General features: G+C 41.3%; 1 protein-coding gene across 2 annotated transcripts; it reads right to left on the minus strand.

Annotated features, from left to right (window-relative positions):
• Positions 1-36672: 36672 nt before the first annotated feature.
• ALCAM (activated leukocyte cell adhesion molecule) lies at positions 36673-202213 on the minus strand. Of its 2 annotated transcripts, XM_073306611.1 has the most exons (17): positions 201939-202213; positions 79805-79905; positions 76779-76998; positions 71915-71979; positions 71358-71445; positions 70614-70796; positions 63424-63551; positions 60887-61016; positions 54175-54287; positions 52284-52419; positions 52061-52191; positions 50942-51074; positions 49946-49984; positions 49522-49639; positions 47349-47480; positions 41990-42100; positions 36673-38871 (listed from the first exon to the last, which is right to left on the minus strand). In XM_073306611.1, exons 1-16 carry the CDS (start codon positions 202024-202026, stop codon positions 42013-42015), a joined length of 1893 nt encoding a protein of 630 aa, XP_073162712.1. In that variant the 5' UTR covers positions 202027-202213; the 3' UTR covers positions 36673-38871; positions 41990-42012. The 2 variants fall into 2 exon arrangements, with proteins under 2 accessions (XP_073162712.1, XP_073162720.1); XM_073306619.1 differs by lacking the exon at positions 47349-47480.
• Between the last annotated feature and the right edge of the window lie 86145 nt (positions 202214-288358).

Below are 288358 nucleotides of genomic sequence, written 5' to 3' on the forward strand. Positions count from 1 at the left end.
GGGAATTAAATCACTCCAGCCCCCACAACACCTGCCAGAATCAAGCCTGCAGGGAGGGGAGGGCCCACAAGCTGCAGTAAATAATCAGGTAAGTAACAGAGTAAAAGAGAGAACAGCTCCTATAGGGGACTGCCCTGCTCAGGGAAAACAAGGCTGCTAGGGGATCAGAAGGAACTGGATTTGTAAGGCCTGAGTACTGCAGCCAGCCTGGGACACAAGGGGCTTTCTGGGGAAGAGAAACCTCTTTTTCCAGAAGATAAACAGAACTGTGGGGATGGGACCAGTTTATATTTGGTAAGCTACAGCTGGTTTCGGGAGAGGGCAAAAAATGGTGAAGATATCACCAAAAATGTTCCTGACTTTAGTTCAGCATCTAACTTTGCAGCAGTGTCGAAACTTTAGACTTCTATTGGCTGTAGCCATAAGGGATTCCAAGGATCAGGAATTGTCATGCGTGGACATGTAGAGTAATACCTTACTCCTCTGATAGTCCCATGGGTTTCACTGGAATAACTAGAGAAGTAAGATACTGCACAGCATGAGTGAGGGTGTCACCCAGTGGCCCTATGCAGGTATTTATGGCTTCTCTCTAGTCCTAATGATAAGAACTTGGGTCCAGACCCTCAAAGCTATTTAGGCACCTAAATACATTTGGGATCTGGCCCTCAGTGCTCGCACCTTTTCTGTATACTAACAGTTAAATGTAAAGTTTCCCATTAGTAATTAGTATTGAATTTGCAGGGAAGGGTGAATGACTATAAAACATTTTTTCTCATTTTGGTGAGGTTGCAGTTCATATTTAAACAATCTATCTTAGGGTTTTGTATTGCTGCCTCTCACCATGGTATCTGGACGTTTTCCATGTAAAATCAATGGCAGTGGCACAGTTCCCAGTGGACCACAGGGAGTCTCAGGTTCTCCTCCCTGTTTGGATTATTGAAAGCTCTGCCTTAGGGTGAGGGGGGAGGCGGGGCTGCATGGTTGATTTTCATTTTTTGGTAAGGAAAAGGGGAGTGAGCTGGAAATATGTTGATTTTGTGAGTGCCATTCTTGTTATAGTGGAAAGGCTTTATCAGTTTTTGGAAACTATCTCAAACTCTTTTAATGGAAGGAAAAAAGCTGTTAAAATCAAATGGATTTTATTTATACATCTGTGGAATAGGGTGGTGGGTGGGCTTGAAAGTAGTGCTCTCCAGCTGTTGTTTTTCCTCCTTGGTTAAACAGCTGACAAATCTTCTGCTCTCTAGTCAGTTACTAAAATCATACAGCTTACCAGTGCTGTCTTTTTGACATAGCAATTACAGTGTTTCAAGCAGACATTATCCATCTCTTGGTGGTAAGCCAATGATGGAAGGGAAAAAACCCTGAAAAACAAAACGAAACTGTAAATCAGAGGAAATGTGGCAGGGGGAGACAGAGGCAGCTGCAAAGAGTGAGAGGAAAGGAATAAAAATGAAGAAAGATGAAGCAAATGTTCCCTCCTGAAAAAATAAAGATGTTAAAAGGAAAGGAAGGGAAATGTAGCACAAAGCCCTGTATGAACTTTTTTTTCCAATGGAGGTAAATGGGAAATGTAAATAATTTTTAATGCAAGCAATTAAATGGGTAGATAATTAAAAACATTAAAAGTGGATACTGAATCATATTCACTTCAAGCCACAACACAGAAAGGCAACAGATTTTTATTTGTTCCTCATAAAATATTTAGCTAGGATTCGGAAATGTCATGATATTTTTAACTTAATGACTGGAAAACCTGCAATTTACTGAATCCCACAAATGAATGATGAGTGAATGTTAAGGAAGCAAACAATGGTAACACATGACAAAAATTTATTTTGTTCTTTAGTTTGTCAATTGTTTTATAACCTAAACATGCTATAGTAAATGTACTGTAGTAGTTTTGTAGAATCTATGAAATCTAAATAATATTGAGACCCCCCCCCCCCACACACACACACACACACACACTACAGCACAGCACCTGCTCTTAAATCTTTGCAAGGATTAGAAAGCATGTGAGTTAGCGTGGTGGCACTGTATCTGGACCTGGAATCTTAGGTGTCAGAGGAACATCATTTAGACTTATCAAGACACACTACTCTCACAATTTATCAAGGATTTGCTTATCCCCTATATTGTACTGTGTGTCACTGTTCCAGCCCAGTTAACCGTTTCCTTCTCCTCCATGCAAAACTTCAAATGGTAATTAGATTTTTTTCCCCTCATATAGAAATCTAGGTTTCATTTTCAGTGCAATGATTGTAATTGCAAAGCAATAACATTGTACTCATGCTGCGGGATTGCTTTTTTGATGCCTATCATTACCACTAACTCATGACTAGAGAAGACTAACTACAGGAACACCTCAGTTAAAGTCCTCTCGGTTAATCAATTAGGGAACATGCTAGTTTAAAGTTGCGCAGTGCTCCCTTCTAATGTCATTTGGCAACTGCCTGCTTTGTCCACTGCTTGCAGGAAGAGCAGCCCCTTGCAGCTATCTGGTGGGGGCTTGGAACCAGGGTGGACCAACAGCCCCCCTACCTTCCCTGTGTGGCAGCCACCTGGCAGGCTATCAATTGCCAGCAGTTCAGGTGTCCCTTCCCCCACTGCTCCTGCCCTCTGCCTTGGAGCTGCTCCCAGGAGCCTCCTGCTTGTGGGGGGAGGGGAGGAAGAGGGGGGTTAATGTCAGGGTGTTCCCCTCCTCCCACTCCTGCACCCCACTTACCCCATCTTCCATAGAGCAGGGACACATGACAGGAGGCAGGGAGCTTGCCCTGGCAGCAGCTGCGGCTCAGCTTGCTGATCTAACTAACAAGGCAGTGTCCTTAAAGGGGAAATTCACATCTCTCTCACACACACACACACACACACACAGTGTGTGTCTCTCTCTGCTCTCCCTTCTTTCCTGCTGCCTTGTAGAGTGTGAGAGTTAACCCTTCAGGGCTCAGCTGAGTGCTAGTTCATCATTTAGCAGTAAGGCATTCCCTGGGAAATATCCCACCCTCGGACTTCACCACCTCAACCAAGCTTCACAATCATCATCACTATGTACCAGTATTAAATTGTTTGTTTAAAACTTATACTCTGTGTGTGTGTATATATATAATATAGTCTTTTGTCTGGTGAAAAAAATTTCCCTGGAACCAAACTCCCTCATTTACATTAATTCTTATGGGGAAATTGGATTCACTTAACATAGTTTTGCTTAAAGTCGCATTTTTCAGGAACATAACTACAACGTTAAGTGAGGAGTTCCTGTACATAACTGAGAAAAATTAGTGTAAATACAATGTCACTAATGCTCATACATTTTGGCCAACACTAATGATTTTGGATGCTTCTGTTTTTGGACACTCAATCTGAGGCCTGATTTGCTGAGCACCCAGCCTTCTTTAAGGTGTCTCTAGTAGAGCACCCAAAATCACTGATCACTTTTGATAATCTTGGATTTTTAAAATGTATGTATTCAGAATAACATCATAGAGATAACGATGATACCTAATTTTTATATAGCAATTTTCATCCATAAGTCTCAAGGCGCTTCACAAAGAAGGTTAGTACTGTTATCCCCATTTTAAATATGGGGAAACTGAGGCACATAGGGGTGAAGTGACTTGCCCAAGGTCAGTTGGCAAGCCAGTGGCAAAGCCAGGAATGGAACCCAGATCTCCTAAGTCTCTGCCTAGTGCTTTATCCAATAGGCTACAATTCAGTCATGTAGTTAAACTTCTGGTTATGTTAATTGGTGGTAGTTAGTGGGAGGCACAGCCACCCTTGAATTACGCTATAATTGAAATGTAACTACACAATATAATGTAACAAATTTACTTGTACTCTTGATATTGGAGGTTGGTGGTGTACATTTTGTAAAAAGTGGTGGGGAAAAGCATATAGAAATCTGTAGAATACTTCCTTATTCTAGATTATTTAAAACTCTCTAGAGCAGTGATTTTAAACTTTTTTCATTGGCAGACCCCTAACAAATGTTGAATGGAGCTGCAGACGCCTTTGGAAATCTTAGACATAGTCTGTGGACCCCCCCAGGGGTCTGTAGACCACAGGTTGAAAACCACTCTTCTATGGTAACGACAACCTTTCATGGACCCCTTAGACATGATTTGCAGACCACAGGTTCGAAACCACTGCTCTATGCTGCACTGTGACCAGGTGCTATAGAAGTGATGGAACAAAACCTTGGCACATCACGAACTGATTTCAGTCCAAATTCTCTCATTATGTCCAGCAAAACATCTGATCTCCACACAACATAAATTAGATCAACTTAGTTCAAAGGAAAGTCAAACTATTGTAGATTATGCTATTATGATCACCAGTGAAGTGTTGAATAGATAGACTAAGCGTCATTAGCTTCACCTATTGTACTAGCAGTCCAAATTGACTGTGTGCTGAGGGGCATGGCCTCTCTTCAAAAGGTTGTCTCATATTTTTCTCCTTCCCTTTCCCCCATAGCTGTTCCTCGTTTCTTTTTTCTTTTTCTTTTTTTGTCGCTTCTCTTCTTTAAATGTTAAGTACCAAAAACCAGTGGCAGTCTTGTCCATTAGCTTTTGTCTTATGTTCTTTTCGTGGGTGGCAGAAAGGGGAAACGGAGGCAGGTGCACCTGTCATGCTGCAGCTTAGCTGCTGGAGGGTGCCATAGGCAGGGCCCTCCTATGACATCTATACAGAATTGTGCAATGCAGTATGGTGGAGGTAGTGGTGACCAGCCATGTAACAGATTTGAATACCCCTATCTTAGCATCCATAACCACCATTTTATAGGTTTCAGAGTAACAGCCGTGTTAGTCTGTATTCGCAAAAAGAAAAGGAGTACTTGTGGCACCTTAGAGACTAACCAATTTATTAGAGCATGAGCTTTCGTGAGCTACAGCTCACTTCATCAGATGTTTACCGTGGAAACTGCAGCAGACTTTATATACACACAGAAATCATGAAACAATACCTCCTCCCACCCCACTGTCCTGCTGGTAATAGCTTATCTAAAGTGATCAACAGGTGGGCCATTTCCAGCACAAATCCAGGTTTTCTCACCCTCCACCCCCCCACACAAATTCACTCTCCTGCTGGTGCTAGCCCATCCAAAGTGACAACTCTTTACATAATCAAGTCGGGCTATTTCCTGCATAGATCTAAGGTGCCACAAGTACACCATTTTATAGTAGTTGTTACAAACAATCTGGTCCCTTTTCAGTATCTAGCCACACTGCCTCTTTTTGTTACCTTGAGGAGATTAAAAACAAAATGCCCTACAACTTTATCTATTGTGTAAATTGACCATGTCTAGTGGTATCTTAGCTGTAGAGATTGTTCAGTGAACAACTTTCACACAGACAAGCTTAGCCTGAATCCTTATAGTTGGAGAAAAGTCTCATTTAAGGCTGAAACAAAGACATAACTAAGCCTATTTGAAATGTAATTAAGGATTAAAACTCTCCAAGTACCAATGTCCTATTTTCAGAAATGATTTAGGCTGTTAGGAGTCTCTCACTGAAAGTCAAATGAACTTGGGCCTTAAGTGCCTAGGGTCCCTTTTGAAATTGGGACGTAGGCTCCTTTAATTCAGGAAAATTATTAAATTATTTGCATGAGTGATGACCAGAAGCTCCATAGTTGTTATGGAAACTCAGTTGCTCTTTCAAAAGTCATAATCGCCCCAAAATTGGTAGCTTAGACCAGAAGTTGATATGGGTTTTTTTCTATAAAATGTGAAGCGACTATGACAAGGAGTTACAGAAATGATGACACTTTAAGTACAGTGGTTTAACTATTTTTTTTCTGTTATCTCTGATGAGAAAAAGAGAGGAATGCTGCTTAGTTTACTGGACTCAGAGGTAGGAGAGTCCAGTGAACTAAGTTTCATTTCCCTCCTGGCTTCTTCCCTGTTATAAAGTGACAAAAGCTTTAATTGACAGAACATAGGTGCTCATTTTAACTTTGAACTTCAGACCATAGCTAAAGATGGCTGCGTCTAGTGATCTTAGTATCTAGCATAGGAGCGGGCAAGAAGAAAAATTCAGAATGCATATTAATAAAAAATAATTTGATCAGCCTTAATGCACAGTGGTGACACCAAGAAAGTCAAACAGCCAATCAGAATTATGGCTTTGGACAGCCGGTGTCCCAGAAGAGATTTTGGATTTCTCAATTCTTGTCCTAAACTCTTGCGCATGGTTAAATAGCTGCTACATTTTTATTTCAAGGGAGCTGAAATTTAGCAGTGGGTGAACTATTTTCATATGTGATTTATCAACTTTTGGGATCCTTCTGAGTAAGAGTTGCTACTGCATATAAATGAAAATTCTTCTTTGAGTGGTTGCTCATATTGATTCCAATTAGGTGTGCGCACGCCGCATGCATGGTCGTTGGAAAGTTTTTCCCCTAGCAGCACCTGTTGGGTGGAGCCCCCTGGAGTAGCACCTTCATGGCATTCAATATACAACCCTGCCGACCCGGCACCTCCTCAGTTCCTTCTTATTGCCAGTAATGGTCGTTGGAACAGTGGCATCTTGCTTCACAAGCTCTCCACGTTTCCCTGGCATGTTTATACTTAGATTCTTAGTTCTTATAGTTATTAGTTAGTTAGCTGTTGGGCTGTGGGGTTTACCCTCCACCCCAACCACATTCTCCTTCGGGGGCTTACATGCCCAAGTCCTGCAACAAGCCCACGCCAATGGAAGACCCCCATGACGCTTGTTTAAAGTGTCTGGGGGAAGCACAGCAAGCTGACAAGTGCAGGATTTGTAAAAGGTTTTGCTCCAGAGCAAAAGAGGAGCGAGACTTTTGCCTCAAGCAGCTCCTTATGGAGGCGACGCTCAGACTGCAACCTACCTCGGCACGGCAAGACCTGGCGCCGAGCTCCTCGGTGCGCAGCACCCCGGCAGCCGTGGTAGAAGTAGCACCACAGAAGGACTCCGGGAGAGACTATTGGCACCACCGCTTCCCGGCACCGAAACCAGAGGGATTGACCGGGCACCGGTCCCACACCTCAGTGCAGAAGTGGCACTGGAAGCAGGGGAGGAGTGGATCTCCAGCTCAGAGACCCACCCCTTTGGAGCTAGCCAATAGGGCGCATCCCAGAATGGAGCACCCAGTGCCAAAGTCTTTGGAGATGGCACCATCGACTTCGGCCCTGCAAGGGGGACTGTTGAATCTGGTGCCGTTGGATTCCCCGGGTCAGGTCATTGAGGAGGTGGAATTGCCACTCACCCTAGACACCTTTGAGGCTGCAAGGGACCTCATCACAATGACAGCGCCAAGGTCCCCCACCCTTCGCACCAAGCCTCCGGTACCGCAATGCGTGGCACTGTCTCAAGGCAAACAGGTGATGCTTCGTTCCTGGGCACTGCTGAAGGAATCATGGCACCGCTTGGAGTCCCAGCACCGCTCACAATCATGGCACCGGTCAGACTTGCAGCACCACGCCAGCTTGCGCCAGCACTCCTGCTCATGACGCTGATCCTCACGTTGATTCCTGTTGGAAAGCAGCAGGTCCCGCTCCAGGCACTGGTCATCCCGGCACCGATCTGTGACCCCACACAGATCCCAATCGCGGCACCGCTCCCCGGTCTTCCTACGCTCGGCACCACCCTAGCCATCACAGTCCTGGTCCCCATCTTCAGACTCTCTGAGGCAGGGTCTAGATATTCTAAGTGGGGCTGGCACCGGTCGGGCCATGGAAGGTCTGAAGTTGGGGGTAGGGCCATGGCCTGCGCAGTGGCCGGGACTAGCACAGTGGCCATTTTGGACCCCGTGGGCATGCCACCAGGCCCAGGGCGCTCAGTCTAAAGGTTACAGGTTGGCAACCTCTGAACCGCAGGTGCCGGAGGCTTCTGCCAGTCACCCCACCCCTAGGGGTGCTGAGGAAGTACTGTTTCCTCGCCTTCCCCTGGAACCAACCCCAGTTCCTGAGCCAGATCCAGATGGTGTTGGCCCAGTCAGTGAGGGAGGACAGGAGGCCCCTGGAGACCAAGAAGGTCAGGAGGACCCTGTTCCCCCAGTAGCCTCCTTGTCTTCCTCCCCAGACAAGATGGATGCAGACACCTCTGTCTCGGGACCACCCCCCATAGACAGCCGCACCCACCAGGGCCTCTTTCTCAGGGTGGTGAGAATTATGGACTTGCAGGCTGAGGAGGTGGTGGAGTCGGAGGGCCTGATGGTCAACATCCTGGCCCCAGAAGGTACATCAAGGGTGGCTCTACCCCTCATCAAGACCGTAGAAGCCAAAGGTAAGACCATTTGGCAGACGACGGCCCACATCTCTCCCACCACAAAGGGTATGGAGAGGAAGTATTTTGTCCCATCTAAGGGGTACAAATACCTCTTCACACACCCGCAGCCTTGCTCAGTGGTGGTGGCTGCAGTAAATGAGAAGGAGAGGGAGGGACAACAATCCTCAGGGCCTAAATCCAAGGACGCTAAGCGCCTGGATTTATTTGGGTGCAAAGTATACTCTACGGGGGGATTGCAACTTAGGAGTGCCAACCAGCTGGCAATTCTGAGTGGGTACAGCTTCAACTCCTTGTGCTCAAGTTTAAGGAGCTCGTGCCAACTGAGTCCAGGGAGGAATTTGGAGGATAGTGGAGGAGGGCAAGGCAGTGGCACGGACCTCTTTACAGGCCTCACTAGACGCTACAGACTCAGCAGCGCGAACCTTGTCCTCCAGTATTGCCATGAGGCTTAGCTCATGGCTTCAGGCCTCGGGACTCCCACCTGACGTTCAACAGACCATGCAGGACCTGCCTTTTGATGGGGCAGGTCTGTTTGTGGAGCAGACTGACTCTAGGCTGCATAGCCAAAAGGACTCAAGGGCTACCATGAAATCCTTGGGTATGCACACCCCGGCAACCCAATGCAAACATTTCAAGCCCCTGCAGCAGCAGCGCTCCTGTCCTCCTCAACTGAGGCAGGACTTTTATAGGAGAAGGGGCAGGAATGGCAGATGAAAGACTTCCAACTCCCTGTCCGAGTAGGGCCAGGGCCTGACTAAACCATCGTCTGGTTTCAAGCAGGCCTTTTGAAGGGGCGCCTGAGGACAGTGCACCAGCCTCGCTTCTGGATCCTTCCCCATCTCTTTTGAATAGTCTGTCCCACTTCTACCATGCTTGATCCTAAATAACTTCAGACTGCTGAGTCCTCAGTATGGTAGAAGTGGGATATTCTCTCCAGTTCTCCTCCTGCCCTCCCTCCCACCCACCCCTTCCGTGTCCCTCTTCAGGGACTCCTTTCATGAGCAACTCCTTAATCAGGAGGTGCAGACACTCCTCCCCATGGGAGCGGTGGAGAAGATTCCTCAAGGGCAAGGGATTCTACTCCCGATACTTCCTAATCCCTGAAGCCAAGGGAGGTCTCAGACCCATTCTAGATCTGCAAGGACTCAACAAGTTCATGGTAAAGTTGAAGTTCTGCATGGTCTTCCAGAGCACCATTATTCCCTCCCTGGATCTGGGAGACTGGTATGCCATCCTCAATGTGAAAGACACATACTTCCATATAGCGACTGGACCTGTGCACCGGTTCCTATGTTTCGTGATTGACCACAAGGATTATCAATTAACAGTCATTCCATTTGGCCTCTCAACAGCCCCCCGGAGTGTTCACCAAGTGCATGTCGGTTGTGGCTGCTTTCCTCCATTGGAGGCAGGTGCAGGTATACCCCTACCTCAACAACTGGCTGCTTAGAGGCCGTACTAGGGGGAAGGTGGAGTCTCAAATCCGATTAATCAGATCCACATTTGAGCAACTGGGTCTCCTCCTCAACTTGAACAAGTCAACCTTATCACCAACTTATCTATTCTTTGGGATAGATTCATAGAATAGAATTCATCGCTGCTGTGAGAGACTCGGTTCAGGCAAGAGCACTTTTGCCAGAGCCCCGCTTCCAAGCCATCATGGACATTATTCAAGGCCTCTGCCAATACCCCACCACTACAGCAAGGGGGTGCCTGAGTCTCCTTGGCAACATGGCTGCCTGCACTTGCGTGACCCGGCATGCCAGACTGAGGCTCAGGCCTCTACAGGTGTGGCTCTCTTCGGCCTATTGCCCGGAACATGAGAGCTTGAATTCAATAGTCATGGTGCCGGGGCAGGTGCTCGAGTCCTTTCAATGGTGGCTCAACCCTCGAGCAGTGTGCAGAGGAGTCCCCTTCAACAGCCCTCAGCCTTCCTTGTCCCTGGTAATGGACATGTCAGCTCTGGGATGGGGTGCGCATTTGGGAGACCTCCAAATGCAGGGCCTCTGGCTGCAGGATGAGTTCTACCTCCATATTAATATCAAGGAGCTGAGGGCAGTGCAACTAGCATGCCAGGCCTTTCAGGCCTGAATGAATACAAGGTCAGTGTATAGCAGTTCTGATGGACAACACCACTGGCATGTTTTACATCAACAAGCAGGATGGAGCCCACTCCTCTCCCCTATGTTGGGAAGTGCTTCAGCTGTGGGAGTTCCACATAGCCCACTCCATTCACCTGGAAGCTTCCTATCTACCAGGAGTTCAAGATACACTGGTGGACCACCTCAGCAGGTCCTTCTGCATGCACGAGTGGTCCCTCCAGCCGGATGTCATACACTCTATCTTCTAGAGGTGGGGGTTTCCCCAGGTCTACCTGTTTGCCCCCGGAGCAGCAGGAAATGCCTGATGTTCAGCTCCTTCCAGAGACACAGGCCAGCATCAATCACGGATGCATTCCTGCTACCCTGGGGAGGCTGCCTGAGCTACGCCTTTTCCCCCATTCCCTCTCATGCACAAGGTCCTACTCATCTCTGCCCCATCCCTGCAGACCTTAATTCTGGTAGCACCAGTGTGGCCCCAACAACTTTGGTACACCACACTCCTAGAACTCAGTGGACTCCCAGTCACATTGCCTCTCCTTCCCGACCTGATCACTCAGGTCCACAGTCATCTTCATCAGCCCAACCTGCAGTCCCTCCACCTCACAGCTTGGAAGCTTCATGGCTGAACCCCATGGAACTTCTGTGCTCAGAACAAGTAAGGGAGGTCTTCCTCGGCAGCAGGAAGCCCTCCACTAGAGCCACATATCTGGCAAAGTGGAAGAGATTTACTTGTTGGTGTGACCAACATTGTACACCCCCTCTCTAGGCACCTGTACCTCTCATCTTATAGTACCTTCTGCACCTGAAACAGCAACGCCTGGCAGCGTCCTCCATAAGGGTACACCTCGCTGCTATCTCGACCTTCCAACTGGGAGCGTCTGATCACTCTGTCTTTGCCAACCCTATGGTTGGTTGCTTCCTTCAAGGTCTGGAATGCCTATATCCCCAGATCAGACAGCCTATCGCCGCTGGGACCTTAACCTGGTCTTCTCCAGGCTCATGGGGCCCCCATCTGAACCGCTGGTGACTTGCCCCTTCTCTACCTGTTGTGGAAGGTAGCCTTTCTGGTCTCCATTACATCTGCAAGGAGTGTGTCTGAATTAAAGCCCCTTACCTTAGACCCACCTGATATGGTTTTGCACAGGGAGAAGGTGCAACTCAGACCTCACCCGGCCTTACTTTCTAAGGTGGTGTCACACTTCGACACTAGTCAAGACATTTTCTTACCTGGTTTTTTTATCCTAAGCCTCATACCAGTAGCCATGAGCAGAGGATGTACTCCCTCAATGTTTGGTGAGTGCTAGCCTTCTAAATCCAGCGCATTAAGTCAGTCAGGAAGTTGAACCAGTTGTTAATAGTGGTGACAGAGTGGATGAAAGGACTCATGGTCTCATCTCAAAGAATATCCTCCTGGATCATGTCATGCATCTGCATGTGTTACGAGCTGGCCAAACTACCAGCCCTGGCTCTTACAGCACACTCCACAAGGGCCCAGGCCTCATCTGCATCATTCCTGGCCCAGGTCCTGATCCAAGAAATCTGCAGGGCAACAACTTGGTCCTCAGTACATAAGTTCACCTCTCATTATGCCATCATCCAGCATGCCAGAGATGATGCGGCTTTCGGCAGAGCGGCACTCCAATTAGTGATTCCATAACTCTGACCCCACCACCTAGGTAAGGCTTGGGAGTCACTTAATTGGAATTGATATGAGCAATCTCTGGAAGAAGAAAAAACGGTTACTCACCTTCTCATAACTCTTGTTCTTCAAGATGTGTTGCTCATATCCTTTCCAAACCTTCCCGCCTTCCCCTCTGTTGGAGTAACTGGCAAGAAGGAACTGAGGGGACGCTGGGTCGGCAGGGTCATATATGGAGCGTCGTGAAGGTGCCACTTCATGGGGCTCCACAGCCAAGCCGATGGGTGCCCCTAGGAGAAAAAAGTTTTGACAACTGTGCACGTGGCACGTGCACACCTAATTGGAATGGATATGAGCAACACAACTTGAACAATAGTTACGAGAAGGTGAGTAACCCTTGTTTCTCCCCCACTACTAGGCACTGAAGTTAATAAGACTATTCTGCTTCCCTTTACTGTCCCCACCAAAGGCATTCATATACTTTTGTACAGAATTTTGAACTTTCTTTTATGGTTATGTTCACCATTAGGCTGATGTTTTCCAGTTGCCTCCCTTTTAATCTCCACACATTGTGCTTGACATGTTCATCCTAGTTCCTTTTAAACTTCAGCTTGGTTTACCTCATTGTCTTCTCTGCTCATTAAAAGAATGATTTTTCATTTCATAGCAAACTTTCTTTGGGAGATGTGAAATCCCTCTGATTTACAGTTACATTAGCCCATGAAAGCGCTTTACCTACTCTCATCTTCCCCATTCAAGATCTTGATGCGCTTAAAAAGTGATTTCTTTTTTTTTTAACTGGACTGTTTCTCAAGGGAGAAGGGAACATTTATCTCCTTCTTTACAGCTGCTTTTTCCTTTGGAACTGAATGCTGTTCTTTCATTAGAAGCGGATCATTAGCCATTCCTTGGCAGTTTTTTCCATCCTAAAATGACCAACTTCCTTTAATTGGACAGTTGGTTATGCAACTGCTGGTGACTGTCTCCTCCCTGGTCTCTATGCAATCTTGTATGTTGTTTAAGACACAAAGTTTATCACACTCTTCTTCTCTAGACAGTTAAACCCATAAAACATTGGGGAATCTTGCTCTTATTCTCAGTAGTTTCTATGCTGTCTAGACTTCGGTGATTTTTATTTTTATGGAACATGTCGGTATAAGCCACAATTATAACCTTGTGTATATTGCTTGCTTTCTTTCTTTCTCCACATCATGTCTCTTTACATGTGTACTGTGATAGGCTACTTCCTCTTTTTTCTTATTCGTAATGACCATACCACATCTAAAGATATCTCCTAATCCTAGAGTCTACTGCAGGCACTTTGGGCTGTGAACTTGTCAAATCTCTCAGCCTAAATGGAGCAGAGGTCAGGTTGGTCTTCAGGTAATAGACAAATAGGGAAGTCCTGGGATGATGCAAGTGTACGCCAGCAGACCCCACTCGTCAGCGGGTGGAATCGAACCTGGGACCTCTGGAGCTCAGTGAATGAGCCTCTACTGCATGAGCTAAAAGCCAACTGTCTGGCTAAGGCTGTAGAGCACTCATTAATTGCTCTCTAAGTGGTCTCGGTGTCACTAGATGGGACAGAACACCACACTCAGAAGGTGTGTGGGTTACTGAAGCAGCCATGTTTGTGACGCTGTACTAAACTACTGTCCCAGGATGGCACTGGAGAGGACTATAGTTGTATAGTTCCATCTTTGGGACTAGTGGTCATTAAAACTGCCATGGCAATTCTAATAAGAGTAGAGGAACTGGCCTCCATGTCTGCCCTGGTGATTGTAATAAAGGTGTGACATACAGGAGCGTTGGTAAGAAACAAAATGTTTTCTTGGCTCAAGTAATGTGATGCAGATCAGGTTTACAAATGGTAAGGGAATATCAGCTGATTGCAGTGATAGTACAGTGACTGTATTATTACTAATATTGTGGTAGCAGTTAGAATAGGTTCCCACAGTCCCTGTTCCTAAAGAGCTTACAAGTTAAATAGACTAACAGACAAGTGATGTGAGAGAAGACGTAGGATTCTCCCTGAAATTGATATGGGGAAGCTGATGAAGTTGCAATGCAATGAAAGTTATTTTATTTTTAGTACCACATTGCCCATTATCAATTCTCAAATAGTAAAGCAAGCTTTTCTGAGCATGAAAATTGTTAAATGAAAGGGCCTAGTGGACTGTGTGTGTGTTTATGTTGAATGACCTAGTCACTGGCTGGTTAAAGCTCTTGTCACCACTGACCTGGGCAGGATTTTAACTGGCTATGAAGGGCTGAAAATTTTCATAGCACGTTGCTTTTTCACTGATCCATTCACCTTGCCTGAAATATACTTTTAAAGATGTAAATGATATCTCGTGCATTTCTTGGTTACAGTGATTTTAGCATTTTTTATCCACTACCCTCGGAAGGAAGCATTGACAGTCTTGTTTCCTTCAAATATTCTTCAGTGGATGACATTCATTATAGCTGCATGGCATCTCTGCCTCAGATATGTGCTGTGTGCTCCTTGAATGCTGTCATTCTTGCCTAACAACACAACCCTCACTTTCTCTCTGCACCATCAGTAATTGGAATCCTTTTCATTGCATCTAACTGGTGCCCTGTGCAAGATCTCTGAAAGTTTCCTCCTCCTCCTTTCTCCTAATTACTTGTGTCCTGTGCCAATCACAAATCAAAATCTCTGGCCATGAGACTAAAAACAATGCAAGACAATGATCAAGTCAAGTAAGGTTGAAGATCAAAGTGGAGGGGGGGAATTGCACCTGAAGTAAAGATGATTGATACAATTATGACAAATATATGAAGTTGGTGAGGGAGATTTATAGGCCCTTTGAGGTTGAATGAAGGGAATTTAATGACCGGCAAGAGCTGTATTGCTGAGGAAGTGAACCTCTTTGCTCCACTTTTCATCAGGGAGAGGAAGGGAAAATCTGCCTCAGAGGCTTTCAAAGGTGGAGATCAAATAGAAACAATGACTGGACTAGAGGGTCACCTCAGCCCAGGCTGTTTTATATGTTTAAAGAGCAAATAGAAACCAAAACAGGGCCCCAACTGCACTTGTAAAAGAGTAGGCAGCTGTCTGACACTACTTGTGTCGCTTCTGTAGCTAAGTACAGGCACAGCCTCCCATTCTCAATTCCAGCAGAGCTGAGCCCACCATACAGAGGGGATTGGACAAAAGTGGGTTTTGAGCCTTCTGGATCCTGGAGATGCCTGGGACCCAGAACAGGGGCTGCTGTAAATTATGCTCTGCTGCAGGGTCTCCATGGGTCAGTACAGTACAGAATAGCTAGAGTGCAGCTCCACTGCCCCCAAATTCACCCCTCTCTTCCCTAGCCAATGCAGATGGAACGGAGCCATCTCACCAGCCTCCCCGATGCTGAGGGTACTCCCCGGGATTCTGTTCTTCCAGCTACGCAGCCCCTCTCCATTGGCTGAGGATATGTGAATGGCCCATGGTGACCATTTAGGTACTCTGCCTTTACCTGAGAACTGTTAGCTAGAAATCTTGCAACAAACTCATCTTTCAGGTGGCATTTGGATGCAGCCTCCTTCTTAATCCTGACCTAAAAATCCCCTTCCAGGCAGAAATTAAAACTTGCCATCCTTCCATAGCGTGCCCAGCATTACTCTCTGCTTCTAGAGGGAGAAAACAAAGGTAGCTGAAAGCAGAAAGGACCCATGCCTGCTGATAGTGGCGGGGGTAGAGGGGAGCAGAGTCAGAGCAGCTGGCTTCAGCCACGTTACTAAGCGTGCTCAGTATGCAAAGCTAAGGGGGCATGTGACCCTGCATGCCACCCCATCCCCACCCCCCCATACACATTCATCACCTGTACCTGAAAGGTCACTGCCAAATAGTTTTGGTCCATGAGAAGCAGTTTTGGATATTCCCTGGCTGTTTCCAATATCACCTGTCTTCTGGTGCCAGAGAATTAGTACTATGGAGTAACAAAAACAAAACTGACAACACATTGGCAATACAGAGTGAAAAGCAAACAACTCAGACTGAGTTTTCAGAAAGATCCACTAATATTGGGAGCTTCTGTTTTTCAGTACCCAACCTGAAACACTGAGGGACTGATTTTCAGAAATGCAGAACACTTGCAGCCTCAACTAACTTCACCTGGGAGGTCTCATGACTTCTGGAAACCAGGCCCCAAATTATTGTCATTAGTTGAGCACCCAGAATTAGTGGATACTTCAAATTTGGGCCTAAATCATATGCTACAGGGAGAAAAGTAATTTCGATCTTTTCCTCTTCCCCCCACCCCCAAAAATGTAGATGATGTCAATCTAAAAGCATTTTTGTTCATTGTTAATAATCCTTTGAAGGCCTTTTCCACAATCTTAGCCTAGGAACATAAGACTAAAATGGACCTCCTGGGTCATGGAGCCCAGGCCCCTACTATTGCAAGCAACTTCATCATATAATCCTGTTCATAAATTCATCAAGTACCATCTTAATACTAGTTAGGTTGTCTGCCTGCACTAGCCCTGTTTGAAGGTTGTTCCAGAACCACACTGCTCTGATGGCATTATTCAGAGAAGAGATTGTGTGTGGGGCTGAACAAACTCATTTTTAAAGGGTGACATCTCCCAATCCTCTTAAACAAGTAGCAGTTCTACTTCTTAGTTTTCTCTTCCCTTTTGGAATCTCAGGCCAGAAAGCATTCACTTTCTTACCAGTATGAATTTAAAAGAAGCAGAGTGCTTACTTTGATTTGCCCTCTGTTCCTTTGCATCTACCTTGAGTCATATTTATAATAATGGCATTAAAATTGACAGCTTTTAAAGGAAGGACATGCCTGTGGTATTAAATACCAGAGTTCAATTTGCTGTGCTTGCATATTAATTACAAATTGTCTGAGACTGCAGAGGAAGCTCAAAGAAATGATACACTCCCTGTATATTGCTTTTAATTTTGTAAAAGCTCCCTTGTAATGCAAGATGTATCTTGTCATAAAGCAGGTTGTGATTAGAGAGTTGCATTAATTTTGATAGAGGACCCTTCAAATCCTGTAACTAAAATTTGCAGTAAGTAGAATGACTCTGATACTTTGTTTATGGTACTATACATCATGACACATCCAAAGATGGATTTGTTTATACCAAAACTTAATTTGTAATTTTTGTAATGCAAAGCTCATCCCCTCAACTGCAAAGGAGGCTTGGATAATTTGTGCCACACTCTAGGCTCTGGCTTCTGTGTATGGGGGGTGGGGGGGTCTGTTGTGGGGAAAGGTACTGGTAATTTTCTTTTTCAAATGTGCCTTTTTCCTTCAGCTGACATCAGTTTGATATTTAGAAAATTAATGATGCACATGGTTCAGAGTGATCTGGATCACTTGGTAAACTGGGTGAAAGTAAACAGTATGCGTCTTAATACAGCTAAATGTAAATGTATTCATCTATGAACAAAGAATGTAGGCCATACTTACAGAGTGGAGGACTCTATCCTGGGAAGTAATGATGCTGAAAAAGAAATCATGGTGAATAATCAGCTAAACATGAGCTCCTAGTGTGATGCTTTGGCCAAAGGGCTAATGCAATCCTTGGATGCATAAACAGGAATCTGTACTCGGAGTAGAAAGCTTATTTAATCTCTGCATTTGGCTCTGTCGCGGCTGCTGCTGGAATAGTGTATCCACTATTAAGATTAAGGGGTGATCTGACAGCATTCCATTAGTATCTACATGGGGAACAAATATTTAATAATGGGCTCCTCTATCTAGGAGAAAAAGGTATAACATGATCTAATGTATGGAAGCATAAATTTAGACTGGAAATAAGGTATACATTTTTTGACAGAGAGACTAATTAACCACTGGAACAACTTACCAAGGATTGTGGTGGATTCACCATCACTGACGATTTCTAAATCAAGATTGGATATTTTTTTCTAAAAGATCTGCTCTAGGAATTATTTTTGGGGAGTTTTATGGTCTGTGTTGTACAGGAAGTCAGACTATTTGATCACAATGGTCTTTTCTGCCCTCGGAATCCTATGAAGCTACGTGTGTGCTAAAGCACTTAGGGTGAGACCCTCAGCTGAGGTGAATTGCTGTAGCTACTTTAAGGACAAGTTACACCAGCTGAGGATCTGGCTTGTAATATCTGAGATCTGTATAAAAGATGTGATTCATCTCCTGGAAGAATTCGAACCAATTACTAAAACAATTGCTTTTGTAACAATGATATCATTGCACATTTATGATAATGGCTTTCATGCAAAAGCAGACACTCTGTGACCTGGAAAATGTATATCTGGAGAAAGACCACCTAGCTGTCCTCAGTAGGAGCATTTTTAATTTTTTTAGTTCCAGTCCTGCATATATGCATGCAAAAAACCTAAAGATGTAAACACTGAGGTTATAGTTTTAAACAAAGTGTCAACCACACGGAAATAGTGAGTAGCAAACTGAGGCACTAATTTTTTAACTGCAGAATGCACAGTGGCTAGCAACCAAGAGAACACAGGTTCTTTACCACAACAACCAGAATAGGTAGCTAGTCAGAGGCATTGTTCTAACACAAGTGCTCAAAAGAGTCCTTCCATCCCAACCCTTTCCTCCAAACACTCTTATTTAGAGTGCAATAACAATTAGAAAAGTTACAAGAGACTCTAAAGTTAGAATTCACTCGACTAAAAGTTTCTTTGTTTTCTCTTTATCGTTTCTCTTTATTCTCATCATGTTTCTCTGCACACAAACAGCAAGTGCGTATTTTCAGTCTGAATGACTTTTTGATTGAGTTTTAGTTCTTCTAAAACAAGAAAACAAAAATAAAGTCTTCACATGGAAGCACTGAGGGAGTATGTGCGTCTGTCCTCTATCAGCACTAAACTATGCATCATAAAATAGAAGCTAGAGCCAGCAGGCTCCAGGAAACCCGAAGGCATAGTATGCTGAAATCAAGTCCTAAAAGATGCAAGTGTTATATACTAGTTCTATGCCTCTACTGCCACTCCATTTTTCCCCAGGTTAGGGTTTTTCATTTCTCCTTTCTGTCACTCCTTATTCTTTCTTCAGAGAGCAACATCTCCTTCTTCCCCCCCACCCTTTGGTTCATTCTCTATTCTCATGGTTGCTACTGTGGTGTTCAGCCTCCACCCTGTCCTCATCTGTGTTGGTTCCTTTTCCACTACACTTCCTTTCCTCTGTAGTCCCTGTTTAGTTGTACGTATCTTTCTCTCATCCCTCCCTCCCCAAGGTCTCTTCCCCTCAGTCTTTCTCCAACTCCTGGGTCTCTTCCTCTGCTCTCTCTCTCTCACTCTGGGCTATCTTTCTCACATTGAGTTACCACCTCACCTTAGGAGTCACTTACTCCACCTAACTCTTGAATGTTTCCCTCCTCCATATTGTGTAGGCCATGGGGTATCCCTCTCCTGCCTGCTCCCTCTTGAGATTCTGTCCCGGATTTTCTCAACCCCTGTCCTATTCGCTATCCTCCCATCATTGAAGAATTAAAGCCAGATGGAAAATACAAGGGTTTGGGGCATATGTGGCAAGTGGCTGTTGTCCCTCAATGGCACCTCCACTCTTTCTTATGATGATGTAATGAGGGAAACAGAGGAGCAAAGATGGGTGTAGCAGGTAGAAAGGTAATAGCTTCCAGTTGTAGAGCAAACAGCAGTAAATGTGGTTCCTGGGGGAGGAGGCTGGAGAATCAGGGCTTTAATTCAACACATCTCTCTTCCTGACAGATAAATGTGGGAGAGGCAGACATGGAGCTCCATCTAATGGTGGAATTTTATCCAGGGGCTTTTCAGCACTCTGCTAAAGCTCTGGCTTAGAGCAAAGAGATACACATACCAAATACCCAACACAGTCACCTGACGCACCTTGGTGTTTTAAATTCATATCTCCTGTTGGCTTTCTCGGCATTTAAGATGTGACAAGACCACAGCCCAAGGAAGCATGACTTGCAGGTATGGAACTGGTTTCACGAACACTGCCTTTATAATAAGTGTCTGAAACTCTCCCAGACAGTGTCCTGAATGTATGCTATGTGGGTGAAAGCCCATCAAAATGAGATGGTTCCTTGATTAGCAGGCTAACATCAAATGACATTCAGAACTATAATTTGATTAGGTTTTTTGACCAGAAAGGAGCTGATAAGAAGTCTGACATTGGCTGAGGGTTGTGGTGTCAGCGAAATATACTAACTTCAATCTACTTTTCTGCTGTCACCATGGCATTAGCAATATAATCACAGCAATTATCAGAGTCAATTCTGAGGCTCTGAGCCTGAGAGAGTGAACTCTGACCCAGCTGCCAAGTGCCACAGGCTGTACATCTGGAAATAAGTTGAAACTTAACCAGCACCTCTGTGAAAACTATTTCAAATGGGTTGATTCATTAAGGCTAAAGATTTTTTTTTTTTAAGTCAGGTAAGGATGCCCCAAAATCCTGTGATACATTACTCCATAGTCTGTTTGGGAGTGGAAGATGGGAAACTGAGCCACAAATCCACCCAATTTAGGCTTAATCAATCTTTGCATTTATTTAATCCAATTTCAGAGAGAATTATTGTCACTTATACACATATTTATACATATATTTGACTGCTTAGGTAGGGGACCCAAGTTACTACATTCCAGGGACCTGGAAAGTTCTCCTGTACTTGATGATGGTCATTGCTGCCTTTGACTTCTCGTCTGATCCTTCAGTCCTGTTCTTTCGGTTTCTGGTCTGCTGTTTCTCTGATTTGTTCACTTGAGTCTTTTTGTACATTTCCTCATTACACGTTTCTTAACCTTTCTCCATTCAGCTTTAAGCACATTAGGCATTTTCTTATATAACTGTACACTGTGAATGCACAGTTTTCAATTTACACAGGTTTTGCTGTTAAGACAATTTCTGTATCATTCTGTTCCATGTCATCGTGCTCCTGGGCTTTCTAGTAAAGAGGGGATTTTTTTGGTCTTTTCAGTTTTGTGTACCTTTGCTTAAATCTTCCAGCATGATGTTACCTTTGTCCTGTCAGCAATAACATCATTTAAAGCAGATCAGCAATTCTATGTAACAACTGGCAAAACTATGCTTATATCAGCGAGGGAGGCTGAGGCCTTGGGATATCACTATCCATGATTCCAAATTATTAAAATATAACTAACAAATCTTACAGAAATATAAAAATGAATAGCTAAATAGTATCTTAATTCAATAGATCATCATACCCACTGGGGGAGGAAGGAGTAAAAAGCACCCCATCTCAAAATGTTAATACTACTTTATCTTCTTTAAACACAGGTTCTTTGAGTGGTGGGGTTTCCAAATCATTACCAAAAAATAAAAACATGACCACCTTGTTAGTAATTTTCCCAGTGTTGCATTTTGAGGGGTGTCTTTATTTCAGGGCCCTAATAATCAATTGTTCTCCAACCGTTATCCCCCTATACCAGTACCCTCGAAAATATATTTTCAAAGGGTTTTGCTTATTTTACATGCTGGAGTAAGGTGGTATACACCAACGCTTGTTTGCTTTCCTGTTTCTTTTGATGATCCTTTAACATACAGCTTATCTTAGAATGCGTTATAAGCTGTGCTACAATTATTTGTATCCATAATACATGTTTGTTTAACACATCTTAAAACTTAATGCCACAGCTGTATGTTCCCCAATTGTATTAACCTGATCCCACCAGTTAACTGGTTTTAAACTTTGTTCCATTTGATTATTCACTGGATCTAATTAATCCACATGCAGGAAAAATGATTTGTATTTAATGTTAACAAAGTACAAGTTTAATATAGCAACAGGTACTGTAAAGTTAGGGAACAATCACATAGCCTCAGGACCAGAGTCTGGTCAACTTTTTTTTATACTAAAGGGTCAACAAATTTGGGTATAGGTATGATTTTTGACTGATCTAATTACAGTTTTCAGTTTAGAGATAAAACACCAATTGAACTGACTACTCAGGCATGGTTTTTCTCCATCATGGTATTTTAACTGGTGTGCGACCACACGGTACTCTTCATTTCCTGCCCGTGTTTGATGTCCATTCCAAGTACTCAGCCATACTGGGCAGTCAAAATGAGTCCTTTCTTGGATTTCTGTCTCATTACTATGATCTATACCACAAATGGGTTGCATAGCCCAAAGGGCATCACATCAGCAAATCCATCTGGCTTGCACCTCTGTGCAGCAGGCCAGACAGGGTGCCTGTCACTTTCCATGTGACTCTTACCAGTATCTGATGGACCTGGGCACATTCCTTAAAAATGGAATATTCTAGGACCTATTGAGTGGACACATGCTATTGTCTCATTAATGACCTTCTTTTCAATTATTGGCGGGAAAGTGAACAATAGACTTGCAAGTTTTCTATAAATTAACCGTAATCAAGAAGTAGCTAACTACAGCAGCTAGCTCCTGCAAGATGTCAGCCTCCTTGAGTAGCTCGGTTTCATTCCTGTATCAGTCCAGCGAATATTTGTTGGTGGATGAGGTTAGCTATTATCCCATTTGGAGATCTCTTAAAGCTTCTTGAATGGCTAGGAATATATATATACCCATTATTTCTTTATCTGCAGTATGACTTCCAGCTTCATCATTATTGTGTTTAATTAACTGATAAACTGTTTCCTGGCTTTCTCTTAATGCCTGGGCAATATCGTGCACTTTTATTACCGTAAGTAGTAGTTCCTCAATTAATCTACCCTCTGCCTTAGCAAGGGGATGGAGGATTTTATTTTTTTTAATACTTTCTTTTAATTTAACTGCTTTTGCAGTGCCTCTAATATCAACGTGAGTTACTACAGACATACCTGTCCCAAACAACCCATAATAGTTCCTGTTATCCCACTATCATCTCTCTTTCTTCTAATATTCTGTTCCTTTGCTTCTGGGGTTTTCCCAAAGTTGTTTGTTAAATTCTCTCTCTAATACCCCAACTTGACTACCCTGACCAACTTCAATATTGGTGGAAATCCCATTGGGTTATATTAAGAAAAATTGGAACAATGAACAAACATACCTTATCATGTAAGGCAATGGTTTTGCTTTTGAGAGGGGAAAGTTTTAATCCACTTTCTGGTCCTGGTGTTACTACTGGACATAGGGAAACTTCAGAAGTGGAGTTTACATTTGTTTGTGAGCTTGTGATAATAGGGGGAATAGTTGGTTTAATTAGTTGGTCTGTAACTAATAATTCCATTTCTACTCTTCCCATTTCTGGCAGTTTTTACTGTATCTCAAATTCTGGTATCTAGGGTCTGGACATCTTGAATCACCATAGAAACATATCCCTGTGTTATAACTTGGTTTACAAATTGTGCTCAGCTGTGCTCATGGAATTTTCTATATACATATTCTGTCCTTTCATTAGCGCATGGCCTGGAGTTTTTCCCCTCCTGAACACATTAATGTTAATATTTCCTCATTTGCCCCCTTTGGTATGAATTCCCACGTTACAAAGAGGATTCACATTTTCCCTTTTCCTTTTACAATGTACAGTGAGATGTTACATTGCTCCCTTCCGATCCTAAAACTATTCTTTGAGTAATGGGGACTTTTGTAGGCACGTCATGAGGATTGGTTTGATCCCGTCTACATTTTCTCTTCACCATGTACGTGTTCCCAAATTCCCAGTTTCTCTTCTGACTTTTCTTATGCTTGTGTAAATCCTTCAGAGAAGGTGCAAGACAAGTGGCCACTGCCGCCAGACGGCAAATGCCCAGCACTTTTCTGGGTATAAATAATAATGCTCAGCTTCCTGCTCTCATTGACACGGGTGACAGCATGATTAATCACAGACCTGCTCAGAATCACTAGGGGGGAAAAAACCCTATTAGCATTGCGCTGTTATCCAGATGCTGAGACTGGGCTGGAAGGAAATGAGTTCTGATGTGAGGAAAAAACAGTCTGTTTAATTCAAACCACAAAATTGTACCTGTTCCGTATGGGAAGAGCACATTTGTGTTGCCATTGCTCATTCTTGCTGTTAATAAAGGTAACACTTTAACAGAGGATTTGTTAATATTGATTGCAATGTTTTACCTTTAATCCATGTTCTCTCTCTTCTTAGTGGTTATCAGCGTGGTTCTCTCTCCAAGTTTGCTCTTTTAGGAATGATAAAATAAAACACTATTCATGTTAATTTAGATATAAATAAGAGACCAGCCAAAATACTGGAAACTTACTGCACACATGTGATGGCTTGTCTCTCTTAGCCTACAATCCTGCAACAGATAGTGGATGGACGAACTGCTGTGCCTGTGTGGAGCCCCACAGAAGACAGTGGGTTTCCCTAGGGGAACAGCAGTCTGTCAAAATGCTTCAATTGCAGGATCTGGGCCGGAGGAAGTGTGCCTATAACTACAGCTACAATTTAGTCATGGGTATTTTTAGTAAAAGTCATGGACAAGTCATAGGCAATACACAAAAATTCACAGGCCCGTGACCTGTCCGTGACTTATACTATAAATATGTGGGCGGTCCCTGGGGCTAGCTGCATTGGCCGCTGCTCGGGCGGTCCCTGGGGCCACTCCAGCTGGTGGGGTGTTATGTCATTAGATTTCACCAAGCCAGTAACAAATGTAAGCTCCTGGATGGGAACAGTCTTACCATAGAGTCACAGACAGTGTCCTTAAACTCTCCAGCCTATCTTGCCACCCAGACAAACTGGACTTCGTGCTAAAAGGTCCCTTAAACCAAAAATCAAACCAGTCCCAAGAGACCAGCCACTTACCTCAGATCAACTGGTACCCTAGATCTTCTACCAAAGACCATGTTGATAGCTAAATCTTAGTAAACAACTAAAGGTTTATTAGGTAACAAAAAGAATGAGAGGTTTCAGAGTAACAGCCGTGTTAGTCTGTATTCGCAAAAAGAAAAGGAGTACTTGTGGCACCTTAGAGACTAACCAATTTATTTGAGCATGAGCTTTCGTGAGCTACAGCTCACTTCATACCCTCCGCGCCCCTCCTCCCCCCCCACACACACAAACTCACTCTCCTGCTGGTAATAGCCCATCCAAAGTGACCACTCTCTTCCACTCTACTACCACTCTCTACCACTCTACTACCCCCCTCCCCCCCAGATGTTCTGGTTTAACTTGGATTTAAACTTGAAGAGTGGTCAGTTTGGATGAGCTATTACCAGCAGGAGAGTGAGTTTGTGTGTGTATGGGGGTGGGGGGGATGTGAGAAAACCTGGATTTGTGCAGGAAATAGCCCAACTTGATTGTCATGCACATTGTGTAAAGAGTTGTCACTTTGGATGGGCTATCACCAGCAGGAGAGTGAATTTGTGTGGGGGGCGTGGAGGGTGAGAAAACCTGGATTTGTGCTGGAAATGGCCCACCTGATGATCACTTTAGATAAGCTATTACCAGCAGGACAGTGGGGTGGGAGGAGGTATTGGTTCATATTCTCTGTGTATATATAAAGCCTGCTGCAGTTTCCACGATATGCATCTGATGAAGTGAGCTGTAGCTCACGAAAGCTCATGCTCTAATAAATTGGTTAGTCTCTAAGGTGCCACAAGTACTCCTTTTCTCTTCACAATGTTACTCTGTTACTCTGAAACCAGATTGTCTCAGGATCTCTGGCACGCTTCCCTGTAAGAGTCCAAATGGAGATGAAGAATTTTTCCTTGAATCCATATTAACTTCTTCTGATAGCACAAACTGACAGTGTCTCTACCCACATGGGCTTTTCCTTTGATGATGATGTGTGAGGAATGCATTTAATCCTTTGACCTCCAACCACAATACATAATGGCCACTTGCTTTGAAATTAGCATTTTCTGTTAGTCCTTAAATCCTTCATTAGCATTTCACAAGATTTCTTTGAGTTATTTAGTTACATGGAATACACAATTTAAATTCTATTACATCGTAACATGAACAGATAAGTGAAAACAATGCATGTAATGTCCCATTAGTTTTCATGAAGTTCAAACACCCAAAACTTTGATCTGTACTAAGACATAAATGAATTGACCTGAATACACTCTAGCATGACCTGGTCTGCCAGCGTCACATTTGGGTTCACAGCGCTGCTGAGGAAAGCTTATTTCAACATCATTGAAATTGAAGTCATGGAAATACTGTTATGGATATGAGGTTTAATAGAATTCTTTGAGAATCTAAATTTGGGAAATAAAACTAGTTATGTTCTCCCTTTATTTTCATTGTATGATCTGTGCTGGACTCACCCCTCTCGGAAACAGCTATAAATGAAGTCTCAAATCCATATATGGACAGTTTGAACTACTTACAACATTACCTGAATAAGTGTTTGCCTTCTGACGCTGGAAAACAAGTCAGTCAGTGATGTATGCATGCATGTGAGCCAGTGGTTCTCAAACTGTGGGTCAGGACCCCAAAGTGAGTCGCGACCCTGTTTTAATGGGGTTGCATGGGCTGGCTTAGACTTGCTGGGGCTCTGGGCCAAAGCTTCAGCCCCACATCGTGGGGTTCAACTCTGGGTGGCAGGGCTCAGGTTATAGGCCCCCCTGCCCGGGTCTGATGCCCTTTGGCTTTGGCTCTGGCTCTCCCGCCCGGGGTGGGGTGGGTTTGGTGGGCTCAGCCTTCGTTCCTCCCTCCTGGGGTCGTGTAGTAATTTTTGTTGTAAGAAGGGGGTCATGGTGTAATGAAGTTTGAGAACCCCTAGATTATTCAATGGCTCTTGTGGGCATGTGTGTCATGAGCGCATGATTAGGAAGGTATGATTCTGAGCTGAGGGAAGCTGTATTGATCAGAGATGGCTTTTGTGTTTAGGTTTGGAGCTGACGTTCATTTGGTGATGTAACCCAAGGTAGGTAGAACTTTCAGAGGATTTGCTGGCCTGTTAGCGATGTGTGAGAGAAACAATCTTCTAAGTAGAGGGAGAGGATTAAATCAACGTGATTAATTGTGAATTAGGATGACCCACTTTTCATTTTTATAGCAACATATTGTCTGTTTTCCTCACTGTATGTGTAGTTGGTGTTTTTACAGAAGTCTTAATCTGCCTATATTTGAATATTTTAAGATGCATTGACATTTCTGAACAAAATGTTCTACTGTAATTAGAACAGATCATGGGGGGGATGTGGAGGGAAGCTCTACATAGAAACAAGGGATAGAAAGCTGGCATCAGGATATGCTGGGAGAGACTATGCAGCCCTTATTTGATGGCACAGGAGAGCTAGGACAATGGAAAAAGCCCAGCATGCCTCCTGTCTACAGCAGTAAAGTTCAATAACAATTTGTCAATCCCAAGTTTTCTACCTTTCGTTCTGAAGAGTACCAGCACATCCATTGCTGACAGCAAGGCACTTCACTGCAAGAAATGTGTGAAATTCAGAATATTCACCAGAAATAAAGATTGATTCCTGCGATGGGTGGGAATATGTTCTCGCAAGCTTCTCCTGCGTTGCGTTCAGTGTGAACTGGGACTGGCTGGGATGGCATAAAGATTTGATTTTCTGTGATTCTTCTGTTGTTTAAACCTTTAGAAAATAATTTGCTAACCATTGATGAGCACAATTATCTGAATTTCAGGTTATTTAATGCAAAATGGATTGTTGCTGCTGGTTATTAGAAAAAGTAAGTGGCAAGATGAGACAACCTGTAGCATAATACAATCACGATCCATTTCTGTGTGTGGTGTATATAGTGTGGCAGAGCTCCGACCTTGTCCCCGTGGGTCCCGCGTTTCCAGGTGGTTTATGCAAGGTCAGGGAGAGGGGCGGAAGTGGGGGTTCCACTGAGCAATGCTATGGCCAAAACACTTGCCTTGGAGTGTGAGCCTGGTATTGTTGAGGCCCCCCCTTCCCACTCCACAAACCCCTGAGCCTGGCTGACAGGTGCCACCCCCCAGTGGCTCAGCTGCTGGGGCCCATGATCCCACTTCCGCCCCTCTCTTCGACCTTGCTCCTGACCTCTTCCCTGCCCCTGATGGTGACCCTACTGCAGCCCCTTCCCCTTCCCGGAAGACGACCCCCAGGGAGCGGCCTTAGTGTTCCCCTGTCCTGACCGCCTAGGGCAGGGGTTCTCAAACTGGGGGTTGGGACTCCTCAGAGGGTCGTGAGGTTACTACATGGGGGGTTGTGAGCGGTCAGTGTCCACCCTGAACCCTGCTTTGCATCCAGGATTTATAATGGTGTTAAGTACATAAAAAAGTGTTTCTAATTTATAAGGGGGGTCGCACTCAGAGGTTTGCTATGTGAAAGGGGTCACCAGTACACAAGTTTGAGAATCACTGCCCTAGTGGCTGCTATTTTCCCCTCCGCCACCCCCTACTGAGCCGGGGTCTGAGGCAGGCTGCACCGGCACATCGGGGGCCACGCCAGGGGTCCAGCCCCTGCCTGCCCGTGGCAGCAGGCCATGGGGCTTCAACAGGTGCCCCGCTAGAGGAAGCCCAGGGGCCTTTAACCCTGGTCCCTCCCCGCCCCCGATAGGCTGCAAGAGTTTCTCCAGGATGCCAGTGGGTCCCAGAGCAAGGTGCAGCTCGCTCTCCAGCTCTGGGGAGACTTTTATCAAATCCTCCGGGCCATAAGGGCCATTCTGGGGGAGGGTAAAGGGATCGGGAAGCAGGCCGCTTCAGTCTACCAGCGGGCCTGTGGCTTCCGTGATTCTTTGCTCACCTACAGGGTAGGTCACAGTTCACTGCGCAGCACAATGGGGGCCGTAAGTGTCCCTGCTGGTGAGGATCCCCCCAGCCCTCCCCATGGCATCCATCAGCTTTGGAACATTAAACACTTGGGGCTATAAGATGGGTCTCCGTAGGTGCCAGGTGCCCTCCTTCCTTTTGGAGGTAGGTACTCTGTGGTTTTCCTGCAGGAGACCCATACGGATCCAGCTGCTGAAGCAAGTTGGCAGCTGGAGTGCGGGGACAGGGTCTATTTTAGCCACCTCACAGTTCGTATGGCTGGAGTGGCGACCCTGTTCTCTCCCGACCTATGACCTGAGGTGCTGGGGGTTGCCGAGGCTGTTCCAGGCCACCTGCTGCACCTCTGGGTCTGTATGGAGGGGCAAATGGTCAACCTCATCAACGTTTATGCCCCGACATCAGGCCCAGAGAGGCCGTGCTTTTATCAGCAGGCATCTGACTTCCTCGGCTCTTTGGATCCTCGCAAGTGCCTGGTCCTGGGCAGAAACTTTAACACCACGCTCAAGGAGCGGGACCGCTTGGGGACCGAGCAGTGCCCAGCCGCCACAGACGTCCTCCGGGAGATCGTCGTCCACCACGGACGATCTGGCACAACCACCACCCGCATGACGTCTCGACATTCACCTTCATCCAGGTGGAGGCCCATTGGTCGAGCCACTCCTGGTTGGACCACATTTACTTTTCATGTTGTCACCTTTCACAGGCACACTCCTCCAGCATCTGGCCAGCCCCATTCTGAGATAACCACCTAGTGACCGTGACAGCCTCTCTCTGCACAGAGAGGCCTGGGCCAGCTTATTGGCACTTTAATAACAGCTTGTTGGAGGATGTGGGCTTCATGGTGTCCTTCTGGGAGTTCTGGCTGGCCTGGTGAGGGCAGAGGTGTGCATTTCCCTCGGTGGCGGTGGTGGTGGTGGGACATGGGGAAGGTGCGCCTGGCTCTTCTGCCGCAACTATACCTGGGGTGCCAGCCAACGGAGAGATGTGATGGTGGAACGGGGAGATCTTAGAGCTGGAAAGGCACCTGGCTGCCAGGCCCAAGGATCCATCCCTCTGTGGAGTGTGTCGGGAGAAGCGGGAGGAGCTCCTGCCCTCGAGGACCATTGGGTCTGGGGTGCCTTTGTTCAATCCCGCATCCGCCTCCTTCGGGAGATGGATTATGGCTCCCACTTCTTCTATGCCCTGGAGAAAAAGAGGGGACCCAAGAAGCACATCACCTGCTTCCTGGCAGAGGACAGCACCCCCCTCACGGATTCAGCGGAGATGTGCGGGAGGGCCGGGGACTTCTACTCAGGCCTTTTCTCCCCAGATCTGACCAATCCTGACACTTGCAGAGTGCTCTGGGATGGACTCCTGATGGTCAGTGCGGGCGACCGAGACCAGCTAGAGCTGTCTCTCACTCTGGCCAAGTTCTCAGAAGCCCTCCACCGCATGCCCACCAATAAATCTCCAGGCATGGATGGACTGACCGTGGAGTTCTACCATGTATTCTGGGAAGTCCTCGGCCGAGACTGTGACAAGGTCTGGGCTGAGTCCTTAGAGAATGGGGTCCTCTCCTTGTTGTGCAGGCGAGCCATGCTCACCTTGCTTCCGAAGAAGGGGGACCCCTGAGACCTTTGGAATTGGGGTCCCGTCTTGCTCCTCAGCATGGACTACAAAGTTATAGCGAAGGCCATCTCACTGCAGCTGGGGTCCATGCTGGCGGACATGATCCACCCTGACCAGGCTTACGCCGTCCTGGGCCATACCATCTTTGATAACCTGTAATTGGTCCAGGATCTCTTGGACCTCGGGTGTAGGGATGGTCTGTCGTTCGCCCTCCTGGCCCTGGATCACTGGTATCTTCTGGGCACTCTGTGAGTGTTCATTTTGGACCCCAGTTTGTGGGTTTTCTCCAGGTGCTGTATGCCTCTGCGGTGTGTCCGGTCAGGCTCAACTGGACCCTGACCAAGCCAGTCATCTTCAGGTGAGGAGTACGGCGGGGTGCCCCCTCTCGGGCCAGCCGTACGCTTTGGTGATTGAGCCCTTCCTCTGTCTCCTCCACCGGAGGCTGACAGGGTTGGTGCTGTGGGAGCCAGAGCTGCAGCTGGTCCTGTCAACGTACACCGACGACGTGCTCCTTGTGGTCCAGGACCCTGGTGACTTGGTGCGTGTGGAGGCTCGCCAGGCTGTCTACTTGGCGGCCTCCTCCGCCTGGGTCAACTGGGTCAAAGCTCTGGCCTGGTGGTTGGGGATGGGTGGCAGGTGAGCTCCCTCCCACCCGCGCTTCAGGTCATCTAGTGGAGTGCGGGTCCGCTGCTCTATCTTGGCATTTACCTTTCTGCTACGCATTCGTCTTCACTGGAGAACTGGCAAGGTTTAGAGGGCAGGGTGGTAGAGTGGCTCCAGAGATGGACAGGACTACTCTGGTGCCTCTCCCTCTGAGGGAAGGCACTGATGCTCAATCAGCTAATCCTGTCCATGCTCTGGCATTGGCTCAACACTCTGGTCCCGGACCCAGATTTCCTGGCCAACCTCCAGACGTCGGTTCTGTCGTTCTTCTGGCTAGGACCACACTGGGTCTCTGCATGGGTCCTCCACCTTCCCCTGGAGGAGGGAGGACAGGGCCTGAAGTGCCTGTGCACTAAGGTCCACATCTTCTGCCTCCAAGCCCTGCAGAGGCTCCTTTATGGTGCAGGTAGTCTGGCATGGAGCGTACTGGTGCACGTCTTCCTGCGCCACTTCTAAGGGCTCCAATCAGGGGTGAAAGTAAGTTAGAGGACTTACCGGTATGCTGGAGTCCTGAGCAGGGGGCACGGCCTCAACTGGAAGAGGCAGGGTCTTAAATCCCCAGGCCCTTTAAATCTTGATTGAAAGGGCCAGGCTCCAGCTGCGGTAGTGGCGACTGGGAGCCCAGGGCCCTTTAAATCACCCCCGAGCTACCAGCTGCAGAGGTGGCTGAGAGCCCCGGGGCTCGGGGGCGATTTAAGGGCCCAGGGCTCCAGCTGCTGCTACTGCAGCGGAGCTCCGGGCCCTTTAAATCACTGAGGAGCCCTGGGGGCTCCCGGCTGCCACCACTACCCCAGGGCTCTGGCAGAGCTTTAAAGGGCCTGGGGCTCTGCTGTGGTAGCAGCTGCTGGAGCCCCGAGCCCTTTAAATCCCTGCCTGCGCCCTGCTGCCCAAGCCCTGGGGTCGCGGCGGCGGGGCTCCATCGGGGATTTAAAGGGCCTCGGGGATCCAGCCGCCGCTACCGCCCCGGCCCTTTAAATGCCCACCGGAGCCCCCCCACCTCTACCCCAGGGCTCAGGCAGCAGGGCTCAGGTAGGGATTTAAAGAGCTCCCGGGTAGTAGCAGCGGCTGGAGCTCCAGGGCCCTTTTAAATCCCTGCTGCTGCCCTGCTGCCACTACCCCAAGGCTTTAAATTGCCCTCTCAGAAGCCAGTCCTGGTACGTGCACCGGCTCTTACCAGTACGCCGTACCGGCTTACTTTCACCTCTGGCTCCAATACAACCAGCGACTCCTTTATCTCCATCTGAGAGGTCTTCCGTGAGACCTCTCCAGGCTGTTGGTCTTCTACCAGGACCTCCTCTGAACCTGGAAACTTGGGGGCTGCCGAGGGGGCAGATCTTCTTGCAGAGCCTCTGCAACACAACCTCCAGCTCCCAGTGCAGGTGGTAGAGTCCCCCTCAGTGCGCCAGAGGTTGGTCCTGGCAGCAGTCACCGGAGTTGGAGACCTCCTGGATTACAACCAGGGAGACTGGCTGGATTCCCTGATGCTCACTTGGCGCATGGGGCTCTCCAGGCCTTGTACTCCCTGGTGCATATTTCAGGAGGTGAGGGCCACTTTAGTGCCCACTGCACGGGTCTTCCTCGACTGGGTCCTGTGAAAGGGCACGCTCCACCCCATGACTTGCAGCTGGTTCAGTTACGGACCACACCAAGAAAACATCTGTATATGCTCATGCTCCACACTTTTCATGTCCTCACTCTTGCATCTCGCCCTGGCACAAAGTGGCAGGACCTCTTGCCACCTCTGGAGGGTGAAGAGCCCCAGTGGGCCAGCCTATATTTCACCCTGGTCCTGAGGCCCACCGGGGATGTCAGCTGGCGAATCCTTCACAGAGCTGTGAGCGTGGGCGCGTACTTGGAGCGGTTCACTCCCCTCCCAGACACCTGCCCCTTTTGCAGCATGAGGGAGATTCTGGTGCACATGTACCTGGAGTGCACCAGGTTGCAGCCCCTATTCCAGCTTCTCTTGGATATACTATTACATTTTTTGGTTGCACTTTTCCCCTCACCTGTTCATCTACGCACTCCCCATCCATGGCCCCACAAAGTTGCAGGACCTCCTTGTCAGCCTCCTCCTAGCCCTGGCCAAAATGGCCATCTACAAAACCAGGGAGAGGAGGCTGGCCAACAGGGTTTCCTGCGACAGTTGGGACTATTTCCGCTCCTCAGTCTATTCATGCATCTGGGCAGAGTTCCTCTGGGCGGCGTCTGCTGGCTCCCTTGACACCTTCAAGGAGCAGTGGGCGCTGTCCGGGGTTCTCTGCTCGGTGTCCCCATCAGGTTCCCTTCGTTTAGCCCTGTGACCTCACTCCCGTTCTCTCATTAGTTGTCCCCCACAATTATTTGGAATACCAGACCTGTGGATCCTCCCCTGGGGGAGGTCCTTTAGTAGTGGGCGGGTGAAGCGGCCCGCCCACTTTGGATCCCAACAGGATTACTCCGCTGTGCCCAACTGGCCTGGGTCTATCACAATAGTTAGGATCAAATCTTATCCTTGACATGTCTTGTACAAACATTACTACAATAGCTTGTAGGGTGTGGACATGGGTATATTCATTCACACTTTGCAAACAGGCTTTCTGAGGTATCATTTAAAAACTCATAATATGCTGATCAATAATATGGCAAAATACATATAGCAGCAGCATATGTGAAGTTATAAACATAAGCTGAAATCATGACTAAAATGTTTTTTTCCAGGTAAGTTTGGGGAGTGGTCAGACCAGTTTCTCAGAGACAAAGGGCAAATTGATGCCTCAGCTGACAGACAATTACCAGGTAAGTGACCATTCTTTGGCAGGAAAGGAGGCATGGGCAAAAAAATCTACATCTTACTTAAGAAACAGTTTCCTTTCACATAGTCTGCTCACCACTTTGCTCCCAGCTGAAAATGCTTCTCAAAGGGGGACAGGACTATAAAAAGAAGCAGCAAATACCTCAATGGACCCCTCTCTCTCGCCCTGCCCATCACATTCACTGCACCTGAAGAGACAAAGGAAACAGCCATTGGAGTTTGGGGGCCAGGTCCTGATCTAAAGGGTTTGGTCAGTAAGACTGCTGAGAGCATGTGGTGAGAGAACTTTTCTTTGACTCTTAGTTTTTATTAAGGTTAGGAGTAGTAAGCATTTTATCTTTATTTTTCTTGTATCCATTTCTGACTTTTATGCCTCTTACTTATACTCACTTAACATCTCCCTTTTTAGTTAAGAAACTTTTTTTACTGTTTTATCTCATCCAGTGTGTTCAAGTTGAATTGTCCAGGTAACCCTATTTGGGATAGCAAGTTTTGTGCATAGTATTCCCTTAAAGGAATAACAGACTCAATAGATCTGTGCTGTCCAGGAGAGGGCTGGGCAGTACAGGACACAGTTTCTGGTGGGAAATCTGGGAGTGAATTGGGGTCACCCTGTGGTAATTTTTAAGGCTAGTAAGAGCCAAGATAGTGGCTGGCTGGCTGCAGCACACACAGACATAGCTGGGAGTGACTTACATGCTGGAGGCTACAGAAGCAAGGCAACACAAAGGGCATCCCCAGGTCACAAGGCAGAGGTGACACAGCTACTCAAAGGTCTGGATTGTACCCTGGTATGTCACACTAAGTGGGTCGTGTGCTGGGACTTTTCTTTCCTTCAGGCTGTGAAGCATCCTGCATCTTCTTTGCAGTGCTCTGCACCCTTCTGTATATCTCTTTTCTGGGTAGTAAATCACCAGTGGAACTGCATCTTCTTTTCCTACCTGTCCCCTGCCTCCTAAAAAGCTCCTGAGTACTGCTTTGCAGGAAACCTGGGCAGTACTGTCCTGTGATCTGCATTGAGTATACACCAGCGGAATGAGCTTCCTCTCTCTACTCCCCATATCACAGTGGGTGAACTGCATGTCTGTGGCTATAATCTAGGGGATGGCTACTCTAAGTCAGCACAATTCCACACTGGTCCTGTGTTGATTTACATCAGTTGAGGATCTGGGTCTTAATCTTTTGCTGTTATAAAAGAGCGTGGGAGTCCTCAAGTCTATGCAACAGAATAATAAAAGCACATATTTAGACTGAAAAGGTGAGCTTATATTCTGCTCTTAGCTGCCCATCATGTACGTTAGCAAGCTGGAACAAGTTATGCATCAGCAGCCTTTATATCGGTGTGCAAGGATGTGTCTGGTTTTCTTGTAACATCAGCTGATTTGCAGATCCAGGAAACTGCAAAGTCCCAGGTTTGATGTTGATGGTTTGCACCAAACTCCGACAACCATTCTGTGACACTGGCTGAAACAAGGTATTCCATGTGTATCACTGATAACCTCAGCTAGAATAATTATAGACATGCAACCTCTTAAATGTTAGCTAACAGGAAGTTATCTGGCTGCATGGGGTGGTGTTACGCTTAAATCTCTTATATACTTAAATCAACTTAATATCCCCAGTTCCTGGCTGATACTAAGTTGATTTGTGACACTTCCTGGAGGAAATTTGGGCTAAGACTAACGAATGAATGACACTCATTCATATAATTTCTTATCTATACTGCATACAGTATAAGGATTTTAATATTTGATAATGTTAAATTAACAATCACAATATAGTTTTAAACACTAATTGCCACTACAAACACGCTATATTCATTTTATGTAATTGTTTCAAAACGCAGTAGAAGAGACACTTCCTGTCCAAGAAGACACAACACAATACTGGGTAAGTAAAGGGTAATATTGGGGCTGTGCTTTTGTCACGGTAGTATGTCAGGAAACAAGATACGCCACAAAAAATGGGGAATAGATAATTTTATTTGTATTTCCTACATGTGCATGTATTGGTTACGTGGGCCCCTGCTGTTTCAGCTGAAAATTTATTCCTTATCTAATAGCAGCCTTGGTTGCTATAGATTGTAGCTCTGTGTTGTGTCTGATAGATAAATGACTAGGAAGCTCATGTTGGATTATAAAGCCCAAACAAAGCCTGGGGGTTAGGACAGATACACAGAGGGTGAAATGAATACCCAGAGATGGGCACAAGCAAGCATTACACCATAGATATACTACACCCTTAGAGCCTTTAAAAAAAAAAAATCAAAGGGCAGAATCTAGTATAATTTTCTACTAAGGGTTTTTTTGTGTGTGAAATCCCCCCCTGTTCAAAAGGGCAGATTTTTAACCACCACTCTGTAAATTTCTGCCTTGATCTTTTATTTGTGGTGATTGCAGAATTGGTCCTACTGAACAATATGGCACTGTATTGTGATTCAGTTGAACTGGAGAACATAAGATTGATTTAGGAGCTGTGGGTTCATTTTGTGGTAAACCACTATTTCCTGTATGACCTTGGGCACAGAGTTTAATCTCTTGTTCTGCCACAATTCCCCATTGTTGAAATGGGGATAACAGTTCCTTCCTCCCTCCCTCCCTATGTTTTATCTTGAAATTCAGCATATAAGCAGGTGATTATTACCCACAGTATGAATCCAACAACTGAGATCAAATGAATTCATTTGGAGTGGTCCATCTGTGACTTTAGCCCTCATGGCCCATAATTGCAGTTCTTTCTGGAGGCCAAACCTGATTTCCTCACCCTGCCAAATGTAAACCATACAGAGACTTGTAAGGTGCCCAGATGTCTCAATGATGGGTACTAAATACATGCACCCATGTTCTGCATAATGTGATAAGATTTGATTCTTGAGTCCTGATCTGCAATGTGTGGCAGATCCCAGCACCTGTGTGGAACCCCACTGATTTCAGAGATTACGCACACATGTAACTTTACTGTTAAGAACTCACAGGATCAGGGTTGTTCCTTTGAACTGAAATGTCAGACAGGCAGGTGAATTCATACTTCAGTTTTATTATCTTTTAGGCATGGATTGAAACCTTTTTTTTTTTTTTTTTTGCACTGGTGGTTCCTGGAACATGCCTGAAGTGAAGGCTGAACAGGGAAAAATCTGTCTCCTGGGGTTGAAGAGTAAAACTGGATGGGAGATGCAGCAGAATTTCAAAAAGTGAGGTTTTTATTCCTTTTTCACAATTGTGGATGTAGAAATTGAGTGATTACTTTTTAAAATCTTCCTTGTTTTTTTCAAGACATTGGTAAATATTTTTTGACCCATTCCCTCTACTTATCAGTCTTGAAGGTTTCTTCTCAAAATATCGAGAATTACAATAAACTTCTGTCATTCATCACATACTTAAAGCCATTACAACTTTTTTTTCCTAGTCACTCCCACTGCATTTCAGTTAGCAGTGGTGTTCACACCAAAATAAAAAAAAATGGTATATAAAGTACCTTTTTTGTGTGTTCACGTTTTATTTTGGAAAACAGGTGTCTAAAAATTTTAGAATTTAACAAATTCTAAAAAAAAAAAAAGGGAAAAAAATCACAGTATTTACAGAGATAACAATGGCTTAGCCATGCAAAACAAATAACTTTGGTTTTTCCCCCAACCCTTTTACTTTGGTTTAAATGTTGACCAAGATTTTTTTCCCCCTTTGCTAAATAAAACATTAACAAATCAAAGTTTGGAGGCAAATAACAGGATTTTCCCCTTAATATTTTATACAGCAGAGAGTTTATAGGACATTATGTATTTAATCCATGCCAATGCACTACAGGAAGCTTTTATTAAGACATCAGTCACTACCGCCCAGACATTTAACATTTTACAAATTTACAAGCAACAGTGTTTTTTCTAAATAATGTAGAAGTGGCAAAATGTTTTCTAATTTCCATTTCTTTAACTAACTTTTTTGCCTACCAGTCTATAAAAACTTACTTTTCCCCCTGGATCATAGATTTAAAAATGGAAACCTGATGTTCTGCTTACTCTATGTACTTATTTTCCTCCCATGATCAGAATTGTCTAATACATTCTCCCAGAAACTACACTTCTGTTCAAGAGTAAAAACTCAGAAGTGCCATCTACCCAAAAAAGTTTCCTTTTACATAATCGTTCTAAAAATTTCCTCAAGCATAAAACACGTTTATAAAGTTAAACTTAAGATACATAGACATTTCATTGTTACAATTATATGCACTGTTTGATAAATTATGTACCGGGTAAAAACACTAAAATTAAAATTATCTCAAGGTGCATTCAATATCTGTAGCGGAGTTAACAAAAACACACAAAAAATATATATATATTCTATTTTTGTGGAAAAATGCAGCTTTGATATGACCACTGTTTTAAAAAAAAAATCCAATTCTGAGTGTTATCTTGTTGAAACGAAGAAAAGATACAGTACTTTAAGGCAGTGGATAACCAAAAGGACTTCAAATCAATTCAAAATTACAGTGTCACTCTCTTATCTACCATGAGATGGTGAGGACAATCAATAACTTTTTTCCCAACTGCTTTCAACAATACATTTGTGATTCACTCACGGAGAAAAGGTTTAGCAGCAGCAATCTGTACACAGGCTAACAAGAATTTTGTGGTGAAGTCTGTGCTAGACTCTCAGGCTTATTCTTGGAAACTGTCTATGCCCTTTTCTGGTCAGTTAGGTGGCTGTTCTTACTTTCATGAACCCTTTAGTGAACTTTTGTCATTCCTGGCTCCATCTCGCTCTACTGTGATTTCAATAATTCCCCATAACACAACCTTACGTTTGAGATCTCTGCTCTACAAAAGCAGGGGTTTTACGGATAGCAATCAGAATTAGAAATGTACCTGCTCAAAGGGTGTCCTAAAAACAAACAAATAAAAATATTACACCATACATCAGATTAACAGCAACTCCCAGAACAAAGCTTTACAGTGTATAAAAATAGCTACGTAAAAAATTTACATAAAGGCAAACAAAAAAATCTTCAGTGCAGACATTTACAAAAACAAACAGAACACAACATGGTGACCTATTATCTTGGCTGATGCCAAATTAGTTTTTTTTTAAACTTGAGATAATTGCATCTAAAATCCTTTGAAAACTTGGTAGAATGATCTGTTCAATACTTGAACCATGAATAACTGTCACTTCTTTGTATATGTTTTGAATACAATCCACGTTCATGCTTCTATATGTATTCTCTGAAAATGTGAAAAACAGTCAGTTAAACTAGGTAACTGGCAAAATTATCATAATTAGACAGGAGTTTTAATAGCCTTTATTTAACTGCAAAATAAATGTTACCAGAAAATATTACAAACAAGTTATAAATTACATCACAAAAAGATATGTCCATTGCTGATGAATCAAATTCATTCTCCAAATCATGAATGTAATGATAAGCTCATGTTTATATAACACATCGGATTTGAAGGCACCCAAAACAATACACACATACTACCCAGGGCTAATTTAATTCATCACTAACATAGTCACCTCTGTGGATGTGGCAGCTACTACAATGTCCAACACCATTACACAAAACATTAGGGCAGGAAGTGAACCATGTCTTTCCCATGTGAAATTGCAGTGGAAATTTTAGGGATTCAGATTTCACCCTTTTACATAAGAATAGCCATAATGGGTCAAATGGCCCATCTAGCCCACAATCCTATCTTCCAACAGTGGTCAATGCCAGGTAGTTGAGAGGGAATGAACAGAACAGGCAATCATCGAATGATCCATCCCTTGTCATCCACTCCCAGTTTCTGGCAAACAGAAGCTACGGACACTGGGAGCATTTTCCCAGAAATTTGTAAATTAAGTTTAGGGACTAATTTTTTGACATTTTTACAAGGAATACGAAGAAACTTCCTTCTTGGACAAAATGAATTCAATTGTGCAAAATTCATTTCACCAGAGCCCTCTCCTCTCTCTCTTCCCACAAAGTCTAGGCCTGATGAACTTCTAACACTAAGGGTAGGTCTACACTGCAATCAGGAGGTATGACTGATCTAGCTAGATGGAAGCTAGCTCGAGATCCTGAGTGGGGTTGTACTGGGGGAAGCCACCTGTACCACTGCTGTGGCTCCAGCCGGAGCTTGATTTGATCTAGCTCAGGTAGGCCTGCAGGAGCTGCAATCGTACCTTATGATTGCAGTGTTAGACATTCTCTAAAGCTGAGGGAAACAGGACCACTCCACCATCTCTGAAGGCCTTAAATCCCTTACACTCAGAATTCTGTGTTCTTCTAAAGCCTTCACATCCATAGCAGATTAACAAAGTACCACAGTATCTTTTGGGCTCGTGTTTGCAGCCAGCAAAATGATCACTTAAAATACAACCCCAAGCAATCACTTAATGGAGGGTGGAATGCCACCCTGTGGCATTGTGAGGAATCCATAGAGGGGCTCTCTTCCTTCCCATTTTACTTTGCGTCCAGATATCTGCAATATGAGAGGGCATCTTTCTTAAGACTGTCAGCAGGGCAAAGGTAGGTAGGAATAATTTTGCAGCTGGGCACTCATGGGGGGGAGGGGGAGAGAGCAGATTTTTCAAGGAAGTTCCGGGGGGGTTGGATGTGAAGGTGCTTGCCATTTGCAGGTGAAGGCACGAGAGACCAGTAGCTGGAAGTGGGAAGGAGAGGGTGACTGCTTGTAGTTTTCTCCCATCGCTCAACCTCCTGGTGTTGGACATTCCTTTCCTCCCACCAGTGTACTCTAGGACTGCAGAATTTCAAGGGTATGCACAATTAAAAGAGCAGAGCAAGAGTCTTCCACCACCCTCTCACCCCCAAAGTTGAAAGCAACCTCCCACCCCACACACTCCCTACCTGAATGATGAACTCTGGCACAGCAAACTCTATGGAGGACTTTTGCAACATAAACTTTAATTACAATATCAATGATTAGAACACTATTGCACAATAAATAGGGACATTCCTGACAATAGTAGTAGTAGAGGTTTATATGGACTGTCTGATTGCCCTTCCTTTGTGTCTCTCAGATCTTTGAATCGTTCGAGTATTTGTGGCAAGAAAAGTTGTCTGGTAGTTTATGCTAAATTTAGAGGCAAGACTGTATGAATAACAAACATTCAGACCCAGACTTTTTCAAGATCTTAGATTTTTCCCTTAAAGTACCCTTCTATCCCCATCTTACTGGAACAAGAAACCTGGTGTAATAAACTTACAATTTCTACACCAAATTTTCAAGTGACCAATGATTTTGTCCCCCTCCATTTTTGGCTTTGCAACTTGACACTTCAAAGAGGGCTGACAAAGGATAGGTGCACAGCACTTTCTGAACCCGGGCCTTTCTAAAGTTTCTCAAATTGAAGGCTCAAAAGTGGAAACACAAATTTAAAAAAACTAAATTAGAAACTGAGTAAATTTGATAATTTGATATGAAAGCTTATCTTTTGACTGTTTACTTCCATAATTTAAAGAACATTGGAAACTGATTTCTACCCCCTTTACCCTGGCCTTCCACAATATGTGTGTGCTAAATGATATCACTGTTCAGAAAGACGGTGTAAGACCCAGCCTGTGACATTAAAAGAAGACAGAGGCAGCAGTGGTGGCTGCATCTGACCACTGGAGGATGCTGTTGGTTTGTTGTACCACCACTGTATTCATTGCTGTTTGGATTCTGTGGGTCCTCCTGCAGCTTCTGTTTTATAAAGAAGAGGGGAAGTCTCCACTTCTCTTGCACAGTCATGGCACAATGACTACCTCCAGCATGAGGCTAGTAATAGTATGTGGTTTTACTGTAAGAACTTATCTCATCTCTTGAACGTACATTGTTTTGAGCTCACCAAAAACTTTAATTTTTATCTATAGTGAATAAAACTAAATGTTCTCCTTTGAGTATACATCATATAATTATTTATAACTAAATTTCCCTGAGTGCATGAGCTCAAATGCATGCGATCATTTATTTCTGAATGTCAGAATCCTTTTGCATTTCTTTTAATGTGTGTACACATGCTCTATTAAAAATCCATAGTTGCCATGGGTCTTGCTCCCCCAAAATCACAAGAATACAAATAATTCCTATTGTCTTTAGTAAGATTATTTATAGTCTGAAAGGGGAGAACAAGGCATCATAATTTCCCATACTTCTCAACTCTGAAGTCCTAGGTTGACTAAAGATCAATATTGGATCATCTTATTGCAGTAGCACAGGCTCTCTAGCTCTTGAACTGAAAGAGAACCTCCCTTTGCTGTACAGGATATAGGATACACAGGTAAACAGTTCTGATTCTATTTTCCAAAGGGTGGACACCCTGGTACTACGCTTTTCAGTTCACATTGCTTACCTTGAATGACTGACATTTGTCTTTTAAGCTTCAGATTTGTGATTGTTTTCTTCTAGCTTTTTATTTTCCTCTGTATTGCCAAGGTCTTTGTCTACGTGTTTTGATGGTGTCCTACAAGAAAAAAATTATCAGTGTCTCATTTGCATGTCTGTAGCATTTTGTTCATATTACCATATAGTGTGCGTGTGTCTCTCTCTCTCTCCCCCTCTCTGCAAAGAAAAAATTCTTAAGAGTTCAATTACCAACACTAGAAACATTTGCATAGGACTATGAATATACCAATAAGCATTGCAGTAGGACTACATATGCGTACAGTAGTAACAATGGAACTTCTACATTGCAAAAGAGCCCAGGAGAATTCTGTTTACTGAGGCTAAGCTGGCTGTGCACGTGTATTTTTTTTTTGACAATTCCCTAGGTTTTCTGCATGTTTCATTAAGGGTTTTGTCCACAGGCACTTTAAATGCCGAAGTGTGGCTAAGACATCTTTATCAACACAACAATCTTTGTGTGTGTCCACATTAAAATAGCTTTTGGAGCTTGTGCTGAGCAGAAGTCGATCACTTCTTAGATTGAAAACCATTTTGGGTACCACCTAGATTCTACTTGTTTCAGTGCCCAAAGCATTTTTTCTGGATCTCTGACCATTTTTGGATAGAGAAGAGACTGTAAATGTTGGGGAGAGTAGGGGGAGAGAAAGAGGTATAACTCATTTAAAATAGCAGGTCTGCTTTAATGTAAGTAGTGAAGATGAATTAGAGAGTTAAGTGCTTAGTTTAGTTTAGCAGAATAACCCCCCAAGCCAAACATTTAATGTGAGAAACCTCACCATCAGCCAAGGTGAAAGATTGCTGCAATAGTGTGATAACATTTTAAAAGCCGTGAGACATTAAATCTCATGTCAAAGCAGCTTATCATATACACTTTCTCTGTGATAATTTGTTTCCTTGATAGAAGTATCTGTTGTGACAGATTTATGCATATGCTTACCACAGCTTCAGGGTAAAGGACTGAAGTGACACTGACTTGCAAAATACAATGATGGCACAAGTTAGCAGAACACTATGACATGGCACACGGCTGCTAGTCAGCATACAGCCCTCTAAAATCAATGGTTTTATTTTTGCTAGTGGGGTGTGCCTGTGCAAAGACATTAGCTTCAACTAGCAGCGTAGGCGAACACTGCCAACAGCCTCAGTTTAAGTGACCTCAAAGTATAAAGGGCTCTGGTTTAGTCACGTCCTAATCCAAATGAGTCAGGGGGAAACATTTCCCAGGAGCTTACAACTGTATCCTAAATCTCAGACATGGCTGAAGTGCTACTACTGGAAGTACCAATTCCCCAGCATGGAAAGTGGGCAGCAGACCTGATGCATCAGGTCAAGCAAGAGTGACAAAGGCTGATGGACCTGAGGTCTAAATAGATGATTGGACATTTGAAATTGCAATAGCTGCCTCTCTGTTTTAAGGTAGATTACTACATTGGCTAGTATATTTTTAATGCTTGAAGTTACTTCAGCCTTTTTACCACTTTCTTTCAACTATGTTGTTTAATGGTATTGCTATTGTGGTCTCTCTCTGCATGAATTCGTTGCGTTAGTTCAAAGATCCAAGTCTCTGATCACTAGTTATGCTGAAACTGAACAGTTAACCAAGGTGATTAGCTCCTGGATCTGAGCATTCCCACAATAAAGCCCTACTCGTGTTACTGGGTCCTCATTGTTTCGGCACAAGCCTGTGTGTATCTCAGGGCATATCCCATTGTTCTTTTTTCTCAGATGCTTTAGGGTTCTTTGCTGATCAAGTATGGAAGAACTTGTCAATCCTTGGGGGAGTGGGGGAGGAAGAGCATTAGAAGAATATTGGAGGACTATCAGTACTTGAGTGATTTTGTCTGTCCTCCAAACCCAGATCAGAGGGTTTTCTTTGTGGATGATACTGATAGGTAGAAATTAAGGCTAAAATTTAAGATCCTGGGTTAACTATGCAGCACAGATGTACCTGTAGACAACTGTCATTTAAACAGTGGGATTATATCACAAAGTAACTTGTTACACCCATTGTAAGTCTCTTCTGGGAAGTTATTTTCATTCTCTCTTTGAATATCTCAAAGCCAGAGAAGACTGATCCGCACAGAGGAAAATGAGAGAGTGAACGAAACCAAACAAGAAGAAAAATCAATACTGACAGTGGTTGAATTTCTCATGTGATCCTAAATTCTTTTTGCAAATCTCTAAGCCAGAGTAAGAGAAAAAAACCAATTTGCTCTCCTTGGATGGATTTTGCTTGTCATCTGAACAACTCCTCATGAGCAGGTCTCCTTTCTAAACATTAGGTTACAAAAATAGAGAGATTGAGAGTAGGGATGAGGGACAAAGAATTTGGAGTCTTGTGGGAGAAGAATGTGCTGAGCAGATAATTATAGGCGATAACCCCTGAGGGCCTTTTCAGTGATGAGACCAGGCTTTCTCAAAAGGGGTACGGGTACCAACAAATGCAGAGAAGGACAAGTTGACAGGGGATGATAGGAAAACTACTGTTTCTGCCAGGGAACGTGACTGACAGAGAGAGGCCTATTTTTCCATTGGATATTAAAATTTGAACAATTCAAGAGCTGTATTTCAAATGTGACATGTTAGACTCGAGAGAACGAACCACAGCAATGGAGAGAGAGATGCAGAATTACTATAAAATCCCAAAGCTGCTGTCCCTACTTTGGCTCTCCTGTGAGTTGCTACTTAAGGTTGAAAGGCTTTGTATCTGACATTATCTGCTTAGGTTAAAGTTGTTCTATTGTAAAAATCATAGAAGTTGCTGTAATGGTCCAACTGGTGTTAGTTTTATTTTTAAACAAAATTACTCTGTTATATGTAAGGATTGAATATCACATACCTCTTCCTCAACCCTTCAAGGCTTCTAATTTGGGTGACTATGCCACCTGTACTAGTGGCCAGATTTTCAGAGGGGCTGAGTACCCATCCCCTTCACAGAAGTTAAGATATGGCCCACATCAATGCAATGAGAACTGCACATGCTCAGCCCCTCTGAGAACCAGGCCACTTAGATGCTTACACATGGATTTAGAACACTTAAATTTGAAGACTTAACTATGTTGTTGTAGTCACGTTGGTCCCAAGATATCGTAGTCCACAGAGGTCTGTGGTACTTGAAAGCTTCTCTTTCACCAACAGAGGTTGGTCCAATAAAAGATATTACCTCACCCACTCTGTCAAGACTTAACTATGACAATGTTGGCAGAGGCTGACTTCTCAGTGGTCTCACTACATTTGCTGAACACTAGGGACTTTAGTATAAAATTTCCATCGGTAGCCCTAAAGCAGGCAATGCTTATGTAACTGCCAGCATTTTTAACACTGTTTAAATTACCTTGTTAAAACACAGGAGCCTTGTTGCATGGCGATTCCCAGCAGTATGAGGAGGGTTGGACCTGCAGCCCTAGGAAACTTCTGCATGCTAACCCCATTAGCCTAGACACAGCATGATTTTATAACCAGTTCATGACACAGGGTACATCTACATGGCAAAAACCAACAACCCAGCAGCAGCCTGCCTGAGTCCAAGTCAACTGGCTTTGGCCCTGAAATTCAGAGTGTAGATGTTCCAGGTCAGCCTGGCCTCTGAAATCTGGAACAGCTACACTGCTATTTTCAGTCCTGTAGCACAAGGTAGAATCAGTTGACCCAGAATCTGAGACTCACTACCACGGGTTTTATTTTTACCCGGTGTAGTTGACATGAAACATAATTTATAATCTAGTCAATACTGTTAGTCACCATGGTAGCTAACTGCACTGCCTTTGCTAGCTTCCTTGGAGAACATAAAATTGTCATTTTTGTAGTGTAGACTGAACCCCTTACAGTATGTATGTAGAAGACTCGCTAGTCCTCTAAAGCGGAGTTTCTGGGTCTCCATTACCCTAAGTGCCACTGTCTCCCCCTCTGGGTAGTCTATCCCCTGCTGGAGCAGTAGGGGACATAGATATGCACACTTTCCCAGAATTAATTCAGAACAACAACAGTTGGGGAGCATGGATGCACAAATAGAGATGGCACGTTAATATGTTGTGAAAAAACAGCTGACTACTTGTCTGAACCAAACTTGTAACCAAGTCAAGAGTGTCAGAAATTGGTTATAAAAATACTGTTTTACTTAATTTTATAGATGGTGTGTCTGCCTCCTGTACTTCTCTTTCTCAACTCAGAATGTATGGATCCCTATATCCTTTTAATAAAGTTTAATTCCTCATTTGACATTTCAAGCTTTTCCTTCAGAAGTCCTGCCTTCAAGAAAATGATTACCATAGGGGTTCCTGACTCAAAGGCTCTCTGAAAGGTAGGTAAAATGGTGCTAAAGGGTTTACAGGTTCACTTGTTTTTTTCTGGGGGAAGATTGCTTTCAAACATTTTTTTAATTTAGAGATCACTGTGGAATAAGTAGTATCAATTAGTGAAAAAATAATTTTCCAGTGTTGTTCTCTGATTTAGACTATACTCATTAAATATAGAGCACAACCAGCTTGTTCCCCGTGTGTCTCCCCCATTTACAATAATGTGACCTTTGTAACTGTAAGTATATGAGACACATGCACTTGTGAGGGTTCTGTAACACACTGTGCAACTTTTGGTTTTAACATACTAACCATCTACAAAATAACAAAAAAGTAAAATTTTTGTTAATTATTCAATGACAAATTTCAGTCTGGGAAGAGGTTAGCAATTAGCTCAGAATGACTGAGGATGCTGACTGGTTCCAACAATTCTGTGTGCATCTGATCATGGTAAAAACTGCTGCAGTTTGAATGTTCAGCCAAATTTCAGGTTTTTTCCTTCATTTTAAAGCTGCAATAAATCAGTGGAAACTAGTTCATAACATTACCTGGAATTTGTGTATTCCCAATCCCAGATAATGAAAGTAGGACAAAAGATTTAATTAATTTATTTAGAAATGCAAATTCTCCCTCAGGATTTCTGTTTCAGAGTGAAGGGAAACAGAGGCACTACTTCGATTTCTTTTCTAAATGATATATGTATGTAAAAACCATTCCCTAGAGAGTTAAAAATATGAGATGAAGACAAGAATATGTAGACTTTGCCTAGCTGGGGGTTGCACTGGCAATTTACTCAGATTGCTAATTAATTTGCATTGAACTGGTGAAGAGGACGTGGCAATAATCAGCTTTTGTATTAAGTGAAGCTGAGATGATGAATAGCTACAGAAGCAAGTTACTGTGAATACACTCCAAGGCCGTGAGTACAATTCCTACTATCCTGTATCACAAGACAATAGAAAATTCTACAAACCACAACATACATTAATGAAAAAAAAACATTTTTCTTGCCTCACGAGGGTTTGAAAGTTCTGTGCTGCTGCCTTCTCAGACTTTCCATTGACGTCACTTTGGGGGCAGAGATTAGGTGAATAACTGTTCGAGGGTGGGTTCAAAAAGTGACTAACTGTTCGAGGGAGTGGCCTGTGTGGAAACGGAGGGTTGTGATTGGACACACAGTGTCAATAAGTATTGCAATGGTGTTTTTGAGAGGACAGCATTTGAGATTTATGGGCTGTAATTTGTGCTGAAATCCTCTGTTTCATACATACTGATGCTCTGCTTGCTCTTTGGAAGTACTGCATGCAGAAAACAGGGAAACTGATTCCCAAGGGAGAGGAGACCAGGTTAATATAAATGTATACTGAAAGTGGGTGCTTGTCAGCAATATAATTCACTTAAACTAATGACTGGTTTCAGAGTAGCAGCTGTGTTAGTCTGTATTCACAAAAAAAGAAAAGGAGTACTAGTGGCACCTTAGAGACTAACCAATTTATTTGAGCATAAGCTTTCGTGAGCTGCAGCTCACATAAATTGGTTAGTCTCTAAGGTGCCACTAGTACTCTCTTTTTTAAGAAACTAGTGACTGTCAGACAGACTGATTATGATTTAAACATAACTTAAAATATTTGGTCCCCAATGAGCCTATCTACTCACTGCTAATTTAATTTTCTCCTTTAAGTATAAATATGATATTCCCATTTCTCTTATGCCTTTTGTTTCATGTTTAATTTCTAAAGTTTGGAAAATAAAGTTTAACACCATAAAGCATAGAAACACATCACAGCAAAGGACACACCACATTCTAAGAATCATCACATTTCCCCCCACAAATGAGTCATTACCTCATGCTTTGGACTCCCCATTGAGAGAGAGAAGAAAAATTCTGGACATTTTGTTTAGTAATGGGGAAGTTTAATTTTTTTTATTTCCTGAAGCTTTATAAATAGCACATGCTTAATATTTCTGTGCTCAGTCATATGTTTATAAAGCTTCCTTATTCAGGAAGTTCCAAAAATCCCCTGCACAGCTATGTTTGTGGTATTGTACGGAAGTAAAATCTAAAGACTTCATGGGAGCACTTTATAATGCCAGAAATAGATGAGGGAAGCCCTTGTAAGTATGGCAACTGAATGAGAAACAATTCTTCATATCAAAACTCAGAATATGTATATTATATAGCTATTGCAAATCAATGTGCAAAGTTTTAGGGAAATACAAGTAAACTTTAATACTGCATGTCTGTCTATATAAATATGTACACAACATACATAACTACTTTCACTTTCAGAACACTTTATAAATGATCTTGGTGCTGTGTAGGCCAGATCCTCAGCTGCTGTAAATCAGATAGCTCCTCTGAATCTCTGAGAAGGCATGGGGGTAGCATAAGTCTGCACTTTCACACCTGACAGGGCCACGGTCTATGTATGGGGAAAAGAGTTTAAGACTACACTCAGCAGAACCAGATGCAAGCTGGATATGGTTAGGGGACCTGATAACCATGAGGATGAGGGGGAAGATATTTCAAAGACTGTCCAGTGTATTCCAGATAGTTTCATTAGTACTGAAAATGAGCAGAGCTAATAGGCACAACATAGACTCTACCTTCTGGATCTAGATTTTTAGTCAGCCCTGGCAATGTCTAGTTTTCAAGCAATACAACTTCCTTCATTAGTATCTCAAACCACTATATGAACAATTTAATTGAGCTTCACATACTCCTGTGAAGTTGGCATCTGTTTACCCTTCTATAAAATTCAGGTAATTAGAGAGAGTATGAGCTGGCCAACTTCTCCTACACTAAGAACTCACCTGACCATCCATGAGGTTGCACAGATGTGACAGCCCATCATTTGACTCAAATTGAAATACCACATCCCACTTAAGTCAAATAGGAAAAGCATCACTAACTTAAATGGAAACACAATCTGGCACTAAGTGACCTGACTAAGGCCACACGGCTGAATCAGGGGCAGATTTAAGGAGTCCTAGCTCTAACCCCTAGATGATACATTGCCTCCATATTAAGATATTCATTTTAATTTCAGATGCAAAATAAGTTTTATAAATGAGGATAACTTCTCGCCCTTAGATTTTCAAAATGCTGTAGGGAGCTAAACAGATAGGTACACATTATTTTAATTTTAAAAAGTCAAGAGCAAGCTTCTATATTAAGTCTTACTTTGATTTCTTCATATATACCCAGTAGATGATACCAGCAACTAGAGCTGCTAGCAGAAGACCAACCACAATTCCTACTATTAGCTTTGCCTGGTCATTAACCTTTTCTCTGTTGTCACCTAAAACAAAGAAGAAAAGTTGTTAAGGTGTCTAACAATAATACACAGCATTAAACATTTTCTATACAAGTAATGCCCCCAGCAAGAAAGGTGGTCAAAAAGTCAAAACTATTAGAGCATTGTGATAATATGCAAAATTTCATTGCTATTAAGCAAAGTTTTTAACAGAGTCTAATTCTTATTGCCTCTGAGACTGGGCAATTTCAACTGAACTCTGAAGGCAGAGAGGACTGTGGAAATTACTCATTCAATGACACTTCATAAAGCTAGAGCAGATAGAAAGAGGGTTCTGTAGCACTTACATACCATTCCTTTCATCTGGCTCATCATATTCTGGGATACTTACTGAAATAAAAAAAACATTAAAAACAAAAACTTGATACCTGAAAGTCACCTTCACCCTGACATTATGCTGTAATATTTAACAATATAATGAGCTATTTTACAGCTAGACCCAAAATGCTCATACTTAATGCTGCATCAGCCACACAACAAAATAATTAATCTTATTTTTTTAGGCAGCAATCCTTGCTTTATATCCATAATGCATCATGTAAAAGTGTTTTATTCCAAAAAAGGACAAGTTTAATCTTATGAATACTTCTGACTAAGCATTTATATGTTAGCATTCATGATAGGGTAACTTTTTACCACTTTATCATTACTGTAGTCCGCTAAACCCTAGCACCTATGAATGGATTCTGTTCTGAAATCACATAAAAAGTTAATAAAAAACCACAAAACTAGAGGCTAAGAAAAGAAGATATCTCAATAATAAAGTAATTTTATAATGTGTATGAATGAGAAGGATAGGATATAGATAGTCTGAAGTACTATCCCCAAAGCAGATGCATCATGAGCCATGGCAGCGCATGGCCTATTTCCCCTTGCCAATATGCCATAACCCTAACCTGCAGGGTTCAAGTATGGGTGTTTGAGGGGAGGTTTCTGCTAAAAGAGGAGAGCTAGTCAGCACTGCTGTGATTTCTGTGATATGCACACTGGTCCACTTTGAACTGTACTGAAATCATACAACTCATTTTCACATACTGTAGGCCACCGAACAGCCATTCGCTAGTAACAAATTTCTTTCACTACCAACCTAGGCTGGGTTGGAGGACTAAAGTCGGTTAATATAGGAGATGTGGAACTTAAGGGAAAAAAACAACCCTCCAATACTACTGCAGCACCGATCAGCATCTCACATTATTTAGAGAGAAAAGCTGGCAAAAGGCATTTGAAACTTTAAGGAAACCACTTCTATTGCTCATTTTTGAAATGCTTCTAACTGAAGACACTTACTGGCAGAGACATTCATCGATGTGACAGTTCTTTCTAGTTGGTTTTCAGCAATACAAGTTAATGTAACATTCTCTTCAGGAGAAATTACAATTTTACTGGAAAATCTTCCATTAACATAGTTGGTCTCCTCTGTCTGGAAAGGAAAAGAAATCAATCGAACAAAAAATGTATACTGTAATGTCATACTAGAATTGTTCATAAGGAAAGTTCTAGAAGTAAATACCTTTTAAAAATCTTACAGTTTTGAAAAAGGGAACCATTTAAAATAATAAACTAAAACTAAAATAATAAACTAAAAGAGCACCCAAAATTAATAGTCAGTTATTTATATATCTCCAAGACATGATCCACGCCCTGAAGCTGCAAGCTAAGGGCCAAATTCTGCCCTTATATACGTCTAGTGCAACCTCCTTGACTTCAGTAAGACTGTGAAGGTATAACTGAAGGTAATATTTGACCATAAGAAATTAATGCAAACTGCTCGTGCATGCTGTCCAACCTATGCTATGCAGAGGACTATCACTGCCAATCTCCATGCATGCATATTTGTTTTCTTTAATCCCTCAAAGTCAGTAAGGTTTTCCAGACCTCAAACACTAATACTTAGATTCATAAATACGAAGGTCAGAAGGGACCATCATGATCATCTAGTCTGACCTCCTGCACAACGCAGGCCATAGAATCTCACCCACCCACTCCTGCGAAAAACCTCTCACCTATGTCTGAGCTATTGAAATCCTCAAATTGTGGTTTAAAGACTTCAAAGGAGCAGAGGATCCTCCAGCAAGTGACCCGTGCCCCATGCTACAGAGGAAGGCAAAAAACCTCCAGGGCCTCTTCCAATCTGCCCTGGAGGAAAATTCCTTCCTGACCCCAATATGGCGATCAGCTAAACCCTGAGCATATGGGCAAGATTCACCAGCCAGATATCTAGGAAATTCTTTGCTGGGTAACTCAGATCCCACCCCATCTAACATCCCATCACAGGCCATTAGGCCTATTTACCATGAATATTTAAAGATCAATTAATTACCAACATCATGTTATCCCATCATACCATCTCCTCCATAAACTTATCAAGTTTAATCTTGTGCATAAATGAATGAGAAAAATACTTGCTTTATTTATGATGCTTCCAGTACCAGTAATTGTCCATTGCACAGCTGGTTTGGGGAAACCCTCCACGTGGCAGACTATTGTTTTAGATTTATTTGACTCTGTTTTCTTTGTCATTCTGATCTGAGGTTTTCCTAAAAGATTATTATATTTAAGCACTATGGTAAAATAATTGTGAATTGTACAATTTACAGTATTAACAAAGCATAACTATGTGCTCCATTACCTTCCACAATAAGTGTAAGTGTTTTACTTTTCTTTAACCCTTCAACCTCCCGTAGAGTAGTTTCACAGATGTAGTTTCCAGCATCCTGGTACTGTAGACTTGAAAATGATGGATCTGTCTGCATTCTGGTATTGTCCTGATAAAGTAAGAAGTTAGTCCACATAATTTCCAATTTAGGCCCCAACCCAAATAAGCATATGCTTAAAGTTAAGTGTGAGAGTCTCTCATCAACCTCATTATAAATAAGCACTGCAATAGATTTCAGTGGAACTCCACACATGCTTTGTGGGATCAGGGCCTTAATCATAGAAACATAAGGCTGTAAGGGTCCTCAAGAGATCATCTAGTCTATCCTCTGCACCAAGGCAAGTAAACCTAGACTATCCATGACAGGTGTCTAACCTTTTCTTAAATCTCAAAGACCAGGGATTCCACAACCTCCTCCCTCGGGAACCTATTCCAGTACTCAACTATCCTTTATAGTTACAATTTTTTTTTCCCTAATATTGAACCTAAATCCCCCTTGCTGCAGATTAAGCAGATTCCTATCTTCAGTGGACATGAGAACAATCACTCACAGTCTTCTTTACAATGGCCCTTAACATACTTGAAGACCTATCAAGGTCCCGCCCCCTTCATAATTTTTTCTCAAGATTCAGGTTTTCTAAACCTTTTATTTTTGCTGCTCTCCTCTGGACTCTCTCCAAATTTGTCCACATCTTTCCCAAAGCATGGTGCCCAAAACTAGATACTCCAGCCAAGGCCTCACCATAGAGTGGAATAGAGGGGACAATTACTTCCCTTATCTTAAATACAACACTCCTGTTAATACACCCCAGAATGTTGCTTGCCTTTTTCACAATTGCATCATATTATTGGCTTACATTCAATTTGTGATCTAGTGCAACCCTCAGATCCTTTTCTGCAGTATTACCACCTAGCCAAATAGTTATTCCCTATTTGGTATTTGTACATTTGATTTTTTTCTTCCTCATGTTTAACCGTCCATCCAATAACTAAAACCCAGCATTTGACAATGTAATTAGCAACAGCTGTGCCAAGTATGAAAAAAGAGGTTTCCAATTTCTAAACAGTGCTGTATGGAGAGCTCAGCAGGCTTTAGTGATCTACTTATATACAAAACAGGGACAGCATGGCAAGTATGCTTGCAAGCTTACCTATGCCACCTTCCCTTGCCCACCATGATAGGTCCCAGCTTTGAAGGAGAGGATCAGAAGATAGTTTGGTGTCTGTAGTCTATTCTGTCTTTGGCCTCCCTAGTAAGATGGCCTACTAAGATGGCCAGAGGCTGCCAGTTTTGGTAACAGTGGTGATAAATGGACACTTTCTTTCAACACAAGCCACTGACCAGTCAAATTAGGTGGTGGTCTATCAATCAGGATCAGATTTGAACACTCTCTGACAAACTTTCTCACTTACCAGTGCCCTGAAACATCCCGTCAACCCCCCCCCCCCCAACATATGCTGTCCTTTTAGTATGTTTATGGGAAACATGACAAAAACATAATTTCTGAAGATATAGGCTGTGTTTAGTGTGTCTAGCGACCTCAATATTTTCAGTGCCGAAGTGGGGCACCTTAAAAGGGAATGATTTTTAGACAGTGGCTAAAGTTTTTAAAAGCACTTTATTTTTCTGAAAGTGTCAAGTAGCACACCAAAAAAGTGAGGCATCCAAAATCACTAGTCACCTTTGAAAACTTATGCAAATTGGTCCAAAAATGTACAGTATTAAATGTCCACGTTAATATTTTAGGTGGTCATTGCTTATAAAAGATCAATTTTAAAAAAGATTCTTCCCAGAACACTGAGGGAGAAATCTTAACAGGTAACCAAATAAAGTGAGTAGGCATTAACAAGAATTATTACTAACCTTTATCCAAAACACAGTTGCGTTTCTACTGGAAGAGATGGTGCATGATACTGGCAGAGCTTCTCCAATCTGCTTAATAACTTCTCCACTAGGAATAAGTGACAAATCCAAATCTATGATAAAAGGAACATTGTTAAAAGATAAATACCAGAAGAGTGAACCATTCTGAGGGTTTACAGAAAAAAGAAATCAGTGGACTTATTGCACTGATAAAACATAGATTGTTTGCTCAAAAAAGGAATCTAAATCAGTTCTTTAAGTGAGACAGATAAAAAGAAGGATCCTGAAAGAACACAATGCAGAATATGCATATCTACTATAATTATAGCCTAACAAAGTGAAACATGACACAGATCAGCTAATAAACAGACGTTTTTCCATCTTGTGCAGCTGAAAAAATGATCCAGGAGGGTTCATGAAACTGGAGATGTTGTCCAGGTAGGGGAGAGAGGTTTTTGCAAAGAGAATAGCAGAGTGGAATGAGGAGGATTTTTGTTAGGAGTGGGGTGGAAATCTGATTAGAGGACTTGTCTTGAGGGATAGAGAAGAATTTTAGAAGCTGCTTCTAGGGATATCGGACAGGAGGACAAGGGAGAGAATTGTTGAAATTGGTAGAAAGGACAGGTTGATTCTCTTAAGAGGTGTGGAAGAGCTGCCCCAGTTTGGGGAGGTAGGGTGAGAGGATGGTGCAGGAAGGTTTGGCAATTTAGTGGGAGGAGTGGGTTAGGGCCTTTGTCACAGAGATAGGGAGGCAGCATATGTTCTATTAGTTGATTCTTGTTTCTAAGAATTCTTCTTAACTTAAAACACACACATTCATCAACTACTATGTAGCTTTCCAATGCACCATTTGCCTTTTTTACTTCTTATATGATTACATATGCCATAAGGTCTCAGACATTTCAAATGCTAGGCAACTCCAGATGCTACTGTTTGTTTTTTGCATACAGAATCCTATGTTGAGAGAATAGGGAAGTCGCCCAGTTAAACATCTGTTTTCATCCCCACCTCCTAGCATCTTACTATGCAAACCAAAAAGCCTAGTTATCCTAAAAATTGCATGTATGGAAATCAGTGGCTGGTGAAGCTCTGAACCACAGTAGATTATAATCCCATCATGGCACAGCATTTTCTGGAAAACCACTGCAACATATCATATCCTACCATCTTAACAACAGCTGGGGGGAAAAAAAAGCCAGGCTAGACACAAGAGGGTGAACCTCAAAAAGAAGGGTTTTTTAAATGTTTGTTTTCCTAGGGCTAGAGCCCTAAAGTCTCACTTTGTTCTTTCTAGGTCAGGACACTCACAAGACGAGAAATATTTTTGCCCAGCTCTGTACTACTATATAATTATTCTCATGAAAATGGCGGTATTGAATTTACTGGATTTTGTTGTTGTTGCGTTAAAGGGTTTAAAATACCACTACCACATTCGGGCAACCAACGGCGTTCTAATTAAATTGTCACCTACTTTTTCTTTATCCATTTCCCTATCATTACAGGCAATCAAGAAATCTATATAAGAGATGCCCCCTTTATTATCCACTTGTTTTGCCTTCCGGATTCTAAATCCTCAGACACTACAGCAACAGTCATCTTAGACATACCTGAGACACAGCTGATGATGCAGATAGAGAATTTCTATCTGTATATTCTCAAGTACTAAAGATCTTAGAATTGCTTAAACCAGTGAATTGTGGTTCATTGCAAATTCACTCAACAGAAGAGTCAACTTTTCTGCTGCTTTCATTCACCAATTTCACTAGAAAGGGCATTATACAATAATTAAGGGATGCAGGCATCAAAGAGAGGACTGGGCCCATCTCGCAATAATAATGAATATTGTCAAATGTTAATAATATCGGCGTTATTACTAATATAGGCCTAATTTCTACTATCAGTGGTTACATGAACTCTATTGGTTCATTTGCTACTTCAGACAGCAGGCACACGTATAAAGACCTAACCAAAGAGAGACAACTGCCTGATCAGTATCATTTAGTTTCCCTCTTCCAGAGGGCATGTCCCCAAAAGCAAAACCATCAAGATTCAGTAAGATATATCAGGAGATCATCTGTTCTCCCCACAATGACTCAGACACAGAGCAACTGCATAGATTCCTGCTTCACCTTGGTAAGGGAGGATTAGTTCTCACTCAACTTGTTTCCTCCTATTCTCTGAGCACATGCTTAATATAGGGTAGAGAGGCTATGGAATTTTCTTCCTCAGGGTGATTCCCCTTCAATGTCTACTCAAACCTTTATTTCTTTGAAGCAGGATATTGACTCAGACTCAAGAGATCATAGACCACCACTCAGGAAGGAATCTTGTCACAGGAAGCAAGAACTCATTACATTCTTGGCCTTCATCTCAGGCAAGACTGACACTCTGACCAGAGCAGTCTTTAAACACAGACCTCCTCATGCTAGGGCCTCTCCCTTTTCAGTGAAAGAACAGAGGCCACCACCCTTCTCACATATTGCTATGAATAATTCAAAGTTGGGGGAAAACTGCAGTGAATACGAGACTTAAGATCTTACTTCTGAACTGCAAAGCCCTGAGAGGTGTTTATAGAACGGGCTGGGAGACAAGCTCACGTTTGGCAGAGGATTCTCCCTCGGAAATCATTGTGGGCATCGGGGTAAACAGTTTCTCTGCATACACCAGTTTTCCTTATGTACCAGGACACTTACTTTTCATCTGTTGGCACAGATGTTACTGAGCAGGGCAGTATGAAAAAGGTTTGCATACACTTGCCTCTCTAGAGGGGAAAAAATTACTAAAATACTCTACTTTTACACTGACTTGCTTCGGGTTTCTCTTTTCTGCCTTTAAAACTTCCTTCATTAATTTGTCATTAAAAACAAACTCCACAGTAGGTGCCATATTTAATACACACCAACTTCTAATTTAGTGTAAACGGGAAGACTTGGATCGATAGCACTACTGGCTTTGCATAGGAAGTAGCATGGTAAAGATGTGAGGATTACATCCCACACGTCATTACACCACCATACAGCACCTGAGGATATAAGAGCCATTTAACTAATGTGGGAAATACTAGAGAGATGTTCCACCGTCACAACAGAATGGGAAACTTCAAGTCAGAAAACTAGGAAGTGCAAGACTGGATTTGAACTCTGTGTTGTAATCAGGAGGGTTAAGTGCAGTACGTCATGTAATTCTGGCATCCTGAATATTTTAACACTCCAGTGTGAACTCCTTCTGGTCTACTGGGAGTTGAAGGTTGTCATATCATTTGAAAGATTAGATTTTTAATAATGTTTGACTTGGCATCTCTTACAAAAAACTAATGATCTTCTTGCAGTCTAGAAGCCTAAAATTGATTATAGATTTCCTAGAATCATGTTGGTTTACAAGGATAAATTCTATTAGCAGAACTCCTTGATTTCTAAAGTTTCATTTAGCTTGAGCACACATTCCTCAGCAGAAAAGAGAATCCTTTAAGTCTGACATAAGAGGCTGGACAGAGGTAAGCAACACCAGTAGGAGTGCAGGGATACATTGTGTTCCAAGTGGGAACAGTGTCTCCTGGAACTCCATAGAGCAGTGAGGACACCTGACTAGCCTGTGACAGGGTACAACATGCACTCTCCGCTGCCCCATTAAGCTGTGTTGGTCACTTGATGGGGACCATGGATCCACAAATGTCCCACCTTCCCTTGAGAAGGCAAATACCATTGTTGGTGCTAACTTCATGCAGTCCTTGTGGTCAGTGGGTGAGGAGGCTTCTTCTGGTGTTGTCCCCCACTTCCTGGCACACTTACTGTATGGACATAATATACCCCTAAATTTGGTGCATAACCAAAATTAAGGTGTTTTAATATCAATATTCAGCTCTATATGGCTCTCACAATGTACTTTCCACTTAATGTTTTTGTGTTTTCCATAGAGCATCATGATTTTCTGCAAAGTGGTAATGTAATGTATTTTAGTGTCAGCAAGAAGTTTTCCAAAACCCAACACCTGTAAGAGACCAATACAGTCAAATTGCCCAATAAAAAGTCTGTTTGGCACCCACTATTATGAATGAAATATAGATCTATTTAAAAAAAACCCAAATAATCTGGTATATATCAATTCATGGATGGAAAAAGTATTTTCTACTAATTATTCCTTAAGATTATAACATCAAAAGTGAGTAAATAAATCCTTAACCTCAGCAGTAAGACTACTTAAGTATACCATAATTGAATCACTGAAAGGAATGCACACCCCTGCAATGACAGGAGAAGCAAAAAGGGGGGGGGGCAAAATATAGTTAAATGGACAGGTTGAAGAATTTGAGCCATACAAGCATTCTTTAAAAAACAAAACCAACCCCCCCACCCACACACACCTCCCCAAATAAGCCTACAGAAAGTAGCAAACTATGGTAGGTTAAAAAGTGAGATGGAAGTCAGGAGCGCAAAGATAGAATCTGAAGATCAAACAGATAAAGACATGAAAACATACAAGTATATTGGAAGCAGAAAGCAATGGTAGAAGCAGCAGCTCTGCTGAACTATCAAAGTAAAGCGAGCAATTATAGAGGAGAAAGCTGTGGAAGAGAAGCTACATGAATTCTCACCACAACACATGTTGTGGAGATTTCTACCTTAGGCCAATAATCTTTAAACCATAAAAGTGAAGCAACGTTAGAGATTGAGGTGTCAAAAGAACAGATACAGGAACAAACTGATTACATTAAATTAAAGAGGAACAACAGGACCTGATGCTATACATCCAAGAATTCTGCAAGAAGTGGCTCTTGACAACTATATGCACTCATTAACATCAGCTACTATATTGAAACACAAAGGCAGTAAATGTTGCCCCTATCTTTAAAGATGATGCTCGGGTGATTCTGGGAGTTAGACAAGCAAGCCTCACTAAGTACCAGGAAATTGGATGAAATAATATCTGAACAGCAGCATTATAAAACACCAAGATGAACATTTAATGATAGTAATAAACCAAAATCAGCATGACTTCTCCCACCCATTAGAATTCTTTCAGCCTGTAAACAAAATAGTGGATAAAAAGAACTGGCTGATAAAAATGATTTTGATTTTTTTTAAAAAGACTTTGGAAAAAAATCTCTCTTGTAAAAGACTATTGAGGAAATTAAGTAGTCACAGAATGAGAAATAATGTCATGGATCAGGAACTCACTAAAAGTCACAAAACAATTTAAATAATCTGGAAAAGGGTATGAATAGAGACATGGAAAAAACTGCTGATGACAAGAAATTTTACAGGTTAGATGACCCTTTAATATTTTAGAACTTCAGAGGGACCTTGCAAAGCTCAGTGAATGGACAGCATAATGGCAGATGCTGAAAGTCTTCCTTAAATGTATGATAATGTTCACTAGAAGAATAGTCTGAATTACTCATACAGATAAGTAATTTCTAAATTAACTGTAATCTCTCTGGAAAAAGAGCTAGGCATCCCTGGAGATAATTAATGAAAACCTTTGCCCACTATGCATTAGCACTAAAAAGAAAAAAAGGCAAAACATATTAAGATACGTAAATAATAGGACGGAGAAGAACAATGAAATTGTGGTGATGCCATGATATAAATTGATATTATACCATCTCCTGGAATACGGTGTTCAATTCCAGTTACATTATCTAAAAGAAGGTGGAGCAGAAATGGAAGGGATGCAAAGTGTGTGTGTGTAGGTGGGGGGGGGGAGGGAAGAGCACAGGGATACTTTAGCATGGAGACAGTTTAGAGAAGAGACAAATAAGAGTGGTATGGCAATGGTATTTAAAATAATAAATATTGTAAAGAATGCAAACAAGGTGCTCCTCTTTATCCTTACACATAATACAAGAACAAGTGGATAGTAAATTAAATTGAAAAGCAACACATTTAAAACTAATAAATACTTTAAAAAAAAAAGTCTACTTTGCCAGTAGAATTTATTGCCACAAGAATTTGAGGTCAAGAGTTTACAGGATTCAAAAAAATGGTTACATTTTTTTTATAGGTAACGACAAAATCCACAGTGATATAAACTCTCCTATGCTTTAGGTAATAAGCCAAACACTAAATGACTGCTTTAAGGAGAAATGTCCACTATGGATATAGTTAATCCTTTATTGTCCACCTACAAGGTTCCTAGCACATTCCTCTCAAGTAAGTGCTACTTGCCCTTGTCTGAGATAGGATATTGGACTAGTATGATCTAGAATGGAAATTCCTGTGAATTGTGGTTTTGATTGACATAATAATGGACCACATGATGCTTCTGTAAATTTAAATAGATTTGGAGACAGTGCCTTCATACAATAATTTTTGTATTAAAATACATAAGTTATCACGGCCAGCAAACGTATTTTTGACAAGTTGCAGAGTGTCAGCACAGTTTGCAGGTCTGTTTTAATCCATTGAATTACAGTGGTATTAAAAGGTATCAAGTTAATAAAAATGCACTTAGAAAAAAATAAGACAAAGGATCAAATAGTGTTTGCAATTATTCCATGCTCAGTTCTGCTGTAAGTGACTGAGTTCAATAAAAGATATTACTTCACCCACCTTGTTTCTTTCTAATATCTGGGGACTGACATGGTTACAACCACACTGCATACAGTTCTAATGTAGTCATTAGAACTAATCATATGAGTAAAGCAAGGTGGGATTAGCCCAGAATTTGTAAGATGTTTGAATTGTTTCTGGAAATGAAAAATATAATGACTTACAGTGAACGGTGATGGTGGTTGAGTCCTCCATGCTTCTGTCAATCAGAGAGCATTTGTATTCTCCTGTTGCATTTCGTCTCACATCTGTCATTACATAAGTATCTGAGCTTCTTATACCTTCGGGTTCTCCCTGTGGGTGGAAGTATTACATTTATGGGTTATAGAGAGTTGCTAAAAACAGGAGAGGCACATGTTCTTTGAACAATATTTTATAAAGCAACTTTCATCCTGAAGTGCTTCACAATCTACATACATTCAGCACCAGTGAAATCCAACTACATCAGAGTACAGTACAGATTTAATTTTGTTGCATGACTGCAGGAATTGCACAGTTGCAAAGTCACTAACAAAAAAGTTTTACTTTAAACATTCAACTTAAATGATGATTTTCAGAAATGTTAGAAAAATACAAAATCTGAGACATTTAACAGCAAGATTGGAAGGGAAGATTACATTGAGACAGAACAGAGTAATCATAACTTTGCAAAGAGAAACTATGATGGGGGAGCAATGTCTTTCCTGAAACTTGTAGCATTTTGGATAACATTAACTACTGAAGTGTATCACAAACATTGTTAGATCCATAACACAGACTGCCTAAGCAAACAGCACTAATTTTAGCTCCCCTCAAACAAGAGAATTCTGTAGATGTAATTAGGAGGCTGAAGTTCATGTGAAGTGAGGCCCTTAGCTCACCCATGTTCATCACAGAACAGGTGGAGTTCTGGTACACTTATGGCTCTTCCCCCCATCCCGGACCCCCTGCTACAACTGCTGCTTAGAGTGGCTTAAAAGGGGGTTGATTGGGCCATCAGTTCCACTCTCACTCAGCTTCACCTGCAGCTTGAGGTAGAGGAGTGGCTTCAGACCCTGCCTCCCCTCACAGTTCTGAAGCAATGCAAGCTGCAAAAGGAGAGGAGTCCAAAGTAGCTGCGGGTTATTAAGCAAAGCAACTGGTGGTCTGGAGCTATTTGGAAGCACACAGTCTTCCTGTCCTGAAGGTAAACTGGTTCTCATGGTGTAGTGGGAGCAGAAAACACAGGAAAAGTGCAAGAAACAAAGAAAGGAGGAAACAAAGGTCAGCCTACAGATAATCACATTTCTGTCTGAAAATATTTCACCTATTATTGCAAGATTACTATAACTAATATATACTATAAATGTTAACTTCATTTTCAATTTTTACTTTCTGCATTTGACAGCAGGTTGTTTGATTTGTTCCCTTGTATTGTCCGTCAACCCTTGTTTGTGCTGGTATTTCACAAAGCAACAGAGTAAAGATCAAATAAATACAGGAAGATGTGACTGTGAAACCATGAAAAATGGCAGGTGTAATACCTGAAATTACTTTAAACTCATGTGAAAAGAATGTTTGGCCCTTTAACACGTAGTTAATTTTCATATTCTTTATAAATCTTGTTCCCCAATTTAAAAAAAATTCTATTAATAAATTGTGTCTCTATTTTTCACCATATAATTCTAATGTTCTTCTGAAGGCTGTCACTACAGGAATTAATTACTCAATATACTTTACAGAGGAAGGTCTAAATCTTAGATAGGATTTTGCCACCTTAACTGCTACATTTATTTGATTTTTCTCGTGGGATTACTCTGTTCATATTATAGTAAATTAAACTGTTTTCCTCTGGTCCTTTTTCACCATTGCATTTCTATGAACACCACTCCATCATATATCTATTGTAAAAAGATTGTTAATCTGTGAAGAGGGTAAAAAAAATCTTCACTAAATTTTGACAGATTCTCTGCAGGCTCCAGACTGGTATCCTCTCAGCAAATTTCCTGAACTTGCCAAGGTCAGCTTTTCACTTGGTTAATAGCATCAGATGCCTTCATTTGTTATATAAGCATTTATAAATTCCTTCCAGAGATAAACTAGTGTTGAACAGCAGCACCCACAGCCATACGCATTTTACGCATGGTGCCTACCATTGGCAGGGCTGGAATAAGGTATAGGCAACCTATGCAGATGCCTAGGGCATCATTTGTTGAGGGGAGGGGCAACCTGATTTGGGTACTGGTGCAGGAGCCATCCCAATAGCATGGGCCAGGAGGAGCAGTACTGGCCACCCTGTTCTGATTCAAGTTTGGCTGCGGCGTGCTCCTCCCCCATCACAACACAGGGGACATGGGCAGTGAGATGGATCTGCACAGCTCCTCCTGGCCACTGCCATGGGTCCAGCTCCTGAATCCGGTCTCCCCACGGGAGCGTACCCAGCCTCGCTCCACTTCCAGCATCTCATGTCTCCTCTGCTCTGCTCACAGGACTTGCTCAGTAGCAGCTTATGACCTGCTAGAAGTATGGGGCGCTCCATGAGTGCCTTCAAGGGGGAGCTGACTAGGAGAGGGGCAGAGGGGAGGGACACGAGGGGGTTTTGCCTAGTGTAAAATAAAGTATGTTTTGGTGTCATGGTAAGGTAAAGTTAGACTGGTTCAGCGTGGGTGCCTCTGGTGTCAAATAATAGGAAGAAATAGTACAGACTATTATTGCTAAGTAACAACAGTAAAGTAATACTTACTGGAATATAAAACAGAAACTCCTGTGGAGGGGGGTTACCATTTCCTGAGCACTTTAGAGTGATGTTATCACCTTCTTTGATGGTATTTCTTTGTGACAGCACTTTAATTGTCACCTTCTCTGTAGGATCTGTGAAAATAAGGACACAAGTTAGTTTTTGTCAAGTACCAAGATAACTATGCATACAGGGTAAATGTCCAAAGTATACACAATTTTCTCCAGAAGTAGGTGAAGGTAATTGCATTTTTTTTTTTTAATAGAAGGAATGAAGTTTACAGGTACTCGTCCATACTGAGTACAAATCCTATTAGAATGAACTACACACAAACCCTGTATAAAAATCAAGTTTTCCTTAGCAAAATGCCTATAACTGAAGCAGGAGTGACCATAATTATTTTCATGTAAAAAAAGACCAGTAGGAACAATTTCACAGTATGATTTCATTACGAGAAACTTAACGGCACTATATGCAGCTTGCTGTTTGAAGGGACTACAGCAGCCACAAACATAACTAAAGCTATCAGCCCCCTGCACTAATTAGATAATAGTATCTTGTATTAAATAAAAAGAAATATTAGCTAAGCAACTATAGCAAGGCTCCTCTATATGCTGATCAGTGTAGTAGGTTGCAGAAAGAAGAATTTGGTAAAAACTTAAGACTCAACACAGTCAACCAAGCTGTAAATGTAATATTTCTGTCATGTTAAATAGGGTTGAGCGATAACATATTGTACTGTGGTAATTTTTTAAAATCTTATCTTTACTTTTTAAGAGATTCTCTATTATAGGTTACTCCTCCTATGAAGGATGTTAAATAGAATTTTCAAAAGTGGAGTAAAATGGGACAGATTAATGAAAGAAAATAATGGATAGATAACTTTTTATATTAATTTAAATAATATTTTGTATTCTAATCATGTGCTGCTTTTGCATTAGGATAGGCGGATCTCCACTGCCTTCATTAGGACTCCCTAAAGTCCATGCTGGTGGATCTCTGTTCAGCACTGAGAGTGTTGCACCTACCTTTTAGCTGACAAAAATGGTTAAGTTTGTTCTAAATGACAAATCGCATGGTAGAATTGTTAGTTATAATTTAAAATTTGTTCATATATATATATATATGAACAATCATTTGACAATGCTATTTATTCAGCAAAGGGGAAAACTGAATGGATCAGGAAGTACAAGGGTCGTGGGCTCTGACACAAGTGAGGGTGAAAGACTATATGTGATTGCTGCACTAGACAGTCCACCACACTGAGGGGAAGTCTCAAGACTTTTGTGGGGCTGTTCTCTTACTCGAATGCCAGGTTAAAAAAAAAGGGGGGGGAGGGGAGAGCCTGGGATAAATACTTCTCTGAGGCTTTGTCTGTAAGAGAAAATTAAACAAACTAGTTTAGAAATTGATTTAGATAAATGGAAGCAATTCCCTTGCAAGATCCCTTTTTAATTTAGGGGTACCTTGTATTGATTTAGCTAGTTAGGCTGGCAGCAGACAAAAAGATTACTGCTAAGTTAAAATAAGTCCACACAAGGGGATTGCACCAGTTTAACTAAATCTATTTCTCTAACTGATTTAGTTAAATCATTGTGTAGACCAAGCCTAAGATAACATGCAAAGATGATAAGGAGGGGAGCATTTACCTACACAACAGTAAGAGTAGTTACCCAGCTTACCAAGGGGGCTGTATTGGATTCTCAGTCACTAAAAATTTTTAAACCAAGAGTGTATGTTTTTACACAAGGTATGCTTTAGTTCAAATAGGAATTAATTCAGGCAAGTCCTATGTTATACAGGAGGTCAGACTAAATCAGTGGTTCTCAACCTATTCACCACTGTGAGCCGCATATGCGGCTTTCTCAGTGTTGTGTGGGCTATATCCATACAATATATGTGTTACCTATATGGCCTTGAGGATGCCATATGGGCCACAGCTGTGTGATGATTGTGCTGCAAGCGGACCGCAGACTGAGAACCAATGGACCCTTCTAAATTATGAATCCTTGGCCCTAACTTGCTGGCCACACATTATCCCTCTCACTAGGTCAGGATCCCCTTCTCCCGGTCATCCTTACCTTGTGCAAGTAACACTGTGCACCTGCATTTGGAAGGTCCAACGTCTGGAAATGGATACTGATAGCCAAACATTTCACACGGCCATTCAGTAACCTATCCTGATCATTCTATCACAAAACCACCACCCCCACCCAACCTTGACACGCTTTTTTGGTAGCTTTAGAAGAGGCCGAGTGAACAGATGCGGAGTCTGAACCACCCTGTCAAACCTAGAGATACAGTTCTTCCATAACAAGTCTGATGGATGCTGGTGAGGCAGTGTAGGAAAGTTTTCATGTCCAACTGGTGAGTCTTCCGTGACCCTCCACTTCTGAGTTCAAGTCAACGTCTATGAAGCCCTAAACTATTTAGTCATCTGAGCGATCACATCTCTACCACTGTTCTTTCGCGGGAGTTATCATTTAAGTCATTCTTCCTCTTGTTTTCTGGAACTTGCTCCCTACAGCACACTGGACACTGAATGTAAAGAACTTCAGAGCTCTGCATTAAATTTATCCATATGGTCAGCGCTTTGAAAGATTTTGGGTCTCATTTTAATGGAGGAGTTTTTGTTGGTGGTGGGTTTTTTGACAAAATTGGGTGTATTTTTGTTATGGAGTTGAGTTGGGAGTGGGATTCTTCTTCTGGCATATAGCTTCTGGCAGCACGAAGAATGAATCGGATGTCTGGTATATGAGGTAACCACTATCACAGCATCAAGTGGAGATGTTGAGCACATCCATCCCACATCAAGATGGTAAAGAGTGCAGTCCATAGCCAGATGGCATGCTGCTTGTTCTTGAGGTCTACAGAGATGGGATGGTGAGATCAAGAAACCCCAACAGTAAAGATATACGTTAAACTGCCCATGATCACAACGTATCCTGTTGTAACAAAGAAGAATCTTTCGTTTCATCTGGTTGTTCTGAGGAGTATGCAAGAGCTCCTCTAAAGAAATAAGTAGATACAGATCTGAGTTGTCTATCTGCCAAGATATCAAAAATATAGTCCCGCACTGCCTGCTGCCCCAATTCCTTAGAAATGTAATTTCTGATGTATTGTCTGAGAGGCTCAACTATTTTGGAAAAGGGGCATCTTGACTTCAGCCAGCATTCTTGGTGCAGCTTTGAGATGAAATTGTGAAGTAAGCTGTCCTGGTGGTTGGCTGCATGGCTCATTGCTGGGGGAGCAATGCCAGCCAAGACCAGAAAATTGGAGCCTCAAGTTGTCCAGGCTGCACCAGTGATGATATGAAGGGCAGAGTAGATCACTGAGTCCAACTTGCTGAAGTGACTACTAGAGCCCCATGCTGCTGCATGGTATTCAGCAGGTGCAATAATTAGGGCATTGGTAGATATCCAGCAGGTTACAGCACTAGTGGCCAATGATAAGCCTGCGGGGGAGTGGATTTTTGCATGTCTTCTCCCTGTGTTGCTGGAAGGACACAGCAGTCAAGCTTTATCACCACATAAATAGGGTACAATTAAAAAACAACTGGCTGATTATTCAGGAGGACCCTGCAGCTGTTGATGAGTGGGATTCATCACTGATTTTAAACTGAACAGCTGGTATTGTGTTATTTTCTGATTAAGTGTCTTTTAGAAATTTAAGGAATGATAGAGCTTGGTGATACAGCTGAATGCAAATGACTAGGTAAATAAATAGATTTCCATTTCTTGGAGTTGTAATCTGTCTTTTTTTTAACCTGCACTAAATTCAGCTAAAGAAATAATTAATAAGAAGGAGATAGAAACTAATTAGGATTACTGACACATTTGAAAAACACTTGTATCTCACCATCAACAACTTCACCTAACAGCAGTGGAGAAATCTATTCAAAGCAATTCTGGACACCTATTCCAATGAGATTATAAGGATCTCAGTTTAGAGATGCATTTGTAAAGAATAAGGGACTGATGTTAAATGACTAAAGGTATTTTCAGAAGGAAACTAGTAATGCTTCATTCTGAGGGTGACGGAGCTTCATGCCATGTACTCCTCTTCACTAATCAAGGGTATGCCCAATTCCCACTGTTAGTTAATTAGCAATGCAACTGAATGTCTCTAGAGGAAGCTAGAGATGCGTGCATGAAGTTACCTTAAATTGTCTGCGGAAAGAACAGGATAGAATAGGATCTGGGCAAACCAGATCCACAGTGAGTAGGCTGGCCTGGGGTCTATAAGTGGTCATGGCGATGGGGACAGCATAACTGCTTAACCAGCAGTAGCTATGGAGCAATTTGAAAAGACAGGAGATTCATGCAAGATAGCTCACTACCAGACTTCCTTTCAATCAGAGCCCACTGTATCCTGGATCCTCCAGTGAGCCTGTGGAGGCAGTGAGAATTACTGCTATCTTGGAGTTGCAGCAATTCCTGTGTCTTGCAGGAGAGTGGGGCGAGAGAGAATGAGATTAGATGTCTGCTCTTTAGAGACCAAAAATTAAAGCAAACTGAATTTTATAGGTATGGAGTGGGTGCTTGTGGACATGGGATCTCTTAATGACTTCCAAGAGTAATGGCTGATATTCCCAATGGCCTTCTTCCTTGTCATTTTCTCTGGCTGTTTTGGAAGAGTTAGTCTGTGGAACAGAGCTCTGAATCTCTTACTCAGGTGAGAATCAGGAATAACTCCATTAAAATGCATTGATGCATCGTGAATGGACGGCAAGAATTGGGTTCCCTTTCTAAATCTCTCCACAGACTTTGCCCCAGAAGGGACTAGAAGCTAGGCAGCCAAGTAAGCCATAGATGGTTGCCTCAGTCTGCGGCTTTCCTCTTCTCTGGATAATGGGTCATTGTCCCTGAAAATGTCTCTGCCCCTTTGCTAAGAGAATGTTAGGAATAATTTAGGAAAGGAATAGATAAAAAGACAGAAAATATCATAATGCCTCTATATAAATTCATGGTACCCCCCACATCTTGAATATTGCATGCAGATCTGGTCACCCCATCTCAAAAAAGATATACTGGAAGTGGAAACAGTACAGAAAAGGGCAACAGAAATTATTAGGGGTATGAAACAGCTTCCATATGAGGAGAGATTAATAGAACTGGGACTTTTCAGCTTAGAAAAAAGGGTGGATATGATAGAGATATATAAAATCTTGACTGGTGTGGAGAAAGTGAATAAGGAAGTGTTATTCACTCCTTCTCATAACACAAGAACTAGGGGGTCACCGAAAGAAATTAGCAGGCAGCAAGGAAGTACTTCTTCACATAATGCACAGTCAACCTGTGGAACTCTTTTCCGAGGATGTTGTGAAGGCCAAGACTATAATAGGATTCAAAAAAGAACAAGGTAAGTTCATGGAGGATAGGTCCATCAGTGGCTATTAGCGTGTCCCTAGCCTCTGGTTTCCAGAAGCCGGGAGTGAATGACAGGGTATGGATCACTTAATTACCTGTTCTGTTCATTCCCTCTGAAGATCTGGCATTGACCACTATTGGAAGACAGGATACTGGGCTAGATGGACCATTTGTCAGACCCAGTATGGCTGTTCTTATGACTGCAGAGAGCAGCTGTGCATTGCTGCTGCTCTAGGTTTCACATGGTGGAAGTTCTTGTGGCCAGGACTGGGCCCTCAGCGCATGGACAATGATTTGATCCTGGGAGGTGCTGAGCTTCAGCAACATTAAGAGCTTTTAGCACCCTGAATTTTTGGGCCCTAAAGTTGGTACAGAGTTTTAAGTTGCTATGTATATTTCGCAAATTTAGAAAGATCTTAATATGTTTCAGAAATGCCAGCTGCACAAGGCTGCTTTACCCAGTCTGAAATGGGAATCCTTATTTGTTGTAGGCCAAGCAACTGAACTTAATCTGTTTTGTATTTCATCTTTTCTTTGTTGTAACATCTTCACTAGATGGATTTGAAGGAAAATAAGATTTTTATTTTTTCTAGTAGCAGCAAACAGCATCAATATCATACTAAATTATACAGCACCTGAAGAATTCTAGTCAATTTTTTTCTTTTTTTTTTGGTATTCATTTTACTGGTTTCAGTGATCACTTTCTCTCAGCGGCAGTCATTGTAACTCACGAAAATAATACAAATGCATTACTTCACATAAACTTATGTAGTTAAAGCCACATAAAACAGACAGATGCCTGGACAGAAGAAGCATTCCTAAACCAGAAGGGTTTTATTTAGGACTTGAGCTTTCATTTAAGGTATACAGGAAAAGACAGTTTTGTCTGTAAATTTTCTTCAGTGTTCTTTTCTCCTCAATTCTCTACTAAGACCTGGTACCTTCTATGCTCATTGAGAAGTTTCTCTCTTCACTTCTTTGACATGGCCTGCCATGCGCTCGACAGTTGCTAACATCTTCCTCACTATTTCCTGGTCTATTGCCTGCTTTCTTTGCTCAATGAGGGTTCTATTGTACCATAAGATGCAAGTAAATTTTGTATTTCGATGAGTTGGATATTATTAGCTACATAACTTCTCCTTTATAAAAAAAAGCAATAAAAATGCATTTGAAGTGTAAAACTCAATTCAGCATTAACTACAGAGCTGATTGGGCAGTGTTGTATTAGAAAAGCAATGACATTGTACTGTATTGTTTAGATACACAATGTTTTTGTGCTCAAGAAGTACTCTAAACATTTGGATACCTTAGTATACCAATCTTGAGGTGAGCTAGTTTATATTTACTGCATATTTCACTGGGCAGAGAGAGATGAGAAGACTATCTTTAATTCTCACACAATATTTTTGAACTCTAGTCAGCTTCTATGAAAACTTCTAATTCAGCTTATTTAGTAGTAGTTTGTTATGAGGACTTGAAATTCCCATTTCATCATAAGATTCTTTTAGCTGCTACTCTTCCTCCTGAAACAGTAATCTTAATATTAAGAAATCTAATGTCACTGAAAAAAGAAAATAAAACTCATAATCCTGAAATGGATACAGTGTATGCTTGACTTAAATCTTTTCACTGAAATCAACTTTGAAAAAGTATTAATCCTATTATCAAAAAGAGCATCATTCTTCTGATTTATCTCACAGTTTTAGTAAGGGGTTTTGCTATCAATGGAAGTCTGTGACCCTGCAATTTTGCTGGTAGACTGATTTTTTTCCCCAGAAAGATCATATTTATGAACATAGTTCTGCAACCCAGTTTTTAACAACTTACAGTGAACATCAAAGACCATTGGTTCAGATGATATTTTTTCCTGTCCAGATGGTCCGTAATATGTCATGCTACAGGCAAACTGGGCATTTGCATCTTTCTTTGTCGGCATGTACTGGAGAGAAGATGTCGTTGTGAAGAGTCCAGTTGATTGGTCCACGTCCTTTTGTAAGCTCATGACAACAACTGAAAAGGAGACCTTGTTTCAATGTCATTCTTAGTATATACAACCTTTCCTAATTTGGGTTTTTTTTCTTATTTTGTATATTAATGATTTTTATGCACCTATTGTTCAGCATCTAAGCAGAAGACATGAATTTTAAAGCAAGCAATACAATAAACCAAATTCACCCCAGACTGTATCCTCTGGTCCTGACACTTTGGCTCACAAAGAAAAAACACCCCAACAATGATTCCCGGTCAAATAATACTGTCCTAAAATCCCATAAGCATTTAAAAAAAGACAAAAACAAACCAAACACTTTCTAATTAATTTTCTAGTTACTTTAAAAAAAAATCCTTCAGAAAGATACATCTAACATTTTGGCAATAAGAAGACAATATTTAAACCCACAATTTTAAGCCTCAATCTTGCAATCCTCAATCCTGCAAGCCTCAATCCTTCCCCCATATGCATAGCTTGTGTCATGGAATAACCCTTTTAAATAGGATTACTCATATGAGTAAAGTTAATGACATGTGCAGGTTGTTATAGGATCAGGTTCACTGTTCGTTACTGAAACATACCTCCTTCAACGGGCTGCAAAATATTTCCATTTTTGTACCATGTAATGTTGCCATCTGGATAACTATCTCTTGCAATACATTCCCCGAGCTGCAGAACACACAAAAAATATCAAACATTTTGTCCTCTGACATTTTGATAGAATTACTCCTTCATTTATGCTTATGGGGTTACTCTTGGTTACATGATTAGTTAAAGTCTCAGGAAAGTACAAACAATCCAAAACCTTTTGATTTTTTTTGAAGGATAAATGACAAATGATGCTTGGGTATTTCTTACGGGCAGGGGGCAGAATAGAGCTGGACCCATTCTTCTGGATATGGGGAGGGCTAGTTGTAACTTTCTAGCATGTTGCTGTTATTCCTGATTCAGCTGAAAACTGGTTTTTCAAGAAATGGTTTCAGAAATTCTATAGTCTCAGACTAGGTCCTGAGCAATCCTCCCCATATCCCACTATTGCTAGCTCAGAAAACACACACAGAATATTCCATCTTGCTGACGGCACAGCTCCAAACTCACCTCCAGGTACATGCATTTAAATTAAGAAAAATGCTCTTACCATTTTAAACTTTTCCACTTCTAGGAAGTTTGCTGGATGTATAATTTCTGGTTGAGATGGTTGTTCTATAAACAAAAAATATGTATAAGAGAAAGGAGAGCAGGAATTTCAATTTGTTGTATAAAGGACTAACATTCTCCAACAACAAATACAGAACATTCAGCAACATGGCATCAGCAACTACATTGGAACTATTTGGTGAGCTGCAGAGTTATCATGCTTTTCATTTGAAACCTTGTCTTTTGGGGGTTTACACCCTCCTTGGCTGTTAAAAAAATTGCTCCTAACAAAATATTGACAAATGGACTTTGGAGGGGAAAAAAAAATCTCACGAGATTTAACAGGAGAGATAATCATGTTACTGGTTTCACTTTACACATGTCATTTTACATGATAATATAAAACTAGTGTAAATTTATGCTACACATATTGGCATGCTATATTTTGGCCAGGAATGCTACAACCTAGATTGAGAGAGAGCCTACTGATGAACATGATACATTTCCCGAAGAAGGAAACAGTGGTATAGAAAACATAGTGGCACAAAAGAAGTTTTAACACAATATTAGTTTAGCTTTAATATTTCAAACTGAGAAACTCAACTTAATCTCACTTCTAATTTTTCCCCCATACTATTGTTACACTTAAGTAACACCTGGGATTAGTATAACAGAAGCAAAAGTAGTATCTGAAATTACTTTATTTTTCAAAACTCACTAGATTTTGAATCGATTGCATCTCTTTAAAAGCAAACTTTCTATTCAGTAGCAATATACATCATCCTATTTATGGTAGCTGCACCCTTCCCTGTTAGAGTTGAGGCTCCATCAGCGTTTCCATTATAAAAACATGATTTTCTAGAGACTACATAACTAGTATGTTAAAATTCATTCTGGCCTAAAGCCTGGAATGCAAATTTTTATCTCCAAGAGACTGTTTTCCTATAAGTTTGAAGGAAACAAAGTCTGTATATTTACACAGTCAAAGAAAGTCTCTGCACTCCAGCTGTGCTTCTAAATAAGCAGACATTTTTACACACATATACAAACTGAAACTTTCTCCAAATTTTCACATTTCAGTTTACAGAAACTTTTTCAAATCAAACCTATCAAACAATGCTAGTAATCTGGAAAGTTACCAAGTGCCCTGCTATCCTGTTCCAAGTTCTCTTCACACAATTTAAAAATATAAAATAAAGAAAAAACAGAATAAAAAGTTTATTCATTTACACTTGTCATGCCTACTACAGCAGTAGCTAAGTTTGCACAAGTTTCCATTCTAAGTCTCTTTCTTTATATATTGAGACACAATTTCCTGCATTTTAGAAGATTTGTCCAAGCAGACGATCAAAAAGAAAAAAACAAAAGCAATAAAGTAAACTATTTATTTGGAATTCTCAAACAACTTGCCAGTGGCAAATAAAATACCAAAGCCATGCACCAAAAACCCTGGGCTCAAAAAGCCTCATGTTGTTCTCAGGCAGAAAAACAGAACAGAAGAAAGTGTATTTTAGAAGCATAAACACTGTGTGTTGTTTTAAAACAAACAGATTAACCCATTTTCCAAACACACTTGCAGGGACAATAAGTTTTCATGCCCATCACCTGAACCACAATCAGCTCTCCTAAACTGCCCTCATCCCATGCAAACAGGTTCCATCAACAAAAATGGCTGTTTTTATATCATTTTGCCAGCCATCTGATAAACTGAACAAATTTGAAGTTTGCTGTGTCTTTTTGTTTTTCCTTTCTTTCTATGTTTTTTCCCCCATGACTGCACTTGGTTGTTCTTTAAGGAAGGCTATCCACCCTTTACTGAGCTCTCCCCTCTCTGAGTTCAGTAAGAGACAATGAACCATCTATCCTGCTCCCTTTGGGGTTACCTGGGGGTATTCACTACCTGGAATGGGAGCAGTGAGCCAGAGCAAATGCTCTGTCCACCCACATATGAGGAGGTGGGAGGCAGCGAAAGGAGGTGCTGCTGAGCAGATGCAGTGGAGAAGGCACAGAAGAGCTGCTTAGAGCTCTCCCTGCCCACTCAGGGTACAGCTACACCACAGTTAAAAACCTACAGCTGACCCATGCCAGCTGACTTGGGCTCAGACTAAAGGGCTGTTTAATTGCAGTGCAGACGTTGAGGCTCGGGCTGGAGCCTGGGTTCTAGGATCTTGGGAGGATCCCAGAACTCAGGCTACAACCTGAGCTGGAATGTCCACACTGCAATTAAACAGCCTCACAGCATGAGTGTGCTGGCACAGACCAGTTGCAGATGTCTAATTGCAGTGTAGACCATGTTTAATTTGTGCCAGGGCTGAGTCCCGGCACCCCTAGGGTTAGCAGTTCATAGCCCCGGCACCTTTAGGCCTGACGCATCAGTTAAGTAAAAAAATTGCTTGAGCCCCAGCACCTCTCTCATTGCAAATTAAGCACTGACTGCACACAGAGGCTGTGGCAGATGAGGAGGAATAGCAACAGGCTTGAACCTGTGCAAACAGATTAATTTACTGTGCTTACACTTATTGGGTGCCAGACATCGAGAAGATCATCTGCTGAAGCAGAAGGAAATTTTAAGCTCAAGAGTTTAATAGCATCAGAGCATAGGTTGGTGGGGCTTGTAACTTCAGCAAACTGCTTATCTCTGGCTGCAGGGGCTTAGAATAGCAACTTTACAGCTCTGTAAGCACATTAACTCTGCTTGCTAGCTGTAGAGTCCAAATCGCTGTGCAAGGAGATAGGAGCTAATGTATGTGGAGCCAGTATGCTCTGGAAATTTTGGCTATCTAGATCCTGATGAAGATGCTGAAAAGATCCACCAGGAAAGCTGGCAGAGGTTCTTACTTGAACAATCCAATGAGGGCTATTAGCAGGTGTTATCTGAGCAATGAGCCAATACACCTTGTTAGCTGCACCAGCTGATTAACTCAGGACTAAGGATGTAACAAGCTCCACAGAAACTGAACTTCAGTCAAACCTCAAGGGACAGATCTGAGTTTCAGATAACCAAGAATTTTGGTTACTTGGCATTCATACAGCTGCAGTTCAGCCGTTTGAAGAATTTAGAAACTTTACTGGCTGAACCTGTGCAACTTGCCAACAAATCTTACTTTTTCCTTAAAATAAGCCAACCAGGGAAATTAAATGCTAAAACGTGTTAACAGAACTTTAAAATTGTAAAATCACTCAAAAAAAAGTCTGAAGTAAAGGTTTTTCTGGAAATGTTAACTCAGCAACATTACCCATTCAGCATTTTCTATTCTTATTTTCCTTGCCAAATGTAAGTTTAATTAATTAATGCCATAAAACAGGGGAGGGCAAACTACAGCCTGTGGGCCGAATCCGTCCCAACCCCCTGCCATGAGCCCCCAACCCCCTGCTGCACCCTGCACCCCAACCCTCTGCCCTGAGCCCCTTTTTGCACACTGCACCCCCTCCCACACCCTGCACTTCCTCCTTCACCGCCCCAGCCCTGCAATTTCCCCACCCAGATGTGGCCCTCGGGCCAAGAAGTTTGACCACCCCTGCCATAAAAGGTATAGGATGTGGAACATGGCTGAACTAACATCATGTAGTCCTTAGAAGTAGAACTATATACAGTAATTCAACCACTTGGTATTCAAACACTTGGTAACCACTCTATAATACAGTCTTATCTACATATTTACTTCATGATAAATAACCAGGATAATTCTTTATCACTTCATTTCAAGCACTCTACACACGTATCCCTGCTGTCCTTGTAGTCAAACAACAAAATAAAACAGTGGAAGTAAATTACTGTTGACTCCCAATCCCCTTCAAACTGACCGGGACACTGACACCATTGTGCTATGAGATACCAGGACAACAACACTGAAGAATCCCTCACACCTTCTTCCTGCTTGAGTTATAAGATCATCATTAAATTTGGTGGATTATGTATTTTCTTTGAGCCAAAAAGTAATCTTTTTCATAACTTTTCAACTTTTCCTGACAACAGAGTTACTCTGTGTAAACTTTATTTAAACATGCATCTTGAGTGCACAAAGGCAAGGAAGCAAAAGAAGATTTTGAGGTTGGGTATGGAGGAGAAACCCACTGTTTTCTGTGAGTCTATTCACAGTAGGAAATGCTAAGGACAAGATTTTCAGTAGTGATTAGTCATGCTGACTGTCAATTTTTACGTGTTTTATGTCAAAAATCCTAAAGGGGCCTTAATTTCAAAAATTACCAAGCACCTTGTCTGTGAAAATCCTGGACTCTGAAAACTTTAGCAACCCAGAATCACTAGTTACTTTTGAAAATCTTAGACAGATTTGTTCAATAGTAAGGTTTATGGTGTCAAGCCTTAAATCATAATGCTAATACACCTTTGTTGCTGACATTTCAAGAGAGGAGAAAAATATGACTTTTGGCTAATATCCTGTTTTTAAGCCTTTATTTTAAGTTTCGTTATCTGCGTGCGCCAGGCTCTTGAGGACATTTAAATACATTTCTTTAAACTCACATACTACCATCAAACATTTCCAACATATCACTTAACACTTCCCCCACTCCCAGAAAAGTTCACTAACAGAGTAAGTGAAAATTTTCCCGTTAGTCTTATTTTTACATTTTTCATTTTAGGGGCAAAGAGATGTAGTTTATGCATACAATTGATTCATTATCAAGCCCTGAAATTCCTCTTTTTCAGAGCTGACATACTAAGACAACAGACAATCCTGTTACATGAATGCTATAGACAGATTAGGATTTTTTATTGCAAAAAACTGGCTAATGTTAGTCATTGATTCTGCTTAACATTTTTTTTAACTCTTTTTGCTTTCATCTTTCAACAGCAATTCCCTAATTGGAGATCCACATTAGTAGCTATGCTAGCTGTTACTTACTGAACACCTTGACTACTGTAGGCTCTTCATACACATTGTCCACGGTCACTAGCATACACACAAATCTTTTTTCATCACTGATCCTTGCATTTTTGATGGATAAGGTATAATTTTCTGAGAGACTCAATCTGCCTTTGTATTCGGGTACGTCGTCATATTGTACACCTTTTTTTGTTGTTGACCTGAAGGCAATAAAGACTGGAGAGGTGTCTGCCATTTCCTAAAATGAAGTAAAATAAAAATAAATAAATAAATAAATAAATGCTTCATCTTCCATGAACACAAAGACTTATTTAGAAGTGCTCCAAGATCTGCAATGGGTGCCTGCTATCCAGCCAATATGTAGTTTAAAATGATGCGAACAGACATAATTCAGAGGATTACGATGTTTGTTTTGATTTGGGGTGGGGGGGCGGGGAGAAGAGGATGGGGTATTCTCCAGTTGCTGTGCAATCAATTGATCCAGTGCTGCAGAAGTACAAAGAGTGATGATAAGATCTGCCATTTGAAGGGCAGTCTGTTGTGCTACGTAGCATACTGGGTGCTGGACTGGCTGCTCTGGAATGGATTACCATGCTATGGGGTACAATACTGACATGGAATGAGGAAGGACCTTCTCTGACAAAGGCTGGTGGCTGTGGAATTAGCTGCATTTCCGCATACCAGAGGTATATGAAATATCAGAGGCATCCGAAGTTAGACTCAAGATTTCAGTTTCTTTTTTAGTCTCTTGGTTTTTTATGTATTTTGTATTGTTCGTCGGGGATGTTCAAATATAGTTCCCAACCTGGGATTTAATCAGGCAAAAATGGCCATTTTATTCTAAATTAGTTTTTAGTTTCTTTTTATTAAAGCATCCAGAGGTCTCTAAGCATGGGAATATACCTACAATAAAAGATTCTTTATGTGTTTCAGAATAACCTGCAAAATAGTTTCTAGACATCCTCCTCACTTTAATCAGTATGCAGTTGCTATCAAAAAATGGAAAATATCAAAGGAAAACTTTACATGGAGCTGCCATAGAGAAAGTTAATATTCATAAGATGCAGAATTGCAAACTGTGTTTTGCAAGATTTGTTTTCCCCTCCCCTCCTTTACATAAAAGCAAAGGGAAAGACTATTCTTCATGTTATGTTCCAGGAAACCGAGATCTCCTTAAATCAAAGCACTAAGAATTGGTAGCATAGTGCTTGTGAGCTTTGTTGTTCCTGTCCGCAATGCATGAATATTCACACATCACAAATATTCTGCCCTAGCATGCACCAAAGTCAATGTAAAATCTCCAGTAGATTCTCTGGAGACAGACTCCTCTCTGAGTGTTTCGAAGTCTATACCAGGGACTTGGAAGAGCCACCCCGAGAATATTATAGTAGAAACTGAAATCTCCTCTCAGTCTATAAAATAAGTCGTCTATGGCATGACCAGAAATTGACAAGGCTGTTTTTGCTTCCAAAGAAAGGAAATGTCTTACAAAAGATGAAAAACAAACAGAAAATTATTGGCATGTGAGGAGGCCAGGGAACAGGGGGTTACATGGAATATATTTTGGCTGTACTTAGCATGTTAAAAATCTTAGCTGGTTATGGTTGTACAAATTATTATACACAACATATGTCACTTCCCCCTGGACCCTTGGTGGTGGCTGTTTAGGAAAGGTGTGACAGATCTACAGCAATCAGCAACTTTTTTTCTGCACTGTTGATTAGTAACTATCCCTGGTACAATGGGGTTGGGTGTTGGGGGAAGAGAGCCGGATTTCTCTCTCTCAAAATAGTTTTGCAAGTTCACCAAGTGCAGCAACTGTCTTTCTAGAAAAAGGCGCAGAAGGAAGGAAGGAGTTTTCAACAAAATTCTGGCCATCTTTTGTAGGCTTATTTGAAGTGTTTTAACCCTCTCTTCTGTGGAGCATGTTTGCTTAGGACTCTGCAATTTACATCCCAAAATGCAGAGGTGGGTTTGAAAATTCTGGAGCTCTTGAGATCCCTCGCTTCTTCCTGCAAGAATTGTTAACCTCACAGAAATGATGGGATCTTGTACGGAAGATGCAATTTCACAATATTGCAGTTCACTCCAAGTCCTTTTAAATATTAAAGTGGTAGATTTGTTGCACAAGAATGGCCCATTTGGCCACCACCAAAAGGAGAGAGAATTAGATTAACGAGGAGCAGGCAAAACTTGGAAGTAGAAATTCCCTGCCAGAGCAAGAGATCTGGGAACCAAGTCAGCCCTCCTCAAAACAGGTAACATTTTGATTTTGGGGAGTGAGGGGACAGCTTTGGAAATGGAGATTATAAATCAGGGGAGATGCTTAAACAGGCTTTTCAGAAATATGAAAAATGTTAATTTTGACTTCAGTTAGAGAGAGGCGAAAGGGGACAATGCTTATCATAACTGGTCTGCCCATCCATATTCACTAATTACTGCCTACGGTTCCACTGCTGGTATGTACTCTTGTGCTGTTTATTTTTTTAAGTTTACAGTGGTGTCTGAACTACAAAGTGACATTTACTAATAATACTGAAGTTCACTGTGTATTCTGCAGTGTTTCCAATACAAATCCATGGAGTGAGTCAAGGCAGCATTTGTTTTTTTCTGCTGTGCTTCTGGCACATTTTTTGCACGCCATTAGCTGCACAGGGAAACAGAACCCGGGTCTCCAGTAAGGCTCACTTTGCCTTCTGCAGCATGCAAAAATACAGTGACACATGAAACAGCATGGAGTGGTTGTCAACCTGGGGATCCTTTTCATGAGGATAAAACACTTCCTGCTTTAGGAAGATGCAAATGTGTAAAGATGGGTTTTTATAACCAATAAGAGTTAGGCAATCTGGCATGTTTTTAATGTGGCTTGACAGAATGCCCTAATTAATAATTATTTATCTTGCACATTTGAAACTAATTCTACCTACCTTCAACTGTACTTGACAGCAGAACAGTGGAATTATGTACATTTGATTCTGCACTTTTATTCACCAAAAAATCTACTTATACTGGCAATAATTAAGTTCAAGATAAGCCATACTCACATATTTCCATTTTCCAAACATCAGATCATTAGGTACTTCCTGAGGACAAGGCATAACAATGGTATCTCCATATACTGCATTTACTGTGTACAATCCAAGGCCTATGAGAGAGGAAGGAATGGTAAGTGTTTTATTGGAATTCTAAGGTGCTAGTTACTATTTGGTTTAAGGTTAAAAGAGTATCTTACTGCATTGTGCTATTTTCTAGCATAGGGATTCATCCTTGAATGTTTTAAGCAAAATAGGATTCAGTACATTAAGTATGTTTACTCAGATTTCCTACTGCAGTTAATGGAAGCCATGTGAGAACAGAACTTCACCCTTTCAGCGAGAAGACAATATAAAAAATGTAGCTATGGACACTGGCTGCTACCTTGTATCAAGCCTTGCTGACTTAAAACTGAACAAACATGTTATCTTTCCCATCTGAAAATTCAGCCAGTTCTGTCTGCAGGGCATATGTTGCAACACAATATCAAAATAAGCACAGCTTAGAATCAAACTAAAGGTAATTCCTTTGGTATTAAGCAGTACAGTTGTAGCCACGTTCAACCTAGGATATTACTTGTTCTTCACTACTTATGCTAAACAATCTGTTCCACCTTGCATTTTGCTGTGACATTTTCCCAGGCCTGAAGAAGAGCTCTGTCTGGTCTCTGACACCAACATAAGTTGGTCCATTAAAAAATATTACCACACCCGCCTTGGCTCTCTAACAGATGGTTTAGACACAAAGTAACTCAAGCACAATAGTGCTAGTGCATGGGAATTTCTAAGTGAAATTGACCAGTGTAGTTTCATTGTCTAAAATGAGTGAAATGCAAAAAGAGATCCACATAGCACACATGAAGAAAAATTAAAACTGAAATAATTTTAGAAGTGTAATAACCTAAAATGTTAAGAGCAGCACTGTTGTTACTAATACGGTTTTGCTTTGCTATTATTTTTATAAATCAATTTTACGAAAAACTATACAAGCCTTCGTCACCCCCTCGCATGGAAAAACTCACAGTACAGAAGTCTAGGGAGAAAACAGTCTTAGCAAGTTTTTCCTCAATATTCTTCCCAGATTGTTCCCCTGCACTGAATGAGGATCGGGTTTGCCCACTGTGACAGGCATGGCAATTTTGTAAACCTTACAGAATTAATTTAAACCTTAGTGAATTAAGTTTAAACTCCAGGCCTACACTACACACTTACTTTGGTATTTCTATGTCGCTCAGGGATGTGGATTTTTTGTTTACCGACCTTAAGCCCCTGTGTAGATAGCATTATGTTAGTGGGAGGGCTTCTCTCACCAACATAGCTTCTGCGCTCAGGCAGGTGGCGTTATTAAGCCGACGGAAGAGCTCTCTCCCAGAGAGAGACTTTCCAGCTTACACAGAGCTCTTCTTCTGGTTTGGGAAGGGTATGCAGGGGATCACTGCTAAATACAAGGTGGAACAGATTGTTTAGCATAAATAGTTAACACATATTTCAAGAGACCATTCAAGGTAACACCATTCCAGTCACAGGGAGGAAAGGAGGGAGAAAGCAGCTGGGGCAGGGTTGTTATAGATTGTTGTAATAATCTGGACGGGTAATAATATTACTTCACCCACCCTAGAAATCTCTAGGAGGAGGGGTATGAAAGTTCACCTACTCCAGTTATGCAAGAACTAACCTTTTGAAGCTTTGCCCTGAGGGGGTCTGCTGATCACCTGTTGTAAGAGGACAGATCTAACCCTCCCAAAAAAATGTATATAGAAGGAACTCTCAGATTCATGACTGTTCTTGTTCTAAACAAAACGAGTTATGAAATTGTAGCCTCAGGAAAACCCCTGGGTGGGGTTTGATAAACTGTTCACTGGCCATAGTCCTTGTTGGCAGCAGGGAGTGTAGTTTTTTTTTTTTTAATTGTTTAATTAGTTTTTCCCATAAGACTTTTACTTAAGAATAAATGTGATCAGTTAGAAAGAGCAGTGTGTAACTTAACTGTGGCAATTTCACTATTTAATGTCACTGAGGAGAATACTAAAGCAGGCCTGCTTAGGTGAATTCCCCAGGAAGGGAATACACATTACAGGTAGGGAGCTGTGCAGCCGGAAAATATTTTGGTCAAGATGGAGGGAGACTATAACAACTGGGGAGGAGGAAGCCTGAGCGCGGTTACCCTTGCTGGACCTCAGAGGAGTAATAGAGGTGCAGTTGCCCTGAAATGTGACATCTACCACACCTATGATTTGGGGCTTCTGCCAGAGATCACAGCCATTGGAGAGTGGTCCTGTGCCTGCACACAGGCCTGGGGGACCCCTTGCTTCCCTTCTCCAACGCCAAGCCAGCATAGCTTCACAATACAGACTTCCCCCAACTTGCTGCTGAACCAGGAACCTTATTTAAGGAGCAAGAGAGAGCTGATGGTATATCCGGGGCTGTACAAGGAGGTCATAAGCCACCAGCTGCATTAATTTTTCAGTATATTCATCATGCCTTGCCAAGGCCAAATGATGCTCATGGTGTACCTGTCCCTTGATTTACCCTCTCCCGAAGTACAGATCTCTGGGCCAAAGGAGTACTCTCCAGGGGTCTGGAATGGTACTTGGAATTGGCGGACACTCCGCGTGCCATGTGTACATCTTGCTTAGGGATGTGCCCTCACCTCAGGAAGGTGGATAGTTAGATAAAATAAAATATATATATTCTCAAAGGATCAAATACTGAAGTTCTTACTTAGTGTTTACTCAGGCAGATACTGACTGTTTTTATGAGGATTTTGCCTGAGTTTATTACTCCTACTGTTGCTAGTACTGAACATTTATTGTGGTAACTCCTAAAAGCCAGAGTCAGACCGAATCCCGGTTGTGACAGGTGCTTCTCACAGATGTGGTTGAGCTCTCCTTTAGGACACTCACCAGACTGCTCTGAGGGGACCCAAATGCTCAATATCCCAAATGCTTTAGCTTGCTGGGGCTGGGCAGAGTTTAGGCACTGTTCCTGGCTTTGGGCCTCTAGGCGCACACTTCAAGTTCACGCCTCATGTCTGACACCCCTCTTGGCAGCAGGGACATCCTCGATCCAATTGCCTCAGCCCGGAAACAAATGTCTCTCCCAAGGCTCCTCAGCAGCACTTGCACATTTCACCAGAAACCCACCAGAAGTGTGCGCCTTCGGGTTTATAGTGAAAGCCAACAGACACAGACAAACTTTGCACAGGATTTTAGATACAATATTCTCTTTACTTATCACACACATATGCATAGATCTAGATAAATCAACGTACACAGTGATATACGTTTTCCCTGCCTCGGTTTCCTCACCACTCTGAAAAGTTCTTCACACACAGGCCAGAATACTCCGTGCAGTCCAATATCCCATCCTCTCCCCACTGTTCACCTGCAGTCTCATCCAGGACATGGAATCTCTGCTCTCTTCTTAACCTCTCTCTGTAAAATGATTGCTGAGGGATCCTCCCTTTTATAACTTCTAGCCCTCTTACCAGGTAATTCCCTTAACAGCCTCATGAGGTGATCAAAATCCCCTACTTGGTGACCAGTTACTGAGTTACCAGCCCACCTGGGATGACTGGTTCTTCTGCGCAAGGCTGAGCCTATTGTCTAGGGGGTTCCATTTCAATGGGACAGCATTTACGTTAATGACCCTTTACTGTTATCCCTATGCTGCCCCCCCCTTGGAATTTCTGTCCAAGATGGAGGTAAAATGGAGAAAGCAAACTAATCCATTCAAAATGGAGTCTGCAATCTGACAAAGTGCACCCCTCGCTATCCAACAGAGTTTAAAAGCTGTACATATATTCCCCAGCTCACCACAGTGCTATACAAAAATACTGTATGTGAAAATCCCTTCTCGAAAATGCTTACAATGTAAATGAGAAGACATAACAGGTAGAACAGAATAGGACTGAGAGCCGGGGGGAGGAGGGGGGGAGGAAAGAAGGGTTTAAAGATAAGTATAACAGGCTGTTATATTTTTTCGCATCCTAAGAGTTCTAGCTTAACAATATTCCTTTTTAACCAAGCTGGTGCTAATCATCTGTTTCTGTTATATAGTCACATACTCAATTTAAATACATTGGTCATATTTTAAAATAAAAACAGTCATCTTAGAGCGTGTTGTAATCTGCTATACAGTTTGATTACATTAAAGTGCTATTTTTTAAATTAAGAGAGACAGCATTTGATCCACTAGATGGTGCTACAGAAATGTAAACTTAAAAGTTACAAAAAATATCAAACTCTGTTAATTTACAAACATGAAGACCAATATTTCATGCATTCAGAAATACTGTTGGAAATAATAATTAAAAGTAGAAAGGGGGAACCTAAATTCCCTTTATCCTGCTCGAAAGAATTGGTTTGGGGTGGGTGGAAGGATAGTGTACTTTTAATTTTATATTTACAATTCTAATCTTAGTTTCTGTTAAAAAGCAAGAAAACTCCCCTTTAAGTTCTTTTCCTCATGAATAGAAAGGAACAAAAGAGCCTTGCTCTTATGTAAATAAGAAGCAAACTATATGGTATATAAACTAGTTCAAGCTCAAGTCAAACAGGCCTTTTAAATTATTAGACATGACAGCATTTTACACCAGATAGAAAAGAAGGAGATTTGCCTGTTCTGCTAATGTACACTTAGTGCCATCATGGGGAAAAAAAATCCCTTTGGGACCTGCATAGTTGTTCCTTTTTTGTTCACTCTCAGACAATTATATCAACTTCTTTAAGTTGCTACGGTAACAAGCATATACTACCAAAACACTCAACAAGCAGCTTCAGGGGGTGTGACTGAAAATGGTTATGGAGACTATTTAGGTTTACAAAATTCAGAGTATGTGATCAATGAGTGGTCTGCTAAAATGAAAGTTTGGACAATTTTGTCTGAAATCAGAAGCCACATACCAGTTTCCCTTGAGATGGCTAAAATAAGAAAGTTTGAAGACTAAGGCAATCTCTTGTACAGCAAATTCAGACTAAACTCAAATTATCCAGTTTTGTAGACAATTGTGCATAACAAAAATACATTTGTGTTTAAACACAGAGAAACTGCAATTACACAAAATATAAGAGGACCTTCTGCAAAATTCTCAACCCCCCCCCCGCCCCCCAAAAAAATTGCAGCAAGGAATCCAGGATGCATAAAAGAAGTCTACAATGCAAACCAGCAAAATCACTACAAACACTCATAACAGGAATTAAAGAAATCCCTGCAAAACTATTTTAGAAAACTACATATGAAAAAGACATATTTTGAAGTTTCTCTTCTGCGTTGTTATTGGATATACTTGTAAGATGCATGGGGGACCAAAAAAACCCCAAACCCTAATAAATATAATCAAATGACACTTTGCAGTAAAAAAATCACCCTTACCATTTCTCCAGGGAACTTTCCAGTTTACTTAAGAAGGGGAAAAAAAAATCTATCCAAATATGTAGCAAATTGCTCCACAGCCTGGTATGGTATGGGGCGTGGCCAAGGCCCTGCCACCAGTTCAGCCTCAGGGCAGGGGGGGGGGGGGGGGAGGAAGCAGGGGGGGGGGGGGAGGAAGCAAGAGCAAGCAGGAAGTAGGATTGTAAGGAGCCTTTTTACAGCCACATAAGGCACTTCTTAAACTATCATTAGAGTCATGCAAGGACTCTAAATGATAACTGGAACATGTTCTTTAAGTGAGGACTTATATAGTGGAACTAACATTTAAAAATAATGCAACTGGCATATTCTGATGTCATTTGTTGGTGCAAGTTGGGAGTATCTCCACTGAACTCATGGAGTTATACCTGTACTGTATAACGAAGATCTAAATCTAGCTTAAAGTGCTTACTTAGCCTACTTTGACTGAATCATTACAAATAGATTTAAGCAAACCTAGTTGTCTCCTAGGTCAGTTTTTTTCCTCTATGATATCGCAGTGAAGTCACCATGCTTTGGCTGGGACAATACAGTCAGGCTAGTTTGTGTCAGGCTAGTCAGCCTTTCTACACGGGCCTCGATAAGGGAAAAAAGAGTAGCCTCAGGAAGCATTGTCAGAGGGGTGTTTCAAAGCACAATCTCTTCCCTTCTTCCTGCTTCATAAATAAAGGTAACAATCGGCTGCCAACTTAACAAGTTATAACACCTTCTGTATCAGCTCGGCTGCACCTGCTAGCATGTGGGAATGGCAGAGCTTCTATTCCTGGTCTCTCACTAACTACCTGCTCTAGTGAAAAGCAAGTGGCAACGTGGCACTCATTGATTTCTCTGTGATAGGGGCTGGGAGGTTATAACTCCCCTAGTTCCTTGCATGGACACTAGCACTTGCATAGCTGTCAAATATAAAGGGAAGGGTAAACACCCTTAAAATCCCTCCTGGCCAGAGGAAACACCTGGTCAAAAAGGGACCCTGGTGGCTCCGGTCGGCGGTGCTGCGGATCTAAGGCAGGCTAGTCCCTAGCTGTCCTAGCACTGCACTGTGCCCAGGAAACACAGGTCTGGCTCCTAGGCAGGGGGCATGGGACTCCGCATGCTGCCCTCACCCTGAGTGCCGGCTCCACACTCCCATTGGCTGGGAGCTGGGGGGAGGTGCCTGTGGGCAAGAACAGCACACAGAGCCTCCTGCTCCCCCAGACCTGCTAGCTGCTTCTGGGTGCATGCAGTGTGGTGCCAGGACAGGCAGGCTACAGCTCAGAGCCCGCACCCCCCTTCCCCAAGCCTGAGCCCCCGCCAAACCTGGATGCCCCTCTGGCACCCTAAACCCCGCATTCCCTGCCCCGCCCCAGAGCCAGCACCCCCTCCCACAACCAGCAGCCCCCTCCCGCACTCCGATTCCCTCGGCCTCACCTCCAGCCTGGAGCCCCCTCCTGTCCCCTAAACCCCTCATCCCCAGCCCAGAGTCCACACCCCCTCCCACACCCCAAGCCTCTGCCCAGTGAAAGTGATGAGGGTGGGAGACAGTCAGCCACCAAGGGAGGGGGAATGTAGTGAGCAGGGCTTGGGCCCTTGGGGAAGGGGTGGGGCTAGGGAGTTTGGTTTTGTGCAATTAGAAACCTGGCAATCTTAACTGAAGCAATGGAAACTTTTGGCAGTGACAGCCTGCCTTAACAATACAAAGTTTAGAGATACTATGCTACTACTCAGATGTGCTCTCACAGAGATTTTTTTTTTAAATACCGTGGTACTAAATGAACAAGAAAACCCCATGTTCTGAGCCTGAAATAAAGAGAGCACAAGTAACTGGGGGTGCAAAAAAGGAGGCCATTGCTGAAAATCTGCTCCCTTTGAGTTGGTTTTTTATTTTGTGTACACAAAGAAAACTGTTTTGTGTTTTCATGCATAATTTCTGGTTGGTGAGGTTTTGTTCCTGGGAATTTCAGTGCTGCTACTGCTGTTAATTTTCTAAAACCTAAGAATTAAGTCTCATTAATACAGAGCAGCAGGGTTGTTGTGTTTTTATTTTTTATTTTTTGCATGACGTACTTTGTCCCTGCTACTCAGCAGAGGTAAATTAATCAGCATCTCCATATCCGAAGCATCCAGAACAAATAGCAGTCCTATATATTTTATACACACACGCGCGCACACACACAGCATTTGGTTCCAAAATTTCTAACAGGTCTAAGAATCCCCATCTCTGCACAAGTTTTGATTGCATTTTGGGCAGTCCAGATTAATTTGTGTGTATGTGTAGTGGCCATGGTACAGGGGGAGAGGGGAAGGAGATGCTTGCTTACTGTAAATATTTTATTAAGCAGTTCAGTCTCAGCTGTGAAATAGCAACAGGTATCTTTTCATCTGTTTTTCCCTTGCTGAGCCCTAGGGAGACTGCAGGCACATATGTAGGGACAAGTATGTAGGGAAAAAATTAGGAAGACCCAGGGGCAAAATGAGATTAAGCTAGCTAGAGACAAAGGGTAACAACATTCTACAAATATATTAGAAGCAAGAGGAAGACCAAGGATAGGGTAGAAAATGAAAGGGGGAAAACAATAACGGAAAATGTGGAAATGGCAGAAGTGCTAAATGACTTTGTTTCACTTTTCACCAAAATGTTTATAGCTATTGGACATCTAGCATAGTGAATGCCAGTGAAAATAAGTTAGGATCAGAGGCTAAACTGGGAAAGAACAAGTTAAAAATTACTTAGACTTAAATGTCTTCAAGTCACCAGGGCCTGATGAAATACATCCTAGAATACTCAAGGAGCTGACTGAGGAGATATTGGAGCCATTAGCGATTATCTCTGAAAAGTCATGAAGATGGGAGAGATTCCAGAGGACTAGAAAGGGCAATTATAGTGCCCATCTATATAAAGGGAAATTAGGACAACCCAGGGAATTACAGACCAGTCATCTTAACTTCAATACCTAGAAAGATAATGGAGCAGATAATTAAGCAATTTGCAAACACCTAGAAGATAACAAGGTGATAAATGACAATCAGCATGGATTTGTCAAGAACAAATCATGTCAAACCAACCTAATAACTTTCTTTGACAGGGTGACAAGCCTTGTGGATGGAGGAGAGGGGGGAAAAGCGGTAGGTGTGGTATACTTGACTTTCGTAAAGCTTTTGATACGGTCTCAAATGACCTTCTCAAACAAACTAGGGAAATACAACCTAGATGGAGCTACTATAAGGTAGGTGCAGAACTGGTTGGAAAGCCATTCCCAGAGAGTAATCATCAGTGGTTCACAGTCAAGCTGGAAGGGCATAATGAGTGGGGGCCTGCAGGGATCAATTCTGAGTTTGGTTCCGTTCAATATCTTCATCAGTGATTTGGATAATGGCATACAGAGTACACTTACAGAGTTTGCAGACAATACCAAGCTGGGAGGGGTTGCAAGTGCTTTGGAGGATAGGATTAAAATTAAAAATGATCTGGACAAACTGGAGAAATGGTCTGAAGTAAATACGATGAAATTCAATAAGGACAAATGCAAAGTACTCCACTTAGGAAGGAACAATCAGCTGCACACACAGAAAATGGGAAATGACTGCCTAGGAAGGATACTGCAGAAAGGGATCTGGGAGTCATAGTGAACCACAAGGTAAAGTTTGGGCATTAGGAAAAACTTCCTGTCAGGGTGGTTAAGCACTGGAATAAATTGCCTAGGGAGGTTGTGGAATCTCCATCACTGGATATTTTTAAGAGCAGGTTAGACAAACACCCGTCAGGGATGGTCTAGATAATACTTAGTCCTGCCATGAGTGCAGGGGACTGAACTAAATGACCTCTCAAGGTCCCTTCCAGTCCTACGATTCTATGTATATACACACACATCCTCCTACGCCTTCATTTGGTGGTCAGTCTAGAAAATGTGAGTGTTTTAATAATGACAATAGCTACCTCCTGCTAAGATTGTGAACTCACTTTTTTGTATTAATAATGTATTTTTAGGGCAAAGCAGCATGAGTGACAGCTAAGTTGGGATTTCCTGATATAATACAAAAGGCGTTGGCACAAATCTAAAAACTTTCAGCCTATAATGCAGAGGCCACTAAACTTAAGGGACTGGAGTCTTTTCTGGGTCACATATTAGGGACTGAGATGTCTGAGGATGATCGGCTTTCTGGTAGCGTTACTACTGAAATGTGCTTATTTAACTGCAAACTATATTCTGAAGCTACTTGAAGGGAAAAATCAGTCCGATAGAGAGAGGTGGATTCTCATCTGCAAAATCTCTCTATTATGACTTAATTACTTGACTTTCAATAAGGATGAAACACAGTACAATGTGTGTCAGAGGTCCTCACACATTTATCTAGCTCCCAATCTAAAGCTAATTGAAATCAATGGAAAGACTCCCATGTACTTCAGAGGGCTTTAAATCAGGCCCCGGTAGATCACTCTCGTTTCCAAACCACACACTTTGGGGACCCAAGCGTCAGCTTATGCTCCTTTATGCTCCTGGATCTGCAGGCAGAGATGTGCACCCCCTGGACTCCTTACCTTACCCCCCCAGGTCAATCAGCAAGTCTGCCATAGCTACCCATCCCACCGTGCCAAAAGCAAGCATCTCCTCATTTGAGCCACAGCAAGCCACTTTCCAAGCTTTTTGGCTCTCAGACACTGTCTTTTATCATCTTCAGTGTTTGCTTTCCATAGGGTTGTTCCATTCTCTGCTTGCATTGATCTTAATCAATTCAAACAGCCAATCATCAGGCAAATGAAGGGCAATCTGATGTTTTGATGTTAATCTTCTGGCATGATTCAGAAAATCCTAGATAGTTTTAAGTGTCCAAGGGACAGGCTACTATCTGCATAAAAAAAAAGAAGGCGGGGGGGAGCTTGCAATCAAAATCCATTGACAATCTTATTTTCAATACAGTGGGCATACCTAACTCCTCCTATAAAGACTGTTTACCTGGTTAAAAAAATCCAAGTTAGGAAGTGACAAAATTATGGATGAACACACATCCTTAACTATTATCCTTTCTGTACATGCATTACAGTAGAAGACCACATTCTGCTCTTAGGGTACTTCTAGACAGAAAAGAAAAAACAGTGGCTGGCCTGTGCCAGCTGAATCAGGCTTGCAGGGCTGTTTCATTGCTGTGTAGTCTTCTAACCCTGGGCTGCAACCGGAGCCTGGGGACCCTCCAACCACACAGGGTCCTACAGCCTGAGCTTCTTCTCGAGCCCGGAAGTTTACACAGCAATGGAATAGCTCTGAAACCCGAGCCCCTTAAGGCCAAGTCAGCTGGCAAGGGCCAGCTGCGGGTTTTTCTTTGCTGTGTAGACATACCCTTTGTTACTCTGCATTTAAACAGAATGCAAAATTTAGGCCACAGATTGTACTTAAAGGACCACAAGCTATTCCTCAATGCAATATGCTGACATATGTTTAATGGACTGTATAGACCTTTAAGCATTTACAACAAAAAACAAACCTTAGTTTGGCCTAATTCCGTACCACCCGGATAATCTAGTGTTCCATGTTCATGTTCATTTACACTCAGAGGTTCTTTGTTTTAATCAAAAGCATTTTTTAAAAAGACTATTTTTAATATTTAATTAATATTTTGCATTCTATTTCACAGAGTTAAAATAATTTGCATATCTTCCTTATCTACTTAATATCAACTGACCTTCCAGTACAGTACTGTCTTTTTTTTTAAAAAAAGTTAGACATCAAAGTAGAAAAAAAAATGTGGGAATATTTTAAAACTTCAAAGGTTAAACACCTACATCCATACTTAGGAATATGACAGTGCCAGAAAACGACTTTCTGGACAAGTGATTTGATAGAGATAGGAGATAGAGATAGAGAGGCTATATCAAATAATTTATATCTATACCTTGTTTAAAGAAAGAAAACAGTAAATCTATAATTTGGTGATTAACTAGGGACCGATTGTTAAATGATATCTGGTCATTGTGAATCTATGCAATCATGCACATTTTTTCCTGTTCAACTTAACACACCAAAAAGAAATGAACTTTGAAGTTGAGGCTGACACGCTGTACTTATCTTGTCCTGCTGTGCCAACACAGATGAATATATAGCATCATGCGCTGATCACAGACATTTGTAAGATGGTACAATAAGGCTATTTAAGGAGTGTCAACTCAACTTTTTTTTTGGTCTTTGTCAGTTTGTCTGAAGCCAAACATTCCTTCAATTGCTTTTTAAAAAATGTTAATTTCCCTTGCGGTAATTTTTAATCGTAATTTTAAAAGGAATAAGAAAATACTCTTCGTATGTTTCTAAGAACTGATACAATGGACAATGATAATTCCTTTGGAATCTTTACTGATAATATGGTAACCTCTTTAAAAGGGCCAAAAGAACTGGTTCTATGTAGACAAAAGGGTCTTTTCATGTGGATTCCTTTGCAAGACCCAAACTCAAAATATAGGCTTGACCTTGCAAGGTACTACAGCAAATCCCTTAAGAAACTGCTTAACTTTTAAGCATGTAGGTAGTCTCTGTACTTGAAATTAAGTAGGTCCGTAAGTACTTAGCTCGAGTAGGAACATAGCACTCAGCACCTTCCAGGATCATGCCCCAAGTGAGTGTACTCTTTTCTAAACATTCAATAAAAATATGTAATGCAAAAAAGTTAGTTGCAAACAACAGGGCCAAAGAGAATGTGTTAAAACTCAGTAAGGGAAGAAGGCAAAGCTGTTATCTCACAAAGCAATAAGCACGAACAAATCATCACACTTTCTTCTAAATAGAAAAAATGAACCAAACACATTAACAGCTCTGAGTATGGAAACAAGTAGAATGGTATTATTATGAAAAAGGAAGTGCTAACCAATACATTGCCGTAAAGATACTATACATGGCAGGACCTGACCCTACAATGAAGCTGGCATCCTTTGCTATGCACCAGAGAGTTATTCATACAATGAGGATGTTGTATTGGGAAATAAACCAGCCCAGCATAACTTGTGTAGAAAAATGATGTGGGGGAAGGGGAAATGTAAAAAACAAAGGAAATTCACTTTCCAGGACTCCCAACTACTGCTGTCTTGCTAAAGATTGGCAACAACACATGGAAATTCCATCGTTACCATTATCTATTTAACACCACTGGAATCCCCTGTCCCACACAGCTTAGAAAATCCCCTCTTCTGTGAAATTTAGGAGCTGTGCAGCTCCTCCCATCTTCCAACTATACGATGTGGGCAGCAGTTTCCCCTAATCCCTTTGGACCTTACGAAGTCCATGGGGACGAAGCCAAAAGCTCTTGTGGCACTCTTCATTCAGCTCCTGTGCACTTTACACAAGGTGTACCTCAGGCCCAGCCTAACCCCTTTATAAGTTATGAAGAAGGGCAGGACTGAGTCAAGGCCTCCACAGCTAGTGCACATGTCCACTAGGAATTTAATTCTGTAGCTAAGCTATCCATGCACACACATGCAGCACAGCCATCCCTAGCTGTACACTTTGGCCTAGATCCTACAAATAACTTTGCTCACCTACCTATATCCAAAGGGGAGTTCAATGCGAGTACTTTTGGGTAAAGACACTCCTGTGCATAAATGTCTTCAGAACTGGGAACTTTATGAGTTTAGGGAGAGAATTCATACAAAACCTATTGCACACAGGCAACACAATTTTAACATCTCATAACCTGAGAAAATCAAAATTATGTTTTTTATGAGAGAACTCAAATTAAACTTCTCAGTGAGGGCTACCTCTAATTTCAAAATTTTCAAATTTCAAAATTCTACCACTAGTCCGTTCAGCATCAAAGTCATTAAAAGTTAGTTGTAAGAAAGCTTTCATAACTGCATCCCTCACACCCCCACACTCACAGTTTGTTCTTAAAACAGCTGAACCATTTTTGTGAGAGTCTTTTAGAAAAATTCCCTGTCCTGGAAAATTTCTGCACAAAAGATGGAAGTTTTTGAAAGTTAAGAGGCACTGAAAACAGGTGGTTTGGAATGGAAACCATTATTCAAAATTAACAGCCATGGATTCTTCAGCTATAATTCCATATACATGAAAAAATATATTTCTTCCATGTTAATATAGTTTTCAAATTTAGATTAAATGCTAAGAAAGTAACTCTGAGAACATATGAACAGCAAAATAGTCTTTCGGACTCTAAATTCAGCTTGAACTTTTCTAAAACTGTGAAGTTATTTCCAGACAATTATGTTTAAAGACTCATTTCAAAAGTTTTAATTGTGTGAAGTCCCAAAATGGTTATGTCCCTTGAAATTTTTGATAGAGTGCCAAAGAAGTGGAGTTTTCTTTTTTAAAATTTTGCACAGTATTACCCCTGAAGAATTCACATTTCCTCCATCAACTGAATGTAATAGTTCATTTGGAGTGCAGCAAATTCTGTGCTTTGAATCAAATCAAACTTTCAAGTTACAAAGAAGCTGCTTTGTGTGTTAGCTTCTGCACACTAAATGAGTAGCAAATACTGTCTTAACTCAGGAGTAAATTTTCCAGATGCAATGTGCTAATGCAAAAAGAAGAATTAATACCAACATAGGGTGGGGGGAGGGAGAGTTTCTATCCCTTTTTTAGTAGGGTACACCAACACAGCAGCGGGGAGCAAGCCTCCCAGCCTAGGCAGACAGACTCACACTAGCTGGGCTAAAGCTAGCATGCTAAAAATAGCAATGTGGGCATTCCGGTTTGGGTGGCAGCTCAGATGCTCAAGCCCACCTGGGCCTCTTCGTTTGAGCTCAGGTGGCTAGCCCACATCTCTGCCACAGCCACCACATCCACACTGCTATTTTTTGCCTGTTAGCTCAAGCCCTGTTAGTGAGAGTCCATCTACCCAGGCTGGGAAGCTCACTCCCAGCTGCAGTGCAGACATACCCTGAAGGCCCAACTGAAAAAAGGAAGGAAAATGCCAAGATTGGTAGTCCTGAAAACAGATCAGCAACGGATTTGTTTGTAGTTATGAGTGCATATTGGTCATTTAATCCACTCCATGTTGATCAGGAATGACAGTGAAACCTACAAAAGCACAGGTGCTGGGACTAGGGGTGCCGGGAGTGTTGCCGCACCCTCTGACTTGAAGTGGTTTCCATTAAATACAGCGGCTCCAGTTTGCTTCAGTGGCTCCCAGCACTCCCACTATATAAATTGTTCCAGCACCCCTGTACGAAAGAGAAACCAGAAGGCAGTCGTCGTGGCTATATCTACGCTACGAACTAGGGGCGTGATTCCCAGCTCGTACACACATACTTGCGCAAGCTGGATGACAGCTAGCGAAAGTGACGCCACAGCCACTTCTGTGCTATTGCAAGTATGTGTATGTGGGCAGGGAATCACAACAGTTGCTCCTAGTGTGGTGGTAGTTTGTGAAAGACTTGTGCTTGTGTGTCATATGGGCAGTGAGTTAACAACTTTCAAAGAAAAAAAACTAAGGGCCACAAGAAGTAAAAATGTTATTCTTAATGGGTTTTTTCCAAAGAACATTGACATCAACGGACAGACTCTCCCATGGATTTCAATGAACTTTGGATCAGATCCTACAAACAGGAAACCTAGTTTATACCCAGACTCTAAAAACCAAGCTCCTGTTCTAGGTTTGGTGGGTACTGGTTATCCAGCTTCAAATTTCTGTATTGCAGCTTTTGTTTTGGAGTTAGCTTTCCTCCTCATCAGTGGGATATTTACATCTGAGGGGACAGAAGAAAGTTTTGCATTGGAATCTTGATGGCGCCCCTTTAAGGAAAATTTTAATTAAGTTTGCATTTTACACAAAGTTTCCTGGCACTATCATACAATCACACACAAAACCAAAAACATTGTTAGCACAGTCTTGTTGCTGTTTGAGCATGTAGATTTGTCTTCATGGAATGAAGTTGAAATTTTAAATTTGAAAGCTCTTCAGGATAGGAACCTTCTTATCTTACGTGTTTTGCAAAGCCCCATATATTTATAGCATTATAGGTAGCAAAGTTTAGTGTAATTCCAAATTATCTGAACTAGTTTACTAAATCAAGGTCTTGAATTCCTGGAAGTCCTGCAAAAACAATGTTCCCAGAAGAACTGGGTGGAACCATTTGAAGTGATAGCATTGGAAATTCATGGTCAGTATCATAAAAAGTACTGCATATCTTATAAGAGGTGTGAAATGGAAAAGTTCTCTTTCCCACAATTGACTTTTGAAGATCATTATCAGTAAATGTTTTCCCATCATCCATTTCTTACTTATCTACTATAATGTTTCAGAGGAAAGACCAAATTTTTGTTTTTGTTAATGGTTAATTGATGAGTAATTTTTCAGAAGCCTTTTCCAAAGAGTGTGTCTATTACTGTTGAAACTACCACAAATATCAAAGATAGTAAAGCTCTGTTAGGTCTACTATTCTATCTGCCAAAGGACATATCCTTTGTCAGATGGTTGACGGAAGTAACTGTGCTTTACTTAAAAAAGAAAATAAACTGTACAGATATTGTATGATTTTACAAGTGTTCCATTTGTAAAATAAGTGAATTTAAATGATCAAGCAAAAGTTTGATACAAGCAATAATGGAAAAGAAAAGGTGTACTTGTGGTACCTTAGAGACTAACCAATTTATTTGATGAAGTGAGCTGTAGCTCACAAAAGCTTATGCTCAAATAAACTGGTTAGTCTCTAAGGTGCCACAAGTACTCCTTTTCTTTTTTGCGAATACAGACTAACACGGCTGTTACTCTGAAACCAAGCAATAATGGAAGTCTCCTGCCATGTGGGAAGCAATGGGGAAATGGTGGACAAAGAAAGAGAGAGACTACTGAGACAATACTGCAACAGAGTTTCAGCTTCAAAATGTATCTAATCAGGCAGAATGAAAATTTGCTTTCAAGTCTAGTGTGAAGAATTCTGAGGACTAACCTTTTAGAGTTATGCTTCTGACCACTGTAACATCACTCTTTTGCTTTTACAGGGAAGCAAAAATCTGTAAAATCTATTTTTTCCATACACTAACAAACTGTTCCAATTACATTTTCATCTCCTTTTCTGCCTCCACCCGGCCTTGATGCACTCAGGCATCAGAGTGTGGTTGCTATTTCTGCTTTCTCCTCTTGGCTAAGATGACTCTGCAGTTCACCTCCCAGAATATATTTTATTTTTTAAGTGACTCAAAATCACTCCCAGAATGTATTTTATTTTTTAAAATGACAAACTATGAGTAACCAATATTTTAATGTTTTCAAAGGACTGAAGATTTTTTATCAAGTTAAATAAAACTTTGTATCTCAGAAGTAGTAATTGAAAATCCCTGTAGATTCTTCACTAGATTAGTTTTTGAAAAAAATATTCTGTATTACAATAAATAAGAAAAAAAATCCTGTATTTGCTTTTTCATAATTTGATACTGAGATGATGGATCAATACACCCACGATAACATTTATGCATAAATGCTATGTAAATAGCATATGTTTTTCATATTGGACTTCTGAAATTTTATTTTGAAGCCATACAGCTAATCACCCTGTCATCATAGATTTGAAGTCAATATAGAGTTGGCCAGTTTCCAAGAAAATCTAATCTCTTGAAAGAGGTGGAGACCAGACTTCTTGACAGTTTTTCCACTTTCTGCACATGTACAGAGAGAAGCTTCAGAGATGTGGATGAACCATGATCTTGCTAATGTAGGGATGAGAGGACAGATGGCAGGAGTAGGTCGGGTTTGCTCAGTGCCATCTGGACTTCTCTTCAGATCAGGCCATTGAATGCAGCTGGGAGAGAAAGATGTCACAGTTTTCCCCAAAGTGAACATCCCTGTTTTTCTCAGGGGTGACAGAAGGCTGCAGGTGTCTTTTCTCCCAACTCTTGAGTTTTTGTCTTTACTTCACTCCTTGCTGCACTCAACTGTCAAGTCTTCAGAGCCGGTGTCCTGATTTTTGCTGCCCGTGGGGACCAAAACATTCAGAAGTGGAGCATAGGAGGAGGATTCAAGAGCATTATGAGACAAGTCTTTTCACCCCCTAACCCTTAGAGAATGTATTACTCTTAAAGTAAAAACTCCAACCATCAAAGGAATGAGTGGAAAAAAAACAACAACTTTGTTTCTTTCTTTAGTATGTACTGAAACATTTTCAGCACGTTATTAAAAGGTTTGTTTAGTTGATGATTAAAATAGACTTATGAAAATTAAATGTTGCTCCATGAAATGCGCCATTTTGTTCCATGCAAAATAGCATAGCCTCATCATAAGTCCTAATAATTTATAATGCAGTACTGCTTAGGGGCCTCACTCATACTTGGGCCCTATTATGCTAAGCATTTCACAAAAAAACCCCATACTAAATGAGAGTCCCTGCCTCAAAGAGCTGTAAGTGAAACAACAGGGAAACGTCCCTTTTCATATATGACAGTTCACACACATTTGTAACATGTTGTCTATGTATAGGACATAGGTCCCTTCCATATGGGTCCTTTTGGATTTTGTTGATTTCTGGAGGTTTTGTGAAGGTCGTGGGGGGGTGGGGGATGAGAGGTCAAAATACCACTCTGACCTAAAACATACTCTTCTCCTGGGAGCTATGCCATAATCTAGAGAATGCACATCCTGTTGGCTCCTAGGTTCCCCTCTTTCATTAAAACATACGAAAGAAAAATATAGTAATTCAAAAGGGCTACAGCTTTTGAGATTGGCATCATTTTGTCTTCCAGGAAAGCAGTAAGGATAGTTGTGGGGGCTAGAATGCATATGGAGCCAGCAATTTCTATGGATCCTGGATCCCTAAATCCACATTTTCCCAGTCAAATACATGGAGGGGCTCCTTCTTCATGTTCTCCCAGCCAACAACAGAAACATAGCTATGTCCTATTTTCCCCCACTCTCTCTGCTTCTTCCATACACTACGACTGATGTGGAAGAAAAGCATGGGAATTGGATAGGTAAAAAAGGTTAATATTTATATTCACTGACCTACACGTAAGACATCTCAAATTCTTTCAATAAAGAGTGGCATATAGTAAAGGTTTCATAATCCCTTAACAAAAAAAGCATTTTGAGTTTCAGTGACTGAGTGACCTATACCTTCAAAAGTGTAGATGCACAAATACTCTAGAAAGGTTAAAACATAAGTAATTGGCACCTCAAATGAGAAGAGAAGGAAAAGAGAAAAGAGTATATTTTTACAATTCCTTTCCTGTAGTTTTATATCAACTGAAAATAAAATATATCAGAAAATAAGGGCAAAGGATTATTTTGCCAAACATCTGAAATCACAGAACATTCTCGTTAATGAACAAGCACCACAGTGGAGGTGAGTGAATTGTAGAAAACAAGATTAAAAAACAAAACAAAACCCAAAACCCCCAAAGAGGTGACAAAAGTCAATTTGTAAAGTCATATGCTGTTATAGTCTCTAATCAGAGAAGTCTCAACATAAGAATGGCCATATTGGGTCAGACCAATGGTCCATCTAGCCCAGCATCCTGTCTGGTAGCAGCTAGTGCCATATGCTTAAGAGGAAATGAACAGAACAGGGCAATTTATTGAGTGATCCATCCTCTGCCATCCAATCCCAGCTTCTGGCAGTCAGAAGTTTAGGGACATCCAAAACATGGGGTTGTATCCCAGCCCATCTTGGCTAATAGCCATAGATGGATCTATCCTCCATGAACTTATCTAATTCTTCTTTAAACCCAGTTATACTTTTGGCCTTCACAACAACATCCCCTAGCAATGAGTTCCACAGGTTGACTGTGCACTGTGTGAAGCGATACTTCCTTATGTTTGTTTTACACCTGCTGCCTATTAATTTCATTGGGTGACCCTCATTGTACTATGTGAAGGGGTAAATAACACTTCATTATACACCTTCCCTACACCATTCATGATTTCATAGATCTCTATCATATCTCCCCTTAGTCATCTCTTGTCTAAGCTGAACAGTCCCAGTCTTTTCAATCGCTCCTCATATGGAAGCTGTTTTATACTCCTAATCACTTTTGTTGCCCTTTTATGTACTTTTTCCAGTTTTTATATATTTTTTTTGAGATGGTGTAACCAGAATTGCACATGCTATTCCAGATGTGGGCGTAACATGGATTTATATAGTGGCATTATGATATTTTCTGTCTTATTACCTATCATTTTCCTAATATTCTGCTAGCTTTTTTGATTGCTGCTGCACATTGAGCAGATGTTTTCAGATAACCATCCACGATGTCTCCAACATCTCTTTCTTGAGTGGTAACAGCTAACTTAAATCCCATCATTTTGTATGTATAGTTGGGGTTATGTTTTCCATTACTTTGCACTTATCACCATTGAATTTCATCTACCATTTTGTTGACCAATCACCCAGCTTCATGAGATCCCTTTGTAACTCACTGTAGTAAGCTTTGGACTTAACTATCTTGAGTAATTTTGTATCAACTGTAAACTTTGCCACCTCACTATTTTGCCCCTTTTTCCAGATCATTTATGAATATGTTAAACAGCATTGTCCTAGTACAGATCCTTGGGAGACCTTGCTATTTTCCTCTCCCACTGTGAAAACTGACCATTAATTCCCATCCTTTGTTTCGTGTCTTTTAACCAGTTACTGATCCATAAGAGGACCTTCCTTCTTATCTCATGACTGAGTCCTTTAGTGAGGGACTTCAGTGAGGGACTTTAGCCTTTAGTGAGGGACTTCAAAGACTTTCTGAAAATCCAAGTACACTCTAAATCAACTGGATCGTCCTTGTTGACACCTAAAAGAATTTTAATAGATTGATGAGGTATGATTTCCCTTTACAAAAGCCATGCTGTCTCTTCCCCAACATATTGTGCTTATATGTGTGTCTGTTAATTCTGTTCATTACTATAGTTTCAACCAATTTACCTGGATTTAAATTAGGCTAACTGGCCTGTAATTGCCAGGATCGCCTCTGGAGACTTCTCTCTAAAAAAAGATATCAATGTTATATTAGCTTCCCTGCAGTCATATGGTACAGATGAAACACCTGAAGTATTTTTCAATAACATTTTTAACATTTTACCACTTACTAAGCTGTGACATGATCAACGTTTTCTATGACTGACTTGTTACCCCCATCAAAACACACAAATTTCTTCCATTAACCACCAATGCAGCCTTGAACCACTGAAAATTAAATGCGTGTCAAAATACAGAAGGTGTGCGATAATAAATGCCCTGTGAAAAACCATATTCCCCAAGATAAAGACGAATCTGTCAAAGCTAAATAAAAATGCTCACTAAATTACAAGACAACTGGCCAGGTGAAAAGGATGTCTCTTAATGGATGGTGATACCATTAACTTTTAGCATTTTAATAATTTCATTTAGCATTTTAAATATAATATTCAGCTCCATTCTAATCTGGCAGTGCACCTCCATTAGGCCTAATCTTACCAGGAGTTTCACACAGCTGGAACTCCACATCCATGTAGAGTTTACTGTGAGATCAGAGCCTTAGTAGTTATAGAGCTGAATCAGCTATAACTCTGTAGCTTATACCACTTCTCAGTCTGACTCCTTTCCATCCTGTCAAATGTTATTTAGGGCATAATCAAGGCTCCGTCATCCTTGTCTATCCCCTGAGGTGATCTTTGTATGTCCTTTATCTTAGTCACTTAATGAACATTAATACTATTCTGTTGTCCACCATGTCCCATTTTTTCCTAGCACTTCTCACTCTCACCTTGATCCTAGGCCTTTCTTTTTCCAGCTCTTCTATTGTCTCTCCTTAAGTCCTCCCCAGCTCTCAGCCTTTTGGCGGTCTAGGATCCTTTTCCTCATCTTCATCTCCTGGATGACTAGCACTGCTTTTCAATAGGATTATTTTATACCATGCTCATCAGACCTCAGCTACTTCAAATCAACTGAGAGACCAGCAAGTTCCCAGAGATCGGAGAATCAGGTAGGACTTTTTTCCTTCTCCATGCAACGCCACCAAAAACAAAGATGCTGCAGGACAAATTTGGCCCTCAGTAGAGCTCCACAGTTGTAAGTAATTGTCCTTAGCAAAAACAAATTGTCCTCGGAGGTATGCTCCCTTTGTGTGGCAGACATGACTACAATATGCAGAAAGGACAGATAGTGCCTTTTTTACATAGTCTCTTTTTAAAGAAGAACTTTGGAACCTAAAGTTTCAAAACGGTTATTTTAATATACCATAAATGAAAAAGAGAGTCATCTTTGGTCAGCAACCATCAAAAATACCACCTATGGGTAGTATATTTTCTATTTTTCACAAGTGTGCTACTTCCATTAACACTCTAATGAGATTTAATCACCTAAAAGCAAAAGAACACACTCATTCCTATCTACCCTGTCAGCAAAGTGAACAAAAAACTGCTAGGTAAGAGCAAAGTGTCCTGTCAAGTACATTTCTATCATACATTCCATTTGTTCTACCTATTTCTCACATACACTCCAGTCACACTTATTTCAACTCCCATCCTTAAAAAGGCCCTTAAAACTATAGAAAAAAAAATAGGAAATTTGCATCTGCTAAATAAGCAATGTGCAAAGAATATGGTCTTCCAGAAATAAATGCAATTGACTCAGTTAAAAAAGTGAAAAACATGAAATACAGAATAAATTCTAAAAAGCCTTGTAAAAAAATCAAACCACTAAACAGAATGCATGAAGTGTAGTTTGATCTTTCTATCATTCTAAGCAGGCTGAATCAGCTCTATATGCTTTAAATGGAAAATGTCTATCCTCTCTGTGTCCAAGCAAATGGAAAATTTCACTTTTCTATGTCATGGGGTGGTTCTGCTAGCAATGGGGGCCCTGCTGATGCCGGCAGGCTTTTGGTTGCTATGACTGTTTTCCAACTACACTTTTTATTGATAAAGGGATACAACACAAAGATGTAGATTATATTAATATAGTCCAAGTGGAATAATCAACAGTTCTTTGCTACCTGGAGACAAACCACATAATTATACTGAGAATATAACAACACAGGTAAAGAGAACGCAAAAAAAAAAGCTCACTGAAAGTATAATGATGTGAGTCAGGCTGGAATCAGTATGCTTTATGTTAAATAAATGACAGACTGCTCCTTTGAGGGCCTCTTTAGATTTAAGGGGCCCTCACAGACAACGTTTTTCAAATTTCACAGATGCCTGGAGCTGGCCTGGTATTGGCAACTGTCTCCAACTGAATGATGATGAACTGAAACAGATGTGTTCCATCAGTGACGGGAGAAAATAACAATTTCATCTTTTATTGCTGAAATTTCTACTTTGCCTTTCTTTTTCAGATCTGAACTAACAAGACGAACAGAGAGGTGTGCTGTGGTTCAGGGCAACTGTATCTGCATTTCCACTCAGTGGTTCCGTTGGGGTACCCACTGTCCGTTTCCAGCCTCCCAGCTGTTGCCCTTCTGGGTGGAGACCCGCATCTCGCTCTCATCTGGCCAGGGTATGTCCAGCCTGAACAGCTCCCTGCCTCAACTGTGTTATTCCCAGCAAAGGCAGACTGTCTAAACAGACCTGCTTGCTTTCTCTTCTGAGACTGATAACAGAGCGATTGCCACTGATCTAAGTTACCACCCAGTTCTTTCTAAGCAAGCCTGCTTTTATCTTAAGATAAAAGCACTACAAACATGAAACACGAAAAACAATAAAAAGAACCTACATGCATGCTAATAAGCTTACCAGGCATGTCCCCAACCTTGGGGTTTCTTTGTGATTACAAGTTGCCAGAGCTTCTCTCAGAATCACCACACAGTCTCAAGGCCTCAGTAGACCAAGACCTTTCAATCACCCCCCTGAGGACTGGGGCTCTCCAGGGACCAGGGATCCTGTCTGTTTGCTGAATCAGGAAGAAAGCCCTGAGTCAGGTTAAAACCCAGGCTTTTATCCAAAAGTCTTTTCTTTTATCTATTGGTATCTGGAGAATCCAGTTTGAACTAGTATATGCATATCACCCCAGGAAGATGGCTTCAAAGGCTGATAATGGTTGAAGTACATTAGCATCTCCCTGCCCTACTAGAGAAGGTATATAAAAAGCCACAACATTTACAATTGCATTTTTAATACAAGGTACCCCAAATGTATTAACCCTAATTCAATAAGGTTTAATTTTATTCAATCAAGTTTATCTTAATTCCATATGGGTTTGTTCAGGATATTGTCAGTGTCAGCAGGTGCCAACAGCATATAACTATAGTACTATGATAAAATGGGTTAGGTAAATTATAAGAAGGCACACTTTTGATTGGCTGCTGACCTTTCCTGTGTGTGATAAAAAAAGTTCATAGCAATGAAAAAGGCAAACAAACTATTGGTATTGACCAATTATCAGCATAGCAGGAAAAAATAACCAAAGTTATAGATTATAGCTTCTTATTCATGGTTAAGAATGTACTATTTATAGTCTGTAATTAAAACTAATTTTATATGCAATTATACTGCCAGTATCACATTGATAACTAGTATTTTCAAAGTAGATTATAACGGAGATACATCAGTACGAAAAAATGTGATTAAGCTGTTCTAAAAGCAGTACTATAAGTTATGGGATGGAGTACAGTGATACATAAAGGCATAACAGATAATTAAAAAAAAATCCAATCCTGCAAATGTTTATGCACATGCTTAAACTTTCAGCCTGAGTGGTCACATTAACTTCAAGACTGGGGCATCAGTTTTACTAGCATATGCCATCACACCTTGAAATGGCATGCTTCACAATCTATTATTACTCTTATTTGTATGGCTGTAGCCCCTAGGGACTCCAGCCATAGTTCAGGACCCCATTGCATGCCTGGATTCTGTGGATAACTGGAGGGGGCAATTCTCCAGAGTTGTCATTCTGGTATCCTTCAGAAGCACTAAACCAGTATTTTTTTTACGAAGTACAAAATACTAGCTTTTAATCTATTTTCAAATATCAATAACACATTCAAGAATATGAATTATGCTGTAACAGCACTGCAGGCCATGAGTCTTGAGGACATACATAGTTGTACTGCAATACACACCACTACCAATTTCTTATATTATATTACTTAAGGTGATATGCACAAAATGTAATTTACTTGAGAAGCGATACACACGAGGATCTCATTAATCTGCCCCTTATAACTTACTACTACACTGCTGTCTCTCCCATCAATATCTCAGCTAAATTTCATAGTAGAGCAGTTCTCATATATTACTAATATTTCAGTACTCTTGCTTTGTGGGACCCACACGTTGGCCTCCCTAAAACACCAAGGCTAGAGTATTATTCATATGGACTTTGACCATGTTTGAACAGATCTGGAAATTCTGTATATTTTTATGCCTTGATACTGACAAGCCTTTTTACAGTAATTCAGTGGGAAACCAATGCCATGAAGCCAAGATAAGAATGACTTTCCAAAGTTATACTCCTCAGTTGTCATTTTAAGAGACCAGGATCCTTGTAAAAGTTTCAGTACCAGATTGCTTGAAAGAAAAGAATAGAGGGACGGCATAAGGGGCACATGTGCTATTGAATCACATATATATTCCACTTCTGGTGGAATTCTGCGCCACTGCACATGCGCAGAGTTCATGTCCCCCGCAGATTTCTTTGCTTCCCCGCAGAAAAATGACTGACAGGGAAGCAAAGGGACACTGCAAGAGCAGTCACACACCACTCCTTAGCTGCACAGGTACAATGTTTCAGGCAGACAGAGCATCCAGCAGAGAGGTAAATCACCACAGGGCTGGGGACACCCCAGCCAGTGGCTCCTACCCTGAGCCAGGATCAGCTGTTAGTTCTGGCAGGGCTGGAGGCAGGAGAGGACTGACTTCCTCTTCCCCTGCAAGGAGTGGCTGTGTCAGACCCACCCCAGAGACCTCCCCCAGCTGTAGGAAGCTCACCATCCTCCCCTGCTTCCTGCCCCCCTCACTCCTCAGCTGCAGGGGACAGGTCACTGTACAGGGAGCTGCTCCCCCATCCACCCAAACCCTGTGCATCTGGACCTGCCACATCCAGACACCCCGCCAAGCCTGACCATCACTCAGAAGCCCCCTAGCTCGCCATACCCAAACCTCATCTCACTGAACCTCAACCCCTGCCCCCTTGCCTCCAGAACCCCATGCCTGCACCCAGACCACGACCCCCACTGAGATCCCTACACTCAAACCCCACCCTGACAAGCCTGAGCCCCCCACATCCAGACCCCCATGCCACTGATCCCCAACTAACTGCACTCAGACCCCCACCCCACCAAGTCCCACTCCCCCAGAACCCAGACTCCCCTGCTGAGACCCCCACACCCAGACCCCTTTGTTGAGCCCCAAGCACTTTCACCTGGAAGCCCCTGCAGAGTCCCATTGCCCCTGCATCTGGAACCTCCCGCCCCTGTGCATCCAGATCCCCCCTCACCTACACACACCCCCACTGAGCAGCCTGCACCCAGACTGTCCCACACAGAATCCTCTCACCCCACACTGAGCCCCTCCACACTTGGATCCTGCCAGGTTGAGCCTGCCTACCCTACACCCCTTGCGCCTGGGGCAGAGGGGCAGGGCCCCAGGGTGTTTCAGGGGCAGACCCACGCCTTATGCTGTGTCAGGGTCAGGCGCAGCCTCACCGAGTTCATGTCCCGGGGCTGGGGAGGCTGCAGGGTGATCTCCCACCTTCGTACAGCCAGTGGCCTGTGCTCCCCACTTCCATGCTGGAGCCTCTGCATTTATTTATTGACAAAAAAACTTGCAGAATTTTAAAATATTGTGCACAGAATTTTTAATTTTTTGGTGAAGAATGCACTCGGGAGTAATATTCCCAAACCTAAATATCATTTGGTACAACACATCTACTTTTTGGTCTGCCTTTAATTGGGCATCCTTTTTTAACCAATAATTCGGCTGACTCTTGTTATTTACAGCTGCAATTTAGGCCTTTTAGATATTTAAGTAGTTACAGGTTCAGTCAGGTACATAAATGTCATTGGTCTAAACTGCACCCATAAATATCTGCAGGCACTAAAAGGGAGGCCAGGTTTTGGAAATCTAGCCCCTTAAGTACCAATCTAGAAAATGTCCTGAGAAGCATCTGTGCTATGACAAGCACCCATGTTGCAGAGGTTCTTCGGTTATGCTTCACTGTTGGGTCAGTAATTTGTAGGTAGAACATAAGAATGGCTATACTGGGTCAGACCAAAGGTCCATCCAGCCCAGTATCCTGTCTACTGACAGTGGCCAATGCCAGGTGCCCTAACAGGTAATGATCAAGTGATCTCTCTCCTGCCATCCATCTCCACCCTCTGACAGACAGAGGCTGGGGACACCATTCCTTACCCATCCTGGCTAATAGCCATTAATGGACTTAACCTCAATGAATTTATCCAGTTCTCTTTTAAACCCTGTTATAGTCCTAGCCTTCACAACCTCCTCACACAAGGAGTTCCATAGGTTGACTGTGCACTGAGTGAAGAACTTCTTCCTTTTATTTGTTTTAAATCTGCTGCCCATTAATTTCATTTGGTGGCCCCTAGTTCTTATATTATGGGAACAAGTAAATAACTTTTCCTTATTCACTTTCTCCACAGCACTCATGATTTTACATGATTTTATATACCTTTATTATATCCCCCCTTAGTCTCCTCTTTTCCAAGGTATTAAAACGTATTTCATTCTCATGACTAAAATATAATCAAGGCCCAACTAAATAATTCCCTAGCCTTGATCTCTTCAGGAGAGCACCATATGGCTCACATGAATCCCTCAGCAAGAGATTTCCAGAATTTCAGGACTAATTTGATTTGGGGATTAATCTTTAGAAAAATTAAATTCCCATACATACTTTAAAATTGTATTCTGCCTAACAAATATTTTTCTAGTTATGAACACAAGTCAGGCTTTACATTTATTTAATGTGGATTTACAAATCTGTAAAATAAGCCCTTAAGCTCGCAGAACGGATATTAGTATTACTTTGAAATAGGCACCTTTGCACATTATTTACTTGGATTGCAGTAGTCTTTGGAGGCCCCAGCTGAGATCATTGAGCCCACCATATGAGGTATTGTACAGAGTAAGAAGCAGTCCTTGTCTTGAAGAGTTTACAATGCACACAGATAAGACAGGCAAAGGGTGGGAGAAGCAGTATTACTACTTCCATCTTACTGATGAGGACACTGATGCACAGTTTAAGTGACTTGCCTGATGTCAGACAGCCTATGACAAAATGGGGAATAGGGACTCAGGGGAGCGGAGTTCAAGCCCATCTCCACAAAGACCATATTTCCTCTCTAAAAACACATTACAGTCCTAGCAGAGATAAAAACCAACAATTAAGCCTCTTCTGTGGAAAGCAAGCTGTGCATATTCCCATGAAATATGGCAAATACTCTACAGTTATTGAATTTCAATAGCAGGGATGAAATAATTTCATAACCTCTATAAGGCAGAGAGATATAAGATCTCTGACTGAAATTGCAATTTAGTTGTACTGTACTACAGAGGTGGTTTTTCTCTCAATGGCTAGTTGTAAACCTAGACAAGGACAATGTTTCTTAAAAAAACTGGTGTGAGCAGAGGGACTTTTTATTTATTTATTATTTTTTTTAAAAAAACCTTACTGTGTCTCTATTTCCAGTAATTTCAACTGCAAAATATATTCTTCCACAGATAATGAGAATCTGGTGCACCACACCTCTCATATTGTGGAGGTAGGGCTAGAGAGCAATATCTGCACCTGGTAATGAAAAGGTCACAAAGCAGATATTATTACATTAATATTGGTTGAAAACTTCTGACAGTCTCCAAAGCTCATGCAAAACCCTAGAAAAATGTACCCAGGCTCCTCAGATCAATATAGGGTGACCAGATGTCCCGATAAAATTGGGACTGTCCTGATTTTTAGTTCTTTGTCCTGCGTCCCGACTGATGGATGGTCGGGACGCTATTTGTCCCGATATTTCGGCTTTGGGGTTTGTTCTTGGTTTTTTTTGTTTTTTTTTTGGTTTTGTTCTGCATGCTTTGGCAACTCGGCTCCGGCTGCCTTTTTTTTTTTTTTTTTTTGGTGCTTCCCCCATGTGTCCCGATATTTTGTCCGTTTCATCTGGTGATCCTAGATCAATATGCCAGAATATCACGAAGATTCATCACACAGCAGGAAGGCACTGAAAAGCAGCCATAAAAGTACTTAGCCCTTAAATAGTGTGCAATTTCAGTTGCCAAATTGGAAGAGTGGTTTGCTAACCATGCTGAGGCGCTAAATTGGAAAACTAGTCTGCTAACCACATAGTTCAACACCAGGTATGCAGGAGTCTCACATAATTACACTGTACCAGCCCAAATGTTACAGACAGACTGTACTTTTTCAAAATAATATATTTTATCTCTAACATCTTTTAAAAAAAATCTGTGAAATTCTAGAGGAAAAATGGAACCACGAGCAACAAACAGCGTGGATTTAAGAAGAACAAACCATGCCAGAGGAACTTGATTGCTTTTTCAAAAGGATATTTTAAAATCAGTGGGTGAAGGGAATTTAGTACATGTAATGAATTTGATATTCAGAACACTCATATCATTTTTAAAAAGGAATTCAAATTAACCAGTAGATGACCAACGTTACAATGTCTCAAACTGACTGAAAGACATCAAACAGAGAGTAGTGATAAATAGTACTGTAGTAACTTCATTGACAATCAGAATTTATTGAACTTCATCTATTGGTTTCTAGATGACCACTCCAGACCTACATTTCTATGACTCTGTGTTCTGTGGAGATGCCTAGGGCCTGAGCTTTGGATCATGTCCCTGATTAGCTCTTCTGTTCACTCCTTCTGGGCACCTGGCATTGACCACTGTCAGAAGACAGGACAGTGGGCTAGATGGACCTTTGGTCTGACCCAGTAAGGCCATTCTTACGTTCTTATGAACATCAAATTCCATTTTGTACCCTGGAACTTGCAATGTGGTACAGCATCCACATCACAAAATGAAGACAAATTAGCAGGAATTCAGGGAGAGACTCAAAATCATTAAGGAGTTGCTTAGTAGCATATATTACACACATATTCCATGAACTAACGAACATTATTACTGAGCCCCACCACTGCAGATAGACTCTTTTGTTCCATTTTGCTTACTCTTCTCTGACCTAGGGAATGGTCAGAGATCAAAGCTGTCAGCATACCAGAGAATATCCCTTTTGTTCCTATTATACCAAACTTAAGTACCTGTACAGAATCATGCAAAGCTTTTCTGCTCTGAGGCTGCCCAAGTGAAAGAGATACAGATGCATACAATTTAAAGTTTCTTGTTTAATTTTTACTGCATATACAAGTGAACATTTTGCTGGCCCATATTAAAGTAAATATTCTTGGAAAAAGTATTTCAAGAAAGAGTTACTGCTTAATTCCATCAGGATATTTTAAAGTGTGATTCTGCTAAAAATGCCTGTAAAAATAACAACACCTTACTCACCAATTTTGCTCCCACTATGCATTTGGAGTCATAGCTGCTCACTTTAGTGATAATATTTTTTATTTCATTTCTTTACTCCTGTTAGCTCTGTAGAGCTATGAGAGAGAGAGAGTCGGATTCAAGAATCTGGCTCACACAAAATCAAAAGAATTTTTAACAGTATTTGATTTGCTGGGCCAAAATCTGCCTTCTTTTATACATTTGAAATCTCTGAGCTGCAGAATCTTTCACTGATGATAATCATGGAGTAAGAAAGAATCCAGCTTGATTCTCAGATCCCAGGTTAAGTTTGCAATACTAATAGTTTACAAGTAAAAAGGGAGGGGCTTTGTTAACAGAGCAAATTTGATCTGCAAGTCAAATGGTAAATAATCAGTTACCTGCACAAGACAAGTGTAATCTTTCTATTAAATAATTTTAAAGAGATGAAGAGAAAAACATTAAAAAAAATATCAATCTGAAAGCGTACAACTAATAAAATAGCAAAAGCATAAAAACATGTAGAAGAACCAATCGAGGCAGTGATACACAAGGAGGATACAATAAAAGCATTATGCTTCTGGCCTACAGCTTACATTTGTTAAATAATAGCATAGTTTATGCATTAAGGCTTAATTCCATCAATTCTGACAGAACTTCCTTTTGCTTGGCTTTGTATACTTGCTTGGAAGATAATTTCCTGGGGGCCAACTACTTAACAATCCACTCACTAGCAAAATTCTAGGCAATTAAAGATATCTACTCCCATCTCTAAAGAACTAATAAAAGATGGTTGCAACATTTATGCTTCCAGTAATGCTGAACTGGTAAGCCGGACATGGTAGAATAATGCAACAGAAAAGCTTTGCAACCCTGTGTACAGGTTCATGTGTTTTGTATAATAGGAATGCTCACTCTCTGAAATAATGAAAATCTTGATCTCAGACAATGCTCTAGGTAAGAGCAAAAAGGAAGCAATATAGAATATAACAGGGGTCGGCAACCTTTCAGAAGTAGTGTGCCGAGTCTTCATTTATTCACTCTAATTTAAAGTTTTGCGTGCAAGTAATATATTTTAACATTTTTAGAAGGTCTCTCTCTATGTCTATATTATATAACTAAACTATTGTTGTATGTAAAGTAAACAAGATTTTTAAAATGTTTAAGAAGCTTCATTTAAAATTAAATTAAAATGCAAATCTGATCAGTTTAGTGCAGTGGTTCTTAACGTGGGGTGCAGGCACCCTGTGGGGTGCGAGACGTGAGATTTTTTTAGAAGGTAAAACATCAGAAACAAGCACAGGCACATAAGTACAACTACTTTGTTTCATCAAACCTATGTATTTATTAACTTTACATTTTTTTTTAAACAATTACTGTAATGTACAAAGGTTTTAAGTTTTCAAGTTTTTAAGCTAATTGTAGTGTAATTTTTGATCAGGGCTGCAGAGCCCTGGGCTGGCTGCTGGTACCCCAGGCCAGCAGGAGGGCTGAGCAGGGCCGGAGGCCTGGACCGCGGCTGGCAGGAGTGTGGAGAGGCTCTTAGTGCTGCCATTGGGGCACCTGTCAGTCAGTATTGACTGCCCACTGCGAAGGAGCTCTGAGCTCTAGCAGTTAAAGTCACGGGTGGTTAGGACCTAGCCTGGGCTGCCCGCCGCGAAGGGACAGTGTGTCCTAGCGGTTAAAGTCACGGATGGTATAAACGGGCATAGCTGGCACCTCACCAAACATCCTTGGCCGTCGGCTAACACATATCCAAAGCAGCAGCATACCCAAAGCATTTAAATATGTTAACATTAAGTTCCTCTAGTTTTAATGAAACATTTTTGTTTTCTACCCAATAATCCTTTTGTAGTTTTACCGATTAACATGTTACAGAGGGTTCGACTGCCTGAGATTATTGAAGAGCAACAGTGCTTCCCGCTTTCCTCCCAAAAAAGAATCTGTAAATATTCAGCTGTCAAACCCAGTGTCCTGACCAAACTGCAGCCCAAAATTACATTTTTTCCCCTCACCAAGGTTTCTGCTTTAGCTTCCACTGAATGTAGAATTCTTTTCTTAACCTAATCCTGTAGTGGGGATACGTGAATATCTTAGACAGCTCCCATATTCCACTTCATCAGTGGTTGTATTTCACAGGTGGGCCGAATGATCCCTCTTTATACCTTGTTTCATGGGTAAAAAGCTTTGGGATTTTTCCAGTTGAAAGGACCTATATAAAAGTAAGATATTATTATAACAATCATGCTTACTATATTTTGAGTGGAAACTGTTTTGCATCTTCAGCTACCTGTTTTCATACATTAACATTCGGTCTGAAATTTCCATTATTGATTTTTGCCGAAAAGATAAATCTTTTTGTTGCAAAAAGATTAAGCATTCAGTCATTTTAGAACCGAGAAGGTAAATTCTCTCCCCGCCCCACATCTTGAAACAAATGCTAACCACTTCTTTTAATGGATAACTTTAATGTTCAGCTGTTTTTAAAATTTAAATCTGCTACACAAATGGCCTTTATGGGCCATTCATTCTTCATTAAGTTTGAATAAATTGCTTTTAAAATAAAAGTTAGAAAACATTAATGAGTGAAAATTCAAAATTGAGCATACCCATTAGAAAATGATGCTAAGCGGTTTGCTGATGATTTAGAAATGGTGGTATTACACAGGCTATTCAAATATGCTCCTTCCTACTTGTTTACAGGAATTTACAAGCCCAGCTGCTGAAACAGGAAAGAACTGCAAGCTTGAAAGACTTAACAGTTATCAAGTAAGGGGTGGTGGATCTTGTAAGTGAAGTCACTTAGCTCCAAACTAAAAAACTTACAGCACTATTGTCTCCCCTTGAGCACCTTAGTCACAGAAAAAGGAATTTACAAGCAGCACTGGTGATTAGCTCTGGATTTTTGTTAACCCTCCCCCCCACCCTTTTTTTTAAAAAAAAAAAAGACAAAACAGTTGGATTGGGCTCTTTGTTCCAAGAGCTCAAGTTTGACCATTTAAAATTCTGATTTATCCAGAACTCTGGTTCTTTATCCACTACATACAACTACACTTGCTCAATGCCTACATTTTTGCAGAACTAGTTCTCTAGGCACCTCTGTTTCTGCCTCTGAGCATGTGAACTGCAGCCCCACACCAGGCAACTGGACGCCTAGGCTCCAGATGATGCACAAACCAGGAAAAATAGGAGTTCCTCCACCTAATTGACCAGCAGGGTTGCTCTGGTAAGTGTGATTGGAACTCATCTACTGGACTGGGTCTGTATAGGTGAGCTTTAACAAAACAGCAGCATCTCCTGTTAAAGCTGTTCCACTGTGGATAGATAATTTAAAAACAAAAAGAACAAAAAACAAAAAAGTTATTGGAGCAGGGGGACTGGATTCTGGGTCTTCTACCTGCGAGGTGAGTGCATTGACCACCAGGCTAGAGTCATTCTCATGCTTGCTCCTCTCTGTCTCTCTGGAACCATGATTCTTTCATTATTTATTCAAAATGAGACTGCTTCAACAGGAGAGATGGAGGCAGCCCCACATCAGAATATCACATCTCTCAGTTGCTGGGCTGTGCGAGATCCCTGTTCAAACCCCTTCTCCCCATCACGTGGAGGAGGGACTTGAACAGGGGGTTTCCCACATTCCAGATGAGTACCCAAACCACTGGGCTAAAAGTGAAAAGGGGAGCTCAAGCTCTTCTTTCCCACAAGCTTCTTGCTAAAATGGCATCAGTGCCTAACTTCTGAGAAACCCCAGCAGAGACAGGTGCCTCCCTGCAGCCTGGATTTAGCCACTTATCTTGGAGAGAGGAATGCGGTTTAGCACACACCCCTTGGTTTGGCATCTCCCATTGGCTAATTTAGGCGAAGAGCCACCTAAAGAGCTGGCTTTTGTCAATCTCATTTATCTCTCCTCATTCATTGCATCGGGAACATAGGTGCCCAACTCTGGCTTTGTGAATCCCCATGATTTTCTAGGCACCTGAAAGTTAGGTGTGGCAATGCTCAGTGTCACAATGCCTAAGTTCTGTTGTGAACCTAGCCCCTTGATGGGAAGGAAATGTATAAGTATACAGTAGTTATAAAATTACTTAACAAGACAAATAGTGATGTTATGTTCTGTCTAATTTTAAACTCTGCTATGCAGACAGCTGCAGTTGCATATTCAAAATCAAACTATTGACTAGCAAAGTTCATTCTATTCTAATGCTCAGTTTACTACAAAAAAGATTTGCTCTTAATTAGTAATAAAATGCAGTTAACATTTTTAGTTTGATTGAAAGCTGCAATATAAAGGATAGTGCAAATATTAATAATATTAAATCACTTAACGTGAGTAGTCCCATTGAAACCAACATGCAAAAAGAACCACACAAGTGTTTTAGAATAATTTAGTTACTGTGATTTGCAAGGAGAGAAACATTTCAGGCAGTTTTTTGCCACTACAAAATGACTATAGCATATTTACATGACATACTACATAGCTGATCACTTTTAGTTTAATTTCTTATTTTTTAAACTGCATGTTTTATATGAAAGGTTACAGGTAACTACACAGCTACAATTTTAGATGTAGTATTTGCATACATGGATAATTCCATAAGTACTCATCTGGTGAAGACAATGTTAGGCGTATGTACTGTGCCTTTAAGAGCAGAGCATAGGTTAGAGGAAACTGGATTGGGGGAAGTTTAGTGGCAGATTCACGAAAGAGACACAGCGAGGAGCTCATGGCTCTCTTTTAGCTTTTGTAACTGTTTTAGTTCTAATAAAGCCTTACTTCTAAGAATCCAGACTGTTTCTCCTTTGTATGAATTCACAAGACAACAGGCATTTTCCTTTAAAACCTATGTACTATATCTACATAGTGTATATTACCTGCATATATTTCTATGAAAGAACAGCTTAAAAGTATTAAGCAATTTAACAGAAACTGAACAAATGTAGATCATGAAGTATTTTTTTAAACCAAACCAAAAGTACCAATACCCAGCTACACTGAAAACAGTATTTGTAAAACTTAAGTGAGATTAAAAAAGACCTTTCTGTAAGACTCCATGCTATTTTATTGCCAATAATTATGTTTTCCTTTGAGATGTATATACACATTTCAGTTTTGCTCCCTATTGTTTTTGCCCTATAAAGCCCTAAGCCACTTGGAACTTGTCCTGCATATCAAGGGATCCCAATAGTAATGGAATCAGGTTTTGAGCAGTGGCAGACCTTGGAGTGGTGGGAGTGCAATGGGTCATTGGTGGTGTCACCTCAGTAAGTACTTATTGCCTTGAAAAGGCACCACATATGTGCCTAACGGCCACAGAGGGGTGGGGTAGGAGGGATTTTACCTGCCCTCCTGTTCTCTCCATCACTGGCACCCAGAGCTTTGGATGTGCACCCTTTGTTTTGGAGTTTGTACTAGCCTGAAATCTTAAACAAAGTGCCCTGGTAATACCTACAAGCTTCATCTATAAAAGGCTATGCAACTACAACTTCTTAGACCAATGTCCAAGACTAGAGCCTTATGCATTCTCCATAACCAACAGATTCTCATACTCCACTCACACATCCACTCAAATCTCTCCCCTGGCCTTTTTCTAAACAGAAAACCTGGAAGAGGAGATAAACTTTGCAGTGGTACTTGAAGGTAGTCATCAGATCTAGGAGTAGGATGAACAATACAGGAAGTGACTTCAAAAGTTCAGGACCTCTACTGAAAAATTCCTACCTCCAAGTCCTTCACTATTAGACTATTGTACAGTTAAGCTGAGTGCCTGGCTGATCTGAATTGCCATTGCAGTAATGTACAAGGAAAGAGATGGTCTCCAATCTATTTAACCCAACTCATATAGATATTGTAAAATAATCTTTAAACACCTTCAGCTGTTGATGTAAAATTTAGTGATTTCTGAAGAAAAATATAAACTTCTACTGCTAATACCCCATTGAAATCTTTTAAAACAAAAAAGGATCTTCATTTAATTTATGGAGAAATACCAAAAACTGAATAAATGGAGAAATGTTTGAGGAAAAAATACTTTTTATAAGCCAACTACTACATACGTTAGTTGAAATATTAAATTATAATCTGCCAAGAAATGGTGACCTCTATCTTCATCACTATCAACAAAACAAATGGCTACAATTTGCTGTTCCATTGTGAAAGGAGAGAGAGAGCACATAACCTTTTTCAGTTCTGGAAAATTAAAACACTTCTTTCTTTCAGCCAATATTTTTCATAAAATAGAAAAAAAAAGCTTAAATCTGCAGGTTTACATTTGTCACTGAAAGCACAGCTACTTAGTAAATTAAACCCATTATACATTACATTATATATGCATGGTGCAAGTCTCCTAGGTATTAACCTCATGTTCTAAGGACAATTTAATCTGACTGGACAACCTGTCACGGAACTAAGAAAAGCAAATTTTCATAAAGTTTCCTATGTAACACATTGATCAGTTCTTCTAATGACCATCTGGTATTCCATATACAAAGTGTTTTTTTGTGAATATTAGCCGTCCTGTTTGTGACTGATTACACTTTCAGCTCAAAATTATGCGAGGGCAAACAGCAGCCAGCTTCCAAGTGTAAAAAAATACACCTAATCTACTTGATTGTATAAGGACTCCAGCATTTTTTATCCATTACAATAAATGAGAGAACACTTGCAAATGATCTTACAACTCAATTAAATGAAAGCAGTACAAACACATACTGCATTTCAAACACTGTCAGTACCCTAGCTGCTGTTGTTTTTAGAACTAATATTACAGTAGTATGAAGAGACTCCAACCAAGATTATAGCTCCACTGTGCTAGCCACTATATCAAAACACACTACATCAAGTCCCTGCCCCAAGGAACTTGCAAGGTAAACAGACAAACACAAAGGGTGGAGTAAACTATGTTCCCATTTTTATAGCCAAGGAACTGAAGCACAGCAAGAATGAATGTCTTTCTCAAGCTTACTCAGTAATTATATGGACCTGAAGAAGAATTCAGTGTACCCTGAAAGCTTGTCTTTCTCACCAACAGAAGTTGGTCCAACAAAAGATATTACCTCCCCCACTTTGATTCTACAATAATTCTGTGGCAGAATCAGAAACTGAACCCAGATCTACAGTCCCATAAGACCATCTTTCATCTCTAGGATCTAGGTCCACAGATGTGTTTTTCTGAATCCTTTGTAACAAAACATTTTATTTATTTAGCTTCTGCCCAATTAAAAATGTGCTTGAGTCTCCGTAATACAGAGCAAAAGTAAATACAACTTAAAATACCCTCTAAGAAATTCAAGTGATGGGTCCAAAGGGAAAAAAAACTTATTGAAAATGAAGGTAAAAGGTCATGGTCACTGTATAAGCAGGGAGTGGAGTTTGGTTGTTTTTAAGCGAGGAGGGATGAAATGAGAGGGATTTCTGAGGGTAGGAAGGAACACATGGGAGGGACCACTACAGCAAATATGCAATTATTCCTGCCTTCAGATGCAATGGTGGAAATCCCAAATACCGGCTGATGTGCAAGTGGCACATGTGGCTCAAAGGGCAGGCCTCATATCCAAGGCCAACATGGTTAAAGGGTTTATAAAATCTGTAGTTCTAATATAAGTCAACCTGACATTTTAGGGAATCAGTGTAAAGAATGCACGAGAGGCATTAGAAGATTGTGTCTCCTCCTTTCCACATTCTCTCCTCTCAGAGTCCTTTCTGTTCCATGCCTCTCATTCTCTTCTCCCAAGCTGTACCCTTGCATGGAACAGCATCCTGAAATTCACCATTCCTTGTTAAAGTCTCTCTTAGAAACTCACTTCTATCACATCAACTACAAGTAGCATATTTTTTTTAAAAAAAATACTGATTTAACAGAACTATTAAGATAGATACATGTGTTGAGATGCCATTCTTATTACACTTTGTCTTTCCTCTGACATTCTCACCACTTATTCCAGCATGCCATGTCTGAATTTAGATTTTCAAGCTCTTCAAGGGAGGAACCTGGGTTTATGTCAGGAGCTTTGCCTAATTTTGGGCACTCAAAAATTACTCTGAATAATTAAATGGTATGTCAAACAAGTGTGCCATCATGCTGCCACATCCTGAAAAAGCTGCAAGCACTGGAGCAATTTTATTCTATGCTTTACAAACAAGAATTGTAATAAAAGGGCCTTTTGGTCTCAAGGCTGTACGTTGTTATTGTATGGCATTCAGGGGACAAAGGTGAAACCATCGCAGCACACGCAAAACGAAAGAAAAACAAACACTTTCATGATACCTCCAACTCCATCCATGAGAGTTTCTATGAAAAGGTCATGGTTACAAGGGATGACAAGATCTTTTACAAGCTTAAGTGATGAAGACATGAAAGCAAGCAAAAACAGATGAACTCTAAAGTAGAGCTACATCTGTCTTCCCACAGCTGAGGGAAAGACCCTGTCTAATGCACACAGCTGGCAACATCAAATAAAGTATTGTTCCAGATAAGGGACTGAACTTCTAGGGTTCACAAGGCAAGAGATGACAAGGCTAATGACACACCGTTGTATATTGGTGACACTCCGTTTAGAAGTGAACACACCAAAAGGCCTTTAGACTCTAAGTTCTGATGATTGACAAGGACATTAGAGAGACAAGCTTGTCTCTCTCACCAACAGAAGCTGGTCCAATAACAGTTATTGCCTCACCTGCCTTGTCTCTCTAATACCCCGGGACCGACACAGCTACAACTACTCGGCATCTGACAAGGACATTCATCTCCATAATGGAACCTACTCCAGATATCACTGTTTAAGCATTCAGTCACCTAAACGCAGGAGGTTTGAGACATGAAGATGGGACAGACATCTGCATGTTCACAGGTATTCAAAGGGAAGGAGACCAATACCATTTTTTCCAATGGAGTTCATGCAATGGGTAGTTTCCCATCTGTGCCAAGAAACAGCAGTACCCCTTTACAGGGGAAAGCCTCCTTAGAAAGGTGTCTTTGACTGAACTGTGGAAGAGGGAATACTCAAGATAATCTTTATATCCAGTGACAGCATATTTCCTAGATCAGAGAGCTCTCCCCTGAGAACACACTGTCTGCAATCCCAGAGAGCTTTAGCAAAGGAACCACCAGCCTCAGTGTGTCTGCAAATCAGACATTCTGTGGAATTGGAGATAGATTGGTTATAACACATTAAGGAGTTTGTGTCCTAGTTCTGATCTTTAAAATCAATCCAGAATCAGACAGGGAGTCAGTGTAAAGTGAACACATCAGAACAGAGGCTGACATCAACTAGCCCTGCTTAGCCGACAGGCTTCAGTGTATTGAGTCAGGTATCGCTTTCGCGATCAGCACGTTTCAGTAATCTAGCCCGATAGCAGCATGAGCAGTGAGTACCCTGACTAGCTCCACACCTGAGCAGGGAAGGGGGTGGGCAATCCCCTTGGCGAGCTTGAAGTTGAAAGATGACATTCTGGCCATTATTGCTATTAGGCTGTCCAGAGGCAGCAATACAGCTAACAGGACCTAGCATTGTGCACTATCTTGACAATCTAGGAACGGATGCCCCCAACAGACTGTGAGAACATAGCTCCTACTAGTTCATCAACATGGTTTCCTTTTCCCACCATTTTCTGTCCTGTCTTACCCAGATGGAATTTGAGCCAATTTTCCAAGACATTAGGTATCCAAGAAACAGCACTGTCTGTGCTTACCAAGACTGTGTGCCACATGTTAATGGGCACTGCAGCCCATAGAGTCACATGATTTCTCCAAGAGGTTCACCAAATGTTGAATATAATTAGCAATAGGCGTGAGCCCTGGGGGACTCCACAAGTGAGTGCTTGTTGGGAGAAGCTGCAGCTTTCCATCATGACCATCTGGTATATATCAGAGAGGAATGAGCAAAGCAATTTTTGTGTAACTTAAGGTCTCATGTTAGCAGCACCTCATGGATGACTGTGTCAGAGGTTGTTGTAAGATCTATCACCATTAGCATGGATGCCAAGCCTCTGGAATGCATCCATCAGTGCAAAAAGATCAGCCATAAGTAGATTATCTATCAGAGCAACCTGTGTCATCTCTGTTTTACATCCAGGCATGTTGACTCATCCAAAGTATCTATGGTGTTATAAAGGACAGGTGCAACTAGAGCTGACTCACCTACCTCTTCAATCAGGAAAGCTCAGAAACAGCTTAATGGTTGGTAAGGCTGGTAGCAGTCAGTGATTATTTTTTAAAAAAATAGTATATATTTTTTAAAAGATAGAAACATTATAAAAGCAGTTATCCGTGATTATCATTAGAAATGCTTCATCACCATTTAAAAAAAAGAAAACTCTCAATCAAATGTCTCATGGAAAAAGTTAATGAAAGTATTAATCCAATCATCATCATCTCATTTTCAAAAGATCTTGTCAGAACAGTCTCTGGCCTATCTTTTCAAAAAGTGACTAGTGAGATTTTGAGCTCCTCCAGTTTTGGATGGCTGAACTGAGATACGTTAGAGTGCGGATTTCCAGAAAGTATTCAGTACCCCTTCCACCCTCTGAAAATTAGACCCATTTAAAGGTGTGTCAGATGGGGCATCCAAAAATTGAGACATCCCTATCACCAGTCACTTGTGATAATTTAGGCTTTTACATTTCACATGCTCATAAAAATTGGCAAAGGAAAGTAGAATTTTGCAAAACTACTCTAAACCATTTAATCCCACGGCAGCTCTTGCCTCTAAGTATACAGCAGTGGATTTACACACAGTGAAGAAGAAGAATGGCACCTGCTTGTATATTTGTCACAATTCAGAAAAGTTACATGTTTTCCAAGTGTATTTTTAAGCCATGATTTTGTTACAATTAACTTTTCACTGAGGACTTCTCATAGTGGAAAGGTTTCTCAATCTATAACACCAGCCTTTTAAGTCAAACATTTTAAACAAGGTATTCTTATAAGTTATTTACAAAGTGGCTTAATCTTAGTTGTGGCAAGGTGAAGCTCTCTGCAGCTTGCTTAGAAGATTTTCTATCTTTAGGATTGTGATCTTAGCAAGAAAACAGAGAGAGCAGCAGAGTACTGGGCACTTTAGTGCACCTGTGCAACACAATGCACTGTAAATTAATCACTTCCTCAATATTTGCAAGACTAATTCTTTTGCTGTAGGTGCTACAGGACAATTGTTAATTTCAACAGTCTCTCACTTTTCCTTAGTTCCTGCATTAAATTAACTGGTCAATTGCATAGAATTTTAAAACTATTTTCTCTCTTTTCCCTTATTGTTAATGGAGGCTCTAACACAGACTGCATCACCAAAATCTGCCCCCTTTCAAGAGAATGAGAAAATACTTTTAACACAAGTTTGGGCTCTGAATGGAAAACTTCAGAAGAGTCGTTTTAGACATTAGGAGAAATACATGAGACTTATAAGCCTCATCCATTTGAGTCCCAAGTCTCTGTTTTACATCGGTACTCATTTAAATCGAAGGACATAGAAGGAACACCATATAAATTTCTTTGTCCTGTAAACTACTCTGGCAGTGCTATCTAGCAACTGACACTGTGTTAAGGTCTGAGGAATGTCATGCAAACCTTAAAGGAGCAAATATGTATATGTATATATCCTACTACTCTGCTGTACTTGTTTTCTGTGGTCTACCTGTCTGCAGCATCATAATATTCCCAGTGCTCCTTTGATCTACAACTTGTTACCTTCTGGCCTCAGACAGCAGTAATGCACCCTCAAAAAGCTAGTTCCTGTCAATTACAGAAGCAGCATTCGAGGTCTTCCTACGTGTACCCATAGAAGCATGCAAAATAAAATGCTTAGGAACTTTTTGTGGAAAAATAGGAGATCCAGATTCAGAGGCACTGAGAGATAGGAAAATTCTTTTATGAAAAAGTTATTATGAACAATAGGAATAAGAAGAGGCATGGACAATTGCTCCAAGTTGCTTCCTAAAAATGAGCATTTTCTTTTAGAAATGGCTGATTTATAGCTAAATAAATTATGCTTATCCTCATTGTTAGAGATTAAACCTAAGAAACACCTTTAAATAGCGTTCTCTGAAACACCAAATATACGGATACAAGTTGAAAATTTAGAGTAAAACAAATTTACTAGCCTTTTTTACTGCTTAAAAATCTAGTTATTTCAAGACTTGTGTTAAAAATAGTCCCTCTGCCTTGTAGATTTACAATCTCATTTTCCCATTGGTTCAAACCCCACACTAAGATTTTGCCTATTACTTGAAGAGTAGCTGTTAATGGCATTTAGGGTATATCTATACTGCAATTGGAGGAGTGGCTGCAGTGCAGATAGGTTAAAGATTGCACTGGTATGGCTAACGAGCAATAGCTGGGAAGACACAACAGCAAAGGTTTCTGTGCAAGCCTGTCCGGGACCCTAGTATATATTCGTGTTGCAAGTCTGCACCAGGGTCCATGCTCTCACATCTTCGCTATTTTTAGCCATAATAGCTAGATTAAAGCTAGCCTGGGTATGTCTACGTGAGCCGCAATCATCCCTCCAATTGCAGTGTAGACATACCCTAAGAAGCAAGGAAGTGCTGTCCTATTTTAGAAGCATTGCAAGTTAGTGGAATAGATTCTGTATTACGGCTTTTTGCACCTGAGTGAAGGCCTCAATAAAGCCCATTAAAATCACAGGAAGACTCCAATAGGTTTTGGACAAGGCCCCAGTCTAAGTTTTAATTAAGGGTTTGCCAGTCTCCCATTGTTCACATAGAAGTTACCCTTTTTGAAAATGGTTAGAATTGCCCTTTAAACTTGTAAACCTTTTTCCCTGAAGGACCAAAATAAACTGCTTGTCCTTAATTTCTGGGAAAGATTAAAATATGTTTTACCTTTTTCTAAAGGGCCAGTGTATACAGTGCACTGTTCTTTGTGTTCTAAGTATTGGTAACAAGGAAGGCAGAATATACATTTGATTAATTGAAGAGCAAAAGAACTTTTCAGCTGAATCCTGGGACACTAAAAAGGAAGACCTCAGGAAGAACCCCCCCTCCCAAAAATGAAAAGATCTGAAACTAACTCTCTGAAAATGAATAACTACAAGAAAGACACCTGGAAAAAGAGGAATTACAACAAACCAAGAGTGGGAAGCTCAAAAAGGTGGTTCCATTAAAGAACTCAGCACCAGATTAAGACTCCAGGAAGGAAAGACTTTCTGAATGTCAGCCTTATTAAAAGAGGAACACTTTTTAAAAATTGTGATTTAAAAAGCATTAATGTTTTTTTTCCCCCCTGAACTCTGCCCCCGACTGCTGAAATAGCTGCTATTTGCACTAGAGTCAACTCTAGAGATTTATCAAGTCCGTTTAGAAGGAGTCAGCAGTGTGCCCTTGTTGCCAAGAAGGCCAATGGCATTTTGGGATGTATAAGTAGGGGCATAGCGAGCAGATCGAGGGACGTGATCGTTCCCCTCTATTCGACATTGGTGAGGCCTCATCTGGAGTACTGTGTCCAGTTTTGGGCCCCACACTTCAAGAAGGATGTGGATAAATTGGAGAGAGTCCAGCGAAGGGCAACAAAAATGATTAGGGGACTGGAACACATGAGTTATGAGGAGAGGCTGAGGGAGATGGGATTGTTTAGCCTGCAGAAGAGAAGAATGAGGGGGGATTTGATAGCTGCTTTCAACTACCTGAAAGGGGGTTCCAAAGAGGATGGCTCTAGACTGTTCTCAATGGTAGCAGATGACAGAACAAGGAGTAATGGTCTCAAGTTGCAGTGGGGGAGGTTTAGATTGGATATTAGGAAAAACTTTTTCACTAAGAGGGTGGTGAAACACTGGAATGCGTTACCTAGGGAGGTGGTAGAATCTCCTTCCTTTGAGGTTTTTAAGGTCAGGCTTGACAAAGCCCTGGCTGGGATGATTTAACTGGGAATTGGTCCTGCTTTGAGCAGGGGGTTGGACCAGATGACCTTCTGGGGTCCCTTCCAACCCTGATATTCTATGATTCTATGAATCTAGGATCACCAGCCACTTGTTAGGAGGAATTGTGCCAATGGGTACCAAAAACATGTAGACTGGTCATGTTCGCATCATGTGAGCAATGGCTATGGGATCACTTCGTCTGCTGAGTTTGTGATTAACCACTCAGAAGCTAATGCTGGGACATAAGCAGCTGGAGGATGAGGCCTTGTAGTCAGAGGAGTGGAACTCCAAAAATCTCTATGTTCCTTAAAAAGAAAACTGTCCCCAATTCATTTGGCGTAGTGTTCCAAGAGCAGATAGAGATAAAGAAACCACAAAGATGATTCTGAAAACAAAGTTCTTAATTAAAATAGACATTTCTTACCCTAAAGTTTGCAATGGTGTCCATCTTGCTAAAAAGTGGCATTTCACCATGTTTGCACAGATCAATGGAAGTTCCAGAGTTTTAAAGAGTAAATCACAAATGAGAAGAATTGTACTGATTTCTACTTAAATAAAATGTTTAAATAGAACCATCAGTGAGACAGGAATGACATGTGTTACTTAGTGATGCCAGGCTCTTCTCTTAAATATCACTGGAATGAGGGGAAATATCATCAGTGGCAAGAGAAGACCCATGTGTGAGATGAAGCAGCAGCAGCAATTACATAAGCTAAGTCAGACTGCTATAATTTCCTCAAATGTAGTACATATGGCAGGATGTCAGATATTGACATACAGTGCAGACCCCATGAGAAGTGTTTCACATTATGAGAAGAATTTTTAGAATGCTGTGCTGAGCAAAATGGATTCTAGATTCTTTTGACTATATTAAGTCAATATCTAGATTTCAAGCCCCATTCTGGAGAAAGAATGACTATTTGCATAAAAAGGAACTTGAGAACTTCCTCCAGCAGTAGGCTTCTTTAACACACTCCAGTCTGCTTAGGTGTTGATACCATAACATTTGTTTTTGTGAATTCTGGTGCTTTGGGATTTGTTTTTTGGCAGTGATGGTGGTGGTTTTTTGTTTTAGACAGACCCTTTCTTTTTTTCTTTTAACATGTAGATTTTGTTTCATTTATGTAACAACATTAATAGATCTGTTTCCCCATTCAACTGCACAAGTAACTTTTGCATGTACTAACATTTGGAGTGAATGGAAGTTGAGACTTAAAATGAAGCTGGACAAATGATATCTAGTTATTCTACCTATACATTAACTCTGCCATTTAAACCATTCACTTTTCCCTGAACATACACCTTCACTTTTTAAAATAACATATTCCATAATATTTGAAGAGCTTCACTGTGGGAATGTCACAGAGTTAGTTTATCAATTAGAAAATTTGCTATGAAAATAGACAGCCAACAAATGAAAACATAAGATACTTATGGCGTACAGCCATTTTCCATCCCAGTGTAATGGGAATGTTCCTTTTCCTCACCCTACAGCCAACTTTTCACTACAGTTACCCCCATGACTCCTCTACTCAGAAACCCATACAAAAACAAAAAAACCCAAAATTCCCTGCCAGAGCAACAGGTCACTTTTCCTATTGTAAACTAATGACATATGTTCTAGGAAGCCAAACATATTCTATTCATGCAGGACTCCATTTGCCACAGTAGACAACGTAACAAATCTACATTATGGACTAAAAATTCTTTTGCAGTTATAAAGCTATTTTTTATTTAAAGGAGTGTAAAAAGAGCATCTTAATCCTACTTTGTATGGACTTCTTTAAAAGCACAAACAGATTTTGTGTATTTATTCATTCATAAGAGATCACAAATACACAGATTCAGAAGAATCATTTTTTTATAGCTGAGTTATGAATATGAGCTCTTGAAAGTAGAGTTTTCAAGTGAAAATGCTGATATAAACTTGCTGCAAGTGTCACCATTACCTTATAATACTGTACAACTGGAAAAAAAACTCTTTGCCAGATCATTTAATAGATCACCGTTGCTTGTACTACTTAGCACAGATAAGGTAACTGAAAAATCATCAGACATTTCACAGGCACTGAAAGGGACAGGAAAGGCTGCACATAGCCTTTGCAATGGTATAATCTGCTGTAGTGAAACCAAATCAATGCATTTTGAAAATTTAATATGAAAGATACATGTTCCGAAAACTGAAAATCATCTAAAATAAAAAAGTAAATAGAGTCAGTGAGTAAGCTTTTCCCACTAATTTAATAACTTTAACAGCACAATTTCTGCTTCAACACAACAAAAGATTCACAGAGAACATTTTTCTTTCTACGGCACTGAAGTCCTGGTGGTAATACTCAGTAAGTAAGCTTCATTGTATATTCAACCTGGAAAATGCAGAAAATGTGCAGTCTTACTTTTAAGACAGCCAGAATTATTAATATTGGATTCCTTGAAAACAGCATATATCTTTCAAAAGAAAGAGTCTGGTCTTGTGAGGCAGATGGGACTTATTCAAATAATCCTCTTTTCTGTGATCTGGCCTTCTCAGCACAGAACATGGGTGTCTTCTCCTCTCAAGTTCATAGGCAGGTTGCAGTCATTGAAGAAGACTCTATTCCCCCAGCCAGCTCCCTTCTTTCCACTTTCAAAGGAATATCCCCAGTCTTCTTCCTACCTTGCGAGGCAATATATCTAAAAAATTATTGGCTTTAGTAGTCTGAAGTACATAGCTCAATATTTCTTTGAAGTTTTCACACAACATCCTCATTGCTTCCATTGCAGCCTGCAGGCCTATTTGAGTTCAGCCATGGGTTAGGGATATTTCAAATTATTGCTGTCTTTCCTTTTCAGAGTTGTTCTAGATTCAAGCTGTTTGACCTCTTGGAAAAGCCCTCCCCATACTAGCAACTCAGTCCATTTGAAGGACTCCAACTCCTCCTGGTGTTCTGCCAAAAATTAGTCTTCCTTCTTTACTTGACTAGGTTCTGTCAATGATAGGACCAATTTCAAAGTGGAAGTGATTGTTTCTTTACTACATTTATTGAGTCCTCCCAGCTCTTCCACACAGTCTGAATGCATTCTCTCTTCCCCGGCAGACATGGGTCTGTGTGGAAAGTCACACTGGACTTCCATTATATCGGAGTAATATTCTCTCTCTAGTAAATAAAAGGATTACTTTATGGAACTCATTCTTCTTTTTCAGTCCCCTCAAATGGTAGCACGCCTGTCTAATTGCCAATAAAGGATATCATAGCACACAAACATCTCTTCTCTTCCTAAAAAGCAGAACCAGTTTATCAAACAGCAGGAAATTTGGATGGAGATGCTGTCCACTACTGAACAAGATCAGCTGATATCCACTGAACTGAAGAATGTTTACAGTTACTTTATGGTCGCAAGTGTCTGTGCTGATTCATTTGGATATGTCGGCTGTCTCTGATACTTCTGAGCACAGTTTTGTTTACAGGTCGTGTAGTCCCTCAGGGGAGAAATGAGCATATCTGCTCTTTTTCTTTAGAAAGGTCAAAAGGGAGATTTAGGATGATTACTCCTCTTCCCACAGGGAATTATTTGACCAACCATCATCTTCAATCATGGGGAGGATTAGTGAGGGGACATGAGTTTTGGTGTTCTCATTATCTGTGTCTCCATCATATCTGACCCTGTTAGTACAATGGAATGAACAACAAGGTCTTTGGGGATTAGGTCTCATCCACTTTGTGTGACCCAGTCCTCAGAATCAAACTCAAAATATTGGTAGGTTGGAAGAAGCAGTCAGACTTGATCAAGATGGTATCAACACACTATATTGAGGAAGTACGCTTGCTATGCACAACAGAGTCAAAATCTAGGGATCTTGTTCTCTTGTGCAGTCTTTTACACCAGTGCAGAGTGAGTGCAAACTGGCTGTAAACCACTCCCATTTTGATTTGGTAGTATTTTACGTCCATTTTGCACGTGTATAAAATGTCTGTGCAAGGTGAAGGGCCATGGAGGATTATGCCCCCTGGGTTACACTAGACCCTAGGCTGCTGCTGGTTGTTCAGGTAGCAGCTGTGGCCACCACACACCGCGGCACCTCAAAATTAAAATATTTATTACAATAAGTTCTACATGGGGCTGTTCATGGAAGCCATTTGGAATTTGAAGCTAGTGCAGAAAGTGTGGAGACCAGTTTATTAGACAGAGATTCACACAGATTACACCTTATATTTGTGCTCCATGACCTGTAGAGGCTAACAAATTTTGGAGTTCAAGCTATTCTATATATCCCTCAATAGTTTGGGTCCTAGTTATGAAGTGCCTTTCTCTCCATGCAATATTTCCAGAGTTTAGATCAATGGAAGGTGGTTGAGAGCTAAGAAGGGAGGAGTTGCTACTCAGAAACTCATTTCTGTCCCTTGGCAGTCAGGGCCCAGATTGTTAACCTTCCAGCTGTGCTCAATATCAATGGATTGATAGGTCGATAGATATAATGAGGATTCAGGGCAGCTGTGGGGGAATTTTTCTTTGGTGGATTAATTGTTGTATGGCCGGTTCTACAAGTATATTGAAATTTAATAATTATACATATTTTAGATTAAGATATGTGCTATGGATTAGGAAATAAATTACAACAACCTAGCACCTAAAAACTGCCCCTTTGATTATCCTCATCTGGAAAGTGCTCTGAAAAACTAGGAGAGTCTGAACACCAGTCACTCTATTCAGTCTTAAATAGCAGAGGCAAATTTGGTATGTAACACTCTTTACTCCTTTTGGGGAAATTGTTTCCTCCTCCCATACCCAGATCTCCTGGCTAATGACTCAATTTTACATTCTGATCTATGCCCATTAAATATTTTTGGATGGTTCATGACAATCGTTGCTGAGAGAACTAGGCATCTTTGACAAAGTAGCTAAGATTACACCTCCAGCAAGAAAAAGATAGTGGTTCACTGGCTTACTTTCTGAACTGGTCCACATTAATTTTCTAGTGTAAGGGACCCATTTGGGGGCTGTTCTGTGAGATCTTCCCCTCTGGACGACTGCCTTGTACAAAGCTTATCCTGGACCTTTATGGACTCTGGTTTCCAAAGAGCCTAGAGGTCAACAGGTGCTGGTGCACATGCTGATGTATTTTAGCACACAGTGCTTTACAAATCTTAAGTCATAATCCTATGTGAAGTAGGCAAGTATTATCCTCCCTGTTTTACAGATGAGAGAAACTAAGGCAAAACACATGATATGGCTTGCCCAACACCACAGAAGGGTGAGGAGTTGGGATTAGAATGCTTCAGTCCCCTAGACCACGTTGTTTCTCATACTACCCCTTTTGGCCAGAGGTTAACTGCAGACAAACGCCCTTTCAAAATCACAAACTAATTTAGGGTGCTCCTAACTATCCAGTGGCCTGTGACTGTCATTTTCATGGACCTAAGTAGTCAGCTATCTGTGGCTATTAAGAGGAGACCATCAATAAACTGCAGTTTTATGCAAAATCAGTGACAAACTTTCAACACAAAGAGCAGATTTATGTTTTCAAGGTCATGGCTGGGAGGAAAAACAACAACAAGATGCTTAAAAAAAAAAAAAGCAGAGATTCTCCTTTAGATATCTTGGTCTCCCAAAATCAAAAGGACACAACCATGGGCTCCACCTGATCCAGGAGCTAGCTCTAGGCAGAGATTCATCTTTGATTTGTTGCATCCTGCTTTGTAACTCAGGGGAAATGACATATGATCAGTATTAGTTTCCCCATACCAAGAAAGCAAATTATTCGAGCAAAAGGAAAAATGGTCTTTTCACCACTTTTCCAGTTCAAATTAATTGCAAAATGTATACCAACGTACCATGAAAATGCCAAAATTGATAGGTTTTGCATCTGTAAGGACCCCCACAGTATCTGATATATATATATATATTTGAATCATTTTTGTCAAAAAAGAAAAGTTGCTTAATTTTGAAACAGGCCTATTGACAAACACTTTTCACAACATCCATGTGAGCTAGGTAGCCACGAAAGTAATACTATCCCTATTTTAGTGACTGAAAAGCCAAAACAGATCAAACAGCAAAGCAATGGTGAAGCAGAGATTAGAGCTCAAGAAATCTGGACATCCAATTCATTAGACTGAATGAGCAATAGTACATTAGCCATTTAAGGCTAGGTTGGTGCTTCAGGTAAAGCTCCCTACAGGCCAGAGTAGTCAAGGCTCGACACATTTTCCTCCCATTTGCTTGCAATAGGCAGTAGCGACTGCATTTGCTTCTTCTCACCTGGTGCTGAGGCATTGAGAAGCCACGTGGTAAGTGAAAGCATGTATGTGTAGAAGGCAGGAGGTGCAGGCTTTATTCTCCCATACAGGGCTGCATTAGAGCCAGTCATGATATAACCCTAACTTAGTCTTTTTTTAAATTATTAGTTATTAGTTTTTGTTCTGTAAACAGGCAAAATAGCTAGACCACAATGAAGACCAATATTGTGAGACATTTCATCTAAAAGAAGAAAGGTGATTTTTGAGTCACAGAGGTACAAAAAAAGCAGCATTTGTAATTCATTGTAGCTGTGGAATGTGATCTGTAGAAGCAATCCCAAGGGATTAGAGGGGCTTGACTGCGTTTACTGTCAATTCTATGTCTTTGAAGGCAAGACTGGTAGAAGGCTCTCTTTACAGTACGTGTGTGTAGTTTGTCAGCAGACCCATGCTTATTTTAGCAGGTTTGGTTTCTCCAATTTATGAGACTGACCTTGTAACTAGAACACACATATGCAGGGCGTGATGTACGATGAGAAAATGCAGCTCCAGTTCAAAAATATGCATTTTGACTATATTGGATAACTAGTAGTAATGTGAGAGACTACCTTGTGACAATATCGTCCGTGTATGTCATTTGCCATAATATGACATATTCCTGCTCCGTAGTTCCTGTGCTCTGGAAATAGGGCAAAATGCTGTGATCACATTAACAGGTCCACTGAGTTGTACTCAGTTCTTTATGGTAACATTTCAATCGCAAGTGACTGCTCATGAAAATCTCAGAAGTAACAGAAAATCTTCTAAAGTATGAACCTGGCAATTAAATTACAAAAATACTTCACAAACATTAGAAATGACTTATCAGGTTCCCTAGTCCCGAGGTTCCCAAGCTGTGATCTGTGGACCACAGCTGTCAGAAGGAAAGTTGTCTAGTCAGATGATGTTGGTTGTGCTCCTCAACTTTAGTTAGAAGAAAGAACTTATGGGAACGGGAAATACAATGAAGCACAAGTAGATATTGGAAAAAAAGTGAATCATACTAAGGACAAAACATAGGACCTGACTATCTAATGACTGAAACCAGGAGGACTACTTGGATGAATAACTGCTTGCCAGTGAGAGCAAGGGGTTTGCAATCTGATCTTTACCATTAAATACACTGAAAAATGCACGTATTTACCTAATATTACTTTTCCATGTATGCAATTGGTGGAGTTGCCACCTGGATATTTTGTGACTGTGACAGGAGGCATCCACATGAGTAAATATATTTACATTAAAATGTGCCCCATGCTCTAAAAAGCTTGACAAGCCCTGATGCAGCAATGCTCCCCCTGCCAGTGATAGGATTTTATCCTACAGCATACTCAAGCACTTTGTGCAGTCTAGTTTAAAATGTTTTAAGTGATCTAGCTTCAGATCATTCCTCCTTTAAAAATCTCAGTGCTAGGAATGACTCCTGATAAACTGAAGAGATTTGAAATTAAGTTGTAGTGCTCTATGTTCTCATTCATAGTAATTAATTCCTTTCACCTTTTTATGAGAGTGGACTTGTTTGTACTGAAAATTATATATGCCAGTTATGGCACTTCTTATAGCGTGCAGTACCCTGAGGTTTGATTTCAAAAGCCAGGTACTGTACAGTATATTCATTGCTGACAAAAACATTCATTTAGAACATATTACACCATTCTTCAAGAAGTCTGCAAGAGGGGTTAGAGTCAATGAAGGGAAACCTGAAGTGATCTCTGATGATGATTGTGTTAATCATTTTGGCACCAGTATGTCTGGTGTCTAATGCTTATGACATGCAGCTTATCAAAACAGCACAGTACTAAATTCCTGATATATTGTGTAAACAAAAGATGTATGCAGCAATACATGCCTTTGTAGTGAATTATGGGAGTAGAAAACTAGTTAAGGCAGGGGAAAAAAAACAAGACAACTCCTCCTCACCACCCCGACACACACCACTTTATAAATACATAAATAAGACAGAAGAGGGTTCCTGGTGTAATTCAGTGTCCATTCCCAACATTAGAAAGAAGATAAAAGGGTACTGTCAAGGCTGTTAGGCTTAACTATAGACCTACTGCACTATACCAGCTTTGTCTGGTGTTCAGACACAATGTACCTGTATGGACGCACATGCATTTAGGGTTGTATTCTCTTCTCAGAGGAGGGTTTTATACACATTCAATACCTGGCCTAATTATAAGGATTAAGAAAGGAAGGAGAGCAGAAAGGTAGAACGTGCAGCCAACAAACCCTATTCTCTGTGTTTGTTAAGAAGTCACACCTCTGAAAAACTAGAATTTTATGCATAGTTCATTATCACTTCCATTTTGTGAGGGGGCGGGGGAGGAGAGAGTGGTGAAAGACGACTTTCGGGACCAAAAGAAAAAAAGTTTAAGAAACTGATGTACTTTACAAGTAATAAAACAAATGGCCCCACACTGCGTGCAAGGCATCGCAACCAGCAATCCTGAATTGCAGGAAACATGGTAAGAGAGAATGGCACAGCTGTAATATACTGCCCTTCTCTCCAGAACTTGCTGAAGCACCTCTTTGCAGGTGCTTTTCGGGTTCCAGTTCTGTGGGTGGGGAGGTGGTGGACTAGGGCCCCCACCTTGTTCAGTTGTATTCTCCAACTCTCAAAATGTGAGGGACAAACCAGCATAAACAAGTATTAAACTGCATGGCTTCCTCACAACAAAGTAAAGTTCCTCTGGGGGAGTTTGGGGGCACCTACTGGAAGGGGAATCTTTGGGTGCAAAGGCTGGAGACAAGGTCTCAGATGATCTCCCGAGATATAAACATTATGAAGGATCAAGTCTCTCCTTCCAACAATAGGAGAGTTAAAGAGGAAACCGAGTACAAACTACCACCACTGACTAAGTGGGTTATTGTCATGAAGGGGAGCATGGAGCTAAGTGTTTGCAATCATTGTGTCGGGACTTGAGGGGGTTGGAGATGATGCCTTATAAATAATTTTGTACAATTTTAGCGAAACTAGAGGCATTAGTTCAAGGATTTATTTTAATTAACATGAATAAAAAAGGAATAAAATAATAATTGGGAGGGGAAACCCCCCAGAAAGGTTTGTATTAAAACAGGAAAGGACTCATGGTTAGCCAAGGCAGCAATCTGCCTGAGGTAAGAGCTGCAAGCCACTCTCACAGTGATGAAAGGGAAAACCATCAAAGAAAATACCTAGTCATTATAAGTCCCAAATACCACCTTCTCTCAGATCACTTTCTGCTAGGATTGTCATGAGCTAGTCATATTCCCCTCCCTTTCAATGCATATTCATGAGAGAGAGAGAGAGAGAGAGACTGGATTCTACCTGTCCTCTGACATGTGGATAGACAGGAAAACCTCTGCCATGCCAATCTTAGCTGACAAAGAGGCTTAAGCTTCTCAATAGGCTCTTTAACCTATTAGTATGATCAATAGCCTTATTCATCTCATATTTAAGGAAGCCTCTGAAGTGCACTCCTGAAATGACTCCTGACCAGTAAGTACTGAGGAGAGGAAATTTCTGGTAAATAGTGGTAACAGACTATGCCGCAGCAAATTTTCGCTTTTGTCCACATTAAATATCCCTCTATACTATATTAGTAAAATAATTTAATTTTCAATTGACTTTAATGTATAACATTTTATAAATAACTGTTCAAATATTAAATGTTTGCTGAATGTGAAAATATATATGATGACACTTCAAAGCCTGGAGGAATTTTAAAAAACATTCTAGAAGATTAAAATATATATTTTAACTACCATTCTGTGAATGGTCGATATAGGCTAGAGATTATTTGTTACACATGCAGAGTCATATATACACACCTGATTCATGTACGCGACTCCTACTAATAGAAATGGCCACTGTACACGGACACAGGGTAGTAATTAGGCACTTACTGTCTCAAGATTAGACCAAATATTAATAAAATATTTTGTTTAATATTTATTTAAGGTTTAAGTAATATTTCAGTATTTGATATTCTGAAGCTCACTCCAGTGGTCGTAAAGGGAGGGGAGTTTAAAATATGCTATAGTTAATCAATATTTCAACTTCTGCATCTTTCTTTTACTCAGTTAACTTAAGCAACCAAATATGTGCAATGAATAAAAATGCCATCTTTGCACCATGTGAATGAGTGTTTGAAAAATATATACTTGATTGCAGAATTTAATTACTGGTATAGGGAATTCCTCTTCTGAGTTTTTTAGTAGTTTTGTAAACTTTTGAATGAGCAAATAAGGAGGAAAATGCTTTATGGTTGGTAAAATCATTCAATCATCCATGTTGGTATTTGCAAAAGGTACCAGATTGTTCCCTCTAGACACAAAGGTACAGCTATGGCAATGCAAACATCTCCTCTCTACTCCACCCCATGTGCCTCAAACCCTGACCTGGAGAGACCTAGGAGTCAGGATGATCTTCAAAGCTAGTCAGTCTTTTGCTTTTATGATGAGACTTCCATTTAATGTCAATTGTTATTTAATAATGTCAGTTGTATCTCAAATAGACACCTGTCCATTAGGAATTGGACAGAGGTCACTGCTTTGTGCCAGCTTGAGTTATCTGTGTTGCAGGTTATATCCATCTTACAAGCCCAACATTTCATGCTTTCAATTCAGGATCTGGCACTTACTGTTCATTTGTGTCAACTCTATCACTTTTTTCTCATTGTTTCTTTTCAGAGTCCCATCCCCAATCCCAAAGCTATACACCACAGGAAAGCCTCACTGGGGTTTATCTCGAGTACAATAATATATAGGTTGTTTATTTAAATAAAAACATATTAGTGAGCACATGTGAACCAACATGTTCTAAAATGCTAGTATAGACCGAGCAAATTGTATATTAATGCTTTCAAGCTGAGCGAATTTAAATTGAGGGAGGAGCTCTCTCAGCAAGTACCAGTGTGTGATCCTGGTGAGTTATAAAAAAGATGAAATCTGGTGACAGTTATACAATGTGCAATTTCCCCTCCACTATTACCTTACAGGATTTTTGTGTAATAATTGATGCAAAATAATCACAACTCATTTGGAAGTTAGTCCACTTTGAAGGCCGTAATAATTACACTTTTGATTCTTTGACCTTTTTGCAATTTTAATGGGCACTTGGGACCTTGAAAACCCCTAGAAACAAAGCCTGCATCTCCATTATCTTCCAGATATCCCCTAAACAGGGCTGAAAAGCTCCTTTGGAACAGAACGGAACACTGTACTTAAAGTGATCTTATATAGAGAATGTCTTAACAGCTGCATTTATGGTAATCACTTGAAGATGAAAGTCCTACATGCTTATCAGTCTTCAGGATCACTTTTCTGCATTAAAGAAAGGTTAAAATGATCCTTACCTTGTCAATGTTAATGGAACATGCAGCACTATACCCATCATAGTATAAAGGCTCAATTCATATCAATTTAGTGTTTGTACTGCACTAGCATTTCCCAAATCATTTTGTGTGATACTGAATATGCTCCAAAATGTCCTAGGGATTGAAGGAACATATTATAAACTTAAAGATGCACAACATTTCCAGCATTCACTTGATGTGAACAGTTCCCTCTCCCCCCTGGCAATATGCCTCATTAAAAACTGCCTCTAGAACTTGTATCTAAACCCTATAAGGCTGATTACTTTTTTTTCCCCTTTATTAGGCCAATCAAACTAAAGTACATTTCAACCTTCACCTGATATTGACAAAGCCTTTACATGGCATGGTTCCTGGCTTTCTTAGCAGACAGTTTTCAACACAACCAGTTAATTGAACAGTGCTGAAGAGTTACACTGAAGTTTACTGATTAATTTCATTTTGAAGCCATCTAATAAAGTACCTGAGACAATAAATAAATTTCTTCAAAGAAACTATAGCCTGATTAATGCAATTTATACAGTTACATTTTTAACTCTGCTTGACACTCCAGCCCTCAACATTTTACACTGAGATAGTCGGGAATTTTTATTTAAAATGTCCTTTTCATAAACAAAGTTTTTCCATGAGAAAATTTCAATTTTGCCACAAAATTCAATGTCTTGTTCACAGCTCCCCAACTCTCTGCCTGGAAGGGTTCTTTCAGGCAGAAAGTGAAACTGGCAAGAGCCTTCCAGAAGGGCTACCAAGGCTGAGCTGTCTGCCTCCTTGGCTCTCAGCCTGCCTGCCCAGCTGCCTCCCTGCTCCCTATCCCCTATCCCTTAGACTCCAGGAATGGGGAGGCAGAGATCCCAGGCACTCAACCTTCCCAGCCCCACAGCTGTGGGGGAAGTGGGGAGGCCGAGCAGCCTGGCTCTCTTCCTCACTGGCAGCCAAAGCTTGGTGTAGGAGGAGGTGCGCTGTGAAACAGAGGGTTTCCTGGCACTCTTTTCCTTTAAATCCCTTTAATAAGTTTCATAATTTTCACTTTTTCTCCCAGTTTGGGGGAAAAAAATTTTCCTCCAAAACTGAAATTTTTCACAGGAAGTGAGTTCCATTTTCTGGCTAGCTCCATTTTCAAGCCCATAACTGAATAAAGAAAAATAGGATCATATACAGTAAGTTTTCCTGCTTGACTATTACGGCTGCTTGTGCTCCCTAAAAATGAAACATACAATTTTTATGTTTATAAAAATTTATTTCTATATAATATACACACACCACACATGGATGTCTTAAATTGAGGCGACACAAAATAAATACATTTATCATGCACCTTTGACCATCTTATTGTGGCCACTAGTCCACCTCTAATATTTTACCTTACATTTCAAACAGATGCCTTTGTTTAAAAAAAGCCACCTAGCAAATAAAAGTATTTCTCTCTTTATACAAATATGGAATTTTCCCACATAATACCTTGACTCGAAATGGGCAAGATTCAGACCTACAACATAGGTGTCACTGTCAAGGCTTTAAAGTCTGTTATTTCATGATCCCGTAAAGGATAGAAGTGTGAGTTATATACCATTGGAAAGAAAAAGAAAGATTCCCAGCCTCCTAGGGGACCCTTGCATCTAGCTTTGGAAGGGCCCAAGATACTGGGCCTTAACATCATGACAGTTTGAGAGGTTTTTATGCGTTTCCCTGATGGTGGGACTTCAAGTAACTAGTCCCTCCATCTGGAGATACAAGTGCATGGATACCAAAAATAGTCCCAATAGGTTTTATGTATTCTATGCATGCCACAGGTTACAGAGTGAGCTATTTTTATTAGCCTGAATTCAGGATAGGCTCCTTTAGATGCCATGGAGCTAACTGCCTCTTCACAAGGAAAATACTTGTGGGAGGCATTCTGGGAGAGGAAAAAAATCAGCATCATCTCATGATGTTTGTGCTAAATCATGAGAAGAAGAACAGGAGTTTGCTGCCCAAGAGCAGCAATGCCATCCCTAAAATCGCTTTCTCAGGAGGCCAAGGCTGTTCATGTGGAAGCCCTATGCCTCTGGCCTAGCTGAAATCTCCTCTGCCTCAGCTCTAATGGAGCCATGTTGCCAGGTGTTCTCCTCATTGTTGTCTGTGGGAGCTCCCAGCCTCTCCTCAAAAGGTGTTTCACCAACATAAAGAATCATGGAACAGTTAATGCGCCCGTTAGGTTACATTATTATACCAGGGGCTTTACCTGCTAGCATCTAGGAGAACAGAGGTAACAGGAGAAGGAAGAAGAGGAGGAAAGGGGTCTGCTAGAATATGTTGACACCCCATTCCACCCTCTTTCTGTCAGTCTTCCACCTTCTCATCCCTTACAGACACTGTACTTCATGAAGAGACAGCAGTTATTGACTGTGACTGGTGGGAAAGCTACTTTGGAATGACTGACTCCAGAGTGCAACTGTACAACTGTCTAATGGAGAAGAAAAAAATAAAACTAATGACTTTTCGAACTGCATTTTGGTTTCGCTTAATCTCTCTTGTTGGAGCTGCCCCACTTCGTATTAATAATTAAGTATTCATTGGGCCAGAGATATTGAGAAAGACTTGGTAGTCTGGTGATTAGGGCAGTCACTTGGGAGACCCAGGTTCATAGAATCATAGACATGTATGGCCAGAAAGGATCTCAAGAGGTCATAGTTCAGCCTCTGAGCTAAAGCAGCAATAATTATCCCCAGACCATCCCGGATATGTGTTTGTTAAAACTGTTTAAAAACCTGCAAAGATGGGGATTCTGTAACCTCCGTTGGAAGCCTATTTCAGTGCTTAACAATCCTTAACGTTAGACAGTTTTCCCTAATATCTAACCTAAATCTCCCTTGCTGCAAAATAAGCTCATCACTTATTCTACTTCCAGTGGATACAGAACAATTGATCACAAGCTCTCTTTATAATAGCCCTTAACATCACTGAAGACTTATCAGGTGCCCCCCCCTCCCCAATTTCTTTTCTCAAAAATTTTAACTTTTTCCTCATAGGTCAGGTTTTCTAAACCTCTTATCAGGAAAATGCTGCCTCTATGGAACTGTTCACACACCCTTCCCCCACCCTCTGATACACATTTGCGAAGTGTGAGGGTCAATGCTTGGGGAACCCTTTTAAAGTTTTGATTCTGCTCTTTTACTACATTATCTTTTTCCACACCCATATTTTTCCAGTCTGGAATGACCTAAGGCGTTTGAGAGTATATCTAGTATTATCATTCAACTGTTTCCCAAGTGGTAAACACGATGCTATGCTATCTGGTTAGCTATTGAGCCAGCCCTTGGCTTTTGGAGATCCAGGAACACACCTGCAAATTATCTCAACACTATTCTGTCATCTGTTCTATGAAACAGTTAAGATATTACTTGAAAGTGATGTTTTTGTTCCAACAGAATTATGTGGGATTCACTCACACAGACCCTATACCAGGGGTGGGAAACTCCCACTGGCGAGTGTAGGAGCCGAAGCGGGGGCCATGCTGCAGCTTCTGGGAGCCACATGGCGCAGCCCTGACCCTGTGCCCCAGCCAGAGCACTCAACCCAGCGCTCTGGCCGGAGTGGGACCAAGCTGCATGGTGCGGCTTGCGGGCTGGCTTAAAAAACAGCCCGCAGGCTGTAGTTTGCCCAGCCCTGCCCTATACACCGGTCTGGAGCCCAGATAAAGTCAGTTGGACTCCTGGGCTGTTTACTTTGCAATATTGATCAGGGCCTTAAATTAGTAAATCTGATTGCAGAATACTGGACAAGTTACTTCATGTTTACCTCCTAAACCAGCACAGATTCTTTTCCCAAAGAACTACTGACAATGATAATTATCAGCATAAAATCTGTGATAAGTAGAAAGTCTTAAATTAAATCCTTGAGAGCTGCATATATCCAATGAAATAGCAGCAGCATCTAGATCTGAATACATTTTATTCATAAGGAAAAAAAACCTCCATTGTAGACATGGATTCAAAGTTTTATAGCAAGAATGATCATTACTCACCCTTGTTATGACAACACAGGATGATGTAGCAATTTATGAAGAAGAAAAATGGTCAGTAACGGTTTACCTTCCCCCCCCAGCACTCATCCCTTCCCGGAGTGGCACTGATTGTCTGACAGAAGGGCACTGCAATCAACATTGCCTTTCTAAGGAGAAGCATGGAACTACAAAGGTTGCACCCGAAGTGTTTTGTCAGTTTTGAAAAAAAAAAAATACTATAATGGCATATCAGTTTTTCAGTCTTTTTTAATCTTCATCGTTCAGGTCAAGAATACAATTAATAGTACTAAATGTAGTTATGTTTACACAAGGCTCTAGTTTCCTCACCTACTTTATTTGGGCTAATATTTTAGAAGATAGTGAAGAAATAATTTTGTATTGTAAAGGCTAACTGACCCATCTCCATTTCAATTCAGTACATGAAGATAAACCAATCAAAATACTTACTGCTTATTTTTCATGACCACTTTTAAGAACCATATTCAAGCTGACTGTGCTCCAAAACAAGGTTTCATTGTGCCCTCAAATCACCATTGCAAATTTCCATGGTTAGGAATAATTTTTCATAAAAAAGGCTGCCAGAAGCCTCTGTTTTTCTGCTGCACCAGCCTGATTCTTTCATCCTTTGATCCATTGAGTTTGAGGCGGCAGATCTCCAGAAAGGGTTGAAGGGTGACTAAGAGTAAGTAGATTTAGATAATCACACAAATTGCTTGAAGGACCTGAATATCACGGATTTGAATCCAATATTAATATAAATTGCAGTGGATTTAACTTCATAACCATCTACAATTGTCTAGCATTACTGTTATAACTTCATAACTGTCTAGCAAACAGGCAACTGTTTGGATACAGTTGGTCAAGTCCCCATTCAAGACATTAACAAATGAAATAGACAAAGCGTGTCACCAAAATACCAAGTGTTGTACAGGTATTGGCAGAAATTCACACCCGATTTACTTCCTCTATACCTATCATTGCAAATTTAAAAGCTTGAGACAATGGCTCATCTCAATTTCAAAGTCCTGATGACATTCAAAACTTTCTTTTAGCCATCAATATAGTTCATGAAAATAATCTGTAAGCTGTAAGACAATGCCAGTTTTGTGCAAGAGTTAAGTTGTGTGCCACCCCTTAACCACGTATTTATAGAGATGATCCTGTCAAGTAACAAATTACAGGAACATGAATAAACTTCAAAGAATGCAACTGCTTGCTGATGTATTCTTTTCAAAAATAGGTAGAGAACTGATTTGGTGTTTAGAAATCAAAATGCAGCACAAAGCATAAACACACATGCACATGCACCATTAAGGCTGTTTAAATTTGATATTTGTCTGTCCGCAAAGTCAATGCAATTAAGAGTCCTGAATCCTTTTCAGCATAGCACTTCATTTTAAAATAGCCTTAGTGTTAAGGATGCATTTTGCTTAAACATCCATCTTGTTTGGAAATACTACATTTGATAAGCCCACACAATAATGAAATTCACAAGACTCTAGCAGCAGAATCTCGTATAAGATCTGCTCCCCAGATTGTGTTAAAAAACACACACACTTGTTTTTGAGGTTGCCATGTAGTAACTTCTAAACAGCAGAACTGAGGATGTTCGTGATGGATTTGTAATACAACCAGCTGGCAGAAGTTAAGTTATAAATGAGTTCAAGCACTGTTCTTTTAACGGATTAAAAAAAAAAGAGCAGAAACTTCATATGAATTGTGTGATACTGCACTGTAAGCAAGCTGTCAATATCCATTTAAGCTTTCTTCTTGTACATTAGACTAGATCTGCTTATATACCTTGCTCTGAAATTTAGTTTTTTAAAAGATTCTGAACATAAAATTAGCTCCACTGTTACTACTACTGTATCATCGTTCAAGGCCATCTGTATATATATGTTTAAATGCACGAACTTTAGGATGATGTGATGAATGCCTCAGTAAGCAAGCTAAACTGTATAGGGGTAATTAGGTTGTTTAGGCAGATGAAGGAAATTCAGCACAACCTTAAAACCACACTTCCCCCGCCTATTTGTTTGGTACTAGGTTCCTTAAGTTGCCTACCACTGGCTGCCATTCTGATTTGAGATCATGTAAATCTTACAGCTCCCATTAAATCTTGTTACTGGAGCACAAAGCCTGCCTAACAGTCAGATAAATGGCATTATTGTCCCATATAAAAATGCTAAGAAAAAAATAGAAAAGTATATTTTATAATAGACAGATCATTGAGATTGTATATTATACATTTATATTTTAGTGGCACGTGGGCAGCCAACTCTCTGGAGACCACCACTGGTCCACAAGTCCACAAATTGAAAACCTCTCTATCATACAACAGCACATTTTGGGGCCTTGCTCTGCAGCCAAAGATTGTTATCCATGGCTTCTAAAACAAGAAAAAAAAAATGACACTAAGTGGCTCTTTAAGCTTGCTATTTGAAGCATTCAGAAAATCACCTTACAATTTGGCTTAAAAAGCCCAAACATTTCTAAAGGTGACAAGTAAGCTGTAAAAAGTTCAAATGTATTCTTTCCTCACTTGTAATACATAGTAAGCTAAAATGCTGCACTCTTACAAGGCAACAACATCCTCACAAATTATCAGCTAGTACCGAGTCTCCTACTTGCTTTTAAAAAATCAGTGGGAGTCCTTCCACTGACTACACTGGGCATTGCATTAGACACTAACAGAAAATGAAAGAGGAGGGGACACATCTAACTGGACATATTAAGAATAAAGTGGTATTATTTTTAGCAACCACACAAAAAAGTTTTCAGGTACTTTTATATTTGTATTTTATTAAGACTAAGCTTTACTGGAACAATTTCAAAATCATTTGCAAAGAAAATTCTCTTTACTGTTGAATCATAACCAATGAATGTGTTTTAGATATTTAGTTCCATTGGTACAAATCTGAAGAAACAAATTTAAAAGAAAAAAAAAATCTATTGGCTTCATTTGTAAGCTTCCCAAAGACAAAAAATAAGGAGACAAAAGATGGTTACCTACCTTTTCGTAACTGTTGTTCTTCGAAATGTGTTGCTCATGTCCATTCCATTCTAGGTGTGCATGTGCCCATGTGCACAATTGTTGGAGATTTTTGTGTTAGCATTATCCAGAGGGTCAGCTGTCACACCCCCCTGAGTGCCAAGCTCATGTGTTGGTATACTGGTGCTGTCGACCACACATCCTCTCAGTTCCTTCTTGCTGGCAACTCCAACAGAGGGGTAGGAGGGCAGGTAATGGAATGTACATGAGCAACACATCTCGAAGAACAACAGTTATGAAAGGTAGGTAACAGTTTTTTTTCCTTTGGGCGCTTGCTCATGTTGATTCCTTTCTAGGTGACTCACAAGCAGTATACTCAGAGGTGGGATCAGAATTCACAGTCTAGTGGCTTGAAGTATTGCTCTATCGAAGCCAGCATCGTCCAGGGGCAGGCCTGCTGGATAAGTGCATAAAGGGACGTGAATGTGTGGACTGATGACCAGGTGGCCACCCTACAGATTTCCTTGATAGGCACCTGGGCTAGGAAAGCTGCCGAAGAGGCTTGTGGGGGGAGGGTCACAATCGCCGGAGGTGGCACCTTCACCTGATCGCAGCAGCAGCGGCAGCAAATGCAGGCAGTGATCCAAGAATAAATTCTTTGAGCAGACACTGGATGACCTTTCATCCTGTCTGTCGGCCACCACAAAGAACAACTGCAGAATGGCTTGGTCCTTTCAACGTAGAAGACTAGTAACCTCCTGATATCTAGGAAATGCAATCTAAGCTCCTCCTCCGACTTATGCGGCTTTGGAAAAAAGATGGGCAAGTATGTATCCTGGCCTGTATGAAACTGAGAGACTACCTTGGGCAGAAAAGCTGGGTGTGACCACAGCTAGACCTTGTCTTTGTAGACCGTATAGTGTGGGTCTGAGGTAAGCGCTCTAATCTCAGAGACCTGGCGGGCAGATGTTATCGCAGCTAGGAACATGACCTTTCAGGACAGGAGAGAGCAGGAATGCGACCTTTTAGGACAGGAGGAGAGAGCAGGAATCACAGAATCATAGGAAGGGACCATGAAAGAGCATCTATTCCAGTCCACTGCACTTGTTGCAGGACTAAGAATTATCTAGACCATCCTTGACAAGTGTTTGTCTGACCTGCTTTTAAAAATCTCCAATGATGGAGAGTCCACAACCTCCCCCTACGCAATTTATTCCAGTGCTTAACCACTCAGAGTTAGGAAGTTTTTCCTAATGTCCAACCTAAACCTCCCTTGCTGCAATTTAAGCCCATTGCTTCTTGTCCTATCATCACAGGTTAAGAAAAAAAAATTTCTCCCTCCTCCGTGTAACAATCTATGTCATGTCGCCTCTGAGTCTTCTCTTTTCCAGACTAAACAAACATTTTTCAATCTTTCCTCAGAGAGGTCATATGTTTTCTAGACCTTTAATAATTTTTGTTGCTCTTCTCTGGACTTTCTCCAATTTGTCCACATCTTTCCTGACATGTGGCACCCAGAACTGGACACAATACTCCAGTTGAGGCTTAATCAGTGCAGAATGGAGTGGAAGAATTACTTCTCATGTCTTGCTTACAACACTCCTGCTAATACATCCCAGAATGATATTTGCTTTTTTTGCAACAGCATTACACTGTTGACTCATATTTAGCTCGGGGAAGCCAGAGGCTTGAAGGGGGATCCCTGACATTGATGTGTAGGGAGTGATCGTGACTCAACCAATGACCTTGTGTGCGGAGATTGCCCAGGTGGTCTCCCACCCCACGAACTGCAGGGGGTAGCCCTAAGGTATTATGTCGAGCACCCAATGGTCTAAGGTTAGCCACAACCAGGCCGATCAGAAAGGGCACAGGCGATTGAGGAAAGAGCAGAAGAAGTAGATCCTGGGAAGTGACTGGGGTGCCGTCCTCAGGGGCATCCTCAAAATGCCTGCTTCCAGCTTCCTTGCACTCTGGAAGAACAGGCTGGGCGGAGGATCGGGAAGACAAGGTGCGACACTGTTTAAATCAGTTGTCTTTGTCCTTCCTGAAGGAGCTGGACTGGGGACATCCCAGGGCCCTGTGAACTTCAACCGCTTTTTAGGCACCGGGGAGGGGGTACAGTGCCGGGTGGATTCTGGTGCCGGTGCTGCACTGCGTGCCGATGCCGAGATGCCAGGCATGGAATGCGATCGAGAGGGCGACAAGGTGGACGACATGCAGGCTCCATGAGGAGGGCCTTCAAGCAGATATCCTGCTCCTTCGGAGTTTGAGGGTGAACGTTTTTGCAGATCCTGCACTTGTCCTCTCTGTGGGACTCCCCCAAACTCTTTAAACAGCTCTCGTGTGGGTCACTAGTGGGCATCGGCCGGCTGCACAATGAACATGGCTTAAAGCTTTGGGAATGGGGCATGCCCCACTCCGAGGCCAAGTCCCTCTAACTCCTGAACTACTATTCTAACACAAAGGTCTAACTACCTATCAGCTAGCAACAAAGGAGACAGAACAATGGACTGTAAGAACTGCTAACGCTCTTGCGATGCAAGACAAGACACTCTGACCAACTGTCACAGGTGGTAAGAAGGAACTGAGAGGACAGCACTTAACATACCAATGCATGAAAGTGGAACTCCTGGGGGCACTACAGCCAACCCTATGGATACCGCGAAGATAAAAATCTCTGATGACTATGCACATGGGTGCACACGCACTCGAAGATGATCAATTGTTTCTAGAACTATTAACACTGGTTAATAGTGCAATGGTGTAGTTATGTCTTCCTAGTCAAAATGTCAATTAGTAGCATCATAAAGGCTTGTTTCAATGCAAAAATAACCTGGTAATGGGAGCTATAGAAAACACCCACAATAGGGTAGATAACCTACTTTACTGAGGACAAAAATATCATTATCTTTGATTAAGCCTGTGCTCAACTCCAATTAAAGTCAATGGCACGTAAACACATGCTTTAAATGGGACTGAATCACATGCTCATGCATTCCTGCTGTCCTGAATTGTGGCCTTGCTGCTTTACTAAATGTAAATAAAATAATGTAAAAATATTTTGTATTTAACGTCATTCCAATATTTTAACACACGTTTTTATGATGGAATATAATACTAGCTGACAAAACTATCTGACTGGAGCACTGTCCTGGATGGGTATAAACTGTTCAGGAAGGACAGGCAGAGGAGAAAAGGTGGAGGAGTTGCACTGTATGTAAGAGAGCAGTAGGATTGCTCAGAGCTCCGGTATGGAACTGGAGAAAAGCCCATTGAGAGTCTTTGGGTCAAGTTTAGAGGCGAGAGCAACAAGGGTGATGTTGTGGTGGGTGTCTGCTATAGACCACCAGACAAGGAGGATGAGGTAGATGAGGCTTTCTTTGGACAACTAAAAAGTTTCCAGATCACAGGCCCTGGTTCTCATGGGGGACTTCAATCACGCTGACATCTGCTGGGAGAGCAAGACAGCAATGCACAGACAATCCAGGAAGTTTTTGGAGAGTGTTGGGGACAACCTCCTGGTGCAAGTCCTGGAGGAACCAACCAGGGGCCTTGCTCCTCTTGACCTGCTACTCACAAGAATTGCTTGGAGAAGTAGAAGTGGGTGGCAACCTGAGCAGCAGTGACCATGAGATGGTCAAGTTCAGGATCCTGACAAAAGGCAGAAAGGAGAGCAGCAGAATATGGACCCTAGACTTCAGAAAAGCAGGCTGACTCCCTGGGGAATGGGTGGGAAGGATCCCCTGGGAGGCTAATATGAGGGGGAAAGAAGTCCAGGAGAGCTGGCTGTATTTTAAAGACGTCTTATTGAGGGCACAGGAACAAACCATCCTGACGTGCAGAAAGAATAGCAAATATGGCAGGCGACCAGCTTGGCTTAACAGAGAAATCTTCGGTGAGCTTAAACACAAAAAGGAAATTTACAGAAAGTGGAAATTTGGACAGATGACTAGGGAGGAGTATAAAAATATTGCTCGAGCATGCAGGGGTGTAATCAGGAAGGCCAAAGCACAATCAGAGTTGCAACTAGCAAGGGATGTGAAGGGTAACAAGAAGATATGATAGCAACAAGAAGGTGGTCAGGGAAAGTGTGGGACCCTTACTGAATGGGGAGGTAATCAAGTGACAGATAATGTGGAAAAAAAACTGAAGTACTCAGTGCTTTTTTTGCCTCGGTCTTCACAGACAAGGTCAGCTCCCAGAATGCTGCACTGGGAAGCACTGTATGGGGATTAGGTGAGTAGCCCTTAGGGGTAAAAGAACAAGTTAAGGACTATTTAGAAAAGCTGGACATTCACAAGTCCATGGGTCTGGATCTAATGCATCCGAGGGTGCTGAGGGAGGTGGCTGATGTGATTGCAGAGCCATTGGCCATTATCTTAGAAAACACGTGGCAATCGGGGGACGTCCCGGATGACTAGAAAAGGGCAAATATAGTACCCATCTTTAAAAAAGGGAAGAAAGAGAATCCGGGGAACTACAGACCGGTCAGCCTCACCTCAGTCTCTGGAAAAATCATGGAGCAGGTCCTCAAGGAATCCATTTTGAAGCACTTGGAGAAAGGTGATCAGGAACAGTTGACAGGGATTCAACAAGGACAAGTCATGCCTGACCAACCTGATGACCTTCTATGATGAGATAACTGGCTCTGTGGATATGGGGAAAGCAGTGCACATGATGCACCTTGACTTTAGCAAAGCTTTTGATACTGTCTCCCACAGTATTCTTGCAAGCAAGTTAAAAAAAGTATGGTTTGGATGAATGGACTATAAGGTGGACAGAAAGGTGGCTAGATCGTTGGGCTCAACAGGTAGTGATCAATGGTTCAATGTCTAGTTGAGGTATCAAGCGGAGTGCCCCAGGGGTCGGTACTGGGGCCAGTTTTGGTTCAACATCTTCATTAATGATCTGGATGATGGGATAGATTGCATCCTCAGCAAGTTCGCAGAGGATTCTCAGCTGCGGGGGGGGAGAGGTAGATATGCTGGCGGGTAGGGATAGGGTCCAGAATGACCTAGGCAAATTGGAGGATTGGGCCAAAAGAAATATGATGAAGTTCAAAAAGGACAGGTGCAGCATCCTGTACTTAGGACGGAAGAATCCCATGCACTGCTACGGGCTGGGGACCTACTGGCTAAATGGCAGTTCTGCAGAAAAGGACCTGGGGATTACAGTATATGAGTCAGCAGTGTGCCCTTGTTGCCAAGAAGACTAATGGCATATTGGGCTGCATTAGTAGGAGCATTGCCAGCAGATCCAGGGAAGTGATTATTCCCAGCTATTTGGCACTGGTGAGGCCACATCTGGAGTACTGCGTCCAGAAAGGATGGGGACAAATTGGAGACAGTCCAGCGGAGGTAACAGAAATGATTAGGGGGCTGGGACACATGACTTATGAGGAGAGACTGAGGGAACTGGGCTTATTTATTCTTCAGAAGAGAAGAGTGAGAGGGGACTTGATAGCAGCCTTCAACTACCTGAAGGGGGGTTCCAAAGAGGATGGAGCTAGGCTGTTCTCAGTGGTGGCAGATGACAGAACAAGAAACAATGGTCTCAAGTTGCGGTGGGGGCGGTCTATGTAGGATATTAGGAACAACAGGGTGGTGAAGCACTGGAATGTGTTACCTAGGGAGATGGTGGAATCTCCATCCTTAGAGGTTTTTAAGGCCCGGCTTGTCAAAGCCCTGGCTAGGATGATTTAGTTGGGGTTGTTCCTGCTTTGAGCAGGGGGTTGGACTAGATGACCTCCTGAGGTCTCTTCCAACCCTAATCTTCTATGCTTCTTTGAAAACATTTTGATTTTTTTAATCTAGTCCTTTGCATCATGCAACCCTTACAATGAAGTTTCCCTGCTAAGAATCAAGAGACTTTTCAAACTGTAATATGGTCCATCGTAAAATAATGCCAAGTTATCATGCCATGACAAGCAATATGTATGAAATGACTTTTTTTTGTACAACAGAGTAAGAGACAGATCTTGCCAATACACACAGGAGTAACTTTACATAAGGGAGCCATCACACTGAAGCCAGTGGGATTAATCATGTAAATGAAATTACTCACACGTGTAAGAATTTGCAGGATGCTACTGTAAATCTCTTTACAACTGAAAAGGTTAATTAATATTTGTTGGGGGAAGAAGGAGATTGTTTTTTAAACAGACAAAAGAATTCTTCTGGTTGTGTTGCTAGATTTTTAAGTATATTGTACATTTTCAGATCTCAAGCTCTGCAGGGTGTTATGCTTTCCTGGATTCCAGTAAAATATATTTTGTATGGCAGCTGTACCAAATTATGTGGTTTATACCAGTCTATATGGCAAAAGTAAAAACTCCAACTCCCTTTCACCCCACTCTGCCAAACAGAAGGCCATATAACTCCTGCTCTCCTGCTAAATTTACTGCTTCGCAAACTCATTAGTAAAGGGAATTTACCTTCCCCCGCACTGCTCCTTTTTAGTTGAGATAGATTAAGTCTGTAATATGAACCCTACTCTGTTCTTCCAATATTTCACAATAAACTTGATCTTAATTCTCTACTTGCTCACAGTACCAAAATTTACACTAGTGTAATGTTACAGAATTAAATTAAATTTCTCCAGATTTAACACCAATTCAGAAATCATTTAAGTGGTGGTTAACTTTAAACATATACTTAAGTCACTGAAGTCAGAGAGAAAGAGCAGAATTTCACCTTTTTAGAAAAGAAACTGACTTTCTTTTTAAAAAAAGTTCCTTTAACCTATAAAATAAAAAGATGCATCTTAGAATGTGGAAACTGACATCTTCCTGTCTCTTGAGAAGTTCTCACAGGACAGAACTCACTCTGCATTAGGGTACTCTATATAGAAAAAAGTTTGAACTTAGACAGTATTCAGAGTTTTTCTTTAGCTTTATCTTTTTTCCCATAGGCAGATGATGAGCAGAAGCTTTTTTAAAAAACAAACAGAATAGACCTGCTATTCTTTAAATCACTCTTCCTAGTACTCTCCCTCTCCCAGTGCCAGGTTCTCTACCCAAGTCCTCCCAAGCTCCACCCACCATGCATTCACAGGAATTCACCAGCTTCTTCTCCTTTTCATCAGCCATCCATTCAGAAATTAATGCTACCCCATTCTAACCACGGGCAAGAGCTATACCTTAAGCCTCTCTCTCTCTCTCCAGCCCTCTTATTACCAGTCATGGACCCCCTCCCTGATATGAAAGAAATGCCTAGGGGAGATTTGATAGTGTTAGAAGTGTTATTTCTAAGGGAATTCTGCACCAAAAAATTAGAAATTCTGCACACAATACTTTAAAATTCTGTAAAATTCTGCATATTTTATTTCTCAAAACACCACAAAATAAACATGCCAGTTTCAATTATTCTAGTAATTTATTTCAAACTGTCAGCAAGCGTGTCTGTAACAATACAGACAAAAAAAGTTTTTTTGTAAACTAATAGATTCCTTACTAGGCATATTAGTACAGAACACTGAGTAATACATTTAAATTACAGTACAGAACTGTATTTTCTGCACTCATCAGAAGCAGTGCAATGGCTTGGCGGTGTCAGAAATAACGGAGGAACTGAGGGAGAGGGAAGGAACCTGGAGTGAACCTGGAGGGCTGCTGGGTGTGGGCAGGAGAAGTATGGAATAGGCTTTTTAGGGGAGGGGCAGGATTGTTAGGGAGTTGGGGAGCCTCCCGCATGCAGATCCTGGCTGACCCCAAACCTCTCCCATTCAGTCAGATACATCTGCCCCTGTCCCTGCACCCCCATACTGATGGGTCTCTGCAGCCTCCTCCAACATTGCCATGTGTCCCTGCAGCCCCCCTTCCTGGTCCCCATGTGGCCTTGCACCTCTCCTCCCATTCAGCCCCTGCCTCAATGCTATCACCCCATTAGCTCCTGAGCCCACCCACCCCATCTGTCCCTCCCACTAGCCATTTTGAACCCCCAGAAGCTCTATGTGCCCCACTCTCTCTGTCCTAACCTGGCTCTGCAGGCAGGGTGCTGTGATGAACTTCTATTCCTAGGGGAATTCTGTGCCACTGCACGCACAGAGAACTCCCCCCCCCCACGCCCACCCCCCCAGAAAATACATTCTACCCTAGAAGTGCTGCAGTTCTGCCTTTTGCCCATCACAGGCTACTGTGGCACCAGAACAGCCTGCTGCATTCATGCTGTTGGCTGTTCTATCACCAGCACTTCTTGGGCAGAATGTATTTTCTGCTGGAAAAAAAAATTTGGTGGGTCACATGAATCCTGTTTGCATTTTTGAAATTTTGATGAAAACATCATTAAAAATTCACACACACACACACACACACACACACACTCACACACCCAATATTCAATAAGCTCCAGAGTGTGGTATGTCAGACTCAGACAGGTCAGAATCATGTTGAAAACACTTAAAAAGAAAGCACAGCGACTCTCAATGCATTGTATTGCAGTGAGTGGAACATTAACAAAAGACATGAAAGTGAAGAGTCAGAGCAACTTCGTAAAAAGAAAATGAATGGTTCCGAAAGCCTCATTAGTTGAGGGTTATTAGGTATTCTTGATGGTCTGAACAATTAAAAAAGATTTCACAATGACTGTCCTTCATTTGAAGGATAGCAGTGGAATCTGGTATACATAACCTTAGGAAAGACAAAATATGAATGGCTGGCAGTTTAAAAACTATTTCCAACCACTCCCCAAAATAACAAATCTAAGAACTCTGAAGTTGTTAAACAAGACCTCTGTTATTTAGTTTGCAGACTCAGATTGATCAGCAAATTATAGACATAGTGTAAAATATAGATAGTCTCTGTCCCATCTCTTTATGATGATGTCAGCATGTCTGAACAGCTTCCAACAAACAACTGGAGGGGAGAGGAATATCACAGTTCATCTAGAAAGTCAAATGCCCTTCTCCATCCTGTCTCATTTGAGAAGGAATCAGGGTATCTTAGTGGTTTAAAGCTTATGGTATCAGAGATATCTAGACTCACTGGAATAAAAGGTTCAAATTCCAGTAGGGTTTCATCCTTCCATGGTAGACTAGTTGAGTTCCAAGTGAAAATTAAGGACCTGTTTGCTCAATATTGACATTGAGGATCCAAGGGTATTTTAGTTGAGGTAGATATTTAACTCCAGTGTCCTTGGACAAAATTTCTCATGTTTTGCATGGGAAGTTTGCCAAGTATAGCTGTTCTCTCCCACTTCAATAAAGAGAGTGAAGAAATTCCTAAATGAATTTTTTTTAAACGTTTTATGAATCTTGAGGATGAAAGATGCTAGATAAAATGTGAGGCATCATCATGGCAGCCATCTACTTTCAGATGAACATGAAAGAACTGTTGGTTTGGTTCAGATTTTTTTAAATAGAAGAATGAGAATCTGAAATGCAAGAGTTGTTAAACTACAGTTTTGTTTTTCTTTTGTTTGCAAAACAAAACTGCATATTTTGCTATTACAAATTACTATTTCACACAGTATAACCATGAAGACTTCTTTAACAGGACTGGTTTATCCTTCGAGTATTCACTTAAGCAGGTTTTAAGAAGATTCTAAATTGGGCATAAATTAATGTGGAGAAGATTCAGGAGCTTTAGAGATGTTTCTGCTTTACGGACTTGATAATTATTGTACTTCACCTTTAGTACATTTTCATTCACTTAGTTTCTTACAAAGAACTTCAAAAATATTGAAAGACAACACACTATCAGCTGAATTGTACTTGGCAACCTCAGAAAAGAGATGCCATTGAGCATATCCATCAGAAACGCCAAAACGTTAACAAGTATGGAAGTTACAAGTAAGGTCACATATGGAACTTGACATCAACCATAACAACCAATTCATGCATTCATACTATTAAAATTAAATGTTTTAAGGTTAAGAAATAAGGTTGTTTGGGTAAAAGTCAAAGATTTTTAGTACTTTAGTATTTTTGTTAGAGGCAGTTAACTACTAAGTCTAAATGATTGAACCAAATGATACATTGACAACGTAGCTTTCTCTTAGAGCAGGGATGGGGAACCTATGGCCACAGGCCGGATCCAGCCTGCTGCTCAATTTCATCTGGCCCGCAGCAAGTCTCCATGCCGCGACCCAGAAGCCCCGAGCCTTGGCTCGCCCTGCTGTGGGCAGAAGCTAGGGTTGCCAAGCTGTTAAAGTTCGGTCAACTCTGCACAGTTCCCGGAAGCAGCCAACATGTCCCTGTGGCCCTTAGGTGCAGGGGTAATCAGGGAAACTCTGCATGCTGCCCCCACCCCCCAACGCCAGCTCTACAGCTCCCACTGGCCACACCGGCTGTCTCTGGGAGCAGCGCAGATCCAGCATTAGCCCTGCTGCGCTGCCAACTAGGAGCCGCCTGAAGAAAGTGCCACCAGGCCAGAGCTCACACCTCAAACCCCCTGCCCCAGGTTGGAACCCCCTCCCACACCCTAACTTCCTCACAAACTCTGCACCCCCATCTGCAACCTCTTGCCCCATCCCTGAGCACCCTCCCTCACCCAAACTCCCTACTGGAGCCCACACCCTAAACCTTTTCCTGCACCCCAACCCCCTACCCCAGCCCTGAGACTGCTCCTGCACTCCAAGCCCCTTGGCCCCAGCCCCACCCCAGAGGCCATACCCTCCTCTCACACCCCAACCTGGAGCCCCCTCCCAAACCATGAACCCCTCATTTCTGGCCCTACCCCAGAGCCTAGGGGAAGGCCCAAGCCTCCATGCCCCCACCCTCCTCACAGGGTGGTGTGTGGCCTGCAATGGATTTTTTTTGTGGGTCAATGGCCCCGATAGAAAAAAGTCTCCCCAACCCTGTCTTCGAACTATATGTAAAAACATCCATACCTACTGTTATTTAAACCATACACAAACCACAAAATTAACTGAAATAAAAAGCCCAACACACACAACCATCAGTTCAGCACGAGTTGACTCTCTTTTCACAAAATAATTTCACATACCTACAGCTAAGCAAGCATCGTTACAGAAAGAACTATGATCTGACTAAACTAGAGATTTATTTACAGATGTAGGGCTGGAACATTTTTCTTTACTTTGGTTTCATTATTAGGCAATGTTATAATGAAATTATTCCTTGTCTTTAGATAGTCTTTGTAAAGATACTTTGAATCCTTCTGGCATGAGCACATTATAAATATGTAATAAAATTATAAGAAATTACCTTTACTATACTATTTATGTAAAGCTGTATATTAAGGAGCATAAGCAGTACTGTCATGTGCAAAATAAAATTTGGACTGTACCTTATATTATAAAATGTAATCCCAAACATTTTTTGCTCTGTCCAGCACGTAAATGTTTTTATTACGATAGTAAACATAAAAGGTTCAGCAGAACACAGTTAATCTTCCAGGTTTTGCCTGCATCTTATAAAATGTGTGTTAACAGTTCTTTAGAGTGTCTGACACCACAGCCAAAGAGTAGATCAATATTAAAAACGGACACCAGCTGTTTAAATATTTTTTTTTTATTTACAGTGGTTTCTACCTAGTTTAATAAAACATCAGTCTCTCAGCAGAAAGTCTTCCAGAATATCACCTGCATGTGGAGCATTTTAAAATGTTATTTTTTAAAATGTGAAGTACAGTTCCTTAATAGTTCAATAAAAATACTTTAAACATTGAACAGCAGAGTTTCAGGATGTAAAGACAGTATTCTAACACTTTGAAACCTGGGTTACAGTCTGACACTGGACTTCCATACTTCTAGTGTCACAAATGATATCCCTTTTCAATAAAAGCTTGTTCAAGTTCAATTGACTTAGTGATAGTAAGAGATCTACAAATGGTTAGGGCTTCGCAACAGAGAAGCTACTCCTTATTCCAAGAGGGGATAACCTCGTTGGTTATGTCCACATAATGCCAGCCTCACGATATGAGGCCATCTGGTCATGCCCTGATTTTAGGAGCAGAATGACCCACTGCTCTTTCACTTCCCCATATCTCCCCCTTTCGCTCACCACACTTCTCACTCTCCTTCTCCCTCCTATATTGGAAATCATCCTTCTAACAGCTGACTGTTGTTCTACACGGTATACATCAGGACAATAAAATGAAACTTTGTGAAGAAAAGAATGGAGCAATATAGAACTACTGATGGAAGGAGTGGATTAGAGGGTGAAATTAGTAGGAAAGGGAACTAATTAGATCAAACATCTATCCATATAGTTGGTTTAAAAAACCTGATCTTTTAATCATTCGCTCTGTGAATAAACATGGTTTATTCTTAGGGGTTCTCTTTGGGTTGGGAGGTGGTGGGGAAGATGGCATTTGCATAGTCTTAGAGCAATGAAGCTATGAGCAGTTCTCTATAAGTTTCAATTGTTCTTCCTTTTAAATGTCTTCAAGTTGTTAATAGCTACTACTGCACATGCTGTTTTTTTCTAGGGTTTTGAGGGTTTTAGATGCATTTGCTTCTGAATAATTGATGTCAGTTTCTTTTTCTCTCTCTCTTCATCTGCTCCGGATTTGTAAAAAAATTCAAAAATATTAAATAAAGGAATACTGATAGTTGTCAAATGCCTAGCATCAGCTGAGTTTTTTTTTTTAAAATGTATATCCCAGATGTTTAGGGCGTAATAGAAAAATCTAGCCATGTTCAAAGTTGTTTGCTTTGTAAAATAGGAGCTAAGATTATGCCAGTCAGAACTCCTTTACTGTATCCAAGGTCACAGCTAGATCCCCAAGGAAACTTCTCTGCAAGAACATACAATGACACATCTCACAAGCAGAATGAACAAGAAACTGCTGAGATATGTGAATGTCTTCTTTGAAACCTTGCTTGCCAGCTGTTATGCCTTCCCTCATCTCCTGCTAATTCTAAAAGTAATTCAGAAGATACAACAGCGCAATGCAATCACCGTTCAGTCTGATACAGATGTCAAGGGATCAGCTCCATATCCTTTGAAAGGCTTCAAGCATATTAAACAACCTTACTGTTTTCTCTCCTTGCTACTGTTCAATCTCTGGATTTTATTAAGACTCCAGGTGTTTTCAGTTACAAAGTAGAAAATGTTTTGTCCATTTCTACAAGAAAATCCATTTTATGTATTCAAAATACATATTTGTTTTTATACTATAAAACCTAGAAAGCTCTGGTTGTTGGAGGAATGTATTTCAAGCCTTTCAATTAAGGATGGCTCAGACAAAGGCCTAAATCCAATATTGTTTAAAACATCAATGTTTGAGAGATGCTGAGTTAGGGCTCAAAATATGTTTTGTTACATGACTAACATTACACTCTTCCTCCAAGGCTGCTCAATTTAATCTTTTATGGTATATAAAGCATTTTCACGCACACACAAATGTTTAAAACTAGCTGTAAAAAGTTCACATTTAAGATTCAAGATCCTAACACTCTGGCTCTGACATTTTATTTCATGACTGGATTATTCCTCAATCTCCATTTTGGGTACAAAAATGGTTGAATTATTATTTTTTTAAAAAAAGAGGGGGCGGGGAATTCCTCTGACTTTTTACAGTGAGCTGAGAGATTGACAAAAAGCCCTAGAAGCTGAAACACCTCACACAACTGGAACCAGGCCAACACACACACTGCCAGTGCAAGCTTTCCGATCCATCATGTCAATGTGCCTTTACTTGGACAAAGTATTGTATTATGTTAAACAGATCATATCCGATCATTGTTTGGACAGCCCCAAGTTACACTGGCACAATGTGGTGGGGAGAATTAGCTTTATTTTGGATTTTTGTTTTATGATGTGATATGCAAGTATACAAAAGTAAAAAGGAAAGGAGTACTTGTGGCACCTTAGAGACTAACAAATTTATTTGAGCATAAGCTTTCGTAAGCTACAGCTCACTTATACAGAAGTGTAATTCACTTTCTCGCCAGATAGTGGCAAAAGAGGGGGAAAATGTGCCACTACCATATAATTTGAGACCTGAGGTTTCTGTAAACCTACTATCTAAACAGTAGTTCTGTGTAGTCAATTATTTGTCTTATTCTCTCATGCATTCCACCCCTACTATAACAATTTCAAAGTAACCACTGTAATATTTTATTACAAGTATATACAAGAATACAAATATCAGGACAACATAGGTTGCCATAATCCTTTTAAAAATTTATCTTTGCACATGGATGAACATTTTGTCCTCTTAGTCTTCATTGGCTAGATAGAATTCTAATATTCATAGTGGTGATTGTGATCTACATCACAAACTGTACCAACAAGTTTTGGTACACTCCCTGATGAATGAAGTGTCATTTTCAGAAGATTTCTCCACTCCACAGTTCCAGATGTTTTTTACATCTGCAGAATTTCAAGACTTTAACCACTTGAGTTTGTACAAAAGGGTCTAACTTTAAAGATCTAAAATAAGAGAAATCACTGCAAGATGACTTTACATAAAAAAATCGAGACAATATTTTGCACAAGACTTCTAGCCAAAGCTACCTTAAAATTAGCCTTTGATGTTAAAAGAAAATTAAGTGTAAAGCAAGCGGTCACAATACAATGTTTGGGTCCAGGATTTAAAGCCAATGATGGTTATTCTGCAGGTTCTTGTGTTGTATATCAGAGTACAAGACACTGTATGTTTAAATCCACAGTTAAAAGCATATGAATGAAGTTACTTTATATTCAGATTTCCTAACAAAAAATGTGGAGCTATTCATTTACAAATAGAATGTGAGGGAACCACTCCTACTGACAAGCTGCCCTAGCTGCCATTGACTAAATACAGACCTTTGTTCTGAAATGAAAGACAGAGAACACAACACAAACACATTGTAATAAGTCTTCAGGTATACCCGATTAAGATTTTTTGCTGGCAACACTGTAGATAGCATGAATACAAATATAAAAACAATCCTACATATGTGATTTGATATAGTGTACAGTTAAAGAGTCATTCAAGACAGACAGGTTCTTGGGTCCCCTAACATCATTATCGTACCACTGGCTAGGTTTGTCCTTCCACTGTAAAGAAATGAGGACACAAACCAGACTTTATATACAAGACTTACAGTGATTTGCCATACTGCTTTGGTTTTTTTCCTGGCTTAGAGAAAATTAGGAGCTTTATTGCTCACTTCATTCCTCACTTCAAAGTCAAAGAGATCAGATTCTGAGGAATGAAGTGCTGCAATTGTTACTTGAAAAATATGGTAAGAATTCTATTTTTCCATGAGTTTTCAAACCCCGCTGGTCAACTAACCTTTCTAATCATCTGTAACAGAAGGAGCACACAAAACAAACATTTTATAATGTTATTTTTTAAATGGCAAAACCTTATAAAATAAGCTAGCATGAATCTTTTACTTCTGAACAATGGCAACCTACAATAGTCCAGCTGTGTGTTACCTCCCAAGATAAGTTAGCACATTCACTCTTTAAATCTATTAGTGTTTTTTTCCACCTGATCATTCTGTTCCCACTAACTATGAGGGAAGTGGTGAGAACAGATGCCCATAAACAAAGGAAAGCCATTAGGCATCATTTTATAATTATAAGAGGGCTTGTCCCTGGCTGTTTGAGAATCAGCTCCTCATATTGGTACATGAGAGCACAAAATGAACAAGCTTTTTTCCAATGAAATGAAAAATAGCAGGGTGTTGCTTTTTTGGCACTCAGAAAATTAACTGACTGCTTATTTTCAGTAATGCTGGGTACAAAGTAGTAGATGAGCAGACAATATTTAGAAACAAAATTTATATATAAGGTCACTCTGCTCATAGGATGCTGTTTTGGAAGTTATTTTCATTGACTTCCTTTTATACGCAATTTTTGAAATTTATTTAGGAAAATAAAAAGCCACATATTGCAGCTGATATTGTAGCTTGTAACTGATGAAGAAAGAAGTTAGGAAATCACACATCCTTCAATCCTGCCACGACAGTTTTCGTGTGGACAAGCATCTAACCCTCACATTACCCTTGTCAAACTCTGTCTCCTGTCAGTGATGAGAATTACCCCATCTTATGAAGCTTCACAGCTATTACATTTCCCAAAAGCTTAGCTGTGTATGACGTTCTAGGGTGCAAGCCATACTAGTGAGGGGCTGTGTCACTCCAACCCAGCAAGCTTGGTGTCTCACAATGCTTTGCTGTTGCTGCTTCTAAGCTGGGTTGCTCATAAACAGCCTACCAGAATGCAGGTCACACCCTGAGTGTCTGTGTACAGCTACAATCCTGGTCCAGAAGCTCTGACCTCAGCCATATGTCAGCACACATCAGCCACACTCTGGCTTCCACCAGCTTGGGTTACCAAACAAACATACTCCCAGTCCTGGATTCTCTCCAAAAATGTGTGTTCTGCACTGTCCAGCCCTCTCCTGGACAGTCCAGATATATTAGGTCTGTTCCCCTTCTTGGGGGATCAGTATACAACAATTTGCCATTTTAAATAGAATTAGCCACTCAGTTCAAAACTAATCCAGTTGTGATTAAAGAATACAACATGTTTATTTAACTATAGAGCAACAGGTTTTAGTGAGTACAAGTACTAAGGCATTAAAATCAGAAATGCATGCAAGCTAAATAAAGAGAAAATGCTTCCTAGTACTAAACTTAAGCTACACTTGGTTCAAGGTGAATTCTTATCACAGATTTTCAGTAGCTTTGCAGACCAAGTTTCAGGTCAGGATCTGCCACCAAGGTCTAAAGGCTACTTCTTTTGTCTTCTTAGGTGAAAAAGAGTTCAGCCACCCTTTGAAAACGTATTGTCCTGAGAGTCACTGCCCAAGAAAGTTCTTTCCAGCTGGGAACAAGGAGACAGAGGGTATGTCTACACTACAAAATTAGGTCGAATTTATAGAAGTCTGTTTTTTAGAAATCGGTTTTATATATTCGAGTGTGTGTGTCCCCACAGAAAATGCTCTAAGTGCATTAAGTGCATTAACTCGGCGGAGTGCTTCCACAGTACCGAGGCAAGCGTAGACTTCCGGAGCGTTGCACTGAGGGTAGCTATCCCACAGTTCCCGCAGTCTCCGCTGCCCATTGGAATTCTGGGTTGAGATCCCAATGCCTGATGGGGCTAAAACATTGTCGCGGGTGGTTCTGGGTACATATCGTCAGGCCCCCGTTCCCTCCCTCCCCCCGTGAAAGCAAGGGCAGACAATCATTTTGCGCCTTTTTTCCTGAGTTACCTGTGCAGACGCCATTCCACGGCAAGCATGGAGCTCGCTCAGGTAACCGTCACCCTATGTCTCCTGGGTGCTGGCAGACGCGGTACGGCTTTGCTGCACAGTAGCAGCAACCCATTGCCTTCTGGCAGCAGACGGTGCAATACGACTGGTAGTCGTCCTCGTCGTGTCCGAGGTGCTCCTGGCCACGTCGGCTGGGAGCGCCTGGGCAGACATGGGCGCAGGGACTAAATTTGGAGTGACTTGACCAGGTCATTCTCTTTAGTCCTGCAGTCCTATTGAACCGTCTTATGGTGAGCGGGCAGGCGATACGGACTGCTAGCAGTCGTACTGTACCGTCTTATGGTGAGCGGGCAGGCGATACGGACTGCTAGCAGTCGTACTGTACCATCTTCTGCCAGGCAGGCAAGAGATGAGGACTGCTAGCAGTCGTACTGTACCATCTTCTGCCAGGCAGGCAAGAGATGAGGATTGCTAGCAGTCGTACTGTACCATCTTCTGCCAGGCAGGCAAGAGATGAGGATTGCTAGCAGTCGTACTGTACCATCTTCTGCCAGGCAGGCAAGAGATGAAGATGGCTAGCAGTCGTACTGTACCATCTTCTGCCAAGCAGCCATGAGATGTGGATGGCATGCAGTCCTTCTGCACCGTCTGCTGCCAGCCAAAGATGTAAAAGATAGATGGAGTGGGTCAGAACAAGAAATAGACCAGATTTGTTTTGTACTCATTTGCCTCCTCCCCTGTCTAGATCACACTGCAGTCACTCACAGAGAAGGTGCAGCGAGGTAAATCTAGCCATGTATCAATCAGAGGCCAGGCTAACCTCCTTGTTCCAATAACAACGATAACTTAGGTGCACCATTTCTTATTGGAACCCTCCGTGCAGTCCTGCCTGAAATACTCCTTGATGTACAGGCACACCCTTTGTTGATTTTAGCTCCCTGAAGCCAACCCTGTAAGCCGTGTTGTCAGTCGCCCCTCCCTCCGTCAGAGCAACGGCAGACAATCGTTCTGCGCCTTTTTTCTGTGCGGACGCCATACCAAGGCAAGCATGGAGACCGCTGAGCTCATTTTGGCAATTAGGAGCACATTAAACACCACACGCATTATCCAGCAGTATATGCAGCACCAGAACATGGCAACGCGATACCGGGCGAGGAGGCGACGTCAGCGCGGTCCCGTGAGTGATCAGGACATGGACACAGATTTCTCTGAAAGCATAGGCCCTGACAATGCATGCATCATGGTGCTAATGGGGCAGGTTCATGCTGTGGAACGCCGATTCTGGGCTCGGGAAACAAGCACAGACTGGTGGGACCGCATAGTGTTGCGGGTCTGGGACGATTCCCAGTGGCTGCGAAACTTTCGCATGCGTAAGGGCACTTTCATGGAACTTTGTGACTTGCTTTCCCCTGCCCTGAAGCGCATGAATACCAGGATGAGAGCAGCCCTCATAGTTGAGAAGCGAGTGGCGATAGCCCTGTGGAAGCTTGCAACGCCAGACAGCTACCGGTCAGTTGGGAATCAATTTGGAGTGGGCAAATCTACTGTGGGGGCTGCTGTGATGCAAGTAGCCCACGCAACCAAAGATCTGCTGATATCAAGGGTAGTGACCCTGGGAAATGCGCAGGTCATAGTGGATGGCTTTGCTGCAATGGGATTCCCTAACTGTGGTGGGGCCATAGACGGAACCCATATCCCTATCTTGGCACCGGAGCACCAAGCCGCCGAGTACATAAACCGCAAGGGGTACTTTTCGATAGTGCTGCAAGCTCTCGTGGATCACAAGGGACGTTTCACCAACATCAACGTGGGACGGCCGGGAAAGGTCCATGACGCTCGCATCTTCAGGAACTCTGGTCTGTTTCAAAAGCTGCAGGAAGGGACTTTATTCCCAGACCAGAAAATAACTGTTGGGGATGTTGAAATGCCTATAGTTATCCTTGGGGACCCAGCCTACCCCTTAATGCCATGGCTCATGAAGCCGTACACAGGCAGCCTGGACAGTAGTCAGGAGCTGTTCAACTACAGGCTGAGCAAGTGCAGAATGGTGGTAGAAGGTGCATTTGGACGTTTAAAGGCGCGCTGGCGCAGTTTACTGACTCGCTTAGACCTCAGCGAAACCAATATTCCCACTGTTATTACTGCTTGCTGTGTGCTCCAGAATATCTGTGAGAGTAAGGGGGAGACGTTTATGGCGGGGTGGGAGGCTGAGGCAAATCGCCTAGCTGCTGGTTACGCGCAGCCAGACACCAGGGCGGTTAGAAGAGCACAGGAGGGCGCGGTACGCATCAGAGAAGCTTTGAAAACCAGTTTCATGACTGGCCAGGCTACGGTGTGAAAGTTCTCTTTGTTTCTCCTTGATGAAACCCCCCGCCCCTTGGTTCACTCTACTTCCCTGTAAGCTAACCACCCTCCCCTCCTCCCTTTAATCACCGCTTGCAGAGGCAATAAAGTCATTGCTGCTTCACAGTCATGCATTCGTTATTCATTCATCACACAAATAGGGAGATGACTACCAAGGTATCCCAGGAGGGGTGGTGGAGGAGGGAAGGAAAATGCCACACAGCACTTTAAGCACAGCACTTTAAATGTTTACAACTTTAAAATTTATTGAATGACAGCCTTCTTTTTTTTGGGCAATCCTCTGTGGTGGAGTGGCTGGTTGGCCGGAGGCCCCCCCACCGCGTTCTTGGGCGTCAGGGTGTGGAGGCTATGGAACTTGGGGAGGAGGGCGGTTGGTTACACAGGGGCTGCAGTGGCAGTCTGTGCTCCAGCTGCCTTTGCTGCAGCTCAACCATACACTGGAGCATACTGGTTTGGTCCTGCAGCAGCCTCAGCATTGAATCCTGCCTCCTCTCATCACGCTGCCGCCACATTTGAGCTTCAGCCCTGTCTTCAGCCCGCCACTTACTCTCTTCAGCCCGCCACTTACTCTCTTCAGCCCGCCACTTACTCTCTTCAGCCCGCCACCTCTCCTCCCGGTCATTTTGTGCTTTCCTGCACTCTGACATTATTTGCCTCCACGCATTCATCTGTGCTCTGTCAGTGTGGGAGGACATGATGAGCTCGGAGAACATTTCATCGCGAGTGCGTTCTAAGCTTCACTAGCCTCTGGGAAGGAGAAGATCCTGTGATCATTGAAACACATGCAGCTGGTGGAGAAAAAAAAAGGGACAGCGGTATTTAAAAAGACACATTTTATAAAACAGTCGCTACACTCTTTCAGGGTAAACCTTGCTGTTAACATTACATACATAGCACATGTGCTTTCGTTACAAGGTCGCATTTTGCCTCCTCCCACCGCGTGACTACCCCCTCAACCTTCCCCCCTCCCTGTGGCTAACAGCGGGGAACATTTCTGTTTAGCCACAGGCAAACAGTCCAGCAGGAATGGGCTCCTCTGAGTGTCCCCTGAAGAAAAGCACTATTTCAACCAGGTGACCATGAATTATATCTCACTCTCCTGAGGATAACACAGAGAGATAAAGAACGGATTTTGGTTGAATGCCAGCAAACATACACTGCAATGCTTTGTTCTACAGTGATTCCCGAGTACGTGTTACTGGCCTGGAGTGGTAAAGTGTCCTACCATGAAGGACGAAATAAGGCTGCCCTCCCCAGAAACCTTTTGCAAAGGCTTTAGGACTACATCTAGGAGAACCGCAAATGCCAGGGCAAAGTAATCCTTTCACATGCTTACTTTTAAACCATGTATAGCATTTTAAAAGGTACACTCACCAGAGGTCCCTTCTCCGCCTGCTGGGTCCAGGAGGCAGCCTTGGGTGGGTTCGGGGGGTACTGGCTCCAGGTCTAGGGTGAGAAACAGTTCCTGGCTGTCGGGAAAACCGGTTTCTCCGCTTGCTTGCTGTGAGCTATCTACAACCTCCTCCTCCTCATCTTCTTCGTGCCCAAAACCTGCTTCCGTATTGCCTCCATCTCCATTGAAGGAGTCAAACAACACGGCTGGGGTAGTGGTGGCTGAACCCCCTAAAATGGCATGCAGCTCATCATAGAAGCAGCATGTTTGGGGCTCTGACCCAGAGCGGCTGTTCGCCTCTCTGGTTTTCTGGTAGGCTTGCCTCAGCTCCTTCAGTTTCACGCGGCACTGCTTCGGGTCCCTGTTATGGCCTCTGTCCTTCATGCCCTGGGAGATTTTCACAAAGGTTTTGGCATTTCGAAAACTGGAACGGAGTTCTGATAGCACGGATTCCTCTCCCCAAACAGCGATCAGATCCCGTACCTCCCGTTCGGTCCATGCTGGAGCTCTTTTGCGATTCTGGGACTCCATCATGGTCACCTGTGCTGATGAGCTCTGCATGGTCACCTGCAGCTTGCCACGCTGGCCAAACAGGAAATGAGATTCAAAAGTTCGCGGTTCTTTTCCTGTCTACCTGGCCAGTGCATCTGAGTTGAGAGTGCTGTCCAGAGCGGTCAGAATGGAGCACTCTGGGATAGCTCCCGGAGGCCAATACCATCGAATTGTGTCCACAGTACCCCAAATTCGAGCCGGGAACGTCGATTTAAGCGCTAATCCACTTGTCAGGGGTGGAGTAAGGAAATCGATTTTAAGAGCCCTTTAAGTCGAAATAAAGGGCTTCACTGTGTGGACGGGTGCAGGTTTAAATCGATTTAACGCTGCTAAATTCAACCTAAAGTCCTAGTGTAGACCAGGGCTCAGTCTGTTAAAGAAGAGGTATTATACCGTTGTTTGCTAAAATGAAGATCCATTTATTCCTATCCCCTTTTCTTGACAAAGAATGGCCACTTGACAAGTGATGGCCCATCAGCTTTGATGACACCTGGCTAGAGTGCCCTTTGTCTTTGAGAAGCAGGTTTATATGCACTTCCCAGACTTGTCTGGTAAACACGCAACAGTCAGCATTTATAAAGTTCTTAACTTATGATGTTGTTACTTACATTTCACCATGATGCTACTGACTAGCAAGTTATTAGTTTTCAAATGATACTCCACAAGGCATATTTTGTACAAGGATTATTACAATAGTGTGTTGGGTGTGAATACAGGGATGCATTCCATCATACAGACACTGGAAAGAACATCCACCAATCTTAAAATGCAAATAAAAGTTACTCTACTTTCACTGGGGGCAACGGAAAAGTGGCCTAGACCTTTTCTTGTAGTCCTGGAAGATGCTGCAAGACATCGCCATGCCATAACACATTTATTGTAGCACCATCGGACATACGCTAGTGGATCCTCACTTGATACTACCCTCCACCTCTATAATTTCCTTTCCTTGCGTGTCTCAATCTCTTCTCCAGTTCCTTCTCCTCCCCAATTTACATTACATAAAATCAGTAAGTTTAACTGTTTATCACTATCCAACACAGACTGACCTAAAATTTTCTGTTTTTTTGTTGTTGTTTTTTGGTTTTGGCCTGAACAATGGATCTATTTCCCCTACTTTTGAATTGCAGTTCTGCTGTGTAAAGTGACTGAATGTCAACATTTTTTTTAATTGTTCTTTAACCCAGGTTCTCTTCCTGTCCATCCCTCTCTTTTTCACTTAAGACGACAAAAGTAGCAGCCATTAGACCTTGGGGGCAGATCCTGACCTGAAACTTGGTCAGCAAAGCTACTGAAAATCTGTGATAAGAATTCACCTTGAACCAAGTCTAGCTCAAGTTTGGTACTAGGAAGCATTTTCTCTTTATTTTGCTTGTATGCATTTCTGATTTTAATGCCTTAGTACTTGTACTCCATATCAATTATGGTCTGTTTAACAGGTAATTTCCCCACCCTTCTAACTAGCAGGCCTGGAAACGCAGCTCTAATTCTGAGTGCCAAGATTGGTTCCTTTAATTATTACAGACATCAGCAATAATTTAGGCTGAAAGCCAAACTGTGCCCTCAGGTGTCATGTGTGCAATCTTCATGGTCTTCAATTGGTTTGCATACACATAACTGATTCAAATTCCAATTTGGTGATGATACACAAAGAAAATAAATCTAACTTAATCCCTATTAGTTGGGTTGATTCTGCAGAGGAAAGAAGGAAAAAGCAGTAACAAAGTTATTTTGTCATTAAGGTAAGCTGATATGACTGAACACAGAAACAGGAATAAATCTGTCGAGTAGGAATGGTGCCATTTTCACTCACTTTACAAAAGACCTGCATCTTGAAATTTCTTGATTGTTACATATGCATATATTGATTTATACTGACTATCCAATTTGCTCTCTCTGTATATTGTTGTAATGTTTTGGGGAAAAGATAAAGTCGATTTAATTTAAAAAGAAGGATGGTCTGATATCCTGAAAGGGATTACTCGTGCTATAAAGTTAAGTGCGGACTACAGGATTTGTGGCATTCACAAAAACAATAGGCCAGATTCTCAGCTCCTGTAAAGCATTGGAATTACGCCAATATTCATCAGCTAAAGTACTAGCTATTAAGTGAAGTCTTTAAAACTCAAACTTGTACAAGTGCTTATCTGTGATAAGCAAAGGATGGTAAACACTGGTTGTGTTTGTTTTGCCTTTAAGACCAACTCTAAATGAATGACAAGACAAAGCAAGGAAAATCATATCACTCAAAAGTTAAGAGTCTTCTTATTCACTTTCCTCATTTTCCCTATTGCTAGGCAGGGTCTCTTTGCATGGTATAGTAAGGTACACACCAGTACATACTGCTAGTGTAGTTCAGCAGGATTTGGTAAAATAAAAACTGCACCACTAGAATTCTACTAAATTAAGATTTTTTAAGAGCAGGGGTTTTTATAGTGTATTTTTAAACACATTTTTATTCTAAATCTACTTTTGTCACACACACAAGAGCACATCTCCTCAAAAACACGTGGTTTTCTTTTTCATTAGTGTCACTAAAATTCTTCCCAAGGGAAATTCAATTTATTTATAACCACTTGCTTATGCTGACCACAATATACTATCTAGTCTCAGATTATCAGTGGATACTTAAACTGGAAAAATAAGACTCAGGTGAGACCACTTCCATTTTCTAGCCTACAACAATTTTTAAGAAATTCCCTCTTGGAGACGTTTTATTTTTAATGCCTTCCACCTTATCCTCTACGACAGATTTAAGAAAAATTGGTTTTTGCAGGTCACTGTTCTCTCCTTGTCACTAATTTTTTCCTTGCTTAAAATGCCTGTTGGTGCTCTCTAAATCGATTAGGTCTACCACAACATGCTCTAGTCTAATGCTACAGGTAGAACCATTAGAGACCATCAGGAGCACACTTATGAAATGGCAGGTAGAAGACATGCACTTGGTGTTGTGGATTTGCTATCATTCTGAGGAGGTGTGGATTTATTTTAGGTTACCTTTCCGTACTTTTCCCTTTTCCCCCTCCACCTCCAATCACTGTTGTGCTTAAAAAGTTTTCCTTTCAGAGACTTCCTGCAAACGACTGGCTTAGTGGTCAGATCTTTTTCTAGCTCCACCATCTGAAATTGGATATTTTAGTGCCACTGCTACTTTTAGACAGTGAGGTATCTTTCTAAAATCATCACTGACAATGGCAAAATATTTACAGAGCCCAGATCTATGCTTAGATTCCACATTTAAAAAATATTTTAGCTGTGTATTTTTCTTCTAACCCTCACTAAAATGTAGATTAATGTCCTCTGTTTCTGCTTGGTTGACAATACAATGAATTACATTTATTTTTCCTACATGGATCAGTGCAAATCACTGTCAGCTTCACTTTCAACCTTCACCTGTCCCTACTGTTTTTAATAGATTTTTTGCCAATGAGAATTCATCACATCATCATATTACAAAATCCAGCATTATGCAGCTTTTTTTTCTTTTTTGCACCTAACATGTTCACATATAAGCCTACTACTTTCCGTAGCAATTTTAGAACAAAAAATAATGCACTCTAACTAGGAGATATCTAACTCCACAATAGTGGAAATTCCAGATCCGAGAGACTGAGGATTTTAATAGAAAATTCTTTTGTTCACCATGCAAACTTTAATAAAGATCTGCTGATCCTACTATTGGTTGCATAGGTGCCAATCTTTGCTCTTGATGCTGCACGCAGGTGGAAAGAAAGTGCAGTGCCTTAACTGAATATCAACTTAAATGACTATCAACTTCGAAGTTTCTTCTGGTGCATTTAAGTGCTAACAGAACTAACTAAAGCACAAATGTCCAGCTTGACAAACAAATTTAATTACAAAACAGGACAGCTGGTGAAGTTTTAATTTGGACTTGTTCTTTAACTACATTCAAATGTTAAAATAATAATTTAACAAGATAAAACTAGACTAGTTGTTGACATAAATTGTAGATTAAAACAGCCAATCAAAAAGGAAGGTAGGGGAGTGTGTTTGTGTGGGGGAGGTGAGGGAGGGGCAGCAGCAGGGGAAGTTGGGGGCTTTTTTTGTATTTTAAGATTGAAAATAGTCCTAATACCTTTTATGTTTATAAACAGATAAAAGCTGGCTGTCTTTAAATGTTCATTACCTAGTACAGTTGAGCCCATCAATTTCAAAGGCTCACTGCCAGCACAAAATTCAGCTGCCCTGGCAATGGCCCTTTGAAGAGAAAACGCCACCAGCAGGACGACAGACAATACGACTGTGCTCAAACAGCCCCTAGCGTGATAGCAAGCAGCTGAGCAAACATAATGGAAAAGGTGAAAGATTATTATTTACCAAAATGAAGCACATACCACCTGAAAAAGTTTCTTATTTAAAATAATAATTTATCATCAGTATTTCATTTCAAATAGCCTTCCTCTCAGCACCACTCCTCTTTCTTGGATGATCCCAAGCAGGTGCTTCCACAGCTGGTGTCACTGCCACTCTTCCGCTGATCAGCAGGAGGCACCTGCTCCTTCCGTTTCAACGGGCAGATGATATACCTGTTTGTATTTTACTTGTTCTCTGCTGGTCTGTTTGGAAGCCTAGGTGAGTGACAGACTACATATATCTTTCACAAGTCAATGTCATGTGCTGACAGTCTTGTGATGGGCTTTTATTTCTGAGGTTATTACAGGTCCTTGCTTTTTAGATTTTTAAGGCCAGAAGGAGCCATTGGATCATTTAGTCTGATACCAAGAGCTGATAAATTTCACCTGGTTACCCCAGGACAGAGCACAATAATTTGTGTTTGGCTAAAGCACACCTTCCAGAAAGGTATCCCATCTTGATTTGAAGACATCAAGAGATGGAGAATGCCCCTCTTTTCTAGGTGTGTCCTAGAGGACAGAAGCCCCGAGACCCCCCCCCCTGCAGGGCACAAGCCCTGAGCTGCCCCCACAGTGTGCTAGATGGAAATGGGCCGCGTGGGGCTCCATGAGTTGTTCTTTAAACTGTTAAAAAGAAAAAAGAAAAAAAAAGAGCCCCATGCGGCTCATGGGACATGGTTTGGCTACCCCTGTTCTACACTGTTCATGTGCTGACAAGGGCAAATAGAATTCACATTTTTTAACTTAGTAACAAACCTGCTGATTGTGTTGTAAAATGAATATTGCTTGAAATACGACGATACTCTTTTCCTCTCCATATTTTACTTACATACACACATGTACAGTATTGAATTGGATAATAAAGACAAATATCTAAATCTCATGTCATCCTCCCTATTTGTGAGGATTTCACAAGTCTTCACACAAATATTGTTGCTACATGTTATCTACCCAAACAACTCATTTTCCTTTTGAAGACGACCCACAACTTGCTCCCACCACCTTTTAAAAGAAAATTAAAAATAGCAGAAAGGTCTCAGATGCCCTGGTATATGTAAATTTAAAGAGAAAACAACACAAAGATGAAGTAATATTCAAGAGTTCAATGCATTATATCTTCTGCTTTGGGTGTTATTTGATAAATTAAGATGCATAAGCTAACTTGTACATAACATTTCTGAAAGGATACAATTTACGAGATTTCTAGCTGTACCATTATTTGAAGTTTTTTTCTAATTATGCCTACCATAGCTTGTAAACATCAATAAAGAATGTGCATTAATAAAACACAGCATTTAGGGCTGGAAATCATGCCCTCCATGAGTGGCAATACAGCACTTTAAGAATTAGCATGGTAGAATTTATCAAACTAGAACAAATTCACAGGAATGCACAAGTGCCAGCTGATAAAAGTGTGGCGATCAGTCTTGTGAAAATATACGGTTGCTGAAACATTTATCATAAAAGGTATTAGAGCAAGTTGTTTTTAACTCTCAGCACTAAAACGTAAGTGCTCAGATACAATGGGGACAGGTGCTACATAAAACCTCAGAAAGGACAAATTATAGTGCATTTCACACTTTGAAAATGGTGGTTAAACAGCTGTACCGATATAAACCAAGGATATGGATCATGTATGTAAACAACATTTGACAAAAAGTTTCAGTAATTTGCTGGTTTAATAATTTTGGTGGAATAGTCACACACGACATGCAGGATACCATTTTATCATAGTAATTTCATGGCAATAAAGTGTTGACAGTTAGTCCTCCACCACATTAGCTCACTGGGCTTCCCTGTTTCTTTATCACATCAGATCCTAAACAAGGTTTTTGTTTTTTTAAAAAGAAGCATTTCTAAAAGGTGAAACTTAATTCACTATATGTCAGCATCAATGTAAAGCAGATTTTCAATGAACTGAAGATGATTCAATTAGAAATCAGAACATTTCAAAATTTAGCTCCTCAAGCCAGGGTGGAAAATATATTTATATATTTAACACTGCAGATAGGCACTTCTTATAAATCCCATTGGGTGCCTAAGTAGGTTAGGTACTTAACTTCCATTGCAGCCAATGGACATTAAGAGCTGTACAGTTTTAACAGTATTATTTAAAGTGCCACAAACAAAAACTGCAATTTTATTTCGGTGAATATTTATGAAGAAAATTATATTAAGGAAACTTACTATTTCTATTCTATTTCTTTGAATTTTAGAAAGTTCAGGATGACTCAGATTATAAACAGATAACCTAAAACTAGAATACTTTCTTCTTAAAAATCAGAAAAATTGTTTTTGTTAAATATACACACTGAAAAGACCCCACATTTCCCATTTTATTGCGAGCAGACAGCTGTTAATTGGAAGGGGCTGATGAGTCAAAAATATCTCCCAACACTTGTTGGGACTTCTTCCCTTCGAATGTGGTGTTTTACAGGGGGCCATTTTTATAAACTTAATGGGGAACGTTTAAAAAACACAGCAACAAAATTTTACTCCTAAAAGTCAAAACATAATTTACCTAAAAATAAAAAGTGAAAGTTAGAACCAACACCTAAAACTATGCACCTTGCACCGTTTTACACAATTCACCATATACCACTTTGAGTACCCAGGCTCGTTCTGTGTAGCGGTTGCAAGAAATACTGTAGCAGTTGTGTACTGCAAGACACTAAATATTCTAGGTACCCTCTAGGTGACTAGATGTGAGCATTACAGACTTTGCCATTGCTATATGTGGGATAAGGCAAGTAAAGAGTATATTATATACTAGAGAATAGTATTATATACTAGTTAGTGGTACTTGATGAAACTTTCAAAAGTATAAGTGACCTAGAAGTTTACAGCTCTTTTGAAAATGGAACTTAGGATCTTCTGAAAAGTTTCCTCCATTATCACCAACATTGTATATTAGTTAACAGCACATATTTCATTTTTGAGCTCCAATTTTTAAAAGCTTATCTAATTTTGTTATTTTACACTGGAGAGAGCAGAGACAGTGATAAGTAAATGGATACTTTTATCTTATTCATTCAAATGGAGAGAAGACTCCTGGTGACACTGATTATGATTCTTTTTCCTAAGCAATACCAATTGTAACTCAGTGCTGTAAAAGTGATAGATTACATTAACACGGCAAGGGCATATTGCCTATGCCCCATTAAAGCTTGTGGAAGTATTAGATTGTCAATATGGGGGAAAGGTCACTCACTTTATGTTGATGTTTTGTGACTAAGCTCAAATAGCAGCCCATAATCAAATACTTTCCAGAGTAACATAAACGATCCATTAGATGGCAATATTGAACAGCAAATTTAATATATTTTTAACTGCCCACCCGATATACATATATGGAAAATTTCTTAGCTAAAATCCAATAATTACAACTGTTGTCTTCATTTTCTTCACCCCAAGTGAGAAAAGTGTGAGAGTGAAAGATTACCTCTGCTATGCACGTAAAGGTACATGCACAGTTAAAATCTGAAATACAGCTGAGGCCTTTTTGTTGGCGTCTGATGGAAAGATTCAAACTGGGATGTTTTTCTGTACTTAACAGCCCATGATAAATGAGTACCAAATTTCAAGATTCCAGCTCAATGGGAAAATTGGGTCCGCCAGTCATTTGTTACAAGTGTCTGCAATATTCAGATGCAAAGAGATGATCAAGATGACAAATAACTTGAGATGCTTAAAAAGCTCTCCAAACCTAATCTATCAAATGAATTTCTGTATCCAGAAGGTTAAAGCTCCCATGAAATACTGTAACTCCAGTAGCTGCACAAGGCTTCTCCCTCATCCCCCGTCAAAAAAAATGAAACCCAAGAATTAGAAATCTAATAGGACTTTCTTCAAACAAAATATCCTTGAAAGAGTGTACATCTCTGGGTTTTGCTTTAGCCCAGAAATGTGTAGAATTCTTTAATTACCAATTAAAAATGTTCATACTTGCATAATTAAACAAGACCCCATAAGTATAGCATCTAAAATGTAGAGAAAGTATTTTCTGCATTGTTGACATGGCATTAAGAACTATTTGAGGTCTATACTGAATGTCTTCTCAGCAGACACTGGATAGCCTTCAATGGCAGTGAAAACAGGAGTTTGGTCTTACTTTGCCTTAAGTCTGCTTAGGGTCTCAGATGAGATTGTACTTGGGGCTAGTCTGTCCTGCCACTTGTGCCACCGTAGCTATACTTCTATTTTTACACCTTCCAGCTCCAATGTAGACATACCCTCAGTCAAAGAGACATTATCTTTTATCCAGTCAAGGGTCAGTTACCACTTCACTCACCACACCACCACCACAAACATGAAAGACACCACAACTTTGGCTGAGAGTGCGGTGTCTGTGTAAACGAAAGGACATAAAACCACACAGTCTCCTACTTTTCCATATCAAGGTGTAGGGTGACTTGACTGATTGGATTCCAGTCAGCCAATCACTAGATAATGCCAAGCATTACTGAGTTGCTCATTTTGCCCAAAGATGACCAGTAAACCACTGAGATCTTCCAAGAGCACAGCTTCATTCCACGGACCTGCCACTTACTTTTGACCAATTTGTTAGACAACAAATGGCTGTCCTACTTAACTACTGTGAAGAGTCCATTTATGTAAGAATCATTTTACTTTTTGTGAGCTACCCTGACACAAGCTATTAGAAAATAAGGACTATGAGAAAGCTAGAGTGAGATTGGACCTAAAGAAACCTAAGGTGAGGTCTACACTACAGACTTTACAGTGGCACAGCTGTAAGGTCTCTCATGTAGCCACTCTGTGCCAATAGGAGAGAGCTCTCCTGCCGGCATAATTAAACCACCCCCACAGAGCGGTGTTCGCTATTTTGCCCGAGAGCCTCTCCTGCTGATATATAGCTGTCCACACCAGCACTTTTGTAGGTGAAACTTATGTCAGTCAGGGGTTTTTTTCCCCCCACACCCTTGACCAACAAAAGTGCTAGTGTAGACAAAACTTAAAAATCAAATAAGAAAAGATATGTTGCCAGATATGTCACATCCAATCTATGGTCTTGTCCATACAAGGAAGAGGTTATAGATATAACTAAACCAGCAAACCCTCCTAGTGGTTTGTACAAGTTCCCCCAACAAAATAAACTACACCGGCAAAGGGGCGTTTTTGATGGTGTACCGGCAGCTACGCTAGGGCTTTTACCAGCACAGCTATGTCTGGTAAGGGTGTAATTTTTCCTACCGTCCTAATCGATACAGCTCTGCTGGCAAAACTTTAATGTACAAACCAGGCCTACAAGTAGAACACAGCGAATGTGACCAGAACACTCAGGAGTGCTGAATAAAGGGTAAAGTTTTGTGTTGTAACATGTTAATATCTACAATCAACCCCACCTACCAAGCACACCTTGTCCCTTGCTGTAACTTGAGAGCTATTTCAGCACAAATTACAATGGAAATTTACACTGAAACATTTTAAAATATATTTATTTAAAATATTAAATAAATATTTAAATAAATAATCACTTATATTGCAGTAATGCCCAAAAAGCCCAGTCAGGATCAGGGCTGCAACATGCTAGGCAACTTGAGGAACACAGCTAGCTGCGAGAATTAATGAGAACTGCAGGACACATTGATCATCGACACTTCGAACGCCTGTCTGAGTGTCACTTGAAGGTCAATCGTTCCCGCGGATGCAGCCCTCCTCCCATAGTGGTGGAGGGCCATGAGCAATCCCACCACCGCCATCAGCCGGAGGCGCAGCTGGGGTGTCACAGGCACTGGGATCAGTCTGTCACCCCACTTCCCGTCCTTGGGAAGGGGAGCCCATGGCTCTCCCCAACACCTTCGTCCCCCTAAGGTCAGACCTAATGCCCCGGAGCTTTGGGGAGCTTGGTCCCTTTCGTGGAGGAGTGGTGTCACAGCAGGTGGTCCCGGGCATCCCATCCACTCATACAGTCCCTGCCCAGTGAATTCCTACCACTACTTATTTGCATGTTCTTTCTGTAATTGTTGTAGCTTTCACTGCAGTGTGGTTTAGAAAGAAACAAATGAACAAAAGTGTTAGCTTGATCATTGCTGCCAGACCACAAGCCTACTACTCTTGTCAAGAGAGTGGATGTTTTCCTAGTAATCTGAAACAGTTATACTTCAGAAGTCCGTCTCATAAACGCATAAAAAAATTATATGAGAAATTATTGTAAGGAAAAAATGTGGACCCCTAAATGGTATTGTTAAAGTAAATTCAGTAATAATTCATGTCCTCCTATGTATGAGGGCAAAGAAAGGCCAGAATTAGCTGGAAAACTCTGTACTAACGGCCAGAGTTTCTACTGAATCATCCCAATAGGAGTGGATGAGTTTGTCTCCCCCTGTAGCAGGATTGGCCCTCCAAATGCATGGACATCATGAAAATGGGATCTCAGAGCATCCATCAGGAGATATGCTTCAATGGATTCCCCAGATACAACCAGGCTAAACCTATTCCCAAAGAGGGCTGGGGTTAACATTTCATGTTGATGTCTAGATAAACTCAGTTAGCATTAACTTATGCAAACTCCCAGCAAATCTGGAGGAGGAATAATTCCATCGAAAGTGGTTCTGACTCATCTCTACTTTTTCCTGGCCCTATTTTACCCTTCAAAAGCTGTGGAGCCCCAAATGCACATTCATCCTGCTCAACCCAACTTTTAAGTAAAGAACTGTGGTTTTTCCCTCTTTTTACCTTACTGCTGCAAACGTAGAGGGAAAGATATAGGATTTGGGAACATCATCATATACATTACATTCTCTCATAATTTGTATTCTGAATAAATTGAACCGCCTACAAAATATTTTATGGCATCGATTTTAAATTAAAAATAGCTTTCACAACTGATCAGCAGCAGAAATTCATAAAGAAAAAAATGAATCTAATAATATTGACTACACATTGAATCACATAAGGTTTACTAGTAATAAAACACCTAATTATCACTGGACGTAACATAAAAATGAAGTACAGTTATTTTTGTAAGCAGTGCAAAACAAACTGGAAAGCGAAGAAAGCACTGACATTTTTCACTTCCTCTAGAGATTGCCTCTGGAACCCCGCCCCCCCCAAAAAAAGAGAAACTCTGACTTCTAATTTAAAACCCCAAGTTTCAGACATAAGCCTAGAACAATATGCTTTTGCTACTTTACTGCCTTGGACACCTCACTGTTATCGGTTATCTTATTTCATGAAGATTCTCTCAAAGCTTTATTTTTATGTACATTTCTAGATCTTTCATTTTGAATTTGTTATTCAGTGTCCCCGTCATACTCTCTCAAACAGATAGATCAAGACTGTTGTGGTTATATTAATACTAAATATTTACAGAACGATTTTTATCAAAGTGATTTGAGAATAAGTAATCCAAAACTCTGTGAGGGACTCATCCCCATTTCACAGATGGGGAAACAGAGGCAAAGACGTGCCTGTGGTCAGAGGGATACATTCGGTAGGAGATCAGAACTTGTGAGCTACCAGTCCTGTGCTAAATCATTGGACTAATAATTCTTATGAATTATGCTGGACTAACCAAAAATTCTTACTTTTACAAACTTACATGAGAGTAATGGGTGCTTTTATGAATTATTTAAACCAGTGATTTTCAACCTTTTTCATTTGAGGACCTCCAAAAATTTTTGAATGGAGGTGCAGACCCCTTTGGAAATCTTAGACATACAAAAAGAAAAGGAGTACTTGTGGCACCTTAGAGACTAAGGTGCCACAAGTACTCCTTTTCTTTTTGCGAATACAGACTAACACGGCTGTTACTCTGAAACTTAGACATACAGCTGAACCTCAGAGTTACGAATTGACCAGTCAACCACACACCTCATTTGGAATGGGAAGTATGCAATCAGGCAGCAGCAGAGACCGAAAAAAGGGGCGGGGGGGTGCAAATACAGTATAGAACTGTGTTAAATGTAAACTATTGAAAAAATAAAGGGAAAGCTTGTTTAAAAAAGATCTGACAAGGTAAGGAAACCATTTCAGGGCTTATTTCATTTAAATTAAGCCAGCTAAAAGCATTTTTTTTCTGCACAGTAAAGTTTCAAATCTGTTTTAAGTCAATGTTCAGTCGTGAACTTTTGAAAGAACATACATAACGTTTTGTTCAGAGTTATGAACAACCCTTATTCCCGAGGTGTTCGTAACTGAGGTTCGACTGCAGTCTGCAGACACCCAGCTTGAAAACCACTAATTAAGCTAATGAGCTATCCAGATTCATTTTTCTTGGTGCTAAACTGAGCTTGTCTAACACAACTTGGAGACTGTGCTACATACAACAAGTGAGAATATTCAAGACTTTAATATAGGTTATTGGAAAGAGACAGAAAGTAGATCCAATATATCAATTTGTTCCCCTGCCCCAGCTGGTATCCCCTCTTCCACTCTACCTCTTTCCTCCCCCATTTGACATATCATGTCCTCCATTTCTTCACGCTCATGCATCCAACAGTTATCAACATAGTTACTGCTACATTTTTTCCCCACTGAGTAACAAGTTCCTTGGCCTTTCCCCCATTCCTTCCAGTTAATCAGCAACACCTACTTCAGTCTTATCTTGTGTCAGAAGTTGGGGGGGAACAGAAAATCTTGCCCTTTCCAAGAAGTATGTTCCCTTCCCTGCAAGGCCTTTTTCTCCTCTGCTAAAAACTACCCAGCTATTCAAATAACTCCCTCTCATAACACTGCTGACATAGTAATAGTGAGAGGCAGCTCTGAGCAGTGACTGCAGAGGCACTGAACAGAAGATTGGTTAAGCTGGTAGGAGAGGGAGTTTACTCCCTGTAAAGGCCAGAGGGCCTCCCGCAGAATGCAAAAAATTCAAGCGGGCCACTTCATCAAGAGATTCTCTCTATCTACAATAAAATAGTTGTCTAAATACCCTTCAGATAGTTTGGCTGAAGCTAATTTTGAATCCTGAATGAGATTCAAGCCAGTCTGTTATAAAGTAAAGTAACTAACTATTTTTCATTGTTATATTAAGATATCAAACGTACCTAGAAAAATACTTTCATTTTCACTTCTGTTACAGTCTGCTGCAGTGTGATTTAAGAATAACCACAAACTTGAAATGAATGACTAATCATTGCTGTACAGGTCAAAATACAAGCCTGCGCCAGAAAATGAAGTTCTGTTTAGGAAACCAAATGAGAATGTCATTTAAGGCTTGTGAGAGAATAAGGTCAGCAAAAGAGAAGAACAACAATGGTAGCCAAAGTAGCTCAGGTGAATGAGAAGGGCTTTTACAAAAATATCAAGGGGTATAACAACAGGAAGTAGGCCAATTTATAAAATGGCTAAGCTTGCCTTTTAAAAATCAGTCATTAACAAGAAAAAAAATTATGTTTATAATTACGGAATAATGTAAAAGGTGATAATATAACTGTTGATCAAAAGCATATAATAGCAAAAAAATCTTGGAAGAGATTAACACTAAATTATCAGGCCTGAATAATATTCACCCTAGGATCTTAGGGTAATGAGCTAATAAACTTTACTGAATCACTATTTATCAAAAGTCATGGTAAAAGAACTGGGGGGAAAAAAAAGCACAAATGTAATCACTTTCTTTTTAGTGGAGATCAATATCCTGCCATATCACCATCTGGCAAGTAACGTAGCTGAATATATATAAAAAAAAAATATGATACAGGATCCTGGAGAAATAAGCAGCATGGGCTTATAAAGCACAAATATAAAGACTTTTCAGAATGTAAATACAAAAATCACTGGATGATGGAATGCATTAGATGCAATACTTGGAACTTTTGCAATTTTACACAAAGTATTACTTGAAAAGTTAATTAAAAATAGAACAGATAATATGAAATGTCACATGAAACAGACTGGAACACTGCAAACATACTCATTTAAGATAGCGGTCAACATGATGCATCAGGGATCAGCTTTCATCTGGTTTTATGTGGCATCTTTATTTAAAGACCACACTAAAGAATGATACAGAAGATACTAACCTTGGCATAAGACTGCAATCATTAACAAGGACAGAAGCAATGTAAAAGAGCCTAAAAATGTCAGAAGTTTCATCAAGAAATAAAGACTCAACTAGACTCAACTAGAGGAAAATTATGCTAAGATACCCGAACAAAAATAAACAGAGATTCTATAGGAAGGAGATACTTCAAAAACAAGGCTGATAAAGACTATGACTGACAGTGAATAGAAAATTAGATATGATCCTACAGTGTGATAGTCAGGGTAGAAAGACCTACATTTTTCTGATGCAGACACATCATCCTAGTCCATGGAGGCAACTGTCACCAGCAATACAGAAACAAGACCTCCCACCTAGAGTCACAAATGAATTCCAGGACCCCAATGAGAAAAACTGTGGTAATAGGAGGATGACTTTTTCCTCTCTTCCTTGTCAAACCTGCTATGCCTATGCGGCTGTGGATGAAGGAATTTTGGGGAGGCAGGGTGAGCAGCAAGATCATGCAGCTGAAAGGGAGCTATTGTGGTGAGCAAACAAGTACTTAATTCATGAGAAATAAGCCCAGAATGAATATGATTGGTGTAACCAAAGAGCGTACTGGAAATTAAGGGCTCAATCCTGACCCCATGAAAGCCAGTTTTGACAGACTTTAACGACTCAGACTCATAGATTTTAAGGCCAGAAGGAACCATCATGATCTAGTTTGACCTGCACATTCCAGGCCACAGAGCCTCACCCACCCACTCCTGTAATAGATCCCTAACCTCTGACTGAGTTACTGAAGTTCTCAAATCATGATTTAAAGACTTCAAGTTACAGAGAATCCATCATTTACACTAGTTTAAATCTGCAAAGTGACCTCTGTCCCATGCTGCAGAGGAAGGTGAAAACCCACCAGGGTCTCTGCCAATCTGATTCAGGGGAAAATTCCTTCCCAACCCCAAATATGGCGATCCGTTAGAGCCTGAGCATGAGGGCAAGACCCAGACATATGGGAAAGAACTGTCCCATCATCAGCCATTGGAGATATAAAGAGCAGGATAATGCCCCAACAGAGAATCGTAAAGTGCTACACTAAATCACTGCAGGTATTTACTGAGAATTATAATAGTTTATACTCTGGTAATAAACTGTAGGATTGGACATTTGATTAGAAAAAGTAAATTCAATTTGCCATTTGCTAACTTCTGATAATAGATGGCTATAATTGATTCATGCTATTACCATGCATCCAATTGCATTGTTATTAAAGGCTATATATGAAACAAGATATTTTATCTGTTGTATCTGTTTCACTGGCTACTTTCTTTTTGAATGAAAAATGGACTAAACATTGAAAGATAACCTTATTGCTATTTACTTTTTATGGTCTCTCTCCTTCACCCACTTATTCCCTAAAAGTCTCTCAATCTCCTACTACTTTTTTCTAGTTATCTTTAATATCCTCACACATTTCCCCCCACCCCCAAAAAAACCCCAAAGCCCCACCTCTCTCAATTTTAACTCTCCTTTTCCCCTCTAGTTTAAAAAAAAAACAAACAGGGGAAGCAGTTCCAGCCACTCTGTTCCTCCCCTCCAGTAAAGAGCATTGCCTAGACTCCTGTGCTCTCTGGTTTCCCTTTTCTTCCTGTGTGAAGGAATACAGCTCTGAGGCCTAATCTACAGGCCTCAGTGCTTTTGCCAGTATAGTTTATACCAGTTCCCTGAAAGAAATAAGCTACAGCAACAAAAGCACATTCTTGCCATTATAACTGTGCTTACACTAAAGCTTTCGGCAGCATAGCAATGTCATAATAAAATCATTCCAACCAACATTACTATACTGGCAAAAGTTTCTAGAATAGACCTGATCTAAGTTACTCTAACTACTTTGCAGATGCATGAAGGAGCCCTACCAGTTTTGCATATTCAGCAGAAAGAAAACAAGGTTTCTGTTTCTTTCTGGGCTTATCTACACTACAGAATTAGGTCAACTAAAGTTAGGTTGACCTACAGCCACCAAACTGTTGGTGTCTATACTGTCCTCTTTCTGCCAGTGGTGCATTTCCTCACTAGGAGTACTTGAACTCACTGAAGTGGGGCCTTATGAGACTCTGACAGCCCAAGTGCAGGGTATTGACAGCCACGCAGGCTCACAGCAGGTGCCCACTCTCCCTCTCTCTCCCCCTGTCCCCAGCCTCACTGGGGCTCATAGCCACAGCACCCAGCCCTGGGGTTGACAGAGAGCCAAAAATGTGAAATAGCAGCAGCCATGAAACTGACAAGAATGTCAATTTTACTGCTGGTAGGCTCCCTGCTGTGAAACTGAGGGCTGTGCCAGGCTGAGAGCTCCTGCTGTCAGTCCTGGGAAAGGTGTGTGTGTAGGGGTGTCCAGCTGTGAGCCCCTTGTGGGGCTGACAGCCAACAGACATGTAAGTAATGCAGTGTCTACATGAATACTGTATCGCCCTAATCACGTTGACCTAAGCACTGTACCTCTCACAGAGGTGGAGTTAAGTTGATGTAGTGGGCAACTTACATCGGCAGGAGCACCATTGTAGTGTAGATAATGACAGTCAGGTCAACATAAGGCAGCTTATGTAGCATAGACCAGGCCTCTGTGATGTTATACGTGGTATAATACATGTAAGCAGTGTCAGGATGAGCTCCACCCTGACATCTGGTGGTGAGGTGTGGCAAGTTGTGCAAAAGAACTTCAGGGGCCGATCTTATTTGCATAGGCACACCCACCATGCCTAGAATGAGACCATAGCTGCCCAAATGGTCACTCTGGCTGCTGTGGGATCCCCAGTGTCTCTGTTATTGGGGCAGGAAGAATAAATTGTTATTACCCTGATTATGGGAACTGTGCTTGGAACTGTACGTGGCCTTTTGTTATGATGGAGGGATTCACCATCAACTAAGTAGCACTCGCTAGGCAAGGGTCATGGGTTCCAAAACTCTGTGAATTGAGAGAGGCTGGGAACAAGTATTAATACTTGGTGGCATGGGCCCCTTGGTGAGGGCCTTACATGCTAATTGCACTTCCTCCTCTCTCCACTGTGGAATATCAGAGCTAATTTTGATTTCATTAGGAGTCTAGTTATAGGCTGCTGAGCTCACTTTGGGCTAACAGTGCACCAGCACTGAGGCTCCCCTACTACAAGCTGAATTCACCTAAGAGCTGAAATCACTGAGCGGTGTGTTAAGTAGTGGGGGAGCCTGAAGATATATTGTGGAGCAGTTTGCAGGACAGCTGGAGTGCCTTGTGGACAGGCTGGTGAAGCAGTTTGACGTGGAGCAGTTTGTGGATGGTGGGAGCTGCTTGTGGGCCATTGAGCGGAGCGGAGCTGAGCAAAGGAGTTTGTGGGGCGGCTGGCGGAGCGAAGCTATGGGGCAGTCAGCTTCAGATCACGTAAGGTGCCTCTTACCCCCGTCCCATCACCACCTAGGTTGGGAGGTAAAGCTCCGCAGATAAACTTTCGAACTCTGGGCCTGCCATGACCAGGGACAGAGACTTTTGGGTCATTGGGTGATTTGGGGTTGCTGGACTCAAGAACCAAAGGGAAAAGGGCATGCCCCAATTTGCTTGGGGTGGGTTTTTTTTTGCTCATGGGTTGTGTTATGAATCCTGTTGGTGGTGTTTCCCCAACATAATGCCACATTGTTTCTCTCTGTTATTAAAAGGCTTTTTGCTACACTCAAACTATGTCCTTGCGAGAGGGGAAGTATTGCCTCTTGGAGGCGCCCAGCGGGGGTGGTATATATTTGTCCCAGGTCACTGGGTGGGGGCTCGAGCCAGTTTGCATTGTGTTATTGGAATGGATCCCCTAGATATTGAACCCGGCCCTTGTTGCTGCCAACTCTGACGGGCAGAAGGGTTACATACACACATAGAAGATCTTGTTTTACACGATCAAGATGCTACCATGGCACAGAGAAGAATGATGGTCTTGTGTTAAAGGTCAGAACCGAGTCAGAAACACACCTCACTTCTTAACAGCCACACACCTCCTTTTTGATATAAAGCAGGTCACTTAACCTCTTTAGGTATGTCTACACTGCAGCTGGGAGCGAGCCACCCAGCTCACCCTAGCACACTAAAAGTAGTGGTGTGGACACTGCAGCTCAGGCAAGCTCACTCAATCCCCATGGCTTGAGAGTCTAAGCCTCAGCCTGAGCCGCAACGTCCACACTGCTATTTCTTGCACAGCAGCTTGAGCGCCACTGTCATGAGTCCTTCTGCACAGGCTGGGAGCTGCAGTGTAGATATACCCTTTGGTGTCCCGGTTTTTATGGAACTAGAAAACCTGCAAACAGTATTGTTTGAGGTGACCAACCACATCCTATCAGTATTATCAAGAGTTTAACACAACATATTGGTGGTTAGAACAAGCACAAAATCAACTATTTGCTTCAAGTAAAAAAAAAAAAAAAGTTTAACCTAGTATGGATCTTTGCTTTCATTCTTCCATTCCAACTGAGCAAGACCTCACAAGTAAAAAGGTACCACATCTAACTCTAGCCAAGTCTTGAATCTTTTCTTGGCCAAATGTAAACACCCTTTTAATGTCCAAGACCATTACACCAAGAATAGAGGGCTTTCATTGACACTTGCAACAATGCATCATTTTTAGTTAGTTCCATTTTCCCTAGTAAATTTTGCAAAGATCATGCTTCCTATCACAATTTCACTCCATGTGAGCCAAGATTTTATAGTTTTCCCCAGATAAATTTGTGATTTAAATCTCCTTTAGCTACTCATGGTGATCTCTCATTAGCTTACGTTCTGTAGATTTACCGTCTCTGTGTCTGAAAAGGACTCCCAAAAAAAGGTGGAATATACATGATAGTTACTCACAGCGATCTAACAAAAAATATGCTTCACTGAAAATTACTCACCAAGAATAAATTTCAATGAAAATAAACTCCCAAGATAGGTTTTAGTGCTTAGTCTTTAGTACACAAAAGAAACACAACTACCTCACTTCAGGTGGAAAACAGGCATGCAGCACACACGAATGGGACCATAACTGTATTAATTATAACTGCAGCCACAAATGGACAAGTAAACATTTCTGGATTTAATAGCCATGCATTTAAATATATCCTGATCTCAAAACTAAGAAGAATATCTATAAAGATACATCTTTCACATTAAGTCTCATTAAAATAGTTACAAGAGCAAAAATCTGTTTTAAACGATTTCCTTGCATTTTAGTCAGCAACCAGAAAAACCGTGATAGATAACTGAAGGGTGTGGTATTTTAGTACCTACATGGTATTTTCGTTCTCACCAGAGGTATGTAAATTTCAGTGCACACTAGTGTGTCACACTAACTGACCCATGTGGGCCCTGGCTGGAGCACCCTAAAAGTTTCCTAGTGAACATTAATGTAATTCCATTTCAAACAGTACTACATGAACACACACTAGGGAACTTTCAGTGTGTCCATCTAGCCGATTTTAGCATGCACTAGAATTTACACCCCTCTGGTGAAGACCAATGAACCATGTAGACAAACCCTTAGAAGTTTGTATAGATCCATTTTCTCTTTTAGTTACGTTCACAGCCAAAACCCTAATAAGCTCTCCCTACTCCTGGCTGACAGATTCAAAGCGCGATTGTCCCTGTACCTTGCATATTATATTGCCACATGTGCAAGTGTGAATGTAATATAAAAAATACTCTGAAGACCTCAACTGATGGAATGAACGACTGCTTGCAGCATGCATTGAGAATATGTCAGAGTCAGAATGGAAACTGATGAGAATCTATGCCTGAAAATCTTTAAAGCAAGTTTCAGCCCTCTGCCATCTTATTAAAGGCACCCACAAAGGGAGCAGAGGGAATAGTACAACTCATTATACAACATGCTCATGATCCCAACAGCAACCTGAATTTATTTTTTATTTCCTACACAGGTCATCAGCTGCAAGCCTACTTCAGCCCTCACTGATACAGCCCTCACGATCACTGGGAGAGGAGATATGCATTAAACAAATAAGTGTTAGGTGGTGATCAAATGTGAGATCCAATATCAACCATTAAAATTATAAACCAAGACACCAATTAAGCAATGTACATAAGCACCTGGAGTAGTCCTGTTGAAGTCACATGCCTAAGTACCTGCTGGAACAGGGCCAAAAATTGTTACAAGTTAAAAACTGACACCAAAATGTAAGTACGTCATATGATCTCTCTCCTACAATTACATTTTATTTTAAAATAAACTTTTGTGTCAAATCAAGCTAATATAGCCAAAGGGGTTTGTAATGTTCATTTTTGCAGTGATTTGACAAGGTGCAAGTTAAGGAAGGAAGACTGGTTAACCCTGAAGTGAATTACTTTTGCATTAGTGGGACAGACAATTATATATTTACACTAATGTTTGTATTAAACTACTCCTACAAAAAAATCTATTTGAAAGTTACTATAAAGTCATAGGTTTATTTACCCAAGAGACTAAAAAGCTTGAAACTCATGTTGCTAATTACGAAAAAATGAAGATGTATGTTGCTTCAGAGAAAGTTTGACGCTCAAATATGTAATTACATATTTTTGTTAAAATGAGCAATTACACTCAGCGTATTGTCTTTCCCACTGCTGCCTCACCTCATACACACTTACATAAATGAAGTAAATGAAACCATTATAGGTCTCTGAAAAAATGCATAGAATAGTATATAGGCAATTTTTAAGCTATCTGTAATGGTGACCCAAGAACAAGAAAGAAAGAAGTTTCTTCAGATGCATTATTCTGAGTAAATGGTTACACAAATTGAAAACCAATGATGAAAGACAATATAGTTGAAACACAGGAGAAGTACAACCTTGAGGCACCACTTCAGGAAGGTGGGTGACTTGCTGTGGCAGTCAAGAAAACTGACACATTTGATGTGGTGGACGAGAGTAAAAAAAACCTGAAGCTGCTGTAGTGTGGCGGTAAATAGAGCAGAGACAAAATCAAGTAGTTATTGTAACTCTAAGAATGGGGACACCTAGATAGATAGTGAGATTGAGAATGCATGTGATCACATGGGAAGATATAAATAGTGCCCTCTACTTTATCTCTTGACTTTCAGTACTCCCTTCTCTGTTCTCCTCCAGTGCCTCTCACTACTTCATCAGCATGTCCTTTGAAGGGTCCTTCTCATTCTCTCCCTACCTCCCCTTCTGCAGGGATTCCAGAGAGCTATGTCCTTGGTCACTTCTCTTCTCCCACTATACCATCATTTCATGCTCAATCTCTCCCCAAAGTCCCCTCTCCTTTCTTGATCACTGTGGACAACACCACAATCCTGTCTTGTCACTCAGGCCTGTAACCTGGGAGTCATCGACGACTAGGATCTCTCTCTAGACCCTCATGTCCAGGAGGGTCTATATCTTGCAGATCATTTCTGCATAACACCTTTAAGATGAGCCTTTCCTATGCATTCACACAGCTAAAAAACTCTTGTCAAACTTTTATGTCAACATCCTCCTTCCTAGCTTGACAAATACAGTCCAGCCCACTCATGTCTCATGCCGCTGCAAAGATCATTTTCCTACTCCATTGCTTTGACCACATCACCCCTCTTCTTATATGCATCCATTGGCTTCCCTTTCTCTATTGCATCAAACATAAACTGCTTGTCTTTGCTGATTTCAAGGCCCTCCACAGCTTAACATCTCTCAATCACCATGGAGATGTTGATTCCTGCCTTTGACTGGTTCATGATGCCAACCTTCAACATACACTTGTTAAATTTCCAAACAAACAATTATCCTCCTTCAGAGCCCTCCTTCAAAAAAATCACTTTTTATATATATACACACACACACACTCTACATAGCAGCAGCACATTATAAATAAAGAGAGAGAGAGAGAGAGAGAATGGTTAGACTGCTATCTATCATGCTGACTCACCAATACTGCCACATTGTTTCTCTGAGCTCCCCCCATCCCTCTGTATTCATTTGTCTTTTACTCAGATTGCGAGCCCTTTTAGGTAAGGACTCTCTTTGTTCTGTTTGTCCTGGTCCATAACTAGGAATCCTACACACTACAGCAGGGGTGGGCCAGATCCAGCCCGCCAGCCATTTTAAGCCAGCCCTCGAGCTCCCACGGGGGAGCGGGGTCTGGGGCTTGCCCTGCTCTGGTGCTTCAGCCAGGGAGCAGGGTTGGGGGCTGCTCCACGCAGCTCCAGGAAACCGCAGCATGGCCCCACTCTGGCTCCTACGCTCTCTAATGGCCTCCCTCCAATTGCCCCCTCTGGTACTCCAATGGGAGCTGCAGGGGCAGTGCCTGCAGACGGGGCAGCGTGCAGAGCTGCCTGGCTGCACCTCCACGTAGGACCTGGAGAAGGGACATGCTGCTGCTTCTGGGAGCCTCTTGAGGTAAGCACCGCCTGGGGCCTGCACCCCTCAACTGCTCCCCACACCCCAACCCTCTGCCCCAGCCCTGATCCCACTCCTGCGCTCTGAGCCCCTCAGTCCCAGCCCAGAGCACTCTCCTACACCCCAAACTCCTCATCCCCAGCCCCACGCCAAAGCCTGCACCCCTAGCTGAAGCCCTCACCCTGCCCCACCCCAGCCCGGAGCCCCCTCCTGCACCCTGAACTCATTTCTGGCCCCACCCTCTAGCCCACTTCCCCCAACCAGAGCCCTCACCCCCTCCTGCACCCCAATCCCGATTTTGTGAGCATTCATGGCCCACCATACAATTTCTATTCCCAGATGTGACCCTCGGGCCAAGAAGTTTGCCCACCCCTGTGCTACAGTAATACAAGTAAGTTGAGCACTGCATTCCCATATTAATGGAAAGGATGAACTAGTGGATTTTTGCTAGTGCTTGTAAATTTTCTTAATAATTTTGCAAGGCTGATTTAAAGAAAATTATCTGCATGTGCACCATAAACTATTTCAGGGTCTTAAATAGTTATTTCTCCTTGTGCATGCATTTCTTTGGTTTTGTCATACCTCTAAGAGATATTTGGCCAAATTCTTACCTCAAATGCACAAGTAACAAAACAGGATCTCTCTACCCCCGTCTTAGGTGTTTCACAACAAAACAGATATACTAAACGCTGGGGCAAAAGCCACTTTTGTCCCTTGTGCTGACGAAGAATTACTCTGAGTGGTTATGCTACTGTAAATTGTACTTTGAGATATTTACACTTCCTTCCCTAATCTTGCCTCCTTTCCACAGTCTAATACCTCTACATAGCAGCAGCACATTTCAATACGTAGAGATTTCCCAGAGGGTGAATAGTTTGCATATTCTGAGTGAGCAGCAATGGTTTTAAGTGTCTGTCTCATTTAAATTACATGAATGTCACAGATACATGGGGTGAAGTTGGGAGAAGAGAATGCATAATCTTTAGCCAGGATTAACCAAAGCTTTCGGTCCTAAAAAGGGGTCAATTGAGTCAGAGTAGCTGCAATTCCAAGTTTCCAGAGCACAGTAAAGTGGATGCTAGCCAACTTTGTAGACTACCTAGTTTTAGAGAAAGGTTAACGGGCCCTTTTTTATTCCAGCTAGTCTACAAAGCCAACCACTGTCCACTTCAGTATGTTTTGAGCTTTGCAGAACCCAGAGGGCCCCTTAACTCCTCCAATTTTCCAAACCTCCATTTAACCAAAATGTTTTGAATGTCTGCATCCCTAAAACAAAGGTATCTTTTTTCCTTCTACTTAGGTGTCTAGAAAAGTTATTCATATTTTGAACTTGCCATTGAACATAATTCACTGAAGCACCACCCAAAAAGTGATACTACTGAGAAAACCTAGGAAACCACATCCAACTTTTAAACACAAAGAAAGCCATCTTTCTCTATTTTGTTTAAATGTGTCTTGTCACAAAAGAAAACAGAAAAACATTCAAGACACTGGAGTGTACACAACAGATATTTTTGTAGTTTTTAAGTTCCTCGGTTTTGCTTAATCATTTAATACCCTACATGCTACTTTTGCCTCTATTCGCAAAAAGAAAAGGAGTACTTGTGGCACCTTAGAGACTAACCAATTTATTTGAGCATGAGCTTTCGTGAGCTACAGCTCACTTCATCAGATGTTTACCGTGGAAACTGCAGCAGCTTCATGCAGTTGATAGATTTCCACTCCATACGGCTAAATGCAGTGCCTTGCATAATGACAGGTTTCAGAGGAACAGCGGTGTAGCTCACGAAAGCTCATGCTCAAATAAATTGGTTAGTCTCTAAGGTGCCACAAGTACTCCTTTTCTTTTTGCGAATACAGACTAACACGGCTGTTCCTCTGAAATTTGCCTCTATTGTTCTTTAAGATTACAAAAAAAATGGATACAGATTATGACATTGCACATTTGTTAAATTTCACTAGTTAATCAGGAATATTTCCTCTTCTATCTCCTACCCTAAAAGGAAATGTTGAGGATGGGGTTTAACCCACATTTTACAAGTTAAACTACAGTACATAGGTAGCTTGAAAAAAAAGCCTATTTTACGATTTCTCAGTTGCCAACTCTTGCAATATTTGGTGTATTTTTCTTAACACACAATCTCCTGAACTCAAGTAATGAGGTGAAAATTTCAGCTTTCATTTAAAAATTTAAAAAAAATGTTTTGTCCTTATGATTGTGGTTGAAAATGTGATCCAAGTGTACCCTAAATACTCAAAAAAATAAAAAGAACCTGAAATTCTTTTTAAGGTCTCATGATATTGGGGGACCCAACTCATTTTTAAATACTTGTGGTTGGTAAATACTGTGTTTTGAAGCTCGTTACCAAGCTTGCTGGAATAATATGGACAAGCCCTAGTGGCAGCAGCAAAGAGCACACAGACTACTCATTAGGACTTAATGCAACTAAAGTTATCTGCATTTTCAGATAGTCTGCCTCCAATGGCAATTACCAGAGAGACAGGTACTCTGATGCAGAAGCAGCACACCTAGTCCTTTGCCATTTGCATGGCTTGAAAGGTTGCAAGCATTTTTAGCGGCACTGGGGCCTGAAGAGTTCTCTGTAAGCTGTCTCTCACTCTATACCAGGAATGTTCCATTCTGTATTCTAACAAGTTTGATGAAATGAGAAGCCTGATTATTTTTTTAGTTACCTGGTTAGCAGTTTGCAATTTAGACTGTTCAAATATACTCAGTAGATGCTTATGGCTCTTGAGGAAATCTCCATCCTCACCCCAGCCTCATGGTTGGGAGTTTCTGATCTGCCAGAGGGAAAAACAAATGACCTTCCCATCCCCGCATCAGTCTTGATTCTCAAGAGTTTCCTATCTATGAACAGCCACTTATGGGAAATGGGATTGGCTCTGGGACTGGCCTCCGAATAAAAGGGTTACAAATATGCTACTCTTACTTCACAGAGAGACATAGCCTTTTACTCTTCCTTCTCCCTTCAAGCAACATCCAGCCGCCAGTCTTCCCCGAGCAGAGGCAAGTAAATGAACTCAGACATCTCAGAATCTGCCATGTTGCTAGGACATTGGGGAACTCACTTGGGGACCAAACTGCTGAAGGGTTAAAGTGTTTCATTGGGAATTCGAAGACATGGGTTCTAGTCCCATTTCTACAAATGATGTGCTGTGCATCTTTGGACAAATCTTTTAACCTCCCTGTGCCTCACTGACCCCCTCTATAAAGTAGATTATGCCTACCTCACTGAGGGTGGAGGAGGATTAGTATGTGTGTGTAAAGTATTATGGAGTTTTTTTCATTTTATCTGGTGTTTATCCAGAGTTTTAAGCATCTCTAAAAATTTAACATAATTAGAAAATCTGATGTTTACAATGCAGTCATCTTGATTATTAATTGGAAAACTTTTAAATGGACACTTGGAGACTATCACAAAAACAGAAGGCAAAACCCACATCACAAAACATGCTCCAAATCCTCCTTCAAATGCCAGGCCTCATTCGATGAATCCCTGACATCCCTCAAGGTCTTAAGAAAAGTTGGGTTGTGTGGTATGTCCTGAAGGTTAACAAATGCAGATTCTGGCAGATCAAGGAGGGAACAGAATTCTAGAGAACAGGAACCCTCATGGAGAGCATCCTGCCCCCTTGCCTCTAACTGAAAGAAAATCCACCTTGAGCATCTCTGCCATTCAAACTGGCAGCATCTCACAGGAGGAGAAGCAACCATTCAGGTGACCACCTCAAACTATTTAGGGCTTTATAAGATAAAACAAACACCTTAAATTTCACTCAAAGCCATAAACAACCTGCATAGCGGCAGGAGTGCTGGTGTTATCTGCTCTTTTGTAATCATAGAATATTAGGGTTAGAAGAGACCTCAGGAGGTCATCTAATCCAACCCCCTGCTCAAAGCAGGACCAATCCCCAACTAAATCATCCCAGCCAGGGCTTTGTCAAGCCTGACCTTAAAAATAATTTTTGTTGCCCTCCGCTGGACTCTTTCCAATTTTTCCACATCCTCCTTGTAGTATGGGGCCCAAAACTGGACACAGTACTCCAGATGAGGCCTCACCAATGTCGAATAGAGGGGAACGATCACGTCCCTCGATCTGTTGGCAACACCCCTACATATACATCCCAAAATGCCATTGGCCTTCTTGGCAACAAGGGCACACTGTTGACTCAGATACCTTGGTCAGGGGTGTTTTTTGCCAACATAGCTATGCCACCAAAAGCCCTAGTGTAGATTCAGTTATACTGGCAAAAAGACTAGCTTATGTTGCCGAGGAAACTTTGTACAAGCTATACAGGCAATATGACTTTTTTTCAGGTATAAACTCCATCCACACAAGGAAGCTATACCAGCAAGCCTTTTAATTGTAGGTAAAGACACATGTACTGCTCAATAATCAGGTGATCACTTTCTGCACAAACTTTACCTTGTATGTAGTCTTAATGTGCAGCCCATACAAAACATATTACAAAAGTATAGTCTCAACAGCCAAATGTACACATCATGGTAGCAAGAATCACTTCTAACCAGATTGAAAAACAAGCCTTCTGGTTACACTTAAAGCAGCCCTGAATCTAATAAAACAAGATTGTGAAGCGGTGTTGCAAATGATGGATGCTCTTCATCTACTAGGGGTGCAAATATCACCCTTGATAGCACTCCTGGATACTTCCCCCAACAAACCAACCAACCCACCCACCCTTCAGTCCTGACTGAATTAAGACTCCGCCAGATCACTCATTTCATGGAGAATAATAAAAAAAAAAAAATCACAGTGGGTTATTCTTTCCACTGCAACAGCCGGCTCTGATGTAATGGAAACAGGGAGCTGTGTATCATCAGCATACTACTATGCTGCAACCCCTATGCTAACTAACTCTAGCAACCTCATGTACACAAACAGGAAGGGTGACAAGAGGACCCCTGCAGTACTCCATGTAACACCCTTCGGACAGAAGGGCAATTGCTCAGAAATCACCTTTGGAAACTTCCAGAGAAGGATGTACGCTGCTCAAAAAAGCCCTCCAATAGTCCCAGGAGCTGTACAGCAAGAAAACTTCAGAGAATCACGAACTCCCTCCACTAGAAAGGGTGAACTGGTCAAAATGCAACATTCCACGGAGACTAGCGATGGAAAATTTCCTTCCACAATCCTCTCTATGACAGCACAGGACTCTCTAGGACTCACAGGACTGTCGGGGGAAGAGGCAATCATGATATGGAGACCATTTTCTTTTAGAGCAGATAGATATTATTTATTAGTTTTTGAAGTTTGTTCGCCCTCTTTTAAGTGGACTAAAATTTTAAATAATCATAGGATTCAGTGCTTCTCAGCACTGAAAGGAACACAGAAGGATCTCACGAATAAATCTATATAAACACTAACATTTTTACTTTGTTACCTAAACTTCAATCCTGCATACACAAAAGCTCCAATTAAGTCCAACCAGCTCTGCATGGGCATGGAGTCTGCCAGTGCAGAGTACTGTACACTGTCTGACTGGGGGCTAGATGTCTATAGGAAAGCAAGGACTGTCATTTCCTGTCATTCAAGGCTACCAGAGTGAGTGAAGTTAAGGTAAATCAGCTGGCAGTTATCCTAAAGAAAATAATGGCCTCTGTAACAGGGGTCATTGTGAGAACTTGGTAAGTAATTCCTATTGAATCTTTAAGCCACTTGAAAGAAAAAGGAAGGGAGAAAAAAAGGCAACCTATATAACACATTAGTGTGTTAGGTAACCTATATATCCATAATGGAAGAATGTATTTCTGCTAATTTAATGCTCAAATAATAAACTAGTATATATTCTTTGCTTAGATAATGTATATTTAAACTGTAAAGAGTACCTGCAGAATAAACTTTATATTCCAGAAAATTTCTTCTATTATTTGTGCAACAAAACTACGGTTTGGAATGTGGCTAGATGGTACAAACTGGTACTGTCATGAGTCAATATTATGGTAGCTACTGTATCACCCCAGACAGTCTAAGATTAAAAACAATTATGCAATAGTCTGAGAACTGAACATTTCAGTCAAATAGAAAAAACCTCAGCATTGCACACAAATTTGAGAGATTATTCCCCTTGTATGATTTGCAAGCTATCACCTGGGAGTGGCAAATGTTTTTCATTCTCTCTTCCAGCCTGCCTGTTCTTTTGTCTTCACCAACAAAGTGGGACAAAGTTAGCAGGGACTGAATGAAGTCTCCAGTTTAGTAATGGGGAAGCAAGTCGCATAATATTGTATTCAGATTCATTTGAACTTTAACAGTAGATAAGCTAACTGTTTTACCTTACCACTTTTCTTCATATATGCATGCATACATGCAGTTATTCAACTTAAAAAGCTGGCATTCAGCACCAAGACTGAGGAATCCAAGGATTTAAAGTTGCTCATTTGGGATCCACCTCATGGATTCAACTGTAAAAATGCTGGTGTAAATAGTCAGTGTTTTTTCTCCAATTATAAAATGACAGACTGTACGTCCATTGGTAAAGGCCATTAAGATTATCTCTAGTCTCTAAATCAATTAGAATTTACCAATAGAAAATTGTGTCTTCATTTGGAATAAATGATATAGAGCCCAGAAGAAGAAGAAAAAAAAATGCTGTTTCTGGCTACCATGAAAGTCTGTAAAAAGCTTTCAGACACGGCAAGGCATTTTGTTCATTGGGAATAATGTAAAAAAAAAAAAAAAAAAAAAAAGTCACACAGAAAGACAATCCTCACTGCACAATCAACCAAAACCAAAACACTGGGGTGGGGAGCGGAGCAACCCACCACCCAACCCCACAGTGCTCCTAGCCAACTGTCCAACACTTTGATCTCAATTTTGGATACTCAGATATCAGAATGAGACATCTTTTCTAAACAAAACAAAAATCCCAAATGCTTTTTCTAATATGAATTGTTACCTAACCATTAGTTTTTACTAGGCTGAACTGCACCACCTAACCTTTGTCATTTCTCAACATCTCAAGCTTCATGCAGTCCTGGAGCCTTAGAATTTCACCTGCCCTGCAGGATGAATTCTAACACTGCCTTCCTGGAAAATAATAAATCACTTGTTGCCTATGGGATAAATGGAATTTTAAGGCTCCACACCCACATATTTCCAGTTTTATAACTCTGGAGTCTTGGAAGCAATGGTGCTTTACACTTTCCCATCCTTATTTAAGCATTCCAAGCACCGAAAGGAATAAGTATTTAATATGATATGGTTATATACTTGAAAAAGGATTTAATTCTAGTTGTCTATAAGTTACAGAAAATTATAATATTTTAAAAACAAATACAGTTACTTCCATTTTTGTTCAACTGAAAACAAATTAAAAAACACAGCAAATTATTATTGACTAACTGGAAAAGACACTTGGCCAGCATTCACTGATTGCATGCTATTCTTAGAATGAAAACAGAGAAACATTGAGTTCACTAGTGAATTTACTCCAAGTACACAATTTAATAAGACACCCTGAATTAAAAGAAAATTTTATTAAAGAGGGGTGATCCCTAACAACTCTCCATAATTAGCCCAAAGATACTATGGTGATGAACACTATAAAAATCTCTTACACAGAAGTTCTTTCTAGCTCCCATATCTGGATTTGCAGAGTAATTACCTGTTTCTTGTATTTAATACAACTCTCTAGAATACTGACAGGTTTCAGCCACACTATCAGAGGCTCGTTCACCTGCACATCCACCAATGTGATCTATGCCATCATGTGCCAGCAATGCCCCTCTGCCATGTACATTGGTCAAACTGGACAGTCTCTACGTAAAAGAATAAATGGACACAAATCAGATGTCAAGAATTATAACATTCATAAACCAGTCGGAGAACACTTCAATCTCTCTGGTCACGCAATCACAGACATGAAGGTCGCTATCTTAAAACAAAAAAACTTCAAATCCAGACTCCAGCGAGAAACTGCTGAATTGGAATTCATTTGCAAATTGGATACTATTAATTTAGGCTTAAATAGAGACTGGGAGTGGCTAAGTCATTATGCAAGGTAGCCTGTTTCCTCTTGTTTTTTCCTACCCCCCCCCCAGATGTTCTGGTTTAACTTGGATTTAAACCTGGAGAATGGTCAGTTTAGATGAGCTATTACCAGCAGGAGAGTGAGTTTGTGTGTGTATGGGGGTGGGGGGGATGTGAGAAAACCTTGATCTATGCAGGAAATAGCCCGACTTGATTATGTAAAGAGTTGTCACTTTGGATGGGCTAGCACCAGCAGGAGAGTGAATTTGTGTGGGGGGGTGGAGGGTGAGAAAACCTGGATTTGTGCTGGAAATGGCCCACCTGTTGATCACTTTAGATAAGCTATTACCAGCAGGACAGTGGGGTGGGAGGAGGTATTGTTTCATGATTTCTGTGTGTATATAAAGTCTGCTGCAGTTTCCACGGTAAACATCTGATGAAGTGAGCTGTAGCTCACGAAAGCTCATGCTCAAATAAATTGGTTAGTCTCTAAGGTGCCACAAGTACTCCTTTTCTCTAGAATACGTATTTCCAAATTAAACAGGCAGATCTTACTAACATGCAAAAAAATAAAGTAAAATTTCGCCTAATCACCTCTTAAACAGAACTGGGATTCTCAATAGCATAACCATTTGAATTTCCCTTTGTAATCTAAAAGAAGTAACTGCAAAATTGTTATTTAAAGTTAAAACTTTGTTTGATAAAGCAAAACAAAAGCTTATTTCTAACCTCTTCATGCCCCAACAAAAAAATCTTGTGTAATCACTCCCATGTTATCCTTCAACCACCAATACCTCTTTGTACCTTACTTCTTGCAACAACCTGCACCTGGTGTTCCATTGCCATTCTAGTGTAGAGGTAACCACCGCTTCTTCAATGAAATCCCTCCTTAAAACTCTTTTCATCCATAAAGTCCACTCAGGCAGATCCAATTCAGTAAAAAGGGCCACTTCCTAACCATCAAGAAAAAGAACCATTCTCGGCACCTCTCAGAGCACTGGGTTTGTTTCTCAGTTTAGACTGCACTGGTAAACTCCTTGACGTGGAGATTATCGTCTTCCTCTGTGTCTTGTACAGCACCAGGCACACTGTTGATGCCTACCGATACTGCTGGCTGTCCAAAGCAGTATTTGAAGCATGAATTTGCTCCCATAAAACTTTTCACTCTTAAAAAAAAAATTGTGGATGCTTAATGTAATTTTCACATGGAAACCAGAGGTCTGATGCAGAAGTACAAACATACAAATAACGCTGCTTTTAACAATAAGGTAGTGGAGTTCCCTCTATTGAATTAACTGGCAAAATCTCATGTTTAAAAGTCATGCTGTTGTCAGAACCACTGTATATACGTTTTTATAAAACTTTCTAATCAAGATTTTCAGCTTATACCTGATTATTGGAGGTATGAGCACCCACAGCATCTGCTGAGACTAATGGAAGCAGCAGGTGTTCAGAGCCATCATGCTCTCTAGAATTCCTGTGATAATTCTTTAAAGACCTGATTCAGGAAAGGTTCTGTACTCAGGAAAGTTTTCAAGTCACTGGGAGCTAAATACATGTTTAAGTGCTTTTCATAGTAAGGGCCAAACTTAAGTAACATCCTCATTTAGCTAGCAAAAACTGCTAAATTGAATTAAAACAATGCATTTTACAAACCTCATTTGTAGTTAGTAAGGGTTTTCCTTGTGCAAAAATATTTACTGTATTAGTATGAACAAACTGAGAATAGTTAACATGGATATATAGATTACTTCATTTCACTAAACAGTCAAGGACTGCTGAAACAAACAAAATACATGTTTTTGCTTGTTAACATGAGAGCAGCTTACTATTCTTTTAGCTAAATTTACTGAAGACATTTCAAATACTTATAAACTATGATAACCCCCAAATCAGACCCTGCAGCTCTACCAGTCTCTTCACCAATATATCACTTCCTTTACAAAAGAGGCACGTTTCTTATCAGTGAAGGAAATACCAGCTGAACAGATGTGGGGCTTGTTTAAATAAATAGATACCGATGTGCTGTTCTGGAGACTTACATGTATGATAAGAAAAGCAACTTAATCTCAGACTAGGCAGACGTTCCTCAAAGAACCACCACATCAGAGTACTAGATTAACATCCAACCAAGGTAGAGTTGAGTGCAGATTAAGCCACTCTCAGTGAAATTAACATTATCTGGTTGTTGGTATGTGTGCTAATAGCACGGATATATATTCAGGATAGCCAATTTACTACCATCCCTTGCCCCAGGGAAGCAACAAACTCATTTGCAAGTTTATACTATACATTTCAGAAAGATTTTACCATTAAAATACATATTTAAATACAAGTAGTGTGACAAGTTAGAATATTTAAAAAGTTAAAGCCTGATTTTCAGAGGCACTAAGTGCCCAATAATTCACCTGGACTTAATAGGAGGCACAGGTGCTCGCTCAGCTCCTTGGGGGAGATGGGGGGGAGGGAGGAGGAGGAGAGAAGGGTACCAGTCAAATCTCTAGTAAGTTCTAATCACAATCTACAGTACTTGCTATTTTTGAAAAAGCTTTCACTTGATTATAATTATGTACAAGCTTTTTTTTTGTTTGAGTCAAAGAGAGGTGAGGACACTTGGCAACTCACTTGTGATGCTCTGTTCTCTCACAGGATTGGGCTCATGGTTTACATATACACTACAACTTGTTAAAAACAGTCCTATCACCACAATAAATACCCCCTGTGTTAACCCTGATGATGAAGATTCTTGAGTAGGGCTGAACACAGTTTCAAAACAATATGTTTCTAGAAACAATGTTGGTACCTTTCTAATCCCACTAAAGACAGGAGCTCACCATACAATAAAATGGCTGCAATATGATTTATAAAACTATAAAAGATGTAAGATACCACATACATAAAAAAAGGCTATATGTTAGGGAATCCAGTCACAACATTTTAGCTTCTGACACAATTAACACTATTCAGTCTGGTAATGTTGATGGGAGTTAAGTGCCGTTTAACTGTGTGCCTGGATTGCGCGCTAGTATGATTGGTGAGCAAAATTATCACTTTTTTCAGTGCTGTCTACACTACAAGAACAAGATTTATTTTAACCATGTTGGAAACTTCTGTTCTATATTGTAACCAGATCTGGCAACATGGTCAGTTCTTGCAGCATCTAACACAGGTGAGCTGGAAAAATCATTCAACCCATATTAAGACATTGTTTTTCAAAAAGTTTCATCTTCATGATAAAATAGAAAGGATATAAATCACTCTTGCCTATGTAAGGTGCAAAATATTTAATTGTTTTTCCTTTCATGCATATCATGTTAAAGTGTTCAGAGGTTTCTCCCAAATTTTAGAATGAGAGAAGCCAATCAATACTCTTGATGCAAACCAGACAGCTTATGGTATTACTGTGGACCAAGTTTAAATGTGAGGGAAGGCTTTTGGGCAAAAGGAATATGAGGTGTTAAAAAATAAAAGCTGCTATTCTTTAGGGGTTTTGGGGGGGAGGGGGGGGAAATGATGTACCCTTGAAGTAGTTGAGATGTGTCAAGAAAATATTTATTAATATGGATATAATGGAGTTTTTCCTCCAATAGAACAAAAGCAAAGGTTGGGTCTGAAATGCCATATACACCGGAAAGAGGTACTTTGTTTTCCCCTCAATCACAAAGTTCACAGATTGCTCTGATTACATGAGTGATTTCTAGGGTCATCTCCTATCCTGTCAAACAAAAACCCTCAAAAAAGGAGAATCCCCAAAGTTACTGCCAAACTCTTCTAAAAAGAGCCTCCCAAGAGATTTTCTAGCTTGCTCTTCTGGTCATCCCAAAGCATAAAAATAATTATGAGTTTTTAAACCAGACAAACAGTTTCCAAATGTAATGAGTGACTGCTAATTTTTGATGAGCTAGTTAGATGTGTGTATTCAGCTAAAAAAATAAATAAATAATCCCCCCCCTCACACACACACACACAGTGCATACAACTGAATCTCTACTCCACTGGGAGTTTGAGACTTCAGTCCTAAAATCTGAAGTTCATACTGGCCTAGTAAAAGAAAAGGGAAAGACACTGTAGAAGAATAAGATCAGAAATTAATTTTGGAATAATCATATGAGCAGGAACTCATACAGTGTATTATCAAATGCATTTTGTTAACAGACCATAATTTCTACAGAATCCAGCCTCAAACAAACAAACCACATTATCATCTGCCAGAAAAAAGAAAAGAAAAGACCGTGAAGACTGAAGTGAACTCAAAATTATTATGGGACCTATGTCACTTAAATGAAAATATTGGGATTTTTTTTTAAAATTACAACACAAAAATGCCATTTCAGATTAGAAAACTTATTTAACAAACATCAGGTAGACAGGACCAAGCAGAAATATTAAATAATTAGTGTTTGGTAAAGAAGGAAGCAGTCTGTCCCATAACACAGTTTATTCCATAAAGAATAAAGTTTAAATACTGATAAGGATCAGCATTAATTTAAATATTCATGGAAGGTTTATAAACACCACATAAAAAAACAGATAGGGTTTTTTAATCTTACACATCCGCATATTTACACTAATGCATGTGCCAACTTGATTTGGGCGCTTCCAAGAGTCAGATTACTTTGATGGTGCAGTACACAATAACTGGACCATGCAGGGTAATTTATTGTTAGGAACAGTAAAACAATAAAGTGGTTGAGGATAACAAATAGAAATACCAAAATGCTAGCAAAAATGGCAAAACAATTTTACAGCTATAAAAGCTTTTTAAAAAGTGTTCAAACTAAGTTACTGTTTTAAAAATAAACTAGAAATTAAGTAGATTTAGTATTTCAATCCTGAAAGAAGGGGAGCTAAGCTTTTTCCTACCAATTTTGATCCCATCTTTCCCCAACCACAAACCCACATGTATCTACTTGTGTTTCAAACTGAGTTAAAGTGAACTGGGGGGGGAGGGGGGAGGAAGGAAGAGAGGCAGAAAAGCACAGCAAACTAGAGAAGTGGATAACAACTTTAACCTGTTTAGACAGCACTTGGTCATTTTCCATGCAGCATTACCAGCATCAGTATAATTCTGCAGGTAGAGTATCTGCGGGTTAATGGATGCTATGAGACAACAGAAGAGGGAATAAGAATAGCTTAAATATTATTAGGGCAATTAAAAAAATTCTTGCTGATGGCATGATGTACTTTTTCTTAAAACACCAGAAAAGACCATTCTGAATCGAAAATTTTCCCAATAGGATGATATGAGGCACCTCAATGTTAGGGACATACACCTGTCTCTGTCCCTTTCAGAGTTTTAGCCTACTCTCCAATAAAGCACAAGAGACAAGGTGAGCATCATTCTCAATCATGCCTGGAGAGTCTCTCTTAGTCAAAGAGCAATTGGGTTTCCCAATAAGCTTTATACCATTGCTACTTAAACACTGGCAATCATTAAATACAGTGTTTAATGATTTACTAAGGCAGAAAACTGCAATATAGTTCAACATTTTGTTTTCGAAGGATAGCTTGCTACACTCATTTAAAAACAGGACTTCTATTAAGATTATACATTGCTGCCTTTGTTTAGCTACTTGTTTCACCTTAGGAAATTAACAGTAGACAAATATGAAAATAATGTAAGAGAAATAATATTATACTGAAGTGTATTATTCTTGTTTTCCATTTCCTGTATGGAGTATTAGGCATAAATAGGTAACTGGAGAGCAAACCAGAGTGTAGAGTCTAGTCCTGAAAACACAGTGACTCCAGGGCAACGCTTCCCTAACCTCTTGACTGCTGTAAATGCAAGTACACAAAAGAAAGGCTGTTTCTTAAAGCAATACAAAATGTCACCACAGGCTGACGCTCTTTCTACAAGAATAATGAGACACTCTCTACCTTTCAGGTTTCAGAGTAGCAGCCGTGTTAGTTTGTATCCGCAAAAAGAAAAGGAGTACTCACGAAAGCTTATGCTCAAATAAATTGGTTACTCTCCTAGGTGCCACAAGTACTCCTTTTCTTTTTACTCTCTACCTTGAATGCAGAACACACACTTTACAGCTTTTCCTTAGACTTCAGTTTTCATGTTTAATATTGACAAAATGAGAATAAACACCTCCCAGCCAAGACAGTTAAAGAGAATGTTAACGTTTCCCCTGTGTTCCTACTTCCCTAATGCCTTAAAAAAAGCTCAGAGGGGATATTTACACACATGAAACTGATTTGTCATCTCAATCTAATCAAACACCTGTTAAACACTAACCAGGCGGAATACCCAGACTCTGAACTGACTCTAATGTGGCAACCCCTCAACCTCATTCACACAGCCAGGTCCGATCAAAGTATTTAGCTGCTATGGAAGTTTCGATCAGGACTCTGACACTGGACTATCCCCCGGGTTTCGATCACACCCTTGAAAAAGAGATGCAAAGAACAGACCGCATACAATGTATCCCCATGAATAATCGCGTCCCTTGTTTCCCTATTTCAAGCCGGCAACATTTCAAGAGAAGCCATCTAAAGGCAACAGCGGGTTACTCGCTGGTGGCATATTTGTTAATGTTGATATTACTAATCAGTGGCATCCGTTCAGAGTTGCATATTCTGCTACTAATACAACCCCTAGGAGGGGGTGCCTTTATTAGTCCGTATCGAAAATAAGGTGTCACATACACCGCGTGGGGGAAACTTGAGACGAATTTCAACGGCGGAACCACTGTCTAAGAGGAAGACCGACTTCGGTACTAGCGCGGGGGAAAAGCCGAGAGAGACCGCAGCAATCCAGCCGTTTGTGTACAAAAGGAGGAAACAGACCCAATGACACGTTGTTTTTAAGGGGCGAGCTACCGCTGTTGGAAAGTTTAAGGCTGTCGCTCAGACAGACGTGCAATGAAAACAGAAAGCGTAACTAGCTACATGCAAAACCCGGTGTTTTTTGTTTTGCATTCTTTCCCATCCGATTGCATTTCTCATTTTTAGGAAGACGTAATGGTCTGGACAGAATAGCACCAACCTCCTCCCCCCAAACCGGCTCGTCGCAGTTTACTCTCACCTCTTTAGCCTCCCTTATAACTGCCGGTGAGGTCACCTCCTCCCACTAGCTCAGGCGCAACCAGAAAAGCAACTTTGCAAGGAAGGTGGAAGCCCACCCCGATCACCGTGTCCCTTCTCCCCCGGGAGTCTTTCAGTCCAGCTAAATCTGGCGGAGGGCTCGCTCTGGAGGGAAGCGGTGAGTGGCACAGACGGAAAGCAGCAGGCTATGCAGGTTCTCACAGCACAACCAGCCAGGCAATACTCCCCGACAGCCCAGCGTCAGAGAAGCCGGGGGAAGTGGGACCCGCTCTTTGTCATCGCTTTGCTTCCCTGGGCACAGACACGCGCGGCTCTCACCGCGAAGGGGCAGATGTAATGCTCGCAAGCAAAGAGACCCGACATGACCAGAGCCGGGGGGGGGGGGTAGGGGGAGCCATTTCGTAAAGAGGGGACAACACCCCACTCCCCGACACTGAAAAAGCGCCACTGATCGCCCCCCAAAGCGGGAGAGGGGGAGGACACACCGACACCTCCCTCACCCCCCCTCCCTACGCCAGAAGGAGGAAGCACCCCACGCCCTCCCTCCCCCAAGGGGGGGGTGTGGCTGGAAAAGAGGAAGAGGCAGCGGGACAGAGCCGCAGGGGGCGGCTCACCCCTCCCCCGGCTGCTCCCTAAAGTTGCGCGCGACGAGGGCAGCGCTGCACCCGGGGAGAGGCGGGCAGGTGACAGCCGCCCGCCGCCCAGCCCCAGCCCCAGCGCGCCGCGCTCACCTGGCCGCAGGCAGAGGGCAGCGAGCAGCAGCAGGCAGAGCAGCGGGAGGCCGGAGCAGGAGGCGGCGGCCGCCGGGGTCTCCATCATCCCGCCTGGCCGCGGGGCTCTGCTCCTCCTCCTCCTCCTCCCGGGGCGGCGGCGGCTTCCCCTCTCGGCTCCTGGCTTCCCCGCGCGGGCGGCTCGGTAACTTTCCAGGCAGGCGCGCGGCGGCTCTGCCAGCAGCTCAGCACCGAGCAGGTGGCTGCGTCCCTCTGGCAGCCTAGCGGCGCTCCAGGACTGAGAGCGGAGGGAGGGGGCGGGGCCAGGCCAGAAGACACGCCCCCCCTCGTTTACTCCCGCCCCCTCCCACTTCTACCCCCTTCCGCTCGGCGCGCTGCCGCCTGGGGTCGGCTTTAGAGCCCGGCAGCGGCGCGTGTGGCGGCGGGCCTCGTTTAGAACCTGCGCCCGGCAGGGGCTCGTCCTGCGGGGGCTTTAGACCCTGAGCCCGAGAGGGGCGCGTGCTCCGGCGGGGGTGTAAATCCCGTAGAAGCTGAGCGGGGGTGGGAGCTGTCTGTGCATGAGAATACAGATCCAAAATCGGCCCCTGCAACTGAGCACCTGCTGTCGAACTTGTGTTGGGGAACCTTACACCAAATATCTGTCTAAACATGAAGAAAAGGAGTACTTGTGGCACCTCATCCGATGAAGTGAGCTGTAGCTCACGAAAGCTTATGCTCAAATAAATTGGTTAGTCTCTAAGGTGCCACAAGTCCTCCTTTTTTTTTTTTTTTTTTGCGAATACAGACTAACACGGCTGTTACTCTGAAACCTGTCTAAACATGGACTCCCAAAGCAAAGGCCCTGAAACTAATTAAAATCATAGATTTTTTTTTTTTTTTTTTTTTGGTAAAAGGGAAGAAAATGACAGGTACCTAAAACCACCTTCGTGGCTACTTCACAATACCAGTGGCAGACCTATTCCAGCTAGCCTCTTGCAAACGCTAGTAGTTACTTACAGCTTCCCTTTGTGTCAGTTTGTTTAGAAGTGAAAATTTTAATGTAAATACTTCTCAAAGTAAATAAAACAATCCCCAGATGATGAATTGCCTGTTCTGTCAACCATCTGTTTTCAAACAGTAATAGGTCAACGTTAACCCTCTCCCCTCAAACAAAATTAAAGCAAAAAAGTATACAAAATCACTCAGAATAATGTAGGGGTGACTCTGCAAGGGACTCCACACATTTTCATTGCAAAAAGTGGCAAAGAAAGTATTACCATCACTTCTGGTGAGTCAGCTGACCTGAATCTAAAGTAAAAAAAAAAAGACTCCTGATCAAAGTTATGAAATGCAAGAAGAGTGATTTCTGGACTAAGCAAGCAGTGGTGCTGTTTCACAATGGGAAACATAAGCCTAAATTATTATTGCAGGACTCATGATAAACATGATCATCCTGCAGACCACATCATAGTTCAAAACAAGCCTCTTTGATTCCTTCAAAATAAAAGTTTGCATAATTCACACCATGTGCTTACTCCAGTGGGACTTTCTAATAGTGAAATATAAACCAGCAATGGTCATATATATCTTTTCATCATGAGGAAGTGATCAGCAAAAACTGAACTCTACAAAAACTCCCACAACCAATATACACAGACTCATCCAATTTATTCCATAAATGCTTTCAGTATCCACAAAACAATTTTCACAGTGACAAAATAAGGTAGACATATTTAAAATATAGTTACCACATACAGAGACTCCTTGAATTTCAAGTAGGATAAAATTGATGCCTCTTGTTTTTTTCTTTTAGGACTGCACTTTTCCCAAGAAATAAAATTAAATATTTTTAATCTTCATAATTCTGTATCTGTTCTATTGTCTTCAAATCAAACCTTCTATCTCTTGTTCATATAGTGCAATCAGTTTAAAATATGTTTTATTTTCTGTTTACTGCTAATCAGAGCCCTGAGATCTTTTTTCCAAACACTTTCCCCAGTAATCTACTTGAATTGAATTGAATCCACTAAGTCCATTTTAGAAGTGCACAGAATTCAAGACAATGGATCCTACCCTGCTCTTATTGAAGTCAATAGGTATTTTCCACTGACGCCAATAGCAAGACTGGACCCCATCACTGAGGAAAATAAGAGATTCAGAAGGACCATTTTCTTGTACATTTACAGGTATTGAAAAATAGTTGATGATAAGTATATTACTGTAGAACTAGTGGCTCCAATCAGATGCTCCTTGTGCCAGGTACTGTAGAAAAAAGACAGTTCCTGCCTCTAGGGCATATATTCTTGTTAAAATCCCCTCACTTCTAATGGTATTAGGAATGTGTGTTTCTTTGGTGATATCTCCAGCTCCATTACAGCATTAAGGGGCTGATCCTTCATCCTTTAATCATATGAGCAATGAGATTGATGCTAGTGGAACTATGTGTGAGAGAAAGAGTTGCAAGATCACGCCCTAGAATTGGTCTGAAATGCTAATAAACCCAGAAGTGGAGGCTTATAGATTCCAATCCAGGAATTCACTTAAGCATATGCCTAACTTTAAGCGCATGAGTAGCCACACTGAAATCAATTTGGGTAAGTGATTTGCTGGATGAAGGCCTTATTTCTTAAACAGCTTCCTGTTAAAGCATGTGATGAATTATATACCTCAATTACATCAAATTAATGAACAATGGACATTTTTGGAGGGCATGGGGTAACCTCTTGAAACTAATCATTCCAAACTGCAGGACGCTGAGACACCCTAGATTGTGAAAAAGAAATGTATAACCAGTGATTTCAGTCAAACCACAGAAACACAGGTTGAGGAACTTTACATCTTGTCCTTGAGGTATTCTGTAGCTATTTTATCCTGAAGTCTATGTAACTTGTATCATAGAATCATAGAATATCAGGGTTGGAAGGGACCTCAGGAGGTCATCTAGTCCAATCCCCTGCTCAAAGCAGGACCAATCCCCATCTAAATCATCCCAGCCAGGGCTTTGTCAAGCCTGACCTTAAAAACTTCTAAGGAAGGAGATTCCACCACCTCCCTAGGTAACGCATTCCAGTGTTTCACCACCCTCCTAGTGAAAAAGTTTTTCCTAATATCCAACCTAAATCTCCCCCACTGCAACTTGAGACCATTACTCCTCGTTCTGTCATCTGCTACCACTGACAACAGTCTAGATCCATCCTCTTTGGAACCCCCTTTCAGGTAGTTGAAAGCAGCTTTCAAATCCCCCCTCATTCTTCTCTTCCGTAGACTAAACAATCCCAGTTCCCTCAGCCTCTTCTCATAAGTCATGTGTCCCAGTCCCCTAATCATTTTTGTTACCCTCCGCTGGACGTTTTCCAATTTTGCCACATCCTTCTTGTAGCGTGGGGCCGAAAACTGGACACAGTACTCCAGATGAGGCCTCGCTAATGTCGAATAGAGGGGCACGATCCCGTCTCTCGATGTGCTGGCAATGCTCCTACTTATATACATCCCAAAATGCCATTGGCCTTCTTGGCAACAACGGCACACTGTTGACTCATATCCAGCTTCTCGTCCACTGTAACCCCTAGGTCCTTTTCTGAAGAACTGCTGCCTAGCCAGTCAGTCCCTAGTCTGTAGCAGTGCATGGGATTCTTCCATCCTAAGTGCAGGACTTTGCACTTGTCCAACCTCATCAGATTTCTTTTGGCCCAATCCTCTAACTTGTCTAGGTCCTTTTGTATTTTATCCCTACCCTCCAGCGTATCTACCACTCCTCCCAGTTTAGTGTCATCTGCAAACTTGCTGAAGGTGCAGTCCACGCCATCCTCCAGATCATTAATGAAGATATTGAACAAAACTGGCCCCAGGACCGACCCTTGGGGCACTCCGCTTGATACCGGCTGCCAACCAGTCAAGGAGCCATTGATCACTACCCGTCAAAAATACTCAAGATATGTAATCACTTATGGTTATGATTTTTATTAAGGGCCCAAAATTTAATACAGAAGCATGGTTTGTTCTGGATTTCCCTCACTATTTGGGCTTTTCTCTTCAAAGGTCATTGTGTGTTTTTAACTTTCATTTGAAATAGGTTGTTATAGGTTTGAATAAATAGAAAATGACTCAAAGTGGGATTACTCAAATGTTTTTATACCTTAAAAGGAACTTAAATGTGATTAAATGTTAAGATTATGCTTAGAAATATCTTTATTTGGTATGATATTCCAAATATCCTTGATTTTTGTGGTTGATAATGAATTCCTATATTGAATAGAGGGGTGGCAGATAATAGACTTGTGAAAAAAATAAGTTATATACTTGGGGCATACTCCTGTTCCCATTGAAGTTAATGGAAGCAGAACTGAGTCCTTGATCTAGTGAAAAAATAGCAAACTGCATGTTTTAAAGTTCTCAAATAAAATCTGTACAGAACCAGACTAATTAGTATTTTAAAATTTTTCTGTTGTGAGAAATAGTTATATATAGAACAAACAGAGAAAATTCTTTGATAGATATTTAATCTGATCAAACCATGCCTTTTGCAGTTATCTGACAAAATGGATTAATGATGTAATCCACTAATGATGAATTATGCAACATAAAATAGTTTGTTAATCTGAAATATCACTTTCAGTTTACAAGTGAATAAAACACTGACTTTTGACAAGCAAATTTCTAGTAATAATAATAGAGAATATTGTTGGGTAGAGCACCACAAACACTCTTAATCCATTAAATTCTAATCAAGTCCATTGTCTATACTGTTTTTAGTGGGAATAAACTTTAGGACTCTATAACAAATGTAATGTCAGTTAAACAGTGCATGTCATTACGGTTCAGTATTCCAAAAGGTGGTATGCAGAATATGTTTTCCATTGCTAACACTGTAAGTAGATTATAGGGCAAATATTTAATGTTCAGCACTGTAGAACATTGTTATGTTTATTTTTCACTATGCATTGAGTAATCATGTTGGATTTTACTTTTACCAGTTAAGGATTTAATTGCTTCTAGATGCCTTTTTGTACATCTGCCTCAGCTACTTTATCTACCTATTATGGCAAAGGTGATAATTCAGGAGGTTCATGAAATATTATCATAAGTACTCAGTATGTAATTCTCCATAGCAAGGGTTAACATAAATGGGATCCATGATGGCTGGTTATAGCAGCTGCACTCACAAGGCCCTTAGGGGGATTGTGTGGGTTAAGTACTTTCTTTTGTTGGGATAAGGACGAGGGGGCAGATTTTAAAAGGTATTGGGAGTTAGGCACCCAGGCTTTCTTGAAAATCCCACTAGGCACCTGCCTGAATCTTTAGGTGCCGATATACCTTTAAAAAATTGGCCTTAGGAGCCTGACCCACAGCACACTGTAATCAGTGGAAGTCTTTCCATTCACTTCAGTGGGTTTTGGATCACACCCAGGCAGAAGGGAGCCAGCTGCACTGAACACTGAGTATATAGTCAGATTCATCTGAGATTGCTTTGCACTGAATAGCAGCTGCACAAACAGCGGAGTTAATGCCCAGGTCTGCCTGAATTAGTCCATTACATATAGGAATACAGGTTTTGTGTGACCAAGGGAGAGTGACTGTGGGTTAAAGGATATCTCAGGTGAAAAGTACTGAACTCAAGCAGGAGAGAGATGAACAGACAACTTGCTAAAAACAGAGACTGGGCCAAGTGTGAGAGAGAATGGAGCGGTTTCTTGGCAACAGGACTGACTCACTGGTGTCTTAGCTGGAGTTCTACAAGTGCCTGCAGTTCTGGCTACCCCTGTTCAAAGTAAATGGGACACTTACATACATTTGGCAAATAATTAAATCACACTAGAAAATACCCTGAGCCTCTATTACCAATTTCTCCTCCAATGAAGAAAGTGACCTAGTAAAAAGCCTCAGCAGAAGGATGACGGTATTTATACTAAACTCATCAATATGGTATCTGAGCTCCTAAAACAAATTTATTTTCTTGTCAGTCATGTCCAACACACCTTTTTTTGATGAGTTAAATGAAGGACCTATGCTTTACAACTGTCTCTTGAAAATGACATGACATTTGCATTATATTCAAATATGCAGAATGCCTCCAGATGAGAGTAAGTTTACACAAAGCATGAGAGGGAGGAAGGAGGATACCCAAAGATAAATTGCGGATATTGACTAAAAGAGTTTGCAACTTACTTCAGAAAAGGAAGATACAAAAATACAAGTACATACTGTAACAGAAAATAACCCAATGGGGCCTGGTGTGGATAAGCATCTTAACAAAGAAGTATGAAAAAAGCAAAGGCCAAGCCTAGCAAACTCTTCTTTTAGGCTCTGCTGCGAATTTGCCTGTCTTGTTAGCCACCTGTCAATCATTTGTCAAATCTCAAATGTAATTTCCCTGCATTTCTGTAAAGCAATTGCCAAAGAGGTAAAACATAAGCAGAGTTTCTAGAGCTGGTACATATCACTTTGTCTAAATGTCTTCTTCCATTATTTAGGGGGTACACAAGAAAGGGGGCAGCTATTTTTTTTTCATATAAAAGCCTATGTGATGCAAGAGGGCAGAGATGAAAGAAGGAATTGGCTATATATTGCTTTCCCACATCAAAGATTTTTGGGATACAAAGGATGAGATACCTGGCTTAGGAATGTTAGTATAATGCATCCGATGAAGTGAGCTGTAGCTCACAAAAGCTTATGCTCAAATAAATTTGTTAGTCTCTAAGGTGCCACAAGTACTCCTTTTCTTTTTGCGAATACAGACTAACACGGCTGCTACTCTGAAACCTGTCTAAAACCATTGTGATTTTACATCTAAATAATACCATTTTTCCCCCTCAATCAATCTGACCTTGTCCTGCACTGCTAAGTGTGATTCATAACTAATGAATTATATTTGGATAGATTTTTAAATAACTGTTTCCTTTTTAAATCACTCTATTTAAACTTATTTTAAAGAACTTTTTGACAGAGGCTACTCCACATTTTGGTCTAAAGGTTGACTTATATCTCTGATTTCTCTTCTGGTGAGGAAAAACACATTGGTTGTCACGCTTTAAAGGTAACAGTGTGGTACACATACCTTCAGTGATGACCACTGTAATTTTAAAAATCTCCTTCATCAACTCTAATCAGAATACTTATACAGCAACTGACCCAGAGTGACTGGCCCCTGTAATTAAAGTCGGTCCAGTGCCCCTGTGCAGGGCTGGTGCTCACAGTAGGGCCATTAAGGGGGCAGGGCTGCACCTGGGCTATAAAGGTTTCAAAGGCATTTCAGGGAGGGACAGAATTGACTGAGGGAAGGCTAGGAAGCTGTAGGAGTAGTAGAATTGCTAAAGTCCTCTAGGAGGGGAGATAGTGGGAGCCTAAAATGTAAAAGTAATGCTTTAATGTAATGCTTGCTTTATGTTTGGACAAAAACCTTGCCTAGAAGACAGGTTTCAGAGTCTCTAAGGTGCCATTAGTACTCCTTTTCTTTTTGCCTAGAAGAAATTCTGCATGTAGCAGTGGATCATTTTCAAGTTTTGGAGAAGCCCTGCCTTGTGACAGCAAACTTTTGTCTAACAGAATCCAGAGTTCCTGACTCTGTCTTCTGCTCTAATGACTTAATATGCTGCTTGATAATGTGTCTAAACTTTATTGGTAAGACAGAGGTAATGAAGAATGGAAATATTATAGACTGAGGTGGCATGGGGGGAGGTGTATATGGGGTCAGGACCCCCCCCTAGATTTGCTGCTTGGCTTATACTGCTGAAGCCAGCAGCCCTCACTCAGCCCTCTCCCCACTATTAGCAGGCATGGGTCATCTGTGATTCTAGAGTAAGCGTATGTCTGTACTATGAGGAATATGTAGGCAGAGCTAGGTCAATGTACCTATGCCACCATAACCCTCTCTTATAGCTGTAGCCTATGCTGATGGAAGGGGCTTTTCTGTCCGTGTAGGGACACTGCCTCCCCAAGCAATGGTAGCAACATCGACGGAAGCATTCTTCTGTTTGTACAGCTGTGTCTACAATGGGTGTTAGGCTGGTATAGCTAAGGCAGTCAGAGTGTGTAGACTAGATATAAGTTGTATACAGGGGTTAGTATAAAATCACTAGTACTTAGTGCCCTCATTATTAATTTTAGAAACTATTCAGGGGTTCATGCAGAAAAAGCCATGTATTGGTGTGATTTAGACATTGCATTTAGCATTGTGAAAAGAGACAGGGAATGAGAGAGAGGATGGATTGAGGGTGGGGGACTGTAAAGTACAGGACATGGAGAGTAAGGCTACGGAATAGGATCTGGTTCATAGCCCACAGAAGTCAATAGAAAGACTCTCACCAAGTCCATAAAGGAAAGCAGGAGAAGCACTAAAACAAAGACTACATGAAAGGACAGGAAATGTGAATTGTGAATAAAGAGGAAACTGAATATAGAAGATAAAATTGAAAGATTAGGATTAGAAGTACAAAATGGAAACCAGGAAAATGAAGTGGAGACCAGAAGAGGGAAAGGGCAGGTTGTAAAAAGGAAATAAAAATGTTCAGGGCAATATTCTGTCACCTTTTCTCATGTTGTTCCCTTGCTTTACTTAAACCAATGGGACTACTTATGGAATAAGGGATTATGCCATGAAAGGGTGGCAGAAGCCACTTGGGCCAAATCCTTGTGTGCACCTAGCTCATACTTTGGATTGCTGAGGAGAGGAGTTGGTGGCTTTAAGCCTGGGACTGCTGAAGGCTGAAGTGCCCTTTTGTTTAATTTAGAGCATCTTAAGGGCTGCAAAAACCAAAGATCAGGTGAAACTGTGGGTCCTGCTCTCCTTCCACTTTTCATGCCAATGCACCCTATGTGGAGTGTGGCACACATACCTTAACTGATGACCACTGTAATTGTAATAATGTCCTTCATCAACTCTAATCAGAATACTTATAGCAACCGACATAGGGTGGCTGGTCCCTGTAATTAAAGTAGATCCTGTGCCAGAGCACCTATTTGGAGGAGGTGGAGCCAATTATTCCTATTGTACACCACTTGAGGCTTCCCCTGTGTCAGAGGGAGTCCGTGGTGGCACCGTTAGAACAGATTTCCGACCTTTGCATTGCCTGAGTGACACAAAGTAGTTGGGCCAGAGCTCCAAGATTGAGCCCTTAGTGTTTAATACCACTGGTATCTTGGCAGTACCACAGTGAAGAGTACAGCTTCTTTGAAGAGAAGAGTTTCCTATCAGTGATTGAAAGAAGGTCCTTCTTCTGATGCAGCACAGTAAGAACTAATGGACTGAGGCTTAGTCTACACGTAGAACTTAAATTGGCATAGCTACGTTGGTCAGGGGTGTGAAAAAATCCACACGCCTGACAGATGTGGTTATGCTGAAAATCTCTCCAGTGTAAATGCACCTATGCTGAGAGCTATGTTGGCATAAGCTAATGTCCTCCACCAGGCCAGCCCTAGACCAAATGGTGCCCCAAGCAAGGAGCGTGTTGAGTGCCCCCTCCATTTGTTGAACTTTTGAATAACGCTTTTTATTGCATTTGTAACGCATTTCACAACTTTGATGCACAATTTGCATGCATGCACTATCTCTGTCATATAAGATAAATTTGCATGCTAGGATCTGTAAATCTGTATTTATTCATACCATATATAAACAAATAAAATTCATTTCCTCTAAGCTTACAGAAACTTCTTAATATTAAGAATAACTGAAACATACTAACATCAAGAAATTGAACTGTGCACCAACATTGGGTGGACCCAGTATTAAATGGTGTTACAGCAAGAGACAGCTTTCAAATGTTAGCCATAGTCCTTTAGATCAAAAGGTCGCTTTTCTCACCTTTGATCTCATGAACAGAAGCACAGCATCGGAGAGATCCAAAGACTGGCCAGTGGCATTTTCAAGTGATAAAATAGCAAGTGATGTCAGTCTCTCATCAGCCATCGTCGATGGAAGATGAGCCTGAGCTTCAAAAAGCTACACTCACCACTCGCAACAGTGACTGGCAGCATGAGCTATCCACACATTAGGAAAAGTGTCCTTAAGCTCTGCATCATGAATGAACTGGAAAATTTGGAGTTAAGAGTGCTTCCTGTGTAGCAAAATGTGATGAATGTTGTCCAATTCAACATAGAGGTCTTTATCATTGATATCCAAACATTCCCCAGGGTGTAAGTGTCCGGTGAAGGTCCGTATAATTGTTCAAGAATGTTTTCCTGTCTGATGGCAGCTTATTAAGGTTATGTAAAAGCCCCCACGTCTTTTGTCTGAACATTTCTTCGATGGACACTCAAGCAGTAACAGCAAGCGAGCAAAAAAAACCTCCCTCTTGAATTTTTCTTCCGAGCTGCCCATCTCCTCATCTCTGCCCTTGTAACCAAACTATCTCTTCTCCTGATGAATACGAGTTTCCTTGAAGACAGACTCAACTCCTAAGTTTTCCCCCATTTCTTTGGCAGCAGTGATGGCATCTTCAAATCCGTTGTTTCTGTGGGCCACAAAGAAATCAAGGCAGCTTCTCATCAAAGTAGTAGCGGTAGCGATGATTGAGTTTGTAATGCCTTGCTTACAACGTTTACTTGGAACAGGATATTGTGCCAAACCACAAATGAGACGAGAAATTTGAAGTCAGTGATCTGGTTTGCAAGTCTTTGCGCCTTGTATTGTATTCCAGCCTAGTTATACTTGATTGCGCCAGTTCCATCAGAGTGTTGTAAACCTCAGTCACTTGGAACCTCACTGGCCTTATGCTGTGAATGCAGCTCTCCCAGCAAGTGTCACTTAGCAAATTCGTGGTCAGATTTGTAACATTGTCCATGAGGCTCTTCCAACTGATACTTGATGCTGAAAACGGGATGTACCTCCTTTGCAGCGCTCCAAAGAGAGATACTGAATCTAAAGAAGATGATGCTGCATCTGACACAACCAGGTTGAGGCAATGGGAGCCACAAGGCATGAAAGAAGCTCTTAGATTCAGCACAAGAATCCTTGCCTGGACACCACTGTTTCTGCTCTTCATGTTTGTGCCATTTTCGTAGCTTTGGCCACAGCAATCTTGAAGCTTTATTTTATTCTCATTCAAAACTTCTATAAACAGTTCTGTTTGGTCTTTTCCAGTAGAGTCATCCACAGACCAGAAACAAATAAAGTGTTCCTTTACTTGGATACAGCCATCCTCGTTGTCAACAAATCTTACTGTAAATGTCCTCTTTTCACTGTGACTAATGTCAGGAGTGCAGCCCATTATTATGACATAGTACTTCACTTTGCCAGGTTGCATCAATATGTTGTCATATTGGTCAGTCAATTTGTTTTGAATTGTTTTGTGTTTTCCTTGTCATAAAGTCAATCAATTTGTTTTGAATTGTTTTGTGCAGTAATGGTCCATAGCTTCTTTATGAACTACTTGACTTCATCATGTTTCCCAAGGAGTTCTACCAAACTGAGGAAATTACTGTTAGGTTCAGTGAACAACTTAATGAATGACCCCAGAAAGCCAAATTATTCTTTGCAAGGAAGGGTGTAATTGAGATCAGATGCTTGAGCACCTTCCTCCAATACTGGGTTTCTACATTAATAATGAGTTGGTTTTATGCATCTATGCATTTATTGAGCTTGAGCGTTGACTCGACCTCCATCCATTTGGAATAGGCCATAAAATGGCTGGGTGACTTTTCATGTTGCTTCTGAGCATCAACTAAGTTTTGCCAGTAATTGTACCCAGAAAGCACAAGCAATGATTTGGCATTCTTGTCAAATATTTTGCAACAAAAACAGAACATTTTTTCAGTTGATTTTGAGTAAACTAGCCAATATCAATTCAGTTTCTCACCATTATTAAGCACTCTTTCACAGTATGACTTTGAGAAGTGTCACGTTTTTGCTCATTTATTGGAAATGGCACATCCTCGACTTTGCGTGGTCCATTCAAAATTGTATGATCAATATCGGCAGAGTTTAGGATTGCTGGCCATAAAGCAGCATCTGATGTATCAATCTGTTGTGTGCAATTTTTCTCACTGCTGTTTCTGTCATCATGCAAGGCTGATTCCTCTTTATCGTTTCTCTCTCTTTCATATAAACCAGATTTTTTTTCTTTATCATTACTCTCCTTTACTCCACCATGAAAACTGGATGATTCTCTATCACTTTCCTCACATTTCCATTCCTTGTCTTCAGGTAAATCTGCTAATTTCTTAGTAATAAGACTACCATAATTTACGCTTGGCTCCTCAGTTTCTTCTACACTGTAACAGTTGCTACTGCCTACAGCCCGGTTTATGTTGCTCTGTTTCAGATATTTTTCCATCAGATTCACCTCTTGCTGTAAACTAGATTGCAACTGAACCTTTTGCTTTCTATACTGAGCTTCTGAAGGCTTCTTCGTTGGCATCTTTTATTTTCTACAGGGAAAACAGACAGTATGAGAGAGAGAGCAAAAGTCTATGTTCCGCAATCTTAGAAAGTCATCAAACATTACGTGTTAAGCATGGCAAAAGAAGTAACTATTTCTTTTATATTGTTGGGTAGATAGGGGTAAATATCTCTGCTGTCTCATAAAATATGTCCTTTATTAGTCACTAATTACACACTTCAAGTCTTAAAACACAAGTACACTTTCACAATTACACAATAAAACAAGGCTCACAATATCGCAGCTGGGCTCTCACTTCACTTCACTTTGTTCTTATATGTCACTGACTGGCATCACCCCACCCTTATACCCACAAGGGCATGGCTAACAACATTCTAGGAGGTTTGAGGAAAATGTAGTTCTCAGAAAGTCTGGAAAATTCCACAAGATTCTACAAAAGTCCAGAACATTCTAGGAGGTTAGTGAAAAATGAATCCACATGCGGAATACCTGAAACACTACAAACATTCTGTTTTCCCTTTTGTCGCTAACAACAAAAACAGCACCTTGAAATCAACGCCTCCCAAGCCCGGTTCCCCAGGTGGCCATCTGCCCCTAAATCCAGCCGTGATCATCCACCTGCTGGCATAGGCTCTGTAGTGTAGACATATCTTAAGTAGTGTCATCAAAGCTAATAGGGAGCATTAAGAAAAAGGTATGGCACCAGATTTCCGCTAGTATGTAGTGCTACCAGCATAAATTTGAAACTATACATCCTAAATCAGCATGGTTGGCAATTATGATTGGAGTCACCTGAAATCCTACCATTTGTCCTGCTTAGCAGTTTCTTCCCTGCTACATTGATGGTAATAGCAGAACTTTTGATGCAGCCATTTCTTTTAACATGAGGAGATTTAATTTGTTAACCTGGGGGGAAGGGAATCAGCAGGAAAGCAATGTTGCTTTTTCAATCTAGCCTCATGCAGAACTATATAAATGAATCCAATGACTCATGTTCCAGCACTGCAATTTCTGCCTTACAAACTTGGTTGTAGATCTGTCTACCCCTGACTCTGCTACATCAGCACTTTCAGATTAGAAAGAGCTGCTGCTATCTACGTAAAAGGAGCTGCTTCTTTCCAATGTGTCCATTATATCCAAGGTGAGAGGAGGCCTGCTAGAAGGGGCCAGCAGGACGCATGAACAGTTGGGGCATCAGATAGATAGAGGCACCTTCCTAAACAACAACCATACTCCTCATTGAAAAATGTACAAGATCTTTCATTGTTTAACTGGTTTTTTGTGCCCATGCTGAAGTTATAACCCAAATCTAATTTTGGAATGCTTGGAAACTGAAAGGTTTCTAAGGGAAAGTATTGGAACATACCTCTTGTTTATCTGGAGTGGACTTCTCTGAAGCTACAACTAGGCCTTGATAAGAAGGATGTATTTATTAGAAATGTTGAAAATGTAGGTTTTATTATTAAATAAATGGCAATGTGCCAATAGGATTGAAGGCAAAGTGGGATAAAGTTAAGGATTTTGAGAGAGCAATTATATTGTATTACAGCAGCACATTAGTTACTCTGAAACCAGTAGCACGTTAGCAACCACAAAAGTGATTGTGATCCCACTGTGCAAGGCTCTGTGGGAATGTACAGTGAGAGAAACACCCTGCCTTGAAGAGTTTACAATCTAAATAGACAAGGCAGACAAAGGATGGTTGAAATAATTATCCTAATTTTAGAGATGGGTAACTGAAGCAGAGAGAGATTGATGTGGCTTAGGTAGAGATGGGAATTCTTGACCTGAAACTGCCTTACACTGTGTTTTTACCTATGTCAAAAATCATAGGGATGATACTTTATAAATAAGAATTTGCTGAATAATTCTGCGAATTAAATAAGATAAACAAAATCTTTAGGATACATCTGAAAGGATTATTTAAATCTGTGCCATTCCAGTAGTGGTAATATTTCAATATATTATTTTTAAAATGTATCTACATTAAAGAACCAGCCAATAAAATAGAATCCCAGTTCATATTGTTATGTTACAGCATTCCGGAGCTGAGATTTCAGGTGTGTTTAAAGTAAATACAATACTGTAGGAGGAGTAAAATCAAACTGGCTGGAACTTTGATTTGCAATATTAAAAGTAGGTTTGGAGGAGATGAATTCCAGTGAAAATGGCCCTTTCATTACATTCAGGCAGCTATCACAACTCCTGTGGAAAGTACTGGGAAGGAGGTTCACCTACTAGATATATTGGCAGAACATGTTGACATGACCTCTTGGTCGGTGGACTAGTGACAGTCTGAGAGAGAATGTCCTAGAGGATGATCCATGGGTGGCTCATCTTTACTAAGTAGGTAGGCAGGCTGGCTTGGTAGCAGTGTCGTATGTTCGCAGTGGTCAAAATGTTCATCCCAATAAAAGGAGCAGTGCTGAAGCAGCATTCATCTCACAGAGGACTGAGACTGACACAATTGATGAATACAGAGATAAAGGAATAACTGACTTCACTGCATGGTATCATCATAAGTGCTGTGATACCCAGTCCCTTCTGGTAGCACTCTGTATACCAGAGGCAAGTGCTGTAAACTCTCCAAGGCCTAGGTTCTATGGTCTGTTGCCAGCTGCAGTTAACATTCGTGACTGACATACAGATTTATCTCATTTACATCCAGCCCATATAGGGTGTATCTACACTGCACAGATCTTATGCCAGGGTGTAAAGAAAATATACTGCACACCCACCAGCAGTGTAGATAGGGAGGCACTGCTTAGGCAAGTTAAGATGCACTAGAAACTTATGATATATATCCTACAGGGATCTCTACACATCCAAGCCAGGTATCCCTGATCTATGCTATTTTTAGTAGCATAGTGTCCTGCTTCCTTCCCACTGATGGAGTTTTTCCCTGCCACAGAAAAGGCTCTGACAACAAGGAAGCAGAGGGGAAAGGATCTTGCAGCAGAGAGCCACCAGAGCCTTTCCATGCTGCTTTTCTCCTGCCAGAGCCTTTTACTGACACATGTAGCTATGCACCACCGTGTGGAGATAGCCTGCCTTTTACTGTGGCGTCTAGCTATGCATATAGGGCTTGTACCCTGTACGCAACCACAGGTGTAGACAAGGCTTAAATGTGGTCGTTCTCCTATCCAGTGCCTACCAAAGAGGTGGGATCTGAATGATGGTGAACTGTCTGAAGCTCATTCCAGTTAAGACAGCGATAATGTGAATATGTTTGAAGAAGCACCTCTAGTGTGGATGGTTCATTACTCCATCATTAAGGATGTCTTACCCCTCGTCCTTCTTTGTCAAAATGGTACACAATTCGGAGAAGCAATTTAGTGTCTTAGGTAGTACTGGTGGTTAAATATAACTTTTTAATTTGAGTCTGGTTAAAATTTATTGTTTCTTTAAGATAAGGACCTTATCACAATTATACATGTCTTTGTTACCTCCAGAGTGGATTATTGCAATACACATAAGCAAGGCTAAGTGGAAGTCACAGGTAGGGCAGAATGACACAGCTAATTTATTTGATAGTTTCACCATCATATTCAGAAATTAGCTAACTGAATAATAAGTGGTATGCATTATAATTATGTTATCTAGCACGTCTCGTCAGTAGATCTCAGAGTGCCTTTCAAATGAGGTCAAGATCATTATGCACATTTTACAGATGGGAAAATTGTGCTGGTTTCTCAGTACAATTAAAGTTGCTTACATTGTTCCATAATTAAGTTTGGGTTCTAGCTATGTGAAAGACTACTTCTTTCTCCAAGCAGAGCAATTGCTATTGTTGAGGTCAGCTCGACTTTGAATGTATGGGACGGTAGTGGCAAAATTTATAATGGCAGGGTGGGGGAGAGAGGAAACTTAACTTGGAACCCCCTCTCCTACTGGTTGATGGAAGAAGAACTATGAACTTCAATACAAAAATGATCAGTTATTAATAAAAACAATGATTTATTTAGAATTGATATCATCCCATTTATTGCCTTCACCTCTAATGAGTTTTAAGAGGAGCACACATTCATATATTCTTACATCTTATGCTCATGTGTTTTGTTTGCTGATGTTCTTTTGGGGGGGGGAAGGGAGTATATTTAATTAAATAAAATTACATTTAAAAAGGGCAGATCCTGCTATTAAACATCAAGCTTCAATTGGTGAGATAAAGTTTAGCATAAACTCTGTTAGGGGTTAGGTTAATTGAAATAGACTCAAATGGTATATTGAAATGTTATTGTAATTTAAGGCTTATTAACATTCCTGGAGAGCAAATGGAAACAGATTATGGTGAAACAGAGATATAGTGGGATATACTTTGAAATTAAGATTTTTAATTTTCATTAATCTGCCTATATCACAACTCTCTTTAAGGGAATTCGGTGCTCAAAGGCAAGCTGCAATTGTATACAAATAGACCCTGATTCAACAAAGCACTTAATCACACTCTTAATTTAAGAACTGTGCTTAAATCCATCCCATTCATCTTAAATTTAACATATGCTTAAATGCTCAGCTGAATCCAGGGACATTTTCTTTGAGAGTCTTCTTTAAGTAATCAAATTAAAGCTCTTCTCCTTTTACTTAATTTTATAAGGCTTACAAGATCACTTACATTTGTTCATTTATAAACGATTTTTAGTTTATTTATAATAGGAAAACCAGGATTCACCTACCTTAAATAAACTTCCCTTTACCATTAGTAAGTGTCTGCAGTGGCCATGAAGTTATTCAGCAGGTTCCTACCTCAGATCTAGATTACATGGTTACCAAGGTGTTATATAAATAATACATAATGGGACAAATTCTTTGGTCCTTAACCAAGCAAAACTCCCATTAAATGGGATTATTGCTCAATTAAGGATCACAACATTTGGCCCAATATTTATTTTCATAGCATTGTTGCTTTCCTTTCTTGTCCACTTTTGTGACATGTTTGAAATAAGGTAATACAAAGAAAGTAAAGCAAAAGTAAAGACTAAGATTCTCTAATAATGTACATCTCTGTAATTGGATAAAATCTTAAATTTCCATTCAGACTGAAACTTTATTTGAACTCTTCACTGTCTCTAAATCCATAGTTATCAAACTGCCACTTTACTGTGGGTGTGGATGAGGCAACTATGTTTTTGAGATATTGCTTGTATTACTGGAAGATATATGAATATTAGTACCAACATTCATATGATTTGTAGCTCCTTGCTAGTGCATGGTGAAGAAAGTGCCGAGAGTTCTCTGTTATGAGGTCTATGAATTAATATAGTCATCCATAATTTATTATTCTTTCCTATGCTTCTACTCTACATTTAGGGCATGTTTACACTACTGCACTACATCGGCACAGTTGCACCGGTTCAGCTGCACTGCTTTAGTGTGTCTGGTGAAGACACGCTATGCCAATGGGAGAATGTCTCCTGCCGACCTAGCATGGTGTGAATAGCACTTTAAGTGGATGTAATTTATGTTGCTTGGGGGGGTGTTGTTTTCACACCCATGAGTGACGTAAGTGACATCTACTTAGGCAGTAGTGCAGACAAGCCCTAAGTTGATAAAAAGTTGAGAGGTGTAGAGACAAAGAGGAAGATGGAGTAACAGTGAAATTATAAGACTTGATTCATATAATTATAATCCTCTCTACACCAACTGAAAACAAATACTAGGTTCTATTGTTATTTAAATGCTATTTTGCTGTCTTGTTTTAAAAACTGACCACTCATTAGCTAAAATATAAAAATTCCAATAGCTCTATCTTACATTTCTCCTGCACCCAAAGTGGGACTCCAGTGGGAGATAGTTCAAAAGGCTGGATACAATTGTTAGTTTAAGGTGGTTACTTTCCCATCTTTTTACCATGTGTTTACATGCATTTTTCAGGAAAAAAAATCTTCAGATCCACTGCATTTGCTAGCATTTGGTTCTATATGCATCCATTAACCATTACTTTAAATACAATGTTCACACTTATTTAAAATCTATTAGATATGATCAGTTGTTAAAAATTGAGGCAGATATTATTGGTTTACTAAATATAATTTTTTCAGCAAAGCAGTAGCATATTTGACTTATTAATTTACATTTTTTAAAAAGCTGTTGCAGCACTTTGAAGATGTAAATCCACTCACACCCACATACAAAGTATTATTACTGTATTCTAGCTTGGGCCTGGGGAAAAGAACCTTAAAAAAACCCTAAACTGAGTTCATGTGAAGTTTGTGAACTTGACTAGCAGATGATTAACTGAAGTTCACCCCACTTGGGGCTCGATCCTGTAGATATTATTCTAGGCAAACTCCAACTGAATGCAAATACCCCTCTTATTTCCCCAAATTTTGCATCTGAGGAGTGATTTTTCTGACCGAGTGAAGTTTCTTTCCTATGTCTGTCTTTTCATTCATGTTCCCAAATCAGTTTCTGAGCACCTATAAATATAACCTAAGGGTCTTATCCTGCAAATACTTATACACATGAGTAATTTTATTCACATGCATACGTGTTTAACAGATCAGGCCTTAATTTTGTTGGTGATCAAGATTTCAGTAGATTATGAAGTTTCATTAGAGTCCCCCTGTTCCAAATGAGCCTGGACATTTTTATAGATACTCATAAAATAATCATGATATGATATTTTATGAGTGGGAAATATTTTGATTGATGTGTGTTTCTTATTTATTCATTCTTTAGATTTATAAAATAACAACAAGAGGCACCTGTCTGAACAAGAGGTACCTGCCTTAGACAAACACCTAAAAATGCAATAACTGTGAGAAAGAAACAGCAGCCCCATAATATGTAACACTAAAAACCAGGCAGTCCCCCAAATAAACCAAATGAATCATTTTTCTTTAAGTATTATTCCCTGCAATGTCTGGTTCAGCAACTCTTCTAACAAGATGTGTTTTGCAACATGCCCTGAAGAACAGCAGATAGGGGCTGTTTCAAGGATGGTGGTGGTGATCTCTTTTCAATGCAGAGCCTGCCAACTGCCCACTCTCTTGTATACCAAGGGTTGTCCAACTATAAATATAATTACCTGGGTAAATCTCAGCTGTCTCGCAGTATGCCATAGGAAGAGAAGCGGTCTCTCAGATAGAAATGCCTTACGCCATTTAGGACTTTATAGATCAATGCCAACACTTTAAACTCGATCCAGAAACCCACCTGCAGTTAGGTAGATCACAGAGCACTGGCTGGATATGCTTACGGTGAAACATTTCATTGACCAAGTGGCCTGCCACATTCTGCCCTAACTTTGGGTTCCAAATAAATTTTAAGGTGTAACCCTAATTAGATGCAATCAGTGTAATCTCAAGGTGACAAAGGATCATAATAGTGATAACCACATCAGGTCCACCCTCCAAGCCAGGTACAAATAATAAAAAGTATTTCTGTTACTGCTGACACATAATCATCCAGCAACAGCTGGGAATTATATATCATACTGATCATATATCTCCATAAAAGAAGGACAAACTGCTCCAGGACACTATGCATTGTCTTTGTTGTCATATGTGACTCTTTCCAACCTGCCAGATCTGACAACTCCCAGGTCTGAGGATATGTCTGATGCAGAGGAGGACTTTCAGGGTTGAAACAATAATCTCTCTGAAAACATCAGTCCTCTTTAAAATGAATGCGTAAAACAAGAGGTGCTACAATAGATTATTTTTTTCAGTCTTTCTGGTTGCAGAGAAAAGCAAGACAGCAGTGCTCATCACAAATACTAAGAGAAGAAAAACTGGGTTATGAGGGCTTTTATCTAATTAATAATTGTTTAGATTTGGAAGAACATAACAAAACCTGTGGAAAGGCAGGATGTTTCTGTAAGATAATATCTTGATATATTATTTGAAAACAGGGCTTCTAATTTATAAGACATTACATACTGGTGTCTTTTTGACATCTTGAGATTTTTATAGATATTTAAAAAAGCATTCCTCATAGTGAAGGCCAGAAAAATAAATTGTATTAATTAGTACAATATGATGTATGATTATATTACACCTTCTGCTTCCACTTTGCAACCCAAAAAAGTAACCAAACCCCACAAACCTACATGTTTTTGATCAAGATTTTAAAATGAGAATAGATACATAGTTTTTTTGAATTTGAACAGAAGCCAATTCTACAGCTGTAGAGAATAATTATTATAAAGACATTAGCCCCAATTGTTTTTGAGTTGATATTGAAATGATACTGGAACAGATATTCAACAGATGCAGTCCTAAGTGAGTGACTAGGAACATATGGTGAGACCGAATCTGAAAGCTATTCTAGATAGCTATCATTAAAGCATTTGTAAGTGAGGGGAAAAAACCTTTAAATCAGCATGGACTTTTAAAGGAAGACAGCAAAGAGATTATGGAATAGAGAAGATAGAGTGATACTATTTGGAATTACTGAAAATATGAGCTGCTGCATTTTGTCCTAATTGAAGGATGTTGATGGTGAACTTTGCTAGACTTTCAAATAAGACTATACAATAGTGGAGCCTTAAGATTGTTACGCTCTGACGAAAGATTCCATGTCTTTCTCACGATAGCAATATTTCCAAGAAGGCAGAATGAAGCTTCAAATGGTGGAACTCCAAAAAAGATATATTATTAACCCAGCATGCAATGACACAGTTTCTGACTTTTGAAAATTAATTAACTGCATTCCATTTCAGGAATACAAATTATTCTTTGGGGGAAATAACTCACCCTTTGCCACCTTGTCTGATGGGAATTGTCAATATCTCATTTCTAGGAATATATTATTGAAATATAATCATCCATCTATTTTATTGTAAACATCACAGTGCAAAAGTTGCAAAGACTATCATATGGATCTTCGAAATGCTGTAAGGAATTATACTTTTAAAAATAAAATGATAAACCACCTTCTATATGCCTTAGTTTAAACTGATAACATTTTTATATGACTGAAACAAGTGTTTAGATCTCCAACGATAAGATACATCCCAATCAAAGACATTTCACATTGAAAAAATAATTTGGTGTCAGATGGGGAACTATTAGATATTAGGGATGACAAAAATGGCTCTATCTATCTTCTAACTGAGCAGAGGAAAAGAACAGAACACAGTAGAGAATGTTAATTTGGAATGCCAGAAATGATTACAACATTCTGTGAATGCATGTAATTGAAGTGAAAGGCACATCACACCTGCCATTCAGTTGAGGGATATGCCACCAGATAGCAATGACATGGCAGAGCTTGATGGCACACCACAGCTGAAAAGCAGTCATTGTGACATGCTTTTACTTCAGAATGCTGCAGTCCCTACTGCCCTCTCTGTAACCTCTTGGTGACAGAAAACACAAGCTGATACAGGAATTACATAACCTTTAATGTGCTTGAGATATGTGACATTTTCTGGAGGATCTTGGAGGAGTCACTCAGATATCCTGTTAAGATCCTGTGTTTTTCAGCTGAAATATAAATGTACTTCAGCAAATTCTGTTTCAGTTAGGAAGAGATGATCATTATAATTTTAGGTAATAAAATGATGAAGGACCTGTTCTGTGTTTAATGGAATCAAGACAAGACAGTTTGGGCTAAGTAAAAATGCTTAAATACTTATAATCCATTTATTTAAAGCCCCCTTCATGTGTATCTGGGTGATGTACAATCTCAATATCAAAATGAAGCACACAGTATGGAATGAAAAGCAGCCAAAGAAAAGAAACTGGTGTGCCCTAAAAAGAAAAGGAGTATTTGTGGCACCTTAGAGACTAACACATTTATTTGAGCATAAGCTTTCGTGAGCTACAGCTCACTCCACTGAATGCATCCGATGAAGTGAGCTGTAGCTCACGAAAGCTTATTCTCAAATAAATTTGTTAGTCTCTAAAGTGCCACAAGTACTCCTTTTCTTTTTGCGAATACAGACTAACACAGCAGCTACTCTGAAACCTGGTTTCCCGTAGTTTGAGACAGGTCAGAGGAAATCCTGGACATGGAAGCTCCACAGTATACAGATGCCACGTCCAGAGAAGAGTCAAGTCCAGTGCACAAACTTACACATGAAACTGGATCAAGTCAGACTGGAAATTGTTGGTCTAGACATTGCACTTGCTGTGATTAAAAACTGTCTAGATATGGGCTAATGGCAAAAACCTGAATAGAAGTGTTTCTCAATGTTGGGCCTTTGAAATCTACATCTGGAGCTGAATTTGAGCTATGAGCGCACCTCCAGCCTTGGTGATGTGTTTCTGAAGTGCTGATTTGTATCCTTCTTCTGCATTCCATTTACAGATACATCATCAGTAGAAAGAAGATGCTTTCCGATAGTCCTAAGGCCCCAATCCTGCAAACGCTCATTAATTTTATGTACATCTGGGCCTGATCCATGGACCATTTAAGTACATGGAAAGACTCCCATTGACTTCAGTGGGTTTTTGGGTCATGCCCAGGAGTAGTCCCACTGAAGTAATATTAAGCACTTATATAAATGTTTGAAGGATTAGGGACGAAACCTGTTAGGTGCTGTGCTCATGTAGATATTATATGAAAATTCAGAGTTAAGAGTGGAGTCAACTTTTCTCTGAAAACTCTGCATTCAGACTGGCTTAGAGAGCAACTGTCTTCTGGATGTCAGCCAATCATAAATGAAGTTATTATTTGATATTGAATAAATAAACTGTTATATTATAAATACGTGAAACAATACATTTCAGCCAATCTGCTTTCAAGTGAACAGGATCTTTTTCATTTACATATAAGGTATTTACTTGTTAACTGTGCTATTGACCTCATTCGTATCAAGAAGATATAGCCTGGTAGCCTAGGCCTCATTCACACTGAAAAAGTTCTGACATTGTCTGTAACATTATGCTTCAAGTAAACAACATACCTTGCAATATTACTAGTTCAGGGATTGTGAAGTTCATAAATCATCCAAAGATGGTGGTAAAAAGTCTTGAATTTTCTAAAGGGAAACATTGTTTAGAAGAATAATGATTAAGTGAGATGAAAATGTTATTCTTAACAAAACAATTTACTGAACCACTTGGTAAATGGAAATGCCAGCAGGCAATTTGTTTTGTTTTGAAGAGTTTCAATATTGCTTTCCACCAGCTTGATGGGGATAAATATATATATATGTGTGTGAGAGAGAGTAATGTTTTAGTTTGTAGTATGGAATAATTGCTTTAATTTCATAAATTTCACACTCCTATTATTATTAATTATATTATTAATGTTTTATTATTTTGTTTCTTTGTTTCTGTATTAATGTTTCTTGCTAATTGATTAATGGAAGTAAATAAGTTACCTGTTAGAAAAATGGTAAAAAGTAAAAATATACATGAAGAGTCTTCAGTATTAATGAGAGAAGGACATTGTCTCCTTGCAAAAAAAAAAAAAGTAACATTTTTACTACATACAGAGAAGATCAAGCAAATAGCAACAACAAACAAAAAACTTTTTAGCACAGATTGCATTGTAGTGACTATTCTGGATTTGAGTAAAAAAAATCTAATGAATTTCATTAATGGTTGGGGGGACAGGACAGGGAGAGGGAATGAAGACCATACTGCATTTTCATGGAATACTTGGAGTTTCAGATGGAAAATACCAGTTATGTAGTCTGTATCACCGTTAGGGTGGGATTATTCTCTACAGTTTTTTGACTCAGTTAATTTATTATAGAGAACTAGTAGTAGGGTATTCTCATGCTTCTAATGTCTTCCTAGCCTGACAGATTATATACAATATGGCAGTTGGGCTCTTGAGAAACACAGCATGAATGATATATACCCCACACTTTTTAAATTCTAAAGGGTTCTCCATGGGACCAGGTCTTCTGTCCTCTTCCGGAAAAGTTGGTAAAAATATGTTCACTGGTAAGTCTAACTATCATCTAGATAAGGTACTTACATGGTCTCCATTACCATAGTATCTGAGTACTTCCCTGTGTGACGGGTTGGATCACAGAAACCCCCTTGGGGTTGTACCTGATGTGCCAAGACTACTTCTGCCCTGCTTTTCCTGCCAGCCTGGGACTCCAGCACCTTGTCTTGTTGAGCCAGACACACCCGTCTGCTCCAACACAGATCCAGAGTCTGAACCACGTACCACAAAGTTGCAGACTTAACTGAAAGCAATTTACAGAAGTGTCCCTGTCTTTAACACTCAGATGCCCAACTCCCAATGGGGTCCAAACCCTAAATAAATCTGTTTTACTCTGTATAAAGCTTATACAGGGTAAACTCATAAATTGTTCACCCTCTATAACACTGATAGAGAGGTATGCACAGCTGATTGCCCCCTCCGAGGTATTAATACATACTCTGGGTTAATTAATAAGTAGAAAGTGATTTTATTAAATACGGAAAGTAGGATTTAAGTGGTTCCAAGTAGTAATAGACAGAACAAAGTGAATTACCAAGCAAGATAAAATAAAACACCCAAGTCTATGTCTAATCAAACTGAATACAGATAAAACCTCACCCTTAGAGATGTTTCAATAAGTTTCTTTCACAGACTGGACACCTTCCTAGTCTGGGCACAATCCTTTCCACTGGTACAGCCCTTGTTCCAGCTCTGATGGTAGCTAGGGGAATTCTCATGATGGCTCCCATCTTTGGTCTGTTCCATCCACTTATATATCTTTTGCATAAGGTGTGAATCTTTTGTTCCTCTGGGTTCCCATCCCTCCTTCTCAACGGAAAAACACTAGGTTAAAGATGGATTCCAGTTCAGGTGACATGATCACATGTCATGTGAGACCCCAAGCCTTTATTCATCCCAGCCTGACTCACAGGAAGGCCAGCCTGCAAACAGAACCATCCACAGTCAATAGTCCTGGTTGATGGGAGCCATCAAGATTCCAAACTACCATTAATGACCCACACTTTGCATAATTACAATAGGCCCTCAGAGTTATATTTCATATTTCTAGTTTCAGATACAAGAGTGATACATTTATACAAATAGGATGACCACACTCAGTAGATTATAAGCTTTGTAATGATACCTTACAAGAGACCTTTTGCATGAAGCATATTTTAGTTACATTATATTCACACTCATCAGCATACTTTCATAAAATCATATTAAGTGCAACATCACACCCTGCCTCACAGGGACTTCATTCCACTGAGGCACAGATAGGAAATCATTTGAGCAAGGCTGCACAGGAAGACTGTGGTAGAGCATAGACTTGAACCCATATCTCCCCAGTCCTTGGCTGCTGGCTTAACTCCTGAACCTATCAGTCTCTATAACAGAGAGTTATAATGAAGTCACTTCTTCAGTAGGGGTAATTGTTACCAATCAGGAAGTTTACCTAAAAGGACACGAGAAAGATGGCAGAGAAAAATGTATACTCTGGGCTAGAGAGAAAGCAAAATTGTGTGCACAGAGCCTTAACTACATCTGAAGAAGTGGGCTTTTTACCCACGAAAGCTTATGCCCAAATAAATCTGTTAGTCTTTAAGGTGCCACCAGACTCCTTGTTGTTTTTGTGGTACAGACTAACATGGCTACCCCTCTGATACTTAACTATTAATAACATTTCAAAAACCATTTCTATCAACTAAATAATCCTCAGATACTTTTATCACCAGAAAAATCAATAAAATTTATATTTGTCTACTCTTTGTAAATAAATATTGCAGAATACTTGGTGTCTAATAATTTAAGATTTGGTTCTCATTTACACTATGGCTCCTTATACTGGTCTTGTAGTGCAAAAAGGGCCTTTAAAAGAATGTACATTATGTCTACTCTCATTTTAAGGCCACTTTACATTGCCAGAGTGGTAATGTAAATGAGAATCAGGCCCCTATGGACATATCAAACAAAATCTATACTAGACAATGATATATCCTCAGATGTAATAATAAATTATACCATATTGGAATATATGGTGAGCACTGCCTTCTGTAAGTGGAAAAAATATATTAAAAACTTCATTGCTTATTCAGAAAAGAAGACCCATTTTGTTTCTAGATTAGTGGAAGCTCTGAGGGCTTGATCCAAAGCCCATGGAAGTCCTTGGAAAGACTTTCATTGACATTCATGTGCTTTGTATTAGGCCTTTTGACTATCCTTATCCATAGGCGCCGACTTTCAAAAGTGCCAGGAGTGCTTGACCCCCGGCTCTGCCCAGACCCCACCCCCACTCCACCCCTTCCCCTAAGACCCCACCCTGCCTCTTCCTGCCCCCACTCCACCCTTGCCCTGCCTATTCTTTCCCAGTTCCGCCCCTCTCCTGAGCATGCTGCATCCTCACTCTTCCCCCGCCATCCTCCTGTACTCCGTGAAACAGCTCTTCGCAGCGGGTGGGAGGCGTGGGGAGGGAGGAGGAGGCACTGATCCTTGGGGCCCGCTGTTAGGCAGGAGGCACTGTGGGGAAGGGGAGGTTCTGATGAGGGGCTGCCCCAGAGCACCTACGGAGTCGGCGCCTATGTCCTTATCCTAATCGGTGTGAACACTGAGGCCAAGATAGGGAATGCCCCAATCTTTGGGTGCCTGATTTTCAGAAAATGCAGCTCAGTTTGGTGACCAAAAGATTGAAACAAAACCTCCATAAATCCATTGTGAAAATATTGGCCGAAACTCTTGTTTACACTAGCACTTTTGGGGATATCACCTCATTTACTGCTTAATCAGGGCAGCTCCACTGGCAGTAGCAACGGTGGGAGCACTAGCATGAACAGGACACAAATATTTTACTCGGTCTATGCTAATGTTCCCACTGTTTGTATAACTGGTGGAGAAGCCAGGTACCATGCAATAGCTGGTGATTCTCTCAAAAATTTAGGATAGACAAGAATTTAATATACCCATTGATTAAGAGAAAAGGTTACATCCACTGCACTAAAGCAAGGAACTACAGTTGTCTGAGCCATTTACTAAATATCTGTGGAGCAAGTTATGAATAATACTTGCTATCTAGGTAGCTCTTTACATCTTCAAAGGATTTGAAAAAAAATCATTAAATTTCACTGCACCTCTGGGAGGTGGATAGGTAAATGTTATCCTTACTTTACAGAGGGAAAGACTGGGGCAGAGAAATTAAGGGCCAGGCTGCCCCCAGCCCCAGCCCTCCCATAGTCGAGTCGAATATTGCCTTACTCTGCAGCTGTGCCTGGTAAAATCAGTAGAACTACTTGTGGAATAAGAAACTACTCAACATGAGTCCAGGTGGCAGTGGTGGATTAATGCATGGGCCCTGCCCAGGAGCCCCAGCCAATTTGAGGGCCCCCAGAAAAAAAATCTCATGACGCTAGGACAGGATGATTTAGCCATTGCGCTCTCTGCTTTGCTGGCTGTGTTGGCCATGCTTGGGTCAAGGTGTTTTGGATGACCTGGTGGAGGGATCAGCCGGTGAGTGCAGCTGGAGGGAGCAGCAGCCGCTGCCACCTCTTCCTCTCCTGCTTGTTGTTTTCTTTGCTGCTGCCCAGGGCTTCTCACCACTGCCAGTGTCAAGCTCCCCCCCCGCATCCTCCCATACCTTCCATGGGCAGCCAGGGCTAGGCTGTGAAGGAAGATGGGGAACACCACCCCCTTCTGCGTCTCTTCCAGTGCTAAGCTGCACAGGAATGCCCACTCCCAGCTGGAGTCCTACTGCCCCAAGCCCGAGATGAGCCACAAGGACATGGGGTGCAACCTGCAGCATATCAGCCCCCAGGGAAATGCAACCCCCACAAGCACACAGGAGCCAAGGTGGGGGAACTCTTTGCTATCCTGCTCAAGGAGGGAAACAGGGAAACCCACAACCCCTCTCCCCACACACAGCATGGGAGCCCCCATTGCCTCTTCCTTGCCTCCCAATGTTCAATCATTTTTCTCCCCCAGGCATGACCTATTCTCTCCCCATCTCTTCCAGTTTTTTTCCTGTGCCTTTTGGTGAGGATAAAATATATGCTGAGACAAAGGCTCTGTTTGGGTTTTTATGCCTCCATTCACATTTTCAAAGCTTTTGGATGCCCCTATCCCTGGGTCTCACAATGCATTATACCCCATCCTAATATGTCATGATTTCCCCCCACCTGCGCTCCTGAGACTTTTGTGTATGTCACCTCCCCATGCATGTGGTTCACAGCCTTGGGATCTTAGTGTGGACTCTTGCCATATACATTGTGATATATGGCATCATTTACCCATCTGCTCAGCTGATATGAGGCCTTCCATAGTATAGTTCTCTCACCTTAGCATTGGTTGAAAGACTAGAGTGCTATTTACCCCAGACCATACTTTTAAGATCTTTGTGTGTATTTCCCTCTCACCAAGCATGGACTGACGTGACACTGCTTATATGGTCCACAGCTTCCAGACCCAGCTCACTCAACTATGAATTTCACAAATGAATTGTGGCCTACCCAAATTTACTTAACAAAGATGATCAGTGGAATCAACTGTTGTCATGGGCTAATGGTCATTTGTTGCTATGTGAATGTCAAAGCCAAGACTGGTTGGGGGATAAAACATAAAGAATAAACCCAGGTAGTTATAGAAGTGGAAGACATTTATCTTGTGAGATCTTCAGTTCCAGTGACTTTTTTCCCTCCATTACACTGGTGATGAGGCATTGGTATAACGAAGTGATGAATATTCTCTCTCTGCAGTGTTACTGGAAAAACTATATTCTCATTGGCTTACTAATGACCAAACAGCCTGTTGTGTGCTCTGGCTAATCAGAATCTGGCCTATTCTGAAAAGTGAGATTTAATATAAACATATAAACTAGTTTCTGATTAGCTGAAATAGTTCTAAAACTTAATAGGTAAAATGTCGACTTTCTCCTGGTTTGACATGAATTGCCTTTGGCAGAAAGCCAAAAGAATCACTTTGGCACACATCAGATTCTTGCAACATTTTTTCATAGCATATGTGATCAATTGCAAACTTTGTTTTAAACCAGTTCTCACCATCGGCTGAAACTTAAAGTTCTTAATAATAGAGTAATTTTACCACAGGTTGGGATTATTTCGTTTAATTAAGTTACTTTCTGGAATTGTGACTGTTGTCTTTCAGATGTTTTTGCTTCCATAGTAGAAAAACTGGACTGAAACAAGTCAGTGGGGCGGGGGGGGGGGGGGAGAGCATAAGGGTCAGGTTTAAAAAAATTGAGGGAGATGAAAGAACCACTTGTTGACCTGTGAATGACTGATTCTTGTAACACCAGTGTTGTCCAGATTAGCAGTGAAAACATTTGTGTAATATTCATTTTCCATGTGGAAAAATTGAGCAGTTAATTTAGGCATAATGTACTGGGATATAATTTGCTTTATTATTATCGCAGTGTGTAAACACTGAATGGAGTTTTTGTATGAATGCATTTTGATACATTTGTGTTTTTAATACGTTGTGGGAGCTCCAACAAATCTTAATCCATCTCTGCCAGGTGGCACAAGCCACTGGTATTGGTTGATTTACCAAATGGCACAGAGGGAGTCAGAGTCAGGACTGGAATTCAGGCATTTCTGTTTCCCACTGAAGTATTTATTCTTGAGCTTTGAAGCAAGACTGATCAGTAACTTCCTGATCTAAATCCACCTATCTTGGAAGAGAGTTGAAGGGGACAGACCTGAGAAAATAGAACTTTTTTCCTGTCAAAAATGTCACGGGGATATTCAACTGCACTCTATGATATTTCCAGAAGCATTAACAAGAAGTTCTTTCATTATTTTTAGCTTGCCTTTCTGAAGATTTTACAAAAGCTCATTAGAGAGAGAATGTAATATCTATGTCTGCAAACACTCACTACTGGACATAATGCTTACTTCTGTGGGTGGTCCCACTTACCTCCTCTAAAGTTTTGTTCTCTCTAATTCAGACAAAGCCAACAGAATGTGCAATTCACGCCAGCACTGACCAAGAATTCACTTTGTTTCTCTGACATGCACTGTCACATTTCATCCTTTATTAGCAATAACTTGGAGATGCAGTTCTGTCTAATTATGGCAGTTAGTGGCCAGTAAAGATAAGAATATCTGATATGTTTCAGAGTAACAGCCATGTTAGTCTGTATTCGCAAAAAGAAAAGGAGTACTTGTGGCACCTTAGAGACTAACCAATTTATTTGAGCATAAGATTTCGTGAGCTACAGCTCACTTCATCGGATACATACTGTGGAAAGTGTAGAAGATCTTTTTATACACACAAAGCATGAAAAAATACCTCCCCCCACCCCACTCTACTGCTGGTAATAGCTTATCTAAAGTGACCACTCTCAATATGAACAAGAGGCTGCTCGGCAGCTCTCCAACGCCACTTTCTACAAACCATTACCCTTTCATCCCACTGAGAGTTACCAAAAGAAACTACAGTATTTGCTCAAGAAACTCCCTGAAAAAGCACAAGATCAAATCTGCACAGACACACCCCTGGAACCCCGACCTGGGATATTCTATCTACTACCCAAGATCCATAAACCTGGAAATCCTGGGCGCCCCATCATCTCAGGCATTAGCACCCTGACAGCAGGATTGTCTGGCTATGTAGACTCCCTCCTCAGGCCCTACGCTACCAGCACTCCCAGCTACCTTCGAGACACCACTGACTTCCTGAGGAAACTACAATCCATCGGTGATCTTCCTGATAACACCATCCTGGCCACTATGGATGTAGAAGCCCTCTACACCAACATTCCACACAAAGATGGACTACAAGCTGTTAAGAACACTATCCCAGATAATGTCACGGCTAACCTGGTGGCTGAACTTTGTGACTTTGTCCTTACTCATAACTATTTTACATTTGGGGACAATGTATACCTTCAGATCAGCGGCACTGCTATGGGTACCCGCATGGCCCCACAGTATGCCAACATTTTTATGGCTGACTTAGAACAACGCTTCCTCAGCTCTCGTCCCCTAATGCCCCTACTCTACTTGCGCTATATTGATGACATCTTCATCATCTGGACCCATGGAAAAGAAGCCCTTGAGGAATTCCACCATGATTTCAACAATTTCCATCCCACCATCAACCTCAGCCTGGTCCAGTCCACACAAGAGATCCACTTCCTGGACACTACAGTGCTAATAAACGATGGTCACCTAAACACCACCCTATACCGGAGACCTACTGACCGCTATTCCTACCTACCTGCCTCCAGCTTTCACCCTGACCACACCACACGATCCATCATCTACAGCCAAGTTCTGCGATACAACCGCATTTGCTCCAACCCCTCAAACAGAGACAAACACCTACAAGATCTCTATCAAGCATTCTTACAACTACAATACCCACCTGCGGAAGTGAAGAAACAGACTGATAGAGCCAGAAGAGTTCCCAGAAGTCACCTACTACAGGACAAGCCTAACAAAGAAAATAACAGAACGTCACTAGCCGTCACCTTCAACTAAAACCCCTCCAACGTATTATTAAGGATCTACAACCTATCCTGAAGGATGACCCAACACTCACAAACCTTGGGAGACAGGCTAGTCCTTGCCTACAGACAGCCCCCCAACCTGAAGCAAATACTCACCAGCAACCACATACCACACAACAGAACCACTAACCCAGGAACCTATCCTTGCAACAAAGCCCGTTGCCAACTGTGCCCGCATATCTATTCAGGGGACACCATCACAGGGCCTAATAACATCAGCCACACTATCAGAGGCTCGTTCACCTGCACATCCACCAATGTGATATATGCCATCATGTGCCAGCAATGCCCCTCTGCCATGTACATTGGTCAAACTGTACAGTCTCTATGTAAAAGAATAAATGGACACAAATCAGATGTCAAAAATTATAACATTCATAAACCAGTCAGAGAACACTTCAATCTCTCTGGTCACGCGATTACAGACATGAAAGTTGCGATATTACAACAAAAAAACTTCAAATCCAGACTCCAGTGAGAAACTGTTGAATTGGAATTCATTTGCAAATTGGATACAATTAACTTAGGCTTGAATAGAGACTGGGAGTGGCCAAGTCATTATGCAAGGTAACCTATTTCCCCTCGTTTTTTCCTAACTCCCTCCCCCCCCCCCAGACGTTCTTGTTAAACCCTGGATTTGTGCTGGAAATGGCCCACCTTGATTATCATACACATTGTAAGGAGAGTGGTCACTTTAGATAAGCTATTACCAGCAGGAGAGTGGGGTGAGGGGAGGTATTTTTTCATGCTTTGTGTGTATAAAAAGATCTTCTTCACTTTCCACAGTATGCATCCGATGAAGTGAGCTGTAGCTCACGAAATCTTATGCTCAAATAAATTGGTTAGTCTCTAAGGTGCCACAAGTACTCCTTTTCTTTTTGCGAATATCTGATATGTAATCATTATACTAGGAAAGGTTTCTTCTATGCCACAGTCTCTGATCTTTTCTTAGATATAGTCTCCATGCACACTGCCTGTTTGGACTCACCCCAAAATTCAGCAAATTGAGCAAGCTCCTAAACTAAAGCAATTTCCAGATTCAGATTTGGGGAGGGAAGGGACTGCTTATGGTACAGTGTCCCTGAAATTAGAACACTGATGCTTCTTGGGAACCCAGAAGGTTTCTCACTGGGTTTCTCACTGACAGTGCTGTAAGTAGCTTTGAGAATTTTACCCACAGCTTCTTAATAATAGGAAAAAATGTACCTCACCAAAACATGACTACTGGGACCACAAGGATCTGTCTGAATCTCATATCTGCAGCTGCTTCTGATAGAGATGATATATTCTGCTTCAGAGAGTGATGTTCTTGTCAGTGCACAGAAAACTTGTTACAGCTTTTTGAATTTATGGAAAATTCAGAAACTCATACAAAGAAGTGAGCAGTATTGATGCTCTACTCAAGGCAATAATTGGGCTCTGCAGCTGCGTGTTCATTATATGGTATTGAAACAATGAAACATCCTATGTGATAGACTTAAAAGCTATTTCTGGATTTTTTCCTACTGCTTTGTTAACGCCTTGACATGAATTTCTGTTGAAGTGTGGGATGAATTATCATCTTCCTCTTCTTTCCAAAGAGTCATAATTGTTGTCTCCCAGTTAGATTTGGAAGCTCTGCATGTCATGAGCACAGGAAGAACACACAATATGTGAGAGTCTTTTGGCAGTTCCATCACCAGTGACATCCAGAGTAGAACAGACATCAAAAAGAAGGTGAAGAGTATCTGTGTGAACCAAAAATATGATATCTTTTCCATATAACATGCTTTCACATCACAGTGAAGGTTTAATTTGCATGTAGACTGCTTTACCATTAAGTTACAAGATGCTTGCATGAACATCACTGTAGCACTTAGATATATTGCTTGTACTCTTATTATATATTTCCCCTCTGATATCTCAAAGGGTAGCATCTAATTCTTCCAAAATAACGAGACAATGTGACTGAGAGACTAATGTGAGCAAAGAGACACCAGACTGGCTCCATTAAGTCAATGAGAGTTCTGCCATTGATTTCAATTGAATCACAATTTCATCCCATATGCTTTGGTAGAGATCTAAAGGATAATCTCACATCCAGAAGTCCCTCATTTTATTAAGTCCCTCCTACAACTTATCCTGGTCCATTGTGGTATCTCAAGGATTAGGAACTCTCTATAAGATTACCTTTTCCCACACAAACTGACATCAGGTATCAATTTTTTGTCAGTTCTCAAGATTTTATAGCTTGGGGGTTTTTGGTGCTATTTAATGTTTTACTTGAAGATCCAGTTCCTGGAGTTGTGGTTAAGTGAGAATTTCAGTTTTTGTTTAAATAAAATGTCTAGTTCTTGTAGTTGTGGGAAAAAGCTTGAAAAGTGACCCTAATGCACCCTAAAGCTAGTAAACTCAAATAAATAAAAGAGGCAAATAAAAAAGAGCCCAATATTTATTATTTTGTTTAAATATCAAGGTTTTTAAGCCACTCTCATGATTTTTTGGTGACTCACATTTTTAAACATTTGGAGTTAGTAACATGGAGTAACATTAGGAGAGACGGAGGCAGGGTGTCGTTGTCTGAGCATAGAGCTGAGAATCAGAAATTTGGAGTCTTAATTCAGTCTTATACTTCTCCAATTTTTGGAGTTTGGGAAGTTTTCATCTCTTTCTCTGGTTTCCCTATCTGTAGAAAAGGGATAACATCACTTGCCTGCCTTACAGCAGATCTTCTGGGAAATAATTGATTTAGATGTGTAAACTGCTTTTTGAGGATTGAAAGTACTATATGAAGTTATTAATATGAACCTATCTCTACCCACCATTATGGTTATACAAGAGCAACTGCCTCCCACCCACAAATGCCCCAAGAAATGCGAAAGTACTTTACACGACCATCATAAGCAGCTGCAACATTCAAGGGATGACGTAGTTTTTGTTCATTTTTAAATAAAATGCCATTTGCTGGTTTACCCTGAAACTGCCTCCTTTGCCTCAGAGATGATTTGATTAGATAAAAGGCATATGGCTAGATTGTACCTGGGATCTGCGTGGCTGCTCCCTACCAACTCAGTTTAAGGAGCTGGCACAGTTGTGGTCCTTATACTCCACTGAATGCAAGGACTACTTAAGTCCAATGTTGATATTTATGCTAGACTTTCCAAGGGTGCCTGGAGGAGGTGAGTCATTGCCTTGTCCCCTTACACTGGCCATCAGAGCAGGAGTGCAAATTGCTATTTTTAAGGGTGGTGCAGCAGCTGTGCTTCCCTGTGGTTCCTAGGGGCACTGTGTCTATCTAAAGGCCTCCGTTCACATACCACTATTCAACCAGCCCTTTGGAAATAGCAATTCCTCTTGGTAGTTCTGATTCACTGTGCTTTAGCTGGGGTTGTTACTACTTGATCATGTGGCTGCACTTCATACTCATACCTCTCTGACTTCTAACTCACATTAGCACAGGAAGAATATATTTCTGTGCCTTGTTCATCTTCCACTGTGTCCAGATATAGTGCATGGGATTAGAACCGTGTTTTCTATCACCTCAAGCAGTTTTAGTTGTGTGTGGTTTTTGTTGTTGTTGTTCTCTTTCCTTTTGCTTCAAAGCTCCACAGCTCTGCTTTGTTGGACAATTCGTATTCTATGAAAAGTTAAAGAAAGAAATAAGATATTGAGAAAAGGTGTGTCTTTTATACAAAGCCCATTGACTACTGTATCTCGATAGCATATTGCTTTGGCTCTCTGAGAACTTTCTGGATAGGTTGAGCTGGTCAAGAATTTTCTAATGGAACATTTTCCAATCAAAAAATGATTATTTGAATAAATTGAAATGTTTTGTGGGGATTTATCAAATTCATCACAAATTTGGACAAAAAATACTGAAATATTTAATTTTGATAAGGTTGAAGAGCTTTGTTTTGACTATATCTTTTTGAGATTTTTATTATTTTAAAGTCAAAACGAAATGCTGAGATAAGCTTAAAATTAGATATTTTGACCACAGGCACTGACTTTCTGATTTTCCTGGGGCTGCTCTGCCCAGGGTCCTGCTCCCACTCCACCCTTTTCCCCAAGAACCCATCTCCACCCTGCCTGTTCCCGCTCTGTTCCCACCCCACCCCAGAGTGCGCCCCTCCCTGCTCCCCCAGCCAGGGACTGTGGTTGAGCAAGATGGAAATGTGCTGGGGGAGAAAGGGGAAGGCTCTGGCTCACTTGCCCCAGGTCCCTGGCACCCGAGTCGGAGCAGGGAGCAGAAGCCGCCTCCTCCCCAACCAAGCTCTCTCAGGCAGCCACCAGACCGCCATGCTGCAGAGCAGCATCCCAGTGGCTGGAAGGGGTGGCTCCCAGGTAGATCCCGCCTCTTCCACCCCTAGCCCTGCCCCTTCCACTCCCCGCCAGTGGGTGCTGAGCACCCACTATTTTTTTCCATGGGTGCTCCAGCCCTGGAGCACTCACGGAGTCGGCACCCTCTGATTTTGACCTTATCCAAACAAAATGTTTCAATAAAGTCATTTTGATAGTCTCTCAATGATTTTTTAAATTTCATTTTGTGGGAATAAAGTTTGACCTTGATGAGAGATGAAAGGAAATGTTGAAATGTCAGAATTTCCCACATTTTGAGTGGCACAATTTAAAGTGTCCAGCCTTTGCTGGTAGCACAAATAGCACAATTTAAAGTGTCCAGTCATAGTTTTTGTCAGACATTGCTAGGGAGATGTTCTAGATTGCAATGTTACATGACTTGAAAATGTCATGAAATTTCAGACCTATTTTCCCATTAACTGACAGTTTATATACAACTTCAGAACACTACAGAAAATGCTAGAAAAGACTGTGGTACAGTATAATATTTAATATAAACACGTTACACATTGTTTAATAATATACTGGCTTGGGGAAAAATAGATTACCTAATACATCTTGGCCATCTTTAGTCTGATGTTCTGACATTCTATTAAATTAAAATGCAGATAATATTGTGTATATTTCAGTGTATAGTCCACTGTCCAAATTGAGAGCTCCTTTATGGAATCCCCTTATGCTGTAAACCCAAAGATCCAGATTAAGATTTATGATTTAATCTGTAGCATTTTATCTATACTTGTTGAGGGCAAAAAAAAAAAAACAAACCAACCCATGGGATGAAAAAAATCTCACTTATTAGCAGATTTCCCTGGGAGAAAAAATCACTCATCATTTTACTCTTGCAATATATGACTATAAAACTGATCCCAAAATCAGAGGGATAGACACAGGAAACCTTTTAAAAACATTTTTGTGTTTGCAATTATAACCTCTAAAATCTAAAGGGAAATGAATCCCAGTGAGGAACTTAATTTTTGACCTTTTCTCGAGAAGGACAATCTCTGGCTTGGTCCACACATACAGCTACGTCAGTTTAACCAATGTAAATTTTGCACTAGTTTAGTTAAATGGGTGGAACTTTGTATATGGACACTCTTACATTAGTTTAAACCTGATTGACATCAGTTTAACTTGCCTCTGTTATTTAATTGAATAATCAGATATATTTTCACCCCTTCCTTTATATATTATCTTCCATCCTGCCTACTTTGGCACTTAAAGGTTAACCTCTTGGCTAAGAAAATCCAGGGAATTCTTGAATACTTATGAACTCTAGGATGAATCATCTGATGGGGGACAATGTGATTGAGGGATGAAAATACTCATTGTGACATCTTGATTGCACCTCAGAATCCCATGGAGTTTGAAGACAGAGATCTGTAGAATCTCACAATGATATTGACGTAGTGTTGCATTTGCTATTTTTGTTAACTAACACGCACATTTTTATCACATGTATTGGAGGTTCATCTGATCTTGACTTCCACTTTAATGAATGACCATATTGCTTTCTGGGTGATTTTAATAAGGACCTGAGAAATTTGTTTTATTCTTCTGTTATGTTAGTTTTTTTCATCTGAGATTTCTTGAAACCCATTTGTACACATAATAAACACTGTATTCTATTGACCTTTGACTATTAACTCAGAAATATAGGGAAAAGAGAAGGATGGTATTCTCAAACTGAGTCTCTTACTTTTTTGTTATAAATATTATCTGTGTACCACATGTAGGTCTTAGTACTCAGCAGCAATTTTTACTCCCATCTGATTTAAACAGGTCCATGTTTACTATGGCACCAATGGTGTGCTGTTGCGCTGAGCCCACACTGGGAAGGGTCCCATAGTGACTACTTGGCGGGGAGGGAGGCACTAGCTGAGGTGGGACTTGACAGTGTCTGGTCAGGTGCAGTAACCCAATCTGCCACTGCAGGGTGGGAAGAGGAGAGGAGAGAAGAGGGAGTGGCTTGGTTCCAGAGGAGAGGTAGGGATCCTGACCCTGCCGTGCCCCATTGCCTCCAGCCAGCCCCTCGCTCTGGGGAACAACCCCCCTCACTCCCTGCCTCAATACCCCTGGCCAACCCCTCGCTCCAGCAACCCGCACCCCCAAGCCAATGGAGGCTCACAAATTTGTTTGGCGCTATGCCCACAAAAGGTTAATCTGGCCCTGGATTAAATACTCACTCAGGTTGCATGTTGGGTGTCTGCAAGGTTAATGATGCAACATATATTGTTTCCAGCACAGATGAAAATGAAGATGAGATCGGAATTACACATTTTTGATGTAAGATATTAAGTGTTGATAATTTGTATAACTATGGTTTGTTTTAAAAGAAAATGGCCCAGCACCTTTTGTCTGGGAATCTAAAAATGCTTTAAACATATTAATTAATTTTATTCAAACTACTAAAAAGTTATTATTATCTCTATCTTATACATGGAGGAATGGAACCACAAAGGAATGGAACCACAAAGCCCATCACCTGTAAGGCAAGGGAAAGAAGCTAGTTAGTCATGCTCTGCACCTGGGAGGAGAGTCACTAATTGCCTCTTGGACAGAGGCAGTGGAGCTAGGCTGTAAAAGGAGCTGAGGGAGGGGCACTGATGGGTTGAGACCTAGGAGAGGGGAGCTAGTGACAGTTTTCTCTCCCTAGGAAGGACCTGGAAGAAATTTGGGATTGGCTGTAGCCAGAAAGCAGACTACAGGTGTAGCATTAAGTCCTGCGGTGGGACCGTCAAGTGGAGAGGAGCCCTGAGTTAGGGTCGATGTGCACCAGGAAATGAGATAGAAGCCCATGAAAGGTGAAAGGCTAGTTTTAGTCATACTTTGACTTGCTTGAGGGAAAAACCTTGGGGGTCAGTAATCCTGACAAAGGACAATTGAAGTTGAGTCTAAGAGGGGCAAAGGACCTTTGGTTTAAAACTGAATCCCTGAAAGGGACTGAAATGTGTTTGACTTGGATAGAGGGCTAAGCCACAGAAGACCAGGACTGGTCAGTGTGGTCAAGAAAGTGGCCCCCAAAGGGGTGTAAGAGGCAAATGCTGTGTCTGGGCAGGAGGGGGTGCCCTAAAGGTAAAGACACACTTTGACAGACCCTAAATTCAGGAATATAGTTAAGCACATGCTTAACTTGAATCATGTCCCATTGAAATCAAATTAAGCTATGCACATGCTGTCGCATGTCCCTGAATAGGGATGTATGGATGTGCTTTCCTAAAGTAGGGCCTAAGGGCAGGATTTTCAAGGTATTCAGACACCTAAAGATGCAGGTAGGTACCTAGTGGGATTTTCAGAACACCTAAACAGGTTAGGTTCCTAAATTGTATTCATTTCAGAGGGAGTTAAGCACCTAGGGCCTCTTGAAAATCCCACGAGCTGTCTACTGCATCTTTAGGTATCTAAATACCTTTGGCCATATGTGACTTACCTAAGGGTGTGCATTGAGTCAGGAACAGAGCCGGAAAGAGATTTTAAGTTTCCAAGTCCCCTGCTGTAAGCACGAGATAACACTGTCTCTATTCTTTCTTTTTGTAATCTTGGTCTATGGCCCAGTCCTACACATGCTTTGTTCTCATAATTAGTCCCATTAGTCCCATGGAACTGCTCACATGAGTAAAGTTATTCATATATATAAAGCTTTGCAGGATCAGGCCTATTAATTACAGGCCTTCCTTTCTCTGTTTTGCTAAAGTTCTCATTTTTGGGGGTTAGCAGCAGGCAGGTGTTCTTACATTGATAACAGAACCCTTGAGAAAGAAATTACCTGACCACTGATGGGATAATCAGAGGAGGTGAAATCACAGTAAAGCTGAGCTTCAGCTTTTCATCTAGGACAAAACGAATGTATATTTTTTGCCAGATAACTGTGTTTGTCCTGAGGAAAGCCTTAGGAATGAAGCTCTGGCATTTTTCCACATGGAATGACTGCATCTATGGAAAAAGCATGAGTACTCAGCTTGCTTTCTGCTTATGTGCATTGTTTTGTGTCCCAGGTTACTGTGAACATCTTTTTAAAATCAAAGCACTGAGGCTTCACTCATAGCTACGAGCTTTTTTAAGCATATGGGCACCGTTGAGTTCACCAAGTACCGTCCCCAGCTTTTAACACTGATCTCAGTGCATGCTGGAAATTCTCAGTCTTTTCCTTGGTTGTTTTCCAATTACTGGCTGGGAAGCTAGAGGGTATGCCCCATGGCGTTAGACACTAAAACATTTACACTCCAATGCAGTTATAATGGGGAAGACTGTCCAAGTTTTCAGTGAATTGTATAATTCTTTAAAATGCTACTACAGTTTGATGTGATATTGTTTATACAAATTTATTTGTAATTGGGCATTTTTGCTTCTAATCCTCCAGCACTATCATCATTCTGTTAAAGGTTACCTGACAAAGAATGGACTTGTGCCCCTTTTTTAAATATTAGAAATCCAAGTCGTATCAAATACTTTATGGATGATTAAAGACCCAATAAAACTATGAGAACAAAGATTATGAGGGGAAGGGATTCTTTTTGGAGGGCGCTTTTATTTGTTTTTTCTAGCACCTATTTAACTTAAAACGTGGGAGAAAAGTTCTCTTTGCTCCTTCTGTTAACAGCTGGGGGAGCTCCCAATCCACATCTCTGTATTATCGAAGTGAGAATGTTAGTAAAAAGGGCACAAACTCATTTTTTTCTTTTTGTAGGTCACCTTTAATTTCCTACTTATATCAATGGAATCTTGAGCCCTAGCTGATGCAATGTGTCTGGACACACCTGGAATAAATATTTTAGACATCTATCAAAGAATATCTATGCTCTGTAGAGTAACCAAAGTAAAAATGTTAAACATGCCAAACCTAGACTGAACTCATGCCCACACAGAACCAAAGATCTGGAAGAGAAAAAAACAAATGACTCAGTGAAAACTATCCCCAAGAACAAAAGGGACCAATTCCCACAGTATACAAAAGGATAGTGGGGAAAGGGCAGAGGAAGACAAAGTGGTTAAGATTAAGTTAACCTAAATAGATGGGACTTGTGGCAAGTCCTAAAAGCAAGGGACTTCAATAAATCTTGTGGGGGGAAGCAGCACAACAGGTGTGTTCTTATCTGGATTCATTTGAAATGCTAAACAGCAGCCAAGGGGTTACTTTACCCTCAAGAATTTTTATTCAAGATGAACTCTGAGCAATCAGATCTGCTTGTATCATCAGGGTCTAATTCCCTTCTCTTTCTTATATGTTCTCTGCCAGTCACTTTATTTTCAATCTGTTTTGGAGACTGTTTCATGTCATGTTAATGGATCAACCTCCTGTCTAGGTGCTATCAGTGTAAAGATATTGCCCCGAATTGTGAGCACTTGCTGCAGCGGGACTTCAGGGATATAAACAGGCTGTATTTTAGGTCTGAGTTTATGAAACATTACAGAGTGCAACTGGTTGAAAGGTGAGGCAGAGGATTTTCAGAGTCCCAGTCATGGAATCCCATTAAACAGGGATTCCAATACAGCCGCGATTCCCAGACTTGTTCCACTGCTTGTGCAGGGAAAGCCCCTGGCGGGCCGGGCCGGTTTGTTTACCTGCCGCGTCTGCAGGTTCGGCTGATCGCGGCTCCCAGTGGCCGCGGTTCGCTGCTCCAGGCCAATGGGGGCTGCAGGAAGTGGCGGCCAGTACGTCCCTCGGCCCACGCCGCTTCGAGCAGGCCCCATTGGCCTGGAGCAGTGAACTGCGGTCAGTGGGAGCCATGATCGGCCGAACCTGAGCAGGCAGCAGGTAAACAAACCGGCCCAGCCCGCCAGGGGCTTTCCCTGCCCAAGCGGCGGAACAAGTTTGGGAACCACTGCAATACAGCTATCTGAATACCTTTTTAAGTGCACCCATTGTCCCAGTGGGAAGTGCCGAGGACCTTTAGAATTGCTGATGTCTCAAGATTTCTCAACTTCTTTTCTGTAAGTTCTCAGTCTAACCACACATCTAAAGTGAGAGAACTATAGGATTCAATTTTTAAAGTGCATTGGTACAATTTAATAGCCAGTGTGCCGGATTATTAAATTGATAGTAAAGGAGAGTTGCAAAACCAACCTGTTGGCAATGTAAACAGTTGTAACTGTTTATTTCATATTCTCCAGTTATAAAGTATCATGCCTAAAACCTATTAGTTTATTTTATAAAATGTCCTTAATAAAAAGAGGCATTGTAATGGAATATTATATTTCAGAAATAATTACCGACACCTTAATCCTGCAAAGACTCGTTGACTCTTAGGGTCCCTTCGAAACCAATGATTCTATGTGCGCAACTTCACATAAAGTGAGTAGACCCACTGAAGTCCCTTTCTACCCTGAACTCAGTAGGACTACCCACGGCACACAAAGTTAAGCATATGCACAAGTCTTCTCAGGACTGGAGTGAGGGTAGATGCTCAGGATCCCAGTGGGCAGCAGAATTGTTTGCGTGGGTGATAGGTATATCTATCACAAATTTTAAGAATCTGGGCTCACTTGTGCTGATTTCTATGTTTGTTACACAACACACCACGAGAGCTGCCTGGTGTTCATCACAACAATTTTGCTCAGGTGTGTTGGCAGGGACGTGGAGGGAAGGTGTGCTGCAATGTTGCTGTTGGAGAATTTAGTATCAGGATAGGTAGATCAGCTGGATAGGTAGGAAGGAAGAGAAATTAATGTGAAGGCAAGAGACTCTAGGAAGAGCTTAGCGGGGAGTGGGGAAGGAAGGAAATGGATGACAGTGAATATAAATGCAGAAAGATAGTTGGCTAGATTCTCAGGCTGGTGTAAATCTGCAAAGCTTCACTGACTTCAGTGGAGCTATGTCAATTTACACCACCTAAGAACCTGGCCCTGAGCATCATCCAGTTCCCACTAACATCAATGGGATTCTTTCCAGTGACTTTAGTGGGAGTTGGATCAGGATTAAACTGCTAAAGATCGCCCTCAACAACAGCGAAGATTGAGAAACGTAAAGAATATTTAGGATTGAACTTGTGCATCTCCTGAATCTGAACTCAGTGAGTGGGTTTGGTCAACCTCCAAGCATGCACAAAATAGGGAACTGCACACCTACCTAAGTTTTGTAGTCCTAAATGTGGCTTTTACTTACCTAAGTGCAAGATTTTGGCCAAGTTCTTTTCTCAGTTGCATCAGTGTAAACCTGGACTAATTTTTCTGTCTTCAGTGTAGGATTCAATCCAATGCAAAATGTATGGCTGCTACTTGGGTGCCACTTCTGAAAAGGTGACCCTTAAATTTTATTGTTAAAATATTTAATTAAACTAAAGCTATTAACAGGAAAACCATTTTTCCTTACCCTTTTTAGAAAAGAAAATTGATGAGATTGAATCTTGTAAGAAATTTATGATTAGAAACAATTCTGCCTAAAATATGAACTTTGCCTGATGAGACAATTTACACACATCATTAAAATATACATATCTTGAAAAAAACATATTTTTGTAGTAGTTATGGAGGGTTGCATGATGTGGACTTATTTCATTATTAAATAACGTTAATAATTTATTAGGCTGGAATAAAAATACCAAGCCACTTACAATGGAAGCAGAAATTTTGGTCTATGAAATATTGTCCAAGTCAGCATTAGAAACCAATTAAAAGTACAGAGGTAGGAGAATGCAAAAAAAAGTGGGGGGAAGTTAGGATGAGACTCATGTGAAGACAAATGATGAGAAGAGATGGACAAAGAACATTGATTAGAAAGTATTATTGTGTTGTTTCTTTTGATCTATTAAAGATGCCCAGCCAATCTATCAGCACCTGTACTGTGTTGAAAATACAACACAGAGAACCAGAGTAAGCTTGTGGCTAGCGCAGTAGACTGGGACTCAGGGGGCCTGAATTCTGTTCTTGTCTCTACCATTGATTTGGGTGAATCACTTAATCTCTCTGTGCCTCTGTTTACCACAGACCTTAGTCTGTCAATTAGACTGTAAGTTCTTCAAAACAAGGAGTGGTTCTAACTGTGTGCCAGTAGAGTGCATAACACAGTGGGGTCTAATCTTGACTTGTATTACAGTAGCACTTAGATGCCCCAGTCTTGATCTTGAGGCACTTTTTCAATATTACTAATAATGCAACTGAGAATAAAAATCATGAATTTTAAAAACTTTACCGGCCAAACCTGTTTCCTGGCAGAGCCCATTATTAACTATTCCACAACCAGTTGCCCTAAATTACTCAAGCTACAGCTCCCCGAGAAAGTAGATTAACTAGGACCTGATTTGCAGAGGTTCTGAACATTCCACACTCCAACTAATGTCTAGAAGTTTGCAGCATGTCCTGCATGTCCTGCAGGTCAACAAAACCAGGGTTTGTTGGACAGGGAAAGGAAATGAATTCCAAAGTCAAACCCCCGACTAGCAGCCAAGAGCCTCCACTGATTGAAAGGGCTGTGGTATCAAATGGCATTCTCTCAAGTAGCCAGATTAGAGACACTACTATGACAATATGTATGAGAGCTGGAGACCATTTATTCTATTAAAGCAAAGGAAATTAACTTAGCTGCTTTGCTCAGATGCCAGCTCTGTGGCTGAAACCCAATGCAATGCTTTGAAAATGGCAGAGTTTGTTGTCTTATTGAAAACTCCCCGAAGCCAGACATTTAGAATTAAGACTGAAAATCTGTCTAAAACTCTGTGTTATCTATGTGTTTGCACATCAAATATGTTGTGCAAAACAGAGTTTTTGTTTACCTTTGAATGTCCTTGCATTTTTTAAAAAATATAATAATATACTACATTTCAGTACAACCTCTTTATTAATCTGTTTTGATAAGCCATGCTAATCTCCTGTTTTATGGAGTACTTGTAACTAAATACATCGGCTTATTATCAGAACTACTTTAGCATCCCAGCAGAAAACTATTAAAAACCCATTCACACATATTACCTAAAGTCACAATCGTGCAGTAAGGCAGATGTTATTGGTTGGGCCAGTGGTCAGCAAATGAATCATTGAAAAAACAGGTTGTTATTTGAAGTCACACACAGTGGTTTTTTAATAAGATCCTACTATTTATAGGTCAGGTCACAATTATAGTAAAAAAGCTTAATCTGTTTATTCACTTTTCACTGGACAAAGCACTACTTTAATGCCAATCTGCTGAATTTGGCAGAAGCACAATTACATCATTAGAGCAGAAGTGCCAAAAGCAACGTTCAGTTCTTTCAGATCCCTGGCTCTTCAATCCCTTTTATGTCAGCAGGCTATACTAATTAAATACTCTAAGACCTAACTTGCTCAGTTTAAATTATACCAGCAGTGTTACAAGTGTGGTGATAGTAATGAGGGAACTACTGGTCTGAGCACAGGACTGGGTGCATGGAAATCATGAAGTCTAACACTGACTCCTTTATGGTCTCAGCAAGGCCCTTAACATGCCTGACTCCACTTTCCCATCTATAAAATGGGGATAGTAATACTTACCTATTTCATGACAGGGGTGTTCTGAGGCATATTTGTGGGGAAGAGGACAGCTTCCCCCATGCACCTCTATACAGGGACTGGCCAGCATTCTCTTGTGGAGTGCAGAAGGGTTCATGCTGATCTCTCTCCAAGAGTGGGGACGGGGGAAGGGGAAGATAGTAATGCATCTTGTACATGCTACTTGGGGCTCGAGCTGCCATGTGGCCCCTCTGTCACACACGGCAGAAACTTGCCCTTAATCTTTGCAAAGTGCCTTGAAGAGGAGTAGTGCTAGGTGTTAATATTATATTTTAAAACTCATTGCTCTTCACTCTTCAGGATGATGGCACAGTTTGCTGCTGGTCTTGAGGATGAGTGAGCGCTCACTGGTTTAGTAGATTTGTCTGTCCGCTGTCACTGTAACATCTGATGTGCAGTTACATGTATTACATAGCAGTGGTTGCAAGCCTAGGAGGATATACATGCAATGCTCATCATCCCTTTGATGTATCACCTCTTCACCCACAGCCAAGGTACTGGTTTTACCTGGCCAAGCTAGGGAGTCTGAGTTGGCTTGAGGAGTAAAAAAATTATTGGTAGTATTAGAATGGCATCTGGAGGCTCCAACTGAGACCAGGGCCCAGTTGTGCAAGGCGCTCTACAAACACGGTTAAAGACTAAGAAAGGTTGGAAGGAGAAACAGAAGCACAGAGAGGTGAAGTGACTTGTCTAAGGTCACCCAGCAGATAGGTGGTAGAGTAGGGAACAAAACCCAGGCCTTTTGATTCCCAGTTCAGTGCTCTATCCCTTAGATTGCATTGCTTGTTTAATACCTAGATATCGTAACATTAGAATTAGGGGACAGATCCTCAGGATATGTAAATTGGCATAGCTCCATTGAAGCCAATGAGATTATGTTGGTTTATTTTAGCTGAGAATCTGGACATAAGTCTATGGTAACATTAGTATTTTTACAATATTACTAATAATGCAACTGAGAATAAAAATCATGAATTTTTGAAGATCCCTTTGAAGATAGAGATGCTATAGAGATGCCAACGCCAATATTTTCAAACTTTTCTGCCTAAAATTAGGCACAAAAATCAGTATTTAGGCCCAGAAATACGTGGCCTGATTTTGAAGAGTGACTTCAGTGGCAGTGGTGGTTGTCTACACCCTCTGAAAGTCAGATCACTTATCTAAGTGCCTGAATATGTATTCACATGCTTAACTTTGGGCAGCGTAGTTTGAGAAAAATTGGCCTAAGAATTGCTGTTAGCTTTTTTGTCTAACAGAACATTTTCATTTACTTTGGACCATCCATCCATTTCACTGATCTCCATTTTTAAGTACAAATGGCCTGGAGTTTTGGGTAAACGGCACCTGTGCTAATTCAACCCTAGTGTAAGTGATGCAGTTCATTGGACTCTCACTTGTTTACAATAGGGCTGAACTGGGTTCTGCATTGAGGGCTCAATCCTATTCCCATGTAAATCAATGACCAAACTGTCATGGCTTCAAAATGGGGCAGGATCAGGCCCCAGTAAAGGTAAAATCCTTATTGAACTATGGTAGAATAATGACCTGAGCCTAGTTTAAACTCTCCAGTTCACTGACCTGCCCACTTCTGAAGCAGGTGTATTTCTTGCACTGCTAGGGACAGTTATTTCTAGTGCCATAGAAAACACATTTTACTCTTTAACAGGTGTTTTAAAATGAGCTCACAAGGTGATATACAGTTTTTTTTCCAAGGAGATCTAGAGCCTGTAGGAACATGTTGGATTGATATTTCATTTACATCTCGATATACTGTATAACGTATTAATGCCGCAGACACATCTGCTATTCCTAAGGGGCTGAGCAAACTTCAGAATCTTGGGCACATTCAGTACCTTGGGCTGACAGAGAAGACATGGAAATATCACAATTTAGTAAAGCAGGTGAAAGATGGATGCAGGGGAATTGAACAGGGCTTATGATGGTGCAGTGTGTAGTGCAAGGTAACATAAATCACATGGTTACATTTTGTGACTTAGTCTAAAGGGCATTAGGTGTTATTTCTATCAAGCAATACATAACGTGCTAAGAAATCATGGATGTAAAGCTGTAACTGTTAACGATTTAATTGCTTGCTAGCCAGGGAGTCTCTTTGTAGCTAATAAGGGGGTATGTCTACACTACAAAATTAGGTCGATTTTATAGAAGTCGATCTTTAGAAAGAGATTTTATACAGTCGATTGTGTATGTCCCCACTAAGCGCATTAAGTTGGCGGAGTGCGTCCTCAGTACCGTGGCTAGCATTGACTCATGGAGCAGTGCACTGTGGATCACAAGGGATATTTCACTGACATCGATGTGGGATGGCCGGGAAAGGTGCATGATGCTCGCATCTTTAGGAACTCTGGACTGTTTGAACAGCTGCAAAAAGGGTCTTAATTCCCAGACCAGAAAAGTAACGTTGGGGATGTTGAAATGCCTATCGTTATCCTTGGGGCCCCAGCCTACCCCTTGCTCCCATGGCTCAAGAACCTGTACACAGGCATCCTGGACAGTAGTAAGGAGCAGTTCAACTATAGGCTGAGCAAGTGCAGAATGGTGGTAGAATGTGCCTTTGGATGTTTAAAAGCTCGCTGCAGCTGTTTGCTGACTAGGTTAGACCTCAGCGCAACCAATATTCCCATTGTTATTGCTGCTTGCTGTGTGCTCCATAATAGCTGTGTGAGTAAGGGGGAGACATTTATGGCAGGGTGGGAGGTTGAGGCAAATCGCCTGACAGCAAATTTTGAGCAGCCAGACACCAGGGCGATTAGAAGAGCACAGCAAGGCACGCTGCGCATCAGAGAGGCTTTGAAAACCAATTTCATGAGTGGCCAGGCTACGGTGTGACAGTTGTGTGTGTTTCTCCTTGCTGCAAACCCGCCCTCTTTGTTGATTTTAAGTCCCTGTAAGCCAATCGCCCTCCTCCCTTTGATCACAGCTGGCAAAGGAAATAAAGTCACTATTGTTTTGAAACCATGCATTCTTTCTTTATTAATTAAAAAAAAAGTGAGATAACTGACAAGGTAGCCCAGGTGGGGTGGGGGAGGAGGGAAGAACAAGGCCACATTGCTTATTGTAGCCACACTACAAATCAAAGCTGTTTGAATGACAGCCTTCTGTTGTTTGGGCCATCCTTTGGAGTGGAGTGGCTGGGAGCCTGAAGCCTCCCCCGCCCCGCATTCTTGGGCGTCTGGGTGAGGAGGATATGGAACTTGGGGAGGAGGGCAGGTGGTTATACAGTGGATGCAGCGGTGGTCTGTGCTCTTGTTGCCTTTCTTGCAGCTCCACCAGATGCCTGAGCATGTCCGTTTGCTCCCTCATTAGCCTCAGCATTGCCTCCTGCCTCTTCTCATCACGCTCACCTAATGCTTTCCTGGCCTCTGACACTGAATGCCTCCATGCCTCCAAGCTGTGCCCTATCAGTGTGGGAGGACTGCAAGAGCTTGGAAAACATGTCATCGCGAGTGTGTTTTTTTCGCCTTCTAATCTGCGATAACCTCACGGACGGAGATGATAGGGGAAGCATAGAAACATTTGCACCTCCAGGAGGGATAAAAAGGGAGAGTAGAATTTAAGAATATACATTTCTGAGAAGAAAAGGGAGACTCTTTCACAGTGAATCAAGCAATTCACAGCAGACAGCACATGTGCTTTAGGTACAAGGTCGCATTTTGCCTTTTATATGAGCGCCTGCTGGTATGGTGACACATCACACATGGCTGGGCAACAGAATTCGGTTTCCAGGCAGCCATGGTAAGCTAAAGGGTACGTGGGGTTGGCTTCTTCCGCCTTCATAACATGGGAATGGTTTCAAACTGCAGCACCCTCCTTTCCTATAGCAAGCAGTGCTGGTTGGTTTGCCATTTAAAAGGATGGGCTGCGGTTTTCAGGTGGAAGTGCAGCACACCCCTGTCCCCACCCCACTGCATGGCTATTCTCTGGGATGATCCCTTTTAGCCAAGTGCAAACAGCTCAGCATGAACGGGATCCTTTTACTGTTCCCTTACAAAAATTTGTTTATTTCAACCAGGTGACCATGAACGATATCACTTTCCTGAGGCTACCACAGAAAGATAAAGACCAAATGTTTCTTGAATATGACGAAAACCCAGGACCATTCACTGTCATGCTTTGTGCTGCAATGATTCCAGACTACTTGCTACTGGCTTGGTGTGGTAAAGTGTCCTACTGTGGAGGACGAAATAAGGCACCTTCCCAGAAACCTTCTGCAAAAGCTTTAAGAGTATCTCCAGGAGAGGTTCATGGAGATGTCCCGGGAGGATTCCCGCTCCATCCCCAGACACGTTAACAGACTTTTCCAGTAGCTGTACTGGTTGCGAATGCATCCCAGTTCTTCAGGGGGAAAATCAAACATTAAACACAATTGCTTTTAAACCCTGTACTGTAATTACAAATGTGCACTCACCAGAGGTGCCTTCTCCTGCTTTAGGGTCGGGGATCCCACCTTGGGAGGGTATTGGCTCCAGGGTGATGAAAAGATCCTGGCTGCTGGGGAGAATGGATTCTCCACTTGCCTGCTGCACATTCTCCTCTTTCTCTTCCTCATCCACAAAATCCTCCTCCCTGTTGCATGAGACTTCCCCCTTGCAGGTGTCCACGAACAGTGGAGGGTAGTGGTAGGGTCCCCCACTAAAATGCCATGCAGCTGATCATAGAAGCGGCATGTCTGGGGCTCTGACCTGGAGTGACCATTTGCCTCCTTTGTCTTTTGCTAGGCTTGCCTGAGCTTCTTAACTTTCACGCAGCACTGCTGTGTGTCCCTGTTGTAGCCTCTGTCCACCGTGCCCTGTGTGATTTTGGCATATATATTAGCATTTCTTCTTTTTGATCGGAGTTTGGTCTGCACAGATTCTTCTCCCCATACAGCAATCAGATCCAGTGTCTCCCTTTTGCTCCATGCTGGAGCTCGTTTGCGATTCTGGGGGGACTGCATGGTCACCTGTGCTGCTGAGCCCGCCACGCTGACCAAACAGGAAATGAAATTCAAAATTTCCCAGGGCTTTTCCTGTGTACCTGGCTAGTACATTAGAGTTGAAAGTGCTGTCCAGAGTGGTCACACTGGAGCACTCTGGGACAGCTCCCAGAGGCCAATACTGTTGAATTGCATCTGCACTACCCCAGATTCGACACAGCAAGGTCGATTTTAGTGCTACTCCTCTCGTTGTGGAGGAGTATAGCAGTCAATTTTAAGAGCCCTTTAGGTTGACAGAATGGGGTTGGTTGTGTAGACACATTGCTTATAAAATCGAACTAATGCGCCTAAATTCGACCTAAACTCGTTGTGTAGACCAGGGCTAAGGTACTTATATGGCCCCATTACTGTAGTATATGAGCACCTCACAGACTTTAAGACAGTGTAAAGTTGTCTTAACACTTATGAGGTAGGGAAATTCTACTATTAGAACTGAAGCACAGAAAGACTTCATGCCCCAGATCACATAAGAAGTCTATGGCAGAACAGGTAACTGAACCCAGATCTGCCACATTCTGGGGTAGCGCCCTATCCACTGGGCCATCTTTTATGCTGTACCTTAGTACTCTTACCTTCCCACAAAATCTCTTCCCTCCCCCCCTCCAAAAAAATTGGTTCTCAAAACCTTCAATCCTGCAGACCACCAGAAGGGAATGCATGGACCACTGTGACAGCCTATTGACCAACCACCAAACTGCTTCTGAAGGGGTTCAGAATGAGATCTCCAACACTTCATTTTCACAAGAGATCAAGATAAAACAATTTAACATAAAGCATTTCCTATAATGATGATGCACTGGGGAATTCACAAAAACTGATTGCCATCACACTCTAATTTCTATCTGTTGAGATGATGGCTGAGAGCTCACTATTGATCTAAGATATATACAACAGCAAAGATTGTAAAACAGGCTTGTAAGCAGTATTTGGATTTGTATGGTGGATGTGTGTGCAAACCCTTATTTCACATTTAAGGCCAATGTTAGTACCCCCATGTATGAATACCATGAGCTGCCTTAAAGAATTCGTAAGAACGTGGTCAGGTTCTAGTTCTGTGAAAGATTTTGTTTCTCATATCATTTGTGTTTATTTGATGGACTGTAGTAGGTATGTTTCCATGCTCTGGATTTATAGGAAGGCACATAACCATCCAGGACTGGGACTCATTCATATACTATAGCCTTATCTCAGAGATGGAGGAATTGTCAATAGAACGTGATATATAATCTGGAGATTTCACTGTATATCTGTAAATGGAATATTTGTGTGTAGAAGGGAGGGAATGGGGGAGTATATGAGTGGTGATGGTAGGAAGTGGCCTTCTAGAAAGGAATTCTTTTTTGCCCTGAAGGATCAATTAATGTGCTCAACCCAGGTTTAATTCTGGCTCTTTGGAGTTGCACAGGTATACTTACTCTGAAGTCAGTCCTGTAAATGAAATCAAAGGAGTTTCATGGCTGCAAACAAGGACAGAATTTGGCTCACTGATTGAGTTTGATAGGAACAGAGTCAGGTCAATCCTGTTCAATTTTGAAAATATTACCCTAAATATATACAAAGGATCCAAGACCCTAAGGGCTAAATTACTCCTTCTTTGAGCTGGTAGGCCTCAGAGGGGAAGAAGATACAGGGAGCCCTTTTTTCTCCCAACAGTCCCATGAATTGTGGGTTTCCCAGCACTTGGCAGTGCAAGAGAGTGGGGGCTGCCTGCAGCACTAATGTGACCCAGAGGGGTCATTTCTGGCAGGGCATATGTGAGATCAAGGTCCAGCCCCTCACCTGTGCCAACAGAGCAGTGCTGGGGGAAGTGCTTGCTACAGGTATCGTAAGATCTGTTCTGCTCTGAGTCATTCCACACCAGCGTCCCTCCTCATGTTGGTATTTGGGCAGTCTTCTGTCCCCTAATAAGGCTTAGCCTCAGACTGTCCAAGGGATCTGGGTGGCTCAGAGAACTGATAATACACTATGGAGCGTTTCACTGTTAGGGTTGCTATCCAACTCAGGCTGGTAGTGACCCAAACTTTTATCACGTGGACGGCTGGTGGCCTATGTGAAATTAAATTAGTGGTCTCATTTTAGCTCCTGATAAATAGGTGTACCCGTTGCCACAATCACCACTACAGCTGGATGGAGGCAGACACCAAAATACTCTCTCAGACGTAAAGGTACTCCATGCTGGTTAGAATTGGGGAACATTGGCAGAGCAGCATAGGAAAGCTTGCACTACCATTGCCCATGCTGCATCAGTTTTATCTAGGGATAAGGACTTCATTCTCCAGGGCTGTCTGGCAGTCTGGCGCATTTTAAAAGTAGTAAATTCACACACAAAAGTGAAAAAGAACTAAGAGTTTTCACTGGAACCCATTTTTTAAGGCAGTTTTTCTTTTTCTTTGTGCAATGTTTTAAATGATCTCTAATAAGGTGTATCAATGTGAACTGTAGAGTGTATGGGACAGTAGTTAATTGTACATGGCTTTTCAGATATACTGTGTGTTACAATTTTGATAAAGAAAAGTGAGTAGCAAGGGAATAGTAGGTGAAATTAGGCTCTAGTGAATACAGGCAACAATGTGGCATTTAATATCCTAAACTGTAAAGGACTTGAGTCAGCTCACTTTAAAAAAAAAAAAAGACAGGAAGGGAATAATTTTCACTTTTCATATAAATTAGAGATAAGGTTGGTCAATTAGTTTCTTGGCACTCAGGTAACTTTTAATTATGCTAGACAGAGAGAAGGTGTCATCTCTCTCAATAAGAAAAGGAGGACTTGTGGCACCTTAGAGACTAACCAATTTATTTGAGCATAAGCTTTCGTGAGCTACAGCTCGCTTCATCAGATGCATAAAAGTGGAAAATGCAGTGAGGATGTTTTCATACACACAGACCATGAAAAAATGGGTGTTTATCACTTTTAAAGGTTCTCCCCCCCCCACCCCACTCTCCAGCAGGGAGAGAAAACCTGGATTTGTGCTGGAAATGGCCCACCTTGATTATCATACACATTGTAAGGAGAGTGATCACTTTAGATAAGCTATTACCAGCAGGAGAGTGGGGTGGGGGAAGAAAACCTTTAGAAGTGATAAACACCCATTTTTTTCATGGTCTGTGTGTATAAAAACATCCTCACTGCATTTTCCACTTTTATGCATCCGATGAAGTGAGCTGTAGCTCACGAAAGCTCATGCTCAGATAAATTGGTTAGTCTCTAAGGTGCCACAAGTCCTCCTTTTCTTTTTGCGAATACAGACTAACATGGCTGCTACTCTGAAATCTCTCTCAATACAACTCCCTGGGGAGTGTTGTCCAGTAACAGATTCAAAACCTCTTTAAATCTTAGGCTCTGGAGACTGATTTTGCTCCATGACCATTTATAATCCAATTAAAATGAAATAAATAAATAATCCCCCTAAGCCCCTTTAAATTGTCAACATGAGCAAAACAAAAGCACATTAAAGTTTACAGTGCTCTTTAATGAAGGGGAGGCAGAGAAATAAATGTAAGAATTAGCTTGTTTTGGCAAATATGAGTTCTAGGATTTTTAGGGGGTTGTATTTTATTTATTTATTTCAGATAAACGGTTTCAATAGCACCCAACCTGTTTCTTTAATCAGCTCTCTGTTATTACCTTCCTGCTTCCTTGGCAAAGCAAAAATAATGAAATGAAAAGCTTTCCCATATTTATAACAGTTCATCACAAGCAGCAGGGCATGAAGCCACTGGGAAGGAATTACAACTCATTACACCTTGGAATAAAGCCATCTTCCCTGAAAAAGCTCCAACTGATAGAGTGCAGCATCCTGCCTACTTACCAACACCAGAACCATGAGCAATCTCCCCTGCTGCTCAATTATTCATTGGCTCCCTGTTGTATCCAGAGTCAAATTAAAGATTTCTGCCTTATACTCAAAGTCTTACAAGGAACTAGTTTTTCATTCTTAGGCAATGTCTACACTACAGACCTTAAAGCGGCACAGCTAAACCACTGTAGCTTCACCGCTGTAAGATCTCCTCTGTAGCCGCTCTATGCTGGCGGAAGAGAGCTCTCCCGTCAGCATAATTAACCCCCCCCCATGAGCAGTGGTAGCCATGTTGGCAGGACAGTAATCCCGCCGACATAGCGCTGTCCATACCAGCGCTTCTGTCTGTGAAACTTATGTCCGTCAAGGGGGGTGTTTTTTTCCTTACACCTGACCGACAAAAATTTTACAGACAAAAGTACTAGTGTAGACATAGCCCAAGTTGTATCAGGGACCCACTGTAGTAGGAACTATACAAATGCATAGTATAAGGACAGCCTTCCTGCTCCAAATGGTTCACAATCTAAACAAAGACAAGATTGACAAAGAGTGGGAGGTGGAACAGAGGCACAGAGAGATGATGTGACTTGCCAAAAGTCACCCAGCAGGCCAGTAGCAGAGCCAGTAATAGGACGCACATCTCCTGAGTCCCATATCAGTGGCCTGTTGAATAGACCATGCTGTCTGGACAAAGCTACTTGAGACCACCTGTTGCTTCATAAACATAGCCTCCCTTACCAGCTACATTCTACAGGAACAATGGAACCATTTACCACAAGAGTGAGTCTTCAAAGAGCAGGAGACAGAATTGTCTCAGAAGCTGTACCCAGACTGTGGAACTCATTTCAGCAAGGGATTACGATGATAACCTCAGACATGCTCAAAACAAAACTCATTCCTTTGATTTAGCCTTCCCACAGTCCATATGATTTTTTTAAAATAATCCATCGAACCTGGAGGAGGGAGAGAGATGGACTAAAATAATCTTGCCCTTTTACTTAAAAATCAGAAAATGCCCAGATACCACAGCATTGGAGGGCCTAGAGATACCTATACAAAGAGGAATAAAACTTTAGTTCATGTGGTTGGTCACACTTGGGATCAAATATTTAACACTGTCACTCCTAAAATATGGAGTTAGTTTCTCTTGAACATTTATCTCACCCCATTCTTCCCCATTTAAAAATGAAATCTGAAAACCTCTTCATTGTCCCTGTACAGATGTCTCTCACCCCTTTGGTTTGGGGTTTATATGTTTTTGACACTTATATGTTTTTCAACAGGTGTGCAGCAGACCTAGTCTGGGCATGCATCCCCCCGCATGTAAACACGGAGGACCAGATCCTTACCTGATGTAAATAGGCATAGTTCCATTGACATTAATAGAACTATGTTGATTTACAGTAGCTGAGACTCTGGCCCGACAAGTTTTACAGGAGCCTGCAAGTATGTGAACAAGGGTGCCCTTATATGCACCCTTGTATGAAAATTTCATCCTAATTATTATTTCTCATTATTTTTTTAAAATTTTAATTATCTGCACAGCAGCCCAGGTGCCTTGGCTGGCTAGTGCTCTAAAAATAAAATGACTAGATTATTTATATTGTTATTAACAATAAACATGTAGGCCTTCAGACTTGGTTTACGTGAATGCAACTTAAATGTAATAGATCTGCCAAATGGTTTAGATTAAAGGATTATAAACAGGAAATGAAAGGATTCATTAAAGGATTACATACACGAGCTGAAAATTGCCCAAAGGATTCAAGCAACTAGTTGCTACAGGGCAAGGACCCAATACTGCTAATGCTTCTGTATCCACGTAACTTTATGCACACTGAGTAATCAATGGGAAATCAGTTGTGCTGTTCAGATGTGTACAGTTACTCTGTTACATAAGTGTGTGCAGGTCTCTGGACCAAAATTTCTGTGAAAAAACCTGATACCAGTAAAGACTTACGGCCTGATCCTGCAGAATGACATGCATGAGGCTGCTTGCGTGAATGTTTATAGTATACATATGTAAATAAGGACTACTCATGTGAGTAGGAGTTGCATAATAGGACCCTCAGTTTGCAGAGCATTGGGGTAATCCTTAGCCCAGTGTGAGATGAGCCTGAGCCAGTTTAATATGGTTTAGAGTGCAAACCATGGAAAACTTTATGGGTTAAATTGGAGATTTTGGCTAAGTTTGGCATCAGAGTAAAATTCCAGGGCCTGCCAGCCACTGTAAAATGAACCCACCAAGTTTAGTACAGTTTTCAGCAAGAGTGCATTTCTTCAGGCAGGAGTTGAGAAAGATTGTGTAGTTTTGTCAGGAACAATTATAGCTTATCTGTTAGTCAGTATATAAGTGCAGCCAGGTACTGAGAATCCTTTTAGAGCTCGATTATGATAAGCAGCCTCTCAGTAGCCATGAAAAGGCCACTCACAGTGGCAGTCCCTATGTTCCCTGCACTCTTGGGAGCACAACTCTGAACAGAAGACAAGGAGCAGCTGGTCTCCATTTTCACTGGCCCATGGAGCATGGCTGGTGCACCAGGGAAAGTGATCAGCTTCAGTCTGTTAAACACAGTGGACTGCTGACTCCCATGTCCAATAAGCAGCCACAACAAACTGTGCAGCTTGACACTGCTCCCTACCACAGTTTTTACCTTAAAAGTTACAATCAAGCCCTTAGTAGATATAACTGTGACAAAGTATTTAAATATATGCATAAATGAAAAACACAGGCATGATTCTCCGTTGCTCTACACATTGTGTTGTCTTCTCCACCTACTTTGCCATGGTGTAAATGATTACATAGAAGGCCTGTTTCTCTTTTACACTAAGGCCCCTTTACACTCCTAGGATTCTGTATCTGAGAATCAGGCCCAAGGTGTTCAGGACAATGGAGAACCTGTTCCAAAGAACCTGTTCTGTACCTTTTCAGACATGCACACAGTAAACATGTATCATAATTCACTGAGTTTTACAAAGATTACTTTGGTTCTGTGTGGTGCTTTCTATTTTACAGGTAAAGATCTGACCCAAGAAGAGAGCTAACAAGCTATTACTTTAAAATGCTACTACCATCTCTTCAGTTTAGTTACCGTAAAATATACTACCTGCACGTTTATATGGTTAACTCAATAGGATTACAATAATTTACAAATAAATTGGGTAAAAAATGCCACATAGAAATTACCATTGAAAGAAACATACTATACTTCTGTTCTAATGCAGCTAATAAAGCTCACAAGCTGGGAGTTCAGGGGCGGTGGTAATGGTGGGGAAGCATTAAAGAGCATCCCTGTAGACTAAAGAAGAGCTTTTATTCTTGTCAGTCACTAACTGATGTTTTACAACGTATATTTATATATTTGAAACCTTGCTATAGCCCCTAATATGTTCTGTGAAGCACTTGCCACGTTCTGAAGAAAGATCTACATTTTTGGTTTAAGATCCGACTCCTCTGTGTATTAGAAGGAGAAGGGAGGATTTGTTTTTATTTCTTCTTTTTCTGAAGACATAGACTTCTGATAACTTGGTAACCATCCCATTACATTCGTCATTTGACTTCCTAATTTATTTTCATAGTATTTTACACCTTTTTTTCTCACCAAATTAGTAATGTTTCACATTCGTCTTCCTGCCTCCCATCAGTAATAGTGATCTGCATTCCATTCTAGATAGTGAGCAGGTTGAGAGGTACATTTTAAGAGGATTTTGTACAATCAATTTATATATTAAACAAACAAACAAAAACAATTAAAGGGAAGGTAGAACAATTTCCTGTTTTCCTTTAACTACATGTAGGAACGCAGATGTATGTATCCATTTTATTTATTACCTTTTGCATATTTCAGCAGAATTTCCTATTTGTTTCCTATTTCCTCCCTGTTACTGGGATAGGAAAACAACAACAACAAAGCAATAGGTGCAACCTATACATAGTAGATTTGAAACCAATCATTAATGCCTAAACATCCCACCACTAGAAAGACAACAGTACATAAATAATTGTGATCCTTATCTGTATCTATATTGGAAAACTTTATATGTTTTAATGTGTTTTTCCAACTCACAGACCCATTGCAGCAGTGAGCACGTCAGAATATTTTCTGGACTGTGATCAATAGTAAACTAAGATGGAATGTTTTGATGGCAAGACTGTTTAATCAGGAAAAGAGAGGGTCATGTGACTTCTTTTTAAGCCTCCATCCAGAGCTGAGTGAATGTTGTTATTGTTGTTTGTGGTTGATAATCATTTACGTTTTTGTCTGGCTGTAGCATCCATGTGTCCCAGTCAGGGTGGGAATTTATGCTAGGCTGTACAACACACAGAAAGACACAGGCCCTGTTCCAAATTGCTTAAGCTTGAGGAACTATAATCAGATAGCAGGAACATTTTGTCAACTCTAAAGTGAAGTTTGATGCAAATATTTTCACACCCTTTCCTACTCATTCTTCTGTGAACTGTCATACCAACAAATTTTGTTCATGGCCTTGTGTTTGTCTTGGAGTGGGCCACTGAAAGCACATCACCCCTCTCCTACAATACTTCCAGTGGCTCCCAGTCCACTTCTGTTAATCATGTCAAGGCCTTGGTTGCAATCTGTAACACAATCAATCGGTCAAAACCCAGCTACTTTAGTGAGTTCAGACATTTTTCTTGCTGACAATGGCTAGGTCTTCCAATCAGGAAAGAGAAAGAGTAGCATGTGACTTAGGTGACCAGTTCCACAGCTCATATAGCAAATTCTGAATATTAAATATCAAAACCAAAACTTACAGCAAACAATTTCTTAGCAGTCCTTATGCCGAAATATGTTTGGGCTAAACAGCCTGTAAGGTTCCTTCCCCACTCTGAACTCTAGGGTACAGATGTGGGGACCTGCATGAAAGACCCCCTAAGCTTATTCTTACCAGCTTAGGTTAAAAACTTCCCCAAGGTACAAACTTTGCCTTGTCTTTGAACCGTATCCTGCCACCACCAAGCGTTTTAAACAAAGAACAGGGAAAGAGCCCACTTGGAGACTTCTTCCCCCCAAAATATCCCCCCAAGCCCTACACCCCCTTTCCCAGGGAAGACTTGATAAGAATCCTCACCATTTGGTACAGGTGAACACAGACCCAAACCCTTGGATCTTAAGAACAATGAAAAATCAATCAGGTTCTTAAAAGAAGAATTTTAATTAAAGAAAAGGTAACAGAATCACCTCTCTAAAATCAGGATGGTAAATACCTTACAGGGTAATCAGATTCAAAACCTAGAGAATCCCTCTAGGCAAAACCTTAAGTTACAAAAAGACACAAAAACAGGAATATACATTCCCTCCAGCACAACTTATTTTACCAGCCATTAAACAAAAGAAAATCTAACGCATTTTCTAGTTAGACTTACTAACTTAACAGGAGTTGGGAGGCTTGCATTTCTGATCTGTTCCCGGCAGAAGCATCACACAGACAGAACCCTTTGTCCCCCCCCTCCAAATTTGAAAGTATCTTGTCCCCTCATTGGTCATTTTGAGTCAGGTGCCAGCAAGGTTACCCTAGCTTCTTAACCTTTACAGGTGAAAGGGTTTTGCCTCTGGCCAGGAGGGATTTTATAGCACTGTGGACAGAAAGGTGGTGACCCTGCCCTTTATATTTATGACAGAGCCATTGAACAATTTAATATAACAAACAGATCATCAAAATTGTCAGCAGCTAGTGGACAACACACCTGCAGAAAAAAATGTCATCATTAATTTGATTAAATACTCTGTGTTACTACAAGCTCTACATCAATCAATGAAGTTTTGACGGATAGTCTTGGTAATCTTTAATACGCGCTCAGAGCCAGCTCATCATTTTTGCAAGGTGCACCTATGCAGTCCAGCAAGGCATACATCAAAGGCTGCTTCCACACTGGCGGTTGTCATTTTCCAGTACAATGCTATATAGGTATGTCATGAAACTAATGAACTGAATTTTCATCAGTTAAACTCCTATCCTTTCCCAGCATCTATTCTCTATTTGTGGAGCCTCCTGATTTTCTTCACAGTATTTCCCTTAGGGACCTCTCTTCTGTTGTGAATAAAGATCCTCGAGAAAGTTTGGGAGATCACCCATCTTCTGAGAGACCAAGCAAGTTTTTTCTTTGACATAGTGGTCTGCATTGCACAAACTTAGGCACTATAAGTCCCAAGGCCTCTTCAAACCCATGGCACTTACAGGTAAGTTTGAGGTGCTGCCTCCTAACATAGTGTGTCTCTTGAAGCTTTCCAAAGCCAAAGACACTGTGAATCGTCTGGGAGCCTGTAAACATGCAGTGTTTATGACGGGATGTGTTGTATCATCACTGGTGTCCTTTCACAGAGCTGTGGCTCATGCCTCAGGATGCACAAGGGGTTAAAGAACAGAAAGTTTTATGCCAGTGGTACTATTAAAAAAATAAACAAACAGCCTACTGTATTTATAGGGAAAATATTTTATTATGCATTACATGACCCAAATGCATATCCTGCCCATACACAGAAGACCTGCCATGATTCCATTGTGTAGGTGTGGACATAAGTCAGGACCTCTCTGCGATGCTTCCTTTGGGTGCCAAGAACTGTGAGTCACCTCGTTACCCCTCTGCTGCCAACTAGAGGAAGAATTGCTTGTGCTTAACTGACAGGTTTCAGAGTAGCAGCTGTGTTAGTCTGTATTCACAAAAAGAAAAGGAGGACTTGTGGCACCTTAGAGACTAACCAGTTTATTTGAGCATAAGCTTTCGTGAGCTACAGCTCCCTTCATCGGATCTGATGAAAGGAGATCGTTCGTAACGCTGAAATGTTCGTAACTCTGAACAAATGTTATGGTGGTTCTTTTAAAAGTTTACAACTGAACAGTGACTTCATACAGCTTTGAAACTTTGCTATGCAGAACTAAAAATGCTGCTTTTAGCCATCTTACTTGAAATGAAACAAGCACAGAAACAGTTTCCTTATCTTGTCATATCTTTTTTAAACTTGCCCCCCTTTTTTTCCCCACTAGTTTACATTTAACACCATACTGTACTATACTGTATTTGTCTTTTTTTTTTTTTTTGTCTCTGCTGCCTGATTGCATACTTTGGGTTCCAAATGAGGTGGGTGCTTGACCAGTCGGTTCTTAACTCTGGTGTTCATCAAAGATTAAGATTTAAGAGATAGTGAATAAGGATAATGGAAACAGAAAGATTACACACAAAACAAAATACATACATGCATGCTAGAGGCTAACCATCTGTCTAAAGCAGTCTATTCTCACCCAAGGCCTTCTTGCAGCATTTCCAACCAAGGTTGGCTGGGATCCTTTTATGATGAATTTAATGGCACATCCTGATTACTTCTTTGGCTACAAGAACAAGAGGTTCCTTTTTCCTTCTCCTTATATCCCCCAAATCCATTATTTGTCCCCAAAGTCAGGGTGATTCCCTGGGTTTATTCCCTGATGTGGTGATTTCATATTGACTTCACATCCTCATGTTGACTGTGTGTGCAAATGGAGCTTCAGTTAGGGTCCCTTACAATGCTCAATTTACATGAGAAAAGAGGCAGACGGGAATGCACATCCTTTGTCTGGCAGACACCTGCTGTTTGTGAACCATGCCTTGATTTAGACTTTTTTAGGAACATATACACGGAACTTCTTACTTTGGTATTTGTACATACATTTCACCATAATATTAGTGACCAGTCTGGCCCAGGCTTTTATTGAAGACCTCACATGACATTCTCTATGGATAAATACTATGAAAGTGGTGTGCTAGGTGAGGTGAGTTTGTCAGGCCTGTCAGAAGTTACTGTTACAGAACAATGAACCCTCTGCCAGTTGGCATGGAGGAATCCTCAGGGTCACACCCCTACAAGATGTCTGTTCTCTTTGCATGCCATGGAACCCAATCTGAAAGGGTTTCCAGCACTGCTGACAAAGCAGTCCTTTGGACATTGTGGTATATTGAAAGGCATTAAATTTACAAGCTGTCACTTTAAGTGGTAAGGGATTTCCTAGTTCTGCTTACAGGCTAGGGAGCTCTGCAGGGAAGTGTATAGTTTAGGTCTCATACAGTCAGTCTTCAAAGAGCCAGCCTAGACCAAGTTGGGGTGAGTTGTGCCTCTTTGCCTTATGGAGCAGCCTGCTTTGTTTTTCTTTGTTTTAGGTTCTTGTGTGTTAGGGTTCTGGATTCTAAGAAATAAAGTAGTGTTATTTTGCAGCCTCCCAGAAGGAGCATTATATGTTTTTATATCACTTCTCTGTAAGTATTCAATGAACATAACAGACATGTGAGGGGTAAGAGAAGGGGCTGGAAAACCTGACACTAAATGGTACCTTTGGTCTCATTCCACACAGAAATGTCGCACAAGAGCCATGGAGGCTGCTCAGCCCCTTAGATTGGAGTACCAGCTGCTGAATGGCTCTGTGGCTACTCCACAGATGATGAGTCCTTCCCACTTGCCCCCATGGCGCTCCTCCATGCCCAGCTGGTTCCTGAGGCTATGGGCAGGATTTGGACCTAAGAGCACCAAAGGTCTTTGTGCAGTGTGCATACTTCAGCAGAAGCAATGTGTGTCCTTGATTCCTGTTTATCTTGCAGTAATAATTTTGGATACACATAAATATCTGCAAGAAGTATTTATGGGATGTAGAAAGCTCAGCCCCTGGCTTTCATGCTCACTCATCCTTAACCCCACTAGAATTAAGAGATATACATAATAAATGATTCATTATGAGCGATTATCTCTGGAGGTTTTTTTTTAATCTTATCAAAGCGTAGTCTATGTCAATCATATGCTAAATCCCAAATGGAATTACTTCTTATAATCAACCCCTCTTAAGTTGTGTATCTCATTCCTACCACATAGTTTTAAAAGAAGATCTCTGATTCTCAGTGCTTCCATTTCAAATTAAAGGTGGAAAATTATATATATTTTTATATATATATATATATCTCCGTTTTCAGCACTTCTAGCTATCAACAGAATAACTACTTGAGTATTAGGCTTTCTAATAAACTTTCATCAAGAGAAGATCAATCACCTCTGAAAAAAGATAGCTGGATCCCAGTGGTTGTATACAAACATTAGAGGGGTGACATGTATTAAATGAGATGTCTGATCATGTAGCAGAATGGCCATGGTGTTAATATACATGTCCCATTGAAACAGTGGCTTGTGGCAAAGCAAGTCAAAGAATTAATATTGGAAGATAAAATAATATATATTTTTAATGTATAGGGTACTACATGTTTAATGGCCTTTGACAAAATATAACTAAAAACCTGTCTTATGAAAGAGAAAAGGAATCCAATAAATATCCGTGCTTTTGCAGATATGGTCTGAAATGACCTATTATGAATTCATAACATACATGTAGCCACTCTACCATTCAAAACTCAAAGAAAATTAAACAAAAAGGGTATTCTAAAGAAACATTAGGAGGTAACTGTTCAGCATGAATTGTGCAGCTTCCATTAAGGTTAATGGGTGTTTCAAGGCAAATTCCCTGCATTGAAAATGTATCCTTAATCGTCTCACATAAATCTTCCCAAAAGCAAGGAAACTTAAATTTCAAGCAGAAATGTACTAAATATCCTCCAGTCCCTAAAAACAACTGGGCATAATTTTAGTTTTCTTAATCTGCTCAATTTTACCTTTATAACTAAAGCTTGAGTTTTCATGCTTTTCCTGTGACTTAAGAAATATGCACAGCTTTTGACATTTTGGGATTTGTGTGTCAATGGATAGCTGAGCAAATGGACTGGTGCATATTGTGAAGAATTTGGGTGCTATCATTATTCATTTTTATGGATATTGTGGGAGCCTCCATTTGTTTGATTAAAAGTGGGTAATGTCATAAGGAAGCCTAAGGGTTAACTCAGTCCTCTAAGGTTCTGTAGGACTATAGGCTGATGGACAATGGGTGTAATTAGCCCCAGTCTCTGATACTTGACACACAATACAGGTGTCATTTCCTTTGCAAGTTCAACCCCCTTTATGTTCTGATCAGCAGGCTGGTTGATGGCTCCACACTGGAACTGCCAAGTGAATAAAAGGCAGCCAACCTGAGCAGGTCTCTGATGGGGGGGGGATCGGACTGTCGGATAGGCAGCAGACGCAGAAGTGCAACTTGTTTTGCCCAGCCCTAAAGCTTGAAGGGCTAGGGAAACACCTGGGTTAAGCAGAACTTACTTAAACTGTCAAGGAAAGGCTAAGTTTAGCTAAGACAATATGCATTTAGGCTTTTGTTGTTTTCAACCCTCTTCTCTCTGCTTGTTATGTTCCTATGGATAAGTAAATTGAACACTGTTTAGAACAAGCTGCTTTCTGTCACTGCTTTTACCAGTTGGTCGCAGCTCCCTGGGAAGATTCCATATCAGGGGCCAAATCCAGCTGGACCAGCTGAAGGTAAATATGGTTGGTAAATAGGCTAGCGGTACAGTCAGTAGTGGGGTGAACACTGAGATTCCACCCGGAGAACGTATAGGTGTAGGCCTGTCCCTTGGAAGAACTACCCACAGAAAGTCTGAGGGAGAGACATCACAGCTGCAAAACTATACAAATAGTAGTGAGTTTAACACAATTCCCTCTAAGAGATGTAAAGTTAGGTCCTGTGAAAACAATGGGAAAACTCCTATTGACTTCAATGGTGTAAGATTAATCTGATAGAGATGTTTGAAAGGCCAAAGGACATTTTATAGGATCCACTCAGGGTTTAGCCCTTTTGAAAACCTAGCCATTTTTAAGGTACTTAGGAGACCAACGTCAGGCACTCGTTTTTTTAGAAGCTTAGCCTTACGGTTTCAGCGAACATCAGGATTTATTGTCCTTTAAGATTCTGTCTCTGTCTGACTAATAAAATTCTATTCTCATTAGGGTATAAATCAATATATTTATTGTACCCAGTTTAGAGGAGAGTAAACTGATTTGCTCAAGGTCACACAGGAAAATCAGTAACACAGCCAGAAACCACAAACCCAGAGCCCTGACTCTGAGACCCATAAGAACTCCTGAAGTTCAGCACTTTTGAGAATCAGGCTACTTAATTAGATGCCTCAATATGGTCTGAGCAGCCTAAATTTAAGTGCTCATTTTTTAAAATCTTAGCCTGTCAACATATGATTGTTACATATGTTCTGACCGTCTACAATAGAAATATATGGAAACGTCTCCATTCGAGCCATGGATTAGAAAATGGGACAGTTTTTCCATTTCGACTAACATTTTAATGGGAAGATGAAGTTAGAGGGAATGATTTTTATTCACCTCTGATGAGTCATTAAGGAATTAGAGATTTGCATATGCTCTTTGACTGACTTTTCAAAAGGTGAATAATAGTGTACACACAAAGAGCCATTATCCTCCTTTCTCCAGCAGGGAGCAGAGCTAGTGCAGTAGCAGAGGTGATCAGGAAGGATGGAAAGCCCCTTTAGATGTCTACAGGAGAGATACCACCTGCAAACCTTAGGTACTTGCAGTTTTTGCCTTATACTTTCGGTCTGATCCATAGCCCCTTAAATCAATAGAAATTCTCCCATTGATTTTAATGGGCTTTGGATCAGGCCCTTTAAGAGCATAGCAAGAAAACGCCATGCAAATTATAGGGGGCATACACAGCACTCCATTTCCAACAGTTCCTAACCAAATCAAGATAAATTTTCATTGGAACATGCAAAGGCTCTTCTCCTCAATGAGAACTTGTGCCAAATGTCAGCATTATACCCTCAGCGGCTTTGGTGGAACTGGTGAAAAAACATGGCAAGAATATTCTTTTACAATGGGGAAAATTTGTTCCCCTCACCACATCCCACTCCAGTGAAAAATGGTTGAAGTATTTTTGTCTATACCTTCCAAAAGAATCATCTGTGGGTGGAGACCAAACTTGGAAAATTCCAGCCCAAAACACACTCGTTTCAGAAAGTTATGAGTGAATCCAAACAGTGTCAGAATGAAAATGTCTATGTGACCTTAATTTTCAGTATAGCAATTGCTGTTCCACCTAGTATAATATCTCATTTTTCAGTAGTTCATTTAAAGCCTTTAAAACTTGGCATGGGGCACCTTAGATAATTAAACCACTGCAGTGGTTGTGACTTTGACCTATATTTTAAAAATCCAATTTGTTTTACAGTGCACAGGTACGCCCATGATCAATGAGATATACACTATACAATCTATTCTCCCCTCAATGCACAGAGGATGTTCAGACCTGCAGCAGGAACAAACTAGAACTCTGCATCTCATTAGCAGATATGGTTGGGAGCCAAAATACCGAGTAATTCAAATGCGGCCAATGTATCTGATGATGTGGCCACATGCATATTGGTTATCAGAACCCAATACCAGCAAGAGAAAAAAGAGAAGTTGGAATTCCTTTTTAAACGTGCTAACACACCTGCATCCAGCATGTGTGATGGGTGGAGCTCCTCTACGGATTGACGATTACAAGTGCAGCGTCAGTTTAATATCTGATATGTCTTTTGTTTGCAGACTTCACACTGTTCTTGCAGAAGGATGGAATCCTTGAACCTTTCCCTCCATCTGTTCCAACCCCTAACTCCATGCGGGCAAAGAGAGAACACAAGGGAATGGGAATGTTTAATGAAATGTTTCAGCATTATTGAAACAAAAGGAATAAGTAAAAATGACCACCCCCCACCTTTAACCGGGGTGGGGTGGGGGTGGGGGAAGGAGATTTGGCTGGCTGGCCAAATGAAGGGCACTGTTCTTTATGGCAGGGGTGGGTGGGGGGGAGAAAACTGCTGCAAACGGGTCAACATAGTTGCTGACTCATCCCCTGGGAATTAAGGGTTTAAAAGGGGCAGCCCTGTGCCTACAGCACCCCTTTTACACAGAGCATATTTTTCCTGTGCCCACGAGCCCTCTACTTATAATCTGCACATGAATTACTGCTCTGCTTTGCTTATTGTGTGTATTTTAACATTTTCTGTCTTTGTGTAAAATGATTGCATTAACAGACTGCACTCCCATCTCCCGAACCATGGGTGCCAATACTGTTAATGTATTTCACAGTCGTATTCAGCATGACTGTCAGAAGGGTGGGACACTTCATTTAGTTCCACATATTAAAGTGATAGTATTTTTAAACCAACAAAGTGAGCCTCTAATGGTCAAATGCTACAAAACAGCGTGTGTAATTGTTTATTTGAACATTGCAGAGTGAGCATTGGTTCACTCTGAATAGCTGTCTGGTTGCCTGCCTGTCCGCCATGCAAGTCCTCTCTCCTAGACCTCACTCCTCCAGCTTACCCTTCCCTTCCTGTTCTGCTCAGTGAGAGAGAGCTGCTCAGAGCAGACCTGGTTCTCTTATAATTTCCTGTCCCCTCTGCCATCTGACTAGGCTTGGCAGAATCTGATTTTTTAAAATATAATTTCAGTGGATAATATTGTTTTTAAAGCAGTTTTTATTTTTGTATCAGTTTAAATGTTCACACTTGCAGGAAATTATGAGATGTGCAGGGGTCAGACAATAATTATTTAATGACAGTAGACACTGAGATTTAAAAAGTTAAAGCTTTATAACTTAAAACACAAATTGTCAACATCACATGTCAAAATATACAAAGTAAACAGCCTTAAATCAAACTCTAAAATGTTCTCAAGCAGTATTTTTCTTACTTTGCCTATCTGTAAATGTCTATTGTAAATGAAAATATTTTTTGTCCGTTTGCATGTGTACAGTGAAATCAACATTTCCCAACGTTTACTGACATAAATCTGATCCTTCCAAGCCTACATATGACCCTTCTGATTAGCCTCAAAATCCTCCCCCTCAGCAGGTGGTTTGTTGCTTGGTTACCAACCACCTGGAGTCTAGACTTGAAAAATTGTTTTACTTCAACAATTTTACTCTACAAACTTTGGTTGATGCAAGTTACATTGGCATACAGCCATGAGATTTGTATATTGCTTGTACATATGTATACTTGGCTGCTTTCATCTGTGCTGTATGTACTTACCAGGAGTGCTTGTGTCAGTGAAAAGTGTGTTGTACCATGGGTAGTGATCCCAATGTCCTGTGTGCAATGGCTTTTTGCTATATATTGTGGGATAAAAATGACTAGCTGTGACCTAATGCATCCCTGTATTCACAGTCTTCACACTATTGTCATAATCTTTGTACAAAATATGCCTTGTGAGGTATCATTTGAAAACTATTAACTCATTGGTCAAGAATATCATAATGAAATGAGTGTAGTAACATTATATGTAAAGTTATGAATATAAGATGAACTCATGACTGACATGTTATCCAGACAAATCTGGGGGCTGGATAAATCTATTTCTCAAAAACAAAGGACAAGCTGATGCCTCTAGACAGGTGTCATCAAACCTGATAGGCCATCACCAATCAAGAGGCCATTTTTTGGCAAGGAAGGGGGACAGGAAAAAACAGATCTGCATCTTAGCAAACAGCAGCACAAAACCTCTTTTACCACCAAACTCCTTGTGTCCGTCCTCTCAAGAGGAATGAATTTTACCTAAGGGTAACTCTTAGGACAATGCATTTCAACGGGTGACTGAACTATAAAAGTGAGGGGCAAAACACCCCAAGATGTTTCTCCCTATCCGTCTATCACTCTTTCACTTAAGAAGAGAAAAGAAACCAGCCCATTTGACTTTAGAAGAGATCCTGACCTGAATATTTGTCAACTCTGTTGCTAGGAGTATAGGGTAAGAATTTCACCTTTGAACCAAAAGTCTAATTGGTTAAGCTTTAGTCCTAGGAAGCATTTTATCTTTATTTCTCTTGTAATCTTTTCTAACCTTAATGCCTTATACTTGTACTCACTTAAAACCTCTCTCCTTTTAAATACGTGAACCTGGTGTATTCTTTAATCAAAGCAAATCCAGTATTGTGAACTGTGTAGGTAACTCCATTTTGTGTAGCAAACTGTTGTCTATTGATCCCCTGAGAGGGGCAAAGGACCTAATAAATCTGAAATGTCCAGGAAAGGGCTGGACAGTGCAAAACACAGGTTTTGGGGAAAAATCAGGGACTGGGAGTGTTTTGGGGTCATCCCAAAAATGGTAACCAAGGCTGATGGAAGCCAGAGTGTGACTGACATGTGGCTGGCAGGCTGCAGCTATACAGACACTCAGGGTCTGATCTGCATACTTCTGGCTGTTTGTAAGCAGCCCAGGTGGGAGCTACAGCAGCAAAGTATTGTGAGGCACCCAAGGTTGCAGGGCAGGGGTAATGCAGCCTCTCACCAGTGTGAAACGTCATAGTAGCTTAGGGATCTCTGAGAGCTAGGGGTCATGTTCCAAGCATACAACTTTCTCATTCCATAATACCTTCCATATCCCACACTTTTTGCATTTTTATTCTAATCCCACAAACCTGTACAGCACTTTTCAGTGTCAGCCATCTCTGACAGAAGCATGGAGCCTGCAGAGCTTGGAACTATTCTCATGAACTTTGCAAATACACGATGCATAATTATCTGGTATTTGCAGACCCGCAGGAAGTACCACAACAACAGATACATGAGGATTTCTTTGAGGGCAGTTTTCTGAGGGACATAGTGAAAAACAATTCAATGTTGCTGGTGGCATTCAAGGAACAGCTGCAGGCAGTGGAGTGCCACACCCAAGGAATGAGCACTGAGTGGTGGGATCGCATCACAATGCAGGTTTGGGACGATGAGCAGTGGCTGCAGAACTTTTGGATGTGAAAGGCCAGATTCCTGGATCTGTGTGTGTTGAGCTTTCCTTAACATTCCAGTGCATGGACCACAGAATGAGAGCTACCCTGACAGTGTAGAGGTGAATGGTAGTCACACTCTAGAAGCTTGCATTGCTGGATTGTTATCAGTTGGTGGGAAATCATTTTGGAGTTGGAAAATCCACAATGGGGGCTATTGTCATGCAAGTGTGCAGGGCATTAATCATTGCCTGGTATGCAGGACTTTGACTCTTGGTAAAGTGCAGGACATTGCTGCAAATCCATTATGGGGTTTCTGAAATGTAGTGAGGCGATAGATGACACACACACAACCACCCTTGTTGTGGCACCAATCCACCATACCACAGAGTACATCAACAGAAAGACTTCTTTTCTATATTTTGGAAAGCACTGGTGGATTACTGGAGATTCTGCATAATGCTCGCATCTTTAAGAACACAGGACAGTTCAGCAACTGAAAATAGGGACATTCTTTCCCAACTGGCAGATTGCCACTGGTGATCTCAAAATGCCAGCAGCGATTCTGGGGGACCAAGCCTATACCTTGCTCTCCCAGGTCATAAAGCCATCCTCTGTCCACCTCAAAGCACCAAGGAAAAATTCACCTCAGCAGGTGCAGAATGACTTTTGAATGTGCTTTTGGTGGATGGAAAAGATGCTCAAGGAGTTTACTCACTAGGTTGGAGCTCAGTGAGAAAAATATCCCCATGGTTATAGCTGCTTGTTGTGTCCTGCATATAATATCTGTGAGGAAGAAGGAAAAGCTGATGTGTGGGACAAGGGTGGAGATGGAGCAGCTTTCTGCTGACTTTGAATAGCCAGACACAGGGGCTGCTACAAGAGCCCAGTGTGGAACTGTGCAGTTGAGGGAGGCTTTGAAAGAGCACTTTAATGGCTAGACAGAGTAATGTTCTATGCTGGAGTGTCCTCTGAGCCTGGAGCTTTGGGTGATGCTAGGAATTGTGTAATGCTTGCTGTACATTTATAAATATGGCTGTTTTCTTTAAGCTCTGAATTCTGTGCTGCTTGGTGTACATTTACAAGTACTGTGTGGTTTGACTACTACTGTGCATTCTGCAATATGCGATGTGAACAAATAAAGATCATTTTATTTTTCAAAAATTGATATTTGAATTGCAAAGACAGTGCAGGGAAAAAAAGTGAAAAAACCCACAGGCTTATATTATACAGTCTTTTAACATAAATTAACAGAGTGGGACTTTAAAAGTGGAAAGGGAGCAAACATTTCTGTCCATTTCAGAGTACAAATGTGGCTACAGCTATAGCAACCAGGGCTCTCGTAGATCAATGTATGTGAAACTGTGGTTTTCCTTCTTCTCCCGCTGTGTGGAGTGGTAGGGGTAAAGAGGTGGCCAGTGGTACCATATTATATGTTGGCCCTGGGGCAGAGTCCATGGAGTTTTCCAAGGATGGCAAAGAGCAGGGAGTTTGGGATTTTTGAATCTCTAGGTTAACCAGGGTCTGCAGCATTTGGGTTTGCTGCCTGAGAACACCCATTATGTCCTGGTGCATCTCCCTGTCCTTGTCCTGCTCAGACTTACTTCTGTCTGCCCTTTCCTTCTCCATACTGTGAGTCATATTGACCCTCCATGTCCTTTGTTCAGAGTCCAATGCAGCACTGGCTTGCAAGATCTCACTGAACAAGTCCTCCCTGGTCCTCTTCTTTCTCCTCATCAGTGTGAGGCGTTCTGTGGGTGTGGAGGCAGCACCCTTCAAGGCCGCCATGCCAGAAACGATGACAAAACCAGACAGATATCACTGGATTTAGTCACAAAGTTTTGAAACGCCCTTCCCTTATTTCCATAAACACTTTGAATAAGAAATGCTTATTGACGCGTCAGCTTTGAAGAGCTATCGCACAGCGCGGCTCTCCAGCCCCGGCCATGATGAGCACGGCCCACTGGAACGGACGGGAGGAGGGGGAAAGGGTTTTCTGTTGCATGAAGCAATAGCATTTCCCCCTATGCCATTGGAACAAGCAAGGGCAATGGCGGTGAATACTGGCACTATTTTCTACATCAGTGGCGGCTGTAGCTGATATCTTATTCCTGAAGGTCACAGAGTCACAGAGAACACAACTGCGAGTAGTGTCCTGTAGCCACTCTGACTTGTATGCCACTAGCTCATTTACTGCCATGGTGCCAGCCGAACTCATTACAGAATGGTGTGGGAAAGTGTCCTACGGCAGAGGAAGAAAGAAGGCAGCCATCCCTAAACACCTTTGGGAGAGGACTGTAGAGTACCTCCATGCAAGTGTCATCCAGGTCTCTCAGGAGAATAAAAGGGATGTCCCTATTCACCTAAATAAAGGATTCCACATGCCCCCCCACCCCAGCTAACCCAACAGGGGAATGAGAAGCAGATGCCAACTCTACCGCTGCTTGTTGTACCTCTGCCTCTTCTCGTGTGAGTAAAACAATGCAAAGTCTATTTCTGTGGCTTGCTAACTTGGGGATGGGCTGAGGGCCTTCTTTCAATATAAAGATGGTAAGGAAAAATGCATGCACACACTTCCCGGAGATCCCTTCCCCTTCATCAGGCTCATCCGTGCTTGGCTGACGGGACAGACTAAACTGTGGTGGAGTCTGGACAGATCTTGGCTCATGGCATGGCTGGAGCCCCGCAGAAGTGTCCCCCTCCCTCTCCTCTTCCGCTTTACTGTTCAAAGCAGGGGGCTCTGTCTTGGGCTCCTCTGAGGTATCCAGGATGGTCTGCAGGGTGCTGGTGGGGTCTCCGCCACTTATGGCATGCGGCTCCTTGTAATGTGGCAGGTCTGTGGTAAAGCAGCAGATCTATTGTTGGCCTCCCTAGACTTGTGGCATGCCTGGCAGAGTTCCTTTGCTTTCATAATGCACTGCCATTGATCCCTGTCATGTGCCTTTGCCTGCATCCCCCAGGCACTCTGTTTATAGATGCCCACGTTTCTCTGGCTGGTCAGAGTTGTGCTTGCACAGCCTCTTCTCCCCACAGTCCCAGGAGATCCAACACCTCCTGCCTACTCCAGGCAGGAGCGCGTCCGCTGCATGGAGATGGCATGGTTGGTTGGGCAGTTGCACATGACAAGGCTGAGCAGCTAGGTGTGCTCACCCAGATGGGCAATCGGGTAAAGGCATTTAAAAAAAACACACTCAGAGTTTTAAAGGGGGATTGCTTCCAGTATCTGTGACCCCTGGGCAATGGAGTTCACAACTGTGACCAGAGCAGTCACTGTCACAGGGCATGGGGTATCGTGGGACAGCTGCTGGAGGACTGTTGGGGTTGACACAGGTCACACTTGTGTCTACACTCACACTGGGCGGATCTCAGTAGGTTGACCATGGCTCCATGCCAGTCAGAGACGAGGTTTTACTTGTCTCTGTAACAGGGCACTTATATTGACCAGAGACAAATTTGCGTGTAGACACATGTACAAATAGGTCAATGCAAGTTGACCTACAGTGACCTAACTTTGTAATGTAGACCAGGCCTTAGGTTGCAGCTGTCTCATTGTTCTTCTAAGAAATGATTTATTCAGTTATTAATAGTCCTTAACTGTCCCATCAGAGGCAGACAGCCAGGTACCAGTCCCCAACTCCATAATACAAGAAGTATAATGCAAAACTGCAGCAAAAGACAAACATACAGCAAGTTCATCATAGCAGGCAGAATTCATAAGTTGCATGAAGGCAGATCCCTCAAATTGTCACAACATAATTTATTTGTTGAATAATTAGGAATAGATTCAAAATCTGTCCATGAATGATTCACAAAGAGTTAAAACACGCCAAGTTTGCAAGAAGTATATCATGTGCAACAAATAATTCAAACTCCTGTACAGTTGACATGACCATGCTTGGCTGAGCCATATCCTCAGATGGCATAAATCAGTGTGACTCCAGTGATGATCCATCTCTTTAGTCCTGGTGCGCAGCCCCAGATGTAGGTAGACTGCAATGGAGTGACTCTGATTTACAACAGTTGAGGATCTGGCCTGTTACATTTAATTAAGTGATTCACCACTTCTTTTTAAAGAGCAATATGCAATCTAACAGGTTTACTGCTCTACAGAGTTTAGAGCTACACCAAATACACAAATTCCATCCATTTCCTATAATCATAGATATTTTTTACCTGGGTCTTGTTTCTTAAAGTTTTAGGAGCTGATGCCATTATGCGTGTGTGGTCCTCATAAAGTAGGTCCATGCTGCAAGGAGAAGGTTAGCTATTTATGTGAATAGGCAGGCATAACAGCCATAATGGACTTAAGTCTCATCATAACTTTTACAAACTATACCATGATGTTTTATCAGTAATGCTTTATTTTAGGTGAACAATGATGACCACACTATCACATTGCATTTATGTATTTGCTGTGATTTTATTTGATAATAGAGGATGGGTGGAATTTTCAAAAGCACTCAGCACTGATGTTACTCTGCACCCATTGAAGTCAATGGTAGAACTCCCATTGACTTAAACTGAGAGCTGAGACCCTGAGGATTTTTGAAAACCCCCACCACTATATCACTTAGGTAGGAGGAGAAGAGGGATGGGCCAATCCAAAGTAATAAAGAAAAGGGTTGAGAGACTGCTTAGACAGTCCTTGTGGGCACTACCAATATGCTGCAAACCCAGGATGAAACATGGATACTGTCTAGCCTAACATGTTCTGAACTTTTCTGATGCGTTTCCAACATATGGTGTAATATCTGTTCTTTAGTCTTAATGGACAGTATACACCTTATAAAAGGAAACTCAACAGGGTAGAAAGCTAATTAATGTGGAGCGTGGTGTGTGGATTTGTTAGTCCAATGCCATGTGTCTGATTCACATGGTCATCCTGGTTGCAAGGATTTTTAGCTCCATTGCTGTGTACCTGGAAATTGAACATTTGTTTAATACTAACAGCAACAAAAATTTCCGCCAACAGCTACAGAGACAAATGGACAGTTTATACTGAAACATCAAGGTTTGAGAGAAGCCATTTCCTCCCTTTTGCTGGGTTATTCTGATCTTGGTATCATTTGTGTTTACAGGAAAGAAACCTAGATTTCGCAACAAGCATTAGAACAAAATGCATTACCAATCCACAGTGAAAGGGAAACACGAGTCTGGCTGGGCTGCTGCTGCTGATTTTAATAAAGTGTGTATTTTCATGACAGATCAACAGAACATAATTTGTACAATGCATCACACAAGTACATATATAATGCTAAGTGCAGTCCCTCCAGATAGACTTTCCTGCTTAGAAAACCTTTACAGAAGGTCCACTTTTCAATAGCTTCTAGTTGCTTATATTGTATTTCCCAATCCTTTAGCACATAAAGAACAAGAGTGAATTTTTCAGCAGAGAGGATCTCAGTACCAGTTGCTTTTCCCCCAGAGGCCTATTTCTCCCCAGGATACAAATAATTCTTATTTAAACAAACAGAAGTTACTTATCCCTCTGAAGGGAAAAATCAGGCCTTGTATTAATTAGGGAAAGTTAGGTGGTGTCCAAAAGCCATCAGATCTTGAAGGACTTCTTAACCATGCTGTGGTAACAGCCACCATGAATTGGCATGGTTGTTGTTAACAAATTGCTAGTATGTTTTCCTTGAGCATTATGCAGAGAAGTTACTCTTAACAGCTGGTTGAAAAACAGGTTACCATTACAGTGAAAATTTCCCACACAAATTTCATCGCTTTTTGTTGTTGCTGAAATTTCAACAAAAAATACATTCCAATTTAGAATTTTGAGGATCTTTGACCAAATCCATAGCTGGTGGTGGTTTTGTGCCCTGTTGCGGTGGGTTCAGTCTGATTACCTATGGCTATCAGAAAGTGAGAAGTGTTAAAAGATTTGTGCTAGTGTCACTGGGGCAAAGGACTTCTTGTCATTTTGTGGACTCATTGCAGGGGGGAAATGAGGGGAACAACCACAGCAAAATAACTGTGCTCACTATGTCGACTCTGCGGTCTTAAATACCAAGAATATGCCCAAAGTATCAGACAATGCAATAGAGCTGTGCCAAATGGTCTGACAATAATTTGACTAGTCAGCAAGCTATAGTATGTTCTGCTCCGTTTGTCAAATGTGTGAAGTGAGGGGACTTTTCCGCATTTCCTCTGCCTCTATCCATTATCATAAATTTGGATTGCATGTCAATTATCCGAATTTATTACTATCCGCCTTTCAATTCTAAATGTATGTGATTTGTAATTTAAGTCTTTTATATTGTACATTTATTATCACTTCTCCATTTTAACCAGCATTGAGATAACCACTACTTTCCACTCTTCAAATGTCTTCTCTTTTCAAGGTCAGCAGTTTCACAACATAGCTGGAAATGAAGTGGGACGTATGGTTCTGTTTAATCAAATTTCATGCTCTGTTGCCTCCTTCTTATGGCCTCTCTGCTAATTGATCAAGTTTTCAATTAAAGTCCTCCATCTTTGTTTTAATTCTTTGTTAAGGCTTTTATTCCATTACATGGTTTCATGAGATCTAAGTTGCTACAAGTGCAAACTGTCTCTGCCTATTCTATCCACTGTCTAGTTATGATGATGTGGCTGTGTAGCACACCACTTCCCTCCCCCGCCCTCCTTGTTAAAGCCCTCGGTAGACTAGTTTCATCTATTGGATTTAGGCTTAAATTCTAAAAATCTGATCTATCAGTCAAGGAGGAATTCGTTTACCTCATGAGATATCATAAATAAAAATCTCTCTGTGTTTCAGCACTTTTCAGTCATCTTGTCCAACAAAAAGTTAAGCTCATTACAGTTTCTAGAGAAATGTTAAAAATGACTGTCATTAAGAAATGGGGGCATGTCAAGTGTGCACCCAATGCACTGCTTCTTTGAGAGGTTTTCCTAACAAGCTGTAACAATGGTTACGAGACACGTTTTATCATGTTTATATGGATCTGGGTAAGTATTCATACAGCAATATGTGTCAATGAACAATGCTGATTATTCACTTCTCTACTGTATCACTTCATGTTTTTCATTCCCAGAGTGTCAGTATATCAAGTTTGCTTTGAAATCCACGAACATGTTAGTTTATTAAAATCAAATAGTTATTAAAATCAATATTTTTGAAAGGACCTACGAGGCTGTAAATATATAGCAATGTAAATATATTGTATACAGGGTGCCTTTGTTGGTGTAATTCTTAATTTTAAAGTGGAAATGTCACTTTGATGCTGATACTTTCAACTCAATGGAAAATACAGACCAGATAATTCCTTGAAAATATTGCGATGAATGTCAGGCAGCCTTAAAGGTTTACTGTTTAGAGCCTTTGCAATATGAAAATTCTCACTTTATGCTAATCTTCAAATAAACCATGAAAGCCTATAAAACACTTTCCATTTCCCTGCTTGAAAGCAGGTTTACTTTCTAACCTCAGTTATCTGAATGTTAAAACAGAACTGATGCATTGATCAGAATGATTGCAGTACAGTACAATTCCACCGTGGTTCTGCTTATGCATTTTGGTATGCTGCTAAAGTATAAAGTTCCTGCAGCTTTTAACAATTCTATATTTATATATCTAAGAATATGCTACAAGTTGCTGATTTCAAATGATCTCTTTTATATTTTCATAACGTTTTATATTTGTCCACCATAGCCAATCGCTCTTTTAGAAGAATCCTGACATAACAGAGGACATAGATCTGGGAGTCAGGGCACACTGGGTGAAAACATGGCCTCATTGAAATGAGTGGCAGCTTTGTTTGTATATTGTACCCAGCTCTGACACTGAGTTTCTATGTGACTTTGTACAAGTCACTTAGGGTATGTCTACTCTACAAAATTAGGTCGAATTTATAGAAGTCGTTTTTTTAGAAATCGGTTTTATATATTCGAGTGTGTGTGTCCTCACAGAAAATGCTCTAAGTGCATTAAGTGCATTAACTCAGTGGAGTGCTTCCACAGTACCGAGGCTAGAGTCGACTTCCGGAGCGTCGCACTGAGGGTAGCTATCCCACAGTTCCCACAGTCTCCGCTGCCTATTGGAATTCTGGGTTGAGATCCCAATGCCTGATGGGGCTAAAACATTGTTGCTGGTGGTTCTGGGTACATATCGTCAGGCCCCCGTTCCCTCCCTCCCTCCGTGAAAGCAAGGGCAGACAATCATTTCGCGCCTTTTTTCCTGAGTTACCTGTGCAGACGCCATAGCACAGCAAGCATGGAGCCCGCTCAGCTCACTGTCACCGTATGTCTCCTGGGTGCTGGCAGACGCAGTACGGCATTGCTACACAGTAGCAGCAACCCCTTGCCTTGTGGCAGCAGACGGTACAGTACGACTGGTAGCCGTCATCGTCATGTCCAAGGTGCTCCTGGCCACGTTGGCAAGGAGCGCCTGGGCAGACATGTGCGCAGGGACTAAATTTGGAGTGACTTGACCAGGTCATTCTCTTTAGTCCTGCAGTCAGTCCTATTGAACCATCTTATGGTGAGCAGGCAGGTGATATGGATTGCTAGCAGTCCTACTATACCATCTTCTGCCAGGCAGGAAAGAGATGAGGATGGCTAGCAGTCCTACTGCACTGTCTTCTGCCGAGCAGCCATGAGATGTGGATGGCTTGCAGTCCTTCTGCACCGTCTGCTGCCAGCCAAAGATGTAAAAGATAGATGGAGTGGATCAAAACAAGAAATAGACCAGATTTGTTTTGTACTCATTTGCAACCTCCCACCCCCGTCACCCGTCTAGGGGACTCATTCCTCAAGGTCACACTGCAGTCACTCACAGGGAAAGTGCAGCGAGGTAAATCTAGCCATGTATCAATCAGAGGCCAGACTAACCTCCTTGTTCCAATAAGAACAATAACTTAGGTACACCATTTCTTATTGGAACCCTCCATTAAGTCCTGCCTGAAATACTCCTTGATGTAAAGCCACCCCCTTTGTTGATTTTAGCTCCCTGTAAGCCAACCCTGTAAGCCGTGTCGTCAGTCGCCCCTCCCTGTGTCAGAGCAATGGCAAACCATCGTGCATCTGAGTTGAGAGTGCTGTTCAGAGCAGTCACAATGGAGTACTCTGGGATAGCTCCCGGAGGCCAATACCATCGAATTGTGTCCATAGTACCCCAAATTCGACCCGGCAAGGCCGATTTAAGCACTAATCCACTTGTCAGGGGTGAAGTAAGGAAATCGATTTTAAGAGCCCTTTAAGTCGAAATAAAGGGCTTCATTGTGTGGACAGGTGCAGGTTTACATCAATTTAACGCTGCTAAATTCGACCTAAAGTCCTAGTGTAGACCAGGGCTTAAGCTCATATGTTCAAGAGTGTCCTTTTATTTTTGGGTGTCCAATCTGAGGTACCTACGGCCTCATTTTCTGAGTTGCTGAGCACCCACAATTGGATTTGAAATTTATGGTGCGATAAGACTGGCTTCCTCAGCAGCCTGCAGAATTATCAGTCACACCAAAATTAGATTTTAGCCCTTGGTTCTGGCCTGAATTTATTATCGAAATGACCACAAACTTTACAAAAAGAAAAGAAAATTTCCAGTTGGGATTTCCTACACAACCACAATGCCAGGAGCTCACCGCCCTTTCTTTCGTTTTCTTTTTCTTTTTCTTTCTTTTTCTACTGCAAGAAACCCCCCTTCCTGCAACTTCAGGACTTGTCTACTTTACAAAGTTTTGTTGGCAAAAGTTATGCTGCTTTAATTAAAGCGCTTTAATTAAAACTGCTGTTGCATGTCCACACTAGCTCCTTGTGTTGGCATCCACACTCTTGCAGCTCTTGCATTGACACAGAGAGCAGTGCGCTGTGGGTAGCTATCCCACGGTGCAACTGGCCGCAGGGTGCTTTGGGAAGGGTTTTCAATGCCTCATGGGGCAGGTGCAGCGTCACATGATGCAGGTTTCTCAATCCCAATGTTCCAAGGGCATCCTAGTAGATTGTCAGCCCCTTTTCAACTGAAGTGTGTGGTGGGGGGGGGAGGGAGAGGAGAGTGGTGTGTTTGGAACGGGGGAGACAGCAGACTGACCAAGCTATCCTGAGGCAAGGGGATGGGGACACCACCCCCTGACGTCAGCCCCCGGCTCTGCTCAGCACAGCAGTCTCTCCTGGACAGGGCCGGTGCTTGGGGCGGCAATGAAAATGGGGCGGCAGTCCGTGTCCAGCGGCAGCAATTCGGCAGCAGCTCCGCCACTCTTCCCGCCGCGGCGGCTTTTGTGCGGCACCTCTGCTGCTCTTCTGGGGGTGGCTTGCAATTTGGCGGCGACTGCTTGGGGTGGCGAAATTGGTAGAGCCGCCCCTGCTCCCCGAGCAGCCGGCTCTGCCTGCCTGCCCATGGTTCTGTGATTCCCTCCGAGTTCTCCCACAGCCTCCTCAGCTGCCTGGAGCAGCTCTGTGAACAATCTGTGCTGAGGAATGTCAAAGCAGCGCAGCAGTCCCATTTCCCCCCTTTCACCCCCCTCATCCCCCACACCCATCCCCCACACCCGTTCCCTGCAGCAGCAGTCTGCCTGCAGCTGTGTTCCTAGTGCAGGGCAGCGCAGGAGCATTCCACCTTAATGATTGGCTCTTTGTTCCCCATGCTCAGCTGTCAGATACTTCCTGGAGCCTTGAAAGGGGAGGGGCGCATGTCTGCCAGGCAGCAGAGATGAAAATAGTGAGCAGAGCAGAGTTTTGCCACCAAAAGTAGCTTTGTAGCATGTACACCTCCCCTGTTTTGTCGGCAACAGGCAGCTTTTGCCAACAAAACTTTGTAGTGTAGACAAGGCGTCACTCTGCAGTCCCCCACCCACCTTGCTGGCTTTTATAATCACATACTCCTTTTCCAGATGAGTCTGATAATTGACCAGGGTGGCTGGACCTGGGCCTCTGGCCCTTAAAGGGGCCCTGTTACAAATGGGAATTACATGTACTCAAACGTCGGAAAAGCAGGCTTTAGCTGACACTAAGGCTTTGTCTACACTGGCAAGTGAACAACAAAACTTTTGTCATTCAGAGGTGTTAAAAAAACACACATACCCTCGAAAGACAAATGTTTTGTCAAGGAAAAGCGCCGGTGTGAACAGTGCTCCTGCCAACAAAGCTACCGCTGCTCATTTTAGCGTGTTGCTAAGAGCTGTGTAGACATAGCCTGTAGTGTAGACATAGCCTGAGTTGGGCACCTAAAATTAGTGGATGCTTTTGATGCTATTGGCCTTCAATTCTCTGTGCCTAAGTTTTCCCTTCTGGGGGTGATGATATTTACTCTCCTTTGTAAATTACTTTGAGATCTTTTGATGCAAAGAACTATATAAGTGGTAGGTATCATTTTGAACCAGTGTCTCTCTATGAAGATATCTATTTCATTCCTTAGTTCAGCAAAGACGCTATGGGGTAAATGTTTAAATGGGTGCATAGACAGGGCACAAGCTGTTGTTTATCTAAGTGTGACCAGTAGTGATAATAATTAATAAAAAGCATACAGTGTAGGTTTGAAACATTATGCTAGTGCAGTGGAAGAACTCTTGGATATGCGGGTGCAGTTTTTAAAATAAATATTCTTCCTCTTTTTCTAAAGGTATGCTTTGGTATATATAATTGCATGAGTGGCCAAGTCGAGAACAGCAAAAAAGCATATGCTGTAATTAGTATGTTTGAGATTTAAATAAAATAGCTGCATAAGTATATAATTTTTTAAAAAAGGTACAGCAAACTCTGATATTCTTCTCATGAGCATTCCCACCGCCTGCCAAAACAAAACAAAACAAAACACCCTTTTGGTCCAGTGGTTGATTATCTCCAAAAATCCTTTTTGTTTTTAAAATTTATGATGTGTTCTGTCTTGTCACAGTGAGCCATAACGTGTAATAAATTTAAAACCAATGTTGCCTGCAAATGCATGCTATCGATTTAAATGGCACTTCTTTGGTTTAAAGGGACCACAGCTCAACAAATGGGGAAGTGTTTGAGAATTTGCTTGTTAACAAGTAAACGGCAGATCATTAAAAGCTGGACTGGTGCCTTGCAATCCAGCCTGAATAAGGGGCACTTTGTCGCTGCACTTTCCCAGGGGCAAGACAGCAGCCAGACTGATCTGAGAGTCACAGACTGGACCCTGCTTCCCATTCACTCCCTGCCCACCTGCCTGGGCACAGCAACAGCAGCTGAGCAGCAGTGCAAGGTGTAACATGTAGGGAGCTCAAGCAGGGCACACAAGTGAGCAGAAAAATTGCTTCTTCTATTTTCGTCCATCTGTCTTACAAACTTTGTGCCGTTTTCTTCCCTTGAACTTTTTGCCAAACTCCCATTGACATCAGTGACAGTTCTGTTCCAGAAACTTACCTTTTTGTCTTCATTCCGAACTCTGCCACACCTCTATATTCTCTATAATCTAAATTCTTCTAGACTCAGCATTCTGCTGGGTGTTGGCTTTAATGTTGGGAAATGTCTAATTGTGTACCCCCCACCCCCCCCTTCCAAGATTAGTAGCGTAAGATCATCCCAGCATCAACAGATTTTTATCACCCAATCAACTCATTGATCAACGGTGGAGATAAATTCATTCATCCAGCAGTTCATGCATCAGTTTCTTTAGAGTCACTTTTCCAGAAAGTTTTTAATAAGCAGCTCAATTCACTATGGGCCAGATTGTACCTCCAGGGTAACGAGCCTTGTACAGAGCTGCACTGTCCCCACAGGGAGCCGAGGAAAGCACAATCTCTCTCCATGCTGCCTACTTCATGAGGAGTATGCAAGTTTTACATCCTCCAGGGCAATGCCTCCTGCTCCCCTTTCCACATCCAGTCAGCTCAGGTCTGGGGCCCCCCTTCCCCTTTTGGGTGATTCATGATGCCACAAGTACACAGAGGGAAAGTTCCTATACTCTGAAAGGGGAGAATCTCATTCCTTCCCTCCCCTGCCATACCCCATACACTCACACTGGGCCAATGACACTCTGGCCTTTAGCTGAATTTCACACCCTTTTGTGAAAGGATTATTGATATACAGCCATTGCCTTTTTTTCTTTCCCTTATCCTCTTTGTCTTAAGTTTTGGGATGAACATAAAGTAATAGCTTTTATTTCCCATTGGAGAATCTCTATCCTTATGTCAAGAGTAAACCTTCCCTGCAGGTGAACTGGGGACAAGCCAGTATTTAATGCTTCTGGCCTAGAAGTGGAGCTCTGTCTCCCCTATGGAAGTTTTATAGGGCTTAATCAATTAACTTAGTACCTGTGAAGGAACTAGCTGATTTAAATCTCACCCACGTCATGGAAGGCTGCTGCCTCAGATGCTTGAAGGGCCATGGGTCCAGAATTTAATTAAATACAGGGACAAAAAAAAGAACAAATAGGGATAGGGTGAAAGTCACAGGGTGAAAGTGAGGGAAGCAGAAGGCGACACTGAGCAGAGAAACCTGGACAGTGCCCACTGCTCCCAGAAGGAGTGTGAGTATCAGGGGATGACACCTAAGGGAACTCTGCTCAGATGTGTGCACAGTGAATGGAGCAGGTAAATTTACTCACAGTTGCAGAGCACTGCCTCTACCTTCCCACGCTCAGCTTCCTCTTTCTGGATTGATGGGTGGCCATCTTGGCCAGTGCCGGGAAGAATTTCACAAGGAGGTCTCATTACTTTTGTGGGGGTTGTGCGCACGGATGTGGAGTACATAGAGGAACAGATGCAGGGAGAAGTGCAGTCAGAACCACAACAAGAGGTTTTGGAGGAGGCAAAAGAGGGGCTGCCACCTTGCACACTGATGAAGGGAACCAGCCTGTCTGAAATTCTGGAAGGGTGGGCAGAACACACAGAACAAAAGACCCATTCACTCAAATAGGGGAGGAGCTACAGAGCAGGGAAGCAACCAAACATAGAGGACAACAAATGTTAAAAGGGGAATGGGAGCGGGGGGGGTCAAAGATGGAAAACAAGACGACACTGAGCAGAGAACCATGGACCATCACCCACTGCTCCCCAGAGGAATCCAAGGAGTCAGTCGATGCAGCCCAGGGTACCTCTGCCCATAATCATGAAACGATCATGGAAACCAGCCTATTTGAATCCTGGGGGAGGTGGATCTAAGGTCACCCTAAAATAGAGCCCCATCTTCTCAACTGAGAGTTGGAGTCACTGAGACCAGAATGCAACTGAGTCCTTGGGACAAATAATGAAAAAAAATACCCAACTGGGATGGAGGAGAGGGAAGGGAACAGGTTAAAAACAAGGGAACTGGATGGGAACACCAAGTGGACACTACCCACTACTCCATGAAGGAGTCCAAGGAGTCAGTGGATGCCTCCTAGAGGAACTATGAACCAGATTGACAGACCTGAAAACGGAAGTTCTCTATCCACAGAACAGGTACAATGTCAGTACAAGCCTCTCAATACAGCTCTACCAGTGTGCTTCACTTCCTACCCATCTATAAGGACAGTTCATTTTGCACACATTGTGCCAGATCCTCGGTGTGGGTTCTGGGATTCTGTCCCCTTCCATTGTAAGAGTGACAATGCCATCTGTGACGCGGTTTTGTTGTAATGTGGACAACAATACTTTATTAACTTGTCTTGAACCACTACAGGCCATGAAACTGATTCTTCATTTGGGACTGATCCTGTAATCCTGACTCCAACAAAACTCATTTCAAAATTGCACCCAATGTCCTCCATTTGAGACTGAGCCTGTAGTCCATATTGTAGCAAAACTTCCATTGTGTTCAACAGAATTTAGGATTATAGGCCTTGATTTAAGACTCTTCCAACCTACACCAGATTCTAACCAATTAACTAAAACCGAACGGCTCAGAATCTCATTATCAATCCACTGAACCATGTAGTTTACGGCCTAATTTTCTGAAAGCTGCTGTTTGAAGCAGCCCAATGGTTTGCTTTTTCTTCAGCCAGTCAGCTGATATGTGCTAAACTTGTGGCTGCTGTAGTAAAAGATCTAGAATTGTTTTTCTTAAATATAGGTTTTATTGAGTTTAATTACTTTATTTTAAAAACCATACCACAGTTAATGCTCCAAAAAGATCCATATTCATGTCCAAACTAAATACATGTTAAAAATAAAATAGATACTGCTATTTTCACATAAAGTTTAGTGAATCTGTGGTGAATTTTAGGTAGTTTCAATTGGAATATCAGCTAAAGAAAAACACATTCCCTGTTCCTGTAATAAAGGGGAATGCTGATTATGTCAGGGGAATAACGACACAACACACCTATTCTGGTTTTATTTTCTCTTCACAAGTGTAAATCAAGAGTAACCTCCATTGATGTCAATGGAATAACAGACTAGTTTAAAGTCAGTATGAGATCAGAAGCAGATTCACCATTTTCCCATGTTTTTGTATATCAACCTTCCCCATTAAGATATGTCAGATGAAGGCTCACGCCAAGATGTTGTGCTGCTCCTTTATATAGAGAGCTTACCTCCCATAAGTGATCGATTTTAGAACCAGGTGCAACCACAAAAGACTTGGATGCCTGGGATACACATTTTTAAACATACAGAGAAATCTTCAGGTGCACTGGAGAAATACTCGGCAGGTTAGTGGAGCGGAAGGCAAAATTTACTTTTTCTCACCTTTTCATCCCCTTTCCCCCCTGTAATCCTGGTCCCTAGAGCAAGTTGGAGTAGTCTGAGGGCTGCTTTATTTTGTGCTGGTTGCAGTAATGGTCCCCAAAGAGATGTAGGGTTGGTCTCAGATCTATTTATCAGGGAATCAGGGGCAGGTGGCATAGAGCTATCTACACTGGCTTATGGCAGCTGGGCATTCTCCCATGCCACAGGAATTGCTATCCAGCTGTGTAAGCCCCCTTTCATTTAAAAGAGTACGAAGTAGGGCTGAGGATCAGGCCCATAAATGGGCTGGGAATAAAACATCTTTATTCCCTTTAACAGAATTACGTAAGATCAAAGTTCATCCATTTGTATATGATATTATTCCTACCCTGGGGTTGTAACACTGAGTACCTGTGCAGCTGCCAAGTTTGGAGGTGAGTGAAATTTATTGTACAACCCCCCGCTTTTTTTTGGCAAAAAATGCAGTTTTGGGCTGACCGAAATATTTCACAAGTTTGGTTCAAATTCACTGAATTGTTTCCGTTTAAAAAAAAATCAGGAAAAAAGTTCTGAAAATATCAAAAGACTTTGTTTTGACACTTTAAAAAAGGAATGCTTTGACTTTTCAATTCAAAATGCATTTTCAATTTGAATTTTACTGAAGTTTTATTAAAAATGGAAAGTTAACCCCCTCCACCCAAACAAAACAAAACAAAAACCCAACAAAATACAACCATAAAATGTTTAATTTTGGGTTCATACAAAATGGTTTTTTGCAATTTGCAAAAAGCACTTTTTTGCTTCCCAATTATGTTTTTTAAGGGTTTTTTTTTTTTGTTTCAGGTTGATCCAAACTGAATTTATTTTTTATTTAATTCAGACTCCAAACCAAAATCAATTATTTGCATAGTTCTGTGTACTTGTCTGCAGAAGAAAGTGTCCAGTAGTGTTTAGCTAAGGCTGTTTTTG

The sequence above is a fragment of the Lepidochelys kempii genome, chromosome 1, assembly GCF_965140265.1.
Source record: "Lepidochelys kempii isolate rLepKem1 chromosome 1, rLepKem1.hap2, whole genome shotgun sequence".
Taxonomy (NCBI): domain Eukaryota; kingdom Metazoa; phylum Chordata; order Testudines; family Cheloniidae; genus Lepidochelys; species Lepidochelys kempii.

What these genes read in the sequence shown, in the direction of transcription:
- ALCAM (XM_073306611.1), bottom strand. Translation starts at nt 202,026, where the DNA reads ATGATGGAGACCCCGGCGGCCGCCGCCTCCTGCTCCGGCCTCCCGCTG. An exon ending in AAGTGGAAAAGTTTAAAATG is followed by an intron (nt 71,446 to 71,914) that starts GTAAGAGCATTT and finishes TGTGTTCTGCAG; the next exon opens with CTCGGGGAATGTATTGCAAG. An exon ending in TGAGCCAGATGAAAGGAATG is followed by an intron (nt 49,640 to 49,945) that starts GTATGTAAGTGC and finishes TCTTTGTTTTAG; the next exon opens with GTGACAACAGAGAAAAGGTT.